The 235,340-nt window shown below is 48.3% G+C and overlaps 3 protein-coding genes and 1 non-coding gene across 5 annotated transcripts in view; 3 read left to right on the forward strand and 1 right to left on the reverse strand.

The window, feature by feature from the left end:
* Positions 1 to 1,398: 1,398 nt before the first annotated feature.
* Positions 1,399 to 131,361, forward strand: LOC144110219 (proton-coupled folate transporter-like). 2 transcript variants are annotated; one of them, XM_077643057.1, is made up of 7 exons: positions 1,399 to 1,487; positions 19,714 to 20,116; positions 35,124 to 35,314; positions 46,662 to 47,440; positions 60,396 to 60,479; positions 99,240 to 99,391; positions 126,319 to 131,361. In XM_077643057.1, exons 2-7 carry the CDS (start codon positions 19,826 to 19,828, stop codon positions 126,640 to 126,642), a joined length of 1,821 nt encoding a protein of 606 aa, XP_077499183.1. In that variant the 5' UTR covers positions 1,399 to 1,487; positions 19,714 to 19,825; the 3' UTR covers positions 126,643 to 131,361. The 2 variants fall into 2 exon arrangements, with proteins under 2 accessions (XP_077499183.1, XP_077499184.1); XM_077643058.1 differs by having other exon boundaries at positions 99,235 to 99,391; positions 126,319 to 126,593.
* TRNAR-ACG (transfer RNA arginine (anticodon ACG)) lies at positions 29,488 to 29,559 on the forward strand. Its single transcript has one exon. It is a non-coding gene; the product is annotated as a tRNA-Arg (tRNA).
* LOC144110866 (uncharacterized) lies at positions 75,947 to 76,825 on the reverse strand. The gene is given in 1 exon segment (XM_077643939.1): positions 75,947 to 76,825. A coding segment is annotated over 1 exon segment (879 nt).
* Positions 131,362 to 187,562: 56,201 nt separating the features above from the next.
* The window catches only part of LOC144111515 (piwi-like protein 1), a 98,209-nt gene continuing 50,431 nt past the window's right edge, over positions 187,563 to 235,340 (forward strand). The window contains exon 1 of the mRNA XM_077644840.1: positions 187,563 to 187,658. The gene's annotated coding sequence lies outside the window, so the exon portion shown is untranslated. The remainder of the gene's footprint in view (positions 187,659 to 235,340) is intronic.

Here is a 235,340-nt window from a genome sequence, read left to right on the forward strand (position 1 = left end):
TCCAAAAGTTTCGCGGCTCCACTTTAGTTGCATCGCGAACTTTAGCCAGCCAGCGATTAGAGGACTGCTTTATTTTAGCTGGACGAGGACCTGTGCTTGCTGCTACTTTTGTCGGTAAGATTCCCATTTTTGGCCTATTTCCTCTTCACATAACTGCGCCCTCTTTGCTTCTCTGTGTTCCCTTGAAACCACCCGTCGTTGTTCGATGGCCTCCCAAATTTCCTTGTTCCACCAGCTTCGTGCCTTCCTCTTTTCTCTCCAGCGGTTTACTCCTTTTCGTACTTGTTTTTGATTTGGTTTGTGTTGTGTTGTTGGCCGGACCATGGGTTCGAGGCTGAGCCCAACCAACGGGGTAGTCTCCACCCGCATGACATATTTTAGTGGAGAATTGATGCTTGATGAGAATTGATTGGGCCACTGCAAATCACTGCCCCTAATTCTTTGTTAATTAAGGGTTTAAAAACACAAGTAGAAGAATGCAGCCCAGTCCTGTCCAGTCTGAGCTGGGGCTCCATGATCAGCATGTAACGCGGTTCTACTTAGGCTCTAACCTGTCGGGTCGATGATTAAAGTAGCGCAACGTTTATTCTCTTTGTAAATTCATTTCTGGTTCTCCAAGGAAGATATGAGATGAGGTAGGCTTACACATGGTGAACATTACTAGTAGAAGTCATGCGAGGCACTGCAATTTATTTATTGCACATTTTAGAGAAAAAAATTGTTTCAGCATGATTTGTCTGTGCATAATTCTTTGCATGGGCTTCTACCCTCCTTCCCCACTTAATATCCGCCACTGGTGCTGTGCGATGTCAGTGCACGGTAAAAACCTAGCAGTCCTCCACCTGCTTTTCCTCCACTAGGGCGCTTCTTTGTCTCTTCCTTATTTCATTTCCTCCTCTCTTGCTGCTCTTATGCCACGGTTGAGGTGTCCATGGAACGCTTACTGCTGACAGCCACCACTACGAATAGGACAGGAACTTCGCCTAAAAAATTAGCGCTCTAAAAACGTGCACTTCTCTTCCGTGTCCTGTTCATGAGAACACGGACAAGTCGGCGCCCTTTTATTTCCTGGCTCAACTTTATTTCCTAAAAGGATCATCTCAACGCGAACGGAATGTCCCGAAAAGTTACACAGTATTCCTGGCTGACTCGCTGTTGCACGTTAGCTCGGCAGCAACCAACGGCAACTTCGCAGGCACGGAGCAGTTATGGGCAACATGCGTCACCGTATAGGTATACAGAGAAGAGGAAGTGCGTTGCCCTCAGCGCCACCTTTGCAAGCCACGCCTGGTCCCCGCCGCTAGTCCCGCAGTCGGCAATTGCCACAAGTGCCCGGCTGCCCTTGCCAGCACCGCCTGCGGACGCCTGCCCGGTCGCCAGCAGCAGCAGCAGCAGCAGCAGCAGCAGCAGCAGCAGCAGCAGCGCGGAAGTGGATGACCGCCGCTGCCGGCAGCGTCGTCGAAGCACGAAGCCACGACACAGCCGAGGTGAGCGTTCGTACGCTGGCTTGAGACGCACTACGCGACCGCACTGCGATGACACACGCCATTACACGCACCTCATGTTAGACAAGCACCGGTGGCGAACAACTACCGAGGCGGCCTGAATTGGTTCTGGCGTTGACGGCAGCCGTTCAGGATCCCAGATGCCGTAGGTATGCGTGGCTGCAACTTGTCCTGCGTGAAAAAAGCATGGGTAATGCAAAAAAGTTTATTTTTCTTTCTTTTTATTGCAGCATTTATGGCCTGTTGAGCCGGGAGGTTTGCATTATGTTGCCAACAGCTCGAGAAATGGAACGAAGAGGCAGAAGAAGATAAATAATTTAGTGAGCAGAATTGTAGAGTGCTACCCTGATAACAGATAAGGAGATAGACATTGCAAATGCCGAATACCATTACTTTCTTTTAAAAAGTATTTGAGTTCTTTTTTTCTTCGAAATCAGCCCTATTCAGCAAATAAAGACTGAGAAAGACGTGAAAGTTTCTCATGCGCAGAAACCTTAGCGCCATCCATGCTTAATGATGTATGCTTTGAATGCTAGTTGAAGCATATGCTAGTACACAAACATGCAACGAAAAGTGCATATTTAAGTCAGCATCAGCGCTGATTTTGGATTTGGCTCTTTCTGTAGTGAAACTGGATTTGTCATAGTTTCGTCTTCCGAAAACTTTTATTCTACGCAAGTAATTTCAGCAACGATATTGAAAGCAGTGCTTAAAAAAAAATTCAGAGGCTCACTTTGTTGACCTAAAGTGCGGTGGGGCGAAAGCCTTTAGCGCGGTGTTACTGCTTGTGTCACTGATGTGCGGTTAAGATGTTAATTAAGTACGCAATTGTTTGTGAATCTTAAATGCTGGAGACACTAAAGGGCGTTTCGGTGGCATCCGTCTGATTCGACGCCTTTACGCAAACACTCTCCAGCGTCGTAAGCAAGGAGGACTACATATGCGTTGGCAGGTAGTAGCGCAGTTGGGATTCCACTTCCGGTCGCCGCAACGTACGGACGTGTGATGGGAAGCTCTGAGCGCGCTTCGTTATCGGTCATGCCTGGCCGAGGTTTCAGTGATCGACGCCCGCCAGTGGGCTATCGCTTAGTTCTACCTACGCTGTCTACAGGAGACGCAATGAAGACTACGGTTTTCCTTCACTGCGATATTGCCGGGCGGCCTTATCGCATACAGGATTTTTGTGAGCCATTGGAAACTGCCGGTGTTCTACCCTTCGTGGCTGGCATTGGGCCCTTTGAAATGTCGCATGTGTGGATGTTGAAGCTGAAAACTGCGGAAGCGAAGGAACGACTGCTGACAGAAGGAGCACTAGAAGTGAAAAAACGCTATTGTGCAGTCATTGAACCCAACAAACGTGAGCTGGCCTTCAGGGTGTACTGGGTGCCCTTCTATGGGTCGAATGAGTCTGCGCAGAAGGCTTTTGAAGACTTCGGAGATGTGACAGATGTCACTCGTGAGCAGTGGAACAGTCCGGGTTTCGAAGACGCCGAGTCGACAACCCGGCTGGTGCGCATGGTTCTGAAGGAGGGGCTCGCTATCGATGATTTACCCCACATGTTAAAGTTAGACGGAGGGAAAGTGTTAGTGGTGGTGCCTGGACGTCCACCAACATGCCTACGGTGCAAGAGGACGGGACATATTCGACGCGACTGCCGCACGCCGAGGTGCAGCTTTTGTCGGTCCTTCGGACACGAACAGGAAGGATGCGTCCGCACGTATGCGCGTGTGGCCACGGGTGCTGCTCCGCCGCAAGACGACGGAAGCGAGCTGCTTATGGACCAAAAGGAACTGGAGAACTCCGGAGCCCCGCCCCCTTCAGGACTCAGCGACGACCCTGCTTTCCAGCAGCCGGAGCTGCCTACTGGCAACGAGAAGTCACAAGTTGACCCCGCTGCAGAAACGACTGGCAAGAAGGCGGATGCTGCTGCGCCGCCAGAAGAGCCAATGAGGGAGGGCACTTCAGGCGACCACGACTCCGAGGCGCCGATGGATGCGACAGTCGCTTCCATTAAGCGACCTCGTGACTTCGAAAAGGCACCGGCTACGGACCGAGAACTTCGTCGGCTAGAAAGGCATTGGAGAGGGGAGGGAGCCAAGAAAGGCAAGTTAGCCTGGTCACGGTCCTCGTCGCTCACTTGCGACGAGAGACCGAAGCAGTGAGCTTTGTAAGCACTGTTGTTTGTTTGCAGTGTGTTTGTTTGCTATGGCTTACTTGAAGAAACCGCTAAAAGTTCGCACTCTGAACGTACGAGGACTTGCCTCGAAGCGTAAGCAAGTGCAGTTGAACCGACGGTTCGGCGAGTTAGATCTAGATATCGCGGCTATTCAAGAAACAAAAGTGTAGGATGAGCAGTAAACAGATAACATGGGGCTTGGTTTTCGGTCACGATTAAATGTTTGTGTAAGCCATGCGCTTGGTTTTTCGGTGGGATGCTGTCGTTTCCTGAGGAAAAACATAGGCATAGTAGAGGAACAAATAACTTGTGCAAGGGGGCGCTTTATTGTGTGTGACTTCACATACGAAACACTCGCGGTGAGGGTTGTCCTGTATGCTCCTACGATACAAAAGGAACGCCGCAGATTTTTTGAACAGTTAGGTTCGTTCCTTGAGTGCAGTCGAGTGCTCATACTATTGGGTGATTTCAATTGTGTTTTCGACCCTAAAGATCGTTCAAATGGAAAGAATGTAAAAGACTTGAGTGCTGATTTGTTGAAGAGTGTCCTGAATGAGTGCCGCTTAGAGGACGTAATGGGCCTGGCGAAAAGCCATAAACATGTGCATTTTACGCATTTTCAAGTAAGTAGCCACGCACGACTGGACATAATATATGCGTCGCCGGAGTTTTCGTCTTCCTGTGGGCAGTATGAAGTGAAGCAATTGTCCATTAGTGACCACTGCCTAGTTACGGCAACTTTGGGAGGAAGGAAGCAGCGTAAAACAAAAATGAACTGGGATATGTGGCAGCTAAAGTCAAGGTTTATAGAAGACGACATATTTTTAAGAAAAGTTAAGGAAAGCATGGATATGTTTAATAATAGTGAAACAGAATGTATTGAATATTGGGAACGCTTTAAGCAGGAGGTGAAAATTCATGCCATTGAACGTTAAAGCATAATAAAGTATGAGGAAAAAAAAGAAGAAAAGCAACTGTGAGAGCTTCTGGCGAATTTAGGGCGCGAAGAGGAACAAACGCCGGGCATGTTCATGCATGATATAAATGGCGTCAAAGTTAGGCTAGAAGCTTTAGATGCTCAGAAGGACAGAGGGGCAGTGATAAGAGCATGCACGGAAAAATGGCTTACTTGCGAAACGCCAACAAAACGCGCGCTCTCAGATGGAAAGCGATACGCGCGCTCCAACGAGATCTCAGTCATCGAATACAAAGGGCAAAGCCTCAGTGATCGAAGTGGAATTTAGAGTGCATTCGTAGAACATTACCGTGAGCTGTTTGCAAGCAAAGCACTAAGTGAAGAAGGGTTTCGGGAAAAGTTTTTGGCATTTATGCCAATATTAGGAAATGAGATCACTGAAGAACTGCAGAACGAATTAAGTATTGACGAAATAGTGACAGCAATTGATGAACTGAATGCCGGAAAGTCGCCGGAACCTGACAGTCTGAGTGCGGCCTTTTATAACAACTTTAAATATAACCTTGCCGCTATGCTTTATAAGCTTTTCAAGGAGTGTTTTGAGGTCGGCATGCTGCCACCTTCGTTTAACAATGCTCATACGGTCTTAATTCCTAAGACAGGTGACCCAGCCAAGCTGGTAAAGGTTACATGATATAGACCGATCACGTTAACAAACGTTGATTATAAAATTCTGATGAAAGTGTTAGCTAAGCGATTGCAATACGTCATAAAAGATATTGTAGGACCTCACCAAACATGTGGAATAAAAACAAACATATTTAAAAATATTCATGTAGCACGCAGCGTGCTCGAGTGCTGCGATGCTCTAAAGAAAGTGACTATGGTTCAAATTGACTTTGAAAAAGCGTTTGATCGCGTGTCTCATGAAATACTCTACTGTTTGTTGGAACATATTGGTATTGGTTCAGTTGTTCTCAAAGGAATAAAAATGACCTATGCATGTTGCTCGACACGCCTTATGATAAACAAACTCTTATCTGAAAAAATTGTTGTAAGGGCATCTGTTCGACAAAGGAAGTCCACCGTCCCCTCTCCTTTTTGAAATTTATTTGGAGCCTTTTTGTAGGATAACTGCGAGTGGGAACATCCGAGGTTTTAGGTTGGCAGCGTGTGAGGTGAGAATACTGGCATACGCTGATGAGTAGCGCTCTTTTGTGAAGACCGCAAAAGTGTTGTAGAAGCGTTACAGATAACCGAAAGGTTTTGCAGGCAAACTGGCAGCGCTGTTAATTTAGACAAATGTCTCGGAGTCTGGCATGGGCAATGGGACTTAGAACCAGAATCGTTCTTTGTTGTCGGATGGGCTACGACTCCCGGAGTTTATTTGGGAGTCCCGCTGGAAAAATATGGGGAGAATACCAATTACTGGAATGAAAAAGCAGAAGAAATGCGGGACTGGACGAAAGGGTGGATGGGCCGTAATCTTTCCATTTTCGTGCGTGCAACTGTATGTAACACCTTTCTTGTTGCAAGGATCATGTATTTACTCTTAGTATTATATTTAGCACGAAACAATATCCAAAGGTTCCATCGGGTTTTTGCTGTTTTCATTTGGGCGTCCAATTGGGAACGAATTCGCAGAGATAATCTCTTCCGGAGAGTGAAGATCGGAGGACTGTCTCTAATGCATCTATATGTACGGCAGGTAATTTTAAGGTTTTGTTTCTTGCGTGACCAAAATGACGCCTTCTTGCGAACATTCATACAAACCATGTTATCTAGTGCACTTCCAGAATTAATTGTATCTTCCTGCAATGCTCGGAGGTACACAGTGTCTCGCTTCCTGCGAGAGGTGGTCTGGTCGTTCAGGTTTTTGCAAGTGCGGTTTTCTCTAGAGTATCTAGCGAGTGTAACGCCGAAGCGACTATACAAGGATCTTGTTGAGCAGTTGTTTCCAGCTCCACTGTACAGAACCTTATACTGTGAAGGCCCTGAAAAAGACGTTCTCAGGCGAGACTGTTGCACCTGCCGTTAAAACATTCTTTTTCAAATTGCATACAGGAACCCTACCAGTAAAAACATGGTAGAGGAAAAGGGCCTTTTTGTTCTTTGGGGCTCAAACTGTCTCTTGAATAGAACGCCAGAGACGGTAGAACACGTGTTCCTGGATTGTTGGGATGCGGTGTTCTACTGGGATGTTTTGCAAAGAACCCTAAAAAAAGACTTGCCATTGACACCGCGCAGAACTCGGTACCTGACCACTGAAAGTGATGTTGCACAGTATGACCAGATTACGTCATTGGGCCTTCACAGCATTTGGAGGAGTAGAATGGCTTTTAGACATTGTGACTTGGATGCACGATCGGTATGTGATTATTTTGTCGAACATATGTATAAATTAAGAGAAGTCCTGAAGCAGCAGGACAATGCGGATGATGTATTGAGGCCGATGGACCAACTTGTTTTGAAAGTCCATTAGACACGGTTGTCTGCCAAGGGGAATGGCAACTATGATATTTTACTGATGTGTATATTCATGCAATAAAGAAAAAAAAAGGAAGTAGGGTAGCTGGTAGCACGCTCGGCTGCAGAACGGAAGCATGGTGGTTTGAAACCCATCGTGCACAAAGGTTTTTTTTTTCTTATCGAGTTTCTGTATGTAACGGACGCCTGACGGACGAGAGAATGAGTCATTAGAGGCTTTCGCCTTAAAATGAATATACGGCGAATTCAGCGGAAAAACAAGGATATTTCGCGTGCGCATCCAGGGGCACTGCTGTGCTCACCAACACGGGCAGTGTAATAGCGAAAGTTGGGTTGTGTCGCAAACGCTGACAGGACAACCTTTTTTCTTTGTGTATACACTTGAGCAGCTGTAAGACGAATTAGCTAAATCGGTCATAATTAGTGAATAAATTCCAGACACAGAGTGCATTCAGAACGAGAGCACAAACGTTTTTTTCCTACTTGGGATTTTGCTAGTGGTAAAGAATTTAGGATGCCATTACCAACTAGCACAATTAAAAGCTTCATTGTTCAGTGTAGCAGGTGCATATCTTCGTTCTTTCGGCTACGCGCCTGATGATATCCCTTCTTTATCGTCCTCTTCTGGCTTCAGATCTTCGGCCAATCTATTCATTCCCTTAGGGGTCGATGAGAAAGTAGTGCTGGAGAAAGAAGAAATGAAGCCACGCTCGAGACAGTCACAGCTATGAGGCTCAATTTAACAGGATGGCTGTCACGAGTGAATTTCGCCTATTTTAACCCATACGTCAGCAGGATCTGGATTATCTATTAAGGCGAACGCCTTTAATGGCACATGCTCGCGTCCGTCCGTCCGTCCATATACCTGTTACGGTCTTCAACTCTGTAAGAAAAAAAATCCTTGTGCACGATGGGATACGAACCACCATCCCTCCGTTCCGCAGCCCAGCGTGCTAACGACTACGCTACTTGCTGCCAACACATACGTGGTTCTCCTTGTCTAGGACGCTGGAAAGCGTTTGCAGAAAGGCGTCGAATCAGATGGATTAAAGCCCCTTGATAATATGAAAGTACCGCCAACCATTGAACTTTGCCGCCGCCGCGCGACCTCCTCGCCTTCTCCTCGCCCCTTCCCTGAGGGTCGGCTTTCCGCACGATTTCTGGAGCGCCGAATGGTCTCCCTGCCGTTGCCCTTGGAAACGCGCGGGTCCGGCGTATTGCTTGTGTTTTAATTTTTCCTCCGCTCCATTTTTCTCCTACGCTCGGCGAGCGAATATTACAGCGTCGTGCTTTTATCGCAACGTGCAAGCGCTATGGCGTGCTGTTGCGCGTACAACAGCAGCAAGCGGCCTGATGATGGTTATGCGGTATTAATGATACCATATATATTCTCGTTGGGGGATTTTCACGTTGTTGAGGTCGGTGCTTTGTGGTGTTTCCCCTCGTGTCCGTGTTCGTCTTTGCGCTGTGAATGTAAGCATGGAATACCAACTCGCCCGGCAACTCATTTTAAGGATTAACCACGACGTACTAAAAAGTGGTTGACACCGTTGGTTTGAAGGCATCATTCGAGGGTTGTTTGCTGCTTTGTTTTTAGGTTATTTTGCATGCGAGGCCAGAACGGAACGAATCTCCAAAGCATCCGCGCATTGCATCTTCTCTGGAAATGGCGACTGGGCTCAAAACATGCTAGTTCTTGCACCTGTAGCGTCATCTTTATAACAACAAATAGGCAATGTTTTACAGACAGTCCTTTAGCCTTAGATCCCATTGTACATTAACTTTCGCTTGCATGAAACTGCTGCATAGATGTACAAAGTGATGTTGATTTGGGCTATGACATACACCACTGTTGTATTTCCTTGAGCATGTTTTTCTCAACTGTCATCAATACTGCATAGCACATATATCTACACTAGCGTGGATGCTGAATATTATGTGATACTGCCGTCTGTTACGTGTATCTTGTCAATCAAGGTTCTTTTGCGTGCGCGAAAATAAATCACCCTGCTGACCATGCTCTCATTTTCTTTAATGATACATTTTAGGTGATGCCTAATCAAAATACCAGTTTTAGATCACCTACTACATACTGGAACGAAATTTCAGTGTCAAGTATAATATTACATTATCGAGAGGCGTTCATCTTGCCTGGAGATAACAATGCGTTCTCTCATAGGTATACCGAGTATATTCTTACGCTTCCTTGGCACCAGTGCCTAATAATGTTCGATGAATGGTTCCGTCCGCGCTCCTTGATCGCATGGAAAGTGCGCAATTAAATGCAAAAGCAAAGAAAAACATTTCGAAGCAGTTCGTTTTAAGCCTAGTTAGAATGTTAGCTCTGTTTTTGTGAGGTTTTTCTTTAAGTTTGGCCAGCTAGCATAACGCGTTTACGCTTGCCCTTAGTTTTCCATCTATAGTGCAAATTTAGGATTTAACTGCAGTTAAATATTCAGCACTAATTAATTCGGGCCGATAACTAGCACACCTCATTTGCACTGAACCTAAGCTTTCGAAAGGTATATGACTCGATACTACAATGCAAAGGGTGGTTTTGATTGCAAATAGCTCAATAACGCTAATTAATAGGTATCGTAAACAAATTCAGAGCATTTGCATTCATTTTAAGCTTTTAACCGGTATATGACTTCAGCAAGGTGGAAAGTTGGGCTGGTTGGTGCATGATTTTGCGGCAGGAACAGCGCAGCACGAGACAAAGCGTCGTGTCTCTCCTGTCCCTTCTTTGTCTCGTGCTGCGCTGTTCCTGTCGCAAGGTATACGACTTCATCGTCTAGCTCATTGTTTGGTTTTGTAGCAAATTAACGCAGATTAATGTGGATCGCTGACTAGCACGGTGCCATTACAGTTGGCCAAAGTTTTCCAACTGTATATGACTCGATGCTGCAGCGCAAATTTGGGTTTTAATTGCAATTTACTAAATATCAATTTGGCTTCCAGTAATTAGTAATAATAAGTATTTAATTAACCAGTGATCCAAACTCACGGTTTACCACGTGACATATACTATGCCTAGACTCATAGCTTGACAGTAGTGAAACAGACTAAGTCCCGCTTTGACCTCTGATCTTGAAGTTCAGAGCACCAGCCAGGGTCGTTTTCCGAAGTTTTACTGTGGCGACAGAGTTCACGCTCTAAAAATAACAAACACAGACAAAGTCAGAGGCAGTACGAAATCACAGCACAAACTAAAACACCTTATCATGTGACTTAAATGCCTGCAGTGCCGAGCTCGCCTGAAGGCTTTGTTTACGCCAATATTCCCCATTCTCACAGTTCTAAGAAGAAACCATTCTCTTCATGAACGTTACTTTCGGCATTCTCAATGTTTTTCTTGCAATTTTTCAAAGATTTTATGCACTACTGGAGCGCAGAGCTGGCCCAAAAACACGCGCTTCGCTCACTGCTGCGATCGGCCGGCGGGCGCCAAGGAGAAAAAGCGTATCGTGCGCAGAGGTCACAGCCGCCGCACGAGGAGAATCGAGGAGCAAAGCGCGGCGCGGAGGAGAGTGTCGCTACTTTCAAATTATCAGGGGGCTTTAAGACGGATGCCTCCCAAACGCCCTCCAGTGTCTCCAGCATATAAGATTCACCAACAATTGTGTACTTCATTAACATATTGACCACACATCAGTTACACAAGCAGCAACACCGCGCTAAAGGGTTTCGCCTCAGCCCACTTTAGGTCAACAAAGTGCCCGCCTGAATTTTTTTTCGATTTGAAACTTGGTCTCGCGCAGGTTTCGAAGATGTGCGGCCTTTCTTTAACATTTTTTTTATTGCAAATGAATGATTACGGCATAATTAAACTTAATTTCTGTTTCTAGTTTGGCTCGTATCTAGAAAACAAAAAGCTCCGAATTTTGTGCCTGTATACACATCCAAAATTACAAAATACTGCACAGAGCAATGGACTCAAGCAAATCATTTCTTTTCCGATCAGAATGGTCGTACACTAACGCACGTTTGACCTGTTCTCTTAATGGTATAAGTTTGAATGACCTTTCTTTGTGATTTTTGGTTTTTCATTCAGGCATGCTGAAACGTTCCACATTCAAAGTAGGCTCGCGCTAAAAATCAAGCAATGATTTGATAAATGCTCTTTCTCACCTTCCATACAGCACAGCTAAATTGCGGTGCTCTATCGAATGACGCGTCTGACCCTTGTATATGCACAGAAAATATGCTAACGGGACTTACCTCTGTCGCTCGCCGTGCGTATTTGTACAGCCCGCTAATTCTTTCGCCGTATCAGCTTAGTGTTGAACAAACGGCAGTACAGGTGAGAATACACAAGTGCGTGCTGTTTTAACCTTGTATGTCCGCTCTTTTACATCACAGAGGGTAGTACGATGGTTTGTTCAGCACTCGGGTGATGCTGTTAAAGAAATGGCTGGGTGTATGTACATGTGCGTACACGGGCCGTAGCTATTGACGTTTCGGATCCCATAAGCGAGCCTTGTTCACAATGGACTCCCGTGTGACCAAGCCTTCAGGGGGGGGGGGGGGGCACCCATAGCGTCAGACATTTAATCAATTATTAGTTGCGCGTGTTCCCGCCTTCAGATCTTCACACGAAGTCCTCCGGTTCCATTCCGTGAACCGTGCCTAGTTCCCTTAACCCAATCGCTGCTCGTATGAAGTGTGACGTTCCTTGTGTGTGCTTCGAGGGTCCGCATTCGACGGCGCGGCGTAGACGGAGCCCCCAGTGGCGGCGAAAGCACTCAAAGGAAAACAATTCAGCTGGAAGAGAGGAGAACGGCGACAACCGGACCCCCTTACATGTTTCTACTGTATATGGCTGCAAGCAACTTGAGTGGGATTGCTTTCCGGCCTGCCGCCGTGGACCGCACGGAGACGACCAGAACGAAGGGGTTTAAGCACAACCGGACCCCCTTTCCATAGTGTCGGCACGAGACGAACGCCGCCGCCGCCGCCGCCGCGGGGAGACGGGCGTTATCTTCCCCAATTGCCGTGGCCGTTCCAAGGGGGTATCGTTTCGGCGGGCCTGGCCCCGTGGCAAGACGGCGGGCATCATCAATAAACCCTCCCGAGCACATCCCAGGACAAGGGACCACTTTCCCGGCCTTTTAGTGACCTCGCGTTCCGGCCTTGAGGGGCGAGTGTCATTTGATGGAGAACGGAGGCCGGTGACCCGCGGGAACCGTCAACCAGCCAGAGCGCGCCTTACCACAGCCGACGCTACCTCGACGACAACCTTCTTTCCCTCGGACTCAACACGTGAGGGGGGCGAGACCATAAGTGCGGTGGTGTGTTTGTGCGCCCAAGTGAAAGCCCTAGCCCCCCCCCCCCCACTCCGGCGTGGGCGTCCTCACCCTAGGGAGTGTGGGGATAAGAGGATATAAAAATCGACAAGGAGTACCGAAGAAGGACGCTCAGGACATCGTTCGCCAAGGGGGCCTTCAGCGCCGAAGCGCGACGGCGTGCAGCTTCTGCCAGCAACCGTTCGAGCTCAACTCCAGAGCCCCTCCATCGTCCCCATGAAGTCGTCGGCACGTAAGCTCGGACGCCCCAGCCTCTGATGTATAATCTTAATCATGTGTAATTATTGAATATATCTGTTTGTTTAAACTGAGCCATACAGTGTCTCTTTGCCTCTCCGTCCCGTGTGGACCTGCGCATTATGGGGGGTCATCACACTGGTGTCAGAAGTGGGGTCTCAAAAGCAAATGTCCTCTGAATGCTGCGACATTCATGACTTCAAAATTGTAATCAAAAGGGTATCACGGGACTGATTGTGGGACTTTTACCCCCATTTGAGAGGCTTGAGGCACCGGAGGGCTTGAAAAAAAAATGGCTGTATCTGAGGGAGCTCCCACTCCACAGCCGTCGCTCGGAGCAAGCATGCCTGGCATTAGGAAGCGTCATTCCGACGTTTACAGGAGATAAGACAGGGGTTCCAATCTGCGATTTCTTTTCCATGCTAGAAGAGATTGGGAAAATGGGGGGATGGTCCGATGCTCAAATGCTGGGAATGGCGAGGTGTAAGATGGCAGGAGCTGCTCATGATTTTGCATGGCGAGACGAAAAAGTAAAATCCGAATTTAAGAAGCTCGCGTTTGAGCATTTCGACACTGAACCGCGTCACGTGCGGGTACAGGGGTTCCGTGACGCCGGACAGATAGTAGGGGAGGACGTGCGAACGTTTGCGTCGCGGCTTAAGCGCCTAGCACGCGATACGTTAAGCAGGGAGGAGGAAGGAGACCAGCTAAGGAAGAAATACGCGGAGGATCTACTTAAAGAGGAAATGACCGCTTTGTTCGTGGCTGGTCTGCAAGACCCCGTGCGCCGGTTCGTGCTCTCGCGCAAGCCGAGCAATTTCGACCAAGCCGTAGCGGCCGCATTGGATGAGGAACGAAATGAGGCGTTAACGACAGCCGCAGCGAGAGTACGCGTCATAGAGAGAGCGGTGCTCAACCCTGAGGTTGCTCTCTTGACAGAGCGGTTAGATCGCTTAGAACAGCTGCTATCTCAGCAGGTGGAACGCCAGGTGGAAGCGCGCGCTCAACAGCGCCCATTCGCTGGAAACCGGAGACCGCCACAAAGCTACTGGCGCGGTATGCGAGATTTTGAAGAAATCGTATGCTTCGCTTGCCAGGGTCGCGGACACATCGCCAGGTTTTGCCAAAACGTGCGCCGTGGGGAGCCACAAAGAGAAGCAGGCGAGACACGCCCTAGGCAAGCCTACAGCGGGGCTCCAGATACCGAGACAAAAAACTAGATAGTCCTCCCCATCCTGGGAGCATGGGGAGGGAGCAGTGGATGATGAGGTGGTGGTGGTTTGCGTGGCCGACGAGGCATGCCCTGTTGTGCGTTGCAAGTTAAATGGTTGCTGCATGGAATTGTTGATAGATACGGGGTCAAAGGTGACATTGCCTAAGGAGAGCAGTTTAAACACGCTTCGAAGGAAGGGGGACCGCGATGTGTTGGAAGCGTCTGGTGGTATGGCAACCAAATTTGTAGGCATAACGGGGGATCCTCTTGGCATAAGTGGACTCTACCGGTTACACTTCTCTCTCGGCGGAATTGCATTGGAGCACCCCTGCTACGTATGCCCGGACACGGTGTCTCTGCCAAACTGAGTGTGAGGTATATTAGGGCAGGATTGTTTGAGAAAAGGGAAGGTAGTAGTCTCATTCTCTGAGGAAGAGGTTAATGCGGGCGGCTCAAAAGTTCCGTTTTTGAACAGGAGAGGGGCTGAGATTCGCATTACCGATATTGACACCCTTCAAACAGTGGGATCATTGGAGAAGGTGTATTCGCGGGTTTCCGTAGGGCTGGTCGATGAGGCAGTCGTCCTTCCTTGGTCGGAGCACATTTTGTACGCGCTTGTGCCCTCAGATGTAGAGAGCGGCGCCGTGGGAGTGCTTGAGCCGGTCGACTCTCTCAGCAATGGCCTGAAGGCAACCGCGTGCCTCGTGACAGTTAATGACGCCCACAGAGTGCCCCTACGGGTGGTTAACTGTAGCCAGCAGCCACTAAGCCTTCCCAAGAACAAAACATTGGCTTTCTTCACCTCTGCGATAGAGAAACGTGAGCCCACCGATACGGTACTCGCAGCTGTAGAGCATGCTAGTCCTTCGGCTGCTCCAAAGGTGTCGTTCGATCTTTCTCACGTAAAATCCAGGGAGAGGGAGGCTCTGGCTGGTTTGCTGAACGACTACTCGGAGGTATTCGCCGCGTCCAACCTGGATTTGGGCTGCTGTGGCGTTATAAAGCACAGGATAGAAACCGGCACTTCATCGCCCGTTTACCAGCGTGCGTACAGGATTCCTTACTCCCAACGTGAGGAGATGGAGCGGCAGGTGCAGGACCTGATTGATCGCGGCATTGTCGAACACTCAAAGTCACCCTGGGGAGCACTAGCACTATTGGTGGAAAAGCCAGATGGCTCGTATCGATTGGTAGTGGACTACCGCAAACTAAATGCAGCAACTCGCATCGATCCATACCCCATCCCCAATATACAGGAGACGCTTTCTCAGCTGGGCTCTGCCAGGTACTTCACGGTAGTGGACATGGCGGCGGGATTCTGGCAGATAGCAATGGATCCGGCAGATGCCGAGAAAACGGCATTCAACACGCCCTCAGGGCACTATGAATGGAAAAGAATGCCGATGGGTCTAGCCAACAGCCCTGCTGTCTGGCAGAGAACCGCTGATGTTATCCTGGCAGGTCTTCTGGGGAGGCTGTGCTTCGTGTATATGGATGACATAATCATATAGAGTGACAGTTTTGAGAACCATTTGCGCGATATTGAGCAGGTTTTGGTGCGACTAAGAGGAGCGGGTCTCAAGCTGAAGCCCTCTAAGTGCCAATTCCTCAAAAACGAGGTGAAATACCTCGGGCACGTTGTTTCAGCTGACGGCGTGCGACCGGACCCTGAGAAACTAAGGTGTGTCTCGGATTTTCCATCCCCGACTAGCGTCCGCCAGGTCCGGCAGTTTCTCGGCCTGATCTAAGCCGCTCACCGCCTTAACAGCCAAAAATGTCGCCTTTCGCTGGGACGAAAACGCGGAGGATGCTTTTGGGGCCCTGAAAAGGAAGCTAATGAGTGCACCGCTGTTGCGCCACCCGGATTTTAATTTGCCCTTCGTTATGGCCACAGATGCGTCAAAGTTCGCAGTTGGTGCCGTGCTATCTCAGGTTATCGAGGGCAAAGAACATCCCGTTGCTTTTGCTAGCCGACAGCTGAGCCCCACAGAGCAAAAGTACGGAGCTACGGAAAGGGAGTGCCTCGCCGTTGTCTGGGCAGTAAAGCACTTCAGATGCTACCTTTACGGCCGCAAATTCAAGCTAGTCACAGACTGCCATCCTCTGAAATGGGTGATGAGTGTCAGGGACCCTAGCTCGCGACTCGCTAGATGGAATTTACACCTGCAGGAATACTGCTTTGAAGTTGAGCACAAGTCAGGAAAGACACATCTGAATGCTGATGCACTCAGCCGCACAGCTGCCGTGGCAGCTATAGATGAGTTTGTCCCCGTAGTCGACCCCGCCGAATTACGCACAGAGCAGTGCAAAGATCCTGACCTGAAGCGAATAATCGAAAGCTTAGAGGGCGCACCGTCTCACCCCGAACAGCTAGGTTATTTCATTGGCAAAGACGGCACCCTGTGTCGGCGCACGAGGCCAACCAGGAAAGGGAGACCAGAGAAAACCGCTTGGGAGAGAGTCGTCACACCTCGGTCGTGGACAGAAAGGGTTCTTCGCGCGTTCCACGATGCGCCATGCGCCGGTCATTTTGGCGTAGCGAAGACACGCAAGCGTGTGGAGGCGTTTGTACTTTTGGAGTGGCATGCGACAGGATGTTAGAGACTACTGTGCGAAGTGTCATTCCTGTCTCGAAAGAAAAACACCCAAGGGACGAAGACCAGCTCCAATTCAGCCGTTCCCTGAGGTTTCGGCTCCCTTCGAGCGGACAGGTATGGACATAATGGGCCCATTGCCCACGACCACTTCCGGAAACAAGTACATTTTAGTATTTGTCGATCACCTTTCAAAATACGCGGAAGCGGTAGCACTCCAAGATCAGAAGGCAGACACGGTTGCAAGAGCATTTGTCGAACAGATCGTGCTCCGACATGGGACCCCCGAGGCAACTCTTGACAGATCGGGGAACGAACTTCGTGTCGCAGCTAATGAGGAGAGTTTGCGAGCTGCTTAAGATCGCTAAGAAGCAGACAACACCGTACATCCGGCTTGCAACGGCGCGGTGGAGCGACTGAACCAAACCGTGGCCGGGTTCCTGTCGCATTTTGTTTCGCGCGACCAGCGGGACTGGGACTTGTGGCTCCCGTATGCAATGTTTGCCTACAATTCCGCAGCACACGAGAGCACGGGCGAATCCGCCATTCTTTCTTCTCTACAGCCGAGACCCGGACCAGCCTAGTGAAGTGCCAGAGGGCCCCCATCGTGTCCCATACGCTTCACTGGACGACTATAAGGTTGAGCTAGATCGCGCTTGCAAGTGGCGAGGGACATCGCAAAGAGCCTTAAAGAAAGCGGCGAAGCGCAGGAAGGAGGTGCACGATCGCAGTGCTAGAGACGCGCCGTTTGATGTGGGGGACAGCGTGTACATTGAAAACTGCCAAAAGCAGATTGGGCTAGCTCGTAAGTTCCAGACGAAGTGGAGAGGACCGTGCGAGGTTGTCGAGAAGCTTTCTCCGGTAAACTTCAGAGTCCGAGACGTGAACCGGCGCTTGATAAGGATACACGCCAAATCGCCTCAAGTCGGCACCGGTTCAGTATTCACGAAATGAGGAAACGGAAAGCGCGGATTTCGATGGGGACAGAAGTGAAGCGGAGCGCGCAGATAGTTCGCAAGAAACGCCCTCTCCTGCATTTGTTCGGCAGGCGCCAGAGGTGACGGCCGGAATGCCACCGGATTTACTTCAATCATTGCTAGAAGAAGAAGAAGCGCGCGAGGTTGTCGCGCAGATAACGCCAGGAGAGGCTCCTGCCACGAGCCCTCGCGAGTCCCAAAGCAGACAAAGGGTCACAGACTTACTTAGTATGACTCATGAAGGCCGATATCCGCTGCGAAATCGGAAAGCTAAGTCGGACTAATGGCGTAAACAGAGCGGAGTTGGGAACTGGTTAGAATTGTGTAATGCCGCAGCTCATAACATTGCTATATGCGTATGTGTTAAGTTATCGGAGTTGGTAGTTAAACCTTTCTGTCATTAAGTAACACCTTCACAGGAGAGCATGCGGAGCGCATGCAGATCCTGCCCTACTTCCTTTCGTTATCTATATCTTTGTCTGCCGTGATCGTGCTAGAAGTGGGAGCTCCTTTGTAACTGTGGTAAATTTATTTCGTCCAGATTGGACTAGAAAGGAGAGGCTTGGGTGCTGAGTTTCATGTTTATCTGTAAAAGAAGATCAGTGCTGCCCCTGGAGACGCCAGTTATGTCAGCTGAGGCATATGGTGTTGTGCAGTGGTGTTGAGTGCAGCGAAAAGTGTTTTGTCGGACGCACTGTGCGAGGCGATTCATAAAGACAAGGGGAGCTGCATGGACTCAAATGTTCGGAGAACATTCTTCTGGAGGGTGAGCGAGTGTGACGTTCCTTGTGTGTGCTACGAGGGTCCGCGTTCGACGGCGCGGCGTAGACGGAGCCCCCAGTGGCGGCGAAAGCACTCAAAGGAAAACAATTCAGCTGGAAGAGAGGAGAACGGCGACAACCGGACCCCTTACATGTTTCTACTGTATATGACTGCAAGCAACTTGAGTGGGATTGCTTTCGGGCCTGCCGCCGTGGACCGCACGGAGACGACCAGAACGAAGGGGTTTAAGCACAACCGGACCCCCTTTCCATAGTGTCGGCACGAGACGAACGCCGCCGCCGCCGCCGCCGCCGCGGGGAGACGGGCGTTATCTTCCCCAATTGCCGTGGCCGTTCCAAGGGGGCCTCGTTTCAGCGGGCCTGGCCCCGTGGCAAGACGGCGGGCATCATCAATCAACCCTCCCGAGCACATCCCAGGACAAGGGACCACTTTCCCGGCCTTTTAGTGACCTCGCGTTCCGGCCTTGAGGGGCGAGTGTCATTTGATGGAGAACGGAGGCCGGTGAACCGCGGGAACCGTCAGCGGGCCAGAGCGCGCCTTACCACAGCCGACGCTATGCGCTACCTCGACGACAACCTTCTTTCCCTCGGACTCAGCACGTGAGGGGGGCGAGACCATAAGTGCGGTGGTGTGTTTGTGCGCCCAAGTGAAAACCCTAGGCCCCCCCCCCCCCCCCCACTCCGGCGTGGGCGTCCTCACCCTAGGGAGTGTGGGGATAAGAGGATATAAAAATCGACAAGGAGTACCGAAGAAGGACGCTCAGGACGACATCGTTCGCCAAGGGGGCCTTCAGCGCCGAAGCGCGACGGCGTGCAGCTTCTGCCAGCAACCGTTCGAGCTCAACTCCGGAGCCCCTCCATCGTCCCCATGAAGTCGTCGGCACGTAAGCTCGGACGCCCCAGCCTCTGATGTATAATCTTAATCATGTGTAATTATTGAATATATCTGTTTGTTTAAACTGAGCCATACGGTGTCTCTGCCTCTCCGTCCCGTGTGGACCTGCGCATTATGGGGGGTCATCACAGAAGTCTCTATATCGAGATAACGTGCTCCGATAAGTTGCTACTGCGTTACATTCAGCACTCACAGAAGGCCAAGAAATGGCCGCAGTGTTCATTTGTGGACCAGTGGAGGGTGATAACAGGTCCTCAAATGTATGCGCGCTTCCCCCTTTGTGTTCTCACCTTTAAACCTCGCCACAAAGATGCCGAAAGCCTCCGCCGTATTTCACACTGCGCAGCAGGAGGCCCGTGCCATCACTAGCCCCTTTGAACTAGAAATATTTCAGGCATGAAGATTTCGCAAAACACTCCTGTTCCGGGGGTCGTGAAGAGCTCTCGGGACAGATGATTCTTGCTGCGGTCACTTATGCACTTGACCAGCGTAACTTGCACTTCCCCTGTGAGTTCTTCTGGAATTGTTATCTATAGCGAGGATTAGCTCACTGCAGGAAGCGCTAAGCTTGGGTTCCTGGAGCGCCCAACGCTTCCGGTCTCTTTTGCACTCCCCGTTCCTCAGCGTGCAGCAATGCTCGACGAACGGGCGGCGCGCCGGCCGCTGCTGGTGGCGGCGGTCGTGGGCTGTCGGTGACCGGAGCTGGGCCCCGACCCGTTCCTCCGGCGGCCCGCCAATGCCGCTGGGAGCGCGGCGCTCGGCTGCCAGCCTGTCCCTGAGCAGCGAGGATGGCTACTCGTGCAACAGCGCGGCCCTGGTGCTGTCGCCGGGCGCCGCCAAGTGCGGCGACGACAGGGCAGCTTCGCCCGTGGTGGTGCCGACAGCCGGCTGCCTGGCGTGCAGCGGGGCGGCGCTCCGTGCCATCCAGCTGAGCGACGTGTGGGCCGCGGTGGTCAAGAGCCAGACGCTGTGCGTCTTCCTGCTGGCGTACACCTTGTCGTACGCCATGCGGCTGCTCATCACACAGGTGCGCAGCGCCTATCTCACACTCACCGAAAACGAAATGAGGCTGTCGGCACGAAGCGTCACAGATATCCTGAACGGAAAGGCCTCACTCAGACACTCCCCCCCCCCCCCCCCCCCCTACACTCACACGCACACTCTTTGTGAATACGATGGAAACTGTACAGATTAAGCAACTAACCCACTGAGATCAAGTTTAATATATAGAAAGATAAACGTATTTGATTGATAGAGGCAAAATGCGAAGTTGAAAACGCTTCATTTAGCCAGATTTATTTTGAGTCAAGGGTAGAATTGGTAGCGCAAAAAAACACAGGGACACCGAAAGACAACACCACAAAGCGCTAACTTCCAACATAAGATTTATTTTGTGAAAGACGGGTGGTTTTTATACTGACTTATCATACACTACTATCAGACCACCGCTAGCACCGCATATCAGACAAATATAGGATCTCCTTTGGCAACAGAGCAACTGAAGGACTACTTACACAATCATCATCCAACAAAGAAATCCACTCCGCTTCAATTATCTCTCTAGTTAAGCGGTTTTTGTGCATTTTCAAGACCACACATTTTTTTAGGAGTGGTACGCAATGACACACACGGCAGTGGGCTGACAAACCTTTTCCACGCATATCACTTGCATCACGCCCATGTTCCCGAAGCCTGTCATTCAGGCATCTTCCTGTTTGCCCTACATACTGTTTTCCACAGGAAAGGGGTATCTGATACACAACATTTTCAATGCAGTCAACACATTTGTTTTTATGTTTCTTAGTACAGCCAACCGTCTTTTTGGATTTTGTCAAATTTTTTGTGCACAAATAACTTAACTTTTTAGGGGCTGAAAAAACCACCCTGGCTCCCGAACGCTGCGCTATTTTTTAAAGATTATCGGAAAGCCGATGAAAGTAAGGAATAACTGCTACTTTCTCTTTCCTAAGCGTAGCCTCTTGAGTGTCTTGCGTTTTTTTCCTGCAGAAGTTCTTTAAAACGCCTTCCGCTACTGAAACCAGAACATGGGAAGGGTAACCGGCGTTTTCCAACCGCTTGCACTGCTGTGAAAAACTTTCATGCATGAGGTGCGGACAGGACTTCACTAGAGAATTAACAAAAGAAAGGTGAACAATGGAACGTTTTACGTGTTTCTAGTGTGCGGAATGAAAAGGTAATAAAGGTTTTTACCCCGAGGTTTAAACAACCAGCAAGTCCGATCATGATGTAGTATAATGTTTATGTCAAGGAATTTGATTACTCCCTTTTCAGGTAGTTCAAACGTTAGTTCTAGAGGACGGAAATGGTTACGGACCGAAGTGAGGACATTACGAACATCATCCTTGAAGGAACCGTCATTTCTGTTAAGTACAATAAGAAAATCATCCACATATCTAAAAATCTTGATGACATTGGTATCTTTTACTATATCCGCTAAAGACCCGTCCAACTGAGCTAAAAACAAGTCGCTAAGGATGGGTGCTATGCAAGAACCTATGCAAATGCCTTCTTTTTGAAGATGTGGTGTTTCGTCCCACACTATGAATGTAGACTTAAGATAAAATTTTAAAAGTTCTAGAAAACCATTTACCGAGATGCCAGAAGCATTTTGAAAGGCAATAGGTCCGTACTGATCAATACAATCTTCAACACACGATTACAAAGCTTCATGCGGAATGGAATAATAAAGATCCTTTATGTCAACCGAAAGAACAGAAAGGCCGTGTTCCTCATGTGACTTGAAAAAATCTAAAACCTGCTCAGAATTTCGGACAAGGAATGGATCTTGAATGGATAACATTTTCAGATTTTCTTGTAACAGAAGGACAACAGATTTTTGCCATGTACCATTCTCTGATACAATAACTCTAAAAGGAACATCAGTTTTATGGGTCTTTGCATTGAAGAAAACCTGAAGGAAGTCTTTTTTACAATCAGTAATTCCTTTAAGAACCGCGCCAAGGCTCAACCTAGCACACATTTTCTTCGCTTCGGCTTTTATCTTTGAAGTTTTTACATTTGGATAGCAATTAAAGGCGGAGGACACAGCTTCACATGCTTTCTTATGAAAGAGCCCAGAAGGAAATACAGCAAATCCTCCTTCTTTGTCTGCAGGAAGGAGGCACAATGAATGATGTTCCAGGTAAGACTTAGCTCGATTTACGGGAAGTCTTGAAGGCTGTAACTTACATCGCCGTAAGGTGTCGACGCCTGCAGGAACACATCGGTCTGCCTCATGCTCGGGGATGATACGAGAAATCTGGTGAACGAACGTGAGCCGCTCCGCTGAAGACGATTTTGGCTCCAGCGCAAACTTAGGTCCCAACGACAGAACAGATTTCATTGTGCCTCCTTCCTGCAGACAAAGAAGGAGGATTTGCTGTATTTCCTTCTGGGCTCTTTCATAAGAAAGCATGTGAAGCTGTGTCCTCCGCCTTTAATTGCTATCCAAATGTAAAAATTTCAAAGATAAAAGCCGAAGCGAAGAAAATGTGTACTAGGATGAGCCTTGGCGCGGTTCTTAAAGGAATTACTGATTGTAAAAAAGACTTCCTTCAGTTTTCTTCAATGCAAAGACCCATAAAACTGATGTTCCTTTTAGAGTTATTGTATCAGAGAATGGTACATGGCAAAAATCTGTTGTCCTTCTGTTACAAGAAAATCTGAAAATGTTATCCATTCAAGATCCATTCCTTGTCCGAAATTCTGAGCAGGGTTTAGATTTTTTTCAAGTCACATGAGGAACACGGCCTTTCTGTTTTTTCGGTTGACATAAAGGATCTTTATTATTCCATTCCGCATGAAGCTTGTTATCGTGTGTTGAAGATTGTATTGATCAGTACGGACCTATTGCCTTTCGAATGCTTCTGGCATCTCGGTAAATGGTTTTCTAGAACTTTTAAAATTTTATCTTAAGTCTACATTCATAGTGTGGGACGAAAAACCACATCTTCAAAAAGAAGGCACTTGCATAGGTTCTTGCATAGCACCCATCCTTAGCGACTTGTTTTTTAGCTCAGTTGGACAGGTCTTTTGCGGATATAGTAAAATATACCAATGTCATCAAGATTTTTTAGATATGTGGATGATTTTCTTATTGTACTTAACAGAAATGACGTTCCTTCAAGGATGATGTTCGTAATGTCCTCACTTCGGTCCGTAACCATTTCCGTCCTGTAGAAACTAACGTTTGAACTACCTGAAAAGGGAGTAATCAAATTCCTTGACATCAACATTATACTACATCATGATCGGACTTGCTGGTTGTTTAAACCTTGAGGTGAAAAACCTTTATTACCTTTTCATTCAGCACACTTGAAACTCGTAAAACGTTCCACAGTTCACCTTTATTTTGTTAATTCTCTAGTGAAGTCCTGTCCGCACCTCATGCATCAAGTTTTCACAGCAGTGGCAAGCGGTTGGAAAACGCCGGTTACCCTTCCCATTGGCGAAAATAACGAAGCGCCGACCCAAAAGGTGTAGTCAAGATGAAGGACGTTTCGACTTCCACACGGAACTCTTGTTCACTGAAGGAAAAATTACGCACACAAAGCTTAAGTACGTTGTGCTAATCGTCGCAGGCATCTAGCGTACGAGGGCGGTAGATTGCCGATGTTACGGTTGAGCGTCTGAAATTTTTCCTTCAGTGAACAAGACTTCCGTGTGGAAGTCGACACGTCCTTCCATCTTGACAACACCTTTTGGTCGGCGCTTCGTTATTTTCGCCAATGTATTCACCCGACCAGACGAGATTTCGTCGAACCTTAGATTTCACCCTTCCCATGTTCTGGTTTCAGTAGCGGAAGGCGTTTTAAAGAACTTCTGCCGGAAAAAAACGCAAGACACTCAAGAGGCTACGCTTAGGAAAGAGAAAGTAGGAGTTATTCCTTACTTTCATCGGCTTTCCCATAATCTTAAAAAAAATAGCGCAGCGTTCGGGAGCCAGGGTGGTTTTTTCAGCCCCTAAAAAGTTAAGTTATTGTGCACAAAAAATTTGACAAAATCCAAAAAGACGGTTGGCTGTACTAAGAAACATAAAAACAAATGTGTTGACTGCATTGAAAATGTTGTGTATCAGATACCCCTTTTCCTGTGGAAAACAGTATGTAGGGCAAAACAGGCAGATGCCTGAATGACAGGCTTCGGGAACATGGGCGTGATGTGAGTGATATGCGTGGAAAAGGTTTGTCAGCCCACTGCGTGTGTGTCATTGCGTACCACTCCTAAAAAAAATGTGTGGTCTTGAAAATGCACAAAAACCGCTTAACTAGAGAGATAATTGAAGCGGAGTGGATTTCTTTGTTGGATGATGATTGTGTAAGTAGTCCTTCAGTTGCTCTGTTGCCAAAGGAGATCTTATATTTGTCTGATATGCGGTGCTAGCGGTGGTCTGATAGTAGTGCATGATAAGTTAGTATAAAAACCACCCGTCTTTCACGAAATAAATCTTATGTTGGAAGTTAGCGCTTTGTGGTGTTTTCTTTCTGTGTCCCTGTGTTTTTTTGCGCTACCAATCTACCCTTGAAAATGTACCAACATGCCCAAGTTTCTACCCTTCTGTATTTTGAGTCGACGCTTCGGGACAGAGCCTGTCCCTTTCTCAAGAGTGCGGTTACAGCGAACTTCTTCCTCTTCTTAAGGAGTTGGCACTGGCACACATGTACGACACATGAACAAAAGAAACAAACGGAGGCTGGAAAGGAGATGGGGACAAAGGAAAGAATACTAGGAAAGAGAGAGATGAAGGGAAAAAGGGGAACAAATAAAAGCGAAAAACGCGCAGTCCCCCGCCGCCCATCCCGCTGCCGCGGGGAGCCGACCCGGGACGAGAAAAAAAAGAAAGAAAAACGAGGAGCGGGAGGGGATAATGGCCACCCCTCAAAGCAACAGAGCGCGGCGAGTAAGGTGCACAGAAAACAGACGGTGGCGGGATCGCCCATTACCCTCTGAAAAGCTTTCAGGCCTGCGCGTCACGTGACGCGACGTCAACGACGTCACTGCGCGCCGGCTGAGGGCCGCGAGCGATTGCCGCGCGCTCGCCTCGCGGGAACTGATGCCACAGACAGGCTCGTCCACCGCCACGTCCGGCGCGATTTATCAGGGCAAAGACAAATAATTAAGATTACGGACAGAAATATACATATTTATTTATCACAGCAGACTCTGTCTGTATGCATATTTACAGATATTTACGACTACACATCGTTCGCGGCCAAAATACATGACAGACAGAAAACGATATTGCGCTGCAATGTAGACGGATGTTGTCTTTTATACTGCCTGCTATATAATCGTAAACAACTGACAGCCGAAACAAGTTGTTGCACCGATAAGAGATACACACAGTTACAATACCAATTTGTATATTAAAGTAGGCCCTGCGGCACGGTACGAGTTTCAGAGGAATGAGAGGAAGCAGAACATAGCACATTGCAATGCCAAGACGTAGAAAATGCAAACCACACTCGCATCTTAACTGTAGGTTATAAGAAAATATTATTTCATCCATTTTTCAGAGTAGGTGGCCGCCCTTCAGTGGCATAAAACTTTGTAGAGTCGAAGACATGCAAAGAAACCACAGTACTTTAAACACGCTGGTGACTAAACAGTGGACTAGGTTATAATAAATAAGTGACACAAAGGACCACTTATTTCACTGCTGCAGGTACAGGAATGCACAAGGAATCCACTGCACAAACTGCATTGCACAATAATATAGACACTAATACAATAATACATAATAGACACTGCAACAATAGTACAATAATAGACACTGCACAAGAAGAGCACATACAGACAAAAGGTGTGAGAAATAAGTCATTGACCTACCACAGCAGGTAGTGTCTGAGGTTCAGCTCAGTAAAAAAACAAAAACATTGCACTTAAATGCCAAAATACTTTAAAATTACAGATTAAAAACAAAGAACTGTCATTTAAACTCTGGGCTAGAAGTCATGCAAACAAAAGAAGGCTCATTGCACTACAACAGGCAGAAGTTCGCCAAAGAAATCACACGAGGAAACTGCAATAAAATGCTTGCAGTGGCAACATAAAGTAATTAAATGTGCGGTGTACAAGTTATGGAAAATTACTTTTCAAGAAATATTTGGACTTTTGTTTCTTGCCTTCTGTTCTTTTGTAATATGAAGTTGATCATTCCTTTGTTTGCATAAGTTGTTAAGCATGATGTTTGCTGCACAGTTTGCAACAAGTGTGACAAGGAGCTCGTAGGCATGCCCATTTTCATATGCATCTATGTCCTCAAGCCTCAGTAGAGAGTTGGAGCGTCAGTTGCCGAACGACATTCCTTTGGTTGGGCTCATGGAGAAATTGTGTGCAGGCACTTTGTGTCACGAACTTTCTAACTCTTTCTAACTACAACCTCCGTGTACATGACTATTGTAACCACAAGGGCAGAGGAAAACTTGAGTCCGCCTCGGTCCAGTTGGGCGATTAAGAAATGGGTGTCTTCTTCCATTTCCGTCTCACTTCCGGTAACAACCAACTGTCCTCGGCAACTTTCACACTTTACAACTTTCATTGTAGCATGCGCACAATACCCGCCAACATGACTGGCATTCGTTCTGTGATGACCCCCATAATGCGCAGGTCCACACGGGACGGAGAGGCAAAGAGACACCGTATGGCCCAGTTTAAACAAACAGGTATATTCAATAATTGCACATGATTAAGATTATACATCAGAGGCTGGGGTGTCAGAGCTTACGTGCCGACGACTTCCTGGGGCGATGGAGTGGCTCCGGAGTTGGGCTCGAGCGGTTGCTGGCAGAAGCTGCACGCCGTCGGGCTTCGGGCGCTGAAGGCCCTCTTCGCGAACGATGTCGTCCTGAGCGTGTATGCAGTAGAATTTCAATAGTCGTCCGTTTCTTCGAGGATGGTTTACAAACCCTTCCTCTAGTGTCGTTCGGCTTGGAAGATGAACAGGAGGCGAGCTTGTAGATGATGACAGCAGAGCATAATTTTACAAACATACATATACAGAGAGTTAAACTGGAAAAAGCAGAACTGAATTTACAAAAGAACAAACTTTGCACTACTTTACTCATCGACCGGGCAGGTTAGTGCCTAAGTAGCATCACATTACATGCTAAGCATGGAGCCCCAGCTCAGACTGGACTGCATCCGTTTACATGCGCTTTTAAGCACTTGATTAACAAAGGACTAAGGGCGGTCATTTTCAGTGGCCCGCCCAAAGCATCAATTCTCCAATCCAAAATAACATGCGAGATGGGGACCACTCCTTGGGTTGGGCTTAGCCTCGAACCCAGAGTCTTGTTAACAACACAACTAAATAAACAACAAAAACGCCACCACTCTCTCTCAAGTGAGAGTATACACAGGCTCTCTCTTCGGAGCTAATCCTTGCCTCAGGCATGCATACCGCCTCCCACCATCGGTCCCGCGTCGCTCGTCAACAACAGAGGAGGTGGCGAAAGGGCCCACGATGCTGCCGCGCTACCGACGGCGGGACACAGCTAATAAGCATGAATGGGTTCGTCTGTTGCTCCGGGAACCAGACTAACGGTCGCCCCTGTCTTCCCACATTCTTGGCGGTCTTGCCTGTCCGCCATGACAGGTGTCCGTCACGGCCCTTCTGGGAATGCGCTTTTGTTCACGAGGCACGGCGGGAAGCTGTGGGTGCCTTCCCGGCGATAGCCCACGTCGTAAGGGGAAGGAGGGGGGGCTAGGGCTTTCACTTGGGCGCACAAACATACCACCCCACTTCTGGTCTCGCCCCCTTCACGTGTTGAGTCAGAGGGAAAGAATGTTGTCTTCGCGGTAGCGCATAGCGTCGGCTGTGGTACGGCGCGCTCTGGATCGCTGACAGTTCCCTTGTCCATGGAATGTGCCCGGGAGGGCCGCACCTGGAACGGCCAACGCAAATTGGGGAGGATAAAGCCTGTTCCCCCGCGGCGGCGGCGGCGGGTCCGGTTGGGTCCGGTTGGCTTAAACCACTTCGTTCTGGTTGTCACTCTCAATGAGCATGGCTGGGGTAATTGATGATGCCTGTCATCTGGGTCTCCGTCTACGCCCGCGCCGTCGAACGTGGATCCTCGTAGCACACACAAAGGAATGTACCTCGTAGCACACAAGGAATGTCACAGTTCTCTGACCAATAACTGGCATTCGTTCTCTGAGTGCATCAAAGTCAGCGTCTACAACTTGAACACTAAAGGAGGTTCCTACATCTCTGACACTGTCTCTTCAATGTTTCTGAAGTCAACAGTGTTCATCTTTGGCAGGGCATTTTGAAGGCGAATCCTGCCCTCTGTCTCACAAAGCAGTGAACAGATATGTGGTACTGCCCACCAGCCATTTGCCGGTACTGTCCAAAACGACTCTCGAGATGATCCGTTTGAACTTTCCCTAGTAGGACGTACTTAAAACGATGTTCACTTATGCAGTACTTTGCCAATGCCAGTAAGGATTTATCAGATAGCCTTAGGGCACTCAAATGTGTCCTGGGTAAGGACCGTAGTGTCATGCCCATAAAATTCCCAGACATCAAGCCAGGTAATGAAACCATTCAGAAAAGCTACTTTTCGGTCATCTGTACTGCAAGACATGGGTTCTTCATAAACATTACGATGATGGAAGCCTTTATTTGGCGTTTTTACGTTGACAATACTTCACCAGCGAAGAATGATCTTGATTAAATCTGCTGTTGCCTGCAGCATGTTGAAAATCAGCTTCACCACTGCGAGCTGCCAGGCTGTGGCTACGTGCGGATTAAAAACCTGCAGTACCAGCTTCACATTTTGCCGTTCCAAGTTGCTCGGATTAAGTGCCTTGGATGTCAAGCCATACCCAGACTTTATCAGTAGAGATGACTCCTCTTTATGTAAATCTCCCAAGTTCTTAAATAAGGCAGTCATTTTGCATTCAGGACGAACATCATTGTTTGAAAGCTTAAAGCGTGGGTAGAAAAAGCAAGTCCCCCCCATTTTTCTGATTCAGCCAATTGTTTCTGATACACGTCAAAAGATTTACAGCATCTACCACATAAAATAATGGCCGATCTGGATCTGCCGGATATGGATAAACATGACGAAGCATTGGCTTTGGCAGAAACATCTTCATTACCTTTCTGTTTAGAGAGTTATTGCCACAAACAACGGCTATGACGCTGTACCCATTCTCTTCTAAGCGTATGATCACCTTCTTCAATATGGCATGAAGGTGGTCGCCCTGTATGGTTTTTACCGGAAGAATGTGTGGTACCTCCTTGGATGAGCTCAGCAGACTTTGTATCATAAACACGTGTACAGATGTGGCTGCCTCGCTGGAATTCACTGCAGCACCACATATGCTGCCCTCCTTATAATCAAAACAAGGCTTGATATGAATTTCGTCCCCGCCGCGGTGGCTCAGTGGTTAGGGCGCTCGACTACGGATCAGGAGTTCCCGGGTTCGAACCCGACCGCGGCGGCTGCGTTTTTATGGAGGAAAACGCTAAGGCGCCCGTGTGCTGTGCGATGTCAGTGCACGTTTAAAGATCCCCAGGTGGTCGAAATTATTCCGGAGCCCTCCACTACGGCACCTCTCTCTTCCTTTCTACTTTCACTCCCTCCTTTACCCTTCCCTTACGGCGCGGTTCAGGTGTCCAACGATATATGAGACAGATACTACGCCATTTCCTTTCCCCCCAAAACCAATTATTATTATTATTATATGAATTTCGTCAAGCATCAACGTCACTGTCTTTTCATGTGGCTGCAGATGTGCAAATCTCTGGAAACATACTGAAGAAAAGTTGCATCACAAGAATCAATTTCTGGAACATTTGTACAGATGAGCACACTTTCCTAATAGTGTTCGGATCGGGCAAGGCTGGCGTACTTGTTTTTCTCAAATACTTGTTGGCATGCGGCGGTATTGTGTGGAGAATGCATTGCAAACACCATTACCTGCGTGCTGTACTGAATACGCTCTGCAGAGAGCAGTGTTAGCTGTTCCTTTAAAAATTTCACAGCCCCCTTTCTTGTTTTCATTAATGCTTGCTTCCAATTTGGCTAGAAGGGAATTTACTGCAAGCGACAGGTGGCGAGAACTACAACGCTCGCCAGACTCGTCAGACATCATGCACAGGTTGTTCAAAATTTGCAACAAGGAGCTTACTTTGCAAACCGAGTCTGGTACGACAGCGCTACCAAGATTCTTGATCGCGGATCCTTGGTAGCAGGCTGAGACCTGGAGGTTTCGAACACTGTCAATGACACCTTCCACCAAGGTTCACGATCGTTGGTGATGTTCAAAACATCGTACACTTTCTTTATGAATCACCGTCCACTGCACTGACACTGAGGCCACTTGCAGGCGCGCCTTTAGATCTTCGAGTGACGAAATTGGTCTGTCTCCTGCTCCGCTTCATATGACGCCAATGATCCTTTGACCGCACGGGCGAGTTAGGAAGCTTTTAGTCGGCTCCTCTTAGCATCAGGTGCTTCTCTCTTGCTGTTGTCTGGTGCTGAAAGGTACGAAGGGCAGTTGGGAAATAGGGTAGGCACCGATCCACGGTGCAACCGCGGTACTGGCAATCGAACTGTAAGAACATTTCTGTCTTGGATCCGTGTACGATGTCGTCGTCTCAATGCATGAAGCGTCGAAATGATCGGCGCAAAACCTGCACAAACGTACAAACGTTTCGTAAACATATCAGAATCCACTTATTAAAATAGCCTAATGCTAGTCCCTTTGTCTATAAGCGTGTTTGCAGCAAAGAAATGTGGCCACAATCAATCTATCTGGGCTTCGGAAGTATCACAATAAACGTGCTGATTAAGTAAAGCAACCAGGAGCACATAACAGTACCATAAACATTACTTACCTTAGTCTACGAAGTGGGCACTAAGTCCTTCCTTGGAATGGCGCGTAACCACTTCTTGAAAGTGTCGTCTTTTGGGAACGAAAACACTTGTATCTTCCTGCCCGTATCGTAACTGCCGGTGCACCCCGGCACACAACACTTGTTCGGCATTTTAGTATCCAATGCACATCGCACACGGAAACAAAATTTCCGCAAAACAACGACGAGAGACGACAAACGCGACCACGCCGCTGCAACCAACCGGCCCGTGCGGCGCAGGGAGCGTGAAAGAAAGAACAGCAGGGACTAAAATCATGTCGCTGGCGATGCGGCTTCTGCAAGTGGCAGCCTGCCGGATGTGACGTCAAAATTTTGGCGCAAGCCTGAAAGCTGTTCAGGGGTAATGGATTGCCCAACAGACACAAATTAGAGACGCGTGCGCTCGCGTGCCCCGCCATAAAGAGTAAACAAATAAACAATAAAATGCAGACAGGCCGGAGACTTCCGTCATCTGGAACCTCCCTCGGCAGCCAGAGCCAAGGCCGAATCAGCGGCGCCGTGAGCTTAACTAGACACACGTGCACTGTGCATGAAAACACCCAGACACACAATGGTAAAACATCCGAGCTCGGGCCAATGTCGTGTGGGGCTAAATGACAATGGCGGGAGCATTTAAGCGAGTAATGTGTACAGAAACAGACGGTGGCGGAATTTTCCAACATATAAAAATTAGAGATGCGTGCACTCGCGCACCCCAGCCAGAATGAGTAAACAAATAAACAGAATAAAATGCTGACAGGATAGGACACTTCCGTCAACTGGAACCATTTCGGCAGCCAGAGTCAATGCAGAATCAGCGGCGCCGTGAGCTTAACTAGATATACGTGCACTGTGCCCGAAAACACCCAGACACACACACACACACACACACACACACACACACACACACACACACACACACACACACACACACACACACACACACACACACACACACACACACACACACACACACACACACACACACACACACACACACACCCACACACACACACACACACACACACACACACACACACACACACACACACACACACCACACACACACACACACACACACACACACACACACACACACACACACACACACACACACACACACACACACACACACACACACACACACACACACACACACAACACACACACACACACACACACACACACACACACACACACACACACACACACACACACACACACACACACACACACACCACACACACACACACACACAACACACACACACACACACACACACACACACACACACACACACACACACACACACAACACACACACACACACACACACACACACACACACACACACACACACACACAACACACACACACACACACACACACACACACACACACACACACACACACACACACACACACACAACACACACACACACACACACACACACACACACACACACACACACACACACACACACACACACACACACACACACACACACACACACACACACACACACAAAAAGTGGCAAAACATCCGAATTCGGGTAAGGTGTCGTGTGGGAGGTAAATGTGAATGGCGGGAGCACTTAGGCAAGGGTTCTTCTATTGCATTCCGCTCGGCAAGGTAATCGAACTAGGAAGATAGGAATGGGATGGGGTGGGGATGAAGAAATTTGTGCGAGCTTGAAAAAGATGTCGCTGGCAAGAAAACGGCCAAGGTATGTCAAGCTGGCTCTCGTAATGTCAGCAACGGCCCTGCAAGGAGCGGATGGAGGACAATACACCTGGACTTTCGTTAATGCCGTGACGAATTGTTCCAAATTTGTAAATAAAGTACGACTCGCGTTGCTCTCTTTCCCGGGTGTTGCGGAACCCACCCTGTAGGACTGTTAACTTAATTGCATCAAATGGGTGGTTTCTCTCATTAATGTGTTTTGACAAGGGAGGGTTGGGTAGGGATAAGATATGCGCGCGGTGGTTATTAAAGCGAATTCGTAGAGGGTTGACGGTCTCTCCAATGTACTGAATACTGCACACACTGCATTCTAGGAGGTATATTACGTTGCAGGAATCACAATCAAAGTTGCCATTAATTTTCCATTTGAAGCCTGAAGCTGTTCTTAATGCACAGCTTGATATTTGTATGTGTTTGCAGACCTCCTGGCATCTACTTTTTTCCACAGGGCCGGCACCCCAAAACCGGCTGGTTATTTGTTATTCAGTGTACTAGAATATTTTGAATGTTTTTGGTCGTCTGTAGACCGCGTGAGGGGGAGCAGCGAAAATTTTGGTGAGGCGCTCGCTTTGTTCGAGAATGTTGCAATGTTTCCTGAGGATTTTGTTTACGTTAGGCGGGTTACTGGTGAAGGTAAGTACGTGATTTTCCCGGTGATCTGTTTCTTCGCTGTAGCGACGTCCCTCCAGTATTTGCTCTCGGTTGAGTTTATATGCCTTTTCAATGGCATCGTCGACAATGGCGGAGGGGTATCGTTGCTTAATGAGGACTTCTCGCATGCGTTTGGAATTTTTTTACGAAGTCCTCGTCTTGGGAACATATTCTTTTAAATCGATGTGCCTGAGAGTATGGGATGCTTGTTTTAGAGTGACGAGGATGGCAGCTTTGGAAGTGTAGGTATTGTTGGCATCTGTCGGTTTTCTATACACACCGGTGGTAAGTGAGCCTTCGTTTACCGAAATCTCAACATCTCGAAAGTTAATTGTGGAGTTGGAGTACGTGTAAGTGAAATATATGTTGGGGTGGACGAGGTTGAAGTTTTCAATAAAACGTATGAGTTCTTGCTGTGTGTCAGTCCATGTTAAAAAGATGTCATCCAAGTAGCGCTTGCATAGGGTGGGCTTAATGGGGCAATCTATCAGAAATTTGGATTAAATACTATGCATGAAGATATTGGCGTAGGTTGGTGCCATCCTTGTACCCATGGCTGTGCCGTTAATTTGGAAATAGTGTTCATTGTTAAATTCGAAGTTGTTATATTCGAGTACCATTTTCGCCAGTATTTCTAAATCACGTGGGGTAGGTTATTCCTCCTTTCTGTTTTGTTCATACGCTTCGATCAGAGATTTGATGCCATCGAGATGAGGAATGTTTGTGTAGAAAGAGACTACATCTAGTGTAGCCAGGAAGGCTCCTTCCGAGAGTTTGAGACATGCTATTGCGCGAAGGAAATGGTTTGTGTCACGTATGTAGGACGCGTGTGTTGTTGGAATATGCCTAATTAGTGTGTCAACGTAAATGGAAATGGGTTCTGTAATCGTGCCGATGCCGGATACTATAGGGCGGGCAGGATTATTCTTTTTGTGGATTTTCGGTAACATGTAGAATCGGCCTGGCGACGGGTGTGGTGCGGTGAGGGCTTTGGATAGCCGTTGGGATATGTCCCCATTCTTCGCAAGTTGATCCAGAGTCTCCGCTACAAAATGTTGGTATTGCGGAGTTGGATCTGTTTCAAGACGTTGATAGAAACCAATGTTAGAGAGTTGTCTCAAGCCTTCTTCAATGTATTTTTTGCTGTCCATGACAAAATACTTCGAAGAAGGCTTGAGACAACTCTCTAACATTGGTTTCTATCAACGTCTTGAAGCAGACCCAACTCCGCAATACCAACATTTTGTAGCGGAGACTCTGGATAAACTTGCGAAGAATGGGGACATATCTTCCCCAAGAATGGGGAAAGGACGGGCGCCCGTCTACTTAGTCCGTCCTCTCACTAGGTACCTCTTGGGCGGCCTGTAATTCTCACGCTGTTTTTGATGGCACAGCAAGAACCACCTCGGCCGAAGTGAGTTTAAATTAAAACTTTTTTGGATTTAAATAAAACGCTCTGCTATAAACTGCACGAGGAGTGAGAACGTCTGCGACACCACATCGACGTGCGAGCGTTTAGAAACTTAATTTTATTTACACAGGCCATTCGTATTCTTATGCTCATGATGTATTGCTGTCGCGATGCTCTTTGTTACGCGCAAACAAAATGCAGGTCGCAGTTCTCGTCGCTGAGCTTTGTCTTTCTTTTCTGCACGGCCAGAAAGGAGAAAATCGGTGGAAGCACGGCAAACTGAGACGGGCTCAGTTCACGACAAAATGCTCTTCAAGCTGCTCATTCGGCTTCCTTGCGCAGGACCTGCTGCTCACCAAGACGTGCCTGTACCAGCTGGGCCTCGAGCCGGAGCTGTGCGCCAACTTCAGCAACATCTCGGACACCAAGAACGCCATCGAGCGAGTGGCCAACAACTACTCTCTCTTCATCCTGCTCGTGCAGCTGACGCCCGCTGCTCTGCTCTCCATCTTCTTGGGTCCCTGGTGCGACAGGTGAGTGCGTCAGCGCTGAAGTTGTGAACTGGTTGCTGAGGAAAGGAAATGACGCAGTGACTATCTCACATATGACACCTGAACCACGCCACGGAAGAGAGGAAGGTAGAGGTGAAAGAAAAAACAGAGGAAGAGGTGCTGTAGTGGAGGGCCCCGGAATAACTTCCGACTACCTGGGGATCAATACTTCGCACTGATATCACACAACACACGGTCGCCTTTTGCGTTCGGATTGCCACCTGCAAGGTGGCAAGTGGCGCCTTGGCAGGTGCCCAGAGCCACCTGCCAGGAACACGAAGAGCCAGCTGCGGCCCGCCACGGTTGGCAGGTGGCTTAGTGGGGAGAGAGAAATCCCCCTTTCCACCTGTATGGTATGCGTCCTCGTTCATGGCAGCTCACATCAAGGTTATAATGCTATCGCTCTGTCACAGCTAACGGCTTTTAGGTGCGCTCCCCCCCCCCCCCCCCCCCCCAATAGCATATGGCCGCCCACTTCAAGCTTATGTGCACCAAGTCCGCCGGAGTCACATCACCTCCATACTCATAACCCGTACAATTGCGTGTCTACATCATCATCATCACCATCATCAGCCTGACTACGCCGACACTTCAGGGCAAGGCCTCTCCCATGTCTCTCCAATTAAACTTGTTCTTTGCCGGCTGCGGCCGCCGCATCCTCACAAACTTCTTAATCTCACCCACCCACCTAACTTTCTGCCGCCCCCTGCTACGCTTGGATTCTCTTGGAATCCATTCCGTTACCCTTAATTACCGTCGCGTATCTTACCTTACCTTACCTTACCTTACCATCGCTTCTCTTACCTTACCATAAAAGAAATCATTTGTCGGAAATCAACGCAGAGCCCTCGGCGATAAAGGGTCTAGACGCTCAGAGTGTATCGTCAACAAAGCTTGAGCCACCGTCTTTGGAAAGCGGGTTTTTTGCTCGGAGCGACATTACCGAAACTATTTCTTGCACGTACTTCGCACGTAGTGATTCTTAGCTTTACAACTGGCTTGCCCAGTTCATGGCGTTGCACTATGATTAAATGTGCTGTCGTAGGCTCCAAAATATGTCAGCTTGGCAAGAAATGGAAATAATGTATCGGGAAACAAATTCAGAAAAGATGCGGCCCTGACCAATGCGCGTTATATTTCGTGATGAACCGAACCCTTACCAGAAGGCGGTCGACGATGCTAACTGTTGTAGCCGGTTTGGCTCGCCGAGGCACAAGTGCGCTACCATGCACTGCGCAGCATTGCGCTGCACTGCACAGCAGAGTTGCATCAATAAGTTCCTGCCGCGCTAGAGCGTCACGCCGACACAGGGCGGCAACTCGGTTGAGAGCCCAGTTCCCAGAAGAGGGAGAGTGAGCGGAGATCGTTGCCCCGTCCAGGCCCCTGCCAAGCGGCCTTCCCTGTCTGGACTGCGGCGCGTCAGCTGGGGAAAAAGGGCCCGCTCTTTTTTACCGCTTCATTGGGAAACGTCATCCCATAGCTTTTCCTTCGAGGACGTTGACGCCAGCTGTGCGTTATTACTAACAACTAGGAAAAGAAGCCCTGGCTTTGATTTTTGGGTAACCAAATTCCGAGATTACTTGTGCCTTCCTTTTCGTTACTGACCACAATCCCCTGACCCGTTTTTTTCATCCAGCCAAGGCCGTTCAGAAAATGGCCGCGGAGCTGGTCTTATCGGCATACAAGTATAATTTGAAGTATCGAAAGGGGCAGCAGAATGTCAATGCTCATGCCTTGAGCCGCTTGCCTTTACCGGAGCAAGATAACAGTGGCGTTCGGGCATCGATGGAGTATGTGCTCCACACTAGGGCACTGCATGCCTTTGTTTTGTCTGCTAATCAGTTAGCGGATAGGACGAGTGTCGATAGGATTCTCCGGGAAACAACGAAGTGGACTCGGCAAGGTTGGCATCGGCAGTTGCGCGGTCAGCGGCGTTTCCTGCCATTTTTTTATCGCAGACACAAGCTTAGTTTGAGTAACAGGCCGTCATGCTATAGGGTCACCACGTCATTTTGCCAGAAGGCAGGCGACACCGAAGAGTTCTGCGTGCTAAATTTTCTCGTACCCAGGCTTAGACCAGGACATTGGAAACCTTACGAGGCGTCCGCAGTGTATGCTGCTGCCTCCGGCGCAGAATACTTCGAGTTTGCCAGCACCCAACCGCCGCTGGTCTCGCCTGCAGCATTTCGTGGGACCACTTGGAGGCCACATGATAATGTGAAGACGCAATGAATTGAGCGGGTGCCTCTGAAACCTTCGACAGCTGATGCAACTGCTGAAGTCCTTCGTGGGACATTCACGCGCTTCGGCTTGCCCCGTGTCAGACAGTGGGCCGCAGTTTTCGAGAGTTTTCGATTGCAGTCACAGCATTTTTTTGTTTGCAGCCGAACCAAATGCGTCATCTGACGACAGCCCCTTATTATGCCCCGTATTATTGTTTGCCTGAGCGTGTTGCGCGCCCTTTCAAAGGAGGGCTTAAGAAAAGCATGGTGGCACACTGCAGAGCCGCGTCAGTATGTTCCTGCTGCGGTACAGGGTCGTAGCGACACAGGACGGCAAGTCGCCTGCTGAGAGACTTGTCGGTTTCAAACCTCAAACTCTGTTGTCAGCACACTTCCCAGAGGAGGGCGGCCAGGCAGCCTTTCTCGTAGAGAATTCCCCTCTGGTCTCGCCAGTGTGATTGATTCGGCAGTTGGTGGCTACTTCAGGCAGCCGGTTGGTCATGGTGAACTCGTCCGCGGCGCTGCAGCGTCGACACGTCGACCAGATTCTGCCACGGCAGGTCGAGCCTGATCGAGAGTTCAGGCCGCCAGTGCGTGGGCCTCCGGGGACTTTGCTGAGCAATTCCAATGAGACCACGACTTTTTTTGGCGATGACAGGGCGGTGTAAGCCTGTCTCTCCCTGGCCAGTCTTGTGACGACAACGGAGACCAGGACTTTGTTAGGCTAACAAATTTGAGATTAGATTATCTAACTTAATTGAGATTAAACACTAAAAAACTAAGCTAGTGCGCTTTAGAAATCCACACAAAGTGGTCCCGAACATTGGATCTCTTCCTTTTGCGCAGTTCCAGATCTGTCTCATGTTCTTTCTACCCCAGTATTTATGCTCCTTCTGTAAAAGATTTATCCTGGAATACACACATGACTTTCCTGAGAAAGTAGCTTAGAGGTGTCGCATGCTTGTATACAATGGAGGCTTACTCGTTATTTGTCATCAGACGTTTAATAGCCCAGCCTTTATGATATTCTCTGCTTAGGTATGGTGTGCGTTGTTCCTTGAACTGCTCTGCTATGTGGAAAAAGAGAATAAACTGTATTCTTAAGAATTTCTCTTAAGTATTATATACTAATCACCCTAAAATTCGCATAGTATTTTTCTTTCCTCCGGTCTGCCTTCCTTTGACACCTTGTTCAAATTAATTATTTTACTCCCTTATTGGCACGTAGTACTGACGGCAGTCCGGCGTGCGGGAACAGAGCGAAAACGGTTTCCAAACGAAGCTCTTTATTTGGGCTGACTTGCGCCCACAAAGAACTGGACGACCCGGCGGCGGCGTAGCGACAAACGTGCTTCGAGGTCGACGAACAGAATGGCTGCTGTTCTCGGCCGTGCTGAATTTGAAGCTGATAGCGAACATTCGAGATACGGCGTCGAAAGTTACAACATTCAGAAAAAATCTAGAATCGGCTCCGCCTGGGTGCGATCAATTGAGATAAATCTGGTCGCGTCTTGCATCGATAACGAAATGATAAAGCAGCATGCCCGCAACTTAGAAGAGTGAACACACGCAATACAAAAATTCGCGACAATATTTCTGAACATGTGATTTTCAATTTGGAAATGTTAAATCAATACCAGTGCGATGAATTTCTCGATATGTTGTTCCTATGAGTGCGAAGTCACTAGTGAATGCGTAAGGACGTACTCTGTTCCAATATGTTTAATGAGTTCCCAGATTATGTTCTCGCAGTCAGTTACGTGATGCTACTGTTAAGCTTGAAGTATTGTGAGTCGGTGTGGTAGAGGTTCAAAAAAACTAAGTGTGACAGTATGAAAGGTTCCTGCAGCTTCCGGGCGGCACCCTACGAGCCCAACTGTGGCTTCGGCGTGTCCGTATCTTGCATCATATTCCTGGACTGAATAAAGTATTAATATTATTGTTCAACAAAAGAGGCCCGCCTCCGGTAGTGGCCCTACCCCTGCGCTGTACTCGTACGAGGAAGCCCCCAGACCGCCTGATATTTGAGGGGGACGAGTGCTCGGTGCCACCCTGGCTCGCTGAGGCATGAACGCGCTACCTCGTCTTTTAATCTGAGTTCAAATAAGGCCGGAGCGTGACCCAGTAAACATTTCTTTGTGCCACCAGGGCTTATTCTCCTTCGACTTCACTAACTGGTGGGCCTCCTGGTGAAGGGCCGGTCACTGCGAATACCGTTCACGCAAGGTGGCGTGTTTGTCTCACGGGGCTGCGCACTGGCGTGCAGTTAAAAATTCCTCCTCAAGTACGGACAATCAGTCACTGAGTGCTCAGGGGACTGAAAGTTCTGAAGCTTTAAACGAACAGCAAGGAAACTGTGCGAGAAGAAGCGCAAGGAAGACGCTGCATGATAGATGTATGTAGCCGACGGACCCGACATTCCAGCTCTCAAGTTACGCCGACCGCGGACAGAGTGAATGATCACAGACGACTTAGTTGTGTACCATGGATGACGGTGCCTTGAATACGCATTTTCTGCGAGCTTTGCAGCGGCCTGCTTATCGAAACAAACGGGAGAATGGTCCGAATGCGAATCGTGAAACAATACACTACGTATCCCGGCCGATACCTAGAGATAGAATCAACGACGCGGCGGCGGGTATATGAACGGTAAAGAAGACTGAATGGCTTAGCGCCGCGACGGGCGAAGACCTACTTCATGCGTATGCTGGGCGCCGGAACTCAATGGCGTGTGCAGGTGGCCAGCGCGCGACCGAAGGCCAGAAGGGCACCGAGCAATAATAGCAGGCTGCCCGTTTGTTTTTGTTTTTTTTTGTGGGGGGGGGGTGGCATTAACTCTTGCATTTGAATGTTTCTTGCCCGTCCGAGATTTCAAGATGGCGGCCGGAAATCTCAGGTCAGCAAAATGTGACCTCCATCAAGTGCCCGCGTGCGCGCATTGGTCGGGCCGGCACGGCGGCCGGTTTAACCCCCTCATTAACCCTACGCTGGCGTTCCGCTATGTACGTTAGCGGTTGCGAGACTGGTGCGACTTGTGGTCGCCATTGGTGATAAAATTGTGGCCCACCCGTTTGGCACAGAGGGCTCCAGAGCAATGTCAAACGAACCGGCACTATTCAACGTACAAGGTTGTTATAGTCGAGTTGAAGCCCGGCATGTGTGAGGGATTCCTACCGACGACCTTTGACCCTCGAAACCGTATTGGGCGGGGGGAGGGGGGGCACCCTCGGATCGCCATGGCGAGCGAACCAGTGGTCGCAGAGGGATGCGGGTGATGCCAAACGAATCGTCGTTTCGTGATGTGTACGTTGGTATCCGAATTTGTCGAAAGCATAGGTGAAAACAACTTAGCTAACGGTCTTCATTTGATGTCGCATTCACGAATCATTTCTAAATTTTCTTCGTCGTGTTTCGATTCCGTTGTTCGCCCGTCAACTGGTAGAACTTGTAGGCCTGTAGTTGGTTCACTGCAGATGCGAAGAACTGTGCGAAGGAGTCGCGGATGGCGAAGAGGCAACGACGCACACAAACGCAGGCTACCATCTTTGCTACGTGAAGGAGTACAGGGCGCATACATGGGCGATACTCAGCATGTGAACAAAAAAACGCTGGCACGTGAACAGGTGCCGCAGGCTAAATTATGTACACCTTGTATTCCTTCAGGTAGTAAAGTTGATAATCAGCGTTTGGTGTGCGTCATTGCCTCTTCGCCGCCCGTGTCTCGTTGGCGCAGTTCCGTTTTCGCGTAAACTGCTCATTGTGCCTTGTGTTCAGGAGTGATCTGCTTCGGTTCTGACGGGTCAGCCAAGGGCTGAACTGTGCAGCCAGCGCGGTCTGGTAAGCTCCGGCTGACGACCATAGGGGACACAAAGTGCCAAGGCTCAGAAGAAGTTGAAAGCTGTCATGACATGATTGCGTTGAAGAAAACCTAGGGTTGTTTATTTTGCTAATAAATTATATTCGGCAATTGTCAAGATATAATTCGTTGGCTGCTGGCGTCACACGATGTCGTGAAAGAAAAAGGACGGATTTTGTTTCTGAGGGATTAATTCCCTCAATTTATTGTAGCGATAGCTAGCTACATTACGGTTGCTTTCCGAGCCTTCGGCGTGGCGGCGCGCGCCACCCTGTGGCTGCGCCGCCACGCCGTCACGTGGTTGGTCACGTGATGCGGAGCAGCTACAGGCGGCGTAGCGCCGTGGCTGTTCACGTGGTTCGCCACGTGGATTGTCACGGGACCAAGTTCCACTCGGCCAGCTCTAGCTATCGCGTCACTCCAGGTTTAACCAGAGCTAAACCACCGCCAATTTTTTTAATTCTACCAAGGTGTCATTAACTGTGCATAACAGTGACTGCATATAGCTGGCCTGGAAGAGTAGAGTAGTACCATCAGCTTAGATAACTTAGTCAGGTTTATTGCGAACAGAAATGACGCCACGAATGCACAAAATGAATAGCGGACCGCGGCGGTTGAATTTCGATGGAGGTGAAACTCTAGAGGCCCGTGTGCTGTGCGATGTCTGTGCACGTTAAAGAACCCCAGGTGGTCGAAATTTTCGGAGTCCTTGACTACGTCGTCCCTCATAACCTGATTTTGCTTTGGGTTTAATAAACCCTCATAAACCAAACCGAATAGCGGCCCACGAACGCTTCCCTGTACACCCAGCAATTCTGGACAATATTTTTTGAGCGGGAAACCATTTATGGACGCAATATGTTCATATAGTGTAAGATTTCACTATAACAATCAATATACCCGCAGATCGCCCGACCTCAGTGTTGTATTTTTTTTTCTATTCACGTTTCGGCTATCGTTAAAAGCGTTCCCCACTGGTTCTGTATGGCACGATCGATGGACCCACTTTAAAACAAAGGTTTTGCTACATATCAGAATACTGGATCATTACCTTCAATATTTCCATAACAGTGTCTTACAATTTTCCAATTTTCAAAATTTTTGCCCGTGAAAGCTGGACTTGGAAGACCTGTAGAAATGTCTTCAAAGGAGGATGAACTGTGTTCAAAGCTCACGCACTGAACATGGTGCTGCAGATGAGACTGGAGGAGATATAGAGCTGTCCCAAGAACTCTGCACAGCTCCAGTTTATTAAAGAGGGTTTGGTGGTAAGGTGGTCGAAAGCCTTTCAAAAGTAAACTTGAATACTGCTGCACAACTGTTTAAGTTCAAAGGCTTTGGAAGTAAGTTCTTTCTTTGCTATGTCGTTTCCGTGGATTTGCCAAACAGAAAGCCATGGTGCGACGCGCTCACAAGATAAAATTATCACAAAAATGTGATAATCTCTTACAAATCCTCGGGAAAAAAAAGTAGAATAGAAATTTTTCTTTAACTACCAACGACATTTCTATCACCGTTCCATTCTCCGCTTACAATAAGAGAATGGAACAACATTGATCATCCCATTACCAGCAGCACATAATTAGATATCTTTACTCAGTTGGTAAAAAATTATCCTCACTCGTAATCAGACTGCAATTGTGAGCCTTTGTTGGCAGCTTGCTTTTTATTGCCTCGCCATTATTACACCAGTGTTTGTGTGATTCTAATCTACACATATATCCCACGTATTGAATATGTGATATTGTCGGCAACTAACTGTACATTCCGACGATCCTATTGCTGTATCCCATGACTGTATTTCTATGTATTGAACCCTAATTAAGTGCGGCACTGTAGCCGATTTTTATTGCCCTGCTGCCGTTTTTCTTGATCACTTTTTGTGTCAATAATTCATTAACATTGTTGTGCTTTTTACTATATGCTTTGTTCCGAACGCCCTTCCTGTTAAAATCCCCAGCGGCTTGACAGTATCTCTAAATAAATAAATACAAAACTGTGACTTCATAAATTTTGCATCAGGCGAGAAGACAACCCGTTGACAATACAACGTTGTAACTGTGAGCAAGCAGCGGGGCGATAACATAAATAACATATTTTATCGCTTCAATTTAAACGTTGTCAATATACCGGCTCTTGATATCCTAAGGATGTATATATATCTCGCACTTCACTTCGAATTCATCCTTGGGTTCTAAATATATCCTGTGATCATTTCTCATAAATAATTAAGTAAATAAATTATTAATATTGCAAGCCGTAGGCAAGGCTAGCTGTGCTTGACTGGCATAGTCCTTAAAAATTGAGTTTTTCAACAAGGTCATGAGCATTTATTTGACGCCCTTCGAAAATATGTACTGAATGATGTCGACGCTAGTGCCCGCAAAAAATAAAGGGAACACTAAGGCTCTGTGCGATGAGGCGAGAGCGTTTATGGTTATTTGCTACTTTATTCCTAATTAGTACTTCTTTCTAATTACACACGCTGATTAGCATACATAAGTAAGCTTACTAGACAACGTGATACATCACCAGGCACAAAAGGTCTCCCTTTTACCAAGGCCAACAAAAATTCCTCAATGAACAATTAGAAACGGCGCGAGAGAAGGCATGGACGACGACACTTAGAGACAAGACGGGCGCCGCCTTTTCAAGTACATTGAATGCGAGAGCAAACTTATCTACGATATCCCCTCACCTGCAATAGTGTCTGCATTGGAGAAACGGGAAGATGCTACAATGATACATTCACAACTACGTAAAAAATAAATCCGGCGGTTTCTTGGCAGACCTTTTTAAGAGCGGTGGTCGTAAACAGCTCTTGAACAAAATTTCTTGCATAGGCCAAAGATAATATGGGGGCGAGAGGTCGAGGTTGCTCTCATTTCCAAAGCGGCAGCGAAGTGTGTCAGGACAACCTTGGTTTCACTCCTTGATAAAGAGCTGTGATTTCTGGACAGGCACGTGTAGGCTGTTGCTGTTTGTGGACGCTGATTCCTGCCGTCTTTTCTGAGTTTTTCATCTGTCTTGATTACCCATTGAATGGGATCGCGTTTTTTGTATTTTCAGACTGCCTTGCTACCAACTGGTTCGATTGTCTACACTAGTCTTGCTTGTTTTCGCCTTTTTTCTTTTTCCATTGCGAGGCAGCCTGGCTAACGGATATAGGATTCTTCGTTGTTACGCACAGGTAGAGAGAGGTTGGTGAGATGGTTCTTGATAATCACAAAGTGAACAAGGGGGAGAAAACCTGAAGGTGCTTGCCAACGTTTCGACAAGAAGACTTGTCTTCGTCCTCTTGTCGAAACGTTGGCAAGCACCCTGACGTCCCCCCCCCCCCCCCCCCCCGTTCTTCCCTTTGCGATTGTTATACACAGGTTCTTTGTTGTTTATTAATGGTTATAAGACGGTCTAAATGATAGTTTTCTTGTGTAAAACAGTGGCGTGTGAGTTAATACGCAATGACTGCCTTGTCGCTTGATCGTGCGGCTGCGGTAGATGTGCACAGGGGAATGGCTGTTCCGATGAAACATGCCCCTTCTGCTGAATGAATGAGTTGGTTGTCAGCGCCCGTCTTGCGTGTAAGTCCCCCTAGTCGTCGTCCACGTCTTCTCTCGGGCTGATCTAATGCTTCAACATGGACCAACTAGCTCATTCAACAACTTTAAAAATACACGAGTGGCCTAAGCGTAGCCTGTCTGACTCGCAAATGAAGGGTCATGTGTTAGATTCCCAACTAATTACCCAATTTTCATTTCAGTGTGATTAATTTACTTTGCATCCTTGCTTGTCATGATGAGAAATGAGTCATGCTACGACCTCGTAGTGACAATTGAACTCCAGTTTTAATCAGTCGTATTCCACAGATCAACGTGTGACGTCCCGACCTTTTCGACCAATGGGGATTTTCTCGACGTCCCAATGGCAACGTAACACATCGCGCTTTATTGATACGCGACGAGGTGTACAGCGTGTGTATCGTAACGAGGCGTTTTAAAGTTAATGTCATTAGTTTTCGTTTTTGCATTATTGCCATAATTATCAGGCAGGTCACGTTGATTGCCAGAGAAGGGCTGCTTCTACTGTTCTCCAGTTATCCCGTCCTACGCCAGCTGAGGCAGCCTTAATTGGCCAATTCCTCAATGCCATTTCCGCACTTAACTATTTTCCGCTGTCTGTGACGTTTCCGCTGCTGAGATATCCAGACTGCCCTTTTCCAAGTGAAAGCTCAATGACAATTCGACAAATGCACGCGTAGCCTATAGGCGAGTAAAAGCCATCCTGCAGCTGACGCCTGTAACCCAGTTCTTGTTCACTTTGATTTAGCTACAACGTGAAAGCCATGCCTGCTTCTTTTCTGCGCCGAAACGCAAACCTTCAGCAGTAGTCCTGAAACCACGGGTTGCCACGCGTACTACTACTACTACTACTACTACTACTACTACTACTACTACTACTACTACTATTACTATTACTATTACTACTACTATTACTACTACTATTACTACTACTATTACTATTACTACTACTACTACTACTACTACTACTATTACTACTACTACTACTACTACTAATAATAATAATAATAATAATAATAATAGTAATAATTGGTTTTGGGGGAAAGGAAATGGCGCAGTATCTGTCTCAATTATCGTTGGACACCTGAACCACGCCGTAAAGAAAGGAATAAAGGAGGGAGTGAATTATGCTTGTGTCGGTTTTCCAGAGATATGCAGCAGACATGCTAGATAATTTTCTCCTCCCCTTTATTTTTCTTGGTGTGATTTGTGTCTTCACGGCACATCTGTCAAATGAAGGACAAGCTTGCCTTTTTAGTTGTCGCATCTTAGGATATATGGAAGTTGTAGAACTGTGTCACCTACCGAGAAACTCGCAGACATGCAAAAGAAAGACGTTCAGTTTCTAGTGGAATAGATTCATACCAACCGGAGCGATTGACTGTCAACGTTCACTTCACTCTTAAGTGGAAGCTGGGTATCTGGTTCAAATGCGGCATTTTCCTCGAGCCGAAGAGAGCAGAGAGCACATGGCCTTATTTCCAAGGTGTTTTACCAGCGCAAGAAGACGCGGCCGAAGGAACACAGAACAAAGACAAACGAACGCTGGTAAAATACCATGTAAAACCTACCAACCAGTCAGTTGACGCTGTTCAAGTTTATTTCCAAGCCTAGTCCAGCGAAAAATGGCTGACGCCCCCGCACCGGTTTCCCCCAATAATGTCTTCCTTCAGATACGGCCACAAGCTCCCCATCTTCCTGGCCACTCTGGGCGGCATCCTCCAGGACCTGGGCACAATCTACACCGTGGTCGACATGGGCGCGCCGATGTACCTGAACGTGCTGTGCAGCCTGCCCAACGGATTCAGCGGCGGCCTCGTGTGCGTGCTGACCGCAGTGTGCAGCAACGCCTCGCTCAACACCTCCGGCAGCATGCGCACCCTGCAGTTCCTCATCGTCCTCATGTCGGCCATGGTCGGCCTGGCCGTCGGCCAGTTCATGGCCGGCCAGATCTTCCGCGCCGGAGGATACCTGCCCGTGTTCATCGTCTCAGCGAGCCTGCTGTCGGCCTCTCTCGCCTGGGTCGTCGTCATGCTCAAGAACCCGGCCGCGGCTGAGAAGAACTCCTGGCGCACCATGCTCCGGGACCTGATGCAGCCGCGAAATCTCGTCGACGGCCTTCTCGTGTGCGTCCGTGGACGACCCAACCGCGGACGCGCACAGATACTGTTGCTCATGACGTCCATGTGCACCATACTGTTCGTGTCGGAGGGAACCCGCGGCATCAACTTCTTCTACGCCAAAAAGATGTTCGACTGGGACGTAAGCAAGTACTCGGACATCAACTCGGGCTTCCTGCTCTTCCGCATGGTCAGCGTCTCTGCGTTCGTGGTGGTGGCCAACTTGCTGTTGCGGCTCTCCGACTGCACCATAGCGTTCATCGGCATCTGCTGCGGCATCCTGCAGGGCATCAGCACGGGCGTGGCCACCAACGAAGTTCTTTTTTATGTGAGTAAGTATCTTATTTACCGGCATATTAGCACAAGTATAGGCCATCACCCAACACTTGACGCCTTGGAGAATATAAAATGTCGGAATTTAAATTCCACCTGCCACAAACATATGCGCACAGCGAATCGGCACTCGGGTATTAATACGGGATGTGTATATCTATTTCTCCCACGTGTACGCCTTCTCCTTCATGTCATCTTCTGCATTGATCAGTTCCACCAGAATCACCAGAACGCATTCGTTAGTTTCTTGATAAGTACCCAGTCATTTGTCCACAGCGACATGGATTCTATCCACGACGCTCAACATCAACAGCCGTTCTTTCTCTAAGGCAGATAATGAAAACTGCCTTGCATAATAATAACCTTGCTGCAGTGGTATTCTTGTGCCTACAAAAAGCCTTTGATCCGGTGGACCACAATACTGTCAAGAATAAACTAATTACATATGGCTCGCCGGATGAAACCTTCACTTTATTTCATAATTTTCTTACCGATCGCCAGCAGATAGTGTCCACACGAGTATAACATCCTCCCTACACGGGATAACCGCAGGTGCACCACAGGGGTCAGTGCTCGGGCACCCGCTTTTTACCACCCTCTGTGTCAAAGACTTTCCTCAAATATTTAATTCTAAATGCTCACGTACGCTGACGACACTACCATCATATTCACGGCTGAGAACGAGGTTGAATTGCAATAAAATTTAAACGATGAGTAAGCTATTGTATAACATTGGTATGATTAAGGAGCACCGCACCACAAAAAAAAAACAGACAGAGAGAAGGGACACGCCCTGTATTGAATCAGACAGGTTCTAGGCAAACAAGTGAAATATTATCACAAAAAAAAACTATACGAGGTATTTCACTCACCGAAAAAAACAGCAACAAAAGCAGCGATTGAATAAAACCGGTTATTAACAACAATGCACTTCAGCAAACCACCTCCTTCACAGACTTAGGTGTTGTATTCGACCGAAGTTTATATCGGAAAAATCAACTTTCTGTTGTTCGTTCTAAACTATAGCCGCTGCTTGTAGCGCTCTTTTAGAGGCTCGTGATTGCTTTGACACTAACATTTACGTATCTTATGCGATGCATTTATCAGCAGACATTTGCCATTTTGGTTATAATCCTATGGCTATAATTACACTAATTATCTTAATCTTATCAGGCGATTGCAAAATAGTACAGTTGGAATAATGATATTTGCCAGCCATAATGAACACAGCAAGCCTTTCCTTAACCTGCTTAAATTCTTAACATTTGACAAAGTTTGGGAAGAAAAAACAGCACGTTGGACCATAATGTTTTCCTTTATTTGTTTCTTCGAACAGGCCTAAGGGGAGTGGGGGCGAAGCTAAAGGCGTAGCAACGCCTGACGGGGCCACGGCCTCCCCCCCCCAATACAAATTCAGCACAGGAATTTAATTACTATAATTCGGCAAGCGGCATTGCACTTGTGAGCCAAACAAATATTTGCTCATCAGAAAAGGAAAGTAAACAAACGAAATCACATGAAAAACACATGCAAATGCACTTCAGTGATTAGAGTATGTGGTACAATATTGTGACATTCCTTGTGTGCTACGAGGTACATTCCTTGTGTGTGCTACGAGGTACATTCCTTGTGTGTGCTACGAGGTACATTCCTTGTGTGTGCTACGAGGTTCCACGTTCGACGGCGCGGCGTAGACGGAGACCCAGATGACAGGCATCACAAATTACCCAGCCATGCTCGTTGAGAGTGACAACCAGAACGAAGGGGTTTAAGCCCAACCGGACCCAACCGGACCCGCCGCCGCCGCCGCGGGGAAACGGGCTTATCCTCCCTAATTGGCGTGGCGGTTCCAGGGGCGGCCCTTCCGAGCACATTCCAGGACAAGGGAACTGTCAGCGGGCCAGAGCGCGCCTTACCTTGAGGAGCGAGTGTCAGTTGATGGATGGAGAATGGAGGCCGGTGACCCGCGGGAACTGTCAGCAAGCCAGAGCGCGCCTTACCACAGCCGACGCTATGCGCTACCTCGAAGACAACCTTCTTTCCCGCGGACTCAACACGTGAGGGGGGCGAGACCACGATGCGGTGGTATGTTTGTGCGCCCAAGTGAAAGCCCTAGCCCCCCCTCCTTCCCCTCCGGCGTGGGCGTCCTCACCCTAGGGAGTGTGGAGAAGAGGATATAAAAATCGAGAAGCAGTACGGAAGAGGCACGCTCAGGACGACATCGTTCGCCAAGAGGGCCTTCAGCGCCGAAGCCCGACGGCGTGCAGCTTCTGCCAGCAACCGCTCGAGCCCAACTCCGGAGCCACTCCATCGCCCCCATGAAGTCGTCGGCACGTAAGCTCGGACGCCCCAGCCTCTGATGTATAATCTTAATCATGTGTAATTATTGAATATACCTGTTTGTTTAAACTGAGCCATACGGTGTCTCTTTGCCTCTCCGTCCCGTGTGGACCTGCGCATTATGGGGGTCATCACAATAGGAACATTTGCTTCTTGATAGGAAACTACACGCACACGAAATCACACAATGTCTTCACAAAGCAAAGAAAATACTGCCAGAAACGAAAACATTCTTGCATTCATTTTTGAAAACAGCAAATCCTTTGTTGAAATCAACATTGATATCTGTTCTGTTCAGCACATTAATTGTTTGAAAGTTTAACGTTTGTCGCCCCTAGTTTGTTCCTATAGCTGGCAGTCTAAGTGTAGGATTTCGAATTGAATAGCGACATGAATTACCTGGGGACGTAGGGTAAAATTTGTGTTTATGAATCCATAGTAGTAATTTGAAATAGTATACCTGGTCGGCCCGAAGCCTAGCATATTTTATGAAAAGCGGTTGTGTGGGTAAGTTTCTGATGTTTTCGTGGAAGTTTTCGCACATGCTTAGCATTCTTTTTTGTAGGACCAATAACCTGTTGTAATTAGAGTATGTCGTTGTACCCCATGTCAAGATGCCATAACATAACTTGGAGTAGAATAAAGAGTGATACAATTTCATTTTTAGCCACGTCGGCAATAGATTCTGTATTCTACATATGCTACCCACCACTCGGGAGAGATGGGTGAGAAGGGGAGAGATGGGAGAAGTCATCCATTCCCTCTATCTTTATTTAACAGTCCATTAGAATGCACAAGGAACTTCACCCTCAACAATTTCAATCTTACTCCTACTAATACTGTAAGTGGCGAGAGGCTTAAAAGGATATGCCCCTGGTGCAATAGTTTGAAATGAAATTCCTGTTGATCTGAGGCTTGATCAAAATTTCTGTGAAAACCTGAAAAACTATTCATCATCATCAGCAACCGCCTGACTACGCCGACTCAGGGCAAATGCCTTTGCCATGTCTCTCCAATTAACCCTTACTTTGCCAGCTGCGGCCACCCTGCCTCGGCAAACTTCTTAATCTCATTTGCCCACCTAACTTTCTGCCTCCCCCTGCTACACTTGCCTTCTATTGGAACCCACTCCATTAGGCTTAAGAACCAGCGGTTGTCTTGCCTTCGCATTACATGGCCTGTCTAAGCCAATTTCTTCCTCTTGACTTTGACTAGGATGTCATCGCGGGAGGTGAGCGCATCGACAGTGTCACCGGCTGTCGCGCACTTACACGGTCACAACGTGCAATGATCCTCCGCGCGCGCATTGGGTGCGTGTGGCCCGGGGAACGAAGGGTGCGTCACGGAATCGCGCCGAGTGATGTGTGTGACGGATGCGGTGCAGTGAAAACACTAGAACACCTGCTCCTTCACTGTACCGCGTTCGCCGATGCTCGTCGCGATATGCTCGCGGCCTATAGGGCGCAGGGCGTACTACCAGACTCCATCAAGACGCTATTGTGGCCGCAGGGCAGTGCGCGCACTCGTGAGCGAACTTTGGTGAGCCTCTGTGCATTCCTCGAACACACGGGCTTGACGTCCCGTCTGTTCTCCGTCAGGTAGTTACACGCAGTAACCGAACGCTCCGCGAGTTCTACCTTGAACGATTAATAACTGGACGCCCCACTCCAGTTGTAACCAACACAGTGCAGTGCGCGTGTGTGATTGAATTCCTCTAAAACGAACTAATCACGCGCACAACCTGGACGCATTTCTTATTGTGTAAATAGTTTGTACATATTACTTCTCCCCCTATCCTCTATCCTCTCTTCCTGTCCCCTCACCTCTTTCATTTCATTTCTCCATTCTGCCTGCTATCCTTTATTTCCGCTGCCCCAGATCAGGTGCTTCAGTATCGATGGCAGATGCCGGGGCTAGCAAAAATCTTTTCCTTCATTTTTACTATTATTTTTAATAAAACCAGTACCACCACCACCCCGTTTGCACCCTCACCCACTCTGCCCGCTTCCGGTCTCTTAACGTTTCACCTATTATTTTGCTTTCCATGACTCGCTGCGTTGTCCTTAACTTACATTCATGGTGGGTGAACAGCGCAACAAAGGCGGGACAAAGGCAAGACAAGCTTAACTTAAACTGAACCCTTTTCGTTAGCCTCCACGTTTCTTCCCCGTTGGTGAATACTGGTAAGATAGAGCTGTTGTATACTTCTCTATTGAGGGATACTGGTAAACTGCTGTTCATGATCTGAGAAAGCCTGCCATATGCGCCCCACCTCATTCTTATGCTTGAATTTATTTTACTCTCCGGATTAACGGTCACTACCTGCCCTAAATAGACGTGTTCCCTTAACACTTTTGAGCACCTCGCTACCACTTGTAGTGTGCCTCGATGCCAGCGCCGCCGTTCAGGGTGGTGCCATCTTTTGACAGCCCCCACACCGCCTTTTTTCGCTGCGACGCCATTTTGAATCACGGCGGGCGGTCGGAGTGGTCGCTGATGCTCGGTGCAAGCAGCTGTGCGTGCATTGTTCAAGGCACAGTGGCTGCGGATTACTCGCCGGTGGTTCTACTTGTTTGAGCGTGTTCGGCTGCATGACTGACGAGCTCGCCAAGTCCATCGAGCCATCATGACGGGCTGTTGTGTGCCAATGTGCTCCTTGTGAACGCTTAAAGGCCTGCATTATTTTCGCTTCCCCCGGGAATGCTCAACTTTTGGGCAGCAGTTATTTTTCCAACTGCTTAACACATCATCACCCAGTTTTGCAGGCAAAATAAGAATTGCACGCATAGGCATTTAAAAATAGCAGTTTTTTAAAATTAAATCTTTTGTGGTCGACTCTTTTTCACAAAGTGTGACTTTTCAAAGTCGATTACTTTTATTTCGGATTTAAAACTTCAAGAAAAGAATTACTGCACTTATTTAATGACCTCCAACACCCATTTTTGTGTAGGTTTCTGTGGATGGTTGATTAATGTACTGGAATAAAATAAATGCAATGAAAAACAAGGTGCAGAAATGGGTTTCACAAACTGAGCAATCGCAGCAGAGCAACCGGGACGCATGTTCATGGCGCAAGCGAAGTCTGCGTATTACCGCACGGAAGAGCGCTGGGTGTTTGTGCGACCGCCAGAAAAATGAAACGAGTGAAAAACTTGCCGTAATCCTTTATCGTATCGCCAACGGGGAGCAATCAGTTTTCGTGGGCCTCGAGAAAGAAAACGCAGGCGGAGTGGCAACGTTGATACGGTGGCATCGTTTTTATATACCAGCGCCCGCCTGTAAACAGATGTAATTGCGTCCCTGTGATCAATAAATAGGCGAGCAACGCGCAGGTAAACTTTGAAGCATTAAAAAGCAGACAGGCTTCAGTCTTTTGAGAGCACAACAAACGGAAAGAGCCCGCACGACGAAAGCGAGACCAACCGCAGCGCGCGAGCGGCTTAAGACGCGCGAATGTTATCAAAGCGTAGGGTAAAAAACAACAAAACACATAGACAAAGAAAGAAAACAATTTCTTCCACTCGCATGGAATGGAAGCACCTGTCGAACAACGGATCTTTAAAATAAAAGCGCGTTTTCCAGACCAACAGACGGCACACTAATTGTTCAACCTCGACCACTCGGGCCCTAGAATTAATTCGAACAGTTAGGTCTTCGGCCCTCGGATGTTAAAATGGCTATTATGAGTGAAAATATGTGCAGCGCGATATTGATGAAAAAGTCTGTTCAAGTCAAAGAGCACAAACGGCGCCGTAAAGAACGCCAGCGCAGCTGACCCCGTGTGATTCAATATGGCGGCGCCGTTGAAGTTGTCCCCACCCTGAACTGCGGCGCTGGCATCGAGGCATCCTAACCAATTTACTTATCTATTTGTTTGTTTCTTTGCTTGTTTGTTTATCAAGGAATCCACAGCGCCAAGGCATTAACAGTGGTGGAGGGGGCGCTACGCTAAGAAATACATAAACTACACAAATTATGACACCTTTGCTCCTAAGCAGAGTAAAATGTATAAAAACCAGAAAAAACAAATGAAATGTAAAGCGCTAGACATGCACATACATTTACAACATAGAAAAAAAAGCATCATTTGTCGCAGCACCCACGACATCACTCGGCAGCCTATTCCATTCCTTAATGGTTTTAGGAAACAGGGACATCCTAAACAATTCAGTTTTCGTCGCAACTTCACGAACCTTAAAATCATGCTCAACATGGTTGGATTTGTAATAAGGCTGTTCGTTGCAAGTGCTTCCTCGTTCAACACGAATAGCTGAATAATAAATGGAATGAAGAAGCTTCAAACGTAATTTCATTCGGCGCGTGACGCGCGATTCCCAGTTGAGTGCTTCTTTCGTAAGCGATGCACGGAACTGAGACCCGCGTGTGCCCCACACAAGAGACCTGATTGTGAACTGCTGTTCCCCTTGCGAGACTGTTGAACATTACTTTGGTTTTCTGCGTGTTAATTTCTAGACTTGCCGTTCTGTTCTGCCTCACTCATTCATCATGCTTTGCAGTTCATCTCCTGAGTGACTCAGCAAGACAATGTCGTCAGCGAATAGCATGTTATTTAGGTATTCTCCATTAACTCTTATCCCCAGCTGCTCCCAATTCAGGCCTCAGAATACCTCCTCTAATCAGGCGGTGAATAGCATTGGCGAGATCGTGGCTCCCTGGCTGACAAACTTATTGGAATTTTATCGCTGACTTTATGGAGGGCTATGCTAGCTGTGCAGTCGATATAGATATCTTCTACCATCTTCACATAACTCTTCTGCACCCTGATTCCGTAATGCCTGCATGAGTGCTGGGGTTTCCACTGGGCCAAATGTTTTCTCGAAGCACTTATATAGCATGAGGCTATATAAAGGGGTTGGTTGTATTCTGCGCATTTCTCTATGACCTTACTGATAGCGTGAATATGGTCCATTGTCGAGTATCCTTTTACGAAAGCCTGCCTCGTCATTTGGTTTATTAAAGTTTAAGGTTGCCCTGACTCTATTAGCTATTACCTTAGTAAATACCTTGTAGGCAACGGACAGTAATCTCACTGGTCTGTAATTTCGCAAGTCCTTGATGTTTCCTTTCTTATAGATCAAGAAGTCATTCCTCCAAGCTTCTGGTACTCCAAGCTTCTGGTACGGTCGAGGTCATAAAGCAATGCGTGTACAGGTTGGCTAGTTTCTCTAGCACAACCTTCCCTCCTCCGTTCAACAGAGCTGCTGTTGCGTAATCCTCAACACCAGCTTACCCCCTTTACATTGCTCTATAACTTTCTTTACTTCCTCTTTCGTTACTGGCGCGATGACCCATTGCTGAGTGATACTGCTTATCTCATTTACGTCCTGGTTGCTTTGGCTACTGCATAGATTTGCGTAGAACTCTTCGGCTACTTTAACTATCTTGTCCATATTGTTAATGATATTGCCCTCTTCGTCTTTTTACGCATACATCTGGTTTTTACCTACGCCTAGTTTCTTCTCTATCATTCTTAGTCTACATCCGTTCTTTACAACATGCTCAATTCTCTCCATATTAAACCTCCTTATGTGGCCCGCCTACTTTGCTCTTATTTATTACCTTTGATAGTTCTGCTTGTTATGTTCTGTCTGTATGGTTAGGCGCCCTCATGCTTTGGTGTTTCTTAATCACACATTTCGTCTCCTGAGATAGCTTCTGAGTATCCTGTTGAACAATCCTACCGCCTGCTTTTGCTGCGCACTCCGTACTGGCAGCTGTCAGGTTATCGTTCATTGTTTCAACATTATAATCGTCTTCCTCAGTTAAAGCCGAATATATAAGCGATATCTTGATTTCCTCTACTTTCCCTCTTACTTTCCCACAAATCTATAGAGTAACCATAGTAATCACGACCTATTTGAGATAGGCAATATTACACAGCAATGGGACATTTCGCCAGTAACGAAGGAGGAAGTAAAGAAAGCCTTAGGAGCAATGCAAAGGGGGAAAGCAGCTGGTGAGGGTCAGGTAACAGCACCTCTGTTGAAGGAAGGAAAAACTAGCCACTTTGTATAGCCAATGGCTTATGACCACGAGCGTAATAAAAGCTTGTAAAAACGCTAACAATATCTGAATTCATAAGGAAAGAGACGCCAAGGACTTGAAAAATTACAGGCTGATCAGCTCACTGTCCATTGCCTACAAGGTATTCACGGAGGTAATTGCTAATACAGGGTTAGGACAAGATTAGACTTTAATAAACCAAATTATCAGGTAGGCTCTCTAAAAGAATACTCGGCAATAGACCGCATACACGCTATAATTCAAGTGCCACAGAAACGCGCAGAATATAACCAACCTCTATATATAGCCTTAATTGATTACGAGAAAGCATTTGACTCATTAGAACTCTACCCGCTCCCGGTCTCTTAACGTTGTGTACACTTATCCTTTTCCTTTCCATAGCTCCTTAAGTTGCACCCTTTTCGCTAGCCTCCACGTTTCTCCCCCATAGGTGAGTACAGGTCAGGTACAGTTGTTGTACACTTTTTTCATAGTGATATTGGTGAACTGGGGGGCGTTCGCTATCTGAGGGAACTTGCCAAAGGCGCTTCACTCCAATCTTATTCTTCTGGTTATTTCATTCACGTGATTCAGATCTGCGGTCACTGCCTGCCCTAAGTAGACGTACTGCCTCACCACTTACAGCACCTCGCTGCCAACTGTAAACTGCTGTTTCTTTCCGAGACTCTTGAACATTACTTTGGTTTTTTTCGCATATCAACTTATAGACTAGCCATTCTAGTCAGACTAAGTCATCGATCATGGTTTCTAGTTCTTCACCTCATTGACTTAGCACGGCAATCTCATTAGTGAATTGCCGATTACTAAGACATTCTTCATTTACTCTTATCCTCAACTGTTCGCAATCCAAGCCTCTGAATATCTCCGGTAAACAGGCCGTGAACAGCATCTCCGCGTATTGAAGTTGGCTTGAATCGATAGAATACCAACTCCTGATCACAAAAACGCCACTCTTGCTGAAAATAAAGCTCCTGTAAGGTAGAAAATAGCAAGAACCAAAATACAGGTATCGCCGCCACAGGCCGATCTCGCAAGTACAAGCGTGGTGACGCCATAAGACAAGAGACGCCACTTTGGAGGAATTTCCCTTCCTCCATGGAAGCCACGAATCTCTGAGGCTGACAAAGAAAGGTTGCGCGGTTCAATATTGAAGTAAGTTTTGTATTGAAACCAATAGTGCACTTTTATCAAACAAGGAAGACAGACAAAAGACAACCTGAAGCAAAGAAAACCGATGCTTGGTGTCGCCACAGGCGGCCAGGAGAGTTTCGGTTTTTATGTAGCATCGCGTCTATGAGCTTTGCGTGCCCCGTGCTTTTTTTTTTTTTTGACGCGCCTCGATTTACAAGCGTCGAACAGCAGAGGAACTACAAGTGCCGCTTCAAGTGCTAGTTAACCATTGAAGGAGCCTGTTCAGGCTTGTCAGATGATCGCCACGGTCGATGAAAAACTACGATGGCACGATGGTCGGTGATCGTACAAGGCAGTTAGCAGTATAAAGAGCACTTGTGTCTTCGTACGCTCGTCCGGCGAAACGTTCCCGGCTGTGCCAGTCAACTTCAAACTACTTAACTGAAGTCGTTTATTAGGGACAAGATGCAAGACAGTTAAGAAAACGAGATTTGGAACCTGGAGAGACCGTGACTCTCCTCTCCTCCAAATCGCTTTTTTGCTGCTCCATTCAATAGCTTCGGCAGTTGGGTGGAGCTGCTCTTTTCGAGCTCTCGGCTAATTTAATCCATTCACAGTACACATCTGAACGTACACGCAAGTGGGCGAGAGAGCCCAATCCAGTGGGCCCCGTACCTCCGGAATTACGCGGAACCCTTTGAAGCGTCGTGCTTTAAACTTTAAACTTTAAACGCGAGCGCCCTTGAGCACCCATCCGTTTTTTTGTGGCAAAAAAAATAATAACCTGGCTGTTGCAACCGTGGGAAACCTCCTCGACGCCGCCTGCCGCACCGTGCAACAGCGCCGTTCAAGGAATCACAATCCATTGGCCCCAAAGCCCCGGCCAGCCTCCGAGGGAGCGACGCGCCGACCTTGTCCTCGCCGCTCGCGACTTCCCGCACTGCAGGTTTAAGATATTTAATTAGCAACGGCTGCTCACTGAGGAAGAGGGAAACGACCCGCCGGCGCCTAACCTTACCGTGCTCCCTCAAAAGCATCGCACGCTCTGTGGGGCTGAGGTCGCTGAAATAATGATAATAATAATAATTGTTTTTTTTGGGGGGAAAGGAAATGGCGCAGTATCTGTCTCATATATCGTTGGATACCTGAACCGCGCCGTAAGGGAAGGGATAAAGGAGGGAGTGAAAGAAGAAAGGAAGAGAGAGGTGCCGTAGTGGAGGGCTCCGGAATAATTTCGACCACCTGGGGATCTTTAACGTGCACTGACATCGCACAGCACACGGGCGCCTCAGCGTGGCTGAAATGCAGCCCGGTGTTTTTGAAAGAACTTCGTTGTTGGTTTCGAAAACGGGATCCATCGTAACGCTGACAAGACGCCGGTGTAAACGTAAACGAAGCGGCAGTAGCGACGCCCGATAGATGCCTTCAACGTGCGGCGGCGGTACCTTTCATTTCGGCTGCTGCTAGACCGCACCGCTAGCCGCCAGAAATCACGGAGTCTGCATTTACGTCACGTTTGACGTCATTTCGGCCTTTGACGTCATAAGAGGGTGCCGAGTTTGAACGAGAGCGACGGGAAAAATGTTCTCAACTTCGAATCCAAATTTCTTTGAAATGAAATAATTTTTCGCCCCCGGACAAGCGGCAATAAAGCCATGAAGTGCCGAACTATCTGATTTTGCTAGCAAAAAAAAAATGATAAAGTTCGCCTCACTGTACATTTAAGCAATGCCTGCATGCCAGCTAAGGTTTCAACTGAGACACTTTCACTAATCTGCGAACGCTATATATGTATAGGGATTGGTTATATTCTGCTCACATCTATATCTTATTACTGATTGCGTGAAGATGGTCTATTATCGAGTATCTTTTACGAAAGCCTGTCCTATCACATAGAGAATATATATCACAATTTCCGAACTGTAGTCTGCACCTAGTGAGTATCTTTCGTACAGCTACACACAGGTGCAGACTAGAGCCCATGAAAATGAGAATCGTGTTTGACAGGACACATGGTGGGTAATTTCGAAAACAAAGACACTCTTTTCCGCAACTTAAGGCAGAGAAAAAAAAATACAGCTTTTAAACTTTTGCCGCACACCAACTGCATACGTGAAATGACGGTACTTATGGGACCCCAGCTGAAACTGTCTTCCCTCAACAGTGCACGGGAGTACCGTCTCGTCGTCGCCCGGCGGCATTTCGCGCAAACCTTGGGCGTGCGCGCACACAGGCGGCCCGCTTGGTCGACCATGCGGGAAACAGCGTCGCGTCTGCGCAAGGACAGCTGCCCAACGTAGTTGTGCGAATGTGAGCCGTGTGTCTCCGGCTTCTTAAACAGCTTCCGGTGGTTAGATGTCGCTGTTTTGGGTGGGGAAATTGAGGGAAGCGCTGGGTGCAGTCGAGCTAGCGAGTATTATATTATTTAGTTAGTATTATATTATTATTGTATATACTGTTGAGTTAGTGAGTATAATAAAGTCTACAACAGCTGTATCTTACCGGTACTCACCTAGGGGACAGAATGAAGAAGTTGGCGCGGAACAACGAGGACAAGCGAGACAAAGACGAGCGCTGCTCACAACTGAAGGTTTATTCCAGACAATGCTCGAATAAATAGTGAAACCAACAAACGTCATGAACACCACAAGTTACCCCGTGGATCCCAATGATTTGGTTAAGAACAGATACTCCCTATCCGCGAAGCAGACGGAAGTCTGACTAATGCAGTTATCTCACTGGTGCGCATATGAAAGGCTTCCATGAGCTCCCGCGTGAGTTGCTCCCTGCGCCTGAATAGGATGGTCGTTTTTTCAAAAAGCGGTTTACACTGGATTTTCTTTTCCTTGTGGTCAAGGTGCCATTGCAGGCGACACAGACGATATGCACCGTGGTCTAGTCGAAACAAGCGCCTGCATTGCGCAAAACATCGCATGAAGCACCGCGGTCCTTCTAGTGCACACAAAAATGGCCGCGCGCGCTTTCCGCTACCACACCACCTCTCCGTCGTCTGCTAGTGGCCCAAGCGCTGCCAGCACAAAACCGTCCTGGCGAGTCTGGCTGCCAGCTGGCTGCCCGAAACCGGCCAGCCAGAGAAAAACGAACGCGTTCTGGGCAGCCACCGGAAGTGCGCGGAGCAGCCCGGGAAAATCGAGCGCCTGGCAGCGCGCTCTGGCTGCCCGCGGGCTGTCAGAGGCAGATAATCGAAGAGGCCCACTGTAGGAGCAGATGGCCAAGACGGGGTAAATCGCTCCGGCTAGCGTAGCCTAGATTTCGCTACAGAAAGAATTGAAAAAAAAAAAAAATGTGTCCCGGCCCTGCGAGACGTGGAGCCGAATGAGCAGACTATGCGCCATGGATGCATGCTGGGCTCACTTGTGTGTGCGAAAAGTGGAGGACTCTCCGGTCGTCCGCTGATGACGCCTCTCTCTGGCGCAGGCTACGTGGTTGGCACCCTGGAGGCTTCGGCACCCATAGGCATCAAGGCGCACGCGTCCAAGCTCCTCAACCGCGACGAAACGAGTAAGGGGGCCTCCTCTGTGTTATACCCAGCTGCCGACGCTGCGCTGAGCCCCGAGAAAGTCTGGGGCCGTGTGCACATGCTAACCTTGAAGGTGTTGGTGAGCGCTACCAAAATACGGAAAGGGACAAACACCGTATTCTCCGTATTTTGGTAGCGCTCACCAGTGCTAGTCGGATGCATTTCCAACTAGCCCCAGTTGTAGCTCTTTTGGCACATGCTAACTTGTCATAACCACTTTTGAAAGTAAACCACCGCAAAACGGGCTTCGGTGAAGGTTTGGAACGAGAAACATTGCAAGTATTCTGAATACCTTAAAATAAGACGAATACAATCTACGCGTATCACACTCTTTCAACCGCATTTGACAGCAGTTCGAGTGAACAGTGAAAACATTCCCCGCTTTCCAGTGTTAGGAATTTTAGAACGCGAATTAGAATGCGAATATGGTATTACACCGGGTTATCCTTTTAAAATTTACGAATTTATATTTCAAAGACTGAGATATACGTTTGTTTGGTCTGTGCACGTAGATTGTACAGCACGGCGGACAAGATTTGCGCGACAGAGCAATATAATTAAATGGTTAATTATGTATAATTGACTAATAAGATTTCTTATGTTTCATTTTAAGGGGCAGTATTACACTGAAAAATTTATGGCCGTAAACATGAAAAGTGAGCCCGCTATTTAAATTTTCTTAATTGCAATGGGGTTCGAAATACCGAACGTCAAAAATACGCATTTGAAAGCTGGTTGAGCAGCTTCATAATGCACTAATCACGCGCGAAACCTGAACGTATTTGTTCTTGTGTAAATAGTTCGTGTATATTACCTCTCCCCTATCCTCTCTTCCTGTCCCCTCACCTCTTTCATTTGATTTCTTCATTCTGCCTGCTATCCTTTATTTCCACTGCCCCAGCTGAGGTGCTTCAGTATCGATGGCAGATACCGGGGCTAACAAAAATCTTTTCCTTCCTTTTTATTATTATTTTAATAAAACCACTTGCTACTAGCGCGTTGAGTGGGCTTTCCCGCACTGCACATTTCTAAAATGGCGTCGCTGCCCTCGGTAGTGTCCCCAAAATCACGTCAAGTTCTTCTATATCATCAAAATACACAGCGTCCGTATTTCGTGCGTAATAAATGCTAGCGACGCCAGTTTATGATGATATAAGGGGGGAAAGTCCACCCCCCAAAAAAAAACGTTTAAAAGCGTGTATTTGATTTTCGATATTTGGGACGACATTGCCGATTAAGAATATCTATAAATAGGGATCACCTTTCATGTTGACGGCCTTCAATATCGCATTTTAGTATTGCCCGTTACAACGAAAATAATGTTCATTAGCCGTTTCTAATTAATCGTTTAATCATTACATTCTATCACGTACATGATGTCCGCCTTGCTGTGGAACCCACCAGCGCAGCACTTAACTGCCCGTTGGTGGGTTAAGACGGCGCGTCGGCGTGACCGAGCGAAAGAGCGCATACCGCTCGTAGGGAGGAGGGGAGGTCTGCCCGCGGCACATGCAACCTGAGTAGCCACGCCGCGACGCTGGTTATGCAATACCGGATGCACTGCGCGCTTCGCTTGAGAAATACCCATCTCATTACCCCCCCGATGGATGGATGGGTGGATGGATGGACGGACGGACGGACGGACGGACGGATGGATGAATGGATGGATGGATGGATGGATGGATGGATGGATGGATGGATGGATGGATGGATGGATGGATGGATGGACGGACGGATGGATGGATAGATGGATGGATACGGCTGAACCCTTTAAATCGGGCGGTGGCTCAAGCAACCTAGCCATGACTTGTGATATTTTACTCCTGTCTTGATTTTAGCCCCAGATAACCTTCGCTTGGTTACTTCTGCCCGCTTAAAATCTACTTTCCCTTCACGCCGCCGCGAGGGCTGAGTGGTTATGGCGCTCAGCTGATGGCCCGAAAGACGCGGGTTCGATCTCGGCAGCGGCGGTCGAATTTCAATGGAGGCGAAATTCTGGAGGCCCGTGTGCTGTGCGGTGTCAGTGCACGTTAAAGAACCCCAGGTGGTCGAAATCTCCGAAGCCCTCCACTACAATGTTCCTCATAGCCTGAGTCGCTTTGGGACGTTAAACCAAACCAAGCCAACTTTCCCTTCACTGTCCTTAAACCCCAATGCCTTGGATAAATCAGCCCCGCTGCTTTCCACTGTAGGGTGAAGCCCTTTACAGAAAAGTATCAAGTGTTCAGCCGTTTCCTCCTCCTTCTGCGCACGCAACGCACAACGTGTATATCTCGTGGTACCTGACTCTGTATGCCTTAGTCCGCAAAACTCCAGTCCTGGCCTCAAACAACAAAGAGCTTCTCCCACAATTGTCATAGATATTTCTTTGGCAATTTCCTGCTTAAAGATCCGGTATGTTCCCAGTGCTGATTTCGTCAGCATCCCTGTTTTCCACAGAGCTCTCTCTGTTTCTTTAACCTTTCTCTTAACCGATAATTTCTTAACACCCCCCCCCCCCCCCCCCGCTCCAAGCAGTGCCCCCGCAAAAGGGTGGCAGAAGAGGAAAATTCATTTACCTCGAGACTGTGGTCCCTTCTTTGGGATATGTAGGATGGCGCTTAATTGGATGTACTTTTCCTTATCTATTCCAGTTTTGGAATGGTAGATATTATGAAAAAAAATTTCAACTTGAGGTTTCGTCCACGATCTTTCAAGTCTTCCCATTTAAGTTTACTTTGGTTTCTCTCATACTATGTTGACGATCCCAATTACCTAAAACGAATCGCACTGTCCTATTTTGTATTTTTTCGAGCGTATTGGCCAGCTCTTTGGCATAAGGGTCCCAGCAAACACATGCGTATTCTAACAATCAGCGCACATGAGGGAAATACAATTGTTCTTCTAAGTTAGATGGAAGTTCGCTGAAATTTCGTCTTAGAAAACCCAAAACACGTGCAGCCTTAACTTTCATGTGGTTAGCGTGCCTGGTCCACCTCAAGTCACTTGTTAAATAAACTCCTAAATATTTATATTCCCTAGCCGTGCTTAAAGCAGCGTTACTTACGGCATACGTAGTCAACTGGTACGAGCGTTTCCCTGTAAAGGTGACGTGAACACACTTTTTAACATTCAAAGACATTTCTGAATGGGCACACCAGGATGCTATTACATTCAAATCGTGCTGCAGGTATTCGGAATCACGTTCATTTTCTGTTGTCCTGTAAACTACACAGTCATCCGCGAGCATTCTGAACGAAGATTTGAGGCCAATAGTAACATCAATAATATACAACAGAAACAAAAAAGGGCCCACAACTGAGCCCTGAGGAACTCCTGAGGTCACGGGAACATATACGGAAGAACAACCGTTGAGAACGACCGACTGCTGTCTTAGATAGAGATACTCGGCTATCCCTGCAATAACAGATTCATTCAGTTTATAGCCCCGTAATTTACTAACAATAAGGTCATGAGAAAAACATCGAATGTTTTTTGAAGTCCAAGAAAACACAGTCAACTACTTTACGCCTATCTATTGCTAAAGCCATATCATGTGTGAACTCAACAAGGTGCGTTGAGCAAGAAAAACCTTGCCGAAATACGTGTTGACTAGGATGCAGAAGATGTTTAACCATATGTGTCATTATACAGCTATAAAGGACATGTTCAAATATTTTACATATTATACTAGTTAAAGACAGCGGCCTGTAGTTCTCAACATCATTTCTTGGTCCTTTCCTATGAACAGGTGTAACATATGTGCCAATTTCCAATCACGAGGTAGTGCTTTCTCAACTAAGCACGTCCGAAATAAACAGTGAAAGTACAACGATAACGTTGCCGAACAGTTCCTTATTATCGCTGCTGGAACATCATCTGGGCCACACGCTTTAGCTGGTTTGACGCTTTCTATCAATTTTCGAACACCAGGCACGCTAAAAGTGACCTCAGGCATCACTGCTGCCTCAGTGTAAGAAACCGTATTAACAACGCCGGAACAACTCTGACCAAACACGGACGAAAAATAGTTACTAAAGGTGATTGCCTCAGACGTATCATCGTCAGCGATTATGTGAGAATATTTTAGAGGAGGAATAGATGTATTTGCCTTACCATTGAGACGAACGTATCTTCAAAACTGTTTCGAGTCCTCTACCAACTTCTTACCAAGGCTCGAGAAATAAGAATTCGTAGTTACTTTAGCTAGACTGAAAATTAAGTTTCAACCTTTTTAGCTCATTCTTGTCTTCAAGAAATTATTTTTTTTACATTTCCTGTACATTCCCCTTATATGTCGCAGTAGAGTACGGAGCTGAGTGTTAAACCATGGTTTATCCCTAGTGTGTTTAGATGACAAGACTCGAATGGGAACGAAAGTTTCACGCAGGAAAAAGAGTTTTTCTTTAAACGCGTTCCATAACTGTTCAGTATTCAGTTCGTCTGCTAGTGTATCAAAAGTGGGGAAATAAGTTTCAAATGCCGAATTTATTGCGTTATGATTTGCCCTACTATATGAATACACCTTTCTGGAAACTTTTTTGGGAGCAGATACATTCTCAACATTTACATCAGCCACAACTATATTGTGGTCGCTAACACTGGGTAAATATGGACATTGGACACAATATTCGGCATATTACAAAGAAGTAAGTCAAGAACATGACCTGTACCGTCATTTCGAGATGCCTCATGGATGTACTGTGTAAATGGGTACTCGTCCAGAATACCAAAAAAAGTCAGTCGCATATAGTCGGCCTCCGGAAGTATACCTTGGTTCACTGCATGACCAGTTAATATGTGGAGGGTTAAAGTCACCCCCTATCAAAATATGATCCCTTTTAATCGTTTCAAGATACACAGCCATTATGCAAAACTGCTCGAACGATGTGCTAGGAGGCCTATAATATGAACCAACTATGACACTTTTCCCATTTTGCAGCCGAATTCTACGAAAAAACACATTAAATATCAGTACCAGAACAATCCAGCAATATACTAGGTATATCGGAACTTACAAGTATAAACTCCCTCCTCCTCTTACACTTCGGTCGCGACGGAAGCACTGATACCCAGCAGGAAAAACTTCAGAATCCGCAATTTCAGAATCAAGCCACGACTCTGTGCCCAAAATGATTGAAAGCCGTATCGATCGAACCACCTTGAAAAAATCGTCGATTTTGTTCCTTATGCTCTGACAGTTGATAACCATAACGGTAAGCGGCTGCACAACTTTAGGCGTACAAAGCGGTCATTGTTGTACCACGCCCCCTGTGGCGATATCTACTTGGTACTGTTTGCCATCTAAGTGCAGCGTATCGAACTGCAAAGTAACCTTCATTCTTTGCTGCTTATGCTCCCGTGCAAACTCCCACAATTTCTTTTTCTTATCACGAACGAAACGCGAAAAATCTTCGCATATGCTATAATCTGTTCCCTTTAACTTCTGTGCTCTGGACAGCACGGATTGACAAGCCTTAAAAGAAGAAAATTTAACAATTATTGGACGCTGCATGTCTTCACGATACGGTCCTATTCGATGCGCACGTTCAATGCTGACATCACCAAGTTCAAGCTTTGAGGTAAACAAATTTGATACAAGTTCCTCAGATTTTAAAGCTTGCCCTCCTGCAACTGCATCGGTAAAACCATAAAATATCAAATTGTTGCGTCGTTCCCTGTTTTCAAAGCCATCAATCTTTTTGCCAACTTTCGCCAGTGCTCCGTGATCCTGGCGCTGCTGAACTTCAATAGCTGTCTAAGCACTACTCATACCATCAATTTTCGCAACTTTATGCTCCAGAGAAACAAAACGAGCTTTCAAATCTGTTACATCAAGAGTGAGCTTATTCTGTTTTTCTTCCATGGACGTTAGTTTTGCCATGATAGCATTTTACCAGAGTGGTTGTTTGGGAGAGTTGGTTTGCCATGACGGAACATATAGCGCCAAGAAACCAGGACGAAGAATGAAAGAGACCACGAGCGCTAACTTTCAACTGAAGTTTATTCATTGCATGTGAAGTTCTCATACAGGCTGAATATCGCAGAAATACTACCAGGCTATCATTCTGTGAGTCACCATATAACGCGGACTTACTTTTTATTTACATCATCAATGAATTCAATTTCTTTCTTTGAGAGCGAGATAGAAGCTGCACTAACACATTTATCTTTCAGTTTTCGTATCTGTCTGGCTTCTACAATCTCACGTGTTAGTTACTGTTTATTCTTACTTATGATTCGGCATTCATCGAAAACTGGATGGCACCGCACCGGCTTGCAATCCAAACAGTGTTCGGGAAGGTTTCCTTTGCCGTTCTCCAAGTTCCTATTATGTTCTCGGAGTCTTTCATTAACACACCTACCGGTCTGACCAATGCAATATTTTCCACATGACAAGGGCAGAGAATGTACGACGCCTTCTGCACATTCTACACGTTTGTTTTGGTGCCTTACTGTGCACGTTTCTTTTTTAACAGCAAAGAGATCGGTCATCCTACAAAGTTTGGCCAGTTTATCGGGTGCTGAAAACACTACTTTGACTCCAGCACGCTGCCCGATTTTTTTGAGGTTATGCGAAGTCTTGTGAATATACGGAAGCACCGCTACTCGTTTATCTTTCTCGGGCGGGCTTTGACCAGGTGACTGTTTTTTTCGATCAAACTTTCGGCTACTCCTACCAGGAGTGCACTCGGATAGCCTGCTTCTTGTAATGAAAGACTCCGAGAACATAATAGGCACTTTCAATGGATAAACTTCAGTTGAAAGTTAGCACTCGTGGTGTCTCTTTCATTGTTCGTCCTGGTTTCTTAGCGCTATACGTTCCGTCATAGCATTTTGCCCTTCAAGCAACTGCGCAAGCAGTTTTTCAGTAGGCCCTGGATTTAATTCTATGTCCCCTTCACACACTAATAAAAGCAGCAGGTAGAAGGCGGGGCTCCGAAGAAGAAAAATTTTTGTTTGATTTGTGCTTTTGTCCGGGCAGTTCCGGACCGACGAGAACATAGTACGGTAAACAAAGTTTGGGGTGGAACCGGCAAAACTAGATACTGCCGCTTCAAACAATTAGTGACAGGGCCAACCTGCGTAACCAGAAGAAAACTGGTAAGCGCTCCCGCCATGCCGCCGGTTCCACATCTCGTCGATGAAGTGCCGCTACGATGAATTTGTAGCCGTAAGTCACCGCCGTTGCCGCCAGTTACACAATGTTGCACACTTGAAGCAAAAAGAAGTCCTTATTCGGTTGGTACTTGGCACGTCCAGAAATCCTCGCTTGAAGAACACGTGCCTCGGTCACATTCATCAAGTACACCCCGTCATCCGAAGTGGGCACTGAAGGGTCACCCGCAAACGATGCTCTCCAGGTGACGACCTGCGTAACGAGAAGAAAACTGGTAAGCGTTCCCGCCATGCCGCCGGTTCAAAGAGTTATTAAAGACTGACTACAAAGAGCGTTTAGGCGGCGTCCTTCCAGATCGGCGCTCAGGAGGCGTCTGGATTGGGACGCGACAGAGTGTTGCAGCGTTGCCAAGGGGACCACGGAACGCCATCGCCTGCTCGGCGCGGCGCCTTGCCCGGCGGACAATTTAAGAAAAGGAGATGACGCCTGTCTTACATATCTCGGTGGACGCCCGAACCACGCTTTAAAGGAAGGAAAATGAAATGAAAATTGGTTTTAAGGAAAGGAAATGACGCCTGTCTCACATATCTTGGTGGACACACCGAACCGCGCCGTAAGGGAAGGAAAACGAAATGAAAATTGGTTTTAAGGAAAGGAAATGACGCCTGTCTCACATATCTTGGTGCACACCGAACCGCGCAGTAAAGGAAGGAAAATGAAATGAAAATTGGTTTTAAGGAAAGGAAATGATGCCTGTCTCACATATCTTGGTGGACACACCGAACCGCGCCGTAAGGGAAGGAAAATGAAATGAAAATTGGTTTTAAGGAAAGGAAATGACGCCTGTCTCACATATCTTGGTGGACACCCGAATCTCGCCGTTAGGGAAGGAAAATTAAATGGAAATTGATTGCAAGGAAAGGAAATGACGCCTGGCTCACATATCTCGGTGGATACACCGAACCGCGCCCTAAGGGAAGGAAAATGAAATGAAAATTAGTTTTAAGGAAAGGAAATGACGCCTGTCTCACATATCTTGGTGGACACACCTAACCGCGCCGTAAGGGAAGGAAAATGAAATGAAAATTGGTTTTAAGGAAATGAAATCACGCCCGTCTCACATATCTCGGTGGACACCCGAACCGCGGCATAAGGGAAGGAAAATAAAAGTAAATTAGTTTTAAGGAAAGGAAATGACGCCTGTCTCACATATCTCGGTGGACACCCGAATCTCGCCGTAAGGGAAGGAAAATTAAATGAAAATTGGTTGTAAGGAAAGGAAATGACGCCTGGCTCACATATCTCTGTGGACACCCGAACCACGCCGTAAGGGATGGAAAAAGCTTTCGTTAGCTGCTAGATGTAACGGACGCCGGACAGGTCCATGATCGCGAGTATAAGCCATTAAAGGCTTTCGCATTAAAATACTGAGCGCTTGGTAACTGTACACATATACGCGTATCTCGAGGTATTTACCTACCGCAAAATCAAAACTCTTACAGAGCGGGGCTCAAATTTCGCATTAGGGAGTATCGTAATCATCCTTCGAATTCTTTTAAATGAAAGTGCGTAAAGTTACAAAAAATCGCGTGGTATATTTGCATCCAGAGTTCAACACGTATCTGCACGACTGAAAATTATACTAATATTTAAAACAAATGGAATATGCGTTAGTGCAATCAAAGATTAGCCTTCTTTTTCGCGAGCAAGGCTTAACCAGCATCTCTGACGGCGACATAGCAGCTCCACGCCCCGTGCTGTCAGCCGTGCAGTTGTGCTTGATTCGTTTTGTATTGTTCGGATCGTTTGTGTACGCATATGTTTCATAGAGGTTCGCCAATTCCGAAGGATGACCACGATTGTGCCCAGCTTTCTGCGAAGCGGGGAAGTGAATGGGATGCATACGGAATGGGAACGAAGAAAAATTAGCTTCGGCTCAACTACTGCTGAACCTGGTTACAGAGCGAAAGCTGTGGTGTATCGGGTTAATGGACGTGGCTTGGCGTCTGTAACGTTGAGCGCGTTCCGCACACTGGATAGGCAGCGCGCCCACCCTGCCAACCTGGCAGGTAGCAATTATATTAATGTTTGATCGCGAGAGGTTGGTCACCCAATGAACGCTGCGGTCTATATACTCCCCCCAGTTTAACGTCACAAATGCAGTTTCCATCGCGCAACGTCATTCGATTGTCACGTGACTATTCTACCGCCCTCTACCGGCGATTCGAAAGGTCTAGTGGTGTGCGACACCATGGTGGGCCACATATGGTAAGGCTCATAGCCAAACTTGACTTCTGGCTCACTTGAAGGCCAACCGGCAACGCACAGCGAAATCAGCTTTACCTAGAGAAGTGAAGCTGTCGCTTCAAAAAAATATTCTCAGTTTTTCGCTGCTGCGCCAGCATTTACACCGATGCGCATGAGTTGCGCTCCACCTTACGGAGCAGCTGTGGGAGCTTAGTACTTCATGTGACAGCAACGAATGGCCGCAGTGGAAACGCTCGATGTGTAAAGCTGTCGAGTAGCACGGTTTTAGGAAATTCATAACAGAGGCTGCTGCGATCACGCGCCATCGAAGTCCGCACTCGTGCGTGCGCTTACGTTTCCCGGGTATGGCGACACGGAAAAGTAGCCGAAAAGTTATGCAAGCAAGTTGCGTGAACAAGGCGCCAATGGCAAGTGAATCTTGCAAAAGTATCCGAAGATATGTGAGCCTCGATCGCCCACTGCCTTCTCACTGCAGGCTTATGAAAGTGTTTGCGCTCAAATCATGTCGCATGACTCTGAGTGATTTTCTGATAACAGAGCTAGTACATTCAGTGCTATGCACTGCAATTATGGAATAATACCAGGATTTACCAGGATTCGAGGAGTACAGTTCAACTCAAGGATCGAATTTTGGCAGCTGTCAGGGCACTCTCTTACAATAAAAACAAATTCCTGGTGCTCTGGTGCACTTTAACTTTGCATAAAACTGCATAGAACTGACGAATAAAACGACATATTCGATGGGCATACTCTGATGCTCAGTTCATCGCAGTTTATCGGCGCCATTCAGCAGTACCTCACGATTATTTAAGGTTTTCAGTTCGACTTGAAAAACACTAGAGGCAAACTCGAAAGAGATCTCTACGTGTTATTCAAGAGGGAACGATGACGTCAAACTGCCAGTCTGTTATCCCGTCTAGTCTTTTACATTTCAGATCCGGGAACCGCAGACGTGGCCACTACCTACAGTGCCGTAGATGGAATAGTTTACAGAAGGGAAAAGTGGTTTTCAAAAAAAAAAAGCAGGAGCACTTAAGCCTACGCTCGTTGCCAGTGCTGCAAATTAATAATCTGTCTTCTAAAGGTGCTGTAATTTTTGAAATGGTGCATCTTGAAGTTGAAGTTGAAAGTTTATTGACAGTTAAGAACAAATTAAACAAGAAATATACTGGAAGAGATCCCGCGATACTAGACCGCACGCCGGACCTACCATTCATATATCAGCTCAATAAAACTGTAATCAACTAATCAGTGCATGCAATGCAGGACACATCCTTTCTTTACTCTCCTTCCTTCTTTGCGGCCGTCATTCACCTGCTGCAATAAAAACCATTCTAACTTACTAGCCTGACGTTTCCTAATATACTCCTTTTTCCGAAGCCGCACAAAACGCAGAAGATTGATGCCAAATCGCCCGGTAACTAACGACTGACTCCCAGTATCGCTAGAAATTCCTCCACAACAACGCTCACACCACATCGAACTTCTCTCCTGGCACGCTTGGGTGGCTCTGGTACCGCGCAGTACCCCTGGACTGTCCTCGAAATTTCTCGTCAAGTGTCACGGCCCCTACCGCGTCCTGGGGCGCACATCTACTGTTAATTACGTCGTCGACCTCTTCATACCGTCTACCGATGTCCGCCGCCGTGAGCCATTTCACATCCAGCGTCTCAAGCCTTACTACAACCCCTCCATCTTGCAGTCGCCGTAAGTCGCCAGGATGGCTCCTCTTCTCCCCAGGGGTGATTGTAAAGAAGATGATGACAAAGACAAAGCAGATGACTCACGACAAAGAAGGTGGCCCTGCGCTTCGTCCGTATTGCTGTCGCCGCGAATGTCTGTGCCCGACCTGGCTGACCTCGGATTGTTTTCGCCGCTGCTCCCGCCCTCCCGGTTCCTTTCAATAAACTCCCGTCTTACATTTGGCGGAGGAGCGGCATTACAGGCCTGGAACTCCGCAGCCGTGCTCTCCTGACACCTGTGATGCCTAACGACGTTCAACATCAAGCCGTGCAAGTGGGCCCAGCTGTCACCTGCGCCGGCTGCCTTCGCCGACGGGACCCGGCCGTCTTCAGCGGGACCGATGAGCAGGATGTCGAAGATTGGCTCGCGTCTTACGAACGGGTGTGCCTCTACAACAAACGGGGGATGCGGCAAGGCTAATTAACGTATTTTTTATCCTACTAGCATGGCTAACCTGTGGTATCGCAACCTCGAGGTGGACATCCGAACTTGGTGTTTGCAGCAGATCGAACCCATGACTATGCAGCGCAACGAACGGGACGTAGAAGAAGGACACAGGCAGGGACACAAAACAGCGCAGTCCTAAAAATGCCACAAGCGCAGGACCCTTCGAACCACTCATTCAATATTTGATTACGTAAAGCCAGGAACATGCCAGTAAGGGTGAGTGCAAGGCATGAACCAATACAGATTTCATCTTTTTGAATGTATACATCACCATCCCATTCAGCGAAAATACAGTTTAGATAACAATATAGCAATTCGAGAAAGCTGCGTGTGGAAATCCCCGCCGCCATGGCTCAGTGGTTAGGGAGCTCAGCTACTGATCAGGAGTACCCGGTGTTGGAGATGAGGGGTCCTTGAGTGAGCTGACTTTCAGCGCCGCAGGTCCCTTCGCCGAATGACGTTGTCGGACTTGGTTATGAAGGAAACTGTACAGGGGGTTTATTTTACATTATTTACAAGATTTAGGAACCCATCGGAGGGTGATGGGGGAAGGTCGGAGGATTTGAGAAGATCTGAAGATGATAGAGGATTCGTTTTCATGGCATTCGTCATCCGGTTTTTAAAAGGGTCCGGTCCCTAGGATTCCCCAGGTTCGAGGATGTCTTCGCCAGGTTGGGCGTGGCCTAACTTGCGCTGTCGTACACACACACCACTTCACATAGGGACACGCCCCCGTCACATGTCTCGCCGGAGAGAGGGGGTGCCGCTGGACCATCTCCCCCACCAGAGAGAGCGTTGTCTTCGCGTCCGAACGACAGTTCTCACGCTGTCAAGCCGAACACGTCTTCCGGGAAGTCCGAATGGGCGAGGCGCCGGCGAGCAGGCACAGTTGAAGAGGTGAGCAACCCCTACTCGGTTTTGGCGGTCGCTAACTGCCTCCGTACCGCCCGGTCGATCTTCCAGGAACAATGTTGTTTACAAACGGCAGCAGAATCCTCCGTCTTGAATCCAATAAACCGAGCGGGGACCGGCAGTGGGAACCAAGATGCCTATCGCCGTGCAGTGACCCCAGCTGCGGGCGTCCCGGACCGATTACGCAGCTGAACCAGACGGGCTGTCGCCAGAAACCTTACAGCTCCTCCGCGGCCCGAAAAATCTCGAATCTCCAGCGTTGACAACCGCTGGGCAGGAAGAGATGAGATGGCGTCCGCGTTGGTCCCCTGGATTGCAATATCAGCGCCCCCAAGGCAGAAGATCCATAAGCACCACCAACAAAGGAAAGCGCAGGTGGGACGTTCCAAACAGCAAAGCACTGCCCCACCCGCAAGCGCTCGGAATTCGCCAAAAAATCACCAGGCTTCTTCCATTCACAACAATACACTTTAAAAGAAATGTGTTTAAATTTGGGTTAATTTTTTGCCGACTGAGCGCGAAACATCCCCTTTTGAAACTGCCACCGCCGGATTACTCGGAACAAAGTAAAAAAACAAAACACTCACACAGGAGGATATTCCTCTAAGTTCTCCCGCTTGCATCAGTCTGCTCAAGCCATCAGCATTTCCGTGCAGTTTCCCCTTCTTATAACGCACTGAGTAATTGTACTGTTGGAGAGCCAGACTCCATCTGAGCAAGCGACCATTTTTGGGGGACATCTGTCGCAGCCACGTTAAAGGACAATAGTCAGTCTCAAATACAAACTTCGCTCCATACAGGTAACACGACAACTTCTGCGCTGCCCAAACTAAACACGAGCACTCTTTTTCGGAAGCGCTGTACGCTTCCTCTCGACTGGTCAGTTTGCGGCTGGTGTACAGAACTAGGTGTTCTTCATGGTCGTAGCCAACTTGGCTTAAGACAGCACTCAGCCCTCTATCGCTGGCACCACACTGGACTATGAACTCTTTCCCATAGTCAGAGGTCCTGAGCATGGGTCGGGACACGAGTGCTTCCTTGAGGCTTTTGGAGGCGTTTTTTTTTTTGGTTGTCCCAACTTACGTTAGTAGGTGCTCCCTTTCGCAAGGTGTCAGTTAAGGGACTAGCCCGCTGTGAGTAGCTAGGAATATATCGCTGGTAGTACCCAACTAATCCCAAGAAGGAGCGAATGTCCGTTTTCGTCCGTGGTTGCGGAAATGCTGCGATCGGGGTAATCTAACTCGGAGGGGCTCCTAGTTCCCTCGCCTACAACGTGGCCAAAGTACGTCACCTGAGCGCAACCGAATCTACACTTTTCTCCCTTCAGTGTCAGTCCAGCCTGTCGTAAACTGTTCTAGATGCTCTTGCCAGGTTTCCAAAAAAAAAATAGCCACATCGTCTAAATAAGGGAGTGCTAAGCACTGCATGGTCCTTCAGTACAATGTCCATGAGTTTCGAGAAGCTGTAGGGGGCATTCTTCAACCCAAAACTAAGCATTAAGGGTCGAAAGGTGCCCGCTGGGGAGATTAAAGCGGCATACCTGCTCGCGCTTTCTGAGAGGGGAACTTGCCAATATCTCCGTACGAGATCGAGGGTGGAAATGAATTTCGCGCCGCTCACCCTTTCTATCCTTTCCTCTATGTTGGGAATCGGGTATAGCTGATCCCTGGTAATAGCATTCAGCTTTCTATAATCCACGCAGGGACGAGGATCTTTCCCTAGGGCCTCAACAAGAATTAGCGGTGAGGTATAGTCACTTTCCACTGGCTGTACCACCCCTAACTCCAACATGCGCTGAATTTCCGCGTCCATTATTTCTTTTTGCCGCGGTGATACCCTGTAGGGTTTCGACCGTACCGGCTCCTCAGAGGTGAGCTCGATTTCGTGTGTCAGGAGGTGTGTCTTTCCCGGGCGACTGCTAAATAGGTCAGCGAATTCGCTCAACAACTGATTTAGCGTGTCGACCTGAGTCCCGCTTAGGAAATCTGCATTTACGGAGATAGCCAGAATGTTCTCCACGTTGTCACGAGCGTCCGGACCTCCCTTCCAACCCTGACTCTCGATGTCCAACTCTTCTGGTTCATTTAGAGTCAGATTGACGATCCCGCTGCGTTCCACGAACGGTTTCATCAGATTGCAGTGATAGATTCTCACCTTCTTTCCCCTGCCTGGAACCCTTAGCGCGCAATTATTCTCCGAAAGTTTTTGCAACACTTCCACTGGACCATCCCAGTGAACTTACAGCTTGTTTTTTCTCGATGGCCGGAGGATCATCACGCGATCGCCCGCGGTGAAACCTCGAAGGCGTGCGTTTTTGTCCTAATAAACCTTGGCGGCCTCCTGGGCAGCTTTCATATTTCGGTTTACCAATTCCCTCGCGTTGTTAAGGCGGTCCAGTAGCTGAAGCACGTACTCAACCACTGTCTGGTTCTCTCCTGCCCCTTCCCACATTTCTCTCAGCATTCGGAGGGGAGAGCGGAGGGCTCTTCCGTACACGAGTTCTGCTGGCGTAAACCCCGTAGCTTCGTGGGGGACTGTTCGTAAAGCGAAAAGTGTGGCCGGCAGACAATCCTCCCAGTCTGCTTTATGCTCATAACAAAGAGCGCGTAGCACCTGCTTTAGCACCGAATGCCATTTCTCTACACTGTTGGACTGCGGATGATACACCGAACTGTGTAACAGTTTTATTCCGCATCTTTCTAGGAATGCGGTCGTCAAGGCGCTTGTAAAGACCGTCGCCTGATCGGCTTGGATTTCGGCCGAAAATCCTATTCTCGCGAACACTGACAAAAGGGCGTCAACTATTTCTGTGGAGCTCAAGTCCTTCAACGGAATTGCTTGGAGAAATTTTGTGGCGGGACATAGCATAGTAAGCAAGTACATATAGCCTGATTTCGTTTTAGGCAAAGGGCCTACTGTGTCTATTACAAGCCGGCGGAAGGGTTCCGAAATCAATGGAACAATTTTCAGTGAAGCCTTCTATGTATCTCCCGGCTTGCCCACGCGCTGGCACGCACCGCATGATTTTACGTAGCGTTCTTCATCTTTGAAACAGCCCGGCCAATAATATTCCATTAATAACCGCTCCTTTGTCTTATTGATTCCCAGATGTCCTGCCCAGCCATTTCCGTGGCAGAGACTCAGAATGTCCGCTCTGTATTTTTCGGGCACGACCAGCTGATCAAATGTTTTGCCTTTTCTGTCCTGGTAGTGTCGGCACAGCAAGCCTTCCTTCTCATGCATCGTTATGTTGCGTCTCGCGATGCCCTCTTTAGCTGTAAGGTGCAGTCTTTCCAAAGTGGGATCCTGCTTCTGTTCTTTTATTAGGGATTACTTGTTCACCTGCAGAAGGAGCTAAAAACTACGCGATGTTGGAGATAAAACAGATCCTTCAGCGTTTTCTGCCTCCTCTACCGACTTAGTGGTTGAAGTCCCTGGTCGCTCATCCGCTCGGTCAGCTGTCTGGCTTTCATTCCTCGTTGGTTCACTTCCCTCCTCATTTGTTTGCAACGATATGTTGGCTGGTGCGTGTCTGGCTACCTGAGGTTCGGGAATCTGACTTAGTTGAGATGCGAGCTGGCGAGTTTTCGACCATGTCAAAGCTTGTATCACCCCGCTTCCGAGCTTCTGGCCTCTGTTGCGTAGCAATTGGTCTGATCGATTTGAGAAGAGGTAAGGATACTGAAGTGGCAGGGCCTTCGAAACAGCGGCCTCAGTGACTAGCTCTCCGAACAGTCCACAAATTCTAACTCTAGCTATTGGAAGGCATACACTGTGTTCTTCTACTGCCTGTTTTATCCACGAGACTTCTCCCGTAAAATCGTCCGCTGAAACGTAAGACGGATGGACAACGTCCATCGTCGCGGCGCTATCACGAAGCACCCTGCACGGTTCCCCGTTAATGTGCAGCTCGTGCAGGTATGGCTTAAGGAGCTCTAGATTCTCGGCGTTATCCTCGACACACGAGAACACCAAACGTTGCTTTGTACACTTGGCTGCAAAGTGCCCGACACCATTGCAGCTGTAGCGCTGAAATGGCCTACTAGCCTCAAACTCGTTCTTCGCGGCTTTGTCTGCTCCCTGTCTCTTTGCCTGTTCTTCACGCTTTTCTGGCGCTACCTTCGTTGCCTCCGATTGCTCCGAACTTCTAGCACTTCGCGTCTTTCTGCTAGGCCCTTTATCTCGCATCGCGTTTCGAGCGTGTGACGCACCCTCTTCATTGCTCAACATTCTGCGCGAAACGTACTCCTCTGCTAGCTCAGCGGCCCTTTCAACTGTGTCGACTTTTTCCCCGTCTTGAACCCACAGTTTCACCACTTGGGGAATGCTTCGGTATAATTGCTCAAGGCAAAAACACTCGATGATTTTGTCTCGGCTTTCATAAACCTCGGCTCCTTTTAGCCACTCTTAGCAGATTCGTCTTTAGGCCATACGCGAAATCCGGATAGCCCTCGCTATCGTTTTTCATTGTGTTCCTGAAGCGCTGTCGGAAAGCTTCGGCTGACAGCCGGTACCTTTTTAGCAGGCTGGCTTTGATTTTTTCGTAGTCAGCTGCGTCTTGTGTGCTAAGCCTAGCTATGACTTCAGCTACGTCACATGGCAACAGTGTCAGAAGCCGTTGCGGCCATGTACTGCGAGCAAAGTTCTCCCTTTAGCAAGTTCTCTCAAAGTTTCCCAGGTACAATCCTATGTCCCTTCCACTTTCATAGGGCTGCATGAATATGTTCATTCTATATGATTGTACATCGCTTGCTCTTTCAGGAGACCCGGCTCTCGTACTGTCGCCTTTTTTTCGATTTTCGCTTTCAAGCTGCAATCGTTTTAGATTTCTTTCTTCATTTTGAGCTTCCCACTTTTGCCGTTCTTTTTCTTTTTCCCATTCCGCTTCCCTTGTTCTTTTTTCCCCCTGTACCAAATTCCACGTATCTACCAGCTGATCGTCATCTACGTGTTTTTGAATTGTCTTGCATATTTCAAGTTTTGTAATTTTGCCCTGTACTTCTATTGACAGTTCCTCGCATAACAACAGCAAGTCCGACTTTGACAATTTCATAAGGTCCATGACAATGCTTTCTCCGCTTTGGCAATGCTATCTTCAAAATGACGTGAGATTACTCTTTCTCAATTGACATACACTTAATTCCCAGTGATTCTAGATTATTCTATCAAAATCTGAAGCCTGGCGAATCTTATAGCGAAATGCCGAAACGCTTACCGGTTGAGAAAGTACGATGTCGCACGGTCCATCCCAGCTGCTGCCAACCAGTTGTTGGAGATGAGGGGTCCTTGAGTGAGCTGACTCTTTCAGCGCCGCAGGTCCCTTCTCCGAATTACGTTGTCGGACTTGGTTATGAAGGAAACTGTACAGGGGGGGTCATTTTACATTATTTACAAGATTTAGGAACCCATTGGAGGGTGATGGGGGAAGGTCGGAGGATCTGAGAAGATTGAGGATGATCGAGGATTACTTTTCATGGCACTCGTCGTCCGGTTTTTAAAAGGGTCCGGTCCCTAGGATTCCCCAGGTTCGCGGAGGTCTTCGCCAGGTTGGGCGTGGCCTAACTTGCGCTGTCGTACACACACACCACTTCACATAGGGACACGCCCCCGTCACATGTCTCGCCGGAGAGAGAGGGTGCCGCTGGACCATCTCCCCCACCAGAGAGAGCGCTGTCTTCGCGTCCGAACGACAGTGCTCACGCTGTCAAGCCGCACACGTCTTCCGGGAAGTCCGAATGGGCGAGGCGCCGGCGAGTAGGCACAGTTGAAGGGGTGAGCCACCCCTACTCGGTTTTGGCGGTCGCTAACTGCCTCCGTGCAGTACGGTCGATCTTCCGGGAACAATGTTGTTTACAAACGGCAGCAGAATCCTCCGTTTCGAATCCAATAAACCGAGCGGGGACCAGCCGTGGGAACCAAGATGCCTATCGCCGTGCAGTGACCCCGGCTGCAGGCGTCCCGGGCCGACTACGCAGCTGAACCAGACGGGCGGTCGCCATAAACCTTACACCGGGCTCGAACCCGACCGCGGCGGCTGCGTTTTTATGGAATCAAAACGCTAAGGTGCAACGTGTGCTGTGCGATGTCAATGCACGTTAAAGATCCACAGGCGGTCGAAATTATTCCGGAGCCCTCCACTACGGCACATTTTTCTTCCTTTCTTCTTTCACGCCCTCCTTTATTCCTTCCCTTAATGCGCGGTTTAGGTGTAAAATGATATATGAGACAGATACTGCGCCATTTCCTTTCCCCAAAACCAATTTATTATTATTATTATTATTATTATTATTATTATTATTATTATTATTATTATTATTATTATTATTATTAAATCGAGCACTCATTCTGGAATGCAACGGCTTCATACTGGTCAAAGAGCTGACTAAAGAAGACAATTTCAGCCTAAGGATTAGTGTAGTAAAGGTCTTTAAGATCAATTGAAAAGCGCCGAAGTTTCTTGATGTAATTGAAACACTGTTATATATATCGTCTGAACTTTTCACTCTGAAAGGGTCGTCAAATGTTAAAACCTTTCGTTTTTCTTGCAAAAAATTTCCGACATGTTTCTGCCATGTTCCAGTTTCAGAAATTATCAAATGAAACGGCCACTCCGGCTTGCGGGTTTTCGCTGTGAAAAACATCTGCAGACAAACGTTGTGGCTACTATCTATCACACTTGCTGGCTTGGTCAAATTTAGCCTATTCAGAAGTCTTTTCGCCTTAGTGTTCACCTTAAACATTGACATATTGTTGGATTTGTAAAACACGGCATTAACAGCATCTCATTCTTTCGACACATTGAATGAGCGGTTCGAAGGGTCCCGCCTTTGTGGCGTTTTTAGGTCAGCGCTGTGTTGCGTACCTGCCTGCGTCCATCTTTTACGCCCTGTTCGTTTTTCTGTAGTCATGGAATATGGAAACCAACTCGCCCAACAACGTACCTTGTCGAACAGATCAAAGACTTTGTTCGGGAAGAAGTGGCGCGTCAGCTCTCTCTTCTGCCGAGCCCTACAGAGCGAGCTCCATATTTGGCTCCAGCCCTTCGACACGCCATCCAAGAGCAGGTTGCCGAGGCTCTTTCGCCCGCCCAACCGCCACCACCTGTCGCCGGTCTGCTGACATACGCGGACGTCGTCACCAGACCTCGACCGACTACCTATCCTTTGCCTCCAATACCTGCGCGAGCGGCAGCTCCTTCTCTTCGACCGGCTCAGTGAGTCAGAATTCCCTGGCGCACCGCCGACAGCCGGCCCATCTGCTACAATTGCGGCTTGCCTGGTCATGTGGCCTGGCTTTGCAGTCGTCGTCTCTCAGTCTCCGCGCCACGCTCTCAAGCTCCGGCGTGCTGGACTTCCACGAGTCAGTACTCCGGGCCTGCTGAGCCGCCATCAAGCCGTCCTTTTTCTCCTGACCATTCGGCTCTTTCTGGACAGCGTTCACCGAGGCGCCGCTCCCTTTCTGCTATGCGACGTCGCCCCAAGAGGAAATCTAGGTGCCGCAGTTCCTGAGGTGAGAACTGCGTCCCCGTCGAACCTTCCAAGGCCTCGCATATCACCTGCTAATCTGATCGAAGTTTATGTCGAAGGCCTTTCAGTCTTTGCGCTTGCTGACACCAGTGCTGCGATTTCTGTCATGCACGAAACGTTTTTTTCGTTCGTTGAGGAAGGTGAAGAGTCCGATTGCTGGACTCTCGCTACGTAAGGCCAGCGCTGAGCACATCTGGACGTCCGCAGCGTGTACCGCTCGAGTTCTGATTCCTGACTCCCTCTACACAATAGAATTCGCCATGCTGCCTTGTTCCCATCCTGTTATTCTGGGCTGGGATTTTCTTTGCCGCCATGAAGCTATCGACTGTGCTCGTGCGGAAGTCGGGTTCTCTTCTCTGACCGATCCTTTGCTGGATGCTACTCCTTCTGTTGCCTGTGTTAAAGCCCTCCCGAGGAGTTTCGCATCCCATTCTCGTCCAATTTTTTTATTTCATTTTATTTGAAAGAAAGGTGGAGCAGACACTTTCTGAGGACGCACAAATCTTATCCACAACGATGAGCCTATAAAATAAAATACACAGAAGGGATACTTATAAGAATACGCGGCATCGAAGGGACAAATGTCTGGACACAATAGTCTTGAGAACGAAATATGAAACTGAGTAAGTGCGGTGAAGAGTTGGACTTAGGTTTATAGAAGTTATCTGACCATGCGCTTTTTAAGATAGCTGAGCGCTACGGTGTTCCATGGATAAATCCAAGATTAGTGGATAGGAATGAAAAAGGTAGGTATGAGGTATGTCGGTCTCTCAAAGCCGTAGTTGGTTCGAACTTTCGGGACGTTGTATTTCATGTGATGGAGACTGTAAATGGAGTGTGCGAAAATGTGTCTTCAAAATTTTTTTCAGCTTTCTTTATTGAGTCATGTGTGCATGATTTGCAAGCTTTTTCTTGCAAGTCTGTTGAACGAAAAAAAAAGCTTCATTTCAGGAAATAATGTTTCGTCCTCTCTCTAATGGGTATGTATGCAAAGGCGCGTATAGCTCTTTTTTTGCAGTAGAAATTGTTTTGTTCGTTTGTGCTGTGGTTACCCATACACGTATTTGATAATGAGTGCATGAGTGAACAAGTGAATAGTAAAGGTGTATTTTGAATTTCACTGGTAGCAGCGTTCTAAACTTATTTATAATTCCGATAGACATAGAAATCTTGCTGCTTAAATAATCTACACGATCGGACTGTAGCAAGTATTCTCAAAAAACACACCTCAAAAATTTGATCGATCTTTCATGATTAAGAAAATTACCTTCAAACTTAAGCCGCAAGCTGTCTGATACGGGTTTGAACAGTACATATTTGATTTTCTTGACATCTAGTTCAAGCCCTTTGGACTTAAGCCATTCTGAGAGTTCTGCAAGCCAGGGATTAGCTCTTACTGCAATGCGCTCGTCTGAGACTGCGCCCTCTTTCCACTTTGACAGAAATATCAACACCTGTGCGTATTACACTGCTCGCGATTTTTCTGGCGAAGGCTGGTCCCGCTGCTGAAACGTAAAAAAAAAAATACTGGCTCTTCTCACGTATGAACCTTTGTTATTGTTTGGTTTGGTTTATGCGGTTTAACGTCCCAAAGCGACTCAGGCCATGAGGGCCTCCGTAGTGAAGGGCTCCGGAAATTTCGACTACCTGAGATTATTTAACGTGCACTGAAATCGCACAGTACACCTGCCTCTAGAATTTCGCCTACATCAATATTCGACCGCCGCGGCAGGAATCTAACCCGCGTCTTTCGGGCCAGCAGCCGAGCGCCATAACCACTCAGCCACCGCGGTGGCGGTCTTAGTTATTGTGTATATCACCAACCCAGCCCAAGCAAGACTTTTCTAGACACACATACCGTGTGTTTCACGTAACTTGAACCAAGGATTTAAGAAACAGTGCCGCACCGCGAGTTTGGTGAAACTGACATACTGTTTCTTGCCCTGTAGCGCTCCTCAGAGTATTTTTGTATTTCACTTAATTGGTTAATTAGCTCATAATAATTTTACAAAATTTATACTGTTCACTTTGGAGTAACATGTGCTTCTTTAAGTTGCAAAGGAGGTTCACGAAAAAAACCCACGTGATTGCGTGGGAGGTGGAAGCTCAACGACTGGTCGCGGGAGGTCGCTCCGGACGAGCAACCTGAGCCCCACAACACTCAGCCGCCGTGACCACTCTGCATGCCGGTCTTCTCACGGAGACTCTTAAGCCCCAACTCGATGGACACATCCTAGGCGTAAGGGCTGAGCGCCTACGCGCACGGGTGTACGCTGGAGCCTCTCCGCGCATGCGCGAGCGGGGCGCAGATATCTGTGCATGCCAGATTTCCGCGCCTGCGCACGGACGCTTGTGCGCGCGTCGCAAGCGGGGTCCGGTTTACAACAATCGGAGGGCCGCGGGGCGCCGGGGTACTTTTTTTGTGTTTTGTGGCTTTGAGTTTTTCTTTGAAAAGTGCGATGTACTTCGACTAGCGCAACATATATACCGTACTCGCCGAGGATTGTGTTTGGTTCATTTCGAAGACTAGCGGTGGCCACGCATTGCATGCAGGGACGACGATACCACTTCATGACTTAATTCACACAAATACCCGCATGTAGCACTTCTCAGCATGAAAACGGTCGTCACGTACTTGAAGGATTCAAGGCACATGGTAACTAGCGCTAAAGACAAGTACGGAAGAAAGTAAGACGGACACCACGAACGCTAGACATCAACTGGTTTTATTCTAGACAGACCCATTCAATATATGTAGGCAAGCATGTACAAAGGATAACAACCTAAAGCGCATGTGCAACGGCACCTTCCGGTTCAAGAATTGCAATTCTTTCGATGACTAAGATAAGGACGGGTTGCTTACGCACGACTGTCGTTCCATGTAAATGAGGAATGCTTCCTGTATTTCGCGTTCTTTCTGATCTGAACTTGAAAAAATTACCTGTGTCTGATTACATATCGGAGCTAACTTATCCTTACAACGTTTGCAATGTGCCGCCAAAAGTCCCGATCCTGATAGTGCCTCGACAGCCAGCCTGTGCTCCAAAAGCCTAACACTCATACGACGGGCAGTTTGGCCGATGTAGCAATTCCCGCATGACAAGGATATTCTGTACACCACATTGGTCTTTCAAGCCACATGAATGTGTCTGTCTGGAATAAAACCAGTTGATGTCTAGCGTTCGTGGTGTCCATCTCACTTCTGTCCTCTCTTCAGCGCTAGCTAGCATGTGTCTTGAATCTAAAGATCACCAACTAGCCCAGCTTTCCAATTTAAATGCTTGTGGTAGGACCGGTTCGTGCTTCCTGATTCGTGTTTTTCGTGGCAAAATCTGTAAGCGCAGCGCCAGGACATGGAGAGAGCCGGCACTTTGCGCGTGCAAACTGTTTTCTCATAGAAAAGCGAGCAAGTTTCTTATGAGAAGAACATAGCCTATGGACGGACATAGGGCGCGTGCCGCAGTAGCAGACTACACCAATGCAACGTTTCTGTTTTTCACAATGCGAAAACGGAAGCTTCTAAAGTGTACTATATTAAGCGCTAACAGTTTTTTGAAACAATATTCGCTCCGAAAAGTGTGTCTGTTAAACGGGGAAATGTTATTTTTCAGCCGCAACGGTGGCTTAGGGGTTACGGCGCTCGGCTGCCGGCCCGAAATACGCGGGTTCGATCCTGGCCGCGGCGGTAGAATTTCGTTGGAGGCGAAATTCTAGAGGCCCGTGTACTGTGCGATGTCAGTGCACGTTAAAGAACCCCAGGTGGTCGAAACATGTTATTTTTCACTGTTGGCTATATTTGGCGGCATGAAGAGAAAGCGTTCTGTCATCATGGGAAAATTCGGTGATGGTTTACGTGTATGTGATTTTCTGCTCATTTATTGCAATGTACTACTACCATGACCAATATGAGCAAGAACGCGGGAGCGCGTGGCAGATAGCCTCAAACCTTCCTTGTGGCAACACACGGCGGCCACTTTCAGCAAATAAGCGGAGAGGATTCGCCCGTTTGGCATTCTGCCTGCATCCCCTGCCACGCGCATCTTTATGCAAACGTGGAACATTACGTCGGCACCTGAACGTGATGACGCTTAATCATCGCAGGGTATGGTAGTGCGCTTTAAGCAGTGATTCATAATTGCGCTCGCATGCGACCGCAGAACACGGCCGCAGGATGGCCATGCCAGCGCCAGTTCCGAGGTTTGGCCCCTGGCTTCGCACACGCGGCTTGGTTTCGCGGGCAAGAATCGTTGCACGCTGGCCGCGCTTGAAGGGAACTTATCAAGCTGTCAACGATAATCGAAAGCACTGGAAGTGGTTCCTTTTTCGCAGTACCGCTATCAGCGTTTGAAACGAAACAAAGCCGCGCTGCGCAGTGAGCTGAAAACTATTTTTTTTATGTTGTTAGTGAGAAAAAAAAGGTAATAAATACACTGCAAACAAGCACTCCTGCCAGTATATATACATCGGCTTACTCGCAGTTTGTGTCTCATCAGCGCGTCATGCCACCGGCGGCCTGGATGACGGACTCCATTCTCAAAGGCAGCGAAGCATAGAGAGATTCAACGAAAGTTGTGTCCTGCTGAAGCCGCCGCCTTTCCCCTTGTGCTGTTTCCCAAAGTTGGGCTGTTGTGGCCGAGTCCAAATATTGCTTGGAAAGGGTGACTTTCATACCGCCCAAACATGTTCGATAATGTTTAGGGCGGTACCTTTTGGGCACCATGCGAGGCACATAACGCACCGCTCCTCCAAAAGGCTTGCCGCACACTTGGCTGTGTGCACAGGTGATAGATCCTGTTGGAACAGGTAGTCGCCATCCGTGTGCGGTCCATTCAGCGCACACGGAGTTGAGTTGTATGCTACAGGTGGGATTGGCCGCTCTTGTTCTGCCGACAATTCATCCACCGCAGCGTCACTTATATGTTAATAATGACCTAAATGCTGTCAGATCTGCCCGCTATGCGCACAGTCACTTATAATAGCACATATTCCACTCCCGCAGTCACCATCTATGCACACATTCACTCACAGTATAACATAGTCCACTCCAGAAGACACCATCCACGCACAGATTCAATCACAGTAGGCCATAGTCCGTTCCCGCTGTCACGATTTAGAGACAAGATCAGTGCCCTACAACTTCCTTGATGCTCTGCGAGCTAAAATGTGTTAACTCTGTTCGCCATACTCTTTGTTGCTGATCCCAGCGGCTCAAAAATGTTGATTCATCAGAAAACAGCCCCTTCTTCCACTCGTTCACCGTCCGGCCACGGCGGTCTATGGTGAACTTGAGCCGAGCTGTTTTGTTAGCTGTCGTGAGCAGTGGTTTCTGGGCTGCAATACGACTTCGCAGTCCGGCTTCTCCGAGTCTTCGTCGCACTGTGGTGCCGCTCACATGGCCGAGGTCAAGAGCACTGCGGCTGTCCTTAGCAGTCTTAAATGGGCCGTCGCTAGCAGCGCCAATAGTGCTGAGATCTTCGGCTTGTGTGGTGCAGTGTGGTCGCCTATCGTGCGGTGCATCTTCCAGCCGTCCTTCGGTTCGATATGCTTGGACGATCCTCTTTACTGTGCACAACGGCCGTCCTGTCACAGAAGAAATATATCGCTGAGAGTGGCCTTTTAAAGACATTTCTGCAATTGTCTTCCGCTCGCCGATAGGCACCCCAGCCATCGTTGGTCTTGGAATAGAAAAAGGAGCTATCCGTCTGTCGCTGAAGCAAAATAGTAGCCTGTCTTCGCCATGAATAAAAAAAAAATTGTCGTCTGAGAAAGCGGATGGCCACAAGTCTTCCAATCAAGCACCTTACTTTATAACTGCGTAAGGCGCATTGCCAAACCCTACGATGATTAAACGTTATCACTTTCAGGTGCGACGTAATGTTCCACGTCTGCAGAAATATGCGCGCGGCAGGGAGTGAAAGCAGAATGCCCAACGGGCGAACCCTCTCCACTTATTTGCTGAAATCGGCCGCCATGTGTCGTCACAAGGATGGTTTGAGGCAATCTGCCACGCGCTCCCGCGTTCTTGCTCATATTGCTCATGGTAGTACAGTAATTAAAAACGACTCTTTCTTACAATGTATGTTTTGCCAAAATTTGTATTTCTGCAGTCGTAGCTATGGTTTAGGACCAAACCATGTACGCCCAAGCTGTCTTCTCGGCAGTGCAATGGGGAATGGAGTGTTCTTTCAGAAACTCCCGTAAACTGTGGCGCCATATTTCCCTCTAGGTAATATTTAGAAACTATATGCATAGTTATTCTTCTTTAAAGAAAAAAAAAGGATGGCAATGCACCCACCTTCGTTACCAGCAGTTACGGATGAAAATTTCTTCAGCCCAGCGTTGATGTGCTTTGACATCTTGTCGCTCGATGGCGCTAATGTTTTGTAGAAGGGAAGCATCCTATTTGATTAATGAGAAAATTAGAAGAAAGGATGCCCAATGGATGTCTAAAGTAAATAAAAAGGATAGAAAAGGAGCTTAAAAATTCTGGAAGCATCTAAATGCAATGAGTAATAAGACTAGGCTAGAGCAAAGGTTTATTGTTACAGATCACGGTATTCGACTAGAAGGGGATCAAGCCATACATCACATAGGAACAAGGATGACAGAAAAATTTAAAGAAAGAAATGTTGCACACAATTTATCAAAGGAGGATAGACCGGTTACTGCAATAGCTTCACTTGAGCAAAGAGAGTGGGAAAGGGCAGAGAAGAAGGTTCCTAGTGGCACGTCAACAGGACCAGATGATATTCCGATTATGTTAATAAAGAAGCTAGGACCAAAATCCAAGCAAACATTAATACAGGTAGTGAATAAAATGATAGTAGATGTCCCCGATGGATGGCGATCAAGTAGAATGAACATGATATATAAGGGAAAGGGGGACAAAGCTGACGTAGGTAACTACCGTCCCATAACAGTGACATCTGTGGTGCACAGGGTGGTGATGCAGATTATAAAGGACAGATTGCAGGCTTGGGTGGAAAATGAGGGGGTGCTAGTGGAGCTACAAAATGGGTTCCGGAAACATAGGAGGTTGGGGGGACAATCTGTTTTCATTGACGCAATGTATAGAGATTGCTGAAAAGGAACACAGGCCCCTATGGCTGGTATTTCTGGATATTAAGGGAGCCTACGACAGCGTTATTCAAGAGTATTTGTGGTACATACTGGGCACATTGGATGTGGAAGATGGAGTAATTAATCTTTTAAAAGATATATATAAAGGTACCAGAGTCCTTATAAAATGGTTCAAAATGTATCAGAGCCTGTAGAGATATAGCGGGGGCTTAGGTAAGGATGTCCTCTGTCTGCTTTGTTGTTATGTTGTACCTGCAAGGGTTGGAGACCAAGCTAGAGAGGAGCGGACTAGGCTTCAACCTTTTTTTTTTCAAGCAAGGAGAATTGATTAAACAGTCATTACCGGGACTAATATGCGCCGATGATATAGTGCTAATGGCTGACAACAAGGAAGATTTACAGAAGTTGATAGACATATGTGGTACAGAGGGAGATAGATTAGGTTTCAAGTTTAGTAAGGAAAAATCTGCAGTCATGATATTTAATGATGAGGTCGGCGAGCATAGAGTACAGGAGTTCACGCTAGAAGTAGTGAATAAGAACAAGTATCTTGGGGTGTGGATAAACAACGGTGCTGAGTATCTGACAGAGCATGAAAAATATGTAATGAATAAAGCTAGTAGGAATGCAGCTGTCATGAAAAATAGGGCACTGTGGAATTACAATAGGTATTGCCGCGAATATTTGCAGTGTTTGTTCGTTTTTCAAATCTGCTGCCACACCACCTTATCGCTTTCTTTACGCAAGACGCGACTAGATTTATCTCGATTGATCGCAGCCAGGCAGAGCTGATTCTACGCTGTTCCGGAATGTTGTAGTAACTTTGCGCGCTTTATATCGAAAGTTCGATATCAGCTTTAAATTGAGCACGGCCGACAGCAGCGGTCATTCTGTTCGACGACCGCCGAGCACGCTTGTCGCTTCGCCGCCGCCGAGTGATTCAGTCCATTTTGGGTGCAAGTCAGCCCAATAAACAGTTTTCCTTTAGAAGACCCTTTCGTCCATCTTCATCGCTGCTTCGACTGCCGTCACCACTACGTGACATCTGGCGGAGGTGCGGGGTAGCCTTCCATGTTCCGGACGCCCCCTTCAAGTCGTGAAGCCAGCCCTCAGCGCTTCGCACCCGAGGACGAGCCAGCAGCTCAGCGAGCCAGCCGACGTCTCCAGGGAGAGGAGCGTGAGTTCGGGAAACTGCCGGACCGCACCAGACAGCGAAAGGACGCTGCTACGAGCAACACAACCTCGCCGAAGATGTTGACACCCGATCATACTACAGCAGCCACGGGTGCCGCCAACTTTCAATGGATCCCTAGGCGAAGACCCTGAAGAATGGTTGGATCAATTTGAGCGCGTGGCGTCATTCAACAAGTGGGATGATGCGGCAAAAATTGAACACGTGTTGTCATTGGATGGCTCCGCACGCGCGTGGTACGAAAACTTCGAGTCGTCCCTTACGACATGGGAGCTATTCAAGAGAGAACTATTGAAGGTATTCACCATTGTTGTGAGGAAAGAAAGAGCCGGACGACTCCTCGAGTCCAGGATGCAGCTTTCGAATGAGCCCGTCCGCGGTTACGTCGGGGAGATGAAGCGTCTATTTCGCCGCGCCGACCCCGGGATGAGCGAGGAAAAGAAAGTTCAGTTTTTAATGCGCGGCGTAAAAGAACAACTCTTTGGCAGCCTCGTCCGCCAGCCGCCAACAACAGTCGAGGAATTCATGCAAGAAGCCGGCACGATTGAGAAGACCCTCGACGTCCGAGCTCGGCAGTACAACCGCCCTTCCTCTGCCTGTGCAATCCGTTCGGACACGCCGGCCACCACCTCCGCGAAATCGTCCGAGAGGAGCTACGCCGATTACTGCCATTCTCCCCACAGCCATAAGCATCGACTCTGGCGGACGTGGTACGGGAAGAAGTGCAACAGGCACTTGGCACCCCGACGGCCACAGAACCCCAGGCCATGACCTAGGCCGCTGCAGTAAGGACTGCTCAGCCCCAGCGACAACTCCCATGTTCTCCCCGAGATGGGCCACTTCTTCCTCAACGCCGCCTCCCAGCCCCCACCCGCCCAGCCTATGACCGACGCTCAAGCCCCAGGAAATGCGACGCCTGGAGGACTTCCGACAACCGTCCATTGTGCTTCCATTGCGGTGAGGCCGGCCATATTCTTCGTCACTGCCCGTACCGACGTATCGGTCTTTGAGGATTTGCCGTTAACGCCCCACGACCACGCTTCGGACAACGTCCGCAGGAAATCGACGACTACCTGCGTCGAGAAGAGTACACGCCGAACCGCTTTTCACCAGCGCCTCCCTCGTCCATCGCGGCGGACGCAGTTCAAGTTCAAGTTTATTGTTATTGCATGTACGAGAAACGGGCTTACATATTACATACAGCATCAGGAGGTCCCATAGTGACAAACTGCCAGGGGGACCTCCTATCATTAGTGGGTGCATAAGAGTATTAGAACAGCAAGTAGAGGGCGAACAAACAAACAAAACAAAAGAAAAAGAAAAAAAACGCGTCAAGAAATACAATTCATAGGGAACAAGTGCAAATAAATAGAAGACAATTAGATATATACTAAAAACAGCGTTATACAGTAATATCACAATAAATAATCATAAGGAGGAATATCTAGTAATCTGTAATAAAAATTTGGCTCTTCTGCATATTAAGAACAAAGAAAAATAGTGTTTTACATAAACATGAAGCCTAACGATACAATTACAGAAATAATGTAAAGAAAATTTAATGAATGTATTTATGACAAATGAAAAGATGGTTCTGCTAACAGTATTCTTTTCATATTGTGTTTAAAAAAACTGCGATGAAAGAGATCACTTAATATTAACAGGGATGCGATTCCAAAGTGAAATACCATAGAAACGAAGTGTAAATTCACCATAGTTTGATCTGATTTTATGTAATAGAAGGTTATAGCGTTCTGAAAACATAGTATTATTTTTGTTCACGAGGTTATCAAAAGGAAGACTGTCTAAGGTTATTTCACGATGAAAGAGATGAAATGTAATGAGCGGTAACTTATGATAGAATAGCTGTTGAATGGGTAAAACGTTGAGACGTTGATAGATAGGTAAATAATGGCAGCGGAATGAGCTAAAGGTCATTAATTTCATTGCCTGATTTTGAAGGCGTTGAAGTGCTTTGAGATGATTGGCATATGTATTACCCCATGAAGATTAACAGTATGATAAATTACTGTTAATATAAGCATGATACAACGATCTAATAATATGAAGGTGGAAGAATGCGCGTGTTTTAATGATAATGCGGTTGCCAAATGAAACCTTTTTTATTAGCGAGTTGGCATGGCTATTGAACTTAGGGTGTTTGTCGAGAGTAATACCCAGAAATTTAACAGTATCAGATGTCGGTATAACATAAGTATTTAACGAGACAGTTATTGGAGAAGAAATCGACGTTTGTGGATTATGAAATAGTACAAAGGTTGTTTTTAAGGGACTGATTTGAAGTTTATTATCAGTGCACCAGGAATACGCATTGTTAAGATCAGTGTTAAGTGTGTCTTGAAGTGCGGTAAGCGATTTCTGTGATGAGTAGATGGTCGTGTCATCAGCATATAACAAACAGTTACAATTGGTAAGTACATTTGGTAGATCATTTATAAATAATAAGAACAACAATGGGCCTAGTGTAGAGCCTTGGGGAACGCCACAGTTAATTACTTTAGTAGAAGAGAATTGGTCACTAAGATACACTACTTGAGGCCTGTTAGACAAGTAGCTGCGAATAAGATTTAAAGGTGGGCCAGTAATACCGAAAGATTCGAGCTTATACAGAAGAATAGAATGATCTAGAGTGTCAAAGGCTTTTGTTAGATCGATGAATATGGCTCCCGCAACAAACCCTTCGTCAATAAAGCGTTTAATGTTATCCGTGAAATTAATTAATGCCAATTCCGTCGAATAATTCTGCCTAAAACCAAATAGTAATGGAGAAAGAAGATTAAATTTATTGAGATAGTGCATTAGACGAGTGTAAATAAGTTTTTCAATGATATTACTAAAAAAACGGCAAAATGCAAATTGGGCGGTAGTTATTAATGTTTTCACGAGAACCCTTTTTGAACACAGTGATTACTTTACCATGTTTCATCAAATCAGGAAATATCCCTGTGCTAAACGTTTTGTTAACGATATCTGCAAAAACAAATATGTCTGCCGCAACCAGTTTTATTCTAGAAGGTGGAATAGAATCTAGACCAGGTCCAGTGACATTAAGAGAAGAAATTACCTTTAAAACTTCTTCGGAAGAAACCAGTCGAAGGAAAAATGACTGAGGGCAACGTGGGAGATGGCGTAAAACACTCGGCGATAGCGTGTTCTGGCAAGTGACAAAATGATCACTAAAAGCATTTGATATGTCAGCCTCGGTTATGCATTCCTCGTTGTCGTAAATTATTTTTTTAATGCCCGTGTTAGACTCTGTAATATTAAGAAATTCTTTAATAAGCTCCCAATTACGTCTGGTATTCATACCGTTCTGAATTATCCGTCTTTCATGATAGTCCCGTTTTGCGCGTTTAAGGATAACAGAAAGGATATTGCTATAATTCTTAAATTTTGTTCGCAAGGCTGTGTTGAACGGCTGCAGTCTCACCTTTTTGTGAAGATTATTCTTTTTCGATATAGAGCGCAGCAACGCATTTGAAATCCATGGATTTCTGGGAGACGAGAATCTTTGCTGAAAGGACACATGAGTTGTGCACTCATTGATATAATTTGTTATTGTTGATAAAAATATCGAGTACGCCCTGTCAGGACAGTTCTCCTGAAAAACGCTCTCCCAACAATGCCTTGTACCTTCTGGATAAATAACGTTTCATTGAAAGAATTTGTGGAATATTGGTGACACTGCGTACGTTTTGCGACACTCAGAAGGAAGAACAAAGGATAGTGATCAGTAACGGAATAATCTATTACTACAGTGGTATAATCAGAAGATGATGAGGAAAATATATGATCTATCAAAGTGCAAGAACCAGAAGTGTCGCACCTGGTTGGAACATCGATTAGGGAAGAGAAACCGTAGCTAAATAAGCAGTTGGTATAATCAGAGCATGACTGACAGTTGGGATTAAGTATGTTGATGAGTTGGGATTACGTATGTTGATGTCGCGCTCACCATCGCCGTCAACCTCGTGTTTTGCGTCGCCACGCCGCAGCTACGCAGCCGCGGCACGAGGAAGGTCTCCCAGCCCCCGTAGGGGAAGCTAAGGGCAGCAACCTCTGGAGGTGAGGTTGCTCACGAGCGAAACGCCGAAGATCCTCCATCGACCACGCCCCATGAAGACGCTGCACCCGCGACTCCGCATGAAGAATCGGCACTCTCTGCACCGACGCCGCACACAATGAGAACCCCGACCACGACGCAGGCTCCCTTGAAAACGACGCCGCCACCCAGAAGAGCTTCGACTACACGCCCCACCCGCGACTCGAATACGCGACGAAGCCGTGACCCGACACCGAGAGCGACATGCAATGCAAAAGCCAGGACCTCCGACTTAGAAGTGACTATCGACGGCCGGATAGTTACCGCTCTAGTCGACACAGGAGCCGATTACTCGGTGATGAATGCAACATTCGCTGCGCATCTGAAAAAAGTCACAACGGCTTGGGACGGCCCACAAATTCGCACCGCAGGGGGCCACCTCATTACGCCATCAGGACGATGCACAGCGCGAGTGACTGTCAAAGGACATACCTATCCTGCGACCTTTGTTGTGCTACCGCAATGCTCCCGCGAAGTGATCTTGGGTATGGGTTTCCGTAATGAGCATCAGGCGATCATCGACCTCCGATCCAAGCAGATCAAGCTTTCGACGCACAAAGGTATCGCTTCGATGAAAACTGGAGAAAATCACGTTGCCCTGAGTGTCCTGGAGGAAGAAGTGAGCGTCCCACCCCGATCAAGCGTTATCGTGACCGTAGGCGCATAGCCATTAACGCTGAAGCCATCATCGAGGGGAACATGCAGTTGCTTCTAGACCGAGGAATCGCATCGCAAGGGGCATCGCACATTTCCGTAATGGCCATGCCGATGTACTGCTGACTAACTTCAGCGAAGAATACCGGCACATTCACAGAGGAACGACAATTGCTTTTTTCGACGAAATATCTGACGTACGAGACTCCTTCGCCCTCTCCGACCCCTCCGCAGAAGATTCCCCTGACCAACAGAACTCGCCCAATTTCGACATCAACCCAGCCCTGCACCGGAACAGACAAGACCAGATCCGCAATCTGCTTCAAAGCTACAGTGAGTGTTTTTCGACATCGCCGAAGGTCCGACAAACGCCAGTTGCCAAGCATCGCATTACAATGGACCAACACGTCCGACCTCTCCGTCAAAGCGCCTACCGTGTGTCACCGCGAGAACGACAAGCCATCCGGGACCAAGTCGAAGAAATGCTTCGCGACGACGTCATCCAGCCTTCAAACAGCCCATGGGCGGCACCGGTTGTTCTAGTGAGAAAGAAAGACGGCGCACTTCGATTCTGCGTGGATTACCGCCGCTTGAACAACATAACAAAGAAGGACGTCTACCCCTTTCCCCGCATCGACGACACACTGGACCGCCTCTGCAACGCCAAATATTTCTCATCGATGGACCTCAAGAGCGGCTACTGGCAAATTGAGGTCGACGAAAAAGATCACGAGAAGACAGCATTCATTACTCCGGGTGGGCTGTTTGAGTTCAAGGTGATGCCATTTGGTCTGTTCCGCACCAGCGACGTTTCAGTGAGTAATGGATACAGTGCTGGCAGGCCTGAAGTGGCAAATTTGTCTGGTATATTTAGATGACGTCGTTGTCTTCGCCTCGAACTTTGAAGAGCACCTCAAAAGACTTCGAACAGTACTAGACGCAATCAAGTTGTCTGGCCTAACCTTGAAAGCAGAGAAATGCCACTTTGCCTACGAAGAGCTGCTGTTTCTAGGCCACATCGTTAGCAAGGAAGGAGTACGCCCAGACCCGCAGAAAACAGCTGCTATTGAACAGTTTCCACCGCCGGTCGATAAGAAAGCAGTGCGCAGATTTCTCGGACTGTGCGCATATTACCGACGATTTGTGAAAAACTTTTCGCGCATCACCGAGCCCCTGACCCAACTGACGAAGGCAGACGTGCCGTTTAAATGGGAAGCGCCGCTAGCAGAAGCCTTCAAGGAACTTCAGCGTCGTTTACAGTCCCCACCGATCCTTGTGCATTTTGATGAAAACGCCGATACTGAAGTTCACACCGACGCAAGCAGCGTGGGGCTAGGCGCCGTCCTCGTTCAAAAAAGTGACAGGCTGGAGAAAGTCATCGCATACGCTAGCCGTTCCCTTTCCAAGGCCGAGGCTAACTATTCGACAACTGAGAAGGAGTGCCTTGCCATCATCTGGGCTACGTCGAAATTCCGCCCCTACCTCTACGGACGACCGTTCATGGTGGTCAGCGACCACCACACGCTCTGCTGGCTTGCCAGTTTGAAGGACCCCTCTGGCCGACTCGCTCGATGGAGTCTGCGTCTCCAAGAGTTTGACGTCACCGTCGTTTACAAGTCCGGACGGAAGCACTCTGACGCCGATTGCCTCTCACGAGCCCCTGTCGATGCACCGCCGCCCGACGACGATGAGGACGCCTTCCTGGTACCCAGCAGCCCCAGCTCTTTTGCTCAGCAGCAACGCTCGGACCCCGACCTAAAAGGCCTCATCGAGTACCTGGAAGGCAAGGTTTCTTCACCCCCTGCTTCATTCAAGCGAGGACTGTCTTCCTTCTGTGTGCAGAATGAGGTCCTTGTGAAGAAGAACTTTACAGCGAGAAAAACAGCCTACCTCCTTGTTGTACCTACTTGTCTTCGCGAAGAAGTTCTACAGGCTTCACACGACGAGCCGACAGCTGGACATCTCGGGTTTAGTCGCACGCTCCGCCGCATTCAAGACAAGTATTACTGGTCCTGACTGTCTGCCGATGTCGCACATTATGTGAAAACCTGCCGAGATTGTCAGCGACGAAAGGCTCCTCCCACACGACCAGCAGGATTTCTGAGGCCCATTGAACCTAGCTCAAGGCCCTTTCAGCAGATCGGCATGGACTTGCGTGGCCCTTTTCCAACGTCAACATCTGGAAATAAGTGGATCATCATAGCGACCGACTACCTGACTCGCTACGCCGAGGCGAAAGCCCTACCGAACGGAACAGCAGCAGAAGTCGCCAAATTTTTCGTGGAGTTCATTCTTATTCGACACGGCGCCCCCGATGTGCTCATCACGGACAGAGGAACAGCATTCACGGCGGAACTAACGCAAGCCATCCTGCGCTACAGCCAAACCAGCCACCGGAGGACAACTGCATACCATCCGCAGACCAACGGACTGACCGAGCGCCTGAACAAAACCATCGCCGATATGCTCGCCATGTATGTCGATGCCGAACACAAAACCTGGGATGTCATCCTGCCTTACGTCGTCTTCGCCTACAACACCGCAGTGCAGGAGACCACCCAGATGACGCCTTTTAGGCTCGTCCATGGCAGGGAGACCACGACCACGCTAGACGCCATGCTGCTCAACGTTACAGAAGAAGGGAACGTCGACGTTGCCGCCAACCTTCAACGCTCAGAAGAAGCTCGAAGGCTTGCCCGATTACGGATCAAAGATCAGCAGCGGTCCGACGCCAGACGCTACAACCTACGACGACGCAACGTGGAATACAAGCCAGGAGACCAAGTCTGGGTGTGGACGCCCATTCGCCGCCGTGGATTGAGTGAAAAGCTTTAGCGCCACTATTTCGGCCCGTACAAGGTTCTTCGTCGACTAGGTGAACTGAATTATGAAGTCATCCCTGACGCAATGACTGCATCCCAGCGACGCCGCGTACGATCAGAAGTTGTCCATGTAGTCCGTCTGAAGCCGTATTATGCGCGCTAAAGGCCGCTGCATTTCCAAGCTCTATTTTCGCAAAATCCGTTTTTTTCTCTTACTAGTCGCATTATTTGTTTTAATGCATCGGGTCGATGCTTCTTTGAGAGGGGAGTAATGCCGCGAATATTTGCAGTGTTTGTTCGTTTTTCAAATCCGCCGCCACACCACCTTGTCGCTTTCATTGCGACGCAAGGCGCGACTGGATTTATCTCGATTGATCGCAGACAGGCAGAGCTGATTCTACGTTGTTCCGGAATGTGCTAGTAACTTTGCACGCTTTATCTCGAAAGTTCGCTATGAGCTTTAAATTGAGCACGGCCGACAGCGGCGGGCATTCTGTTCGACGACCGCCGAGCACGCTTGTCGCTTCGCCGCCGCCGAGTGATTCAGTCCATTTTGGGTGCAAGTCAGCCCAACAAACAGTTTTCTTTTAGAACACCCTTTCGTCCGTCTTCATCGCTGCTTCGACTGCCGTCACCACTACGTGACAGTATGAAGTGGTAAGAGGGATCTGGAAAGGGGTGATGGTTCCTAGCCTGACTTTCAGTAATGCGGTCCTGTGCATGAGACAAGATGTTCAAGCAGGGTTAGAAATTAAACAACGAGGCGTAGGGATGCTAGCTTTGGAGCACATGGCAATACACCAAATCAGGGGGTACAGGGTGATATGGGATGGGCGTCGTTCGAGAGCAGAGAAGCTAGCAGTAAGATAGCATTTCAGGAGCGATTGAAAAAAATGGGGGAAAAGCAGTGGGCTAGGAAATTTTTCAGATACCTGTATATAAGGAATGTTGATACGGAATGGAGAAAGCGAACTAGAAAATTGACAAGCAAATATCTGGACAGCAGTAGGGGGCGGGGGTGGGGTGGGGGTGGCAAATCAGCAATTATCGGTTAAGAAAAAGGTTAACGAAAAAGAGAGAGCTCTGTGGAAAACAGGGATGCTGACGAAATCGGCACAGGGAACATACAGAACCTTTAAGCAGGAAACTGCCATAGAAAATATCTATGATAATTGTAGGCGAAGCTCTTTGTTGCTTGAATCCAGGACCGGAGTTTTGTGGAAGACATATAGAGTCAGGTACCACGAGGGGGTTCCAGATGGTGTCAAATAATTCGTCGTGTTGTGAAGCGCATGTTTAAAGATTTATTAACTAATATAATGAGGAAATATACCGGATATAGCGAAGGTGGCTGTGAATCGCAAAAGTATAGTCCAAAATCCGTGAGGTAGATGGCGCTGCTTGTGTCTTAGAAGGAAAAAAAAAAGCATGTATCAGGGCCTATAGAGATACAGCGGGAGCTCTGGCAAAGATGTCCTCTGTCTCCTTTGTTGTTCATGTTGTACCTACTAGTGTTAGAGACCAAACTAGAGAGGAGCGAACTGGGCTTCAATCTCTTTTTTCAAGTAAGGCGAATGGATTAAACAGTCATTAACGGGACTAATGGCTGACAACAAGGAAGACTTGCAGAAGTTGATAGACATTTATGGTACAGAGGGAAATAGATTAGGTTTCAAGTTTAGTAAGGAAAAATCTGCAGTCATAATATTTAATGATGAGGGCGGCGAGCATAGAATACAGGAGTTCACGCTAGAAGTAGTGGATGAGTACAAGTATCTTGGGGTGTGGATAAATGACTGTGCTCAGTATCTGGCAGAGCATGAAAAATATGTAATGAATAAAGCTAGTAGGAATGCAGCTGTCATGAAAAATAAGGCACTGTGGAATTACAATAGGTATGAAGTGTAAGAGGGATCTGGAAAGGGGTGACGGTTCCTAATCTGTCTGATTTTCGGCAATGCGGTCCTATGCATGAGAGCAGATGTTCAAGGAAGGTTAGAAATCAAACAACGCGGCGTTGGGAGGCTAGCTTTGGGAGCACGTGGCAATACACCAAATCAGGGGGTACAGGGTGATATGGGATAGACGTCGTGCGAGAGCAGAGGAGCTAGCATTTGAGGAGCGATTAAGAAAAATGGGGGAAAAGCAATGGGCCAGGAAAGTTTTCAGATACCTGTACATAAGGAATGTTGACACGAAATGGAGAAAGCGAACTAGAAAATTGACAGGCAAATATCTGAACAGCAGTAAGAGAGAAAATCAGCAATTATCGGTTAAGAAAAAGGTTAAAGAAACAAAGAGACCTGTGTGGAAAACAGGGATGCTGATGAAATGGGCACTGGGAATATACAGGATCTTTAAGCAGGAAATCGGTAATGAAAATATCTACGATAATTGTAGGGGAAGTTCTTTCTTGTTTGAGGCCTGGACGGGAGTCTTGCTGACTAAGACATATAGAGTCAGGTACCACGAGATAGACACGTTGTGCGTTGCGTGCGGAGAGGAGGAGGAAACGGCTGAACACTTGATACTTTTCTGTAAAGGACTTCACCCTACAGTGAAAAGCAGCGGGGCTGATTTATCCAAGGCATTGGGGTTTAAGTACAGTGAAGGGAAAGTAGATTTTCAGCGGGTAGAAGTAATCAAGCGAAGGTTATCTGACTGGTGGCTAATATCAAGACAAGAGTAAAATTTCATAAGTCATGGCTAGGTGGCTTGAGCGACCGCCCGATTTAAAGGGTTCAGCCGTACCCATCGATCCGTCAGGGACGCTACGGCACGGCCTGCTAAAAGTGCCGCGTTTACTCGTGCAGCTGCCTCTGCCCATATCTCTGCACGAAGGAGGCCGCTCATGAAGTGTCGCTCTGCAGCGCAGGTGTTCTCCGTGTGGATCGCCGTGGAGGCGCTGACGCCCATCGTGGCCTCGGTGTTCGGCTCGCAGGTGTACAACGCCTGCATCAGCTTCTACCCGGGGCTGCCCTACTTCGTCTACGTGCTCTTCGAGATCTACCCGCTCGCCTCCGTCGTGTAAGCTCCGCTCACAGTAGGCAGACGGCTTCTTGACACTCCCAAAGGGGAGGGCCAAGCACCCTGAGGCTGTCCCCCACTGGAAGTCATACGTACGTGGTCGGGAGGGGGCGGTGATATTGCGAGGTTCACAGGGTGCCTCGATGCCCGCGATGGTCATCAAGGCACCTTAGATGTTCATTTGCTTATTTCGCCTATCCTCAGTCGCCGAAGCATTGTGAAGGGGTGCGTCTACAGCTCTTTAACGTATTGCAATATGAAGGTGCAATTCCTTTCTCTATAAAGCGCAGCACCACAACCTCCCGTAAGTCAGCGCCACCGAGCGGCAAAAGAGGAGACGTTTCGTGGCAACGAAAACCTATCAGAAGCACTCGGGCCATTCTGTGTTGTGTGTCGTTTCCGTTATAACGCGATAGTATTAAGAAGCTCGTGTCGCCGTCTGCTTGGTCGGCGTCGTTGGCCAAGAGCGAAAAATCCACGAAATATCCACAGAGAAGCAACCGAGGAGGCAGAGATGGGCCACCTAGGTCACGTGGATTTGTGGCGTCATCACAACCTGCCCACCGGATAGTGAGCAAACTGCCCACAGTGGCAGTTAAATCGATGATTGGGCGCTCGGGAGAGGGAACCTGGGTGGCACAAGTCACATCAGAGGCAGCACTTGCCATCGCAGGGTAGTGCCGCATCGCTTAACCGCTGCACCCCTGCGTCAGCAGTGGTGGGAAGAGTCCCAGGGATCTATGAATGTGGAGTAGAAAACGACAAATTCTGCATACGTGGGAATTAACCCAATGCGCTATCGCGTTATACCCTTAAAACGAAGCTTAAGTGCCCCCATCATTTTTTTTTTACACGCAAGACAGCAGCTCATATCCTTTGCTGTGCATAACATCTTTATTAGTGTACGCCCAAAATAACAGCACGCAAGTCATTTACTGTCTCTCCTTGGTGTGTGTCAAGTCAAACATTCGTGTGCTTCTAGGCCAAAATCGTTTGGAAACCTCTGAGGGCCAACCTGAAGCTGAGCTGTACATTAGATCAAAGATTTAAGCGATATGTAGGAAATGATAATAAACTCAAGATGAGGGTCTTAATAAATATTTTTGTTATTATATAAGGTGATTTTTTTAACGTTTACAGATCTTCATTTTTAAAACTGTCACAGTTAAGTACGTCAGTGCGCTCAGTGCATTTGATTTGTACAGCAAGCCGGCATGGTGTGTGTAAAAGAGCCGAGTAATTAGACAATGATGAACTAAAATTAACATTTAGCTTTTTATTTTTGGCTTTATGGGTCACATTATTTTGCGAAATTGAAGGCCGTCAGCGTCGAAGGTGAGCCGAGTTTCTTAAATTTCTTTATCGGCAGCATGGTTCGGAATATCATCTGTTAAAACTGCGCATTTTAAACCCCGTTGTGTTGGCTTTCGCACTTTGCGTATCTATAAAATATGACGTCGCTGCGCACAGTATCATCGCCGGAATCACGCTAACTATTACTACGTGATAAAATACGCAAACAGCGTCTGCCTTTGCGGTATTAGCAATTCCAGCAAGACCATTTTATAAATGTGCATAGTATAAAAGCCAACTCGATCAATGAATGACCTTTGAAACAACTTCTGTTAAAATTCGACATTTCGTACCATATTTCCGATTAAAAAAAATTTAAAATTGAGCTCACCCTCGATGTCGACGTCCTTCAATTTCGCTATAAAATCTTGACCCTAAAATAAAAATAAAACGTTAATGAGTTATTTGTAGTTAATTAATCGTCTAACTGTTGAACTTCATAACGCAGAGTCGGGCGCAAAAGTTTGCGAGTAGCATGTTCGCGGAGAAATATTTATATCTGCTTTCCCTCGCTGGTCAGTCAGCTTCAGCAGGTGTATTACGCATGTTCCCTTGTGTTCCTGTAGCAATTTTTCAGTTGCTGTGTAACTGCGTGCCGCAGACTTTTGTCCAATACTGTACATAATTTTCGCCTTGCTCTACAGTCCACCTGCATAGATCGCAGCAACTATCTCTGACAGTTTTTAAAAATAAAAATCCGTAAGCGGTTAGAAAATCGCCCTATCTGATTAAATCCAATTATAAAGCAGCACACAACTGATACTGTATTTACTCACAAATGCTGTATTCACTGTACAAAAATACTGCATTTACTCTTTTTTCCCAAATATTTCCGAAAATTTGGGGGTGCGTTCATTACACGGAGAGAAGTATTCAGAAAAAATTCATGAGGTGAAAACGGCACTCAAAGTACATTGTTGGCATAAAAGCTTCATCCGGTACGACCCTGCTTTTAATTAGAACAAAACGCACTCTCCAGCACGATTTCTGTTTCCGAGAGCGCAGCCAAGATGATTCGTCACAAATTCGCATGTGTATACGCGTAGTGGCACATAATGCTACAAAGGGCAACTAGACTCCACTATAGCACAAATGACAGCATTCAGCGCGAAGGCCAACCGCCAGAAGTTTCTAAAATTCTCAGTGTGGCACGTAGACCAGAGAAGCCCCTTTTGACCAGCCGTGGTTTCTGTTTGTTCTCAGATTCTCGCAGAGCATTACTTTTGCCTGTTCGGCTAGCAGCGTGAGGTGCCCTTGAAATTCGAGATATGGAGTCTCACAGTACTGAGCAATGGTTTCAGAGTTCAAAAGGAGCGCCTGCTAGCCTTGGCTATCATCAGCAGCAGACGGCGTGCCATAGAAGAATCGCCTGCGTCTCTAAACTCTACATTTTCAGAGCCAGACGACAGTGCGTTCATTACGCGAGTGCATTCGTCACGCAAGTAAATAGGGTGTCCTGTGTTCAAAACGTTGATCATACAGTTCGCTCATCAAATCAAAGCGATAAAGGAATATAGAAATGAATGGCCAAACAACTGATCACTTGTGACGGAAGCAACACAACACAAAGGTGCTTTCAGCACCTTGACGTACTTGCCATGAATGAACACAAAGCCACGACGCGGCGTGGCGCGTGGTCAATTTTGTTAACTTGATCAGCTTGCAGGAAGTGAAATGAAAGCGGTGTGCAAATAGTGGCCATAGCACGATTTGTAGAAATGAAATAGCCGCAGCTAGGTGAAAAGCATTATCCTAGCATTTACCTTTCCCGGGGGGTGTCACTACTGTTACAAAATTAGAGTTATAGACATACGGTGGCGCCGTTAGAGTTGTACAAGCAGAAAATTAAACCAGCATGCATGTAATGTGCCATCGAGCGAGGACGAGCGAATGGTTTCGCGCGACAGGTAATGTGCCTTTCTCATGACCCCGGTTCAGTCTCGGTCGCTTTTCGATGGAGACGAAACGCAAAAGACGCCCGTGTGCTCTGCGATGTAAGTTAAGGGTCGAAATCATTCCGGAGACCTCCACTACGGCACCTCTTTCTTCCTTTCACTGCCTTCTTCATCCGTTCTCTCACGGCGCAGACGAGGTGTCCACCGAGGAGTGAGACAGCTAGTGTGCCCTTTCCAGTTCTCAGTTTTCTGTTTTTCACAGCCACGTGGACACTACGTCACCTTGGTTCTTACCAGCGTGCATTTCCTCACCGACAGTGACAAGAATCGACCGACGTCATTTGGAGGTCCTGGTACCTGCGATTCCCTCACCGAACGCCCTAGATACTACACTTCCATTCGCGTCACTTATTTGGACCATTGTGAGCCGAGAAATGATCAACTTTGATCTTTTACAGGGGCTGTGTTTCATTGGCAGCCAAGTCATCCGCCAGCCTTTCTTTCTTTCTCTCATTCTTTCTTTCTTTCTTTCTTTTCTTTCTGTCTTCCTTTTCCTGTTCTTTTCTTTTTTACAGATAAAGCACGCCCACTACTCCCCTCCGCCTTACCGCAATCCGGCGGAACGGTGCACGGCCGTCGGCAAACCCATCTGCTCTCACTGCTCACTCTTTGGGCACATATCCCGTTATTGGCACAGCCCATATGACAAGGCAGCCATTCCCATTTCCCATTTCTGTCTGCAACAATATGAAGTTGTACAAGCTTGCGAAAGTCATGAGGGACAGCGGAAAACGCAGTCTCACGGTGGTTTTCGCAGCCAAGGCACACAAGTCCGAGGTGTCTCTTCGGCGTATCGTGGATGAGAGGGACACTTGGCAGCTTCAGGCAAGCCGCTATCTCCGCAAGCAGCTAAGCCCCTTTGTCTTTGGTGACCCGTTCGCCACAAAGAACTCTTTGGACGTTTTTATCTTCTTGGTATATGTTTCGCTAAAAAGTATTCCGCCGGTATGCTTGCAATGTACGTTTCTCCTGTCCATCTACATTCGCTTACAGCTCCTCCCGCCATGATACTACCGGTCGATCACCTTTCCTCTGTACAGCCGCTGTTCTCAGTTACTGCTGGGCAGGCTGCTTCCTATACCTCCGGTGCTCCGCCTTCCTAATATTCTCGCGACGCAATTGCCCCTGCCAATCGTGGCTGGCGACTAGCACTACCAGCCTCGCAGGCCTTACCGAAGGAATCCAGCAAGCGCCGTCTCTGCATGGCTTTCTTCTCCAGTGGGTCCCTCGTCTCGCTTGAGGCGCCATCTTTGCTCATCTCTCCCGCTATGCTTACCCGTACCGTGTGCTGTGCCTGATGACCGCCGTCACCTATGTGTTTGTCCCGGCCTTTCCGAAGACCTACTCACGTCCCACACTGGAGTGACATGGTGCATGTCCTAAATAATTTTTCATGCACTCAGTTCGGACTTGCCGCACGCCTTTTCCCAACTGTTGCTCTCACCCTGCAAGAAGTCCGCTTAATGAAGACAATGTAGACCGTCCCGGATCTCTCGCTTTTTGATTTATCGCATGTCTGCATTGCCAACAATTTCTTAGAAGCTTTTTGCATATGCGTCTCGCTCTTCGGCCATCTGGCAGTTGTGGCAGCGTAAAGAGCAGCCAAGGAGGCGACCGGCTGAATGAGGCACGGGCCACAGCAAGCAGATATGACCTGATACCCCTTGCGTTATCACAACGGGAGCAGACGCAAGCAGGGGAGAAGGGCGGCAGCATCAGAATGCCAGATAACTGCAAGAGAAAAAAAAACGGCTGGGCGGGCATGCTGATAAGGCACAGTAATATATGGTGCTGTTCGCCAGAGTCCCAAGGCGCACTATGTGCTCGATGCTGCGCAATGGCGTGGCGACCCCGGGAGGTCATCTTGAAGATAGCTTTAGATAAGGGAGAATAGAAGCTATAGGAGGGCCTTGTTAACGTGCGTGAATGGAGTCCGCGAGGCAACCTGAGAAGGACGGGTCCCTTCTGATTCTCGTAAGCTTGTGTTCGCTTCTTCAGACAAAGCCACATTCAAAACGGCCTTCTGGTCCTCTTTTTTCCACGGTGTGTTTACGGTAGCGATAAGGTTTACTTCCTTGGGCGTGTTATCTTTTCCGAGTGTGCTGTGTGCGGCATCAGCGCCACTAGCACATAATCCTGCGTAAAGCCGGCTGTAAAAGGCTCTGTTTCGTATGCTGGATTTCTTCCGCGGTAGTGACCTACTGGTGCTGCATGTGTTGGCGCCGAAAAGGGAGAATTCCTGATAAGCGTGCAACGTCATAAGCAGCTGCAGTTAGAGCTGTGAAGACGGGTGTCTAAAAAGCACGATGGGGGAGCTTAAGTCAAATTAAGAGCGGAAGGCGAAAGCATTACTGCTCCCAATTGTTGCAGCTTCAAATTCTTTGTGTCCTTTGCAACTGTCGATCCATAAACCGCAATATTCTGTCTGCTAGCTGCAGTAGCAAGTATCCGCTGTGCTGTGACAGTTGAAATTTGCCTATATCACATTTTTTCTGGTTTTTGATTTCTATTGTTTCACATCCTTCGTTGAAATCGAGCACCTCATACCGCTCTCGACCGATCAGGGAAATGACGCTGGACGGCCGCGGTTTGCTCCTAGCGTGAACTCGAATGTTATCTATAGATTGGTTCCTCACAACCCGGTGGGCAGGTTGTGATGATGTCACAAGGTCACTTCACCTCTCTCGACCAGCCATTAATTTAACTGTACCATCTCACGGTGGGCAGGTTCCGATGATGTCACATGGTCACGTGACCTCTCCCGACCAGTCAGCGAATTTCGTGACACCGGAAATCGGTATGGTTATGATGTGACGACAGCTCTAAAGCTGTCGCTTTAAAAAGCGAATAAAACTCCACAAGCCAAATATCGCTTTTCTAGCACCTTGCGTTTTTTTCCTCTCTTGTGCTGCTGCGAAGCTCAGCAACATGTTTTTAATGGCTGCCTAGTGTCGGTAAATTCCTACTCGGACTCGACAGTGATAAAAAACACGGACTAATAAACACCAGTGCACGTAGAGTCCTAAACAAAGCAGAAAAATTGAGGCTATATTACTTGAATATGATCCACACATAGCTGTAATTACGGCAACCTGGCTACGAGACGACATTGATGACACAGACGTTTTTCCTCTCGGCTATCAAGTATTTCGTTCTGACAGGCGTTCTGGGGTAGGGGCTGTAGCGGTTTTTGCAAAACATGGCTGTTGCGCTATTCACGTAAACGAAATTCCTGGCCATGAAATTATTTCTTTAAAAGCAATCTGCTGCGGTCAGTCCTACCTATAGATATATATGTTTTGCAGCTTATCGACCTTCAGATTCCCCAGTATTATTCCTAAATGGCCTTGATGAGTCTGGGGCATCGCGGAAGGGGCCCAGCGTTTTTCCAGCTGCTCGCACCGTCGCAAGGCTCGAAGAAGAATGACCGGAATCCACCGTGCCGCTGCGCCCCATGTGTGTAAATATTGGCTTCTGCGCATCCTATGCGGACCCGCCGCGATGGCTCAGTGGTTAGGGCGCTCGACTACTGGTCCGAAGTTCCCGGGTTGGAACCCGACCACGGCGGCTGCGTTTTTATGGAGGAAAAACGCTAAGGCGCCCGTGTGCTGTGCGATGTCAGTGCACGTTAAAGATCCCCAGGTGGTCGAAATTGTTCCGGAGCCCTCCACTACGGCACCTCTTTCTTCCTTTCTTCTTCCACTCCCTCCTTTATCGTTTCCTTTACGGCGCGGTTCAGGTGTCAAACGATATATGAGACAGATACTGCGCCATTTCCTTTCCCCAAAAACCAATTATTATTATTATTTTTTAATATTATTAATATTATTATTATCCTATGCGGCGCCACCGACGACTGGATACAGCTTAAAGGGGTTGGGACATCAAATTTTGAGGCTATAGCAAGCTTGTTATGGGTTTCCTCTCTATGTAAGGTCACCCACGGCGAAGTATTGAACGCAACAAGCGCTTAAAATATATTTTAATTGAGCTCCAAAGAATCTGTAAGTGCTCTTTCTCACGATGGAGGCCCATCGCTAGCACTATAGATGGTGACGTAGAGCCCTGGGAACGATATCAGTGAACAGCAGTGATATCACAACACAGTAACGTGACGTACTATGAACGGCGACGCGCGACATCGGCGAGGCGCTGCCTGGCGCTGCTTCGGCGACTCATTTGTCGGTGTGCTCATCGGCATATATATGCCGTTGTTGACGCATCAGCCGGCACCTTATATAGGCGGCCGAGCGAAGCCTTCACGTTGATGGGATAACTCTCTTGTTTACACCTTCTCTGTAATACGAATAAGCGAAACGAGCGACTACATTTCATATGTACACCCTTCGGCTCACCTGCAATACGAATAGGCCGCGGGGTTCGTATGTTCAATGCCGGCGATTGTGGGGAGCGAGATAACAAGTTCTAGCGGACACATATGGTAATCGAGCGTAGTTTTGACAACAGTGACCTTAAATCGAGGATTGTTTACATCATAGGACGCAAATACATCAAGCGGGAAGCGCCGCTGCTAGGCGGTGTGACCCAGTCTTTCGGTCAATGCTGCAGGCGCCCGCGGCGGCAGCTACTGTTGTCGGCGTCGCTTGAGGGCAACAAATTATGCCATTTTGCTTATCTCAAAAGGTGCCGAACATACCTCTAGATAAGCCCATTTAAATTCAAGCACTGGGCAGGTCGGAAAAAGCAAAAAAGCGGTTACAACGAGTCAGAAACGCCGGTCCTACGCGTTGTCAACAACCTGGGTATGAATCATTCCCCAGGCTGGTACTCGCATTCTTCGGCGATTCTTGCACAGTTATCGCACTGCGCAAACAAGTAAACCTGCAATCGGCGCAAAAGAGACGAGCTTGCTTAACCTAAGTGGAATGCAGCTTGCAATTCATGCCGAACTAACGCGCCCATTTGGTGCCTGTATACAGGCGCAGATATGTAAACAAAAGTAGCGCCGAGATGCAGTCGTCGCCATGGGCGCATTTCTGGAGGAGTTGCGTACCCGTGAAGTTAAATCAGAACCCTGTATAGTTGTCTGGAAGCATTCATTCAGCCAATACACGGACTGTTTGCTAAACTAGCAGCAGATATCGTGATCATCAGCCACGGGACACTGAGCATGCAGTCTCGCAGCGCGGCTGCGCGGGCGGCGCGAAGTGGAGACAGAGACGGGTATTGGTCGGTAGGAAAAGTGAGGCGTCGTGTCGCTGTAATGTGACCAGGGTCAGCTACGGGCCACATACATAGACGTCCGTCGAGCATCGGCGTCGGCGTGACAAAGCGAAATACAACGCAGAAACCGCGTTGGCATACACGGTATGGCGATTGAGATCGGCCGAAGCGAGCCGCTTGATTTCAGGACTCAAGTGTCGTTACTCGCTCGCTTGTGTTTCTCAGCACATCGCAGTACCAACCAAATTTTCTCAGCACATCGCAGTACCAACCAAGTTGGTCGGCATAAGATTTCCAAAGGCGCTGCTAGGCACAGCATGTGTACGAGAGCAGACGACGCAGCAATACGTGCGTCACAACTTTTGGGGCCCATGTGACCAGGGTTGCTGCTCTTCCCTGATCGTGACATCGCAGCACACGCCGGCGCTCAGAAACCAAAACCGAAATTACTCAGTGTAAATAATGCAATAATAAATTATTTACCGCACTTATAGGAATGGCGCAGCGTGTATCACGCGTCCTGGGGCAATACGCAACGCTTGAAACAAAGAACACGGCAACCAAAAGTTTGGTGTCTCCACCGCTTTAAAACGAGCGGCTGGGCACACGACGGTTTCCTGACGGCAGTGGCAGCGCTTCGTTCACAGCCTGACGCCTTCTCTGTCACATTTTGCAGGTTGGTTTACAAAATCCCTGTTTCTGTGAGTACGGGATTTTTGCATGCTCTGTCTGCTGCCACTGTTGCGTTGCGTTGTCTGTGCTTGTGGTTGTTGGTTGAGCTAAAGGGGCCATGTCGCAGATGATGAATGACTTGCGTGATGAACTCCGCCTTGAAATTAAAGCTGCGCGAGAAGCGGTAGAGCGTGTCTTGCGTGCAGAAATTAGAACACTTCGGAGCGAACTTTCCGAACACATTAGGTGCCTGGAGTACACGAGCGGCGTCTTTGAAGAAATGCTGGAAAACTATGATGTGACTGAGGGGACGGTGACTGGGGGCAGTAGCAAGCGTCTTTTAAGTATGGAGGGGGGTGAAAAGAACGACAGCTGTGTCGCGAAAGGCACTGGGGAGGGGGTTTAGGTTGTTAGTCACACTGGAGCACTGCCGGGAGGTGCTGAATGGCGACTTTTTTTCGTTGCGTTGAAGAGCGAAGTCTTTGGGCATATACTGGGGGCAGGTTTCCTTTTGTGCGGTTGATATTGTTCGGAGTGGTTTGGATATGCCAGGATTCCTGGCATATCAAACATCCAAACCCCCTCCCACCTCCCCTCCCCGCGCCTTTCGCGACACAGCTGTCGTTGTTTTCACCCCCCTCCCCTCCATACTTAAAAGACGCTAGCTACTGCCATCAGTCACCCCTGATGAAGCAGCCGAGTCGGCTTCGAAACGTTGGGTTAAAGTTTTGGTTGGAGATGTGCGGTTTATTTTAACTCCTCGACTGGCCGATCAGAAGGCATATGGAGGATATTGAGTCTTCTGACCAGAGAGCCACCCGAAATAGTCTCGAAAGTAACGCTAGATAATGTAGAATTAACCGAATTTGACCTAGCTAATGTCTTTAACGATTACTTCCTTTCCGTTGCACAGGCACGAAACACCACTGCTAATTACAGTTACATGGAACCAAGTACCGGCCACAGTATGTTTTTGAAGCCCGTTAGTATTGATGAAGTTATTGCAGCCTTTGGCATCGCTCAGAAATAGCAAGTCAGAATATGCTCTTGGTCTTCAAATCACACTAGTCAAATATGTTATTGATGTAATAGCACCCTATTTGATGCACATTTTTAACGCCTGCCTGTCGTTTGGTCTGTTCCCGCGTAACATGCAATGCGCAACGGTTACCGTGATCTATAAAAAATGCAACCGAGATGAATTATCAAATTATCGTCCTATTTCTATTCTTCCTGTCATTTCCAAGGGACTAGAAAAAATAATTCTACAAAGCTTGGTGGATTTTTCTGACAAACATAAAATTTTAGCTCCAGCTCAGTGCGGCTTCTGAAAAAAATAAATCAACCGAGTTAGCTTTGCTTGCTCAAAAGGAGCTGAATTAAAGAACTTTGAATATAAAAATACCGTGTCAGGCATCTTTTTAGACTTTACGAAAGCATTTGATATAATCAATCACCGCATCCTGCTTCAGAAGACAGTATGCTACGGTTTTCGCGGCAAAGTTCTTTAATATCTTCTTACAGCATCGCACACAATTTGTCGATAGTCAAAGGCAACGCTCAGCTATTAAACCAGTAGTTTCGGGTGTCCCTCAGGGTGTACTTTAGATCCCTTCCTGTTTTAATTTATGTCATTGATATTGTTAATATTGACAAATATGCTGACTATATTATATACGCCGACGACACAAGTGTTTTTTTCTGCACTATCGAGCATCAATTTAGCCGATCGAGCAAACAGGACATGAGGACATATAAACACTTGGGCAACGGAGAATGATTTAAAGATCAACGTTGCAAAGACAAAAGCAGTGATCTTTCATCCACGTCAAAAAGGTATTTGTATTCCATCCCTTGCAATAAAGAACACTACAATTGAAGTGGCTCCCCATTTTAAAGCACTACGGGTTACTTTCTCGAAAAATATGTCGTGGGACGACCACATTATCTACCTCTCCGGGAAGCTCTCGCGTACGACTGGTTATTTGCGCCGCTACTGCTCATCTTTTCCCATCTCAGTTAACGTATTATTATGCAATTCCCTGTTTTCCTCGGCAATGAATTATGGCGCGCTTGTCTGGGGAACCACAACGCTTAATAATATCAATAAATTGTTCCGTTTACAGAAACGTGTTATCCGCATTATTGCAAAAGTCCCTCGTTAATCACGCACAGCCGAATTGTTTAAGAAATTTAACATAATTGGTATAGAGTCTTTATATTCCAATAGACTAATCTGTTATTACAAGCCGGAAATAATTAAACACGACAATTCTTTAGCAGCGCTAGCCGCACTTGCTACGAACTATCCTGTGTATTGTACACAAATTCCTGAAAAGTGGAAAGTCGATGAATGCCACACAAATTACAGGAAACAAATGTTGAAATATCGTCTGCCAGCTATCCTGAACGAACTGTCCGGTGAAGATAACCGAGATGTCTTCAACAAATCGTTCAGCGACCTACGCAGTATGTTTCTCTAACCTAAGAAATGTACCTGGCAATATAGTGAGTTTCTTTGTTTTGTTTGTGAAATAAGCACAGTTACAGCGATGTGGGTTATTTTGTTGTCGTTTTTTCTTCACTACCCCTTCTTGCCGTGCATTTTTTTTTATTCTTAGCCACTTCTGTACTCTACATTTTTTCATGATCCGGAAACCTCAAGATTGTTTGCCTTTTGTTATCTGCATTTTTCGTTTTTTTTGTACGCCTTTCTACCTTGTGGGCACCTGCGTTTTATGCTAATTCACTGCCTGTATTTCACAAATTCCGCTGTGATGACCCCCATAAAGCGCAGGTCCACACGGGACGGAGAGGCAAAGAGACACCGTATGGCTCAGTTTAAACAAACAGGTATATTCAATAATTACACATGATTAAGATTATACATCAGAGGCTGGGGCGTCCGAGCTTACGTGCCGACGACTTCATGGGGGCGATGGAGTGGCTCCGGAGTTGGGCTCGAGCGGTTGCTGGCAGAAGCTGCACGCCGTCGGGCTTCGGCGCTGAAGGCCCTCTTGGCGAACGATGTCGTCCTGAGCGTCTATGCAGTAGAATTTCAATAGTCGTCCGTTTCTTCGAGGATGGTTCACAAACCCTTCCTCTAGTGTCGTTCGGCTTGGAAGATGAACAGGAGGCGAGCTTGTAGATGATGACAGCAGAGCATATTTTACAACATACATATGCAGAGAGTTAAACTGGAAAAAGCAGAACTGAATTTACAAAAGAACAAACTTTACACTACTTTACTCATCGACCGGGCAGGTTAGTGCCTAAGTAGCATCACATTACATGCTAAGCATGGAGCCCCAGCTCAGACTGGACTGCATCCGTTTACATGTGCTTTTAAGCACTTGATTAACAAAGGACTAAGGGCGGTCATTTCCAGTGGCCCGCCCAAAGCATCAATTCTCCAATCCAAAATAACATCCGAGATGGGGACCACCCCTTTGGGTTGGGCTTAGCCTCGAACCCAGAGTCTGTTAACAATACAAACTAAATAAACAACAAAAACGCCACCACTCTCTCTCAAGTGAGAGTATACACAGGCTCTCTCTTCGGAGCTAATTCACTAGCGCCTGTCTTTGCACATTCTTGGCGAGTACTGCCTGTCCGCCATGACAGGTGTCCGTCGCGGCCCTTCTGGGAAGCTGTGGGTGCCTTCCCGGCGATAGCCCACGACAAAGGGGGGGGGGAGGGAAATAATGTCGTCTTCGCGGTATCGCATAGCGTCGGCTGTGGTACGGTGCGCTCTGGCCCGCTGACAGCTCCCTTGTCCTGGAATGTAACCGGAAATTGGGGAGGATAAAGCCTGTTTCCCCGGGGCGGCGGCGGGTCCGGTTTTTCTGGTCGTCACTCAAAGAGCATGGCTGGGTAATTGATGATGCCGCTGTCACGGGTCTCCGTCTACGCCGCGCCGTCGAACGTGGATCCTCGTAGCACACACGGAATGTCACACTCGCTCACCCTCCAGAAGAATGTTCTCCGAACATTTGAGTCCACGCAGCTCCCCTTGTCTTTCTGAATCGCCTCGCACAGTGCGTCCGACAAAACACTTTTCGCTGCACTCAACACCACTGCACAACACCATATGCCTCCGCTGTCAATACTGGCGTCTCCAGGGGCAGCACTGATCTTCTTTTACAGATAAACATGAAACTCAGCACCCAAGCCTCTCCTTTCTAGTCCAAACTGGACGAAATAAATTTACCACAGTTACAAAGGAGCTCCCACTTCTAGCACGATCACGGCACAGACAAAAATATAGATAACGAAAGGAAGTAGGGCAGGTTCTGCATGCGCTCCGCATGCTCTCCTGTGAAGGTGTTACTTAATGACAGAAAGGTTTAACTACCAACTCCGATAACTTAACACATAAGCACATAGCAATGTTATGAGCTGTGGCATTACACAATTCTAACCAGTTCAAAACTCCGCTCTGTTTACGCCATTAGTCCGACTTAGCTTTCCGATTTCGCAGCGGATATCGGCCTTCATGAGTCATACTAAGTAAGTCTGTGCCCCTTTGTCTGCTTTGGGACTCGCGAGGGCTCGTGGCAGGAGCCTCTCCTGGCGTTATCTGCGCGGCAACCTCGCGCGCTTCTTCTAGCAATGCATGAAGTAAATCCGGTGGCATTCTGGCCGTCACCTCTGGCGCCTGCCGAACAGATGCAGGAGAGGGCGTTTCTTGCGAACTATCTGCGCGCTCCGCTTCACTTCTGTCCCCATCAAAATCCGCGCTTTCCCTTTCCTCATTTCGTGAATACTGAACCGGTGCCGACTTGAGGCGATTTGCGTGTATCCTTATCAAGCGCCGGTTCACGTCTCGGACTCTGAAGTTTACCGGAGAAAGCTTCTCGACAACCTCGCACGGTCCTCTCCACTTCGTCTGGAACTTACGAGCTAGCCCAATCTGCCTTTGGCAGTTTTCAATGTACACGCTGTCCCCCACATTAAACGGCGCGTCTCTAGCACTGCGATCGTGCACCTCCTTCCTGCGCTTCGCCGCTTTCTTTAAGGCCTCCTTTGCGATGTCCCTCGCCACTTGCAAGCGCGATTCTAGCTCCACCTTATAGTCGTCCAGTGAAGCGTATGGGACACGACGGGGGCCCTCTGGCACTTCACTAGGCTGGTCCGGGTCTCGGCCGTAGAGAAGAAAGAATGGCGATTCGCCCGTGCTCTCGTGTGCTGCGGAATTGTAGGCAAACATTGCATACGGGAGCCACAAGTCCCAGTCCCGCTGGTCGCGCGAAACAAAATGCGACAGGAACCCGGCCACGGTTTGGTTCAGTCGCTCCACCGCGCCGTTGCAAGCCGGATGGTACGGTGTTGTCTGCTTCTTAGCGATCTTAAGCAGCTCGCAAACTCTCCTCATTAGCTGCGACACGAAGTTCGTTCCCCGATCTGTCAAGAGTTGCCTCGGGGGTCCATGTCGGAGCACGATCTGTTCGACAAATGCTCTTGCAACCGTGTCTGCCTTCTGATCTGGGAGTGCTACCGCTTCCGCGTATTTTGAAAGGTGATCGACAAATACTAAAATGTACTTGTTTCCGGAAGTGGTCGTGGGCAATGGGCCCATTATGTCCATACCTGTCCGCTCGAAGGGAGCCGAAACCTCAGGGAACGGCTGAATTGGAGCTGGTCTTCGTCCCTTGGGTGTTTTTCTTTCGAGACAGGAATGACACTTCGCACAGTAGTCTCTAACATCCTGTCGCATGCCACTCCAAAAGTACAAACGCTCCACACGCCTGCGTGTCTTCGCTACGCCAAAATGACCGGCGCATGGCGCATCGTGAAACGCGCGAAGAACCCTTTCTGTCCACGACCGAGGTATGACGACTCTCTCCCAAGCGGTTTTCTCTGGTCTCCCTTTCCTGGTTGGCCTCGTGCGCCGACACAGGGTGCCGTCTTTGCCAATGAAATAACCTAGCTGTTCGGGGTGAGACGGTGCGTCCTCTAAGCTTTTGATTATTCGCTTCAGGTCCGGATCTTGGCACTGCTCTGTGCGTAATTCGGCGGGGTCGACTACGGGGACAAACTCATCTATAGCTGCCACGGCAGCTGTGCGGCTGAGTGCATCAGCATTCAGATGCGTCTTTCCTGACTTGTGCTCAACTTCAAAGCAGTATTCCTGCAGGTGTAGATTCCATCTAGCGAGTCGCGAGCTAGGGTCCCTGACACTCATCACCCATTTCAGAGGATGGCAGTCTGTGACTAGCTTGAATTTGCGGCCGTAAAGGTAGCATCTGAAGTGTTTTACTGCCCAGACAACGGCGAGGCACTCCCTTTCCGTAGCTCCGTACTTTTGCTCTGTGGGGCTCAGCTGTCGGCTAGCAAAAGCAACGGGATGTTCTTTGCCCTCGATAACCTGAGAGAGCACGGCACCAACTGCGAACTTTGACGCATCTGTGGCCATAACGAAGGGCAAATTAAAATCCGGGTGGCGCAACAGCGGTGCACTCATTAGCTTCCTTTTCAGGGCCCCAAAGGCATTCTCCGCGTTTTCGTCCCAGCGAAAGGCGACATTTTTGGCTGTTAAGGCGGTGAGCGGCTTAGCGAGCTTGGCGAACTCCTCTATGTGCCTTCGGTAGTAACCGATCAGGCCGAGAAACTGCCGGACCTGGCGGACGCTAGTCGGGGATGGAAAATCCGAGACACACCTTAGTTTCTCAGGGTCCGGTCGCACGCCGTCAGCTGAAACAACGTGCCCGAGGTATTTCACCTCGTTTTTGAGGAATTGGCACTTAGAGGGCTTCAGCTTGAGACCCGCTGCTCTTAGTCGCACCAAAACCTGCTCAATATCGCGCAAATGGTTATCAAAACTGTCACTGTATATGATAATGTCATCCATATACACGAAGCACAGCCTCCCCAGAAGACCTGCCAGGATAACATCAGCGGTTCTCTGCCAGACAGCAGGGCTGTTGGCCAGACCCATCGGCATTCTTTTCCATTCATAGTGCCCTGAGGGCGTGTTGAATGCCGTTTTCTCGGCATCTGCCGGATCCATTGCTATCTGCCAGAATCCCGCCGCCATGTCCACTACCGTGAAGTACCTGGCAGAGCCCAGCTGAGAAAGCGTCTCTTGTATATTGGGGATGGGGTATGGATCGATGCGAGTTACGGCATTTAGTTTGCGGTAGTCCACTACCAATCGATACGAGCCATCTGGCTTTTCCACCAATAGAGCTGGTGCTCCCCAGGGTGACTTTGAGTGTTCGACAATGCCGCGATCAATCAGGTCCTGCACCTGCCGCTCTATCTCCTCACGTTGGGAGTAAGGAATCCTGTACGCACGCTGGTAAACGGGTGATGAAGTGCCGGTTTCTATCCTGTGCTTTATAACGCCACAGCAGCCCAAATCCAGGTTGGACGCGGCGAATACTTCCGAGTAGTCGTTCAGCAAACCAGCCAGAGCCTCCCTCTCCCTGGATTTTACGTGAGAAAGATCGAACTACACCTTTGGAGCAGCCGAAGGACTAGCATGCTCTACAGTTGCGAGTACCGTATCGGTGGGCTCACGTTGCTCTATCGCAGAGGTGAAGAAAGCCAATGTTTTGTTCTTGGGAAGGCTCAGTGGCTGCTGGCTACAGTTAACCACCCGTAGGGGCACTCTGTGGGCGTCATTAACTGTCACGAGGCACGCGGCTGCCTTCAGGCCATTGCTGAGAGAGTCGACCGGCTCAAGCACTCCTACGGCGCCGCTCTCTACATCTGAAGGCACAAACGCGTACAAAATGTGCTCCGACCAAGGAAGGACGACCGCCTCCCCGACCAGCCGGACGGCAACCCGCGAATATACCTTCTCCAATGATCCCACTGTTTGACGGGTGTCAATATCGGTAATGCGAATCTCAGCCCCTCTCCTGTTCAAAAACGGAACTTTTGAGCCGCCCGCATTAACCTCTTCCTCAGAGAATGAGACTACTACCTTCCCTTTTCTCAAACAATCCTGCCCTAATATACCTCACACTCAGTTTGGCAGAGACACCGTGTCCGGGCATACGTAGCAGGGGTGCTCCAATGCAATTCCGCCGAGAGAGAAGTGTAACCGGTAGAGTCCACTTATGCCAAGAGGATCCCCCGTTATGCCTACAAATTTGGTTGCCATGCCACCAGACGCTTCCAACACCTCGCGGTCCCCCTTCCTTCGAAGCGTGTTAAAACTGCTCTCCTTAAGCAATGTCACCTTTGACCCCGTATCTATCAACAATTCCATGCAACAACCATTTAACTTGCAACGCACAACAGGGCATGCCTCGTCGGCCACACAAACTACCACCACCTCATCATCTACTGCTCCCTCCCCACGCTCTTCAGGCTGGGGAGGACTAACTAGTTTTTGACTCGGTATCTGGAGCCCCGCTGTAGGCTTGCTTAGGGCGTGTCTCGCCTGCTTCTCTTTGTGGCTCCCCACGGCGCACGTTTTGGCTGAACCTGGCGATGTGTCCGCGACCCTGGCAAGCGAAGCATACGATTTCTTTAAAATCTCGCATACCGCGCCTGTAGCTTTGTGGCGGTCTCCGGTTTCCAGCGAATGGGCGCTGTTGAGCGCGCGCTTCAACCTGGCGTTCTACCTGCTGAGTTAGCAGCTGTTCCAAGCGATCTAACCGCTCTGTCAAGAGAGCAACCTCAGGGTTGAGCACCGCTCTCTCTATGACGCGTACTCTCGCTGCGGCTGTCGTTAACGCCTCATTTCGTTCCTCATTCAATGCGGCCTCCACGGCTTGGTCGAAATTGCTCGGCTTGCGCGAGAGCAGGAACCGGCGCACGGGGTCTTGCAGACCAGCCACGAACAAAGCGGTCATTTCCTCTTTAAGTATATCCTCCGCGTATTTCTTCCTTAACTGGTCTCCTTCCTCCTCCCTGCTTAACGTATCGCGTGCTAGGCGCTGAAGCCGCGACGCAAATGTTCGCACGTCCTCCCCTACCATCTGTCCGGCGTCACGGAACCTCTGTACCCGCACGTGACGTGGTTCAGTGTCGAAATGCTCAAACGCGAGCTTCTTAAATTCCGCAAATGATTTTGTGGATTTTACTTTTTCGTCTCGCCAGGCAAAATCATGAGCAGCTCCTGCCATCTTACACCTCGCCATTCCCAGCATTTGAGCATCGGACCATCCCCCCATTTTCCCAATCTCTTCTAGCATGGAAAAGAAATCGCAGATTGGAACCCCTGTCTTATCTCCCGTAAACGTCGGAATGACGCTTCCTAATGCCAGCATGCTTGCTCCGAGCGACGGCTGTGGAGTGGGAGCTCCCTCAGATAGTCATTTTTTTTTCAAGCCCTCCGTTGCCTCAAGCCTCTCAAATGGGGGTAAAAGTCCCACAATCAGTCCCGTGATTCCCTTTTGATTACAATTTTGAAGTCATGAATGTCGCAGCATTCAGAGGACATTTGCTTTTGAGACCCCACTCCTGACACCAGTGTGATGACCCCCATAATGCGCAGGTCCACACGGGACGGAGAGGCAAAGAGACACCGTATGGCTCAGTTTAAACAAACAGGTATATTCAATAATTACACATGATTAAGATTATACATCAGAGGCTGGGGCGTCCGAGCTTACGTGCCGACGACTTCATGGGGGCGATGGAGTGGCTCCGGAGTTGGGCTCGAGCGGTTGCTGGCAGAAGCTGCACGCCGTCGGGCTTCGGCGCTGAAGGCCCTCTTGGCGAACGATGTCGTCCTGAGCGTCTATGCAGTAGAATTTCAATAGTCGTCCGTTTCTTCGAGGATGGTTCACAAACCCTTCCTCTAGTGTCGTTCGGCTTGGAAGATGAACAGGAGGCGAGCTTGTAGATGATGACAGCAGAGCATATTTTACAACATACATATGCAGAGAGTTAAACTGGAAAAAGCAGAACTGAATTTACAAAAGAACAAACTTTACACTACTTTACTCATCGACCGGGCAGGTTAGTGCCTAAGTAGCATCACATTACATGCTAAGCATAGAGCCCCAGCTCAGACTGGACTGCATCCGTTTACATGTGCTTTTAAGCACTTGATTAACAAAGGACTAAGGGCGGTCATTTCCAGTGGCCCGCCCAAAGCATCAATTCTCCAATCCAAAATAACATGCGAGATGGGGACCACCCCTTTGGGTTGGGCTTAGCCTCGAACCCAGAGTCTGTTAACAATACAAACTAAATAAACAACAAAAACGCCACCACTCTCTCTCAAGTGAGAGTATACACAGGCTCTCTCTTCGGAGCTAATTCACTAGCGCCTGTCTTTCCACATTCTTGGCGAGTACTGCCTGTCCGTCATGACAGGTGTCCGTCGCGGCCCTTCTGGGAAGCTGTGGGTGCCTTCCCGGCGATAGCCCACGACAAAGGGGGGGGAGGGAAAGAATGTCGTCTTCGCGGTATCGCATAGCGTCGGCTGTGGTACGGTGCGCTCTGGCCCGCTGACAGCTCCCTTGTCCTGGAATGTAACCGGAAATTGGGGAGGATAAAGCCTGTTTCCCCGGGGCGGCGGCGGGTCCGGTTTTTCTGGTCGTCACTCAAAGAGCATGGCTGGGTAATTGATGATGCCGCTGTCACGGGTCTCCGTCTACGCCGCGCCGTCGAACGTGGATCCTCGTAGCACACACGGAATGTCACACCGCGTTTTCCACAGTATTCCTTATAAAGAGCACGGACCTCGTCAAGCCACCTTTGGCTTTTTGTCCGTGCCCTTAAGCATCTCAGGATGTTTGAATAAACTGATTTGATTTGATTTGATGATTTGAAAATGTCCAAATTCAAGGGTGACACAAGTATACTGGCGGGAGAATTTAATCTGATAGGAATCGACTGGGATTACCCACCTCTTTTTTCAGGCCTTGGTGCACATGCTGATAAGTTATGTGATATAATGCTTTGTCATGACCTGCAACAAGTTGTTAGAGAGCCAACACGTGTGCAAGGTGATTCTGCCTCTGTGCTTGATCTTGCGTTCTTAGGTCGTTCCATTCAAAATTTTTCAGTGTCGGTAGAATGTGGCTTATCTGATCACAGTATGGTCTACGTTTCGTTGCCTGTGCATGGTGTGAAGAAAAAACCTATCGCTAAAATACTTCCTTTCGAGGATTTTTCAAACGCAAACGACGAAAGTGTGCTCGATTACTTTTAGTATTGCCTTGACTTTTTTTGTAGTTCTGACGCTGATGAATTAAGGGAAAGGTTTAAAAAAATTTTCTTTAACTGCAGAGACAATTTTGTCCCTTCGAAAGTGAAGAAAACACGCCAGACAAATCATGGGATCAGTCTAAACATAGTGCATCTTACGAGGAAAATTAAACAGTTAAAACGAAGAAGAACCACTCGATGCATTATCCAAACTTTCAAATCGAACCTTACTGAAGAAATTCAGAAAGCAAAACGGTACTACTTTGAGCACACACTACCGGAATTTATTTGACTCCTCCCAAAAGTTTTCGAACTATTTAGCAGAAAAGAAAAAGCCCATTAACCGAATTATGCATGAGGGTTCAATCCTTGTTGACAAAACTACCATTGCTGAACACTTTAATAGGCACTTCCATAGTGTGTTCTGAAATCCATGTAGGTTTCGTAGCAATGCATTCAGTTTTCCTGATCCAGACATTGTAACACTTTCCGGATTAACTTCACTGTTGTTAAATCTTGAAACTAAATCCACTTCGGGTCCGGATAAAATCCCCAACATATTTTTGCGTCGTTATGCACAAGTTATTTCTGAATTTCTTTCAATAATATATCGCACGTCGTTTGCAACAGGAAGACTGCCTTCCGACTGGAGGACAGCTTTTATTGTGCCTGTGCCTAAAAAGGGTGACGTGGCACTTGTTGCTAACTGCCGTCCCATTTCACTCACTTCCACATGTTGTAAATTGGCAGAACATATTTTAGCTAACTGCATAATAAAATTTCTATATGATAATGGTGTACTTTCTTCTCTTCAACATGGTTTTAGGAAAGGCTTATCCACTGTGACCCAACTAACATCGGCTATTCACAGCTCTGCAACAGCCCTTAACCACTCAGGGCAGGTCGATGCCATTTTTTAGATGTTAAAAGCTTTGGATTTGTGTCACATGCTTAAATAATGTATAAACTTGGACTAATTGGTCTTCCTAAATTTTTAATCACGTGGGTTTCGTCATATCTCACCAAACGTGTACAGTTTGTTACCATTGACGGTTATCATTCAAATTATTTACCTGTTACTTCAGGCATTCCACAAGGTAGTGTGCTAGGCCCGTTGTTTTTTTATAATATATACATTAATGATATCATTACTGTTCCCAATTAGGCCAGTTCAAATTAGGCTCTTTGCTGATGATTGCATTTTGTTCAACGAAATTGACAGCCCTAAAGACCAAATTCTCCTTAACTCTAACGTCCAGAAAATTGACACATGGTGCAGTATTTGGAAAATGCAGCTTGATGCCGTGAAAACAGTTTTTATGGAAATCACCAACAAAATAATTGTACACTCATTTTCATACATCCTTTCATGGCATCCCCTTGTAGAAGTTAAGGAATATAAATACCTCGGTGTTACCATTACTAGTAATCTAAGTTAGAACAGTCATATTGCCAATACATGCTCATCCTCCTGCAGAAAACTTGGACTTCTTCGCCCCAAACTTAAAAACGTTCCTTCCCGGATAAAGCAGTTAGCATGCTACAGCCTCATAAGACCCAAACTAGAGTATGCTTGTACAGTCTGGGACGCTTATACCAGGAAGAATATTGAGGCATTGGAGGGTGTACAGCGGAAAGCCGTGCGCTTCATCTTTTCTACATACCGAGAATATGACTCTCCTTCCATTTTTATGAAAGAAAATGCCATTCCACAACTGCGAATACGTAGAAAAATCCACAGACTAAAATTTCCATTTCTGCTGAAAAACAATAAACTCGCTTTGAGTTCCGAACTTTACCTTGCATCCCTTACAACGCGTCCCACAAGACATCATTATGCACATTCTTTAACTCCATATCAAACTAAAATGAATGCTTTTAAATATTCTTTTTATCCACGCACTATTGAGGAAAGGAACAAGCTGGCTTCTGATGTCATCATGTCTATTGATTCAATTGACAAATTGTTGTCGTCTGCCTCATAGTCGTGTTTCGGATTTATGTATGTTTTCTTGTAAGAGTTGAACATGTCTCAGTGTATTTTGCTTACTTATGTTTCGCGCGATGAATTAATATTCACAATGCTGTATTTTTCTCGCTCCTCCTGCTAGGCCCACTTACGGCCTGCAGTATTTGTTAAATAAATAAAGTACGAGCAACGCCATGACGAAGTATGCATGTTAATACTAATTCTTTTGAAATTAAGCACAAATTTAAAATCATTTTAAACGATTGCCTTATTTATGCACTCATTGACTGGGCGAATGCATGTCTGCCATTGAGTCACGTGCACGACACTGCCACCGTCATCATCAGTCTGACGATGTCCACTGCAGAACGAAGGCCTCGCCCATATTCCTCCAACGAACCCCGTCGTGGCCACCGAATTCCCACGAGATTCCCAATATCATCCGTACACCTAACTATGCGCGTCCCCTGCTGCGCTTGCCTTCGCTTGCGTCCATTTCGTTACTTCTCGTCTCTTAACGCTACACTCACCATTTTCCTTTTCAGAGCTCGCCGTGCTCTCCTCAATTAAGTTTCGCGCCTTTTCTTTAGCTTCCAAGTTTCTGTCCCATACTTTCGTCGTGGTTGATACTGATAAGCTGGTGTTCATGGCCTTAGAGGAGCTGCCTTATTTTTGTTCGGCTAGCTATTTCGCTTTCGCAATCCGGACATAGGTCGCTAGTCGACCTATGCCGACTGTTCTTCTCTGTCGAGTCTGCTAAACATTACTTTTAAGTTTCATCATGTTAATCTTTATACCCACTGTTATGCTTTGCTTGTCTAGATCTTCAAACATGCTTCGAAATTCATCCCCTGGAATCGGAGATTAAGTTATTCTCCTTTAACTGCTATTCCCACTTGTTCCCGATTTAGGTTTCCGAATACCTCCTGCAAGCAAGCGGGTATAGTAACACTGAAGAAATCATGCCTCTTTGCCTACCACCCCTCCTTATTGGTATTTAATTACTTTTGTGTGCAGGACTGTGGTACCTGTGCAGCCGCTATAGATACCTTCCGGTACCTTTACATATACCTCTTTTTGCACCCTGGTTATGCAATGCTTCCATGGCTGCTGCTGTTTCGACCGAATCAAATGGTGCACGGCGCCTACCGCAATATTCTTCAACTTACGCTGCAGCAGCTGGCAACAAGTTCATTTATGGTGGTGGATAAACTTTCAGCAGACACGGGTAGGGCAATGATGTGCTCGTTAGGACATAAGAATTTAGGAAACCAGTAGTCACCAAAACCTAGAAAACCATGTTTCTCTATATATTTTTTTACTTTTTTAATTTGTGACGTTGATCAAAGGAAAAATAGAAGTCGTGGGTTCGGATCCCACCGGCGATGTGTTTTTTCTTCTGCTTTATAATGAAAGATTTTCTCACCCACAAAGTAACTACAATCAGTGTGCACCATGTACATTAATTGATTATAGAAAGGAATGTCATCTAACAATGGACGCTGTTTATGGCTAAGGTGCCCTGCCGGCGTGGTTGTATTCTACTAGGAAATGTAACGCTCAATGAGGGCGCCCCAGCATTGTGCACCAACGCAGCAAAAACTGCGAATTGAAAGTACTCCAAGCTGTCCGGGCAAAATGCTCGTGCCTGGCTGCAGGACTGTGTGGCGCTACTTCCGCACAAGCGTTGCCTGCACAAGGCAGAAGCTGCGTCGACAGTGATGCAGGGAGGTGCACCACACGAGGGCTATACACAAGGGTGACGTAGACTGTGCAGACCCGATCACATTTGTCCAGATCGCTCACGTAACTCCGTGCGGAGGAAATAAAGCGAAGTTCTGAAGCAGCTCCTGTCTTCCGGAGATAATGCTTGTGCTCGAGGGAGCAGCCGAATAGACGTGCGAACCGCCCTTAGCATGGCAGCTGCGATTAGATTAATTACGCTTCGCTAGTGTATTTTTACTCAGCCATGGTGCAGAAACGCGCAGGATAAAAAAAAATGACTGCACAGTGAGCTACGTAAAGGAAAAGGATAGGTGTAACGTTAAGAGACCGGAAGCGGGCAGAGGGGGTGAGGGAACAAACGCGGGTTAATGACATCCTAGTCGAAATCAAGAGGAAGAAATGGGCTTGGGCAGGGCATGTAATGCGAAGGCAAGATAACCGCTGGTCTTTAAGGGTAACGGAGTTGATTCCAAGGAAAAGCAAGCGTAGGAGGGGGCAGCAGAAGGTTAGGTGGGCGGATGAGATTGAAAAGTTTGCGGGCATACGGTGTACGCATGTGGTGTAGAAAAGGGTCAGTTGGAGAAATATGGGAGAGGCCTTTGTCCTGCAGAGGGCGTAGTCAGCAAAATGGCATTCTTCTGGGCCAGTTGGTATGATTCCATATGGGACCCAGCACGAAGTTTTGGTAGAGAGACACACTGAAACACGGAACACAGCGCTGACTAACAACTTTTAATTAAAAAAAAGGGCGAAACGGTCGGAAATATATAGCCAGGCTTCATACGTTATCGATTAGGTTTTATGTGTTATTTTTATGTTATTTTTGTTTAAAACATACTGCAATTGTTGAAGGTCGGGCAGGAAGGCAATACAGGTCAAAAGAAACGCAGTCCAGTGCCACCATGTGGAGGTCACAAAATATGTGCAACATACAGCTTTGAACAGGAAACTCGCGATACAGTAAAAGCGGAAAAAGAATCGGCAAACAGCAAAGATGAAATTCAAAAAAGGGCTTTTGGCACATGTTCTTCAAGAATAGTTAAATCATCTGTGGAAGAGAGATGCATTATCTCACTTGTAGATGGGTCTGTCGAGTATGACGATCCACAACGCGTATGACTGCGTTTTATTCACAGAAATTCGAGCTCCGGAGGTCCATGTAGTGCTTAACTCTAACCTCAACAGCATTCACGATTGGTGTTGCAGGCACGGTATGAAACTAAATGCTGAAAAAAACAGTTTACATGAGAATAACTAATAGAATACACAGTCTATCTTATCAGTACCGCCTATCATCACGGTGCCTATCAGAAGTAACGCAGTACAAGTACCTTGGTGTGAAAATAACTAATACGTTAAGTTGGAATGATCAAATTTCTAACATTTGTGCATAATTTATCAGTAAACTGTGTTTTCTTAGATGTAAGTTAAAACGAGCCACTTCCGCAACTAAGCTTTTAGCTTATAGATCAATCATTAGACCGAAATTAGAATATGCCTGCACAGTGTGAGATCCTTTCACTAAAACCGATATCCGTGGTTTAGAGATGATTCAGCGAGAAGCAGTTCGTTCTATTTTTTCTAAATTCCGCACTACCGATTCCCCTGCAGCTTTATTGAATGTTAATGGTATACAGACACTGGATACTCGAAGATAGCTTCTGCGACTAAAATTTCTCTTTTTGTTGAAAAATAAGTTATCAATGAGCCCCGACCCTTACATAAAACCACTAGTGCCGCGATTAAGGACACATCGTCACGCCCACTGCCCTTAACACTTTATCGTACCAGAGCCAACTTGTATAAATATTCTTATTTTCCCCGATCAATAACGGACTGGAAGCAGCTTCTTTTGAGTGGACTATTAAGCACGGAGATCACTGCCTATTTTTTATATAAACTTTTGAATGTTGTATGTTTGGTTCTGGCGAGAAATTGTGTTCAATTTGCCTATTTTTTTTTTCGTTCGAATCATGTATGTGTTGTCCTTGGTTTGTTTACCTTTTAATTTTTGTGCTAAATGTTACCTTGCCTTGTATCTCATTGCATTTCCCCTCCTGCCTGGGCCTACGAAGGCTGGCAATATTAAATAAATAAATAAATGAATTTGGATGAATGAGCAATCGTGGATAGACACTTGGTGGGTGACTGTAGAGCAGAAAGAAGAACCTCACTCTGGCAAGCATTGTTAGCAGCACACTGCTCGAGCGCTGTAGATAAATGAACTGCAAGTATCGTCACAGCCGTTCCGCATTAGCATCGACATAGAGAGTTGGGTGAGGCAGTCACGGTTGCAATTGCTTTTGGTGCACTCGCACTTACAGTGGCCATTCCCTTCAGTTAGCATTTGCGTGTTTGTGTGAAGCCTCCTTTGTGGCATGCTGACCATGTGCCCACTTGGTTGTTGGCAACCTCTCCAGGTGTATTTACGTGTGTATATTAGATAACCCTGTCAACCTTCCACCGGATTTTGAATACTGTCTACCGTGGTAGGTGGGAGTTAAATTAATGGCTGGGCACGAGAGGTCGCTCGGGAAGAGCAACTTGGGTCTCACAAGCCCCACCGGTGGCAGCACCTGCCATCGCAGGGCAGTGGCGCGTCGCTTAACCGCTGCACCACTGTGTCAGAGTCAAGGGAACGGAAAGAGGTGCTCGTTATGACATAAATGATGCAAGCCAACTGTTGGCCAACGGTGACTGTTGGCTTGCGTCATTTTCTCCAGGCTGTATGGCAACTTGCAAGTATCCGTGAATGCAAAGAATCGCCAATTTAACCCATTATCGCTATCGTAACACCTTCCATTAGTGAGAAATGGATCTGAACACTCCAACCGACGTGAAAATCGAAGTTCTAACGTAAATATTTTGCATTTGGCCTAACTGCGCAAATCGGCCGTAATCTTTATTTTTGTCGAAAGGTAGTCATGAACATGTGGCCCAAATGCACGGCGCAGGTACTGCTGGTTCGTGTACCGGGAGCCCCCCTGCGTCTGTCCGCCGCCGCCGGCCAAGGAACCCGAACACTTGCCCGCCGTGGGCGAAGACTGGGACGGCGCTCCCATGGGGCCGGCCTACTCGAACACCGACCAATAGAGGGCGCAACAGGTCTCCCCACCCTCACCAGGCAGCGCCGCGCTGCTGCAGATGCGCATTTTCCAGTGCGCCTCAGTTCTTCCGCTGTGTCCTGCTTCCGACCTCCTAGCAACGCGCAACCACGAGCTGCTGTCATGGGCAGTGCGAAGCGCCCTGCAGTGTCTCTCAGACACTCGGCCGTGTAAAAGGGGATGCCAACGTCTGCGAGCGTTTGTTTATTGACCATTGTGCAGATCGAGCAGGCAGCGTTAGGCTTTGTTTCGGTGAACTACACTAAGGGATGTTTGCAGCAAGTGCTGTACTCCTTCCAAGCTTCCGCTCGCGACTTTCTTACGCAGGTTTTGACCATCACTTTCAATGTGCATACTGAAGAGCACTCACATCGTTGTCGCGGACACGATGTGAGCCGAGTGTGGCTGTGTTTTTGTCATGTTTATTGCTTCCTTCAGAGCCTCCGCACTTGATGGGAGGGTTCGTACTTAACGAGGTGTCGTTGGGCGTGAGCACTTGCCATGTTTCGTTTTGTGTGTTTTCTTTTTTGCAGCAAGTGTGACAGTCGACTGAGACATGCTTGGCGTCACCTGCATTTAGTCGGTCAAAAAAAAAATGTAAAATAAAAGCACCCAAAAGTGTGACGTGCGCAGCACTGCCCCGTAGCTGGGTCCATACCTGCTATATAATGGTGACGTATTTCAAAATACAGCTAAAATCCTTATGCGCAGGATTCAGGTCAACACGCTTGTTCTTTTTTAATTTACGAATCATGTAATGTTTTCTTTAAAGCAAATGTCGTCACCGCGAGCCCGGCAAGGATACCGGTGAAAGCCTGGCTGCTAAGTATATCACCATTCTCTGCGAGAAAGTGGCTGGAACAGCTTAATTTTGCTTGCTACAGAAGACGGCACCAATTTAATGAGAATTTGTCCATTATTTCTTCGTATTTGTCCAAAGGCGTCAAAAATATGTGTTATGTTCCTTCTCAAGGTGTGCTTATCATGCTGAACTCGGCCTTTACTGTGCTTGTCTTGTGAGGTTGCCTTGCTGTGTACTGTTAGCTTCATATATGAGCATAGCAAAGGTAAATCGGTGACAATGCTCAGTTGTATTTACGAACACCAGAGCCGCATACCACCCTTTACGTTCCAACTATTCGTTGTGGTATCGCCCAGCATAGCTTCGTGAAATTTGAAGTCGCGTATATCATATCGATGGAATATATTGTGCACTTGCATTTGAGTGCACCTGGCGAGGCATGCACTGAAATGCCTTACCTTTACGATAATTAAAGCTGCTGTTAAACTGATCCCTCTAGTGACTTCGAGCACTTATAATCTTCGTAAAAGGTCAGCTGAAAGGGCAGTGCTGCTCTTTCGCTCTTCGGCCATCGCACGCCTCGAGAAAAAAAAAAGCTGGAACTGAAGCAGAAATGCCCTCCGCCCCACTTCAAAACTGCCACAGTGTTGAGTAAATAAACCAGTCAAAAGATGAAGAGATTGGGGGTAAACGGCAACAACATCACCGTCGTCATCACCATCAGCCTGACTACGCCCACGGCAGGGCAAAGGCTTCTTGGAAAATGTTTGCTTGAAAAATGGGTTTTTGACCCCACCTTGAGTAATCGAAAATACCTTGTGCCACGGCGCTCTTTGCCCAGAGATGCACTTGCGCCGTAAAAATCCAAATCATAATCATCATAATCATTCTCCAACAACTCTCCAATTAATCGTGTTCTTTGACAGCTGCGGCGATCGTATCCCCGTAAGGTTCTTAAACTCTTCCGCCCCCTGCTACGCTTGCTTTTTCTTCGACTAACAAGTCTACTTTTTTTAAATGATTACTTCCGTCTCCCAGGAGAAGCAGCCGAGCATGAGCAGCACGACAACTAAGACTTTGTTGTGCTGTTACAATAAAGCACAGTTGGTAGTCCAGGCTCTTCTTCGTCTTTTGAATGATTTATTTATTCAAAGCTACGTACCAACTGGCCAAGACCGCAACCCTCCCACCACATGTAGTCACCACCACCGAACCCAATCACGATCGCTCGTGCTCTTTACTGTAACCAAATTACTTGCGCCCTCTCTAACTGGCCGTTTTAGGGAGCGAAAAATTTTACACCTTTTTTTTTTTTGTTGCGAAATGTTCTTGGAAATTGTTTTTGCGAAAGGCCGGCATGAAAAATGGCTGTCTCCGTTAGCTATTTACTTCTATTTTCAAAATAGAGAATTTCTGCTTCGCATCACCCCTCTGACGACCTATTGAACTTAAGGGTATCCTGGTAATAAACGTTTGTCTATCCCCGAAATCGGTAAATTTCGCACATATTTTACGCAGAACAAGCTACCACCACTGCGGTATGCCAAGCGTTCTTAGGACCCCCTCAACTGCATGCGATACCATCAGCCCCGAAAAAGTTCGTGATGCGGCTTTGGTTGGCATAAAATGTGATTTGCTCCTTCCCTTCCACTCTCCTCGCAAACACTGGTCAAGCACCAACTGCGATGAAATCACGCTTGTTTTAGCATGCCACGATAAACGAGCGTTTGTTTGTCGATGGACTCGACAACCTCGCGTGCCTCGAGGGTGTAAATGAATAAGCGATAAACAAGGAAGAAATCGCGCTGCGGCGTTTACAACCTGCCGGCGAGAAGACGGAGCGTTGACTGTCGTGGCGCATTGGCGGGAATTTAAAATCCGTGACATCGACGACCAAGAATTTTGCACAGCGAATGAATGACAAATCCAGGATATCATGTAAGCAAGGCAGAGCTATCGCGCGTTTGTCCAGCTGCTTCGCAAAGACAACCTAGAAAAGTTTGGATGTCAGTTTCGCTTCTGTTTGAACTGATAAATTTGCGCGCTTTTGTGTATTTGATTAAACAATAAGTTTTAAACATCTGCTACATTAAATGATGTCAATAACGGACACCGTAGTGAAGGGCTCCGGATATTTTCAGCCCGGGGCTCGGTGGTTATGGCGCTCGGCTGCTGACCCGAAAGACGCGCGTTCGATCCCTGCCACCGCTGTCGCATATCGATGGAGTAGATATGCTAGAGGCCCGAATACTGTGCGATGTACACGCACAAAAGCCCAGGTGGTCGAAATTATATGAGCACAGATTTGTAATCATATGAACAGGTGTTATGGAAACCAACGAGGTCACCTTATTTCCACGTGCTGTCTTTTCAAAGAAATTATTCTCACTTTGGGACCTCAGTTGCTGCGCAGATGGAAGACGTGTAATGAATTTAACGCCGCTATGATACCATTATTTTCGTTCAATTCTAGACGATTCTTTTCATCCACTCGTCTCTGTGATTGCAACGAGAGTCACTGCATTAGGCGTTTAAAGTTAAAAACAATGAGAATTATGGGACTTCGAATGATATCATTATATCACACCCCTCTATGAATAGGAAAACGCCATATCACCGTGTACGCATGCCGTAACAAGGCCTGCAGTACAGATAGAATCTCGCGCAAGGCTGTCCGTGCCTGAAATTTGCCCGATTGTCATGTGTGTTCGGCGATATTTTTTTTTAACTTAAAGGAGTTCAGACACCTAATTTTGGCGGTATGTTTTCTTCTTTACAATGATGCGGAAGACACTACTACGCATGAATCACCGCGTGGTATTCGCCTACGGTCGCTAAAAAAATTATAATCGAACTTTTCTCTCGTGCTATTTCGGTTTCTATTTCAACAGCCGAGCGATGTCTGTGACGTCAGTGTGTTTTTTTTTGTCACGTGAGGCATGCAAAAACATCCATATAATCGCTGCTTCATCTTTTCAATTAACTACAGCGCTGAAGCCAGCCTATATAACCACACTTTGACGCCACAGTCATCGCTCCGCTGTTGAAACCGAAACCGAGACAGCACGAGAAATAAATTTTATTATTAATTGTTTAGCGGTCGTGATCCACATTAATGACTTGCGCATCATTACAAAAAAGAAAACACGCACCCAAAAGCTAGGCGTCTATACTCCTTTATAGCGCCTCACTGTCACATAGGCCCAATTGTAGTCTTGAAAAATCATCGTTTTTAGTATATTTATAGACTGGGTACCTGACAAAAACTGTGCTGCTACGGTCCTGCGAGCGTTTCACTGCTGCATTGAAACCGCGTGTTGGCATCCTCTCTGTTGCTGGCTCCAGAACAGGAACCCGCAGTGACCTTCAGCGCCTCTTCTGCTTTGTTAGCTTGCAGACATCCATGTAACGGCTCTCCCGAGGAATGTGTTTAGAGTAAGACCTGACATCATCGTCTAAATCTGCCGGCGAAGCACACAGGCAAACGAACAAACCACGCGGTTCCCCGCGCCGATCCTTCGTAGACTAGTTCGCGCCGCCGTCGTAGCGTGGCGTTAATGTCATAAAAATATTAGAACCATCGGATAATTCTAGAGCACCGCGAACTTTTTCCGCGCGCCGCTGAGCCAGCGATTGGTCAACGTAGGTCACGTGACTTGCCGCCGCCTGCGGTCACTCACAAGCTTCCAAGCAGACGTAGCGTGGACGCCTCAAGCGGCAGTGGCAGTGTGGGGATTCCTGCGTGTCGCGCTTGTCTCTCGGGTTTGAAAAAAAAAAAAGCATTTCGAGGCCACATGCCAGGCTGCTGCGCTTTCGGGTGCAGCAGCCGGACAGGGTCTATTCCACAGAGTTTGTTTTTTATTCCACGCGGGAAAAACAACGAGAAAAGGCGCCTTGCCTGGCTTCATAGGATCGGCCGGGTGAAGTCCGTGGCGACAAGAAACACACGCTTGTGCGAGGTAAGTTCGAGTGGTTCATGGCGGAAGTTTTGCGCATAGCGTAAAGCGCACGAAATTAGGCTGTAATAGAACAGCTGCACGTGCGGACAAAAGCAAACGGAGCGTGCTGTTGCCGTCTTACATTTTTCACACGATGCCCAATTCTAACTGGGACCTCTGGTACGTTGAGGAACGAATATGTTTAAATAGTGACCGGCTTCTGTACAATGCAAGAGTAAAGTTCTGTCATGAAACTCTTTTTCTGGGTTTGGCTACATTTACACTGTGTTCTTCCTGGGTGATTCTTCATTAAGCGCCCAAGTTGCAGGATTTTCTGTTGGAAGTCTAGAAATAATTCTTGAGTATTTCACAACCAGGCTAATTATGACTGCCCGTTAAAGTAACTGCCATGCGGGGCCTTCAGAATATACCCGCCAGCTTTCGTTTTCTATAGTTCAAGTTCAATCAATCAAGCAAGCTCGCATTATGGGACACTATTCAGGCAGACTCTGGAACATACTTGTGTCGCCTCTCACGCACGGAGGAGTATTAATCTCGGAAGATCTTTTCTGAGCCTTTTGACTCTTCTTTAGACTTGCATCAACCATAAAATAACTGAATCAAGGCAATTAAAATGCTGGACGAGGGAACAGGGGATGCCTTATTATCCTGTGTACAGCAAAGCAGTTTTGCATCGATGCTCATGTAACAAGGAAGTAATTCGCTCCAAAGCGAGAAAGGTCACGAAGCAAAAATAAAAGACATTGTCTTCCTGTAGATAATTTCAACGTCATGGTACACCGGGAAACAGATATGCCATGGAAGGAGATAAAAATGCGCAGGCGATTTTGTTTTTATGTGTGTGTGTACGCGGGCATGTGTGGCGAGTTCGTCCGCATCTACGCTGCCATCGGGAATCGCTTGATATGCATGTTCTTATGGCATTTGAGGAAGGAAAGAACGCCCGAGAGACTTAAACACCACTAAAATAACGTAATAATAATGGAGTGCAGGGTTCATCGATAGAGCTCATTGACAGGGCTGAAAATGTCCTCACGAAAACTGCCGCTCAACGTTCCATACAAGCTTGCCTCGTACAGTTAGCAACTTCTACTGTTTTCTGAGTAGAAGTTCAACTCCTTAAGGCAGTAGCTGAGGCAAATTTTCTTGCTGCATTAAAATTTTCGTCCACTTTCGACTCGCATGTAGCCGCGGAGTGAAGAAGACGAAGACCTAGTGGGTGGCTACGTGTCTGCATCTTGCGTTTTCGCTTTTCGCTGTCTTCTCGCGTGTGGCGTGGATCGGACAGTGCCCTCCGTGAGACCGAATGCTGACGACGCCAGTGCGGAGAAATTCCCGGCAAGGTGGGCGCATTCTCAAGTGAGAAAACCCAACCGGAACCCTCAGGGGCCAGCTAGGCTTAGCTTGGCGCTGCCGAGCGAGGCCGCGCTACGCGTCTGCATGGATTCAGCGTTGTCGACGACAGCTACGCGGATGCCCGCTGTGTTGCCATCTGACGCAGCCTCCACGTCCACGCAATCGCCAGCGCCTCTGGGCCTCCAGCCTGCGCCGTCTTCCGATGCTACGACTTTGGCCTGTGACATGGACTGCTCCACCGCCTCCGTGCCCGTGGCACTCTCTCAAGAAACTGTGCCCGTCGCGCCAGTTCAGTATTCCCACCAAGGGCCGTCACCAGCGTCTGAGCCTCCTCCACAGATGTCACCCATGAGTCAAGGCTCTCTTCCGCCTGCTGCGAACTCGTTCCGCGTTACCATCAAGCCTACATTGCGCTTTGATATGACTGCCAGCCCTGCCCGGAATGTTCAAGCCACAATTGACCACGCTCTTAGCTCTTCGAACTACTGCGGGTTTGTCGTCCATCGCCCATCGAAAACTATCACGGTAAACTTGTCATCCTTGATTGACGCCCGGAAACTGCGCAGTTACGCGGATCCCCCTGGATGACTGCAAGCATGTCCCGGTGCAAATATATTTTGCATCTGGTCCTGACACACTCCGCTGTATGGTTTATCATGTCGACAGCACGAGCCCTCCCGAGGAGGTGCGCGCAAATATTCGCTGCTCAACTCACGTTGTTCTGCAAGCACGGCCTATGGGTCGCCGAGGCTCATACCTGCTCATCCTGCAATGCCCGCTGACTCTCCCGAAGTACCTTACCTCCTACGGTGCGATCGTCAAACCACAGCCCTTCCGACCTCGTCGTATTTTTTGCTATCACTGCCATAAAGAAGGACATATGCAAAATACCTGCCCTAATCCAGCAGCTGTGGCCGACATGAATGAACCAACAGCTCATTGTGCCCTGTGCAAATCGCCGGATCATGACATTCGCTCTCCCGCTTGTCCAAAGAAGAAGCAAGCGAAGGAGTTTCACAAGTCGCCTCCAAAAATGAATGTTCCTACAAGTAATCGCTTTGCAGCTCTCGCATGTGACGACAACGACTTCCCTGAACTTCCTTTATCTGAGCCCGCTGCTCACCATACGTCTCCTCACCAGCGTACATATGCACAAGCGGCTCACCTTCCCGGATCAAATGGTACGCCAAAACGTCCAGTGCATCCATCACATGTGGATACCACAGATAAAGACACAGCTTTAGACAATGCAATCGCGGAGGCTCGCCGCCGACTAGACGAACTCACCCAGCGCCGGGAACAGCGTCGTTCTCAATTCTTTCGAAGAAATCTAATAACTCGGGAGCAATTATCAGAGGAATCACCTAGGGTAAGCACTGGGCCACAATCAGGTGCCGACCACCTGTTAGCCGTGACTACCCCGACAGTGGATAAGATATTAGAGCTGATGAAGCAGGTGACATCCCTCATCGTGGAAGCTCTTCGGCCTCGTCATGGATAGCGCATCATCATCAGTGGTGGTGCAGTGGAACTGTCGAGGATTCGCTAATAAGGCCTCTGAAGTGAACATCCGCCTTCACGACGGAAAGCCGAATGCACCGGCGTTCCTACTGCAAGAACATAATGCACTCCCACGCCTTTCAGGTTTCTGCGCATACCATTCACCATCTATCCCTGATCGCCGTTGCACCGCCTCCTCCCTCAGCCCAGGTAAATCTGCAATTTATATTCACAGTTCAGTTCCGCACACACCGCTCGACCTTTCACGGTGGTGCAACACACGTCAAGAGGTTGTCGCCCTTCTCGTAAAACCTGCACGCACACCCCTTGTCCTAGTTTCTTTTTATAGTCGTCCTGGCTCCGCATCTCCCAATCTGGGATGGGTTCGTTTTCTACGTTCTACCAACTCGGGTATCCCTATTCTAGTTGGTGGTGACTTCAACGGCGCACACACTGCGTGCGGTTACCCATCGGATTCCTCAAGAGTTGCACACATCCAAGAGAGCTTTTCGGATCATTCCTTTTAACTTTTAAACCACCCGAATACTTCTACCCGCCCACGAGGTGGCCCGTATTCACCTGATTTGACTTGGTGGTTAGGCCCCGATAACCCTCGTTGGGCTGTTGATTCTGATACTTGGGGTAGCGATCACAGCCCTATTTTTATCTCCCTCACGCCTACGCGTCTACGAAAAATACGCCGCACTGTACGAATAACGTCATGGGACTCTGTACGCGCAGACAATCATTTATCTACATTCAACCCCTCTTCAGCACTGTCTACTCTCTCTGCTGTTCTCGCTACTCACACTATTACCACTACTGTAAGTGAAGACGACCCAAACCCGGACATACATTTCTTGAATCTGTGGGCTCTTCGTCGCCAGGCGGATCTTTACGCTACTCGTCACCCCGATGACCCATCGGCTCTTCCTACTCTTCACCGCGTAACCGCACGGGCGCGGCGCTATGCAAAGCGGCTAGGCAGGCAACGCTGGGCTGCATGGTGTGCCCGCCTGTCCTCTACGCAGGGCAATCGACATCTTTGGAGAGTGTTTCACGGTATGGAGCGCCCTTCTCAGGTTGCAGATTACACAGAGAGCATTCGCCTCGCGCTAAATGTGGATGAGGACACATTTGCACAACAAGCGGCCCGTCAATTTTTTCCAAACCATGACTGCACCGCTACGTCTCCACCTGACTTATCGGTTACAGAGCCCTCCGATGGGATTACTTCTGACTTCACCATGGCAGAGCTGCTGGCCTCCATTGAACGTTTAAAAACTACTACTACTCCCGGGCGAGCCATGGAAAGAAAAATGATAGGTGTAACGTTAAGAGATCGGAAGCGGGCAGAGTGGGTGAGGGAACAAACACGGGTTAATGACATCCTAGTCGAAATCAAGAGAAAGAAATGGGCTTGGGCAGGGCATGTAATGCGAAGGCAAGATAACCGCTGGTCTTTAAGGGTAACGGAGTGGGTTCCAAGAGAAAGTAAGCGTAGCAGGGGGCGGCAGAAGGTTAGATGGGCGGACGAGATTAAGAAGTTTGCAGGCAAAGGGTGGACGCAGCTGGCAAAGGATAGGGTTAATTGGAGAGACATGGGAGAGGCCTTTGCCCTGCAGTGGGTGTAGTAGGGCTGATGATGATGATGATGACTCCCGGGCACGACGGCATACCTAACTCCTCATTCCGTAACTTGGAAGGGAGGGCTTTCCAAACCCTACTTGATACTTTTAACGAAGTGTGGCTTTCTGGCGTCTTGCCAGGAGACTGGAAGCATTCTGTTGTGGTTCCAATACCCAAGTCAGGTCAGCCTCCAGTATCTCTCTCGGCCCTTCGTCCAATTTCCCTTACACCTACTACCTGCAAGCTTTATGACAACATTCTAGCCGCACGCTTGTCGTGGTGGCTGGAATCCCACGATTGTTACCCAGATTCCCAAATTGGTTTCCGCCCACAAATTGGAACAGAGGACGGCCTTGCTACTTTGGCTGCTGACGTGCTTGACCACTCTCCGCAGAGTCACCTTGTACGAACCGTAATCGCTACAGACATAACAAAGGCATATGATAACATCCTTCACTCTGCCATTCTTGCCTCCTTTCAAACTCTTGGCCTCCCTCACCGGTTTCTCCTCTCTATTCACGCCTTTTTAGCAAATCGAACCTTCAGCGTGCGTGTCCACAGAAAGCCCTTTGGTAACTTCACTTCCAATAGAGGAGTGCCGCAGGGCTCCGTTCTCGCCCCCACATTATTTATTGTGGCTTTAATTCCTCTTGTTCGAGCCCTAGAGTCCATTCCTTCTATCCGCGTGCTTGAGTATGCCGATGATATAACCTTGTGGTGCTGTCATCCAGATGTGTCTTTTCATCAGTCGGTCCTTCAACACGCGCTGGATATACTGATATCGCGCCTCCCACCTCTGGGTCTAACACTCTCTCCTACTAAGTCATGTTTCATTCGAATTGGAAATAAAGCCGGCTTACGGAAAGCTCCCCCTTTAAATTTTACGGCACATAATTCTCTGATTCCTCAGGTAAAAACTGTTCGTATTCTTGGTCTTCTCCTCCATACATCTGGGACTGGCACCCCGTGGCTGGCAGCCACCCGTAAATCGGCTCACGCTACTCTAGGTCTGATTCGTCGCATAGCTATGCGCTCTGGTGGCGCACGTGCCCATACGGCCCGCCAGCTTGTGCACGGATAGTATATGAGGCACAATTTCAACGTCTCACCCGCAGACAGTGGGGCTCCCTTGAAGCTATCAATCGTGAGGCTATGTGCGTCATAACATACCTGCCTTGTTTAACATCCATACCTGTGCTACAGGAGTTCGCACAACTTAATACACTCAGTGAAATCATCGACCAACGGGTGCAAATAGAGCTCGAAAACAGTCTCTCAAACTTCATCGTTTAAAGACACTTCCACCGTGGTCCTATTGCCAGCTCACTGACAATCGTCCCACTGTTTCCCCGTCGATATCAGCAGCGTATCTGCCGGAAGGGTGCATATTATACACGGATGCATCACATTCTGGAGAGAAGGGAGTTACTGCTGTGTATAGTCCATCTCATCCGCACCTCAACTCTCGCGCGACGTATACTGCGGATACGTGCACTCCTCTTGCATTGGAACTTCAAGCCATTTATAATGCCATTGCTTCCTTTCCTCTCGTTCCAACATTCAATACAGTTCATATTTACACCGACTCCCGCGCCACCCTTAAACAGCTTAAGGCTGTTCGACGAACGTTCCCGATTTCATAATCAATTCATGTGCTCTGCGCAAAGTATCCATGTCCTGTGCGCATACACTGGATTCGCGGCCATGCCCAGGATCCACATAATATTCAAGCGGATGCTATGACTCATCTTCATACATTAGACGATCCGCCACCTTCCCCTCTTCCCTCAGATCCGTTCCTGTCCCATGTTTCCGATTCCGAAGTTCTGCGCCAGCGAACACGCGCTCTAATTCCTCCGTGTTCGCACCCTCTCCCCCGTAGTCTTACTCGGCAGGAGGAGGTATCCGTGCGCCGGATTCGGGCAGGGGCGGCTCTGACACCATCTGTCCGTCATCGGTGGCGTGCCAAAGATCTGCCAGCACCTGACAGGTGCCCTCACTGTAGCGCTGCACCGGACATTTGTGATGTGCGGCACTTGTTATGGACGTGCCCAGCGACGGCTGCTATCAGAAAACGGCTCGTCAGGGAGGTGGGCCTGCGGTAGAACCGCGAAAGTGACTACGTGAAGTGGACAATGGACAACTGTTTCATTAACAACCTCTGCGACTACCTCAGCGCAACGGTTCTTCACTCCTTCTTTTAACTTTCAATCCCGTGCATTCCTTCCCCCCCTTTCCTTTTTCAACTTATGCCTCATGGCACACTTCTCGAATAAAAAAAAAATTAGCCGCGCGGAGGAGGAGGAGGAGGAAAACTTTTATTTCTATTTACAGTGAGAGGTCGATGGGGCGAGCCGGAAGGGCCCGTCCCTTACAAACACTAGGAGGGAGCCCTAGTCCGGGATCCCTGTAGCTTCCGCAGCGGCTCGGGCTCTAGCTACCAATGCCTGTTGGGCATGGAGTTCGGAGCAGCCGCGCAGGGCAGCTTCCCAGGCCTCTCGAGTGGGGTGGAGGTGGGGTGGGTAGGCAGGATTGGAAGGGCATGCCCACACCATGTGGTAGGTGTCCGAAAACTCCTCCTCACAGTGTGGGCACGCGCCCGAGAAAGAAGAATTGAAGTGCTTAAGTACTGCTGGGCACAGTACAGTATTGGTATAGAGGCGGAGAAGCCAGCGCTCCTCCACCCTGGTGAGGCCTTTACAGGGAGGGGGATAGAGACCATGAAAATTTTGATAAAGAGAGGTGATCTCTTTAAAGGTGATGGCCGGATTGAAATTGAATTCCGGATCAGGCTGCGGATGAGGCGACGCCCGGTGAGTAAGCGCGCGGGCGGCAGCGTCGGCTGCCTCGTTCCCCTCAAGACCCGCATGAGCCGGAGCCCACACGATGGTACGATGGGTCGGAAACCCTGTGTAATCGCATGCGTGGAGAATTTTGAAAGCACGGTCTGGAATGTACCCTTGCTCAATATTGCGGCAGGCGCCCCTGGAGTCCGTAATAATGACTCGGGACTCTGGATCTGCGGCGGCCAGTGCAATGGCGATCTCTTCCGCAAATGTAATGTTTGGGGCACGGAAAGTAAGGCCCTGAACTGTAGTGTTTTGGTGGATGACGGCCGCCGTGTACCAACCCCCATGGTGCGGGCCGGCCGCATCCACATAGAAGACACCTGGCTTGTGGCCATATTGTTGAGAAATAGCCTCCGCCCGCGCGAGACGGCGACCATCATGGGTGTCTGCAGTCATGTTCTTCGGAAGGGGTCGCACCTGGAGTGCAAAGCGCCAGGCTTCAGGGATGCGGACCCGTTCTTCTGTATGTGTTGCGTAGGAAATGTGTAAGCGGGTTAGAAGGCGGCTCCCCGCAGGTGTTTTGCTTAGGCGCAAGTATTGATTGTTAAGATGAGCTTCTCGTAACTCCCCAAAGGTGTTGGTCATCCCCAGACCGAGGAGACGCTTGTTGGACGTCGTTATGGGGAGGTCGAGCGCTCTCTTATAAATCTTGCGGAGAACTACCTCTAAGGCATTCTCATCGCATTTGCGTAGGTGGAGGTAGGGAGCCGAATATAAAATCCGGCTGGTCACGAATGCATTGGCCAGCCGCAGGGCATCTTTGCATCGTAGTCCCCCCCTTTTATTGGACACCCGGCGGAGCAACCGACCCACCTGGTCCCCCACCTTACGTAACTTGTTTAGGGTAGTGTCAATCTTGCGCCTATGATGAATGAAAAGCCCCAGTACCCGGATCTCCGCGTGTTCAGGTATCGGTCCGCTAAGTAGGGAAAGGGCAATTTTGGTTGTGCACTTTGAGTTGGGGCGTATGTGCACAAATTCAGATTTGCTCGGGGAGCATTCAAGACCACAGCGACGAGCGTATTCGTCCACTATAGCTGCCGCTTGTTGCAGGTTGGTCTCGATGTCTCCAACCGATTGTTGTGTTGCCCAGAGGGTGATGTCGTCGGCATACAGAGCGTGCTGCACACCGGCGACCTCCGCCAGCTGGGTAGGGAGCTTCATCATGGCCAGAATAAATAGTAATGGCGAGAGGACAGCTCCCTGTGGGGTCCCTCGTGTACCAAGTTGATATGGGCCATATTCTGTGTCTTGTAGCCGGATATAGGATTGGCGATCTGTAAGGAATTGTTTGATATAATTGAAAGTATTGCGCCCACAATGTGTTTGCGACAAGTGGGATAGGATGATCTCGTGGGTCACATTGTCGAAAGCCCCCCGCAGGTCAAGTGCGACGACTACTTTATCATTGCTGGGGTGCTCGACGGGGTCGAGAATCTCCTTGTGAAGTTGCAACAGGACATCTTGTGCGGACCGGTGTGGGCGGAAACCGTACATGGTGTCTGCGAAAATGTTTTGTTGTTCCAGGAAAGCCGACAATCTGTCGCGGACCATAGTCTCCATCAGCTTCCCCACACACGACGTGAGGGAGATGGGCCGGAGGTTGTCGGTGTTAATGGCTTTACCTGGCTTGGGAATGAAAGTTACTAGTGCCGTTTTCCAATCTATGGGGAGTGGTGTGCCTCCAATCCAGATAGTGTTGAAGTAATCGAGGAGAGTTTCGTAGGCGGGATCTGGGAGGTTGGCAATAAGCTTTACCGTCACCTTGTCCCGGCCTGGTGCTGTACCTCGCTTCATTTTAGCCAGGGCCGCTTTTAGGTCATGGAGCTGGAACGGTTGATCCAAATCCGCGTTCTCGGAACCTGCATACGAGTACGCCTGACCACGGGGATCCTGGTGTATACTCAAATATTGGTCGCGGAGCGCATCGGCCAGTTTGGCCGTGTCTCCAGTGAAGTTATGTATAGCCCTTTGAAGCTGTTTTTGTGTCTCAGTACGGGTTTGTGCCGGATCAATAAGAGCGCGGAAGAGGCGCCACGTACTCCGACTCGACATTTGCCGAGCTGCAGTGTTGCATCGGTGCACCCAATTGGAGTCGGCGAGTTGGGCCGCGTATTGTGCCGCCTGTTGGGTGATATCCGCAATTCGAATTTTGAGTTTCCGATTGTGTTTTTGACGACGCCAGCGGCGGACTAGGCTGTGTCGTGCCTCCCAGAGGTGGAGGAGGTGGTTATCCACCGCCGGGCTCGCCTCTGAGAGTTGAACATTTTGCTCGACTGATTTCAAGTGGGATACTAGGTGTTGGGACCACGTTGAGTATCCTTGGTCCATTATCGATTGAGGATTGGTGTAACTGTTCCTAAATTTGGTCCAGTCGGGTAGTTTTGCATTGGCCTGTGGTCTTGTGAGTGGCTTGGTATGGATTGTAGTGGTAATTATGCAGTGGTCACTACCGAGGGATTCCTCGGTGTTCCTCCAATCTGCATAGCGAATATTTTTCGTAAAGGTGAGGTCCGGACACGTATCGCGTGTGACGGAGTTACCTATACGAGTGGGTTGCGCGGGATCCGTGTGAAGAGTAAGGCCCAGTGTGGAAACAAGCTCCGCCAACTTGCGTCCGCGTTTCTCTTCACGGGTGTACCCCATAAGGTGCTGGGAGCATTAAAGTCCCCAACGATTATGAGGGGATCCCGATTCGCGACCTTCAAAGCCCGGCTGAAGATATCTGCGAATGTAACATTTGGTAGCTTTGGGGGCACAGTAAATGTTGAGTATGTGCAATGGGGGGTCCTGTTTGCGTAGCGGAAGGATCGTCACCATTACATAGGAGAAAGTAGCGCTAAGATCCAGGTCAACCTGGGAGGCCGTGTAATTTTTATGTACGCAGAGGCAGCCTATGCGCATCCTGCTGGTACACCTGTGTAACTGGCAAGGGTGGCGCCATTTCCTGGCTCCTGAAGGGGCCACCACAGCAGGTAATTCTGGGAACGTTGTAAGGAAAAGGCGTAGATCGGCTCGCTTTGTGCGTGCCTTGAATCCGCGACAGTTCACTGTACAATTTGAATAGGGATCGAATTGCTTCGCGGATGCTTCCTATTTCTAGGGCGCCCGCCATGATCAAGGGTAGAGTTGTGAGTTTGGAGAGAGGAGGCTTGAGAGCCAGTGGCTCCAAAGAGAGGAGCGTTCTCTATACTGAGGATGGCACAGGGGACCTCTTCTTCTTCTCCGGCGATTCGACGCCTAGACGCTTTGAGCTGCCGGCCTGCGGAGGTTTTGAGCGGGCCAGCGCGCTTGGGAGCGCGGGTGAGTTGAGCGAACTGAGCGGTTATGAGGTTCGGGATAGATGCCGCAAGGTGGCTAATTTTGTTGAGTGCCGCCGTAAGTGTGGCATTGATTTGCGTTTCCAATGCGGATATTCTGTTGTTAACTTGAGTTTCGAGCGCGCTCACTCTCGCCTCGAGTGCCGTGAGGGCATGCGCAGCCTGTCCTGAAGGGGTTGCGTCGCTTTCCATTGCCTCTGCTGCGGGTGAGGCAGAGGTGTGGTTGGGGGAATTTTGGCGGGCCTCCGCTATTGCGAGGCGCTTTTGAAAATTTGCAACCTGCTCGCGGAGAGCAGATATTTCTATTTGTTCGGCAGAGATTGGCCGTTGTTGGGATTGGGAAGGGGGAGCGAAGGGAACGCGGAACGCGCGGAACGCGCGCTTCAAGAAGTTTGGAAGCTTCATGGGCGCACCCATTATTACTGCTAGCACAAGGTGGGACCTTCGCGGTATCGCATGGGCTAAGAAAAGGAGCCTGAATTGGCGCATCGAGCAAGGAGAGCATACGACGCCGTTAAGCGTTACGCTTGAGGTCAGATGTCGACACGGCGCATCATTTGTTAGTGTGGTTCGGAGTCCAATTAAATGGCCTGAGACATGGACCGGCACCACATCATAGCGTAGATGATAAGTTTCTCCACAAGGCAGAACCACTAAGATGCATTGTCTTCCTTGTCCGTAATCTGTATGCTGACTTCAATGAGAAGTAGTGAAGCCCAGCTTCGCTAGATGGGGTTTGTGGGTGGTGCTAAATGTTGTGTGTGTATGGGGGGGGGGGGGGGGGGGGGGCTATAGATTGCGAACCGTGCACTGTCCGACCCTCATAGTCCATCGTACGTCGTCTACGGCATGCGCGATGAAAAGTGCCATTAAGGAGTGGGGTGTTTGTTTAATTCCTGACAAACCGGATAGTTGTTACAGGCGGAGTTCAGGGCGAAGCAGTTCCCAACCGTCCTTACCACTTCCTCATTGAGGATATACATAATCGATAGGGCTTTTGTAATAAACGTTACCGGATTCAGTTTCCGATGTTAGCGTGTGCAGATCTAGAGATACATCCCGGAAATTCCCACGGGAAGTGACCGAGCAAGGAACTATCATCGACGTCAGCACCGCGAGCTTCATAACATGATCGACTGCCTTCGCCTGCCTGGACACGAGGCAGCAGCGACAGCCTACTGTGTACATTAGCTGAAGAAGCATTCTCAGCATCGCAGGTTGGCGTGACTATTTGTTTTGTTTTTTACTGAACTGCGTATTATCTTGCTTCGGCTGTCGTTGCTCCTGCTTTGTGTATATGCGGTCAAGCTTGTTGTATCGCGCAGGGCCATTTGGCTCTTGAATACGGCCCGTTGCTGTGTTACGCACCGTACAGCCAGACAGGAACGACCGGCACGAGTTGCGTCACCTACGGGCAAGATGGAAGGAAGGCACGCACTTGAACAACTCGAATTTGAAGATACGGAGAGGAAGAAGCTAGAGGAGGCAAGAGAAGAAAGTGATTAAGGAATGAGAATGAGGTTATGCGTGATAGGTGCGCAAAAAACGAGGTCGTGATCCAGGAACATCACCAAAAGAGTAGTTCATTGCGAACAGTACTCCCGGGGATCGAACATTGAAATAAAGGGCCCAATGATAAAAAGATGATGGAAACCTCACTGAACTGTCGGCAAGATCTGTAGCGTGATGGGTGGAACCTATGAAACTGCCGACATTGACGTGTGCCACCGAGTACCAACTCGCGATAGGGACAAGAGCAATGTGTGAGTACAATTCAAAAGTCGGCAAAAGAGAGAAACTGTGCTTGCAAAGGCCCGTAAAGAAATCAAGAGCAGTGACCTAAGATTCCCCAGCAAGGTCCCGTATATTCTTGCGCGAACATCAGTGCCAAACACTGAAGCGGTTGTTGTCTTTGGCATGCACGAGGAAGCGTGACCATGGTTCCTCCGACATAGTGGCTAGCGTACAAGGAAGACGCGCACATGCAGGCAGGACAAACGCTAGCGTTTGTATAGCAGCCAACTATCCCAATTAAGGGCCTCGGCAGTGACTGTGGTTGTTTGGACCCATAATGGCAAAAATCCTTGCTCGAAAGACAGAAACAAGTGACGTCCTACACATTGTATTTGATAAGTATCTGGACCAGATTTTCTAGCTGATCTTTTCTGGCGACCTATTTTTTTTATTCTGAATCATGTATCATGAGCACTGTTTGCCACGTTGTGTTTGTCACGCCTACTCTTGTGGTGTATCCACAGAACCTTGTTTTGGTTATCTGGTTATCCATATGAACGCCCGCTCCCTGTCCAATAAGCATGACCCGATTTCCACATTTCTCAAGTATTTCGGTTTTCGTTTGGCGTCATTATGTTTTCGGGGACGTGGTTTCACCAGACCACAGGTACGCTTCTTCTGAGAGGTTATGAGCAGTATATTCGAAGCCGACCAAAGACGGTCAGTGGTGGAGTAGTGGTTTACGTAAAACACCAATGACTTGCCAAGTGTTTGCCGAATTGACATGTGTCACACCAGGTTATAAGGTACATGTACTGTGCTTACAGGATAAGAAAAATTTGTTTGCGGTATAGTTTATCGCCCTTCCTCCGGTAATTGAAACATTTTTTAGACTTCTTGGAAAAATGCTATAGTTTCCTCCTCTTCATGAGTATCGCCCGACCCTTGTGGTGATTTAAACATCGACCTACTTGACAGTTAAAAATAAGATTCAAGCTTCCGGCTTTTCTAGCGCTATCTCGACACCTACTCCTATAACACCAACTGGTCAGTTGCTCATAGATATTTTTTATTTTGAATACGGATACTCATGTTCACTTAGCTGGCATAATGAGTTATGACATCAGTGACCACTGTCCAATATTTATCGCTTATTAAAATTCTGTTCCCCATGAAAAAACGTGTCAGTCAAATCAGGTACATACTATAGGTGCTTATCTGCTAAAATCCTGGCTGTTTTTTTGTCAAAGAATTATAAATGCTGAGTGGTCGTCCGTTCACCTCTGACGCGTACACTGAATTTTTGTCCTTATTTACAGCCATGCGTCGTTTCCTTTGTAGCCCTTCAGGCGGGAAATAAAAAAAAAGATCCCAAAGCCTTGTTTGAGGCCGCAACATTTAGGCATGATAGCCGAAAAAAAATGTCTTACTCCAATTGTTCCCACAATCAAGGGAGCCGGCAAAAATAGCGGCCATTATTTATTTATTTATTTATTAGTACCTCAAAGTACCACTAAAGACATTGCTTGAGGGGTGGGCTAAAGATTTGAACGATTCCAGGTCAGGATGGATGAAAGCTTCACCGGGAGGTCGTTCCAGTCTCTTGCGGTCTGGGCGAAGAAGTGGATGCTCGAGGTGTATGAACAGCTTTCGGATGACTGATTCCGAGTGATAGGCGGTGTGCAGGGGTGATAACGGAATGACTCGAAGAGGAATGATAAAACCGGCGGAAAAGGCAGAGTCTAGTTATTTTCCGACGCGATTCCAGGCTGGGCAGGTTAGGTTTGTCTTCAATGCTGTTACGCTCATGTAATATGAATAATCAGAATATACGAATCTTATCGCGCGGCTCTGGACGGACTAAAGGGACTAAAGGCCCGAGTACTGTGCGATACCAGTGCACGTTAAAGAGCCCCAGGTGGTCGAAATAACCGGAGCCCTTCACTACGGCGTCTCTCATAGCCTGAGTCGCTTTGGGACGTTAAACCGGGCCCCATAAGCAAGCTAGCAGAAATCCTGTGTTAGGCTGATTCCTAAATATTTATATGAAGATGCGTGGGATAGCGTGGAACCGTCAAGAGCAGGATACGATTGAACACGATGAAATGATGTTAGTTGTTTTATTAACGTTCAAGGAAGTTAGCCAGTTTGCGCACCGCTTTTTCACAAGTTTTATCTCGCATAGCAGATGGAAAGTGTCCCTGTTATTAGTGATGCACTGGAAAATGACGCAGTCGTCGGCGAGCAAACAAACAGTGGAAGACAGATTACTTGGGAGGCCGTTAATGTAAATTAAGAATAATAGAGGCCTTAAAACCATGCCGTGTGGAACGCCTGAGGTAGCAGGGGAAATAGAAGATTCATGATGCCCGTACGAACTGTTGACGGTTAGTCAAAAAATTTCGCAGCCAATCATAAACTAGTGGGTTCAGGCTTAGGAGTGAAAGTTTAAATAAGAGGCGTTGATGGGAAACTTTGTCGAAAGCTTTGTAAAGGCATAAGAAAAGAGCGTCCACAGGGGTGTTAGTGTCCATGCTAGAACTGATGTCGTGAGTGAAGAGAGCCACTTGGGTTTTTCAGGAATCCGTGTTGATCGAGAAGGGTGAAAAAAGTTGACAGCCTGCTAGAAGGTCATGATGTGTGCGTAAATTACGTGCTCCAATAATTTATAGGCCACGCCAGTGAGGTAGATGAGACGGTAGTTCTTACTAGACGATGGAGTGCCTTTCTTGTGCACTGGGGTGATCTTCCCCACTTTGCAGTCCTGAAGTACAATACCGGACTCGAGTGATTGCTGGAAGATATGAAAAAGAAGAACAGTTACAACCTTTTAGTGTCCTTGAGAACTTTTGCGTTAATTCCATCAATACCAGCTGATGAAGTCAGTTTCATGGAATCGATTAACGGGATTATTCCGTTAGGGCCAAAACGTATGTCCAGCGTAGGAAGATAATAAAAATAAGTGTAGTCAGGCATGTCGCCTACAGGTTCGTGGGTGAAATTTGATGAAAATGTATAATTTAATACTTCGGCTGCGTCAGCGTGTGGAATAGGAGAACCGTGTTCGTCCCACAGCGATACTGGCGGGGTTGCTTTTGGGTTTATGGCATTCCAAGATTGTCTGGGGTTGTTTTGAAGCATATCAGGTAAGGTGGATGGGAAGTTTTTTTTTTTGGCTTGCGTTACGTGATAGGGAAAGTTCTTTTCGGCAGCCTAATACTTTTTCCATGCATGCGCGTTATTAGAACTGTTTGCAGATCGGAAGAGCCTTTTCTTTTTGTTAAGCATCCTTTTTAACGTTCCGTTGAATCATGGCGATGATGGCCGTGTGGTGACTGTTTTAGTGGGGATGTAGGGGGGGATGAGCTCGCACATTTTATCAGTGAACAGAGAGAGACCAGTTAGTTGCGACAAAGTGTTTTGAAAAGTTTGAAAGGAAAGAGCTACAGAGTTCCGTGGGGTTGCTATTCATGGCATCGTAGTCACCTTTGTCGTAGAGCGTTAATGTTTCCGTTGATTTTTCAGGGCGTAATAAGAGACTGTGATAGGTACCGTAGATTACCGACTGATCACCGAAGTTTCTCACTCAAGAGTGTCAAGAATGATCAAGAATGATCACTCAAGGGTGGTCAAAACGTATGGGTTTTATCTGAATTAAGTTTGTTATATCTTAATTTCGAAACAAATTAAATACCGAGTTAACGAGGGCGAAGAAATCCTATTACGGCAACCTGTTTTCCGATACATCTAAGAAACGCCCAGATAAAGTATGCAACCAAGCACTAGAAAGGCGGGACGTAAAAAGTAACTTAAAGCAGCTGACAGTAAAAGACAAGGTGCTCTCAGACAGTTCTTTGGCCGAAATCTTCAGTGCACACTTCGGGAATATGGTACGGGTAACAAATATTCAGGCTGACAAAGCACTCAACTACCAACATCTGGAAACAATATTTTTTTAATCAACAGATCAAATGAAAATTTGCCGGATATTTACACATTTAAAAAACAGCAACTCTACTGATATCGATGGTCTTCAAACAAGGCCAATAATAACCGTAACCGACATTATTGCACCGTACCTTCAGCTTATATTTACTCTAGTTTTAGATAATTCCCAAGTAAGATGAAAGTAGAAAAGTCACCGTGATCTTCAAAGGTGGGGACAAAACCGATATATATATATATATATATATATATATATATATATATATATATATATATATATATATATATATATATATATATATATATATATATATATATATATATATATATATATATATATATATTTTACAAAAACGCCAGAGGGCATTGCGGCAACAGCATTGGAGTAATGCGAAAGCATTGATGCCTCCTCGGCAGTCGTCGTCACTCTTAGCTCCTCTTTGCTTCTATTTGCCCTCTTTGCGTCTATTTTCCCCTCTTTCCCTCTATTTTCTGCTCTTTGCCTCTTTTTTCCACGCATGTAATTCTCTTATCCTCCTTCTAGACACGTCCCCGTACGTTTGATTCTCGTTGCTCACCACCCCAATCCACAACCATACGTCAATGATTGACACTTAATTCACATCTACTTCACTGCATTCATATTTGATTCACTTTAATTCGCACTCAACAATTATTTTACAATTGGTTCACTTAATTCACATTTAATTCCATCAGTTCACAACTGCATCAGCCCAACCACAATCTTATGTCACGGATTGGCACTTATTCCACACTTAATTCACATTTAATTCACTGCATTCACATTTCATTTACTTTAATTCACACTCACCTAATCATAAGTAACAGTTAACTCACTTGATTCGCATTTAAATAATTTGATTCACACTTAACTCATTTGATTCACGATTAATTGCTTTCATTCCCAATTATAGCTCTCTAAACCAGTCGCTCAGTGCTTCATTAAGTAACACTGCAATCACATTGAAGCTCATCAAGTATGCTTCATTCGCCTTATTCACAATGAATGCACCTTAATTCGCCTACATTTAATCTCACGTTATCATATTGTTACGCCGTGGAGTTTGAGGGAGAAGAGGAGAAAGGCGCGCGCAGACTGATCTGGGCTCTGGGCCGTCGGCGACCAGCTTTCATCCGTAAAGTTCTCACCTGTACTAAAGCTTTTTCATCCGCTACATCTGGTGGAGGTGCTGGGTGCACACGTCATCGATTCGGCAGTACCCCGTCGCAGCCGCCGTGTAGCAGGTTTGCCACCTTTCTCGCCTCAAGAGTTCCTCCCAATGCCTACCACGCAAGCGACGCAGACTCTGGTACAGCGACCTGACCAGCAGACGGCCTTGCTCCATCAGCGAGAGCCGCGTACATTCCACGGCGAGACCGAAGAGTGAGGACGTTGAAGAATGGCTTCGAGGTGCAGAAAGTACAACCGTTGGGACTCTACCGCCCGCCTGTACAACGTCGTTTTCTTCCTTGCTGGCACGGCTCTGACTTGGTTTGACAACCACGAGGAAATTCTTACGACCTGGAGCCGATTCGCTGAAGAAATCAGCAAGTCCTTCGGAGATACTCTTGCGAAGAAGGAACGTGCTGAGCAGCAACTATCCCAGAGAGCCCAGCTGCCCGGTGAAACATGCACGCGATACATCGAGAAAGTCTTGAAATTTGGTCGCATTGTCAACCGGCAGATGCTAGAAGATCACAAGGTAGGACACCTTCTCAAGGGAATAGCTGAGGACCTGTATCACTTCCTTATTTCACGCGACACCCTTGCCACGGTTGCAGATGTCACAAAGCAGTGCCGTGCATTTGAGGCGCTCAAAGCACTCCGGATAGCGCCCAAATTCGGCCGCCTTTCCAATGTGACAACCGTCGCCAGCATCGACATCCCCGAGCCAGAAGACATGGCTTCTATAGTCAGGAGGATCGTACGAGAAGAGTTGGCTGCTCAGCGTCAACGTACAAATTTTGATCTCCCCTACCAACAGACATCGAGGTCCGTGCTGTCATGGGAACAGCGCACGCCATGGGCTGCACCAAGTAACAACGGACCATATTACAACTCCGGCTCCGAGCGGACCCAGCAATCGACGTCGCACCATATTTCCAGCAGCGTCCATTGCATCCTGAAGTGCCTCGTGGTGCGCCTCTCTCCTCTTCTTCCTCATACTCCTCGGCGTAACAAGTTATGCAAGTCATCCGAGAGTCTCCCAGTCCGTGGGCCGCACCTGTGATCCTAGTCCGAAAAAAGACAATCCTTGGCGATTCTGCGTTGACTACCTTCGTTTAAATGCGCTAACCAAGAAAGACGTGTACCCGCTACCTCGCATTGACGACGCAGTCCATTGCCTGCATTCAGCTTCATATTTCTCTTCCGTTGATTTGCGATCTGGTTATTGGCAAATTTCCATGCATCCATCCGACCGTGAGAAGACAGCTTTCGTAACCCCAGATGGCTTGTACGAATTTAATGTGATGCCGTTTAGTTTATGCCACCCCAGCCGGTCCTTTGTAGTCCGTCGTACCATCCACTTCACCTTTTGAAAAGGTTGGAATTGACCTACTTGGTCCTTCCCCAAAGTGTTTAGAGGGATGCCGCTGGGTGATTGTGTGTGTAGACTATCTCACCAGATACGTGGAGACCGCCGATCTCGTTACCGCAAAGGCTGGCGATGTTTCAACGTTTCTACTACACACTATTATTCTTCGCCATGGCACACCCCGTGTTATAATAAGTGAACGTGGAAGGCAATTTACTGCTTATGTCGTGGAAGAAATGCTCCGGCTTTGTGGATCGGACTACCGACACTCCACACCGTACCACCCGCAGACCAACGGTCTTACCGAGCGCACTAACCGCGCTCTGACAACTACGTTGTCGATGTACATCTCGTCTGATCATCGCAACTGGGACGCCGTGCTGCCCTATGTGACGTACGCCTATAACACTGCCTATCATGAGGTCACCGGGTATTCTCCCTTCTAACTGCTCTATGCCAGAACGCTCCGCGTTTTTCTGGATAGCATCTTCCCGTTTTCCCACAATGAAAACTCGTCCGTTGGCCAGATACTATGCCGTGCCGAAGAAGCCCGTCGTATAGCGAGTTTACGTACCCTGGCCTCACAACGCCGTTCGAAAGAATATTGCGACCGGCGTCATATCGTCCGGTGACTTACTCTCCCGGAGACTTTCTCTGGCTTTGGACGCCAATCAGCAAGCGAGGATTAAATGAGAAGTTCCTGTACAAGTACGATGGCCCCTTCGTCCTGTTCGACCAACTGACTGACGTGGATTACGTCGTCGCCAAGGTGACGACGGGTAAACGCCGTTCCCGCAAGACACAAGTTGTTCATGTGGCTCGCTTGAAGCGCTGCCATCGTCGATATACCTAACATTGTCAGGGACTAGAATCACCGGCCCCCGGGGAAATTGTTACACCGAGGAGTTTGAGGAAGAAGAGGAGAGGGGCGCGCGCAGACTGATCTGCGATCTGGGCCGTCGGCGACCGTAAAGCACTCACCTGTACTAAAGCACTTTCATCCGCTACAGTATTAATTGATTGGATTCGAGTAACTCCACATCACATCGTCTCATCATCAGAATTCACGTTCCAGACATCCAAATTGGCGCCACGCGTTGGCTCCGCCCACTTTTCCGGTCACCTGTTCGAACACGTGGTACGTCACGTGGTATCGCACTTCCTGCGATTCAAATTTCGCGCCGCTCGTTTCCGACCACGCCCACTTTTTGTCATTTTTTTGGCTCTAATTAACTAGTGCTCCGACCGTCAGCAAACTTTTTGCGCCGCATCCTCATTCGATTATAACCACTTTCTGGAAGTTCTCTCTTTCTAGTTCCCCACAATTGTAATAATAATAATATTTGGTTTTGGGGGAAGGAAATGGCATAGTATCTGTCTCATATACCATTGGACACCTGAACCGCGCCGTAAGGGAAGGGATAAAGGAGGCAGTTAAAGAAGAAAGGAAGAAAGGTGCCGTAGTGGAGGGCTCCGGAATAATTTCGACCACCTGGGGATCTTTAACGTGCACTGACATCGCACAGTACACGGGCGCCTTAGCGTTTTTCCTCCATAAAAACGCATCCGCCGCGGTCGGGTTCGAATCCGGGAACTCCGGATCAGTAGTCGAGCGCCCTAACCACTGAGCCAGCGCGGCAGGTGTTCGGACACGTTTTCATGACACGAAACCGCCGGCATTGCCCTGGATGCAGGGCACGGCACCGTGAACGCCATGGAAATCTTACCGCTGCGGATTTTGCAGGCCGCGTTCCTATGTGGTTCCTGCTGTTTCCCGGATCCCGCTGCTTCATCGCCATCCGCTGCCGCTGAGCGACCTTCGCTCTCGCCTGCTTTTTGGCCATACGTAGTTGGCGACCGATTTTTCATCTGGCAACATGGATCTTCAGCTACTATCTCCGACATCGACGACGCATATAAGAGCAAGCCCGGAAACACCCACCTCGGGCACGGCACCGTGAACGCCATGGAAATCTTAACGCTGCGGATTTTGCAGGCCGCGTTCCTATGTGGTTCCTGCTGTTTCCCGGATCCCGCTGCTTGATCGCCATCCGCTGCCGCTGAGCGACCTTCGCTCTCGCCTGCTTTTTGGCCATACGTAGTTGGCGACCGATTTTTCATCTGGCAACATGGATCTTCAGCTACTATCTCCGACATCGACGACGCATATAAGAGCAAGCCCGGAAACACCCACCTCGGGCACGGCACCGTGAACGCCATGGAAATCTTACCGCTGCGGATTTTGCAGGTTAGTTATTTGGAAGGCGCTGCCTGTGTGAAGAGCAGTGATTACTGTCTATTTACGGTGTCGTGCCCTGGAGAGTGTATTGATGTACTGAAGCGTGTATTGTCTTTGCCTTCTCGCCTTTACCTATTTTTTTATGGTATGCTGCTCTCACTGTCGGGTGACATCGAAAGCAATCCTGGGCCTATGAATGCAACTGAAAGCGAAACATTGGAAGCCCTCTTGCTGACTGTCCAAAGAATTGAAGCTGGCCAAGCTGTAATTCTTAATGAAATCAAAGGTGTTAAAGAAAGGCAGGATGCTACCGATAAAGAAGTCAAGCAGCTGACGTCGAGAGTGGCAGCCCTCGAGGCAACGGCAACCTCACTTGATAGGCCTGATTCTCTTGTAACTGACAATGCCATACAAGCCATTTCTTCCCAGCTTTCTAGTATTTACTCAAGGTGTGATGATGCTGAAAATAGATTGCGCCGAAATAACTTGCTTTTCTTTGGCATCGACGATGTGGAAGACGAAAGCTGGGCAGATTCTGAAGGGAAAGTCATTGCATTTTGTTCAGAGCACCTAGATTTATCTATGACTGCTTCACAGTTTGAAAGGGTTCATAGATTAGGCAAATTCAAAACTGATAGGCACAGACCAATCATTGCCAAGATGACCTTCTTTAAAGACAAGCAGAACATCCTTTCAAATGGCCACAAATTGAAGGACTCCAGTTTTGCAATCCGTGAGGATTTTTCCGCTACAACTCGTGAGGCTAGAAGCAAGTTGACCAAATTTGCAAAGTCACAATCCAAGTCTTATAAACTGGCATTTGATAAACTTAGAATGGACAAACAAACATATGCGTATGACCGAGCCACTGATTCGGTCATATTAGTATCACCATAGCTAGGCAATGCACCTAGATTGCGTGATTGTCCTCAGTCCACGTCATGCCCCCAGGCTCCGACGCTGTCCCTTTCATTTTCTAATATCCGAAGCTTGATGCCTAAACGTGATCATCTCTGCTCTTTTCTGCAAGACAGTGAATCTGATATAGTTGCTTTAACTGAAACTTGGTTGCACGCCGGTATCAAAGACAATGAAATCTTTCCAGACGCCCATGCTTACAATATCTACAGACATGACCGTGCAGATAAAAGAGGGGGTGGGGTGCTTCTTGGTATTAAAAAAACGTTACCATCCACTGCTATCAATTTTAACTCAGACCTCGAAATAGTTTGGGCTGCCTGCAAAACTATATCTTCGAATTTACTTTTTGGAGTGTGTTACCGTCCGCCCGATTGTACGACTTCTTTCATTCATGATCTTCGGTCTAGCATTGCTGCCGCTGTCGAACACAGTTCACCTAGCAACATCTACTTGTTGGGTGATTTTAATTTTCCTGAAATAAATTGGCCTTCTTTGTCTTCAACTAGTCATGCTGCAACAGAATTCATCAACCTAACACTAGATTTCAATTTATTTCAAGTGATTAGCCAGAATACGCGTGGTTCTAACATTCTTGATTTAGCTCTATCCACTGCTCCCGATACCATAGGGCCGGTTATGTATCTTGACGGATTTAGCGATCATAAGATGTTGCAGTTTGATATTCTAGTTCCGAGCTTGTTTGCAGGTATTACAACTAAAAAAATTAGAGATTATAGTAAAGCACGATATGATGAAATTAACACGGAACTTGCCTCATTTTTCAATGAGGTGTTTTTCCCGCTAAGGAACGAACGATCTACCGAAGAAAACTGGTTGCTCTTCAAACACAAACTATCTGCACTGATAGAGAAACATGTTCCTCTGATTACAATAGCTAATGACATAAAAAATCCATGGTTCAACAAGACCCTCCGTCGATTACGGAATAAAAAGAAGCGCCTATACAGAAAAGCTAGATCTGCTCCTTCTTCAACCTCGTTGGAAAGATATAAACTGTGTTTGAAAGCGTACTGTTCTGCTGTTACCGCTGCCAAAAACAAATACTTCACTCATGATCTGCCGTCACTTTTGCAGACTAATCCTAAGAAGTTTTGGCAGACTATATCTCCCGAAAGTAAACATGACCTCATACAACTACACAATACTGATGACTTGCCGCTAGCTGACACTGAATGTCCAACCGCGTTCAACAGATTTTTTGCATCAGTGTTTACTAAGGAAGATTATTCCAGTATGCCAATTGTTCTCGAGTCTGACTACCCATTCATGGAGCCCATCACCATTAGTGCTGAGGGTATCGCATTACTAATTAAAAATCTAAAGTTATCATCATCTGCCGGAGTGGACAACATTAACTCGAAGATACTTAAAAACACCATTTCAATTTCCAGCCAGATTTTGTGTCATATATTTCAGCAATCATTATCATCCGGAGAACTGCCCACTGACTGGAAAAAAGCCAAAGTCATCCCTGTCTTCAAAACGGGTAACAAAAACTCTCCTGATAACTATCGGCCTATTTCGTTAACATGCATATGATGTAAATTACTTGAGCATATTATCGCTTCTCACATTTACAACCATCTGGAACGAAATGACTTCTTCTTTTCAAATCAGCATGGTTTTAGGAAAGGCTACTCATGTGATACCCAGATATTTGAATTTACTACTGACCTGCATTTCAACATGGATGATAACCAGCAAACAGATTGCATTTTTTTAGATTTCTCAAAAGCATTTGACAGAGTTGCACATGGCCGGCTTTTTACAAAATTATCTACCCTTTCCCTTGATTCCCTCACATTATCTTGGCTTCGAAACTTTCTCTCATTACGTCAGCAATTCACAGTTGTCAACGGCTCTTCCTCATCCCTATGTGACGTAACCTCAGGCGTACCACAGGGAAGCGTTCTTGGACCCTTACTTTTTCTAATCTACATTAACGACCTTCCCACTAACATTTCATCCCGTTTACGCCTTTTCGCAGACGACTGTGTTGTTTACCGTAAGATCGCTTCTGAGACTGACCACCTGACCCTTCAAAATGACCTTGACACTATTGTTGATTGGTGTCAAAACTGGCAAATGATTCTTAACCCTAATAAATGTAAATCAATGACTTTTAGCCGCAAGCATGTTGTTTCTAACTTCATATACTCTATAAATAATACCTCTCTATCAAGGGTTACGTCGTACAAATACCTTGGAATTCAGTTCACACCAAATCTTTCATGGTCTTCTCATATTTCTGCAGTCTGCAACAAAGCGTCGAGGACATTAGGTTTCATACGCCGGAACCTTCGAAACTCACCTAGCTCCGTTCGAAAACTTGCATATTTTACATTTGTTCGCCCACAGCTGGAATTTATCTCACCTATATGGTCTCCCCATCAAAAATATCTCATAGATATGCTCGAGTCCATTCAAAGCAGAGCTGCCCGGTACATTTTTAGCAATTATAGTCCCCTCGCAAGTGTATCCCAGCTTAAATACCTTAATGACATACAGATACTTGAAATTCGTCGCTCCATTTCACTTCTGTGTTTATTCCATAAATATGTTCACACCCGTCCTTCGTTGTTACCTCTGGCATCACCTTTCCGCTGTTCACAACGCTTACACAATCAACTCAGCTTCAACCGGATATATGGGAAGACCCTGTCGTTTAATTCCTCTGCATTACCTAGAGCAATAAAACTCTGGAATGATCTTCCTGACAACATAATCTCTTTCATTGATCCTGGTGAGTTTAAAAAACATCTATGTATACATTTATTGCCATAGTGATGTTCGAAATGTACAACAGTTTCATTTGTTCTTAACGTTGTTTCGTGTCTGATGTTATTTTAACTCGGTTTTGTATAAATTTCGTGTTCCTTTCTTGTATTTGACTTGTACCGCGTTCTTGCACCGATATTATGGTCTGTATCTGTACGATCTGTATGTACATCTGTATTTGCCCCCCTCACCCAATGCTCTTCGGGGCCTGTGAGGTACTAATTAATAAATAAATAAATAAATAAATAAATAAATAAATAAATAAATAAATAAACATATCCTTCTGACTAGGCCCTGGCATCAGAGCGCGGTGACTGTGCAGCAACAGTGGCTCGTCAGCAGTCGCTCTTCGCAACAACAGTTACACAAGAACAAGCAACATTATCCAGAATATTGTACTATAACAAAATGTACATGTGAAAACATAATGTAACAGAGGTGTCCAAAAAGCAAAAGGAAAGTAAAAAAAGTTGGTCAATAAATTTAAAGACAAGCGGTGAAGAGAATGCTCTATTTAAGGTGGAAGTAAGAAGTAAAAAGCAAAAAAGAAAAAGATCGGAAGATCGCTCATTACAAAATCATGCAGACAGAGATATGAAATTCCAGCATTCACGCTTAAATTTGCCAGCCGTTTCACATTTCTTTGCAATATGAATTAACTTACAGTGAGCATTACAGATGAGCATGATTTGATATTCCACAGTGTCCTTTCTATAATTGGCACGAGGACGCTGTACTACAACTTCGCTTTTCCGAAAAAAGTAACTCGCATCTCTGCTAAGGTATTGATTATAGAATCTATTGTAGTTCTATGTTATTTTAAGAGCATTAGCTTTTGCTCATTACGTTTCAAGATATCGTGGGGTCTGCTACCACCCTGAGATCACAGCGGCATCTGTGGCACCGACTAGACAACAGCACATCTCGCATTGAGACTTGTAGCGCCATCTACAATAGCAATGTAGAAACAACCACCTGCCGCGTGCCAATGATGACGTCAGGGTCAAATATAGTGGATAGAGGTGGAATTATAGGAGTATGACGTCAGGGGACGAAATGGCGGCATACTTTCGGTTTCTAAAATCCAAGATGGCGGCCAATAAAATTGGTTGCGCCCTCCCATCCCTCCCACACTCACCCCCCCCACCCGCTCCCCAAGTATCCTATAACGGGTAGGAAAAGTGTAGTCGACGCGTAGCACAGAGCATCTCTTTATCTAAGCTTGGCAAGCCAACCGATTAATCCTCTTTAGCGGCCATCCTTCCCACATCACTTCCTCCACTCCCAATGGTTAGGGGGACGTGAGGTATATAAGACCGAGGCTGTCTGCGTTGCCTAATGGGCCAGGAAAAACACACAGAATGAGATGGTCACAACTTGTGCGATTATCTTGTTTTATTTATCCAACCGTCTTTGGCAGTAGACCGTCCTTTATCACAGCAAGCAATGACTTTCTCACCCTGATTACGGACGGTCCACCGTTCGTCCTCGCCTCTGATTGTGTAGGCAACCACCCAGCGTCCGTATGCGACTTGTCGTTCCCCTCTCCCTCGTCGCTGTTCGCTCTTACACATGCGCCGTTTCCCCGCCTTCGTTGACGAGGAAAACTAAGTTCTGCCATTTCGTAGGCACGAATTGCCTAAGCTTCGATGAGCTCAAGGCGTCACCTTTCCCCCCACAGCGTCATACAAGTCACGGTCGAGGGACCGCCGATATGCGCGCTTGCCGGCACGGCTTCCGTGGTTTCCATGTCTCATGAAAGGCTATGCCGCTCACTGCGCGCAGTAACAGCGTCATTTCGCGGTCTGTCGCTCCGCACTGCCAGTCAAGAGCGAACTGCACCTCTGACTGAACGCGCAGCGCGGGCCGTCATTTGGCGATATTTTATACACAGTTCAGTTCTCGGTCCTGTCGTTCTGTTCTCGTGACCGGCTTCTCCGATGGAAATTCTCCTCGCAACGTAATGTAATCCGTGAGTGATAGCGCCTGCGCTGAGGTGGAATTTTCTGCGCTGCGTGACGAACTTACAGCTGAGGCTCATTCCACCTGGATGCAGAAGCTCACCGTCGCTGTTGTGTGCTGTCCTTGATGTCCGCAAGAAGTGTTACGAAGATGGTGGCTTACAATCCGTCACCGTGTCCACTTACCCTTCGGCGTGGCGGCTCGCTGGACTCTATTCAAACTGCCTACTTCCTCTCCCAATTCGAAGTTCGAGAGACTGCCTACAATCCCACCGTGAACCCTCTGCATTCGGATTCCGTGTCTGATGCGTTGCCTGACGACAAACTTCCATCGACCCACCGTGAGCAGCTGCCCGGATGCCTTTAGGCCAGACGTCAACTGCCCCTCGTCGCGCTAAGACCGGTCGATTCCCACCTGCCTTTTCGACAGCGGCCATATCTTGTCGCTGTGGCCGAGCGTCACGTGATTAGTGAGCAAGTTGAGAACGTTCTGCACGGTGGTGTCGCACGTCCCCCTCAAAGCCTTTGGTATTCTCCGCTGGCACTGGTAAGAAGAATGAGAGTTTTATCATATTACGTGTCGATTAGCGTCGCCTCAACTATGTTAATTAGGCATAGGGACAATCACACTCTTCCCCGTTTATCTTGACTGCCTTCAATGCTCAGAATACTGTGCGTCTATTGACTTAAGTGCTGCCTACTGGCATGTGCCAATGGTTTATAGGAGTTTAACGTCCCAAAGCGACTCCGGCTATGAGGGACGCCGTAGTGAAGGGCGCCGGAAACTGCGACCACCTGGCATTCTTTAACGTGCACTGACATCGTGCACAGTACAAGGGCCTCTAGATTTTCGCCTCCATAGAAATTCGACCGCCGCGGCCGGGATCGAAGCCTCGTCTTTCGGGCCAGCAGCAAAGCGTTACAGGCACTCAGCCACCGCGGCGGCGCATGTGGCGATGGCCGCCTCTGACAGAGATAAGAAGACATTCGTTACATCCGACGGTGTTTGCGGGTTTGCTCTAATGTCACTCGGCCTGTGTAAAGCGATAGGCACTTTCTTATGGATAATGGAAAACATCTTACGCAAGCTCAAGTGGCCCGCGTCCCTCTGCTACCTACACAACACCCTTGTCTTTTCCATCGATTTCCGCTTCCAACTCGCGCGCCTACAGCAATTTTCGGCGTGCCTAACCGACGCCGACCTGCAGCTAAATCCGAGAAGTGGCGGGGTGGAGCCAGGCAGTTGATAACCTTTGGCCACATCGTCTCCAACCAAGACCATTTCCATTGACCGGCCAAGCTCGGTGCTGTGGCGTAGTTTCCAAGACCGACTTCGATCGAGCAACTTCGAAACTTATCAGATCCGTGTTCCCAATTTCAGCGCTTCGTACGCCAATTCTGCGTCTATCACTGCGCCCGTGACGAAGCTTAAGTTAACTCTCGGCAGACCACGTGACCTGTCTGCTTGGTCCGCCGAACGCGCGGATGCGTTGGCTGACTTCACCGTCAGTACTCCGGCACTACGACCCAGCTCCACTTAGCGAAGTAAAAATTAACGCGAATGGCTTCGGCCTCCGGAGTTGCCTTGGCTCAGCTTAAACGTGGACCTCAAGAATATGTCGTTTCGTACGCCAGTGGGGCGCTAACCAAAGCTGAATGTAACTACTCCGTTACGGAGGAATGTTTAGCTGTTGTTTGGGCGCTAATGATAGTTTGGCCCTATATCTACACGGCTGCCAGTTTGATGTCGTCATGGGTCATCGCAATGCTTTGCTGGCTGCCGTCTTTTAAAGAGCCGTCCGGACGCCTCGCCCGCCGGGCTCTCTGCATTCGAGTGACATCCGTGCAACCTACCAACCTGGTCGCAATCACAGGGGCGCCGGTGCTCTGTCTCGCGCTCCGCTTCACAGCGATGCTGCAAGCTCCTCGGCCGCAAGTCTCGTTCTCGAACCCCTTACCGTCGCTGGTACGCCTAAGCAGCAGCGGAAAGACCGACGGCATACGTCCGTCGTCAACGTTATCTCCACATCACCAGTGGTTGAACATTCTCGCGCACAGCGCCGCGAAGTTCCGAATTCCGCAATCCGGGACGGCCATCTCCAAGATCCACCTACATCCCTGATGTAGGTTGGAGGCTCCTAGGGATTCCTCGCCATTTGCAGTTTGACATTTGTGTTTCATTCCATGCCGATCCTCAGTGTGGACATTCTGGAGTTCTGCAAACATACAAAGGGATTCCGCGGCGTTACTATTGGCGTGGAATGTACGGGTATATTCGCAAGTACGTCCCATCCTGCCTCGCCTGTCAACTCCGTAAGTCCTCCGCCGCGCATAGTCTGACCGACCCCTTGCAGCAACTTCCATACCCTCACGCCCATTCGGTCTCTTGTTGGCGTTCACCTGTACGGGCCACTGACCTGCACGGTCTCTAGGAGCCGCTTGATGACCGTCGGCCATCTCATCTGGTATGCCGAAACAACTGCGCATTCCCGTTGGTACTTCCGCGAAGTTGCTATCTGCTCTGCATGGAAACAGCGCAGCAGACGGGACCAAGAAAGGAAGACACACACGGGCGCTGTGTGTCTGCTCTCTGCATCGTTTTGTGCATCGACACGGGGCGCCCAGCGAGTCGCTTAGGGACAGTGGATGTGTCTTTCTTTATCAACATCGTTGAAACACTCCTCGTCGGATGTCGCATCGTTCATCGTACCAAGGTAAGCTACAATCCTATGTTACCTTTCGTGACGTACGCGTACGGCACTGCCACGCAGTCAAACAATAGATCTTCGTCTTTCTTCCTATTGTATTGAGTGAGCTGGCCACCCTGCAATACGGACCCTATCCAACCAGAAGTGGCAAAGCATGCAAAAAATGTCGTCAGCTGTCTCGTTCTTTCACCTCAGAATCCCGAGGCTGCCGAAAGCATCCACACGACAAACCTGACGCTAAACTTTTCCTGTACAGAATTACTAGTCTGGCTCTGGATCTCATCATAGACGGCGGGATTGCTGTCGAATTAAATTCCGCACACAAGAACCTGGTCCTTATCCAGCAGGCGTCCCCTCAAGATTTAATATGACCCGCTCCTTTTGCCGTTGCCATATGTCGCCGGTTTGGCTCCCCTTCATTTCCTAGCCATTGTATATCGAACTATGATGGACGCGCCTAATATTGTGTTGTTGCTGTTGTCCTCAAGTATCGTTAATGACGCGCACCGACTAGGGGGGGGGGGGGGGGGGTTGGCCATAACACAGGCAACGACTGACAAACGGTCCAAAACATTTTTGAGATAAAAAAAGCAATGCTGATAAGCTTGTTTACATTAAGAACCGAACGTGAGATGGGATAGAAGGAGAGGCCGTAAATACACTATTTACATAATACATTTGTCCAAGTTGCCCGCGTGAACAGTCAATGAAGAAAAGAAAAACACACGCGCCCAACACTTTGAACACAATAGCTGGGGTGGGGCCCCCAGCTGTTAATCGTCCAAGGTAGCGCACCCGGAGCATTCGGTCACTGCGCGATACTACCTGGCTAAAAAAAGAAAATAGGACGCAAAATTGCTTCTGGGGACGAACGCTTAGAATCGAGCACTCGCGTTTGTATTCTATAATGTGGCCTTAGAAACCCGTAAGATGTCCGTATTCGAGAATATTCTAAAGGTGCGGTTGCAGCCCATAATAGAGCAATGGGTCTGTTTATTTTTGCGCCTTATAGGTGGCAGAGAAGGCGTACAGCCACTCCGTGACGACGCGCGCGACGCTGTCGGAGTGCCCGCGCGTTCCTGACGGAGAAGGCAGCGTGCGCGAAATTCCCCTCGAATGTGGGCAACAAACGACTTTCAAAGCGGTGGAATTCGCAGTCCAAAATCCCACTGAACGCATCGTTGAGCATTCACTTCCGTACGGGTTCGTATACGCACTGAAGTGATGGCCTTCTAGCAGGGCATCCGCCTCGCATTTGGGAAGCGCTGGGTTCGATCCCCAGTGCTGCCGGGTATACACTGGTTTTCTAATGGGTACAAGGTTACTCCATGCATGGTGCTCGGCTCGAACATCTGAAGCAAAATGCTTGACAAAAGGGTCGTGGTACAAAGAGTCGGGTTGACGGACCAGTGATTTGTTTCGCCGTCAAACAACCCTAAAGGCGCATTGACACTTGCGGCGACAGCAAGCGCATTCCGCGGCCGCAGAAATGCCTGCCTCGTTCAGACGTGATGGCCACCCCCATCTTCGGTCCTCGTCTGCTCATGGCGTGCACAGATATGGCAAGAAAAAGAGATTAATCGACGCTGTCTAGCGCTGCCCGGTTAGGCTAAATCCAGCAATTTTGCCAGACGTTACGCCAATTTTAGAAATTTAGCATACGGGAGACTTACTAGGTCAGACGTACACCGGTTTTACCACGGCCGTGGTTTTATGTAGGGAACCTGTGTATTCACAACAGACTTGCGTAAAATATTCTTTACAGCGTGTCATGTGGGCTGCCATCTTCGATCACGTGATCACGCCGCCATTACACACCTCCTAACTGCTCGTTGCGACAGCTGCTACGTCTGATGCTTCGCTTCCAACAGGAAGTGTTTCGGCTGATGTGGCTGTAAAGGTGTGGGAACACGGCACTGTGGTTTTATCAAAACCTTCGAATGACATGCGGGAACCCTAATTGGATCTGCTGAGGCGTGAAAACATGATCGGGGCTTCATGTCGCGGAGAGCCGCTCAGCATCTCAAGCCACTTCGAGCCAGCGAATAGATCGCCTGAATGCTTGTCTTTACAATCGCTGAAGGCTTTTCTGAATGTTTTTTGTTGTTATTAATGCGGCATCGCATATCCTTGTTGTAGTGTGTACATTCATGCAGGCACCGCTCCAAAACGCTCGCATGCACATCGTACGCATTTGTTTAAAACCTGTTGTTAATGGTGCTTAGGAAACCTAAAGCTTTTTAGAGCATTGTTAAAGACAGAAAAGCGACAAAAATAAATATACATACAAATGTTAACCATCATAGTAGCAGTACCATGCATCAGGCAGCCTTCACGAGATGGCGTTCACACGAACTTCACAACTACTGCAGTCTCACATGTCGCTCGATATTCGGACATGAAAAAGCTCGAAGTCTCGTTGGTGGTAAGTAACAGCTTCACTCCTAGCGCTGGCCTGCGGAGTCACTTTTAGTGACTGTCTCGCATGGATAGCGAGGAAGTGACAACCACTCAGCACAGCAGCAGTAACGCAAAGGATTTATTCCGAATATGGTCCACGAAAACAGCGCTACTTGGAGCGAAGTTCAACAGTATGCCGCACCAAGGCGGCATGTAATCCACGGACTGACGCTAAACGTTTTTCGTTCGCATGGCTGCGCACTGCACAATCTACAGTTGCGGTATGTGGGAACACTATAGACGTCATTCTTTTCCGTTCCTAATTCGTCCTCTGGCGCTCCTGTTACCATCTGGGGCACACCTCAACTCACGAGCAATGTAAAAGCACGTAGTGAGGGTTTCAGTGGCGGAATAACTTGTTCGCGGGGCTGTACTGTGCACTTAACCCCTCGCAGATTTTCCATGATCAAAACCTGTCCTTTCTATATTGGCTATCTGACGCTGGCAAATGTCTTTGTTGCTTTCGCCCGTACCGAAAGAATGCATGGCGAACGGGCGCAAACAGGTGCAGCACGACCATGTACGGTTCGGTTCCGTGAAGCCCGCAAAAGATCGCATCCCGCACCTTTAAATCTGTGTCGGAATTCATGCAATCCACAATACAGCACGTATTTCCTCTACCTTTCTACATCTCCGTGAGAGAAACACATTCTGAAGAAATACGCGATATTCTCACTGCTGCGTCGACGCGTACATGACAGCGACTTCGATGGATGGATACGGCTGAACCCTTTACATCGGGCGGTGGCTCAAGCCACCTAGCCATGTCTTGTGAAATTTTACTCCTGTCTTGCTTTTAGCCACCAATCAGATAACCTTCGCTTGGTTACTTCTAACCTCTTAAAATCCACTTTCCCTTCACTACCCTAAACCCCAATGCCTTCGGTAAGTCAGCCCCGCTGCTTTCCACTGTAGGGTACAGCCCATAACGGCGCCGTCTTCTGAGCGAGCCGGTGGCGCCATCTGGTTTCAAACGGAAGCATTGCGCGTTGAAACAGTGTTTACGTGACAGCTAGCCCGGCTCCGATATGCTGAAGAAGCATCGATGAGTTCGGCCTAGTGGCGCCATCTAATAGTAAGAGGGGGAACCACTTTTGTCAATAAAAACCGACGCTTCTCTTAAGCCTGAAATGGACAGAATCATCACCATAAAAAAAGAAATAGAGCAAATTCATCATTCGTACGTTTTTTTTATAGGCAAGACGAGACGGAGCGATAGACTGGTACCCCAATTCTAACAAATAACGCGCTGAAATGGACCGTAACAATGTCGAATCGTGTCCGAAGAGAGGCGCCCTGCATCGAAGGGTGCCGCCATGTTTGTCGTCGCGGGAATGCAACTTCCTAGAAACGGCGCCAGAAGTTTGGCCTGAACCCATCAGGCTTTCAACTTGGTGTTTCCGCGGAACTTCTGCCGCGGTGGCGGATTCTGCTCGCTCTCACTGCCGAATCCTTTTTTTTTTATTGTTTTATGACGACTATGTGGATACTCTTCAAGGGTGTCGCCTACCGAATCGGTGGCCTTGTGGTAGAGCATCCGCCTCGCATTCGGGAGGTGCTGGGTTCGATCCCCAGTGCCGCCGGGAACCCACCGGTTTTCTAATGGGTACAAGTTTCTCCTGTCCTGGTGCTCGGGTACTCCAGAAATTGGTGAAATCTTGGAAAAAGGGCTGTGGACAAAACCCGTGGTTGACGGGCCAGTGATTCGTACCGCCGTCTAACCATGGTCCACAATTGAGAGGTTTCAAGACCCACTCCTGGCCCTTTTTTTGTCGTCAGGCATGAGAACAGTGCTTTTTTATGCTCTAGCACACCAAAGCGATGGCCTTCTGGTAGCTAGAGCTTATCCACCTCACTTTGGGGAATTTCGTTCCCAGACCGCCCGCCTGCGTTATTGTTTGGCGATGTCAGTGATCCTATTTTCTTCGTTTCACCTTCGATAAGTAATCGTTTCAGGTAGCAGAGAGCCGCACCATATATATGTATATCCCTAATGCTGATGGCTGCGGCCTTTTCTTCGCTCTTCATTCGAATGATCGCGCCTGATGTAGACAGCACGCGATTGACGGCAGTCTAGTCAGGATGGCTGCTACGAGGAACTTTATTGAGGTTCTTGAGATAGGAGCCCGATGGCGCAGTGCTCGTCTAATAACAAGGCCAACCTCTCGGTCTAATGACGATCTTGCAGTCGCTGCGAGTGAGCGGCGGCACGCTGCTGCATGTCTGCGCTAGGTGTGATCCATTTCGTCTTCTTAATTTGATAACCAAACCAACTAATTTGATAATGGTGTGCCAGGGTGGTATTCTCTCGCCTTCCGGATGAGAATCTGAACATTCATTGTTGTCGTTTAGCGGTATATCACCGATATTGGACTCTTTCACGTTGGGGCGAAGATTATTGCAAACTCGCGCACTTATCTTTCACAAAATATACATACCATTTGTTCCTCTGACTTCTAGCCCTCCACTGCATTTTTCCTATGCCATGGTCATCTTTTCAAGCCAAACACCTCACGTGCCGTACTTCTTTAACATCCGAAAGTTAGAGAACCCTGCCTCAAGTCACTGCAGCTGAATTGTGGTATACGGGTTTCCAAGGATCTCGAAAAGTGATGTGTATCTCTTTCTGGTGCTGTTATTTGCTCGTTTTTCCCTAAGCCCTATTGCGTTTTCTCTTGACCTACTTGAATTATATGTACCTTCTCTGCATTCTTAAAAACAGCATTGTGCGTTTTTATCGTGAAGACTTTCAAAAGTTTCTCCCGCCTCAACCGCTGGCTCATTTTCGATGAAACTGCACACAGAGCTTGCGTATTATGGTAACTTTTGTATCGTAGGAAATTTGACAACGGTACTTACTTAGTTGAGCCGTGCATGATGCGAAACGTAATCGTCTACGTAGAGATCGGCAACCTAAACCCGCAGTCGACTCTTTCGCTGAAGGGCGGCAGTGGCGCCATCTGTTTGCGGTAGCGCAAAGCGTCAAGAAAAGGCCGTCGAGGAGAGCGTTGCAAGGAGCGCGGGCCTTTTGAATATGCCGTTCCTGTCGTTTCGTCTGCTTCTACTGAAGCGCTTACAACATTTTCGACTAATTAAGCGGAAAAATAACAGAACAAGTGATTTAACGAGGCTTTACTTTTTAAAGAATATTGCTTGGAATGCTCGCCTCGGCGGCCTTGTCGTGACGGTTTCCACTGCCCAAAACAGATGGCGCAACTGCCGCCCTTCAGCGAAAAAGTGTCGTCTGCGGGTTTTGGTTGCCGATCTCTACGAAGACGATTACGTTTTCGCATCATGCATGGCTCAACTAAGTAAGCACCGATGTGAAACTTGCTACGATACAAAAGTTACCATAATACGCATGCTCTGTTTGCAGTTTCACGGCAAATGAGCCAGCGGTTGAGGCGGGGAAATTTTTTAAGTGTTCACGATAAAAACGCACAACACTGTATCTTTGTTTTGGACTGCTCCATGCTTTTACTCAAGGAAAAAAACTTATCTAAATATCCAATTTTGCTTTCAAATATTTCATTCAATTTTTGTTCCCCTCTCCTCCACTGTTAACATCCTTGTCAGTGGAACCTTAAGGGCATTCTTAACAAATAAAATTGTTAAATAGCCTAGGCAAAGCTTGTTCACTGCGTAAAAAGCTTTGCCGCTTTCGGTACGGTTCTTGCAGTTTGGCGCACTGCACCCCGTCATAGTTGGAGGCTGCCGTCACTGCACACTATCAAAATATATACAACTGGAGCGCATGGAAAAGGCGGGAACACACCGCAGCCGACCGCACCGGATGCGTCCGATCACGATGGCAGCCGAGAGGGTACTGGGGCCGGCGAGGAACCGGCGTAGCGCCAGCAAAGTCGGCTCCTCCACTTCAACCTGAAACAAACGTCGTCAGCAGAATCACTTGACGGCCGCTCGGCGAATGGCGTCAAGAGCGGCGCGAGGAAAACAGTCGCGCAACTCTACTCCCTGCGTTAGCATATACAGGAAGACTAGTTCCGATCAAGCCGGTGGCGCCATCTGGTATGAAGTGGAAGAACAGCTAGCACGGCTCCGATATGTTCAAGCATTGATAAGTTTCGCCTAGTGGCGCCATCTGATCGTCAAGAGGGGAACCACTGTTGTCAACAAAAATCGACGTCAGAATCATCACTCTAAGAAAAAAGAAATAGAGCAAATTCATCAATCATACGTTTTTTTATAGGCAAGACGAGACGAAGCGACAGACCGGTGCCCCAATTCTAACAAATAACGCGCTGAAATGGACCGTAACCAGACCGTAACAATGTTGAATCCTGTCCGAAGAGAGGCGTCCTGCATCGAAGGGTGCCGCCATGTTTGTCGTCGCGGGAATGCAACGTCCTAGAAGCGGCGCCAGAAGTTTGGCCTGAACCCATCAGGCTTTCATCTTGGTTTTTCCGCGGAACCTCTGCCGCGGTGGCGGATTCTGCTCGCTCTCACTGCCGAATCTTTTTTTATTGTTTTATGTCGACTATGTGGATACTCTTCAAGGGTGTCGTCTACCGAATCGGTGGCCTTGTGGTAGAGCATCCGCCTCGCATTCGGAAGGTGCTGGGTTCGATCCCCAGCGCTGCCGGGATCCCACCGGTTTTCTAATGGGTACAAGGTTTCTCCGTTCCTGGTGCTCGGGTTGCCTCAGAGACTCAGTATATTGGCGAAATCTTGGAAAAAGGGCTGTGGACAAAACCCGTGGTTGACGGGCCAGTGATTCGTTCCGCCATCTAACCATGGTCTACATTTGAGAGGTTTAAAAACCCACTCCTGGCCTTTTTTTTTCTCGTCAGGCAGGAGAACAGTGCTTTTTTTATGCTCTAGCACACCGAAGCGAAGGCCTTGTGGCAGCTTTTGGCAGCAATGCTTTCGATCGCCAATCCAACACTTCATTATAGGAACATATCCTTCGCGTTCTGCTCATAACTGGGCGGTACCTTTCGTAAGAACTACGTTTGGCCAGCAAATGCTTGCACATACTCTTCCCACTCTTTTAAACAATTCTCGCGAAAATAAATTTAATATTGAAAATGTAAATAAGAAAAGAATACATTCATTCTTTCTCTCGCAAATGTAATTTTTCTGCTTTTCGTGAGGTGTGTTTCTCCTGTATTTTTTTTTATTTTGTGCGGGTTTGTTGCTATGTACAATTGCTATCATTCGCTGATAATGTTTCTCATTCATATTGTGCCTCTACCTTTAACAACAAAAAGACGGAACTTCGCGTAGTAAGAGCTAAAATGTCTGTAAATGTACTGGGATGTACTGCCTAAATTGTAAGTGCACCAAATGTTACTACCGACACCTCTCTGTTTTGCCATGTAATGCGGCCCGAGCGCCGTCAAGTGAATTAACCTTCAGTTTCTGCCTCGGGTCCCTCATTTCTTTTTGAAATGAAAATAAACTTCAAACTTAAACATTGGGAAATTTGGTTCCCACACCGCCCGCCTGCATTATTGTTGAGCGATGTCAGTGATGCTATTTTCTTCGTTTCACCTTCGATGGTGATAGTGCGATCTTGTGCGGAACGGTGGCATGGCTGTGCATGTCTGAATGGAAAATTCGATAGATGTAATTTTAAAATAACCATAGACTAGAAACATATATCTATACTGCGACAGGCAGATCAGGAAGAAAGCGTTTTATGATGACTCAACAGACAGTGCTCTACCCTATAAAGCTAGGTCAGGGTGTCTTACAACGCACAGCTGATAATAATAATTGGTTTTGGGGAAAAGGAAATGGCGCAGTATCAGTCTCATATATCGTTGGACACCTGAACCGCGCCGTAAGGGAAGCTATAAAGGAGGGAGTGAAAGAAGAAAGGAAGAAAGAGGTCAGGTAGTGGAGGGCTTCGACCACCTGGGGATCTTTAACGTGCACTGACATCGCACAGCACACGGGCGCTTTAGCGTTTTTCCTCAAAAATAAATTTAACGAAGAAGGTGGCACATGTGTGTGGTAAATCTGTAGAAACAATAGAACGTCTCATACTCATTTTTGATATGGTATGCATCCCGCTGTCGATTCAGGCGCTGTCACCTTCCTGAGGCGCTGTGCTTTAGAGACAACAATGGTCATGCAAATGAATCTGCGGTGGAAATTAGCCAGAAGTGATGGGGAGGTTTGTGGCTCAATAGCAGGGAGGTGACATAAGGTGTGTAGGAAAACGTATATAAAAACGGAGAGCTTTAATTTAACAACTTACATTAGAGTTAAACGAAAATAAAGGGAAAAAAGCTGAGCACGGTGGAAACTGCCATCACCCCGTTTCGAAAATATGGGTCGACCTACATTCCATCCATCTATCTAGCGGTAGTTGTGATCCATTTCGTCTCCTTGGTAACCAAAAAAAAAAACAATTTTATACGCAAGTTCCAGGGTCATATTCTCTCGCCTTCCGAATGAGAATCTGAACATTCATTATTGTCGTCTAGCGGTATATTGTCACGTAGTGGTGACGGCAGTCGAAGCAGCGATGAAGACGGACGAAAGGGTCTTCTAAAAACTGTTTATTGGGCTGACTTGCACCCAAAATGGACTGAATCACTCGGCGGCGGCGAATGGACAAGCGTGCTCGGCGGTCGTCGAACAGAATGCCCGCCGCTGTCGGCCGTGCTCAATTTAAAGCTGATAGCGAACATTCGAGATAAAGGGCGCAAAGTTACTAGAACATTCCGGAACAACGTAGAATCAGCTTTGCCTGGCTGCGATCAATCGAGATAAATCTAGTCGCGTCTTGCGTCGCAAACAAAGCGATAAGGTAGTGTCGCGGCAGATTTGAAAAACGAACAAACACTGCAAATATTGGCGGCATTACTCCCCTCTCAAAGAAGCATCGACCCGATGCATTAAAACAAATAATGCGACTAGTAAGGGAAAAAAACAGATCTTGCGAAAATAGAGCATGGAAATGCAGCGGCCTTTAGCGCGCATAATACGGCTTCAGACGGACTACATGGACAACTTCTGGTCGTACGCGGCGTCGCTGGGATGCAGTCATTGCGTCAGGGATGACTTCATAATCCAGTTCACCCAGCCGACGAAGAACCTTGTACGGGCCGAAATAGCGGCGCAAAAGCTTTTCACTCAATCCACGGCGGCGAATGGGCGTCCCCACCCAGACTTGGTCTCCTGGCTTGTATTCCGCGTTGCGTCTTCGTAGGTTGTAGCGTCTGGCGTCGGACCGCTGCTGATCTTTGATCCGTAATCGGGCAAGCCTTCGAGCTTCTTCTGCGCGTTGAAGGTAGGCGGCAACGTCGACGTTCTCTTCTTCTGTAACGTTGGGCAGCATGGCGTCTAGCGTGGTCGTGGCATCCCTGCCATGGACGAGCCTAAAAGGCGTCATCTGGGTGGTCTCCTGCACTGCGGTGTTGTAGGCGAAGACGACGTAAGGCAGGATGACATCCCAGGTTTTATGTTCGGCATCGACATACATAGCGAGCATATCGGCGATGGTTTTGTTCAGGCGCTCGGTCAGTCCGTTGGTCTGCGGATGGTATGCAGTTGTCCTCCGGTGGCTGGTTTGGCTGTAGCGCAGGATGGCTTGCGTGAGTTCCGCCGTAAATGCTGTTCCTCTGTCCGTGATGAGCACATCGGGGGCGCCGTGTCGAAGAAGAATGCACTCCACAAAAAATTTGGAGACTTCTGCTGCTGTTCCGTTCGGTAGGGCTTTCGCCTCGGCGTAGCGGGTCAGGTAGTCGGTCGCTATGATGATCCACTTATTTCCAGATGTTGACGTTGGAAAAGGGCCGAGCAAGTCCATGCCAATCTGCTGAAAGGGTCTTGAGGGAGGTTCAATGGGGTTCAGAAATCCTGCTGGTCGTGTGGGAGGAGTCTTTCGTCGCTGACAATCTCGGCATGTTTTCACATAGTGTGCGACATCGGCAGACAGTCGGGGCCAGTAATACTTGTCTTGAATGCGGCGGAGGGTGCGAGTAAACCCGAGATGTCCAGCTGTCGGCTCGTCGTGTGAAGCCTGTAGAACTTCTTCGCGGAGACAAGTAGGTACAACAAGGAGGTAGGCTGTTTTGTTCGCTGTATAGTTCTTCTTCACAAGGACCTCATTCTGCACACAGAAAGAAGACAGTCCTCGCTTGAATGAAGCGGGGGGTGAAGAAACCTTGCCTTTCAGGTACTCGATGAGGCCTTTTAGGTTGGGGTCCGAGCGTTGCTGCTGAGCAAAAGAGCTTGCGCTGATGGGTCCCAGGAAGGCGTCCTCATCGTCGTCCAGCGGCGGTGCATCTACAGGGGCTCGTGAGAGGCAATCGGCGTCAGTGTGCTTGCGTCCGGACTTGTAAACGACGGTGACGTCAAACTCCTGGAGACGCAGACTCCATCGAACGAGTCGGCCAGAGGGATCCTTCAAATTGGCAAGCCAGCAGAGCGCGTGGTGGTCGCTGACCACCTTGAACGGCCGTCCGTAGAGGTAGGGGCGGAATTTCGACGTAGCCCAGATGATGGCAAGGCACTCCTTCTCAGTGGTCGAATAGTTAGCCTCGGCCTTAGAAAGGGAACGGCTAGCGTATGCGATGACCTTCTCCAGCCCGTCACTTTTTTGAACGAGAACGGCGCCTAGTCCCACGCTGCTTGCGCCGGTATGAACTTCAGTATCGTCGTTTTCATCAAAATGCGCAAGGATCGGTGGGGACTGTAAACGACGCTGAAGTTCCTTGAAGGCTTCTGCTTGCGGCGCTTCCCATTTAAACGGCACGTCTGCCTTCGTCAGTTTGGTCAGGGGCTCGGCGATGCGCGAAAAGTTTTTCACAAATCGTCGGTAATATGCGCACAGTCCGAGAAATCTGCGCACTGCTTTCTTATCGACCGGCGGTGGAAACTGTTCAATAGCAGCTGTTTTCTGCGGGTCTGGGCGTACTCCTTCCTTGCTAACGATGTGGCCTAGAAACAGCAGCTCTTCGTAGGCAAAGTGGCATTTCTCTGCTTTCAAGGTTAGGCCAGACGACTTGATTGCGTCTAGTACTGTTCGAAGTCTTTTGAGGTGCTCTTCAAAGTTCGAGGCGAAGACAACGACGTCATCTAAATATACCAGACAAATCTGCCACTTCAGGCCTGCCAGCACTGTATCCATTACTCGCTGAAACGTCGCTGGTGCGGAACAGAGACCAAATGGCATCACCTTGAAATCAAACAGCCCATCCGGAGTTATGAATGCTGTCTTCTCGCGATCTCTTTCGTCGACCTCAATTTGCCAGTAGCCGCTCTAGAGGTCCATCGATGAGAAATATTTGGCGTTGCAGAGGCGGTCCAGTGTGTCGTCGATGCGGGGGAGTGGGTAGACGTCCTTCTTTGTTATGTTGTTCAAGCGGCGGTAATCCACGCAGAATCGAAGTGCGCCGTCTTTCTTTCTCACTAGAACAACCGGTGCCGCCCATGGGCTGTTTGAAGGCTGGATGACGTCGTCGCGAAGCATTTCTTCGACTTGGTCCCGGATGGCTTGTCGTTCTCGCGGAGACACACGGTAGGGGCTTTGACGAAGAGGTCGGACGTGTTGATCCGTTATAATGCGATGCTTGGCAACTGGCGTCTGTCGCACCTTCGGCGATGTCGAAAAGCACTCACTGTAGTTTTGAAGCAGATTGCGGATCTGGTCTTGTCTGTTCCGGTGCAGGGCTGGGTTGATGTCGAAAGTGGGCGAGTTCTCTTGGTCAGGCGGATCTTCTGCGGAGGGGTCGGAGAGGGCGAAGGAATCTCGTACGTCAGATATTTCGTCGTAGAAAGCAATCGTCGTTCCTCTGTTAATATGCCGGTATTCTTCGCTGAAGTTAGTCAGCAGTACTTCGGCCTGGCCATTGCGGAAATGTGCGATTCCTCTTGCGATGCTGATTCCTCGGTCTAGTAGCAACTGCATGTTCCCCTCGATGATGGCTTCACTGTTTATGGCTTTCGTGGCGCATACGGTCACGATAACGCTTGAACGGGGTGGGACGCTCACTTCTTCCTCCAGGACACTTAGGGCAACGTGATTTTCCCGAGTTTTCATCGAAGCGATGGCTTTGTCCGTCGAAAGCGTGATCAGCTTGGATCGCAGGTCGATGATCGCCTGATGCTCATTAAGGAAATCCATACCCAAGATCACTTCGCGGGAGCATTGCGGTAGCACAACAAAGGTCGCAGGATAGGTATGTCCTTTGACAGTCACTCGCGCTGTCCATCGTCCTGATGGCGTAATGAGGTGGCCCCCAGCGGTGCGAATTTGTGGGCCGTCCGAAGCCGTTGTGTCTTTTCTGAGCCGCGCAGCGAATGTTCCATTCATCACCGAGTAATCGGCTCCTGTGTCGACTAGAGCGGTAACTTTCCGGCCGTCGATAGTCACTTCTAGGTCGGAGGTCCTGGCTCTTGCATTGCATGTCGCTCTCGGCGTCGGGTCACGGCTTCGTCGCGTATGCGAGTCACGGGTTGGGCGTGTGGTCGAAGCTCCTCTGGGTGGCGGTGTCGATTTCAAGGTAGCTTGCGTCGTGGTCGAGGTTCTCATTGTGTGCGGCGTCGGTGCAGCGAGTGTCGGTTCTTCATGCGGCATCGCGGGTGCAGCGTCTTCATGGGGCGTGGTCGGTGGAGGATCTTCGGCGTTTAGCTCGTGAGCAACCTCACCTCCAGAGGTTGCTGCCTTTAGTTTCCCCTACGGGGGCTGGGCGACCTTCCCCGTACCGCGGCTGCGTAGCTGCGGCGTGGCGACGCAAAGCGCGAGGTTGACGGCGATGGTGAGCGCGAAAAGCGGTTCGGCGTGTACTCTTCTCGACGCAGGTACTCGTCGATTTCGTGCGGACGTTGTCCGAAGCGTGGTCGTGGGGCGTTAACGGCAAATCCTCGAAGACCGATACGTCGGTACGGGCAGTGACGAAGAATATGGCCGGCCTCACCGCAATGGAAGCACAACGGCCGGTTGTCGGAAGTCCTCCAGGCGTCGCATTTCCTGGGACTTGAGCGTCGGTCATAGGCTGGGCGGGCGGGGGCTGGGAGGCGGCGTTGTGGAACGATTGGCTCATCTCGGGGAGGACGTGGGGGCTGTCGCTGGGGCTGAGCAGTACTTACTGCAGCGGCGTAGGTCATGGCCTGGGGTTCTGTGGCCGTCGGGGTGCCAAGTGCCTGATGCACTTCTTCCCGTACCACATCCATCAGAGTCGCTGCTTGTGGCTGTGGGGAAGATGGCAGTAATCGGCGTAGCTCCTCTCGGACGATTTCGCGGATAACTTCCCGCAAGCTGTCGCTGGTAGTGGCCGGCGTGTCCGAACGGATTGCACAGGCAGAGGAAGGGCGATTGTACTGCCGAGCTCGAACGTCGAGGGTCTTCTCAATCGTGCAGGCTTCTTGCATAAACTCCTCGACTGTTTTTGGCGGCTGGCGGACGAGGCTTGCAAAGAGTTGTTCTTTTACGCCGCGCATTAAAAACTGACCCGCAGCGGTGGCTCAGTGGTTAGGGCGCTCGACTACTGATCCGGAGTTCCCGGGTTCGAACCCGACCGCGGCGGCTGCGTTTTTATGGAGGAAAAACGCTAAGGCGCCCGTGTGCTGTGCGATGTCAGTGCACGTTAAAGATCCCCAGGTGGTCGAAATTATTCCGGAGCCCTCCACTACGGCACCTAATTCTTCCTTTCTTCTTTCACTCCCTCTCTTATCCGTTCCCTTACGGCGCGGTTCAGGTGTCCAACGATATATGAGACAGATACTGCGCCATTTCCTTTCCCCAAAAACCAATTATTATTATTATTAAAAACTGAACTTTCTTTTCCTCGGTCAGCCCGGGATCGGCGCGGCGAAATAGGCGCTTCATCTCCTCGACGTAACTGCGGACGGGCTCATTCGGAAGCTGGATCCTGGACTCGAGGAGTCGTTCGGCTCGTTCTTTCCTCACGACACTGGTGAATACCTTCAATAGTTCTCTCTTGAATAGCTCCCACATCGTAAGGGACGACTCGTAGTTTTCGTACCACGTGCGTGCGGAGCCATCCAATGAGGAAAAAACGTGTCCAATCTTTGCCGCATCATCCCACTTGTTGAATGACGCCACGCGCTCAAATTGGTCCAACCATTCTTCAGGGTCTTCGCCTAGGGATCCATTGAAAGTTGGCGGCACCCGCGGCTGCTGCAGTATGATCGGTGTCGACATCTTTGGCGAGGTTGCAGTGCTGGTAGCAGCATCTTTTCGCTGTCTGGTGCGGTCCGGCAGTTTCCCGAACTCAGGCTCCTCTCCCTGGAGACGTCGGCTGGCTCGCTGAGCTGCTGGTTCGTCCTCGGGTGTGAAGCGCTCAGGGCTGGGTTCACGACTTGAAGGGGGCGTCCGGAACATGGAAGTTACCCCGCACCTCCACCAGATGTCACGTAGTGGTAACGGCAGTCGAAGCAGCGATGAAGACGGACGAAAGGGTCTTCTAAAAGAACTGTTTATTGGGCTGACTTGCACCCAAAATGGACTGAATCACTCGGCGGCGGCGAAGCGACAAGCGTGCTCGGCGGTCGTCGAACAGAATGCCCGCCGCTGTCGGCCGTGCTCAATTTAAAGCTGATAGCGAACATTCGAGATAAAGGGCGCAAAGTTACTAGAACATTCCGGAACAACGTAGAATCAGCTTTGTCTGGCTGCGATCAATCGAGATAAATGTAGTCGCGTCTTGCGTCGCAAACAAAGCGATAAGGTAGTGTCGCGGCAGATTTGAAAAACGAACAAACACTGCAAATATTGGCGGCAATATCATATCCACATAGTTCTAAACGGAAAATCCCTGCACCTCGTGACGATTTATGAGAAGAACATTGGTATCCCAGGCGCAGGGGCAAATCTGGCTACGTTCTCAAGACGCACCATCCTCGTGGTTTCCAATGATTCGGGGCTCGAAATGAAGCAGGCGATCCACCACGGACCCCCACAATCCTGCAGTGGAGCTTCGCGTACGCATCACCGAAAACACGCCGGAGGTTATCGCGCTGCAGGAGACATATGTGCGGGTCCACGATGGGGAGCCCCGACGGCGGCTACCCGGCTATGTTGGTTACCATTCGGCCACCACATGTGAGGAGAAGTCCTGTGCTGCAGTGCCCTGTGTGGACCGTTCCCGTCGGCCTGGGTAATCGCGGTGTGCAGTGTGTGTGCGGCGGGATGTGCGCAACATACTCTCGTCTGCTCGGCGGCGGCGACAACCGATGCCCAGGAGTGTGTGGTGTTGACACGTCCGTGGCCTGTGTTTACGTGCTCCCAGCTGTCGCGTGGAACGAGCTGTGTTTTCGTGCAGTGAGTTCGTGTTGTGCCCCGCGCCAAATCACCTGCGGCGACGACTGTCTATCTACAGCTAAAGACGACTGCAGAGGTGGAAAGTTTTGCACGGGCTGACTTCCTAGAAGCAGCACACTCTTACGAGTCTGCAATTGTCATCGCTTTGGACACTTCAAGTTGACTTTTCTTCCGACCCTTCCATCATATTGACTTGGTACCCTTCTGTAATTCTTATACCGGTAACTTGCTTGTTATTTCTGCAAACAAGATCAGGCGTTATCTTGAAAGTCACGCTGCTGAAGTCGTGTCACTAGAACAAACATTATCAAACGTATTGGCTGCTGCTTCAGAGAACATAAATGCGTTCTGTGTACAATATAATCGATTCAATAACTGAACAAATAAGACATTGCTCATCTTCCAGTAAGTGTACAAGCTCCATGGACATTGATCACAATCCGGAGACAGAAAGACAGTTCCTCGACAAGAGGCAAGGTGCAACAATTGATCTTGGAAAAGCATATCACTAGTACAACTTCGCCCAGCATGTCAAAAAGCATACCTGTGCTGGCCAATGGTGCAAGAGAATTTTGTTAGCCCAGTAAAATAAGCATGTATATATATATATATATATATGTGTGTGTGTGTGTGTGTGTGTGTGTGTGTGTGTGTGTGTGTGTGTGTGTGTGTGTGTGTGTGTGTGTGTGTGTGTGTGTGTGTGTGTGTGTGTGTGTGTGTGTGTGTGTGTGTGTGTGTGTGTGTGTGTGTGTGTGTGTGTGTGTGTGTGTGTGTGTGTGTGTGTGTGTGTGTGTGTGTGTGTGTAAGTACAGTATTACGACAAACGCGACTGTTCGTTTTAAAGGTTTATTGTGCCAACAGTTTCGGGAATGGTATTCCATTCGTCAGGGCAGGCTTACAATGAAACATTGTCAATATAAGGACACAAAACGGGCGAGGATGTATAAACTCCGCCCTCAAAGCAAACTTGAGAGTGAGGGCAAGTGGCCGTATAATGGACCGCACAGCAGCTCTCACAGGGGCAGTGGCTGAATAAAACAGAAAAACGCAGAGCAAAACGGGGAGGTGGAAATAGTAAAGGAGCAGAAAAGAAAACGAATTTGCACAGCGATAGAAAACGGAAAGGAGCGTTAAACACGGCTCTCGGCGCACCGGCTCTCGACGCGAAAGGCGCCAGTGCACTGTGCGATGTCAGTGCACGTTAAAGATCCCCAGGTGGTCGAAATTATTCCGGAGCCCTCCACTACGGCACCTCTCTCTTCCTTTCTTCTTTCACTCCCTCCTTTATGCCTTCCCTTACGGCGCGGTTCAATATTGTACGCCGTTATGCGAGAGTCATTGCGTCGTTTCCTTTCCTCAAAATCAATTTTCAATTTTCTCAAACGTTACAGACGCCAAGCCGCATCTACTTGCCCGATGTACCACAGCTTTCGCGCTCTAACCAGGTGCAGCAGTAGTTAAATCGCAGCTAATTTTTGTGGGAAGGAACTGGTGCAGTAATCGTCCCACATCTCGGTGGACACCCGAACCACGTCAAATGAAATTCAAACAGTTATATTAATGCCTTAACACATTTTCATCTATATATGACATAAAAAGCTGACTCAGTCAGCGGAGTGCAAGGACTAATAGGTCAGAAATAAATGGTTTTCATATAAACACGCAAGTAGCGCCACAAAACAAGCAAAGCAGCTAGTGCAGTATAGGGCGCTCAATATCGAAAAAGGCCAGAGTCGCAACAAGACCCGATCGGTTCCATTGCCAGTACGGAGTCCGGATGCTGTTGACGCGCATTTTGAGACCCCGATTGAGTAATTTGGTGCTAGCCAACTTCCGACAACGACCGATTGATGCGGTGGTTAACCGTACATCCAAATATGAAATTTGCAGCATATATTCTTCAGATTATGTTCCAGGCCGAATGTAGCTGACACACCTTTGTACGAGTACAGATCTCCAGGCGTTCGCTGCTGTTCCACATCTCTAAACTGCGCTCCCCTTCCCATTCTTTCAATGCATCTCTAATGACGGCCCTCAAGAATTTCGCCTCCATCGAAATTCGGTTGATCATTGCCGCGGCGGTCGAAATTCGATGGAGGCGAAATTCTAGAGGCCCGTGTACTCTGCTATGTAAGTGCACGTTAAACAATCTCAGGTGGTCTAAATTTCTGGAGCCCTTCATTACGCGCCCCTCATAGCCTGAGTCGCTTTGGACGTTAACACCCCACCCTCCCCCCTAACACCTTCGCAAACAGCGCTGTTGAAGTATCCAACAATCTTACGGCTTACGGTCTTTGCGGGTTTGCTCTAATGTCACTCGGCCTGTGTAAAGCGATAAACACTTTCTAATGGATGATCGAAAACATCATACGCAAGCTCAAGTGGCCCGCGTTCCTCTGCTACCTACACAACACCATTGTCTTTTCCAACGATTTCCGCTTCCAACTCGCGCGCCTACAGCAATTTTCGGCGTGCCTAACCGACGCCGACCTGCAGCTAAATCTGAGAAGTGGCGGGGTGGAGCCAGGCAGTTGATAACCTTTGGCCACATCGTCTCCAACCAAGACCATTTCCATTGACCGGCCAAGCTCGGTGCTGTGGCGTAGTTTCCAAGACCGACTTCGATCAAGCAACTTCGAAACTTATCAGCTCCGTGTTCCCATTTTCAGCGCTTCGTACGCCAATTCTGCGTCTATCACTGCGCCCCTGACGAAGCTTCTTGGCAGACCACGTGACCTGACTGCTTGGTCCGCCGAACGCGTTGGCTGACTTCACCGTCAGTACTCCGGCACTACGACCCAGCTCCACTCAGCGAAGTAAAAATTGACGCGAATGGCTTCGGCCTCCGGAGTTGCCTTGGCTCAGCTTAAACGTGGACCTCAAGAATACGTCGTTTCGTACGAATGTCGGGCGCTAACCAAAGCTGAATGTAACTACTCCGTCACGGAAGAATGTTTAGCTGTCGTTTGGGCGCTAATGATAGTTCGGCCCTATGTCTATACGGCCGGCAGTTTGATGTCGTCATGGGTCATCGCACGCTTTGCTGGCTGTCGTCTTTTAAAGAGCCGTCCGGACGCCTCGCCCGCCGGGCTCTCTGCATTCGAGTGACATCCGTGCAACCTACCAACCTGGTCGCAATCACAGGGGCGCCGGTGCTCTGTCTCGCGCTCCGCTTCACAGCGATGCTGCAAGCTCGCCGAAAGTCTCGTTCTCGAACCCCTTACCGTCGCTGGTACGCCTAAGCAGCAGCGGAAAGACCAACGGCGTACGTCCGCCGTCAACATTGTCTCCACTTCACCAGCGGATGAACATTCTCGCGCACAACGCCGCGAAGTTCCAAATTCCGCACTCCGGGACGGCCATCTCCAAGGTCCACCTACATGCCTGATGTTCGTCGGTGGCTCCTAGGGATTCCTCGCCATTTGGAGTTTGACATTTGTGCTTCATTCTATGCCGATCCTCAGTGTGCACATGCTAGAGTGCTGAAAACATACAAATGGATTTCGCGGCGTTACTATTGCCACAGAATGTACGGGTATATTCGCAAGTACGTCCCATCCTGCCTCGCCTGTCAACTCCGTAAGTCTTCCGCCGCGCGAAGTCTGACCGGCCCCTTGCAGCAACTTCCATACCCTCACGCCCATTCGGTCTCTTGTTGGCGTTCACCTGTACGGGCCACTGACCTGCACGGTCTCTAGGAGCCGCTTGATGATCGTCGGCCATCTTATCTGGTATGCCGAAGCCACTGCGCTTTCCCGTTGGTACTTCCCGCGAAGTTGCTATCTGCTCTGCATGGAAACAGCGCAGCAGACGGGACCAAGAAAGGAAGACACACACGGGCGCTGTGTGTCTGCTCGCTGCATCGGTGCATATCGGTCAAACGGGCCGCTGCCTTTAATGTGCGCTTGCAAGAGCATTTTTTGTCATTGAATAAGTCGCCTTCATCTAATCTCGCTAAGCACTGTTCGAAATGCCGCGGCTGCAAGCCTTTGCTTGACCAAACTAAAATCTTGTTCCGACCCCCTAATCAGCTAACCAGAGAGATTTCAGAGGCCTATCACATTCGTAAGAATCAGCACACGTGTGTTGCCGACCCTATGGTGGTTTTGCATGCAGAGAGTTTTGTTATCTTGACGCACCTGTATGAGCACTTTTCCTGTCACGCCTGCGCGATGGCTTTTGTTTTGTTTGTGATTGTTCTTCCTTTTGTGTGTTTCTCGAATAAACGCGCAGTTGCAAGTAAGCGCTTGTGTTGTTTGGTCTCCCTTGTCTGTTGTCCTAAGTGCGCTTTATATAATTTTTGAAATGAAAAACCAACTAGCTCAGATGTCAATTCTGCTACAGGAAGACTAGTTCCGATCAAGCCGGTGGCGCCACCTGGTCTCAAACGGAAGAACTGCGCGTTATAAACGGTCTTTATGTCAGCTAGCACGGCTCCGATATGTTCTAGAAGCATCGATAACTAACAAGAATAAAAGCGCAACAACACGACACAAAGAAGGAGGAAACCGACAGGACAGGCGCTAACTTGCAACACTTTACTGTCTTCATAAACCGCCGCGTATATATCAACCACAAATGGGGGGGGGGGGGTAAAGACAGATAGGGGAAACACAGTTGAAAGCACGTGCGTTGTTAGCTATGAACCAACATGCCCCGAAGAGTGTTTTACTAAAGCATCGATAAGTTTCGCCTAGTGGCGCCATCTGATCGTCAAGAGGGGAACCACTGTTGTCAACAAAAACCGACGTCAGAATCATCACTCTAAGAAAAAAGAAATAGAGCAAATTCATCACTCATACGTTTTTTTATAGGCAAGACGAGACGAAGCGACAGACCGGTGCCCCAATTCTAACAAATAACGCGCTGAAATGGACCGTAACCAGACCGTAACAATGTCGAATCCTGTCCGAACAGAGGCGTCCTGCATCGAAGGGTGCCGCCATGTTTGTCGTCGCGGGAATGCAACTTCCTAGAAGCGGCGCCAGAAGTTTGGCCTGAACCCATCAGGCTTTCATCTTGGTTTTTCCGCGGAATCTCTGCCGCGGTGGCGGATTCTGCTCGCTCTCACAGCCGAATCTTTTTTTTTTATTGTTGTCTGACGACTACTATGTGGATTCTCTTTAAAAGTAACGCCAACCGCATCGATGGCCTTGTGGTAGAGCACCCGCCTCGCATTCGGGAGGTGCTGGGTTCGATCCCCAGTGCCGCCGGGAACCCACCGGTTTTCTAATGGGTACAAGGTTTCTCCTTGCCTGGGGCTCGGATTGGTATGAATTGGCGAAAGCTTGGAAAAAGGGCTGTGGACAAAACACACGGTTGATGGGTCAGTGATTCGTTCCGCCGTCTAACCATGGTCCACATTTGAGAGGTTTTTCAAAACCCACTCCTGGCCCTTTTTTTTCTGGTCAGGCTTTTTTTTCTGGACAGTGCTTTTTTATGCTCTAGCACACCGAAGCGATGGCCTTCTGGCAGCTAGAGCATATCCACCTCACATTGGGTAACTTCGTTACCAGACCGCCCGCATGCATTATTGTTGAGCGATGTCAGTGATGCTATTTTCTTCGTTTCACATACCTTCGATGGTGATAGTGCGATCTTGTGCGGAACGGTGCCACGGCGGAACGGTGCCGTGGCTGTGCATGTCTGAATGGAAAATTGGATAAATGTAATTTTATAATAACCATAGTCTAGAAAAATATCTATACTGCAACAGGCAGATCAGAAAGAAAGCGTTTTATGATAACTCAAGAGGCAGTGCCCTACCCTTTAAAGCTAGGTCAGGGTGTCTTACAACGCACAGCTACAAAAATAAATTTAACGAAGAAGGTGACACATGTGCTGTGTGTGGTAAATCTGTAGAAACAATAGAACGCCTCATACTCGTTTGTGATATGGTATCCATCCCGCTGTCGATTCAGGCGCAGTCACCTTCCTGAGACGCTGGGCTTTAGAGACAACAATTAATGGTCATGTAAATGAATCTGTGGTGGAAAATAGCCAAAAGTGTTGGGGAGGCTCAAAAGCAGGGAGGTGACATAAGGTTATAGGTGTAGGAAAACGTATATAAAGATTGCGAGCTTTAATAACAACTTACATTAACGTTAAACGAAAATAAAGGGGAAACAAGCTGAGTACGGTGGAAACTGCCATCACCCCGTTTCATATGGGTCGACCTACCTTCCATCCATCTATCCAGCGGTAGTTGTTATCCATTTCGTCTCCTTGGTAACCAAAAAAACAATTTTATACGCAAGTTCCAGGGTCATATTCTCTCGCCTTCCGTATGAGAATCTGAACGTTCATTATTGTCGCCCAGCGGTATATCATCCACATTGTACTTGCACGTTGGGGTCAGTCATCCCGTGTGCCGCCTACGCATGGTACGAGTAACGCGCTGGGGGATAGGCCTATAGATTAGCGGTTCGGTCCGACAGTGCTTCGAGCAGCAAAAATGAAATCATTCGTCGAATTTGATAGAAATTCGTGACAGATCGTTCCAGATTGTCGATTGCGCATCGGAGGAGACCTTTGAATGGCTGCGCGGTGTTCGACGGGATATTGCGGTTTGACGGTTGGAGCGCATCCTCGAATGTCCTCACAGATGCTTTCTGCAAAGTGACATTTCTGCGAGCTGGAACAAGCTGTCGGCTTTGAGAAGTGCGCAGATGACCCGTGTTTAATCCCGGATTGCGTCGCATTTGGAAAGGTTTCTCTCCATAGCAAGAACATGTATGACGGAGCAAGGACTAGTTTCGAGTCGTTCTGAACACAAAATCCCTGCACCTCGTAAGGACTTATGAGAAGAACCTTTGTATCGCAGGCGCGGGGTCAAATCTGGCTACGTTCTCAAGTCGCACCATTCTCGTGGTTTCCAATGATTCGGGGCTCGAAATGAAGCTGGGGATCCACCACGGACCCCCACAATCCTGCAGTGGAACGTTCGATCTCTTGCAGCGCGGTACTCCGAGCTTCGCGTGCGCATCACCGAAAGCACGCCGGAGGTTATCGCGCTGCAGGAGACATATGTGCGGGTCCACGATGGGGAGCCCCGACGGCGGCTGCCCGGCTATGTTGGTTGCCATTCGGCCACCACATGTGAGGAGAAGTCCTGTGCTGCAGTGCCCGGTGTGGACCGCTCCCTTCGGCCTGGGTAATCGCGGTGTGCAGTGTATGTGCGGCGGGATGTGCGCAACATACTCTAGTCTGCTCGGCGGCGGCGACAACCGATGCCCAGGAGTGTGTGGTGTTGACACGTCCGTGGCCTGTGTTTACGTGCGCCCAGCTGTCGCGTGGAACGCGCTGTGTTTTCGTGCAGTGAGTTCGTGTTGTGCCCCGCGCCAAATCATCTGCGGCGACGACTGCCTACCTACAGCTAAACACGACTGCAGAGGTGGAAAGTTTTGCTGGGGCTGATTTCCGAGAAGCAGCATACACTTTCGAGACTGCAATTGTCATCGCTTTGGTCACTTCAAGTTGGCTTTTCTTCCGACCCTTCCATCATATTGACTTGGTACCCTTCTGTCAATGGTGTACCGGTAACTTACTTGTTATTTCTGCAAACTAGATCAGGCGTTATCTTGAAAGTCACGCTGCTGAAGTCGTGTCACTAGAACAAAAATTAAAAAATTATCAAACGTATTGGCTGCTGGTTCAGAGAACATAAATGCGTTCTGTGTACAATATAATCGATTCAAGAACTGAACAAATAAGGCATTGCTCATCTTCCAGTAAGTGCACAAGCTCCATGGACCTTGATCACAATCCGAAGACAGAAAGACAGTTCCTCGACAAGAGGCAAGGTGCAACCATTGATCTTGGAAAACCATATCACTAGTACAACTTCGACAGCATGTCAAAAAGCATACCTGTGCTGGCCAATGGTGCAAGGAAATTTTGTTAGCCCGGTAAAATAAGCATATATATATATATATATATATATATATATATATATATATATATATATATATATATATATATATATATATATATATGTGTGTGTGTGTGTGTGTGTAAGTGCAGTATTACGACAAACGCGACTGTTCGTTTTAAAGGTTTATTGTGCCAACTGTTTCGGGAATGGTATTCCCTTCGTCAGGTCAGGCTTACAATGAAACATTGTCAATATAAGGACACAAAACGGGCGAGGATGTATAAACTCCGCCCTCAAAGCAAACTTGAGAGTGAGGGCAAATGGCCGTATAATGTACCGCGCATTAGCTCTCACAGTGGCAGTGGATGAATAAAGCACAGAAAAACGCAGAGCAAAACGGGGAGGTGGAAATAGTAAAGGAGTAGAAAAGACAACGAATTTGCACAGCGATAGAAAACGGAAAGGAGCGTTAAACACGGCTCTCGGCGCACCGGCTCTCGACGCGAAAGGCGCCAGTGCGCTGTGCGATGTCAGTGCACGTTAAAGATCCCCAGGTGGTCGAAATTATTCCGGAGCCCTCCACTACGGCACCTCTCTCTTCCTTTCTTCTTTCACTCCCTCCTTTATGCCTTCCCTTACGGCGCGGTTCAATATTGTACGACGTTATGCGAGAGTCACTGCGTCGTTTCCTTTCCTCAAAATCAATTTTCAATTTTCTCAACGTTACAGACGCCAAGCCGCATCTACTTGCCCGATATACCACAGCTTTCGCGCTCTAACCAGGTTCAGCAGTAGTTAAATCGCAGCTAATTTTTGTGGGAAGGAACTGGTGTAGTAATCGTCCCACATCTCGGTGGACACCCGAACCACGTCATATGAAATTCAAACAGTTATATTAATGCCTTCACACCTTTTCATCTATATTTGACATAAAAAGCTTACTCAGTCAGCGGAGTGCAAGGGCTATTAGGTCAGAAATAAACGGTTTTCATATAAACACGCAAGTAGCGCCACAAAACAAGCAAAGCAGCTAGTGTAGTATAGGGCGCTCAATATCGAAAAATGACAGACTCGCAACAAGACCCGATCGGTTTCATTGCCAGGAAGAAGTCCGGGCACTGTTGACGCGCATTTTGAGGCCCGATAGAGTAATTTGGTGCTAGCCAACGACCGATTGATGCGGTGGTTAACCGTACATCCAAATATGAAATTTGCAGCATTCTTCAGATTATGTTCCAGGCCGAATGTAGCTGACACACCTTTGTACGTGTACAGATCTCCAGGCGTTCGCTACTGATCCACATCTCTAAACTGCGCTCCCCTTCCCATTCTTTCAATGCATCTCTAATGACGGGCTTCAAGAATTTCGCCTCCATCGAAATTCGGCTGATCATTACCGCGGCGGTCGAAATTCGATGGAGGCGAAATTCTAGAGGCCAGTGTACTCTGCTATGTAAGTGCACGTTAAACAATCTCAGGTAGTCTAAATTTCTGGAGCCCTTCATTACGCGCCCCTCATAGCCTGAGTCGCTTTGGACGTTAACACCCCACCCTCCCCCCTAAAACCTTCGCAAACAGCGCTGTTGAAGTATCCAACAATCTTACGGCTTACGGTCTTTGCGGGTTTCCTCTAATGTCACTCGGCCTGTGTAAAGCGATAAACACTTTCTAATGGATGATCCAAAACATCATACGCAAGCTCAAGTGGCCCGCGTTCCTCTGCTACCTACACAACACCATTGTCTTTTCCAACGATTTCCGCTTGCAACTCGCGCGCCTACAGCAATTTTCGGCGTGCCTAACCGACGCCGACCTGCAGCTAAATCTGAGAAGTGGCGGGGTGGAGCCAGGCAGTTGATAACCTTTGGCCACATCGTCTCCAACCAAGACCATTTCCATTGACCGGCCAAGCTCGGTGCTGTGGCGTAGTTTCCAAGACCGACTTCGATCAAGCAACTTCGAAACTTATCAGCTCCGTGTTCCCATTTTCAGCGCTTCGTACGCCAATTCTGCGTCTATCACTGCGCCCCTGACGAAGCTTCTTGGCAGACCACGTGACCTGACTGCTTGGTCCGCCGAACGCGAGGAAGCGTTGGCTGACTTCACCGTCAGTACTCCGGCACTACGACCCAGCTCCACTCAGCGAAGTAAAAATTGACGCGAATGGCTTCGGCCTCCGGAGTTGCCTTGGCTCAGCTTAAACGTGGACCTCAAGAATACGTCGTTTCGTACGAATGTCGGGCGCTAACCAAAGCTGAATGTAACTACTCCGTTACGGAAGAATGTTTAGCTGTCGTTTGGGCGCTAATGATAGTTCGGCCCTATGTCTATACGGCCGCCAGTTTGATGTCGTCATGGGTCATCGCACGCTTTGCTGGCTGTCGTCTTTTAAAGAGCCGTTCGGACGCCTCGCCCGCCGGGCTCTCTGCATTCGAGTGACATCCGTGCAACCTACCAACCTGGTCGCAATCACAGGGGCGCCGGTGTTCTGTATCGCGCTCCGCTTCCCAGCGATGCTGCAAGCTCCTCGGCCGCAAGTCTCGTTCTCGAACCCCTTACCGTCGCTGGTACGCCTAAGCAGCAGCGGAAAGACCGACGGCATGGGTCCGTCGTCAACGTTGTCTCCACATCACAAGCGGTTTAACATTCTCGCGCACAGCGCCGCGAAGTTCCAAATTCCGCACTCCGGGACGGCCATCTCCAAGGTCCAACTACAAGCCTGATGTTCGTCGGTGGCTCCTAGGAATTCCTCGCCATTTGGAGTTTGACATTTGTGCTTCATTCTATGCCGATCCTCAGTGTGCACATGCTAGAGTTCTGAAAACATACAAACGGATTTCGCGGCGTTACTATTGGCACGGCATGTACGGGTATATTCGCAAGTACGTCCCATCCTGCCTCGCCTGTCAACTCCGTAAGTCCTCCGCCGCGCAAAGTCTGACCGACACCTTGGAGGAACTTCCATACCCTGCACGCCCATTCAGTCTCTTGTTGGCGTTCACCTGTACGGGCCACTGACCTACACGGTCTCTAGGAGCCGCTTGATGATCGTCGGCCATCTCATCTGGTATGCCGAAGCCACTGCGCTTTCCCGTTGGTACTTCCCGGGAAGTTGCTATCTGCTCTGAATGGAAAGAGCCCAGCAGACGGGACCAAGAAAGGAAGACACACACGGGGTATGTGTGTCTGCTCGCTGCATCGTTTTGTGCATCGACACGTCAAGCCCAGCGAGTCGCTTAGGGACAGTGGACGTGTCTTTCTTTTCAACATCGTTGAAACACTCCTCGTCGGATGTCGCATCGTTCATCGTACCAAGGTAAGCTACAATCCTATGTTACCTTTCGTGACGTACGCGTACGGCACTGCCACGCAGTCAGACGATAGATTTTCGTCTTTATTCCTATTGTATTGGAGTGAGCTGGCCACCCTGCAATACGGACCCTATCCAACCAAAAGTGGCAAAACATGCAAAAAATGTCGTCAACTGTCCCGTTCTTTTACCTCAAAATCCCGAGGCTGCCGAAAGCATCGACACGCACGACAAACCTGACGTCAACCTTTTCGTGTACACAATGACTAGCCTGGCTCTGGATCTCATCCTAGACGGCTGGATTGCCGTCGAATTAAATTCTGGGCACAATAACCTGGTCTTCATCCAGCAGGCGTCCCCTCAAGGTTTACTATGACCCGCTCCTTTTGCGGCCGCCAGATGTCGCCGGTTTGGCTCCCCTTCATTTCATAGCGGTTGTATATCGAACTATGATGGACGCGCCTAATATTGTTGTTGTTGCTGTTGTCCTCAAGTATAGTTAATGACGCGCACCGACTAGGGGGGGGGGGGGGGGGGGGGGATTGGCCATTGCACAGGCAACGACTGACAAACGGTCCAAAACATTTTGGAGATAAAAAAAGCAATGCTGATAAGCTTGTTTACATTAAGAACCGAACGTGAGATGGGATAGCAGGAGAGGTCGTAAATACACTATTTACATAATACATTTGTCCAAGTTGCCCGCGTGAACAGTCAATGAAGAAAAGAAAAACACACGCGCCCAACACTTTGAACACAATAGCTGGGGTGGGGCCCCCAGCTGTTAATCGTCCAAGGTAGCGCACCCGGAGCGTTCGGTCACTGCGCGATACTACCTGGCTAAAAAAAAAAATAGGACGCAAAATTGCATCTGGGGACGAACGCTTAGAATCGAGCACTCGCGTTTGTATTCTAATAATGTGGCCTTAGAAACCCGTAAGATGTCCGTATTCGAGAATATTCTGAAGGTGCGGTTGCAGCCCATAATAGAGCAATGGGTTTGTTTAGTTTTGCGCCTAATAGGTGGCAAAGAAGGCGTACAGCCACTCCGTGACGACGCGCGCGACGCTGTCGGAGTGCCCGCGCGTTCCTGACGGAGAAGGCAGCGTGCGCGAAATTCCCCTCGAATGTGGGCAACAAACGACTTTCAAAGCGGTGGAATTCGCAGTTCAAAATCCCACTGAACGCATCGTTGAGTATTCACTTCCGTACGGGTTCGTATACACACTGAAGTGATGGCCTTCTAGCGGGGCATCCGCCTCGCATTTGGGAAGCGCTGGGTTCGATCCCCAGTACTGCCGGGTATACATTGGTTTTCTAATGGGTACAAGGTTACTCCTTGCATGGTGCTCGGCTCGAACATCTGAAGCAAAATGCTTGGCAAAAGGGTCGTGGATCAAAGAGTCGGGTTGACGGACCAGTGATTCGTTTCGCCGTCAAACAACCCTAAAGGCGCGTTCACACTTGAGCATTCGGCGGCGACAGCAAGAGCATTCCGCGGCCGCAGAAATGCTGCCTCGTTCAGACGTTATGGCCACCCCATCTTTGGTCCTCGTCTGCTCATGGCGTGCACAGATATGGCAAGAAAAAGAGATTAATCGACGCTGTCTACCGCTGCCCGGTTAGGCTAAATCCAGCAATTTTGCCAGACGTTACGCCTATTTTAGAAATTTAGCATACCGGAGACTTACTAGGTCAGACGTACACCGGTTTTACTACGGCCGTGGTTTTCTGTAGGAAACCTGTGCATTGACAAGACTTCCGTAAAATATTCTTTACAGCGTCGTGTCATGTGGGCTGCCATCTTCGATCACGTGATAACGCCGCCATTACACACATCCTAACTGCTCGTTGCGACAGCTGCTACGTCTGATGGTTCGCTTCCGACAGGAAGTGTTTCGGCTGATGTGGTTGTAAAGCTGTGGGAACACGGCACTGTGGTTTGGCATGACCTTCGAATGACATGCGGGAATGCTCATTGGATCTGCTGAGGCGTGAAAACATGATCGGGCTTCATGTCGCGGAGAGCCGCTCAGCATCTCGAGCCACTTCGAGCCAGCGAATAGATCGCCTGAATGCTTGTCTTTACAATCGCTGAAGGCTTTTCTGAATGCTTTTTGTTGTTATTAATGCGGCATCGCATATCCTTGTTGTAGTGTGGACATTCATGCAGACACCGCTCCAAAACGCTCACCTGCACATCGTGCGCATTTGTTTACAACCTGTTGTTAATGGTGCTTAGGAAACCTAAAAGCTTTTTAGAGCTTTGTTAAAGACAGAAAAGCGACAAAAATAAATATACATACAAATGTTAACCATCATAGTAGCAGTACCATGCATCAGGCAGCCTTCCCGAGATGGCGTTCACACGCACTTCACAATTACTGCAGTCTCACATGTCGCTCGATATTCGGACATGAAAAAGCTCGAAGTCTCGTTGGTGGTAACAGCTTCACTCCAGCGCTGGCCTGCGGAGTCACTTTTAGTGACTGTCTCGCATGGATAGCGAGGAAGTGACAAACCCTCAGCACAGCAGCAGTAACGCAAAGGATTTATTCCGAATATGGTCCACGAAAACTGCGCTACTTGGAGCGAAGTTCAACAGTATGCCGCACCTAGGCGGCATGTAATACACGGACTGACGCTAAACGTTTTTCCTTCGCATGGCTGCGCACTGCACAATCTACAGTTGCGGTATGTGGGAACACTATAGACGTCCTTCTTTTCCGTTCCTAATTTGTCCTCTGGCGCTTCTGTTACTATTTTTCGGAACACCTCAACTCACGAGCAATGGGGTCTCGCTACTCAGGCAGACGCAACAGCAGAGCAAGTAAAAGCACGTAGTGACAGCTTCAGTGGCGGAATAACTTGTTCGCGGGGCTGTACTGTGCACTTAACCCTCGCAGATTTTCCATGATCAAAACCTGTCTTTCTATATTGGCTATCTGACGCTGGCGAATGTCTTTGTTGCTTTCGCCCGTACCGAAAGAATGCATGGCGAAAGGGCGCAAACAGGTGCAGCACGACCATGTGCGGTTCGGTTCCGTGAAGCCCGCAAACGATCGCATCCCGCACCTTTAAATCTGTGTCGGAATTCATGCCATCCACAATACAGCACGTATTTCCTCTACCTTTCTACATCTCCGTAGAGAGAACACATTCTGAAGAAATACGCGATATTTTCACTGCTGTGTCGACGCGCACATGCCAGCGACTTGGATGGATGGATACGGCTGAACCCTTTACATCGGGCGGTGGCTCAAGCCACCTAGCCGTGTCTTGTGAAATTTTACTCCTGTCTTGCTTTTAGCCACCAATCAGATAACCTTCGCTTGGTTACTTCTAACCTCTTAAAATCCACTTTCCCTTCACTACCCTAAACCCCAATGCCTTGGGTAAGTCAGCCCCGCTGCTTTCCACTGTAGGGTGCAGCCCATTATGGCGCCGTCTTCTGAGCGAGCCGGTGGCGCCATCTGGTTTCAAACGGAAGAATTGCGCGTTGAAACAGTCTTTACGTGTCAGCTAGCCCGGCTCCGATATGCTGCAGAAGCATCGATGAGTTCGGCCTAGTGGCGCCATGTAATCGTTAAGAGGGGAACCACTCTTGGTCAACAAGAACCGACGCTTCTCATAAGCCTGAAATGGACAAAATCATCACCATAAAAAAAAGAAATAGAGCAAATTCATCAATCATACGTTTTTTTTATAGGCAAGACGAGACGAAGTGACAGACCGTTGCCCCAATTCTAACAAATAACGCGCTGAAATGGACCGTAACAATGTCGAATCGTGTCCGAAGAGAGGCGTCCTGCATTGAAGGGTGCCCCCATGTTTATCGTCGCGGGAATGCAACTTCCTAGAAGCGGCGCCAGAAGTTTGGCTTGAACCGATCAGGCTTTCAACTTTGCTTTTCCGTGGAATCTCTGCCGCGGTGGCGGATTCTGCTCGCTCTCACTGCCGAATCTTCTTTTTATTGTTTTCTGACGACTATATGGATACTCTTCAAGGGTGTCGCCTACCGAATCGGTGGCCTTGTGGTAGAGCATCCGCCTCGCATTCGGGAGGTGCTGGGCTCGATCCCCAGTGCCGCCGGGAACCCACCGGTTTTGTAATGGGTACAAGTTTCTCTTGTCCTGGTGCTCGGGTACCCCAGAAATTGGCGAAATCTTGGAAAAAGGGCTGTGGACAAAACCCGTGGTTGACGGGCCAGTGATTCGTACCGCCGTCTAACCATGGTCCACAATTGAGAGGTTTCAAAACCCACTCCTGGCCCTTTTTCTGTCGTCAGGCATGAGAGTTTCTTTTTTTTTATGCTCTAGCACTCCAAAGCGAAGGCCTTGTGGCAGCAATGCTTTCGATCGCCAATCGAACACTTACACAGTGCTTTTTTATGCTCTAGCAGACCGAATCAATGGCCTTCTGGCAGCTAGAGCTTATCCACCTCACATTGGGGAATTTCGTTCCCAGACCGCCCGCCTGCGTTATTGTTGGGCGATGTCAGTGATCCTATTTTCTTCGTTTCACCTTCGATAAGTAATCGTTTGCAGGTAGCAGAGAGCAGCACCATATATATGTATATCCCTAATGCTGATAGCTGCGGCCTTTTCTACGGTCTTCATTCGAATGATCGCCTGATGTAGACAGCACGCGATTGACGGCAGTCTAGTCAGGATGGCTGCTACGAGTAACTTTATTGAGGTTCTTGAGATAGGAGCCCGATGGCGCAGTGCTCGTCTAATAACAAGGCCAACCTCTCGGTCTAATGACGATCTTGCAGTCGCTGCGAGTGAGCGGCGGAACGCTGCTGCATGTCTGCGCTAGGTGTGATCCATTTCGTCTTCTTAATTTGATAACCAAACCAACTAATTTGATAATGGTGTGCCAGGGTGGTATTCTCTCGCCTTCCGGATGAGAATCTGAACATTCATTGTTGTCGTTTAGCGGTATATCACCGATATTGGACTCTTTCACGTTGGGGCGCAGATAATCGCAAACTCGCGCACTTATCTTTCACAAAATATACATACCATTTGTTCCTCTGACTTCTAGCCCTCCACTGCATTTTTCCTATGCCATGGTCATCTTTTCAAGCCAAACACCTCACGTGCCGTACTTCTTTAACATCCGAAAGTTAGAGAAATCTGCCTCAAGTCACTGCAGCTGAATTGTGGTATACGGGTTTCCAAGGATCTCGAAAAGTGATGTGTATCTCTTTCTGGTGCTGTTATTTGCTCGTTTTTCCCTAAGCCCTATTGCGTTTTCTCTTGACCTACTTGAATTATATGTACCTTCTCTGCATTATTAAATACAGTATTGTGCGTTTTTATCGTGAAGACTTTCAAAAGTTTCTCCGCCTCAACCGCTAGCTCATTTGCGATGAAACTGCACACAGAGCTTGCGTATTATGGTAACTTTTGTATCGTAGGAAGTTTGACAACGGTACTTACTTAGTTGAGCCGTGCATGGTGCGAAAACATAATCGTCTACGTAGAGATCGGCAACCAAAACCCGCAGTAGACGCTTTTTCGCTGAAGGGTGGCAGTGGCGCCATCTGTTTGCGGTAGCGAAAAGCGTCAAGACAAGGCCGTCGAGGAGAGCGTTGCAAGGAGCGCGGGCCATTTGAATATGCCGTTCCTCTCGTTTCGTCTGCTTCTACTGAAGCGCTTACAACATTTTCGACTAATTAAGCGGAAAAATAACAGAACAAATGATTTAACGAGGCTTTACTTTTTAAAGAATATTGCTTGCAATGCTCGCCTCGGCGGCCTTGTCGTAATGGTTTCCACTGCCCAAAACAGATGGCGCCACTGCCGCCCTTCAGCGAAAAAGTGTCGCCTGCGGGTTTTGGTTGCTGATCTCTACGTAGACGATTACGTTTTCGCATCATGCATGGCTCAACTAAGTAAGCACCGTTGTGAAACTTGCTACGATACAAAAGTTACCATAATACGCATGCTCTGTGTGCAGTTTCACGGCAAATGAGCCAGCGGTTGAGGCGGGGAAATTTTTTAAAGTGTTCACGATAAAAACGCACATCACTGTATCTTTGTTTTGGACTGCTCCATGCTTTTACTCAAGGAAAAAAACTTATCTGAATATCCAATTTTGCTTTCAAATATTTCATTCTATTCTTGTTCCCCTCTCCTGCACTGTTAACATCCTTGTCAGTGGAACCTTAACCTCTTCTAGCCTGAATTTAGCATACTGCATAAAAATTTATTTTTGCTGTGGCTTTTTATGTTGTGGTTATGAGGAAGTTACACAGCAACTTTTATGCATGTCGGGGTTTTAGGAAGAAAGTTACGGCTATGTCGCGAAAACGCGACAACAGGTCGTAATGGATCAAAAAATGTTTATTTTCAAACACACTTCAGAACTCATTTCTTTGAGCTCAACACATTTGTATCTCAGTTCTTGTGAAAAGAAATGAAACAATTTGAACTTTTTTTATACACAGATGAACTTTGCACTTTGTGCAGAAAGAAACAGGTTGGCCTTTGCAGCCAGGCATCTTGCACCGTTGTCGTTGCTGCGACACTTCAGGCCAGTGGCCAACATTGTCTTGACGGACTTCAGCATTAGGTGTTGGAGCTGCTGGTCCTCTTCTTTACTTCTTCTCAAGCTCTGCTTCCACGGAAAGAGACGGCCGGCCTCTCTTCTTCATCATGTCCTTGTTCTGATTACAGAGGCAGCTGGCTAGAGAAGCTTTGAACGCTAAAAGATCCAGTTGTTTCTTTGGTATTGCTAGAGCATCACAATCCCTCCGGTAGAGCAGCCAGCTGCTCACAACAGCCATGTCAACAAAATGAAAAAAAATCGCAGGTAGAATTTCTTCGACTTAGAAAACTTCTGTAGTACGCGATGAGCCCATCTAGAAGGTCGACTCCACCCATAAAAGTGTTGTAAGTCTTCACAATGGCTGGCTGCTGAACTTCGCATCTTCCTTTCTTTTTGCGGTCATACCGCTGGCAGCTTCCTAGAGGCTGGGCACTCCCGAATGTGCTGGCAATATTCACTCCCCGGCTGTCGTACCACTTCACTACTCGGACTTCGACCCCTTCAATAGTAGCCTGCCTCTCCACGTGGCTTCCTGTACCGTTCTTCATTTCTGCATCGCTGGGCAGTCGGCATCCAGAAATCCTGTTTGCGCGTGCAGTTCCCATAACTGGAATACCGCGCTGATGCAAATTTACCAGCAGTTTTATGGATGTGAACCAGTTGTCAAAAAAGAGCAAGTAGCTCTTGTTCACTGGGATGGAGCGCGAAAGCTCGAGCACAACATTAGAGCTTGCTCCAAGGTCAGGTAATCCAGGAACAGGGCGGATGTCCCCTATGTATATAGAGAAGTCAGAGACAAGTCTGTGGGTGTCGCAAAGTACAAAAATCTTGTAGCCCCACTTGTGAGGCTTGCTAGGGACGTACTGCTTGAGTGACGAGCGGCCTTTGAACGGAACAATTTGCTCGTCCACCACCAGCATCTGTGACTTTGGAAGGATTTGAAATTTGAGCAGCAGATTGTCAATGAGTGGTCGAATTTTGAAGAGCCTGTCTTTGCCAGCATTTGCTTGTAGGAGATTGTTGTCGTTGAAATGAAGGCTGTTCTTTATCGCTTGCCACCTGTCACGTGACATAACTTCTGCCACTTTTTCTACTCGCATCTCGCGGTTCCAGTACATGCGCGATTGCGGAAGCCTGTATATGGACATATACATTGTGGCCCCAAGAAACTGCTCCAGTTCAGCGCGTGTTAGGCATAGTGCTTTGTTGGCATTCTTCTATACTGCATAGAGATTGGACTGGTCTGTAATCTCGTCAAGAAGCTTGCCGTCAAAAAAATACCGGAAGTACGCAATGGGAGCTTTCGGCTCATCTGGAGGGTCTGGAAGACCGTCTTCCCATTGAGGGTGGCATGTCCGCGGATGGTTCACTTGCTTCCAGAGGAAACTTCTTGCGCTTGACGTTGACGGCTCTTCCGTTTCACCTTCTTCATCTGCAAAAAAAAAAAAAAGAAATCACTGCTAGGTCGGCAAACCACACTTGAGAAGCCATACAACATTGGCTTGAAAAAAATGGCTGGGGCTTAGCTAAGGGCCTGGATATCTCGAAGCGAAAAGCTGCGGTGATCCGCGATAAACACGCGCTTGCGGCGAACGTCAAACCATGACGCATAGCGCGCGGCAGCGTGCGCCTGTTCTATGGGCAAGCGCGCCTTATATACCTCTCCTTTCAAATGCGCACTGCGCACGGCTGCGGCGAAAGGTCAAGCGGTGGCGCGGAGAAGCGACGGCACAGATGGGCAGTAGCCTGCGCCGTGCGTGACGTCACTAGTGCTCCGACGAACGCTGGCTCACGCGAAACGCGGTGTTGACTAGCGTAGTGATGCTTTTCGCTTCAAAAGGAAAAGACGCGCCACTGCAATACAACACGAAAGAACGCTGATGGTGTTTCACATTGCAGCCGAATGCAACTCGCCCAACAAACAAAAAATTGCACACCTGTGTCGCTCCCAGACTGCCCAGATTGATCTGATGGGGCAGCGTGTTCTGTGTCAGGGCTGTATTCCGAATCGCTCTCGCTGAGGCAGCATCGAATAACTGCAAAAAACAACAATTACAGCGCTGTGTCGTCCGTTTCTTTCTCGGCTCTCTTCTTTGGCTTTCGGCCTTGCGCTGCTTCAAATCAAACAATTACTAGTTTTTTGACCACAAGCCGAGGAAGACGAAGTTGTGCACAAATCGAGACGCTACAGCCTGTTGATGCGAAAACGCGACAAAGCGACGCATGCTTGAAAAAACAACTAATCTTCAAAAACAAATTATTTACTTGATCTGCGTGCATTATTGAACCAAGTGCCCGTTATGCAAAGTTTTTTTATATTCAAAAAACTTACATACCTTGAATGGAGACGGATGTCAATGGATGGATAGTGAGAACTGTTCTTCGTCGGCATCAACTGGAGAAATGGCAGCCGTCAGCTCTTTACTGAATTGACGATAGATGGCGCTGCCTTTTCCACGTGTTGCCAGACATCTGTGGATTCCCTCTGAGCGCAGGGGTAGCGGCTACAGATGTTTTCTTCTGGTGGAGCGGCTTAAAACCGGTATGATGCGAAATCGCGACAACAGGTCATAAGAGGTTAAGGGCATTCTTAACAAATAAAATAGTTAAATAGCCTAGGCAAAGCTTGTTCACTGCGTAAAAAGCTTTGCCGCTTTCGGTAGGGTTCTTGCAGTTTGGCGCACTGCACCCCGTCATAGTTGGAGGCTGCCGCCACTGCACACTATCAAAATATATACAACTGGAGCGCATGGAAAAGGCGGGAACACACCGCAGCCGACCGCACCGGACGCGTCCGATCACGATGGCAGCCGAGAGGGTACTGGGGCCGGCGAGGAACCGGCGTAGCGCCTGGAAAGTCGGCTCCTCCACTTCAAACTGAAACAAACGTCGTCAGCAGAATCACGTGACGGCCGCTCGGCGAATGGCATCAAGAGCGGCGCGAGGAAAACAGTCGCGCAAAATCTGCTCCCTGCGGGAGCATATACAGGAAGACTATTTCAAAAATTATATAAAGCGCACTTAGGACAACAGACAAGGGAGACCAAACAACACAAGCGATTACTTGCAACTGCGCGTTTATTCGAGAAACACACAAAAGGAAGAACAATCACAAACAAAACAAAAGCCATCGCGCAGGCGTGACAGGAAAAGTGCTCATACAGGTGCGTCAAGATAACAAAACTCTCTTTCATGCAAAACCACCATAGGGTCGGCAACACACGTGTGCTGATTCTTACGAATGTGATAGGCCTCTGAAATCTCTCTGGTTAGCTGATTAGGGTGTCGGAACAAGATTTTAGTTTGGTCAAGCAAAGGCTTGCAGCCGCGGCATTTCAAACAGTGCTTAGCGAGATTAGATGAAGGCGACTTATTCAATGACAAAAAATGATCTTGCAAGCGCACATTAAGGCAGCGGCCCGTCTGACCGATATAGGTCCGGCCACAAGAAAAGGGAATGTGATACACCACTCCTTTTAACATCTGACATACCGGTTCTTGTGATTCACAGTGCAGCACCGCTTTCGTTTATCACATACACCGCTGCTAGAGCGCGCAGCAACCTTCGCACAAACACTACTAACTTTCTGAGGGGCAGAGAAGAGAACATTAACACCATATCTGTAACCCACGTTTTTTAGTTGATGAGAAAACCGATGAACATAAGGTATGACTGCAATATTTTTCTTTTTTTCCTCAGAACCCTTCAAAAGTGACCTATTGAACTCTTTTACTTTTTTGAGCACCTTGCTAGAAGCTAGAAACAGCACGTCCTCTGGAAATCCAGCCAATTTTAGTCTGTTCACTTGCTCGCAGAAACTTTCCTTCATTTCGTGAGGGTACGACTTGAGCAAAGACGATCCTAGGCAGGAGACAGCAATGCCGCACTTCACAATTTTTGAGTGATTTGATTGATAATTTAAGAGTGGTTTATCAGACCTCGGAGAATACCTCCAGCACACATGATCCTGCACGAAATGAAGTTTTGTGTCAAGGAACTGCAGGCAAACGTTTGTAGGAGTTTCAAAGGTGAACTGTAATCCACGCCCATATTCTTTAAAAATCTTAATAATGTCGACCACCCTCCTTGTAAATTCATGTCGGTCAACAAACACCAGATAATCATCTACATACCTGAAAATCTTTTTTGCAAGGCCACTCTGATTCTTTTCAATATAAGAGTCAACTCGAAACAGGAAGATATCACAGAGGACGGGCGCTACTTTCGATCCGATACAAACACCTGTCTTTTGAATAAACAAATGCCCATTCCAGTCAACAAAAGTAGAAGCCAGATAAAACGACAGCACTTCTAAAAACGAAGGAACGGAAATACCACAGGCATTGACAAAGCATTGTTCATCATTATCCTCGATAATGCAATCACTAACAAATTTCATCAGTGTGTCATGTGGCAGCGAGTAGAAGAGGTCCTTAACATCAATACTAAATGCAGACGCTCCTTTAGGATTATGATTCTTAAGGTAGTCGACAACAGCCAAAGAATTTGGCGTCTGATATGGGTCCGCTAAGGTAAGACCTTTTATGTGCTTTTGCAGGAAGCATGAAACAACATGTTGCCAAGTCGACCGCTCAGTGACAATAGCACGGAAGGGTATGTCGTCCTTATGCGTTTTGGCTGAAAAGAAGACTTCGAGCCTTAGGCCTTCAGCCCTTTTAACGCTAGAGCGCAAATTCTCTAGGTTTAAACGCGACAAGAGTTTCAGAGCATTTTCCTTGACCTTTGTAGCTTTGACTTTAACAGGTCTAAAATGTGCTTCCATTCCAGCAGCGGTGTATGTGATAAACGAAAGCGGTGCTGCACTGTGAATCACAAGAACCGGTATGTCAGATGTTCAAAAGGAGTGGTGTATCACATTCCCTTTTCTTGTGGCCGGACCTATATCGGTCAAACGGGCCGCTGCCTTAATGTGCGCTTGCAAGAGCATTTTTTGTCATTGAATAAGTCACCTTCATCTAATCTCGCTAAGCACTGTTCGAAATGCCGCGGCTGCAAGCCTTTGCTTGACCAAACTAAAATCTTGTTCCGACACCCTAATCAGCTAACCAGAGAGATTTCAGAGGCCTATCACATTCGTAAGAATCAGCACACGTGTGTTGCCGACCCTATGGTGGTTTTGCATGAAAGAGAGTTTTGTTATCTTGACGCACCTGTATGAGCACTTTTCCTGTCACGCCTGCGCGATGGCTTTTGTTTTGTTTGTGATTGTTCTTCCTTTTGTGTGTTTCTCGAATAAACGCGCAGTTGCGAGTAAGCGCTTGTGTTGTTTGGTCTCCCTTGTCTGTTGTCCTAAGTGCGCTTTACATAATTTTTGAAATGAAAAACCAACTAGCTCAGATGTCAATTCTGCTACAGGAAGACTAGTTCCGATCAAGCCGGTGGCGCCATCTGGTCTCAAACGGAAGAACTGCGCGTTATAAACGGTCTTTATGTCAGCTAGCACGGCTCCGATATGTTCAAGAAGCATCGATAACTAACAAGAATAAAAGCGCAACAACACGACACAAAGAAGGAGGAAACCGACAGGACAGGCGCTAACTTGCAACACTTTACTGTCTTCATAAACCGCCGCGTATATATCAACCACAAAGGGGGGGGGGGGGGGGGGTGTAAAGACAGATAGGGGGAACACAGTTGAAAGCACGTGCGTTGTTAGCTATGAACCAACATGCCCCGGAGAGTGTTTTACTAAAGCATCGATAAGTTTCGGCTAGTGGCGCCATCTGATCGTCAAGAGGGGAACCACTGTTGTCAACAAAAACCGACGTCAGAATCATCACTCTAAGAAAAAAGAAATAGAGCAAATTCATCACTCATACGTTTTTTTATAGGCAAGACGAGACGAAGCGACACACCGGTGCCCCAATTCTAACAAATAACGCGCTGAAATGGACCGTAACCAGACCGTAACAATGTCGAATCCTGTCTGGAGAGAGGCGTCCTGCATCGAAGGGTGCCGCCATGTTTGTCGTCGCGGGAATGCAACTTCCTAGAAGCGGCATGAAGTTTGGCCTGAACCTATCAGGCTTTCATCTTGGTTTTTCCGCGGAATCTCTGCCGCGGTGGCGGATTCTGCTCGCTCTCACTGCTGAATCTTTTTTTTATTGTTTTATAACGAGTAGGTGGATTCTCTTTAACAGTGTCGGCCACCGAATCGATGGCCTTGTGCTAGAGCATTCGCCTCGCATTCGGGAGGTGCTGGCTTCGATCCCCGGTGCCGCCGGAAACCCACCGGCTTTCTAATGGGTTCAAGGTTTCTCCGTGCCTGGTGCTCGGATTCATGAGAATTGGCGAAAGCTTGAAAAAGGGCTGTGGAAAACCCTTGTGTTGACCGGCCGTCTAACCATGGTCCACATTTGAGAGGTTTCAAAACCCACTCCTGGCCCTTTTTTTTCTCGTCAGGCATGAGAACAGTGCTTTTTTTATGCTCTAGCACACCGGAGCGAAGAATACCCACGAAAGCAGCAGATCAGATAGCCGTCGCCATAGCTCAGTTGGTAAGAGCACCGGACGCGATCTTCGGAGGTCGTGGGTTTGGATCCCACAAGTGGCATGGTTGTTTTTTCTGCTGCTTTAAGGCCTTCTGGCAGCTTTTGCCAGCAATGCTTTCGATCGCCAATCTAACACTTAATTATAGGAAAATATCCTTCGCGTTCTGGTCATAACTGGGCGGTACCTTTCGTAACAACGACGTTTGGCCAGCAAATACTTGCACATACTCTGCCCATTTTGTTAAACAATTTTCGCGATAATAAAGGTAATATTGAAAATGTAAATTAGAAAAGAATACATTCATTATTTCTCTCGCAAATGTAATTTTTCTGCTTTTCGTGAGGTGTGTTTCTCCTGTGTCTTTTGGATTTTTTGCGGGTTTTTTGCTATGTGCAATTGCTATTATTCACTGATCATGTTTGTCATTCATATTGTGCCTTTGCCTTTAACAACAAAAAGACTAAACTTTGCGTAGTGAGAGCTAAAATATCTGTAAATGTACTGGGATGTACTGCCTAAATTGTAAGTGCACCAAGTGTTACTACCTACACCTTAATTGCTGTTTTGCCATGTAATGGGGCCCGAGCGCCGTCGGGTCCCTCATTTATTTTGGAAATGAAAAGAAACCTCAACATTGGGAAAGTTCTTTCCCACACCGCCCGCCTGCATTATTTTCGAGCGATGTCTGTGATGCTATTTTCTTCGTTTCACCTTCGATGGTGATAGTGGGATCTGGTGCCGGTGGCGCCATCTGGTTTTAAACGGAAGAACTGCGTGTGTAACCATGGCCTCCGCGATCAGCTTCGGCAGCGCGCCGTTGCTCCGGCTAAAAGCAAGACAGGAGTAAAATTTCACAAGACATGGCTAGGTGGCTTGAGCCACCGCCCGATTTAAAGGGTTCAGCCGTATCCATCCACCCATCCATCCATCCATCCATCCATCCATCCATCCATCCATCCATCCATCCATCCATCCATCCATCCACCCACCCACCCACCCATCCATCCATCCATCCATCCATCCATCCATCCATCCATCCATCCATCCATCCATCCATCCATCCATCCATCCGTACATACATACATACATACATACATCCACCCACCGACCCACCCATACATACATACATACATACATACATACATACATACATACATACATACATACATACATACATACATACATACATACATCCACCCGCCCACCCACCCACCCACCCACCCATACATACATACATACATACATACATACATACATACATACATACATACATACATACATACAGCCGCCGCGGTGGCTAAGTGGTTATGGTGCTCGGCAGCTGGCCCGAAAGACGCGGGTTCGATCCCGGCCGCGGCGGTCGAATTTCGATGGAGGCGAAATTCTAGAGGCCCGTGTACTGTACGATGTCAGTGCACGTTAAAGAACCCCTGGTGGTCGAAATTTCCGGAGCCCTTCACTACGGCGTCTCTCATAGCCTGAGTCGCTTTGGGACGTTGAACCCCCATAAACCAAACCAAACATACATACATACATCCCATTCGTACGGAGAGAGCGTAATCGGAGAAAGCGGTGTGACCGCTCCTCTCGCCGCACCGTGGCGCGCGCAGCCCACGGCTCGCTTTCCCTGATGCGGACGGGCGCAGAGTAATAATAATAATTGGTTTTTTGGAGAAACGAAATGGCGCAGTATCTGTCTCATATATCGTTGGACACCTGAACCGCGCCGCAAGGGAAGGGATAAGAGAGGGAGTGAAAGAAGAAAGGAAGAATTAGGTGCCGTATAGTGGTGGGCTCCGGAATAATTTCGACCACCTGGGGATCTTTAACGTGCACTGACAACACACAGCACACGGGCGCCTTAGCGTTTTTCCTCCATAAAAACGCAGCCGCCGGGGGCGCAGAGCACGAAAACGCAGTTTTCGCAGTCTGTGTGCGACGCGCACTAGAAAATTATCGCACAGCACAAGTCGCTGACTGGTGCAGTTAGGCAATTTAGGCCCGGGGTGAGGCAGATCGTGATGAGAGGGTTCGTTTCACAACACGCAGACAATTTTATTTATTTCTGTAGCCGTGCATGGTTTCAAAACACGGAACATTTTACAGTTGAGCGGAGAGGATTATTTTAATTCTGCAGTTCTTTTACATATTAGTTTAGAGCCTGAAATTACGTTTGTTATATAGAGATCAAGGAATTCTGTCAGTTTTCCTCTAGAAATGGTACAAATGTGATTTGTACTTACATGCGCGTAAGATATTTAGCATTGCACACTTATTGCAGATGCCACTGAATGCATTGTCCCACTCAAATGTTGGGCTTCCTTGTGGATGGCTCTTTTGTGACGTGTTCAAATGTATCATATTATACCCCAATCCTGCTACAGCCTCGAAAGAGGCTAGCAGTATCCCCAAATAAAAAGCCTGCAATGCATAAGGTTTTTTTACGTTGTGTATGGTTGGAACTGAGGCGAATTTAGTCTCCTTTTTTTTATTTCGTGCGCAGATAGCAAAAAAGAGGGTTTAAAGCGCCGAAGCTGCAGCATGGCAGGAGGACAGATAAAACCATTTGAGGATAAATTACATTTTTTTTTTTACAAAGACAATATCGGAGCCATATTGTTCGGCATCCGTTTTTACATTGTGCTTATTTTAAACACGGAGCACTTTCCTGTGCAGTGGCTTGCAGGACAGCTTTTTGCGGTAATTAAACAGCCCTGTCTGTCACAGTAGCGCCGACGCGTTGGCTAAGAGTGGCCTCATGAACTGATCAAACACTACAGATAGTGTGCTTGTGGCGTTGTCGTTCCTTGCTGGGCAAACGAAAAGGGGGCACTGCTCTAGTCGAGGCAATAACAGTTCAGCCAGCTGCTGACGCACGTTGTCTTTTTTATGTGCGGCAGGCCAATGTCAACAGCCTTCTTAACGGTCACAACGACCGTGACAAATTCTCACTTTTGGAATGTTAGCCCACCCCTTGATTGCAGGTTAATAAGCCCCATCAGCACGGGACTGGGTCCATCAGACTGGTGGAGGGGAGGGCAGAAGCTGCATGTTCTCCGCTCCTCAACTGCTCTCGCCACGAACCCTGCTATATAAGCGATGCTGGCATTTGCTATGGTTGATGGGGGCCGCTGCACTGAAATAGAACATAGCCATATTAGTATATGGAGCTATGACATTCTGCAATGTATTCCCATTTGTGAGAGCACAAAAAAAAACATTTGGCACTACCCTATAAAAAAGTTCCGCAGAGCAAATTCTAGACAGCATGTAGAAACAAAGCTTGTGCATAAACCAAATATGACATTTCATGTCGCCACTCAACGTGCATTCACTCAAAATAAGCAGAACTGGGCTGTGCCGACCTTGTCCAAGCACTTTCTCAACGCCGAGTGGAAAGTGTGGTTTTCAAAACCACCGAGCTTCTTTTTTAGGCGGCTGTTTTCTCGCTGCAGTCTCCCGATACCATCTGCTTTCCTGAACAATTGCACTCTCATTCGGTTTATATTCCTTGAATCCGACTGCTTGCGCGGAAGAAGGTCATCGGTAGTTTGCGTTGCGCAGTCAAGTGCCTCACTATATAGACTGCTCTAATTCACCGACTTGTGCACTTGGTTTCTCATATCCTGCACCTTTAGGACTTGCTTCTTTATCTCCTAACAAGGGTGCATGAATCAGGCTATCTTCATACACTACAGGAAACGAGCAGGCAGACTAGTTGCCAAATGGCCTGTGCTTTTTTTTTGCGACCACAGGCTGAACCAGCAGCTTCATCAGGCCCGCTCGATACATTTGACGCCCTTTCTTGGCTTGGAGTAGAATTCTGCGTCAATCGCTCCAATTTACGTCTTTTTTTGTGGCTGCATGTAGCTTGGGTAACCCGCGAACACGCTCGGAACAGCATCCCGTTTCAGGCGCCAAAGTATAATCTGAATCTAAAAAGTGAAGGCTGCAGATGACACTGCTAGCAGACTTGTCATTTGGGACAAAATTTTTTCTTGATATGGCCTTCAGAGTCATCATTCGAGGGAAATTCGTGAAAACTTATTCCAAGTTTTTTTTTTCTGTCAGTGTGGCAGAAAGATACGCAGCAGTACATTTATCTGGAAAATACAGAATCAGTTACGATTGTGGTGCGAAGCTCATGACAGAGAACCGACGCAGTTTTCATCACACAGCAAATAATTTAATTGCGGCATCACATCAGTTACACGAAACCACTCGCACCTACCAGAAACACATGCAACATAGCAAAACAAAGCCCAGCAAAAAGTTCTCGCTTCAAGAGCAAAAAACAAGAGCTCAGAACTTCTGACTCTCGTGGTGGCGTATAAACAATGCACGAGCGCTTATCGTAATTGATTATGTTGTTCGAGCCAGAGAGAGCTTCGCTGTAAAGTAGCTGCCCAGTACTTTGAGTGAAAGGCACAAAAAGCATACCTGAGTTTTGTCATACACCATGGCATCTTTTGCGACACACACACACACACCACACACACACACACACACACAAAAACATTCAGCACGATGGCATGCAGTCTGGACGAAATGTTGCGCTGTAAAGCCTCGGTTGCCCCAGATGACTTTTGGACGACCACTAAAGCTACATGCAAAAGCCATCCGTAACTGTTTAACAACGTACCTCGACTTCTTTGTAGCTGCAAGAAGAAGTCGAAAAAAATTGACTTCATATTCACTGTTCATCTGCGTGAAAACGTGCCAGCAGGGTTGATGTCGCCACTAAAATCGCAGGCAGTGCCGGTCAGGCGAGCGCCGCTTGATGGATGGATAAATACGGCTGAACCCTTTAAATCGGGCGGTGGCTCAAGCCACCTAGCCATGTCTTGTGAAATTTTACTCCTGTCTTGCTTTTAGCCACCAATCGTATAACCTAGCTGCGCTTGGTTACTTCTACCGACTTAAAATCTACTTTCTCTTCACTATCCTTAAACCCCAATGCCTTGGGTAAATCAGCCCGCTGCATTCCACTGTAGGGTGCAGCCCTTTACAGAAAAGTATCAAGTGTTCAGCCGTTTCCTCCTCCTCTCCACACGCAATGCACAACGTGTCTATCTCGTGGTACCTGACTCTATACGTCTTAGTCAGCAAAACTCCAGTCCTGGCCTCAAAAAACAAAGAGCATCCCCTACAATTATCATAGATATTTTCTTTGGCAATTCCCTGTCTAAAGGCCCGGTATGTTCCCAGTGCCGATTTCGTCACCATCCCTGTTTTCCACAGAGCTCTCTCTGTTTCTTTAACCTTTTTCTTAACCGATAATTGCTGATTTGCCCCCTTACTGCTGTCCAAATATTTGCTTGTAAATTTTCTAGTTCGCTTTCTCCATAATTTCGTGTCAACGTTTTTTATATACAGGTATCTGAAAACTTTCCTAGCCCACTGCTTTTCCCCCCCTTTTCTCAATCGTTCCTCAAATGCTATCTTACTGCTAGCCTCTCTGCTCTCGAAAGACGCCCATCCCATATCAATCACCCTGTACCCCTTGATTTGGTGTATTGCCATGTGCTCCCAAAGCTAACCTCCCTACTCCCTGTTGTTTAATTTCTAACCTTGCTTGAACATCTGGTCTCATGCACAGGACTGCATTACCGAAAGTCAGGCTAGGGACCATACCCTTTCCAGATCCCTCTTACCATGCACTTCATACATATTGTAGTTCCATAGTGCTCTATTTTTCATGACAGCTGCATTCCTGCTAGCTTTATTCATTACATATCTTTCATGCGCTCTGTCAGATACTCAGCACTATTATTTATCCTCACCCCAAGATACTTGTACTCATCCACTACCTCTAGCATGAACTCCTGTATTCTATGCTCGCCGCCGTCTTCATTAAATATCATTACTGCAGACTTTTCCTTACTATACTTGAAACCTAATCTATTTCCCTCTGTGCCGCATATGTCTATCAACTTCTGCAAGTCTTCCTTGTTTTCGGCCATTAGCACTATACCGTCCGCGTGTATTAGTCCCGGTAAAGACTGTTTAATCCATTCCCCTCGATTGAAAAAAGAAAGGTTGAAGCCTAGTCAGCTCCCCTCTAGCTTGGTCTCCAACCCTTGCAGGTACAACATGAACAACAAAGGGGATAAAGGACATCCTTGCTTAAGCCCCCGCTGTATCTCTACAGGCCCTGATACATTTTTTTTAGCCTTGGGCTAAGGTCGCCATTTCGCGGCGTGTTACGGAGTTAGCATAATTACACTTCTCCGCTGCGCTATGCGCCGAATGGGACGGCCTGAGCCACGGCGCGCCGCCGGAGCTGATCGCGGAGGCCACGTGTAAACAGTATTTACGTGTCAGCTAGACGCCTCCGATATGCTGAAGAAGCATCAATGAGTTCGGCCTGGTGGCGCCATCTAATCGTTAAGAGGGGAACCACTGTTGTCAACAAAACCCTACGCTTCTCTTAAGCCTGGAAGGGGCAGAATCATCACTCCAAAAAAGAAATAGAGCAAATTCCTCACTCGTACGTTTTTTATAGGCCAGATGAGACGGAGCGACAGACCGGTGCCCCAGTTCTCACCAAATAACGCGCTGAAATGGACCGTAACAATGTCGAATCGTGTCCGAAGAGAGGCGTCCTTCATCGAAGGGTGCCGCCATGTTTGTCGTCGCGGGAATGCAACTTCCTAGAAGCGGCACCAGAAGTTTGGCCTGAACCCATCAGGCTTTCATCTTGGTTTTTCCGCGGAATCTCTGCCGCGGTGGCGGATTCTGCTCGCTCTCACTGCCGAATCTTTTTTTTTATTGTTGTCTGACGACTATGTGGATTCTCTTTAAAAGTAACGCCAACCGCATCGATGGCCTTGTGGTAGAGCACCCGCCTCGCATTCGGGAGGTGCTGGGTTCGATCCCCAGTGCCGCCGGGAACCCACCGGTTTTCTAATGGGTACAAGTTTCTCCTGTCCTGGTGCTCGGGTACTCCAGAAATTGGTGAAATCTTGGAAAAAGGGCTGTGGACAAAACCCGTGGTTGACGGGCCAGTGATTCGTACCGCCGTCTAACCATGGTCCACAATTGAGAGGTTTCAAGACCCACTCCTGGCCCTTTTTTTGTCGTCAGGCATGAGAACAGTGCTTTTTTATGCTCTAGCACACCAAAGCGATGGCCTTCTGGTAGCTAGAGCTTATCCACCTCACTTTGGGGAATTTCGTTCCCAGACCGCCCGCCTGCGTTATTGTTTGGCGATGTCAGTGATCCTATTTTCTTCGTTTCACCTTCGATAGTAATCGTTTCCAGGTAGTAGTGAGCACCACCATATATATGTATATCCCTAATGCTGATAGCCGCAGCCTTTTCTTCGGTCTTGATCGAATGATCGCCTGATGTAGACAGCGCGCGATAGACGGCCGTTTAGTCAGGATGGCTGCTACGAGTAACTTTATTGAGGTTCTTGAGATAGGAGCCCGATGGAAAAGTGCTCGTCTAATAACAAGGCCAACCTCTCGGTCTAATGACGATCTTGCAGTCGCTGCGAGTGAGCGGCGGAACGCTGCTGCATGTATGCGCTAGGTGTGATCCATTTCGTCTTCTTAATTGATAACCAAACCAACTAATTTATTGATAATGGTGTGCCAGGGTTGTATTCTCTCGCCTTCCGGATAAGAATCTGAACATTCATTGTTGTCGTTTAGCGGTTTATCACCGATATTGGACTCTTGCCCGTGTTGCATTTGGGTTGCAAGCCCCAAGGGTAGCGTTGGCCTGGCGGCCTGGGGCAAAGCTGGAAACATCCGAAGGTCCCGGCAAAGGATGAGTCGACTGGCAACAGAACAACTTGTTTATTCTGGCATCGCAAAAGAGCAGCCGGTCAGGGCGACCACGTTACTCGAAGGAAGGAATCGAAGTCTCTTTGGGCGTCCGGGGCAGCGGCGTTTTATACGCTCGGAGTCGAGGGCAAGAGGGAACGGCTTGGGAAGAGTCATCCGATACGGCGACGCTTGAACATGTCCAGACGTGACGGGCGCGTCCGCCAGGCCGGCGCCGGTCAGACCTCCTCGCCTCCCAGTTGGGGAGCTCCTCTCCCCGGCTGCCGCGCTTTGACAAGCGTGGGCAAAACATGCACACACACACACACGCACGCACGACGACACGTGGCACTGAAACCTGCCTGGACGCGCTTGGCGGGAGGCGTTGCGGCCGCGATGAACGAAGCCGCGGCGTCCGTTGCATCCGCGCCGGCTATAGACCTCCTCCATGTTTGTAAACAAACGAGGTGGCGCTGCAGTCGCTAGCGAGCTCGTGGTAGGCAAAAGGTCGGGGAGTGGCGTCGCGGATAGGTGTTGAGCGCGGGTTTTCAAGGCTTGTAGGCGCGTTTCCAGTTTCTGCGAATCATAGCAATGGTCGATGCTTCCAACTTAGTAATGTGTTGAAGTACACGAGCTCGCGTTGGCCACGTGCGGCCTATAAAGAGAAATAGTTTGCCACTGTATTGTATATATGGTTAGTAGTAAACATGTAGAAAGCGTTCCTGCCGTTTATTTATGGGCTAGGCATTGAATAAAACAAGTTTTGACACTCTGAACTAGTGTCACTGCACTAGTTTCGCACTCTGCACTAGGACAATAGTGAGGGGAAGCGCTGGCCTTGTTTCGTCGGAGCAGACAAGCGCTCATCGTCTGCTGACATACGTACGTGTCGCGCTGTGCGAAAAGTGGGGACAGCGTCGTGTCCCTGATCTTTTGTCTCGCTTTGAGCTGTTTTTAGCCGCATGACCACGCACCAGCCAGGCCGACTTGTCCTCTTGTTAAGCTGGTCGATTTGGTGAAAATTTTTGATCTCAAGAATAATTTTCATTCCTAGCCCTGAAGTCTAGTTTCGTGACGAAAAATTATAGCAAAATATTGAGCAAAAATTATAGCAAAGATTTATAAATTACGCTTTTTAGAAGTGTAGTCGTCAAAAATTGTGAGGTAATTTCTTTGATTTCAGTGCCGCATTTCTTTGACCAAAGCGAAAGCGAAGATGCCATAAACGAGGGAATAAACTTTAAGGTTTGTTTTGTGACCTCTCACATTTTCTGCGACTGGATCACTCACTTTCGTAATTCGCATGAAAATCAAATGATTCCATTTGTCGCAATCTATTCCTGAGACGTTGAGGAGCGTAATAAATCTTTCGATTTTTTCCCTACACGTGCAGTACTGTTAGTTATTTCTTGTAAGAAATTTTTTCATGTAACTATGCATGCATAAGTACTGATCATATAGAAAAGGAACTAATCGCGTCATCGTACAGAACAGGGCTTTATGTACATGCTGGCATAAAAAAACTGCGCACTATCTACTCAATTATTTCACACCTTGGTGGGACTTGACGACGGTGTTATTTATAATTACCCAGTACTGCACCAGGTATAGCTATAAATAAAAGGAATTTCTGAAACTAGCGTAGGAATTTCATATTTGCACCAAGTTTAGTTACATATCGCATGCATGAATAACGAAAACACTTTTCATTGCCGCGTCCCCTCTAAATCTCGCCACGTGTCTGTTAGTAGCACGCCTGCGGCTGCTTCTTTCCAAACAAGCTTCGCGATCATGTACTACCTCATGAAACATGACACATGCATGATGCAATGAAAAAGCATATGGCGTTTAGCACACTTAAGGTACGCTATTCTAAGCACACCAACGCGACCGCGCAAGATTGACACAACTTACCAGACTTCTTTCTACTCGAATAAGTAATTACGTCGTCATATCAAGAAACAGTTTCAAGTAAATATTAAATGTCATAAAACGCGCCATTAAAACATGGTGTGCTATTAACAAAAAAACGCATTCCTTGGGGGCGAGTGAACCTGTCGGCGCCCAGTGCACTCCGGCTCAAGGTGATAAGTACGTGTGCAGCTGCATATGTTTTTTTTTCCTTGAGCAATTACCAGCCTACTATCCTGAAGTTCAGGTGAGTGAACGCAGTAACTTGCATGCTATTAAGTGCATTGAGTGGCAGTGCCTATCGACTCCCTGACTTCGCGCTTTACTACTGTGGCCCAATGCCTGTTAGCCAGTTTCCGAGTGCGGCATTTATGTGCGAGAAACCTATCGAGGCTAATTTAATATTTTTTACGCTACTACGCGGATCCAGCAGTGACGCAGCTGGTCAGTACATGCTGCTTCTGCAGTGCACAGGCTTGAAGCAGCCGCCGGTAGCCGCGGCAGCTGCGGTAGGCACGGGCAAGCGGAACCTGTTTTGCCTACCATGCGAAAGTCGCTGCTAACATCCGCGCCACCGCATCTTCGTGACGTCGCGGGGTGAAGGAGGTCCATACCGCGCGTCGTAGTCGAGACGTAACAGACCGCCCCGCCGGGAGAAGGAGATCCCGATGGTCAGGGGACTGCATCCGCTGTCCAGAGGGATGTCGCTCGATGATGCTCGTAATCGAAACCGATCGTCCCTCGACGTTGCTTGAGCGCAGCGCACAGAGAAGGCCTCGTTCTCGGGTTCAGGATCACATAGGACACTGCAAAGTCACTTCGGGAGAGTTGCCATTTTTGTGCTCGTTCCCAGCAAGCGTTAGAACTACGCCGAAACGCAACCGCTCAGTCAGCAAGCACGAGACAACCCTCACTAAGCTCTGCCAGGCTCTTTCCCCTTTTATACTACTGCCTAGTTCCTTACAGTAGTCAAGCAGCACTCAGAACGCGTCCACAAATTGGAAAATTGCACTAGAAAGCACATAATCATTTTGAAACACTAAACAAAAGCAATATGTTAAAAATCCTGCCTCAGGAATAAAACATCAGTAACAAACAACTTTGAGGCGGATTCCTACGTTAGGGGCTTCGACTTAAGCCATCGGCGTTACCGTTGAGACTCCCCTTTTTGTAACGCACCTCAAAGGAATATTGTTGCAAAGCGAGGCTCCAGCGCAGGAGGCGGCCATTTTTGGGAGATATGGTCTGCAGCCATTGGAGAGGGCAGTGATCCGTCTCAATGATAAACCTCGAGCCGGCTAGGTAGCATGACAATTTCTGAACGGCCCACACGAGACACGCACACTCTTTCTCGGTGGCGCTGTACGCCTGCTCACGACAGGTCAGCTTACGACTAGCATACAGGACGGGGTGTTCCACTTCTCCATTGTCCCTTTGGCACAGTACAACGCCCATGCCTCGCTCACTAGCATCGCACTGAACAACGAACCCTTTTGTGTAGTCTGGCGATCGTAGCACAGGCTGGCTTGTTAGGGCGCTCTTTAGGGCGCTAAAAGCTCTTTCCTTTGTCTCGCTCCAGACGACTGTTTGGGGCTCTGTTTTTCTTAGAGCATCCGTCAGGGGAGCCGCGATATCGGAGTACCTGGGGATGTACCTCTGATAGTAGCCGGCGACACCTAAGAACGACCGAATATCGGTCTTCGTGCGCGGTTGCGGGAAGTCTCGCACAGCGGCCACCTTTATTTCAGAGGGGCGGCGACGACCCTGTCCAATCACGTGACCGAGGTATACAACCTCGGCCTGTGCTAATTGGCACTTGGGAGCCTTGACTGTCAAGCCCGCTTCGCGCAGGCGGGTTAGCACTGCCCGCAAGTGTGCCATATGCTCAGACCAGGATGCGGAGAATATCGCTACGTCGTCTAAATACGGTAAAGCGAATTCTTCCTGTCCCCGCAACACTTTGTCCATGAGGCTTGAAAAGCAGTATGGCGCGTTCTTCAAACCAAAACTCAAAACTTTAGGACGGAATGTTCCCATTGGTGAAATGAACGCCGCATACCTACTAGCCTCTTCTGTAAGTGGAACCTGCCAATAACCCCTGACAAGATCTAGGGTGGAAATAAACTGAGCGCTACTAACTTTCTCAAGGCGCTCCTCGATGTTAGGGATCGGATAAATTTGATCCTTAGTAATGGAATTAAGCCTGCGGTGTTCGACGCAAGGACGAGGTTCCTTGCCCGGTACCTCAACTAAAATCAAAGGGGAGGTATAATCACTCTCACCCGCCTCAATAACACCGAGCTGTAGCATTTTCTTTACCTCAGCCTCCATAATATCGCGCTGGCGGAGTGACACCCGGTACGCCTTGGATCGTACTGGCTCTGGGGAGGTAAGTTCTATATCATGAGTAAGGACAGAAGTCCTTCCAGGCCTCTCAGAGAACTGACCTTGAAACTCTTGTAAGAGTTGGTGTAGTTCGGTTTTCTGCTCAGGCGACAGCGGTGCTTTAATGATTAAGTCACTAATGACCTGATCAGTGTCTTCCCTGTTCGTCACTGAGCTTAGTCCCGGAAGCTCGACCGGAAGCTCTTCTAACTTTCCCGTGTCGGGCATTTCCTCTCCAGTACCTGGTGCCTTCAACGCTACAGGCTCAATTTTATTCAGTTCGGACGTGCTCTGAATATCCGCTTGCTGCGCCTCCGACCCTTTCTCATTGTTCGACAACGTCGGCCCCGCAACTACCGCCTTTGCAGCGAGCTCCCGAACTCTCGGTCTGGTTAAGGCCTGAACGCTAGCCTCACCAAACAAAAGCCCCTTCTCGCGCAGGAGGTGATCGGACCTGTTCGAAAATAGGTACGGGTACTGGGGGGGCAGCCTAGATGACACTACGGCCTCCGTCTCAAGTGCTCCGAAAGGTCCTTCAATAAGCACCTTTGCTACGGGCAGACACACGCTGTGAGCTTCCACTGCTTGCTTGATCCATGCGCACTCGCCCGTGAACATATCGGGTTCTACGTAAGAGCGGTGAACTACATCCATTGTAGCTGCGGAATCACGAAGCACTCGGCACTCTTTCCCGTTCACGAGGAAGTCTCGAATGTAAGGCTCGAGAAGCTTCATGTTCTCGTCAGTGCTACATAATGACAAACACACGACTTCTCTTTTTGTTTCTGGACACTGCGCCGAAAAGTGACCCGGCTTCTGGCACGTATAACACACGCGCGCTTGCCTCGCCTCGAACCGCTTTCTGCGTTCGGCTTCGGCTGCCGCCGTCTCCTTACGTTCGGTCGGACTGCTTTCACTCGCATCCGCACTACGCGTGTCCCCCCTTGCTCTCATGGGTGTGAACTTCGGCCTCTCAGACTTGGAGCCAAATTCACCCTTTTGACCGTCCTTAGCTCCGCGAGCTCGACGCGTCACAAACTCCTCGGCTAGCTCGGCGGCTTTAGCCACTGTACTAACGTCTGGCCTATCCAAGACCCAGTACCGCACGTTCTCAGGTAACCGACTATAAAACTGTTACAGCCCGAAACACTGCAGAATTTTCTCGTGGTCACCAAACGCTTTCTCTTCTTTGAGCCACTCCTGCATGTTTGACATAAGCCTGTAGGCAAACTCTGTATATGACTCATTTCTGCCTTTTTCATTTTCCCGAAACTTCCGACGGAACGCCTCCGCTGACAGCCTGTACTTTTTTAGCAGACTCGATTTCACTTGGTCGAAATCCTCTGCCTCCTCTCTCTTCAAGCGAGCGACTACGTCGGCCGCCTCGCCGGGTAACAAAGTGAGCAAGCGCTGTGGCCACGTTTCCCGAGAGAACCCCTGCTTCTCGCACGTTCGCTCAAAGTTAACCAGGAACAAACCAATGTCCTCTCCAAGCTTAAACGGCCGCATCAGGTCAGTCATTTTGAACGATACTCGTTCTCCTGCACCGTGTGCCTGACTTCCATTACGAGCGCGTTCCATCTCTACCTCGAGACGCTTCATTTCCAAAGCGCACTCTTCTTTCTCTTTTTGCTCTTTACGTTCGCGCTCCTCTTTCTCTTTTTGTTCTTTACGTTCGCGCTCGTCTTTCTGCTCTTTACGTTCGCGCTCCTCTTTTTGCTCCCTCTCCTCAATGGTCTCAAGGCATTCCGACAGCTCGTCATCCTCAGCCTCCAACTCAAGAATAGCCCTTAGCAGTTCTGGTTTTCTGAGTTTGTCTGAGACATCCAGACCCAACTCTCTTGCAAGCTCCAGCAATTTCGGTTTGCGCAACGACTTCAAATCCATGGCTGCTCCGAATGCTGCTTTCTCTACTGCCTACTATTGTCTTTCCGCAAACTAACCCGGCAGCAACGACAACACAATTACCAGCTCTGTTTCTGACACTAACAAAAGCCTGGCAAAACTCAGAAGAAGAAAGTCCCGCACTCACCAAACCTCGCAGCCAAGAATTCAGCGCAGTCGTTCCGCTGCAGGCAACCAGTCATCACACAGGGCTCGTTGCACTGCTCCCGGATGGTCGTTGTGCTGCTCAGCATACAGTTGACCGCATATCTTCGCTGCTGGCCTCCGTTGTCGGGATCTCACCGCTGGCAACCAGTTGTTGCATTTGGGTTGCAAGCCCCAAGGGTAGCGTTGGCCTGGCGGCCTGGGGCAAAGCTGGAAACATCCGAAGGTCCCGGCAAAGGATGAGTCGACTGGCAACAGAACAACTTGTTTATTCTGGCATCGCAAAAGAGCAGCCGGTCAGGGCGACCACGTTACTCGAAGGAAGGAATCGAAGTCTCTTTGGGCGTCCGGGGCAGCGGCGTTTTATACGCTCGGAGTCGAGGGCAAGAGGGAACGGCTTGGGAAGAGTCATCCGATACGGCGACGCTTGAACATGTCCAGACGTGACGGGCGCGTCCGCCAGGCCGGCGCCGGTCAGACCTCCTCGCCTCCCAGTTGGGGAGCTCCTCTCCCCGGCTGCCGCGCTTTGACAAGCGTGGGCAAAACATGCACACGCACGCACGACGACACGTGGCACTGAAACCTGCCTGGACGCGCTTGGCGGGAGGCGTTGCGGCCGCGATGAACGAAGCCGCGGCGTCCGTTGCATCCGCGCCGGCTATACCGCGCGTCGTAGTCGAGACGTAACACCCGTTGGGGCCTGTCATCGCTTGGGCCTCCTAGTTGGCCCGAGTAAGAGGCAGGTGGTTAGGCCTAGCTTAGCGGTGTTATCCGACAGTGCTTCTCTATAGAGCAATAAAAATGGAATCGTTCGTCGAATTCGATAGAAATTCGTGGCAGATGGTCCCGTAATTCCGGGACCTGAATTGCATGGGAACAGTTATGAATAAGGCTTAAAGGAGAATTCCTAAATATTCTGCGATTTGCTGATGACATTCTCTTGCTTAGTCCCTCGATCAGGAGCTAGGTGAACTGAAAATTATGATCAGTCAGTTAGACAGGCAGAGCAGAACAGCCGGTCTAAGCATTAGCATGCAGAAAACCAAAGTAATGCTCTATATAGTCTAGCAAGAGAACAGCAGTTCACAGTTGGCAGCGAGGTGCTGGAAGCGGTAAAGAAATACACCTACTATAAAGGCAGGTAGTGACAGCTGATCCGGATCGGGAGAGGAAAATAACTTGAAGGATAAGAATGGGCTGGAGCGCATATGTCAGATTATGAATGGCAATTTATCAATATTCCTCAAGAGAAAAGCGTACAACAGCTGTATCTTTCTGGTACTCACATAAGGGGCAGAAAAGTGGAGGGTAACGAAAAGGGTTGAGCTTAAGTTAAGAGGAACGCACTGAGCTGTGGAAAGAAGAATGACAGGCTTAACGTTAAGGGACCCAAAGGGGGAAAGTGGTTGCGGGAACAAACATGAGATCCTCGTAAAAATCAAGAGGAAGAAACGGGCTTGGGCAGGGCATGTAATGCGAAGGTAAGATAACCTATGGTTGTTAGGAGTAACGGAGTGGATTCCAAGAGAAGACAAGCGTAGCAGGGGGCGTAAGAAGATTATTTGGGCGGATGAGATAAAGAAGCTTGCAGGCATAGGGTGTGCGCAGCTGGCAAAGGACATGGTTAATCGGGGAGACATGGGAGACGCCTTTGCCCTGTAGGGGGTGCAGAGATGCTGCTGATGATGATGTTCTTGGGAAAAGGTCGTGGAACAAAGAGTTGGGTCAGCGCGCCATGGAATCGTTCCGCCGTCAAGCAACTTCTTTGTCCTAACACCGCTCTTATTGACAACCAGGCTGCCTTGGCTTCCCTAATCGCGCTTACTGCCTTAAAAGCTCGCCTGGCTTCCTGGCATGCAAGACGTGCCGTTTGCCCGGTAGAGGTGCAGATGTTGTGCGGAACCCTACTCCCGTCGAAAGGACACAGTCGCCGAATGTGCCGCATAATTGCATCGGAATGGTGGCACCAGCACCGCTTCTACAAGGACTGCCTTTGGGCGGCATGTGGCAGTGACAAGCATAGAGTGCGGCGCTTTCGTGATTGGTGTGACCTAGCGAAGCAACACACGGAATTCCTCTGGTATTCTTCACGCCCTTGGCTACAGGCGAAGACGAAGCCTCCGTGTTCTGAGGGCAAGGTATTGGTCCTGGGCGACAAGCAGGTGCCAGAAAGGTTCCGAAAGGTTCTGCAGCGAGGCCCGAAATTTTGTGTCCAGCCATCCCTAGGAAAAGAAGAATTGCTGTCCCTTGGAAGGAGTGTGTCTTGCCAGGCCCGGAAGGAGGAACAACCGAGGTGCGTGGCGGAGTGTGTTGAGGCTTTGAAGGGGACAGTTGGAGGGTCCGTGAAGGGGTTGAGCTTTGCTCCACTGGTAAACTTTCTCTCGTCAGAGGACTTTCGGTTGCTGGTATCGGATAAAGAAGGGCATTTCGTTGTTATCCCAGAGAATCTGTTCAGGGAAAGAGCCGGGAAATCTATCGCAAAGAACTTTAAGCAAGTTCATATTAACCTCAATAGACAAAAGAAAGAAGCAATACGGTTACTGGGGGAAATGAATTTGATAGGACTACAGCGCTCTGTTAGTAGTTCGCAGAAAAATTGTCTAGATATTTTCTTCTCTGCGAAAACGCATAAACCCGAAATTCCTTTCCGATGTATAGTTACGGAGCGTAACAGCTGGCAACATTCGATATCAAGCTTTTTGCAAAAGCACCTTAGTAGTCTTGTGATTGATGATCCGTTTCTGGTCCCGAATTCTGTCACCATTGTTGAGTTTTTGCAAAGCTGTAACCCGGGTTCGAGTGGCATGTTTAGCATCGATGTGGAGGATTTGTTCTATTCCCTACCTCATGATAAACTCCTGCAGTGTGTTAAGAAATCCATAACTAATGACAATGACGAAGAGAGATTTATTTCGGAATGTGGTCTTTCTGTGGAGTCGTTTTTGGAACTTCTGACCTTTTACCTGCAATCGACTTCTGTCGAGTGGGAAGGAAAACTGTTTGCTCAGAAAGCTGGGGTATGCATAGGTTCAAAAGTAGCACCGGTGTTAAGTAATATTTTTCTGTGTCACGTTGACAGGGCGATAAATTCTAAGTTCAGTGATTGTGTAAAACAGGTGTTCAGGTATGTTGATGATTATTTAATTTTTGTAGAGCCTACAAATTTCAAGGGCCATGTAGAAGAAATACTAAGGGTTTTTGTTAGTTGTGGAGAAGGTTTAAAGTTCACCTTTGAACTCCCGGAGAACAACGAGCTACAGTTTTTTTAGACTTAAGATTGGTCCGGAACCCTGATCATGTCTGCTGGTCTTTTCAACAGCGCTCAGCGAAGCCCTTGCTTAGTTATCGCTCAGCCCATTCTAAATTAGTTAAAAGTGGTATAGCCGTTGCATGTTTAGGATCAGCACTTTCGAAATCGTGTGTGCATGGAATGAAGAATAGTTTTAATCAGCAGGTTGGTAGATTACATTCGGCAGGATTTCCGGAAGAGGTAATCGTGCTTGCTTGCAATAAATTGCTGAGGAAACTAAAATCTTTCAAGAGTTGCCATCCATCAGAGCCGTCAGGCATGAAGAGGCATACGGTTATACCATATCTTCATCGTTTGTCACACAACTTAAAAAGAGTAGGCGCCAGATATGGAATTCAAGTGCTCTTCTCAGCCCCGCAAAAGCTTGGAAAAATTTGTGCCATAATAGATAGGAAAGCAAAGGCTAAAAAACAGAAACCAACCGGGAGTAGAGCCTGCAAAATAAACCACCAAAAGAAGTTTACGTCATGTGCTGAAAGCGTAGTGTATGACATTGAGTTTTCCTGTGGCAAGAAATACATTGGCCAAACGGGAAAATGTGTGAACACCCGTCTTCGTCAGCATCATACCTCGTTAAATGGCCCCCCATCGTCCAACCTTGCATTACATTTTAGAGATTACCCCCTGAATAATATCCCAGGTTCCCCCGACACAAAAATGTGCAACCCTCTTTTCCATGAGACAAAAATTGTTTGCAGGCACAGGGATAAATTGACAAGGGAACTGTGTGAGGCGTATCGCATCCACGCGAATGGTGATGCATGCGTCAGCACACCGTCAGTGCTTCTTCACGAATGTGAGATTAAGTATCTAGATTCGCACGATTAGAAAAATGTTAAGAGGGGCGTGTTCCCTGGTTGTTTTAGGAGTGTATTAAAACCTGTGTTTTTTCCAATAAACTTTAGTTGTTAGTCAGCGCTTGTCCGTCTTCTTCTGTCTTCTCTGTGTCTGTCGTCGCTGCGCTGTTTTTACCACGGCTTAAACCCTAATGGCGCGTTCACACTTGGGCATTCGTCGGCGAGAGCGAGCGAAATCCGCGGCCGCCGGAAGGCTGCCTCGTTATCACGTGACAGGCACCACGTCGCCACTAGTCGTCTGCTCATGGCATACATAGATATGACAAGAAAAGATGTTAATCGACGCTACCCGACCGCTGCCCGGTGAAGGTAAATGCTGCAATTTTGCCGGACGATACGCCATTTCTAGAAATTTAGCATACCAGAGACTTCCTATGTGAGACATACACCCGTTTCACCACGGTCATGGTTTTATGTAGGAAACCTGCACATTCACGACAAGCTGACGTAAAATGCTCTTTAATGCGTCGAATCATGTGGACTGCCATCTTTGATCACGTGATCACGCCGCCTTGCCTCCTAACTGCACGCCGCGACGGCTGCTGCGTCTGATGGTCCTGCTCCGACAGGAAGTGTTTGGCTGATATGGTTGTAAAAGAGTGGGAAGACGGCACTTTCGTTTTTCTACAGCTTCGAAGCACATGTGAGAATCCTAATTTGAGCCATTGAGGCGCGAAAACATGATCGGGCGCTTCATGTCCCGGAGAGCCGCTCAGCTCTCGAGCCTCTTCCAACCAACGAATAGATCGCCTGAATGCTTGTGTTTCCATCCGCTGAACATTTTGGTGAATGTTTTTTGTTGTTATTACTAATGTTCTTGCGGCAGCGCGTGTCGTTGTCCTAGTGTGTACATTCATGCAGACACCGCTCCAAAACGCTCACGTGCACATCGTACGCGTTTGTTTACAACGTGTTAGCGGTGCTTAGGAAACCTAGAATATTTTCTACTGGTTTCTTAAACCAAGAAAGGCGAGAAAAATAGACACGCAAGTGCCAACTGTCGTGGCAGCTCTACCATGATGCATCAAGCCGCCTACACGAACTGCCGTGCAATCGTTTCGAAAGATTCCGCGTCATAATTGTTATAACGCGTGCATGGCAACGCGTTCATGCTATACGAAGTTCGCAAATATGTCAGTGTCGCATGTCGCACGATACCCGGACACGAAAATGATCGAGGTCTCGTTCGTGTTAAGTAATCATCTTTCCTCTGAGCGCTGGCCTGCGGAGTCACTTTTAGTGACTGTATATATCTCTATTGGCTCTTTATATTGGTCTTTCAATATTGGCTGTCTGAGGCTGGAGAATGTGTTTGTTGCTTTCACCCTTTCCGTAAGATGTGCATGGCGAACGAGCGCGAACAGGTGCAGTGCGGCCTTGTGCGGTTCGGTTCCGTGAAGCTCGCAAACGATCTCATCCTGCACCTTTAACTCTGCGTCGGAATTCCTGCAATCCACAACACAACCCGTATTTCCTCTGCAATTTCTACATCTTCGTAGAGGGAGCGCATTCTGAACAAATGCTCGAGATTTTCACTGCTGCGTCACACGTACACGCCAGCGACTTACTACGTCCTTAATGGCGCCTTGGTCCAATCAAGCCGGTGGCGCCATCTGGTCTCACACAGAAGAACTGCGCGTTGTAAAGTCTTTAGGTGTCCGCTAGCACAGCTCCTATATGCTGAAGAAGCATCGATATGTTCGGCCATGTGGCGCCATCTAATCGTTAAGAGGGGAACCACTGTTGTGAACAAAAACCGACGCTTCTCTTAAACCTGGATGGGGCAGAATCATCACTGTAAGAAAAAAATAAATATAGCAAATTTATCACTCGTACGTTTTTTATAGGCAAGACGAGACGGAGCGACAGAGCGGTGCCCCAATTCTCACCAAATAACGCGCTGAAATGGACCGTAACAACGTCGAATCGTGTCCAAAGAGAGGCGTCCTGCATCGAAGGGTGCCGCCACGTTTGTCGTCGCGGGAATGCAACTTCCTAGAAACGGCCACAACGCAAGGTACTAACCACTATACGATCACGGCTGCCCGGGAAGGACATTTCTTCTTTCACTCCCGCCTTTATCCCCTTCCCTTACGGCGCGGTTCAGGTGTCCAACGATATATGAGACAGATACTGCGCCATTACCTTTCCCCAAAAAACCAATTATTATTATTATAAACGGCGCCAGAAGTTTGGCCTGAACCCATCCGGCTGGGGGGCGCTGCGAGCGCGAGCGACAACGGACGAACTCCACGTGAGCTCCGCTGATTTCGTGTTTTTACCCTAGACAGTGAGACCCTACAATACTTCCGTTGATATCACCGGTTTCCTGAAGACGAGCGGAATCCAGGGACACCAACCAGAAGTACGTACAACAAGTTTTGACCATTTTAGGTCAACTTTTCCCCGTGACCAAGCCAGATGCCTCGCTAGGCCTACTGCGCCGCGCCGAAGAATACGGAGCTCTGCGTCGCAGTGGCGTTCGCTACCTGCGTCGCAGCAGCGTTCGCCAGCTGGGCTGCGCCGTGGACCGTGCCCGCGCGCCGTAGTTCGCCATGAGGGTCACCGTAGAAGGCATCCCAATTTCTCGAGAAGAATTAGCAGCCAGTGATTGGTTGACTAAAGTTAACAAGCTCCGGGAAGCGCGAACAACATCAGGGCCTGCCGTGCCAGATTTCCCTGGAGACAAAGCGGGACCGAACCAAGCGTCCCAAATCGACAATGGGCTACGTGCGAAGACGGAAGCTGAACTCACGCCTCGGCAACGAGGACGCTTACTAGCCAAAAAATCTGTTGCATCGAACCAGCCTCGCTTACCCAGCAACGCTCTCAAGCTAATTGTGCGCCCACGGGGCGGACTGCTACTCTCCAAGATTACAACCTACCAACTACTGGAAGCAATTTGCACTGCTGCTCGCTTCACCAGGGACGCTGTTCGTCACGAAGACCTAATACAAGCTAACCTGATCCAGAATACTTTCGCGTACTGCACCCCAGTCGTCGAAAGAGCTGAACGGATGCTGCAACTCAAAGAGATCACCGTTGACAACAAGACGTATGAGATATCCGTCTACTGCGCTCCAGATGATAGCTCGAGCCGTGGTGTGATTCGCGGCGTCGACCTCCGACTGGATCGAAATACAATCCAAGCAGAGTTACAAGACACCCGTAACCCACCCATTCTGGACTTTCGGCGGCTCGGGAACACCACCGCAGTACTCATCACATTCGCTCAGCGCCAAGTGCCTACCTGGGTCTACTTTTGCAATAGTCGCCACAGATGCAACTTATTCAAGAAGAAGTACGAGGTGTGCTATCGCTGTGGCGAGCTCGGTCATCGAGCCGATGTTTGTGCAAGCACAACTACTAAGTGTAGAGGTTGCGGACTATCCAATCCTACCACCGACCACACGTGCAAACCAATCTGCCGCCTGTGCGGCAAAGAACATTTCACGGGCGATAGTCGCTGCAGGGAAATCTTCAGGATTCCTTACGAAGTCAAGCGCAGGAAGTGGGAGAAAATTCGAAATGCTGAGGCAGAGAAACTCAAGACCGAAGAGACCGCCAAGCGGATCACACTCCAGCGCACCAGCCGATGGGACCGGCAACGCTCCGATAGCCAGCAGCGGCAGCTCCGAGACCGCTCGAGCTCTTTTCCACCGCTCAAGTCTCCCGCTCCACGGATGGGTTCTCAGGAGACCTCCCGGACCAATCCCGGGCCACCTGCAGTCGTCCAGCAGACAGGGGACTCTCCTCATCCTTTGCAGCAGCGACCTGGGCCACTACCATCTCTACCCGATCTACGAGAACGTCAAGAACCGGTGAGTACGCAGGAAGGGACTCCCACTACTCTAGACACACACAAAGCAATTATGGAACTGACAGCAGTCATCCAACAACTTATACTCAGAGTAGAGGCTCTCGAAAAGCCAATGGCCACACTCCCTTCGTCTCCCCCGCATCCGCAGGGATCATATGAATCAGTACCTATGGATATCGCTCCTCCCAACCGATCCGCACAAAAACGCAAAGCAACGTCCGACACCGACTCCCCCGCGGAGGGTTGGCACGCGCGTTTTGCCAAAGTTGAGGAAAGCTGCAACCTCAGTCAAACTCGCATCAAAGCTTTAGAAGCACACATCGAACGCTCACTCCACACAATCGGCTCACAAGTCACGCAACAATTTGACATGCTGAACAAAGCTATAGAAGCACAGGGCAAACTCCTCGCTGCCGTGGTACCCGCGGCCCCTGCGCCGACACCCGTTCAAACCCCACAACTATCCCCGCCTAATCATGGCGAGCAGCTCGGGTAACACCACCATCTGGCAGTGGAACTGTCGTGGGTTCGCGCGTAAGCGTCCGGTCCTCCAGCAGTTCCTCGCCGCGAGTGATCGCCCCGAACTAATAGCTCTCCAGGAATGCGACAAGAACACGAAACTTGCCGGTTACAGTACATACCTATCGGAACGAGTAAAACCTCGAATAGCTACTCTCGTCAAACGTAACCTCACTGTCCTCCAACACAATTTAGATCCAACTTTCCCCGAATACGTTTTCTTAGAAATATTACCCCGACCCTCGCGTAAACGTTGCACTAGTCTGTTTATAATTAATGTCTACAGCCCTCCCCGAGCTCATAAGGATATTTTCGGTCCGCTTTTCCTCAAAGCCCAGCAGCTGGCGCAGGGGCAACCCCTCCTCATTCTCGGTGACTTTAATGCGCATCACCGCGCTTGGGGCTACCACTATGACTCCGCTAAAGGTCGACGCCTTTGGAATGACTGGCATATGAACCAGCTGACTCTTATCACGGACGTGTCCTACCCCACTAGACACGGTACGGGCCTACATCGTGATACAACGCCGGATCTGGCCTTTACGACCTCCGGAGTTAAAGCGACTTGGTGTCACACTCACGAAAACTTTGGGAGTGATCACTTCGTACTCGAAATCGTAATACATGAGCCCACCAGGCAATGTACGCGGCCAGCTCAGGTGATTGACTGGGACTCCTTCCGGAAGCACAGGAAACAGCAGGACACACCTCCCGCTATAACTGATATCAAGGCGTGGACAACCGAAATTGTCAAACAAGTGGCCGACGCCACTCAAACCGTCGAGTTAGAGGACAGTATCCCACACTGCGACCGCTACTACGCCCATCTGTGGGAGCGCAAGAAGTCGCTCGAAGCTCTACTTGCCACTCGGAAATGGGACCGCAATATCCGACGTATACTGGCGCGCGCACATACGAATATCGAGAAATATGCAATAGAACTCACTCGACAGAGCTGGCACAACATATGTGACCAGATGAACAACACTCCAAACGCTCGTAAGACGTGGAACCTCCTTCGACATTTACTCGACCCAGAAGGAGGCAAGCTCCAAACACGCCAACAGCTCGAGCGAATCTTCCACCAGTATCCTGGCACGTCTGACGAGCTTAAACAAGAGCTTATAAATACTTACATCCGCCCTGAACCAACAACCAACCTCCCTTTCTATCAGGGCGCGGAAAATCTCTGTCTAGACGCTCCGATCACTATAGCGGAGGTCCGAGCAGAACTCAATCGCCTCAAGACGACTTCGGCGGCCGGTCCTGACCGCATTTCAAATAAAATGCTTAGGAATCTAGACGACGCATCCATTCATGCTCTTACCGACTATTTTCAAGAATGTTGGGCCAGCGGTACCATCCCTCAAGAGTGGAAATGCGCCAATCTAGTCCTCATCCCCAAGCCAGGCAAACCACCAACCTTGGCCAACCTCCGTCCCATCTCTCTCACGTCCTGCGTTGGGAAGCTGATGGAACACGTTATCCAGACCAGACTCTCACGATACCTTGAAGACAACCATCTTCTACCAGACACTATGTTCGGCTTCCGCCCTCATTTAGCAGCCCCGGACATTATGCTTCTTCTCCATCATCAGGTAGTCATGAGACGCACACTAGACACGAAAGTCATCGTCGGCCTCGATGTTGCCAAGGCATTCGACAACGTCCTCCATGAAGCGATTCTTCAACAACTTCAAGCTCTCGGTGTCGGACATCGCATGTATGCGTACATCCGAAACTTTCTCACCGACCGCACAGTGCAACTTAAAGCCGGCACGGGAGATCCCTCCATCATCTCTCCGGGCAACCGTGGCACGCCGCAAGGCGCCGTACTTTCGCCGATGCTTTTTAACGTCGCACTGATAGGCCTGCCGAAGCTACTGGCCGACATCCCCCACCTGCATCACAGCATTTATGCTGACGACCTCACACTTTGGATCACGCGCGGCAGTGACGGCCAGATTGAAGAGACTTTACAGACCGCGATCGAACGGATCGGAGATTATCTAAGTACAGTTGGCCTCACGTGCTCGGCGACAAAGTCCGAGTATATCATCATTCCTTCCCCGGGACGACGCCCTTCAAAGATACTTCCGGACATCAACCTCCAGGTGCAAGGAAACCCGATTCCTCGAACAGACAACATCAGGATCCTGGGCTTGCATCTACAGGCCAACGGCAGCAACAACATCACGATCCAACGCATCGACCAGTCGGTTGTGCAGATCGGACGCCTCCTTAAGCGAATCTCCAACAAGCATCATGGCATGCAAGAGTCCAACCTCCTGCGCCTCGTTCAAGCTTTCGTCTGCTCCCGCATCACCTACTCTGGACCCTACTTACGTCTCACTCGTGCCGAAAGCGAACGGCTAGACGCGTCACTTCGAAAAGCATACAAGACGGCCCTAGGTCTTCCCATGTCCACAGCTACCCATAAGCGCATGGCTCTCGGAATCTCCAATACCGTGAGCGAACTGATCGAAGCAACCCTCACCGCCCAGTATGAGCGGCTCTCACTCACACACGCTGGCCGAGCGGTACTGCAGCAAGTTGGGATCTCCCCGCCGAGATCGGCCCCAAGTTACGCTGAACTTACATCGGAATATCGCCTAAATCTCCGCATTCCTCCCATTCCCAAACGGATGCACCCGGAACACCACGCCGAGAGACGGGCCGACCGGGCTCGTCAGTTCGAGAAACGCTTCAGCGGACGTCCGGACGTCACGTATACGGACGCCTCTTACCATCCATCGAGGCCAGCGATGGTGGCGGTAGCTCTCGCCCCTCACCGCAGCTGATACACAGCCTGCAGCATTCGCAATGCAGAAACAGTCACCGCAGCTGAGGAGGTTGCCATTGCGCTCGCGCTAGCCGACCCTAATACCAAAGTCGTCATCAGTGACTCTCAACAGGCTATTCGCAATTACGATGCTGGCCGTATCTCTTGCCAGGCGTTACACATTCTACGTTCTACAGCACCCTCTTCCACATCTCGCTTACTTCTTTGGGCTCCAGCCCACGAGTCGCTCAGCGGAAACGCCCAGGCACACACTCTCGCTCGAGATCTCAGCTGCCGAGCCGAGAGTATGATCAGCCACCCTGCTTCCGCTGACACTAATATCCCACGCGCTTCTCTACTCACCACTTACACGGACATACTCCAGCACTACCGACTCCAAAGGTGCACATATCCTCCCGCACACCGCGATCTAACAAGACGCGAGGCCGTCCAATGGCGCAAACTACAAACTGGCAGCTTCCCACACCCCCTCTTATACAGCAGGATCTTTCCGGAACAGATAGCCCCCATGTGTAAACACTGCTCAACTCCGGCCACACTCATACACATGGTGTGGACTTGTACACATTACAACACAGACAACGCAAACACCCCAGAGACGTGGGAGTCTCTCCTGTGTACTTCCAAGCCAGCAGACCAACGCTGGCTTATCCAGCGCGCGGTGGAGGCCGCGGCATCCCAAATGATCCCCGCCGACCTCCTCTAAGTCAGCGCAACCGGTCCTTTGACTGGTCCCCTGTTTTTGGGCGCAATAAAAGAGTTTACCTACCTACCCATCCGGCTGTCATCTCGGTTTTTCCGTGGAATCTCTGCCGCGGTGGCGGATTCTGCTCACTCTCACTGCCGAATGTTTTTTTTTATTGTTATCTGACGACTATGTGCATACTCTTAAAGGGTGTCGCCTACCGAATCGGTGGCCTTGTGGCAGAGCATCCGCCTCGCATTCGGGAGGTGCTGGGTTCGATCCCCAGTGCCGCCGGGAACCCACCGGTTTTCTAATGGGTACAAGGTTTCTCCGTTCCTGGTGCTCGGGTTGCCTCAGACTCAGTCTATTGGCGAAATCTTGGAAAAAGGGCTGTGGACAAAACCCGTGGTTGACGGGTCAGTGATTCGTACCGCCGTCTAACCATGGTCTACATTTGAGAGGTTTCAAAACCCACTCCTGGCCCTTTTTTTTTTCTCGTCAGGCATGAGAACAGTGCTTTTTTTATGCTCTAGCACACCGAAGCGAAGGCCTTGTGGCAGCTTTTGGCAGCAATGCTTTCGATCGCCAATCTAACACTTAATTATAGGAACGTATCCTTCGCGTTCTGCTCATAACTGGGCGGTACCTGCTTGCCCAACCTCACCGCACCTCGCGCCTTTTAAACAACCATCTCAGCTTCAAACGCCTTTCAGGTAAAACCATTGCATTCAATTCATCCGCTTTGCCGCAGACTATTGTTCAGTGGAATGGTCTTCCGGAACACATCGTCATAATTCGTGATCCATCTTCTTTTAGGACCGAAATAACAGCCATTTTTTTTAATTACTGACGCGTCAATAACTATTGTATAATGATGTTCTTACTGTTTAATGAGTACTAACAGTCAATCAGCATTATATAATCGTGTCATTCATGCTCCTGTTATTACCCCTATTTATGTAATCCCCCCCTCACACAATACTCCATGCTTGGAGCCTGTGAGGCAACGTGAATAAATAAATAAATAAATAAATAAATAAATAAATAAATAAATAAATAAATAAATAAATAAATAAATAAATAAGAACTACGTTTGGCCAGCAAATGCTTGCACATACTCTTCCCACTCTTTTAAACAATTCTCGCGAAAATAAAGTTAATATTGAAAATGTAAATAAGAAAACAATACATTCATTCTTTCTCTCGCAAATGTAATTTTTCTGCTTTTCGTGAGGTGTGTTTCTCCTGTATTTTTTGGATTTTTTGCGGGTTTGTTGCTGTGTACAATTGCTATTATTCGCTGATAATGTTTCTCATTCATATTGTGCCTCTACCTTTAACAACAAAAAGACTGAACTTCGCGTAGTAAGAGCTAAAATGTCTGTAAATGTACTGGGATGTACTGCCTAAATTGTAAGTGCACCAAATGTTACTACCGACACCTCTCTGTTTTGCCATGTAATGCGGCCCGAGCGCCGTCAAGTGAATTAACCTTCAGTTTTTGCCTCGGGTCCCTCATTTCTTTTTGAAATGAAAATAAACTTCAAACATAAACATTGGGAAAGTTCCTTCCCACACCGCCCGCCTTCATTATTGTTGAGCGATGTCAGTGATGCTATTTTCTTCGTTTCACCTTCGATGGTGATAGTGCGATCTTGTGCGGAACGGTGCCATGGCGGATAGGTGCCATGGCTCTGCATGTCTGAATGGAAAATTGGATAAATATAATTTTAAAATAACCTTAGTCTAGAAACATTAATCTATACTGCGACAGGCAGATCAGGAAGAACGCGTTTTATGATGACTCAAGAGGCAGTGCCCTACCCTTTAAAGCTAGGTCTGGGTGTCTTACAACGCACAGCTAATAATAATAATTGGTTTGGGGGAAAAGGAAATGGCGCAGTATCTGTCTCATATATCGTTGGACACCTGAACAGCGCCGTAAGGGAAGCTATAAAGGAGGGAGTGAAAGAAGAAAGGAAGAAAGAGGTCAGGTAGTGGAGGGCTTCGGAATAATTTCGACCACCTGGCGATCTTTAACGTGCACTGACATCGCACAGCGCACGGGCGCCTTAGCGTTTTTCCTCAAAAATAAATTTAACGAAGAAGCTGGCACATGTGCTGTGTGTGGTAAATCTGTAGAAACAATAGAACGTCTCATACTCATTTGTGATATGGTATGCACCCCGCTGTCGATTCAGGCGCTGTCACCTTCCTGAGGCGCTGGGCTTTAGAGACAACAATGGTCATGTAAATGAATCTGCGGTGGAAATTGGCCAAAAGTGATGGGGAGGTTTATGGCTCAAAAGCAGGGAGGTGCCATAAGGTTATAGGTGTAGGAAAACGTATATAAAAATGGAGAGCTTTAATTTAACAACTTACATTAGAGTTAACTGAAAATAAAGGGAAAAAAGCTAGGTACAGTGGAAACTGCCATCACCCCGTTTCATATGGGACGACCTACATTCCATCCATCTATCCAGCGGTAGTTGTGATCCATTTCGTCTCCTTGGTAACCAAAAAAAAACAATTTCATACGCAAGTTCCAGGATCATATTCTCTCGCCTTCCGTATGAGAATCTGAACATTCATTATTGTAGTCTAGCGGTATATCATCCACATAGTTCTAAACACAAAATCTCTGCACATCGTGACGATTTATGAGACGAACCTTCGTATCACAGGCGCGGAGTCAAATCTGGCTACGTTCTCAAGTCGCACCATTCCCGTGGTTTCCATGATTCGGGGCTCGAAATGAAGCAGGGGATCCACCACGGACCCCCACAATCCTGCAGTGGAACGTTCGATCTCTTGCAGCGCGGTACTCCGAGCTTCGCGTGCGCATCACCGAAAGCACGCCGGAGGTTATCGCGCTGCAGGAGACATATGTGCGGGTCCACGATGGGGAGCCCCGACGGCGGCTTCCCGGCTATGTTGGTTGCTATTCGGCCACCACATGTGAGAAGAAGTCCTGTGCCGCAGTGCCCTGTGTGGACCGCTCCCGTCGGCCTGGGTAATCGCGGTGTGCAGTGTATGTGCGGCGGGATGTGCAACATACAATCGTCGGCTCGGCGGCGGCGACAACCGATGCCCAGGAGTGTGTGGTGTTGACACGTCCGTGGCCTGTGTTTACGTGCGCCCAGCTGTCGCGTGGAACGCGCTGTGTTTTCGTGCAGTGAGTTCGTGTTGTGCCCCGCGCCAAATCATCTGCGGCGACGACTGCCTATCTACAGCTAAAGACGACTGCAGAGGTGGAAAGTTTTGCAAGGGCTGACTTCCTAGAAGCAGCACACACTTACGAGACTGCAATTGTCATCGCTTTGGACACTTCATGTTGACTTTTCTTCCGACCCTTCCATCATATTGACTTGGTACCCTTCTGTCATTGGTGTACCGGTAACTTGCTTGTTATTTCTGCAAACAAGATCAGGCGTTATCTTGAAAGTCACGCTGCTGAAGTCGTATCACTAGAACAAACATTATCAAACGTATTGGCTGCTGGTTCAGAGAACATAAATGCGTTCAGTGTACAATATAATCGATTCAAGAACTGAACAAATAAGACATTGCTCATCTTCCAGTAAGTGTACAAGCTCCATGGACCTTGATCACAATCCGGAGACAGAAAGACAGTTCCTCGACAAGAGGCAAGGTGCAACAATTGATCTTGGAAAAGCATATCACTAGTACAACTTCGCCCAGCATGTCAAAAAGCATACCTGTGCTGGCCAATGGTGCAAGAGAATTTTGTTAGCCCAGTAAAATATGTATATATATATATATATATATATATATATATGTGTGTGTGTGTGTGTGTGTGTGTGTGTGTGTGTGTGTGTGTGTGTGTGTGTGTGTGTGTGTGTGTGTGTGTGTGTGTGTGTGTGTGTGTGTGTGTGTGTGTGTGTGTGTGTGTGTGTGTGTGTGTGTGTGTGTGTAAGTACAGTATTACGACAAACGCGACTGTTCGTTTTAAAGGTTTATTGTGCAACAGTTTCGGGAATGGTATTCCCTTCGTCAGGGCAGGCTTACAATGAAACATTGTCAATATAAGGACACAAAACGGGCGAGGATGTATAAACTCCGCCCTCAAAGCAAACTTGAGAGTGAGGGCAAATGGCCGTATAATGTACCGCACAGCAGCTCTCACAGGGGCAGTGGCTGAATAAAGCACAGAAAAACGCAGAGCAAAACGGGGAGGTGGAAATAGTAAAGGAGTAGAAAAGACAACGAATTTGCACAGCGATAGAAAACGGAAAGGAGCGTTAAACACGGCTCTCGGCGCACCGGCTCTCGACACGAAAGGCGCCAGTGCGCTGTGCGATGTCAGTGCACGTTAAAGATCCCCAGGTGGTCGAAATTATTCCGGAGCCCTCCACTACGGCACCTCTCTCTTCCTTTCTTCTTTCACTCCCTCCTTTATGCCTTCCCTTACGGCGCGGTTCAATATTGTACGCCGTTATGCGAGAGTCACTGCGTCGTTTCCTTTCCTCATAATCAATTTTCAATTTTCTCAACGTTACAGACGCCAAGCCGCATCTACTTGCCCGATGTACCACAGCTTTCGCGCTCTAACCAGGTTCAGCAGTAGTTAAATCGCAGCTAATTTTTGTGGGAAGGAACTGGTGCAGTAATCGTCCCACATCTCGGTGGACACCCGAACCACGTCATATGAAATTCAAACAGTTATATTAATGCCTTAACACCTTTTCATCTATATTTGACATAAAAAGCTGACTCAGTCAGCGGAGTGCAAGGGCTAGTAGGTCAGAAATAAATATTTTTCATATAAACACGCAAGTAGCGCCACAAAACAAGCAAAGCAGCTAGTGCAGTATAGGGCGCTCAATATCGAAAAATGCCACAGTCGCAACAACACCCGATCGGTTCCATTTCCAGTGCGTAGTCCGGAAATGTTGACGCGCATTTTGAGGCCCCGATAGAGTAATTTGGTGCTAGCCAACTTCCGACAACGATCGATTGATGCGGTGGTTAACCGTACATCCAAATATGAAATTTGCAGCATATATTCTTCAGATTATGTTCCAGGCCGAATGTAGCTGACACACCTTTGTACGAGTACAGATCTCCAGGCGTTCGCTACTGATCCACATCTCTAAACTGCGCTCCCCTTCCCATTCTTTCAATGCATCTCTAATGACGGGCCTCAAGAATTTCGCCTCCATCGAAATTCGGCTGATCATTGCCGCGGCGGTCGAAATTCGATGGAGGCGAAATTCTAGAGGCCCGTGTACTCTGCTATGTAAGTGCACGTTAAACAATCTCAGGTGGTCTAAATTTCTGGAGCCCTTCATTACGCGCCCCTCATAGCCTGAGTCGCTTTGGACGTTAACACCCCACCCTCCCCCCTAAAACCTTCGCAAACAGCGCTGTTGAAGTATCCAACAATCTTACGGCTTACGGTCTTTGCGGGTTTGCTCTAATGTCACTCGGCCTGTGTAAAGCGATAAACACTTTCTAATGGATGATCGAAAACATCATTCGCAAGCTCAAGTGGCCCGCGTTCCTCTGCTACCGACACAACACCATTGTCTTTTCCAACGATTTCCGCTTCCAACTCGCGCGCCTACAGCAATTTTCGGCGTGCCTAACCGACGCCGACCTGCAGCTAAATCTGAGAAGTGGCGGGGTGGAGCCAGGCAGTTGATAACCTTTGGCCACATCGTCTCCAACCAAGACCATTTCCATTGACCGGCCAAGCTCGGTGCTGTGGCGTAGTTTCCAAGACCGACTTCGATCAAGCAACTTCGAAACTTATCAGTTCCGTGTTCCCATTTTCAGCGCTTCGTACGCCAATTCTGCGTCTATCACTGCGCCCCTGACGAAGCTTCTTGGCAGACCACGTGACCTGTCTGCTTGGCCCGCCGAAAGCGAGGAAGCGTTGGCTGACTTCACCGTCAGTACTCCGGCACTACGACCCAGCTCCACTCAGCAAAGTAAAAATTGACGCGAATGACTTCGGCCTCCGGAGTTGCCTTGGCTCAGCTTGAACGTGGACCTCAAGAATACGTCGTTTCGTACGCCAGTCGGGCGCTAACCAAAGCTGAATGTAACTACTCCGTTACGGAAGAATGTTTAGCTGTCGTTTGGGCGCTAATGATAGTTCGGCCCTATGTGTATACGGCCGGCAGTTTGATGTCGTCATGGGTCATCGCACGCTTTGCTGGCTGTCGTCTTTTAAAGAGCCGTCCGGACGCCTCGCCCGCCGGGCTCTCTGCATTCGAGTGACATCCGTGCAACCTACCAACCTGGTCGCAATCACAGGGGCGCCGGTGCTCTGTCTCGCGCTCCGCTTCACAGCGATGCTGCAAGCTCGCCGCAAGACTCGTTCTCGAACCCCTTACCGTCGCTGGTACGCCTAAGCAGCAGCGGAAAGACCGACGGCATGGGTCCGTCGTCAACGTTGTCTCCACATCACCAGCGGTTGAACATTCTCGCGCACAGCGCCGCGAAGTTCCAAATTCCGCACTCCGGGACGGCCATCTGCAAGGTCCACCTACATGCCTGATGTTCGTCGGTGGCTCCTAGGGATTCCTCGCCATTTGCAGTTTGACATTTGTGTTTCAATCCGTGCCGATCCTCAGTGTGCACATTCTAGAGTTCTGAAAACATACAAAGTGATTTCCCGGCGTTACTATTGGCGCCGAATGTACGGGAATATACGCAAGTACGTCCCATCCTGCCTCGCCTGTCAACTCCGTAACCATTTTGAAACAGCGCAACAAAGACGGGACGTGGAAACTGAGGTGTAAAGACAAACATGCGCTGACTAACAACTGGGTTTATTGAAAAAGACACACAAAATATATACAGAGTTAGGAAAGATTAATCGCCACCATAGTCAACTCATGCCACATGTGACGCCAGATATCCAATCTCCCCTTCGGAAAGGGTGGTATTCTCTCGCCTTCCGGATGAGAATCTGAACATTCATGGTTGTCGTTTAGCGGTATATCACCGATATTGGACTCTTTCACGTTGGGGCGCAGATAATCGCAAACTCGCGCACTTATCTTTCACAAAATATACATACCATTTGTTCCTCTGATTTCTATCCCTCCACTGCATTTTTCCTATGCCATGGTCATCTTTTCAAGCCAAACACCTCTCGTGCAGTACTTCTTTAACATCCGAAATTTAGAGAACCCTGCCTCAAGTCACTGCAGCTGAATTGTGGTATACGGGTTTCCAAGGATCTCGAAAAGTGATGTGTATCTCTTTCTGGTGCTGTTATTTGCTCGTTTTTCCCTAAGCCCTATTGCGTTTTCTCTTGACCTACTTGAATTATATGTACCTTCTCTGCATTCTTAAATACAGTATTGTGCGCTTTTATCGTGAAGACTTTCAAAAGTTTCTCCGCCTGAACCGCTGGCTCATTTGCGATGAAACTGCACACTGAGCTTGCGTATTATGGTAGCTTTTGTACCGTAGGAAGTTTGACAACGGTACTTACTTAGTTGAGCCGTGCATGATGCGAAAACATAATCGTCTACGTAGAGATCGGCAGCCAAATAATAATAATAATAATAATAATAATTGGTTTTTGGTGGAAAGGAAATGGCGGAGTATCTGTCTCATATATCGTTGGACACCTGAACCGCGCCGTAAGGTAAGGGATAAAGGAAGGAGTGAAAGAAGAGAGAAACAAATAGGTCCGTAGTGGAGGGCTCCGGAATAATTTCGACCACCTGGGGATCTTTAACGTGCACTGACATCGCACAGCACACGGGCGCCTTAGCGTTTTTCCTCCATAAAAACGCAGCCGCCGGGGTCGGGTTCGAACCCGGGAACTCCGGATCAGTAGTCGAGCGCCCTAACCACTGAGCCACCGCGGCGGGGCCAGCCAAAACCCGCAGTCGACGCTTTTTCGCTGAAGGGCGGCTGTGGCGCCATCTGTTTGCGGTAGCGCAAAGCGTCAAGACAAGGCCGTCGAGGAGAGCTTTGCAAGGAGCGCGGGCCGTTTGAATATGCCGTTCCTGTCGTTTCGTCTGCTTCTACTGAAGCGCATACAACATTTTCGACTAATTAAGCGGAAAAATAACAGAACAAATGATTTACCGAGGCTTTACTTTTTAAAGAATATTGCTTGCAATGCTCGCCTCGGCTGCCTTGTCGTGACGGTTTCCACTGCCCAAAACAGATGGCGCAACTGCCGCCCTTCAGCGAAAAAGTGTCGTCTGCGGGTTTGGTTGCCGATCTCTACGTAGACGATTACGTTTTCGCATCATGCATGGCTCAGCTAAGTAAGCACCGTTGTGAAACTTGGTACGATACAAAAGTTACCATAACACGCATGCTCTGTGTGCAGTTTCACGGCAAATGAGCCAGCGGTTGAGGCGGGGAAATTTTTTAATGTGTTCACGATAAAAACGCACAACACTGTATCTTTGTTTTGGACTGCTCCATGCTTTTACTAAAGGAAAAAAACTTATCTAAATATCCAATTTTGCTTTCAAATATTTCATTCTATTTTTGTTCCCCTCTCCT

This window comes from Amblyomma americanum, chromosome 11 (assembly GCF_052857255.1).
Source record: "Amblyomma americanum isolate KBUSLIRL-KWMA chromosome 11, ASM5285725v1, whole genome shotgun sequence".
Taxonomy (NCBI): Eukaryota; Metazoa; Arthropoda; class Arachnida; order Ixodida; family Ixodidae; genus Amblyomma; species Amblyomma americanum.

Bases quoted from the DNA above. Each gene is read 5' to 3' on its own strand.
- LOC144110219 (XM_077643057.1), top strand. From the start codon at position 19,826: ATGCCGCTGGGAGCGCGGCGCTCGGCTGCCAGCCTGTCCCTGAGCAGC. The intron at 35,315-46,661 runs GTGAGTGCGTCA...GTCTTCCTTCAG, and splicing joins TTGGGTCCCTGGTGCGACAG to ATACGGCCACAAGCTCCCCA. The intron at 60,480-99,239 runs GTAAGGGGGCCT...TCTGCAGCGCAG, and splicing joins CCTCAACCGCGACGAAACGA to GTGTTCTCCGTGTGGATCGC.